This window comes from Phasianus colchicus, chromosome 2 (genome assembly GCF_987193195.1).
Source record: "Phasianus colchicus chromosome 2, bPhaCol1.hap1.1, whole genome shotgun sequence".
Taxonomy (NCBI): Eukaryota; Metazoa; Chordata; class Aves; order Galliformes; family Phasianidae; genus Phasianus; species Phasianus colchicus.
In genome coordinates, this window is record NC_143437.1 from 60,953,629 (window position 1) to 61,241,986 (window position 288,358).

General features: G+C 38.5%; 5 protein-coding genes and 1 long non-coding RNA gene across 14 annotated transcripts in view; 1 reads left to right on the forward strand and 5 right to left on the reverse strand.

Annotated features, from left to right (window-relative positions):
* Positions 1 to 7,398, reverse strand: part of SMPDL3A (sphingomyelin phosphodiesterase acid like 3A) — a 13,453-nt gene extending 6,055 nt beyond the window's left edge. The window contains exons 1-5 of the mRNA XM_031611005.2: positions 7,222 to 7,398; positions 5,318 to 5,531; positions 4,684 to 4,828; positions 1,563 to 1,659; positions 191 to 369 (exon numbers count right to left, since the gene is read on the reverse strand). Coding sequence (XP_031466865.2) covers positions 191 to 369; positions 1,563 to 1,659; positions 4,684 to 4,828; positions 5,318 to 5,531; positions 7,222 to 7,336 — 750 coding nt within the window. The 5' untranslated portion in view covers positions 7,337 to 7,398. The remainder of the gene's footprint in view (positions 1 to 190; positions 370 to 1,562; positions 1,660 to 4,683; positions 4,829 to 5,317; positions 5,532 to 7,221) is intronic.
* Positions 7,399 to 10,052: 2,654 nt separating this feature from the next.
* FABP7 (fatty acid binding protein 7) lies at positions 10,053 to 13,399 on the reverse strand. 2 transcript variants are annotated; one of them, XM_031610870.2, is made up of 4 exons: positions 13,242 to 13,399; positions 12,555 to 12,727; positions 11,835 to 11,936; positions 10,053 to 10,352 (listed from the first exon to the last, which is right to left on the reverse strand). In XM_031610870.2, the coding sequence occupies exons 1-4, from the start codon at positions 13,366 to 13,368 to the stop codon at positions 10,302 to 10,304; spliced, it is 453 nt and encodes a 150-aa protein (XP_031466730.2). In that variant the 5' UTR covers positions 13,369 to 13,399; the 3' UTR covers positions 10,053 to 10,301. The 2 variants fall into 2 exon arrangements, with proteins under 2 accessions (XP_031466730.2, XP_031466731.2); XM_031610871.2 differs by lacking the exon at positions 10,053 to 10,352 and adding an exon at positions 11,699 to 11,752.
* Positions 13,400 to 24,968: 11,569 nt separating this feature from the next.
* PKIB (cAMP-dependent protein kinase inhibitor beta) lies at positions 24,969 to 79,220 on the reverse strand. 5 transcript variants are annotated; one of them, XM_090136693.1, is made up of 3 exons: positions 78,870 to 79,063; positions 30,303 to 30,480; positions 24,969 to 25,887 (listed from the first exon to the last, which is right to left on the reverse strand). In XM_090136693.1, the coding sequence occupies exons 2-3, from the start codon at positions 30,451 to 30,453 to the stop codon at positions 25,802 to 25,804; spliced, it is 237 nt and encodes a 78-aa protein (XP_089992819.1). In that variant the 5' UTR covers positions 30,454 to 30,480; positions 78,870 to 79,063; the 3' UTR covers positions 24,969 to 25,801. The 5 variants fall into 5 exon arrangements, with proteins under 5 accessions (XP_089992819.1, XP_089992820.1, XP_089992818.1 ...); XM_090136694.1 differs by lacking the exon at positions 78,870 to 79,063 and adding an exon at positions 37,568 to 37,591; XM_090136692.1 differs by lacking the exon at positions 78,870 to 79,063 and adding an exon at positions 79,096 to 79,220 and having other exon boundaries at positions 24,971 to 25,887.
* Positions 79,221 to 96,410: 17,190 nt separating this feature from the next.
* LOC149919062 (uncharacterized) lies at positions 96,411 to 98,912 on the reverse strand. Its single transcript, XR_016464384.1, has 3 exons — positions 98,666 to 98,912; positions 98,411 to 98,530; positions 96,411 to 97,726 (listed from the first exon to the last, which is right to left on the reverse strand). It is a non-coding gene; the product is annotated as an uncharacterized LOC149919062 (long non-coding RNA).
* On the forward strand, positions 98,911 to 114,173 carry SERINC1 (serine incorporator 1). Its single transcript, XM_031611246.2, has 10 exons — positions 98,911 to 99,066; positions 104,173 to 104,334; positions 105,286 to 105,479; positions 107,986 to 108,065; positions 108,246 to 108,383; positions 110,098 to 110,267; positions 110,387 to 110,477; positions 111,432 to 111,573; positions 111,674 to 111,904; positions 112,604 to 114,173. The coding sequence occupies exons 1-10, from the start codon at positions 99,028 to 99,030 to the stop codon at positions 112,740 to 112,742; spliced, it is 1,386 nt and encodes a 461-aa protein (XP_031467106.1). The 5' UTR covers positions 98,911 to 99,027; the 3' UTR covers positions 112,743 to 114,173.
* Positions 114,174 to 115,275: 1,102 nt separating this feature from the next.
* On the reverse strand, positions 115,276 to 156,260 carry HSF2 (heat shock transcription factor 2). 4 transcript variants are annotated; one of them, XM_090135838.1, is made up of 14 exons: positions 155,980 to 156,260; positions 155,817 to 155,896; positions 134,218 to 134,326; positions 133,863 to 133,990; positions 132,984 to 133,108; positions 129,650 to 129,725; positions 128,479 to 128,540; positions 128,283 to 128,367; positions 127,269 to 127,438; positions 125,840 to 126,109; positions 125,253 to 125,358; positions 119,940 to 119,993; positions 116,564 to 116,648; positions 115,276 to 116,219 (listed from the first exon to the last, which is right to left on the reverse strand). In XM_090135838.1, the coding sequence occupies exons 3-14, from the start codon at positions 134,246 to 134,248 to the stop codon at positions 115,930 to 115,932; spliced, it is 1,482 nt and encodes a 493-aa protein (XP_089991964.1). In that variant the 5' UTR covers positions 134,249 to 134,326; positions 155,817 to 155,896; positions 155,980 to 156,260; the 3' UTR covers positions 115,276 to 115,929. The 4 variants fall into 4 exon arrangements, with proteins under 4 accessions (XP_089991964.1, XP_031467103.2, XP_089991963.1 ...); XM_031611243.2 differs by lacking the exons at positions 155,817 to 155,896; positions 155,980 to 156,260 and adding an exon at positions 137,337 to 137,723; XM_090135837.1 differs by lacking the exons at positions 155,817 to 155,896; positions 155,980 to 156,260 and adding an exon at positions 135,117 to 136,979.
* Between the last annotated feature and the right edge of the window lie 132,098 nt (positions 156,261 to 288,358).

The window sequence follows — 288,358 nt, forward strand, 5'->3', positions numbered from 1 at the left end:
GATTATTGTAATATGTACACAATATGAATATTCAAGGAAGAACTATTAATACATTCACATGAAACTTCAGTTTTTGCAATCTCTTTGCTAACAATAATAACATTTATATTTTCACTGTCCCTCTCTCTTTTTTTTTTAATTGACAAAGTTTAAACAAACCATGCCAGTGGGTTCTGTTCATGGCCCCTACCTTTTCCTTCTTTTGTGAAGAGGCTTCTAGTATTCCCTCCAGCCAGGCCAACTGGTTGGCTGGGTCTGTAATATTCACAGTCACATGGTTTGGGCTGTAATACAAATTTGTGTTCAAACTGATTATCCTGAGTGGTTCAGAGCTCACATTTGATTCAAACAGTTGTGTGTAAAAGCCACCTGTGAAAATAAGATCAACATCATCTGAAAAAAAAAAGTTTCAAACCATTGAAAAAAAAAAATCTAGCCTTCTTCATTCTAGTAACATTGAACATGTCACATTTAGCCAAGCTGTGTACCACCACCAGAACATCTTAAGAATCTGTTTTCACCAACATTTTAGTAGGAAAAGTTGACACTTAATATTTTATGATATTTTTTTTCTGTAGCTGCTTTTTGTTTGAGTTTTCGTATGCGTTTATCCAGTTCACATTTCTTTCATTGACAGAGATACAATAGCTGCTAAAAGTACACATTCCCTAAAATACTGCGAGCACACAGTTTCCTCATTCCCCTTGGAAGAGCTGTTTGAGTTTAGTAGCCTTGTACTTTGAAAGTCTGTTAACTTTAGACTGGAAAATAATTACGAGTAAACATCTTATTTTTCTATCAGTTCAAGCTCCTAAAATCCTCCATGGCATAGAGAACATCAGTGAGTACAATTTCACCAGACTCCAGAGAACCAATGGCAATACAGTTGTAACACTATATTTTAATATATTTTATATATTTCTGCCTTGTTGAGTTTTACTTTCCTATTAGAATTCTTAATTCCATTCTCACTCAGAGGACACAAAACACAAATTAAAATTCCAAATCCATAATTTCTGGGTTGGAAATTGAGTTGAATTTTTTAGTCCTTTGCTAAATGAAAATCATAATAAGGATATAAATAGTTTCCCAGTTTAGGAAGCTGAATACAAACACAATGGAATTAACAATGTAAGAAAGACAATGTGCTGCTACAAATTTAAGAAACATACAGTAACAAATTTACTCTGAAATACATGTAGTATCAAAACAGAGACAGCATTTAATCAATTTCTGTAAAACCAAATTTAACTCTTCTTGTGCATCTAAAAAGCTATTTTTATTATGAAATCCTGAAGGTAGCTTCACAAGTATTTGTGCAAAGCCAATAAAACTGCACTTGTTACAAAAAAGCAGTAGTAATTATTGCATCAGAGGAGAACAAATGTACCCTGAAGATAAACAATGACATACAAAAAGATAAATAACTTCTTCCAGAAGAAGCATTATCAGTTCATTGAACTGATTCAACCTGTGCAACTTACCTGAGCAAAGAGGGCAAATCTGTAGGATTATCAGTTCTCTAAGCCTTAGCCTTACAATATATTACTCATGTGCTTTACCTTTTCTGAAAGTACTGATGGCTTCATCAGTTAGCCAAGGCTTCCAGAAATCTGCTACAGCATCGTAAACTTCACTGGTGGTTACAGGAAGCTGATCCTGTGAGACAGTAGAACTTTCCTAAGTGCTGTCATTCAGCCATATGTTTAAAAATAAAACCAACATCCCAACTGACTTTTCTGAAAACACAAGTGTAATCAGTCATCACCAGGAAGAACCTAAGAAAGAAAAGAACTTCTCTCCATCCACTAATGCTGATCAAGAACAAACATCTGAACTTATTCAGAACTGACAGCATGGTCTACATTTCTTGAATGTTAATGCACTGATAAACTAATGCCAGAAATATTTCAAGCCTTAGGAGCACACTTAAGTGGAAAACCATACATTCTGCAAAACTATAAACAGAAGATTAACAGTTCAATTGCCTTTTGAAAATACAGTCTCTTAAAGCAGAACCTTGAACTCAAGTTTATTATATAGAAGATGACTCTTCCATGCAACTTGGGGTACATAGCAGCTCCCCAAAATTCCACTAAGGTGCTAAGAAATATTTTGATGAAATATGCCAATGTATCTTTGACATCATATAGTTCTGATGACAAAGCATTTAAAATATAACGTTTTTTACTCTTTTGTCCCACCTGCTCTAACAAGGATTGTAGTACTTTTCAGTCTAAGCCAAGTAATGCCCAGTTACTGCAGCCTACAGTACTGCCAAGCTCACACCTGAGCCTAACAGGATGATTCCAGCTTATCCTTGTCTTTCCTAAGATAGCTGCTTGGATGCTTAGTGCTAGAAGAAAAAAAATCAGGGGTCAAAAAATAGGAACACTCTTACAGTATATGTTTTCTTAAGCTTAAAATTTGACCTAAGATCTTTGAAACTAAACAGACTATACTAGAGGCTTAGGCAATAAGTCTCAGTCTAGAAGTGGTGCAATCAGGAGTCTGTTCAGACATTTGTTGCTTGCAATGCACAGATATTAGTTACTAAGAAAACTTTGCGCCATACCAGTTCAGCCAGAGTTAAGTCACTAACAGACATAGCAAAGTCTGATTTTAGATAACAGACCACGTTATGGACTGAAAGTAGTTTGGTCTCAGGCTCTAAAAGAAAAACCAGTGTTCTGTGAACACTCAGATCAAGCAGCAGTTAGGGCACTTGTAAGCAGGGGCAAGAATGTGAAACAAAGTGAGCCTGTGCAGAAAAATGAAGGTCACAAGACACAACTTGAAAGGTATTCCAGTGCCTGATTAACCTGACTAGTACTTTTAATAGGTTCTGCAACAAGAATCATCCAAGATCATGAAATTGTTATGATGGATAGGTCAGAACATAAAAGAAAGCAATAAAGTTCTCCGGTGCACATAAGCAAGCAGCCTTCACAGACACCCTGGAACAGCATACGGCATGTGGTTTGCTCCACATGGCTTCCAGTCTTCAGCACATCTTGCCAAACATGTCCACAAGAAAAGCAGAAACATCTTCAAAAGCAAAAAAAAAAAAAAAAAAAAAAAAAAACCAACAACCTCGGGGAATTTCTGAACCCACAGTCTTTCTCCAACAGTGATAGAACAGAATGCCAGTTCTGCACATTAGAAAAGTGTGACATTTCAAACAAAGCAACACAGAAATACTTGTGTATTTTAGCACAGAGAAAATACAGCAGTTTTCCCAATGAGCAGCCTGTTTCAAAATGCTATTTGGTGTCCAGTTGCCCCTGCTGACAATCTTTTTTCCACCTTCAAACTTAATTTCATAAACAAGGTCTCATCTGTCAAAAAAGTCACTAGACTCAGAGTTGAAGTCTGACACATGGATTTACTTCATTCTTTGTCTGAAAGGTTACTGTACACAGCTTTTTCCCTCAATACTAAAGGAGAATGCTGAAGGACAACTCCTCTCTGCAAACATACTAATAAATAAATAAATAAGCAGACAAATAAATATAACCAATTCAGTTAATTAAACTTCATTTAAATGAAGTGTAAAATGTTCTACCAATAGTCTCTGGTGAACCAACCTGATCTCCTGTTATTGCAAATGACAAGGTCAAGCTATACTAAAAGCATCAGAACACAAAAGACTGAAGTCCTCTTCATCCAGGCACCTACAGCTCCAAGCTATGCTATGTGATTAGCTCTGATTTTCCTTCTCATACTACCCATTCCCTTCTCCAAGCATTTCTATTACTCCCAGATTTGGGAACCACTAACTCCAGACAATGATACTAGTATACCAAAATCATTTACTGTAGCAAATATCCCATTACAGGCCTAATGAATAGCACAGAAGGCTGGAATAAATGTCTTTATAAATTATTTTAGTTGACCTGCTAAATGTCCCTTCCAAACCTCTCAGATCCAATGACTGAATTTGTTTCTCAGTCCTGAGCACTGCCAGATCAACTTGCAGTAGGACAAATGAAGCAACTGTTTATTTTTGAGCTGTGCCAAGAACAATATCCATACACCACTGAAAGCAAAGAAGCACTGTTCTCAGCTGCAGTGGCCCACATATCCAATAAATTGTCAATGGGAATATTTGAATAAGGAAAGAAAAAAAAGTGATATTTTAATCACAGTCAAAAGTATGGGTATATTGCAAAAATTCTTCCAACAGTCTCTGATTAAAAAAATAAGCCAGTGATGTACATAGGTAGATTTCCAGTAGGTGTTTCAGTATGCCTTGAATCCTATCACATGCTGTCATATGCACTGAGGATGTATCTCTGTCAGGTTGTTACAGTACACACTTGCCCAACTTACACAGCAAGGAAAAATGAGCGTATAAATGAGACACACTGATAAGACCTGGTTGTTCTAAGCTATGAAGAATGATTAGCACCAAATTTGCATCACCTCAGGCAACGTACAGATTTTACCTGACACAAGCATTTGTTTGGGTAATTTAACACACAGATTTTTGTACTTTGTATTCTTGATTGGAATTATTGATAACTTGAAATGCTAATTGGAGAACTGCAGGATCTATTTCCAGAATAACAGTTACACATATTCCACTGCTGGGTTTTTTTTGTTTTTTTTTTTAAACTTGCCCTCTGAAGAACTATGAACAAATTCAGTATGGTACATAAACAAGTTTCTCATTTGCTCTACCTGTGGCCAGTAATCATGATTTCCCAAGGCTGGAAAAACCTGAAGATCTGGAAAGAAACTATGAATTGTAGAACTCATATTGCCAATGATATTAATGACCAACTTTGTGGAGAGTTCTTCCACTGGAACATGAGGAGGGCTATCTCTGAAAAAAAGAGAAGATTTTATGAACAAAGAATTTAAGATTAGAAGTTGTAAGCTGTAATACTGCTGATTCTAGTTAACTCTCACAGAATCCAAAAAAGGGCATCTTCTAAAAAAAAGAATCCACTTCATATTTAATGCCCTAAAGACTTAGAAAATCCAGCGCCTTCCATGACAATTCATTCCAGTCACTTATTCCTCTGATCTTTCTTTACACTTTAGTTTTTGTCACTCCCACCCTCCCTTCACCACTTCTATTAATTTGCGCTGTCATGTTGTAAATGTCCCAACAAACAATATTTTCAAGTGATTACAGAGATTAAGATCTGTTCCTGAGGCCTTATAATACGCACTCAATCATTCACTCACTAGCCATTCAGACAAGAAAACAGACTCTAGAAAGTAGTATTTTTTAGATACTAAAATGAAGCGTGTTGGTGCAAATACAAATTTGTGAAGTATTTCTCCATAGAGTGACTTGAACACTTACCCTGTCCAAATCATGAATGAAGCCTGCTGTTTTGAATCCTTCATGAATGTAAATGCTGACAAAATAAGTTCATAAGGAGAATCACATAAAAAGTCTCCAAAAGGGCCTGGGTTAGAGGCATTGGCTCCTTTGGAAGAAGAACAAACTTTGGTGCGATCAGGAGTGATGTGGTAAGTTGGATCTAAGTGCAGATCAGATATATGCCAGAACTGCCCTGTTTTCAGAAAACAAAAGTTAAAGGAAATGCATTATTTCCAACAGGATTTCAAGAATACCATTCCTTATATAGCCTGGAAAAAAATATATATATACTTATTAGCTGAATCTAAAGCTCACCAGGAATTGCTGACATTGATTTCTGAAAAATGCAAGTCTTTTTCTTTAAAAAAAAAGTAGTAATTTTGTGGCTTTATGATTACAACTTGCAAACATGAACAGGATATACACGGGTAACTCAAAGTTTGCTCCAGTTTTTCTACTGCCATTTCTCTTTGAAGTTTTGGAGAATTAATTTAAAACAAATTTCTAATTTTCCTGTCTGATAAGTGTGTATGAGAGGTGCATTCCTGGCAATGCGAGTGAGTATGAAGTGAGTCCTTCATACAATCTGCTTAGAAAAAAATGGAAAGCACAGGTTTAAGCAATTCAGCAGAAAAAAAAAAAAAAAAATGGAGGTTGGTATGGGCTGGAATATGAACCTCTTCATTTATAACAATCTGGAAACTCGAGAGTTGAGGAAGTGATAGAGAGACTTCTGAATTACACCAACTGAAAAGTGAGGGAGTTGCAATCTTAATTATTTTCCTAGATCTTGCCTGGCTTGAAGTTACTATAAAGTATAACTCTACAAAAAAATAGCAGGAAACAGCACTTGTGCAAGGATTTCTAAGCACTCCTTCTCCCCAGGAGCCAACAGGCTGACTGGGCTCCTTATCAGAAAGCTTTACCTACTCAATACTATCCAAGCTGACACATTCTCAGCCACTGATACTTAGCAGCACACGTGAAGGAAAAAAAAAAAAAGAAAAAAGAAAAAAAGAAAAAAGCACTAAGATGTATGGCAATATGTTGAATATGATGAACTATGCTTGTATGAAACTGCCAGCCTTTACATTCAGTGAAATATACGAATATTTTCTTTCTGTCAGTTTCAAGGCATTTGGAAAAGGACCGTGTATCCGGATTACTTGCTGTGAAACTGGGACAGCCACCAATTGATTTTCCCAGGGTCACATTCTCAGTCAGTGACAGAGCAGGCAGCACGTGAGCCGACCCCGTGGAGTTTTGTTTCAGGAAGCAAAGCCCAGCAGCAATCCCTGAGATCCACAACACCACGAGAGACACAGAAACACGTGAACGCGGCTCCGCATTGGTTTGCGATGTCTGTGGGCCACAGGAACTGAAAGTCCCGTGGAACCAGTGCCAAAGCACTCACCTGTGTCTGTCACCGTGCTGGAGTCAGGCCGATCAAAGCGTGTTTGCCGGCTGACAGCACAGACGCACAGCCAGTGTTTGCAGTGCACACAGCGCCGGCAGGGCAGGGCTCACCTCACCTACCCGCCGCTGCCTGCAGAGCCAAGTACCCTGGTAGCTGCATAAAGGCCCCACGTAACCCTCCCGCAACCTGAACGGCACCGTAACGACGTATTTAAAACCGACTCGATATTGCAGCTAGTTGGATATAGAAGCGCAGCTGGCTATATTTGGTAAAGCCACGAAGGGAGGCACAAAACGACGCTCGACTTTAGACGGGGCAGGAGTTGCGGGCCGGCCCGGCTCTTACACACAGCAGCCGGGCTCCCTGCGCTCCGACCGGGCCGGGTTACCCGTCAGCAGGGACGGGCCAGCCCTCACCCGCAGCCCTCCGCCGCCCGCTTCGGCCGCTGCCCTCCATGCGGACTCACCCACAGCGGAGCGGGGCCCCGGGCCGGCCGGCGCCGCCGCCGCAGCTCGCAGCGCAGCGCAGAGCAGCGCCAGGCCGAGGGCCAGGCGGGCGGCGCGTCCCCTCGGCGGCTCCATGTCGGCGGTACCAGAAGCGCCCTAGAGGAGGAAAGGGGTGAGCCCGGGACGGCTCGGGCAAGCCTTACCCTTTCGCAACCTGACCGGGGCCGCCGGAAGCCGCCGCCGCCGCCGCCGCCGCCGCGCTCCGCCCCGGTGCGAACAGCGCCCGAACCCGGGCTGCCTGCTCGGTGCCGGGGGATCGCCGTGACGTTCAGAGCTGCCTCCTTTATTCCTAAACGGGGCATCCGGCCTGGCCGTGCTGCCAGCAAGCGCTGCTCCTGGAGCGCGGCCTCACCCTGATGGCTCTGGTCAAGCGAAACACCTTGATGGCAGGGGTGCTGCGTGCTCACAGTGCCTGCAGCCCTAGGGGAGGCCTCGTCCCTCTGTGCAGGCAGTGCTCGGGAGTCATAGAGGAGTTTAAAACACGTCCGCAGCATCTTTTGGGAAGGAAGATTTCTTTTAGTATACCCGTTAAATTGCTTCTGATTGCTTAACATACTTGTAAGAAAGTCGAGGAATACAGCTTCCGTATTAAAGGTGTACTATTTTTATTAAGGAAAGTGCTGAGGTGTACTGTAAGCTGTCCCTGTTGCTGCTGAGTCCCTGTTGCTTCATAGTTAAAGATCTGCTAAGGAACAGCCTCCTGTGAATGGCTCAGTGCCAGTTTTGTTAGCAAATCAGAATAGCTGTCAAGAATCCCCAGCTGCCCCTCAGCGTCCCCCACTGCGAGTGCTTTCTGCTTGGCTCTGCTTTCCGGTGTTGGCAAAGGCAGGGCTGGCAGGGCTGCAGGCCCCTCATTCGGCGTTTCCGTGGTCTTTCCTCTCCCACAGCACCGCAGGCACTTCCCAACCACCACTTCTTTTACCCATATTTACTTTGCCATTAACACGGTTCCTCTTTAGAACAGCAAAATACTTTGTCAGTAATTATGGTTTCATGTATTACATATAGAATATAGGAAAAAGCCATCTTTTTTTTTTCTTCTTCTTTTTTTAAGTGGCAGCAATGTCCACCAAATATCCACCATTCAGGGTTAAAACCAAGTTTTAACAATGTATAAAGCAAGTTTTAACAATCTCTCCCTCTGTTCCTTTTGTAAATGTGACAAAAATCCTGGGTTTTTACTTCATGGTCTCATCACTCATCAGGAACATGAATGCTACTGGGGGGAACTCCAGACTGTACTCCCTGTGACAAAGGCTGCTCCTGTTTTCCTTCAAGGGCTACAGGAATGCAGTCACACAGTGAATGCACGTGGGTTGGGTGGCAGCAGCATAGGCAGACCGATGGGAACAGCATTAGGCGCAGATGTATTAGACTGAGATGTAACTGGGCAAAGAACACCCAACGGCAGAAGGCACTGCTCAAGTACATGTACTACAGAAACTGAAGCAGCCCAGAACACAGAGAATGAAGCTCCCCATGTTAGTGAAACAAGTTTTCATTTCTCTGATGAAAGAAGACATCTCCCAGATTTTAAAAGCTAGCAATATCCACCATTTAAAATGTATTTATGATGGTTTATAGTTGAGAACTCAGTCTTCTATGTTTATACTGCTCTCCATAAGAGATAAACACCCTGATGTTCTTCCTTTTCTGAAAAAGCAAAGGTGACACATTAAACCTTGTATTCTTGTTGGCTGGGTGCCACAGCTACATCCAAGCTGTTATCAGGTGACTGAGGCACACTATCAGAGTTACCATAGCCTTCAGGGAAGAATGCTGTACAGGGACACAGGAGGCCACTTTTCATGACACTGGGTGGCAGATCAAAAGAAGAACAGTTGCAGGATGAGGGCTGGGAGGCTGGGCCCACTCCTGCACCTCTCTCTGCCTGCACAGCCCCAAGTAGCTGAGTGCCGTGCTCCCTCAGCCTGGGTGAGAGGGTATAGTACTAACATATCAAAATGGGTCATGGGTGAGCACACTAGAAAACATGGGAATCTTCCAACTACGCTCCTCTGTAATGCCAGCAACCCATTTCAGTGTTCCCAATAAGCTGAAAAGTAGGGCACTTTTCCACTGTGCTGATCTCTTAGGGAATATTACACAGGATAAAGTTTTAATTTCTGTTTTTGTTCATAGTGCACATTATTACACCCAGTACATATTAGCTGTAAAACTACAGCACAGGAAGAAGAAGCCCAAAAGGTTTGTTTGATACTATTTTCCCTGTTTCTTCCCAGCCCTATGGAGACTGATGAAAGGCAAGCTTTGTGCTTGGGGTTCTCCCAGACCCACCCTATCATGTTGGTCCTTTCCTCTCACCCTATGAAACACCTGATTCTCTGCACTCTGATGTACTCCAGTCTTTCGTATATATGCTGTGTTTTGTTTTGCTAAAACAAAACAAACTTCTCTTAACTATTAAAACCAAAACGATATCAAAGGTTATCTATGTGCTGACCTCAGCCTGTCCCAGATCACAAGATCCAAGAGACTAGCTGAAACTGGGCTGAGCCTCTCACCTATTTGCCTACAGGGCTTTAGATTTCTTCAGCAAAAAGCCACTTAAGTGGTAGGAAACACTTTTTCCATTTTCCACATACTCCATACTGCCCCAGTGTTCTATACTATGTTTTTCTGCTGTTCAACTGAGGAAAAAAAGGAACTTGTACAACAGCTCCCTCTAAAACACTGGACTACTAGCCCAAGAAATACAAAAAGGAGCACAAGTTTAGAAAATCTTTTAATTTGTTGGATCTCCATTCCAAAACAACTCAAATATATTTCATTTACTGTATTAAAAAAAAAAAAAAGCCAACACAAATGTTTCAGAGTTTTTATGCAAACTTTAACTTGTTGCAATATACAGCAAAAGCTTGCCAATTTGATGGCTAAAAGCTTCTTTAAAAAAAAAATACTCCCCCCAGAGAAAAAGTCTTTATTAACCTTTCATGTCAGAAATGTACATTTAAGCTACTTTCAGTTATGGACAGTACATTAATCCATCCATTAGATGTAACATCTGGTAAGGTGAACTCTATGCTTTCTCATAGTGGCGAACAGCCACCACATCACCAAAGGTAAGAGTCTGCAAGGGAAAGAGAAGTATTAAATGCTCAACCATTTTCTGTAATGACTAACACATTAAGTAGTCTGTTCAAGAACAAGATTTTTCTATAAGCTACATAGCATAATAAACAAGTTGCCAAGATTAGCGATATTTTAAGTAAGTAACTAGAGAAATCTCAAAGTTGTAGTTGCCATAATAAATCCAACTTTCTCCTTGCTTTCAAACCTAAGCAGCTCATAATGCACTTTTGCAATACAACCAACATAAGAACAGAAATGACTTCCTAATTTTGTGAATGCAATTTCTCAAATATAGCTCTGGTTTAAAACAGATTTAATACTTATTTTGCCAAAGCTGATCTACTTGCAAAATGTAGAATTTTAAAGCTAACTTCTCTATTTTCATGTTCTGTTATTCTACATAAGCTTACATTTAAGAAGAATCTCATACCAAGATAAATGCACCCTATGCACTTATGTGGCTAAAACTACCAAGTATTCTGGTTTCTGCAATTGTGTACAATACTGACTGCTTGAGTACTTCAATAAATAGAATACTGACTCTAACTGCATTCAAATTCTGAAGGAAATGCTTTCCTGCATATGCATGTAGATGTTCCCAAAAAACCAAAGCGCATAGTTTTCCTTGAATCACTGTCACATTGTGTTGCACTGACCATAAGTATTAAAGTTTTTGTTGTTTGAAACTCTCCATCCACAAGAGCATTCTCTGAAGTATTCAGAAAACAAAGCAAACTGTTTTCATCCAACAGCCAATTTACATACATTACTGTGGTTGAAGTTTTTATTTTTTCCTGCAAGATACATCCCTATGCCAAACATAGCCATTAAAATCAGCCTGGACATTAGAGTAACTTACACCGTTTATTCACCCCATACTCCTACTCCTGAAAATTCAGCAAGAAAAATGTAAAACAAAAATTACTTTTTTTTTGTTACAAATGCTATTTTAAACATTTTTAACAAGAAAGGGAGAATAAGTCCTTCTGAAATAGGAAAAGCTATTACCTCCTGTAGTACTGAAATTTTATTCTCCTGGAGAAATACTTGTTCTATGTAATTCTCTATTATTTACATGTGCATATACGGAACAAGCTATTAAAGAAATCTGAACAGACCATTGTCTATATATTAAGTTCTTGATTATTATATTTCACAACTCAACAGAAATTATGTCATGTATAAATGCATGTATTAAAATTGTGATTTGCAATATATATTCATTTGGGCATTTCCATGAACTCTAGAAAGAAAGGATGCACTTGGAGAACCCACAGACTGACCTGCCTGGAGCCACAGAGCCATCAGCAATTTTCCAGCAAGATGCCAAACAAAAAGTAATGATCTGAGAAGTCTCTACTAGCTTTCCCCTGGGTTTAGGTTCTGTGTTACAGATACCTGTGAAATTCACAAGCTTGAGGTAAATGTGAAGGAGGAGTGTTAGTGGTGTACGTGAATGCTCAGTGACTTTTGTACTCACCATTACCATTCTGCCATCCTTTATTTCTCTTACAAAGTTTGTCTCTTTGCCATCCCATTTCTGTACATGCACTAGCTTGTCTCCATCCAGGGTCACAACTGACTGTGAGAAAGAATGCAAACACTCATTCACTATTCACTGGGCTATTTGAGATTCTACTCACAGGATAAGCATGTACTTCTCAATGGAATTCTCTTCAACAGATATATGTAGACCTACAACAATAAAGTGGTCCCAGGCAGTAAAGCAAAGTACATGAATCATTCTTATTTTAAGGATGGGCTCCATACAATTCATGTTTGTGTCAAAAAATTAAAAGAATTTGTTTCTTTAGAGTTCCAGTCTCTCAGGAACTATCATTTTGGATGTGCTTTGGGATAACATTTATGTTAAGCCCCCGAAGACAGAGGGAGAAGCATTCCTTCATTTTGGAAAGGGTTACACTAAATGGTCCTTATGTCAAAAGAAGAGAAAAATGGAAAAAGGAACTCCTCAGAACTGGACAGGAAAAATGGGGCTGAAGATACAATACGCTGATTCAAAAAAAGACCCAGCATACGTCATCAAATACAATGCAATCCTGTCTTTTTTCCCTATCCTTCACAGTGATACAAGTGCAGCACAGTTACATTTTCCCTTCCACCCCACCGTACAAGGATACCACTGGGGAGAGGGAAAGGGGGAGAAAAGAAGGGATTCTCTGCCCGAGAGGTCACTTACTTTGCAGTTTCTGTCGTCGGGGGTAGTTTCATCAAATTCCTCGCCCAGTTTAAAGCTGATTTCTGTGTTTTTGAAAGTGCTCTGAGTCCTGATCACGACTTTGTCCCCCTCGCTGCTGATGATCACCGTGGGCTTGGTCACGTTCCCCACCTGCCGCATCGCAAACCCCACTCCTACACCGCCAGGGAAAAGCAGAAATCATCACCCGCTTTTTTTTTTTTGTTTTGTTTTTTTAATACACCCTTTCATCCACACACATAGGCGCAGACAATTCTTCCCTCACTCTACAGCAGTGCGATTCTGCTTCCCGTTTCGCTTCCATCCCCGCACACCCGTCCCTCCACGTGGATGCGGCGCTGGATCGATCACCCCTCGCGGAGCCCGAGCAACGCCGCGGGGCCGGGGCCGCCCGGGTGATGCCCCGGCACAACGCTTATCTCTATTTGTCTGCCGCGTAACTGCAGGCAGCTCAGCCCTTATCCCACGCTCTCCCGTGACCCGGGGCTGCTTGCAGCAGGCTGGGGGCAGCCATCCCGACACTGAGCTCCCCGCACAGTCACCCGGATTCGCCCGGCACGGAGCAGGGGGCTCTCGTTCTCCCCAGTACCTCTTGCTATGGGACTCCGATTTATTTTGTATTTCACTGTGATGCATATTCCCGGCTCCGGACATCCCGATAGCACCTACCCAGCGCCTTCATGTACTCGTCAAAATTGTGGCTGTCCGCCAGCTTCCACGTCGCGCAGAATGCCTCAACCATGACAGCGGTTGCCTGAGCGCCAGGAAAATCCACAGGCGCCTCACCCTCCCGCATTTAAAGCCCGCGCCCGGCGGGGGGCCGGCGGGAGGGGAGCGGCGGTGGAGCCGCCCACCGGGCCGCGGCTGGAGTCTGCCCGCCCCGCCTGGAGGGCTCTCCCCGCCCCGCGGCCGATCGGGCTGCCCGGGGATTGGTGGGGTCGGCGGTGTTGGGGCGCCCGCAGGGCGGCATCATTATCCCAGCGGCGGGAAATTTTTTTTTTTCTTTTTTTCCATCTGGATGAAGAGAGTTTTCTTTTTTCTACTTGCTCTTTGAAATCCACTAGAAGCGCTGGGTCGTGTCCCTTTTGTGTCTTGCAGGAGGTTGCCCAGCTCAGTAGGACAAGCTTTTTGAGAGATTTTCCCAACCGGATTCTACAGCGTGGATTCTAGATCTCAGTTCTCACAACAAAGCTCAGAAGTTAAGTGAAGGCAATTTTCTGTGATTTGGGAATAAAACCTCAACAACTGTCTACCTGGGCCAGCCATAATAACTATTAGTCTTCTCAAAATTAGTTTCAGGCTGCCATTAGCTTTTCTTTCAGGCTTTTGTGCTGTGGCACCTTCCTTTGGTCTAGGGCATTGATGCTTGATTTATCACTTTTTACTTGTCCTCAGAAGAATTAACTCCCCTCTGAACTACAGGGATACAATCCTAATTCCTCACACCATAAAACACTATGGTGTAGTAGGGACTATTTCTCTTTAATTTTCCATCTCCTTTATTTGAAGTACAGGCAGACATAAAGTGTCAGTGGTCAGAGTGCCCTCCCTCAGCTCCTTGATTTATGTCCAACTTTCTTTGTTTCTGAGGTTTCTGAACCTTTATTTTTGGGAGTTTTCAACTCTTCTGAGCTGTATTTCCAAGACTTTTCAACTTGTGATCAAAAACAGGGAGAGGAAGCTGCTGCTTCTGATCCTTCACGAATGAAGAGAGCCCTGGGACGTCTCCTTGCTCTCTCCACTCTCTGGGTCTTGTTGCACAGAAACAGCCTCATGGATATTGCAGGATAGAAAACTCGTAAAAGTGAAGCAATACCACTGCTGGTAGCTGGACTGTTCAAAGATTCTCCTGTCTTGTATATTCTTTTTTTGCAGCACTGCAGCCTGGCCTCCAAGAGACAGCCACTTCAGGATCCAACCTAATTTAAGCAATCACACCTACACTGATGGCTCAGTTCCACCAGGATTTCTCAACATTCTTAGTTAAGACAAGTATTCAGTCTTCAGTAAAAATAACGCTTTCACACTTTGCACCGTGCTTCAGATGTTAAACAGGGTCTGATAAAATGTCCACATTCCTTCTGCTTCTTAGACAGGTTGCCAAAGTCATGACACTAGGTTTTATGATGGTGAGATCCCACCTGTCAATGGTGGTGATGATCTGGGAGCAGGATAAACCAGCAAGAGGAAGTATTGCATTACTGACATCTTCTGGGGTGACCACAGCCAGAAACATTTTCCATTGCCTCGTCTTGTAGGTGCTTATGTCAGAGTTGCATTAATGTCAACAGCTAGTACAAGCCTATAGCAATGTTTTTCTGTTGTCTGGAATCACACAGCAGTGTGAAATATACTGACCTTGTGTAATTTGCTGCACGAGAGACAAGCTTAGAGTTCCTGTTAAACTCTGAGGAGACCGTGAAGGTTTCAACGGACTGCATATACCATAGCACAGAAAACTGATATGATGAATGATGTCTCCAGAGGTTTCCCTCTGGCCACCTGGGGACATGTTCTCATTTACACTGAACTCTTTACGCCACTTGAGCAGTGTTGAGTAGGCACATTTGAATTCTCTGCAAAAGGACAACTTGAAAGATGAAAATACTGTAGCAAGACAGCACTATGTAATGAGTAACCCTCGCTCCCAAAGGTCATTCAGGGTGAATGTGGGACTGGTCTAACTTTCAACCTTTGAATACAGGACACAAAACCTGCTTTTTGCTACTTTTCTCCCCTGTTCAAGCCTTGCTTCACATATCCTCAGGCATTCCGAGAATGAGAGGAGCAGCCTCAGGTCAGCTCCACTCAGCCCTTAAAAAAATTCACTTGTTCAGGAAAAAAAAAGGAAAGCAGCACAAAACTGTCACCAGGCAACTGAGATGGCAAAATTTGACCAAGCAGTTGTCATACATGAATACCTCATACTCAGTGCTGGGAGCTGCTGAGAAACTAATCAGTGCAGCCAATCACAAAAGGCTTAGTATATTGATTATGGAAAAGTAGAAAAATTGGTGCAAATAGTGTTTGAAGAAAGGTTTATATAGCCTTCTGCCAAGTCTCTCTGTGGATCTAACACAGGAGGAGTTCTGTCCCTAAAGCAACTCAGTTAAACTTATCATTTCACATCCTTGTAGTACAATAGCCAGGAATAAGACATTACTCTGTAGAGTTTGGTCAACAGTTAAGGGGATATTACATTACAAGAATTTCAGATAATTCAGGGTTGACTGCATTATTCAAACATTTCTGTGTTTGGATCAGCAAAGATTCTGCAGCTGGAGAACATCTTCACATGCTCTCATGTATGCAAAGTGATATCAGATCCTAATCCCTCTGATGTTAAAGCAAATATTGAAACACCAAGGCCTTGTAAGTATAAAATTCCATTGAAAGCCAGCATGATTCAGGGTCCCAACTGATTCAGGAATTTGAGGAATCTCTTAGCATTCTGAAATACACAGGGAGCTACATATGAATTAAGTGAATCAAAAATAACGTGTAGCTGAAAGTAAATATTTCCTTCATTTACGTAGAGCAGGCTAGGGTATTCTCAGTACTCTCTAACCTTGTATGAAACCCTGATGTGACTTCTGTGCAGCTCTGATGTCAATCTAATACAGAAAGGGCTAGAATTTAGTAGATATTATGTCAGATGGGGTGATGTAGCTTCAGGGCTGAGTGTGATCTGATTTTTGGTGCTGCAGAAAAATCTAATGGCAAAGAGGGCAGCAGAATGTCCTTAACTAAAATTATCTCATACGTTCTCTAGTTGTCTAAGAGATTTGCTGATCCAGCTAATAAAAATAAACAGTGCTTTTAGTGAGTCATAGAAAATCACTAGGTTTACTCTATTGATATGCAGCTCTTCAGAAATCCTGTTTAAACAAAAGAGAGAAATGCCTAGTGAAAAAGACACCACCAACATCCACCTCTGACATTATGGGCTAACATAATAAAATAGGAGGCATTACTTTTGGAGCAGCTCTCGTACAATTTCAGCATGGCTAAGTGTGAGGTTAGCTGTTGTTGAAAGAGATATGTAACTGCAGGGGCAGGGGCAATAATGACTCTGAATGAAACTTTGAAGCCATATAAATAGGGTGAACACACTAAGTTAAAATAATGCAATTTGTATAAACATAAGAATAGTGCACATGTTTCAGCAGAATAGATGACTTGCATTTGACTAGTTGGCACTGATTCTGGAAGACTTGTGTAGACTTGGTGTTCAGAACAGACCAGTTCTGAGAATATTAGTGGAGCAGAATCTAAGAATTCTGTATTACTCTGTGGCCAAGAAGACCAATGGTATCCTGGAGTGCATTACAAAAAGTGTAGCCAGCATGGCGAGGGAAGTTATCTTCCCCATCTGCTCTGCCCTAGTAAGGCCATATTTAGAATACCGTGCCCAGTTCTGGGCTCCCCAATTCAAAAAAAGACAGTGACCTCTTACAAGGAATCCAGCAGAAGACGACAAATTTTAGGTTGTAGTCAGAAAACTACAAAGATTAAGGTTCAGGAACACCTCCTGTATGAAGAAAGGGTGAGTAACCTGGGTCTGTTCAGCCTGGCAAAAAAAAATACTGAGAAGAAATCTGATAAATTTTTATATATATCTAAAGGGAGGTAAGAGGCAAATGGATGAGGCCAGGCTCTTCTCAGCGGTGTATAGCGATAGCTCAAGGAGTAATGGCCTAAAACTTGAACATAGGAAGTTTCATACTAAAATGCAGAAGAACTTTATGGCAAAGGTGACAGAGCACTGGAACAGGTTGCCCAGAGAGATGGTGGAGTCTCCTTCTATTCAAGGATGTCTACCTGTGCAACCTATTGTAGGGTACCTTCAGAGGGGTTGGACTCAATGTTCTCTTGAAGCCCCTTCCAACCCTTGCAATTCTGTGGTTATAACAAAGATAGAGAATGCTTTTTAACATTAGCAATCCAAATTTTACAGTATTAAAGATACAGGTAATCTCTAAGTATTATATTATCTTTCTGCAGCCCTAGTATATGCCATGGAGGCTGCCTAATACTTACTGAGAATATTTGACATTCAACATAAGCAGTCTTGAGCATTTGGATATTACCTGGATGCCTCTCTGTTCATCGAGCTATGGACTGACAGGGGAGTCACAGCCTGCCAAAGCTACAAGTCATCCCTCAGATGAAGTTGGAACCACACCCCTCTGGCATTGTCTCCTCTGATTCAAAATCTCTCAAGTGGCACAAGCCATTTCCTCTGAAGTCCTAAACTGGTAGAGGGATCCAAGTATTGTTAACCTGAATCCTTGAAAAAATCAACCTTGAAAAAATGCTGAATTCCACAGTCTTGATAAATAATTTAATTAGATTATCAATTTATGGTCCTGTTGTTAAGGAAAATATGCCTATCACAGATCAGGCAGAAGTACTTCTGAAATGTTAGCTCATGGTAGGTGACCTAGATATAATTACATACCTTCCTTGTCAATTCATTTACATAGTGCAAACATATCCCTGCTTTACACATTGGTTTGTGAGAAACCGTTGAATTATTTCTCAGTTTTCACAAGTCTAAATACATAAGCTTCCTCAAACATAAAGTTCAAGAGCAAGTTTAAGCATTGCAGTGTTAAAATAGCCTATTACTAGCTTTAAATAAGAACTAATAACAAGACAAACTTGGGGAAAACTCATCGTCTTTGCTGTTAGGAGATAACCCTGGAGATACTAAAATAAGACTGGATCTTCAGTCTAGTGTACAAAGCTATGAAAGCTTCTAACTAGAAGTTAAGTCTAGACAAATTTATATTAAAAATAAAGTGCATAATTATTGAAAGGTACCAGAATAACTTTAAAACCACCTTACTAAGCATTTAATCCCTGTCAGTTGTAAACTAAACTAAAAGGTACAAGCATGGTTTTTTTTTTAGACGTGATACAAGAAGTAATTCAGAGAAGTTCCATATCCTGGATTATGCAAGAAATCACATGAGACAGTCACAATGAGTAAGTCTAGACTAAGAGACTTAAAGACACATCCAGCTGACTGTGTGTAGGATTATGCTTTGTCAAATCCAGACACTGCTACAGGAGAAGATGCAGATAGGCATAAGAAGGAAACTAGGTATGTAGTCCCTGCCTGGATAATCATGGGACTCACTTCCTGAACTGTCCTGAAGCAATTGCCAAGTGGAGATGTATAGATACATCTACTATTCCTTTAAATTTATGCATCCATGTTCATGTTTCAAAATATCTCCTCCACCATGGGACTGTGGTAAACATAACCTAGAGCCTCTGTGTATCACAAGCTCCTTAACTAATTTTGTAATAGTTAAACAAGGCTTCTAATAGCATCTTCCTCCAGACCTTTGAAGCTTCCTTGAGCAGGTGGTGGGGGCTACAGCCAGTGCTAAGGACATCCAGAGTCCAGAAGCAAGGAAGGGTGAAGGAGCAGGTCTGACTTGCTCATGCCAAGATGGGCTTGGCTGCTTTGCTTAATGAAGGACTGCAGAGGGAAGTGACACAGCTTTCTCTCCTTTAACCCTTCTCACTGGCCTTTGTCTCCCCAACTTCTGTTATCTTAATTCTTACATATCAATATTTCATTCTATTTTTCATAAACTTAGCTAGAAATTTCCACTCCTGAAAGTCTGTGTTAAAAACAAACAAAGAAGCAAAACAAACAAAGAAAAAAACAAAACAAACAAACAAACAAACAAACAAAAAACTGAAGACAAGAAGTCAAGAGTTCAAAGGCTGTCTAAAAGGACATGCCTGGAATAAACCTATTTCAGCACTTCCTTACATTGCAAAACCAGTTCTATTTGCATAATCACGTGCTATTTTTTCTCTAGAGCAACTTCAAGTGCCCAAGACAGACTATTCAGGTTATGGCTCAAGCTGTGGACAGAGTTGGCACCCGCTAGATAAGGCTGCCCAGGGCCCCATCCAACCTGGCCTTGAACACCTCAGGAGATGGGGCTCAGCTTCTCTGGGCAGCCTGTGCCAGTGCTTCACCATCCTCTGAATGAAGATTTTTTTCTCTGAAAATTAACATATATTTCCCCTCTTTTCGTTTAAAGTTGTTCCTTCTTGTGACATACTCCTGTCACTATCAGGCTATGTAAAAGGTCTCTCTCTCCTGCTTATAATCTCCCTTTAAGAACTGGAAGGCTGCAGTGAGGTCTCCCCAGAGTCTGTTCTTCTCCAAGATGAACAACCCCCTCTGACATCCCTGCATCCTTCCTATGTTGGGGGCCCCAGGCCTGGATGCAGTACTCCAGATGGGGCCTCACAAGGGCAGAGCAGTGGGGAAAAATCACGTCCCTTGTCCTGCTGGCCATCCTTCTTTTGATGCAACCCAGGACAGTGTTAGCATTCTGGGCTGCAAGAGCACACAGCTGGCTTACGGACAGCTTTTCATCCACCAGAAACCCCAAGTTGTTCTTTGCAGGGCTGCTCTCAATGAGTTCTTCCCCAGAAGATCTGGGATTACCTTGACCCAAGTACAATACCTTGCACCTGCCCTTATTAAACCTCATGTGGACCACTTTTCCATCCTGTCCAGATCCCTCTAGACAGCATCCCTTCCTTTCTGTTGCGTCAACTGCACCACTCAGGTTGCTGTGTAAAGCACTACCTGGTGATACTGGACATAAGGAGGTGTGAGGAGGTCTAAGTGAGCAAAGCAAGGGACGAGCAATGAGGAGAGGCAGCACTGAGATTGATGCAAGCTTTGAATGACGTTAAAAATGAAATTCAGGCACTGGGGAGGACTGGAATGGGCAGGTTGGGTACCCAAGCAGAAGGAGACCCGCTTGACGAGACGCAGACCGGCTGTACCGGCTGCTAGCAGCGGTAGCCGAGGCCGGCCCCAGCAGGGCGGGCGGTAGCGCCCTCTGCTGGCAGCGCTCGGCTCCCCTGCGGAGTGTGTTATGGGTCCCTATCGGGGCCGGGCTGAGGGGCGCTGCCGCAGCTCTCCCCTTCGGTTCTTACAGGGGGAGAACCGAACTCTGCCATTTCTGAGGCGGGCGCGGCAATGAAGGCTTCCAGGGCCCGGCCGCTGGCCTGGCGCGGGCTCGGGCGCCATCTCGTGTCCGGCCTCGTGAGTGTGACCTGGTTCTCACCCAGCTGAGCAGGGAGATAAAGTGAAATAATAAAATAGCAGGTCTCCACTTACTGCTAATCGTTACCCAGTATAGAACAGTTTCAAGGAGGGAAGGTGAAATAGTTCTCCTTGAAAAAATCAAAACTGTCATGTGGTGGTGTTGGCGCCCTGACCCAAAGCACAGAGCAGGGATGTAACACTGTGTGGGCTGCAAGACAGAGTTAACCATGTTTTCTATGGAGTTTACAAGTTGAACATGCTTTTGGCTGGCTCACTCTCCTGGTGCCTAAGCTCCACATCCTGCCTCTGGACATGCAGTGTGAATTTCCACTGGGAATTTCAGAGTGGAGGTGGCAGGCACTGTGCAAGGGAGTGAGCTGGAAGTGACACCAGGAAGGAGCAGTGACAGCACTGTGTGGCTGAGAGTGTTTAGCTAGGGCTATTTTCCCAGGCCTACTTAATCCATTAGAACAATATTCTCAGCAATGAGAGACTGCTGTTTGCAGTTACCTTTCTGCATGCTCAGGATCACTGAGATACTGACTCTTACAAAATGCATGGACCTCTAGTAAAAACCTCAGTGAGTGCCTCAGATAAACTGGACACGTTCAATCTCTAGCCAGGCCAGCTGCCTTGCACTTCGCTGATTTTGAGGTCTCTTGACCACCAGATTCAATTTATTCAAGCAGGCTGCCTGGCAGGCTGAGGATCCCACTAGATGGCAGGACAGTTCAGCCCTTGCTTCTTTACCGCTTTGGATAGCACAACCAGTGTACTCCAATGGGCTCAACCCTTCAGGTCTGTGCTGGGCGGACCTGGGAACCCCTCAGGATTCACAGCAGATTTGCAGCTCTCAGCACAGCAAATATAGCCTGTGCAAAACTGGTAGAGAAATTGGTATAGAAATCTCTGACTCTTTAATTCTTCCTCACGTGTTTTACCACACACAAAGCACTAGCAGGCAGAACAGAGGACTACAAAGTAACCCTAAGTAATCTGCTGCATCCTGAAATATGTAGAAGATATTTGGAATGCATGATGGTAAAATGTGGATTACGTATCTTATAGCCACTGCTGTGTTGTCATTGTTAACTAATGCAAGCACAGTTAAGACTCTATATGATCACCACTGTATTAATCAACATGTAATAACTGTGTATCCTCTCACTATTTGGGAATGATATAGAAGATAAAATTCCTTATATCCTATTGTCAAACAGTAGGCCATTGTGATATAAGTATAAATACACTGCAAATAATAACAAGCAAAAATTAACAATCAGCTAATATTTTGATGTGATTCTTACATAGAAGTAGCTAAGGATTATTTAAATAAATACATGGTATATATGCATATAGCAGCTGGCTTATCATTTATCATCATCTGTTTATTAATGAAGTAAGTGAACTAATTAAAATACACTTTGAAATTTACTGGCTTGCATGGTAAACTTGAAGAAACATTTATAAGCATAACTCTTCATCTGCAAGGCCCAATTTGGAAACATACTATGTATTGCATAAGATGTGTAAGTCATAACTGCTCTGTTATGAGGCAGAGTGAAAGCTGCACAACAGAGAATTGGTCACTGTGAGTAGGATCATAGGTCCATATAATCAAATATAATGTCTTGGACAATGAAAAAGTATATCATGTTTCCACTGAGTAGTTTCCTTGCCTCAAGTATTTGTTCAAGGACTTTATAGAATGGGAGATATTTTCTGTACACTTAGTAACTCATGAGTTAAAACTGCAGTTGGTGTAAAAGTCTTTTTCTTCAGTGACAACTGGATATGACCAGTACATTACTCTACTATCAATGATTTGGAAATTCCTTATAAAGTATACTAGTGCTTTGATGGTCATTTCATCCAGCATTTCTTTTTAAAGCTCAGCCAAAGCAGTTACACCAGAATGACAGTATGTAGCACAGGTGGAGGTAGCTAAATAAGAAATCATAGCAAATAAGCATAAATTAGATTGTTCTAATAATCAGTACCCTACCTTGAAATCTACTTACTCCTTCATTGCCTTCCAGAAAACAAATGGAACTTTCCTAGTTTATAATAGCAGAAGATGTGCCTCAGCATGTTCGCTTGCCTCTTACATGGAGCTCATGATGAACAGCTGAACCAAAGAAAATTACCTTCTTAATGATATCTGAAAAAGAGTGAGGCCAATTTTTTATGTGTTCAAAGAATCTAAATTATTAAATTTTCTAATGTATGCACAATTAAGTTACAGAGTTTTATTTTCTGTCCTTTTTTTTTTTTTTTTTTTTTTAAGTACGCAGAGTGGCTGAGAATTAATAATTACCTCATTGAGTTCTGAAATTTGGAGACAACAAAGTTACTGTTTTGCTTGGTACTTAAATAAATGTCTTGGCTCTATAAAAGCCCAGGATGGTGCTTTTATGCTGATGAAAAAGATGTCATTACCTGTGCTGCACTTGCTGCAAATGGAAATTGGGATTAATGCATTATAATACAAAATTAGCCTTAATAGAAGTTTGCTGCTGTAATTTATCAAGTTAATTAAATATGCACCTAATTTTAAGCACTAAGTATTTCTACTTACTTCACTGAGACTAATCTACATTTAAAGCTAAGCATATTTTAAAATATTCTGCTGATTTGTGGCCATAACTTTGTTACTATATGGATTAAGAGAAAATATTATCATTAATTATTCATTATCTGAGCTAATAGGAAGGTGGTATGTCTTGGATATTGGTTAAAACTAGATAAACTGGCTCAACAGGGAGAATTCAGAAACACTTAGCTCTTTACAGGCACAGTTAAAGTCCAGCAGGAGTTACTGTCAATCTTCAAGATACCAGCAAGAAAAGGAACCAGAGTTTGCCCAACTCTAGCTGTACTTCAGACAGTAACCCTGCCTAAACCACTGACTTCTGGGCACCGTGGCCTTGGGGTACCCAAAGAGCTCAGAAGGGGCTTGGCTAACTCCTGTCTGCCTGAGTGAGGTGTAATACAGAACTAATAAATTCTTCTGGACCAAAGTTTTCAGCACAATGTCTCTCATACCAATTGTTTTTAACTGAGTTGCATTTTAAATCTTCCTGTTTGTCTTTACATCTTATGCAGTTTCTTCTTAACCTTCTTTCTACATTCTCAATGACAGGTTCATACAGCTCAAGAGCAAAGTAAGCACCAATTCTCCAATGTGTTTATCACCCTGGTTAAAGTTCTAAGTTCAGTATCTGTGAGTAGTTGTATGTGTATGTCTGTTGAGTAATTTTATACACACAAATAATTTGCTAAATTTAATTGGTTCACATGATTGGTATTTCAATAGGAAAAACAAAACAAAACAAAACAAAACAAAAACCCTTCAAAGCTTTTCAAAGTAGAAAAATATTTAAGTATCTGTTCCTGTAACCCAAATTTCAGTGTCTATTTAACGTAAGAGAAAATTCTAAATATATCCAGTGCTGCAACTGTGAAGGAAGAATTCAATATAGGCTGTGACCCAGAAGAACACTTTAACATATGCTCCACTTAAAGCATATAAGGAATTCTGCTTCAGTAATACTCAACTACTTGAATCCCATTGGATCATTTTAACTTCTAAAAACTGAACGCTTTCATGTGTCCTGATGCTATAAAGTAGGCTGGCGTATGAGAAAAGGACTGTAACACAGAACAAGGGTGTGCACCACAAATACAGTTAATTTTATGTCCCTCTCCATTGTGGTTTTCAGCTTTTGTCCTCTGCTAGCTCAGGTTTTCAGACTGTCTTAAGCCACCCATTTTGCTACAATGGAGTATGTTATTTCCTTTTCCAAACTTGAAACTAATTCTGGGATGTTGCATTTGTTGAATGAGTACAGATAGCTGGAGGGAACCCACTGTTGCTTCGGCTAGATAAAATCTACCCTTTACTGAATGGTCCCCAAAAGACAGCCTATTAATAAATGCCTATTATGAATGGTAGCTGTGTGGAAAAGCCTCTTGCAAGATGTCCACCAGCCATAAAATTCCCAAATATTTTGTAGGTGGAATATCAGTCAATTGTGTGATGTGCCTATGTGGGACACTTCCTCCATCTTGCCACAGTCCAGCAGAGAGACTCTGTGGGTAAAATTTGATTGTCAGTATGTGTACTTTGTGTACAAAAAACAGCCGCAGCTCTAGACACACACACACACACACACACACACAAAGCATTTCAATAGATAAAACTCTGTAAAAATCACACTGGAACAGTTTCATCAGCAGCAAAAAATAAAGCAAAAATGAGATGCAATAATTATATACTATGGGGTTTTGAGTCTTGTCATATAAAAGAAACATCAAAGATTCAACAGAAGACAGAAAATATGATAGCTATTTAATTTCCATAGTGAGATGAACAGTTTTAATCACTTACAAACATGGCTATTTTATTTCAGATATACATGAACAGCTACAATAATAAGCCTGAAAACAGAAATGATAGAAATAGCAAGACTGCTAGGAGTGGGATAGGTGAGATGATCTGCCATAATTAAATACAGTGTAAAGAGACTTCAAAAATGAACACTGGTAGTTTAAGTGCTAAACAAAATGCTTTGAAGTCGGGAAGAAGAGAGAAAAAAAAGTTAGTTTTCCTATTTGTCACATCCATCTACTTATACCTAATGAGAACAAAAATCTCTGAAGATATACTGCAGATTAGGTCTGTAATCTAATACATACTTATTATCCTAAAGGAGAGTGAATACACCCCTGTGTAACAAATAAGCTATTTTAGAAAATTAAGAAATAGGACTTTTATTTTAAAGTAATCATTACCTGGTACATCTGCTATCTATGTTCATTAAAACTGCCAAAGAAGATCAGTTTGGATGAATAAAGTAATCATTAAAAAAAAACTAAAAACAACAACAACAACAAAAAAAAGCAGAGCAGATACATTCTTTAGTTTTCTTCCCATTTGGATGTGTAGAACATTGTTTCTGATGAATGACAGCAGAAAAAAAAAGTAGTTCCATGTTAAAGCCATCTAGATATAAGTGTGTCACGAAAGTCTTTCCTGTGCTGTTGCAGTTGCTACCACACTTCAAAATAGGTAACACAGGGAAACTCTGCAAAGTCTGTTGACAGGTTTCATCAGTCGAGTAGTCCTTAGGTATTAGGAATTGCTGCTCTTTCCCTCTGCCTCTTGACTTTCCAGCAAGGCTTTGGATGATGATACTTCTCCACCCTCTGCTCCTTCATCTAGAAAAAACACAATCAAACATTTATAATGCACACATTCTTACAGTTTTTTAATTGCAGTCAAATATTTGGACTTATCGAAAACTTCTATTTGGATTGGCTCTTTATTACCAAACTCATGGGTGCTCTGGAAAGAGTGATAAACTCAAAAGATAAAGAACCTGCACAGACATTGTCCAAAAACAATTTCCTATTGGTGCTGATTTCCATGCTCCTTGCACATTCTGATCAATTTTAAGTATCAGATCAGATATAACTTTTCTTTTTTTCTGAGTTGTTTTCAAAGTCAGGTTAGAATATATCACTCCTCTGAGCACTGCTTGGTTTGTGGTAGATAACATTACATTTTATGAACATGTTTGTTATTTGCCCAACCTTCTTTGCCACTAAAAACATAGCAGAATTCATCTTTTTTTCACAAGATGATGGTGTGTACATATATATATATATTAATTCTGATTTTGAAATTCACTCTTTCATAGATCAGAATGGAATGATGACATGGCTAGTACAAATAAAAGCACACCAGCAGAACTGATTCATGGTCATGGAATTATGCTGTCTCTTTTGAAGCCCATATTCTCTCACTGAGAAATGAGAACTCCTCTTGCCTTGATTTCCTTGCAAAGCACAATTATTTTCACACTATCCTCAAGTCTCACATAGCATTAACAATGGTAACAAAACAGCAGACCATAGCTTCTGCAAATCTGGTTGTATCATCTTCCTGATTTAACAATCATAATCTAAGAGGTGAAATTTCAGGAATTTCCCTGGAGATTTGCCACTAACACATCACAAACAGACAATAATATATATATTCGTCACCGCTTACCACAGTATATCTACACCACTGTACACAATTTATCAGCTAAATCTCGGCATAAACTGCTTGATGTTGTCTGCAACAGTTTGGAGGCTTCATAGTTTAACACTGGTAAATTAAGAACTCAAGTTATTTGACATTCTTCAGTATTACATAGCACAGCACTGTTAAGGAAAGGGAGACAGAGTCATGTCCTCTATTGTCTGCTTCTGTTTGGGGCTTGATGTCCAATATTAGTGGAGTCTTGTAGACAGGATAAACAGAGTTTGGTAGAGGAAAATCCAAACTCTTACTTGGCAGCACAGGTGCTACAGGTGCTAAGCTGCTGTGTATCCAGAGAGTTATACACAGCTACCTAGAATTATATTCACCAAGCAACATAAATTATTAGCAGAACAGACCCCTAAAGCAGATTACAGAAGGTCAGTATAACCTCTTTGCTCTCAAATTTTTTGCAGATTCTTCTCTAATCTTGAAATCTCATGTGACGCACTGGAACAGGTTGCCCAAGGATGCTGTGGATGCTCTGTCCCTGGAGGCATTCCAGGCCAGGCTGGATGTAGCTCTGAGCAGCCTGGTCTAGTAGTTGGCAACCTTGCACGTGGCAAGGGGGTTGAAACTAGATGATCACTGTGGTCCTTTTCAACCAAGGCTATTCTATGGGAAGCCATAGTGGAACCATATTAAACAATCATATGATTCTATGATTGTTTAATATGGTTCCACCATGGCTTCCCATCAGACCAACTTTGGGAAGTATCAACTCTCTAAAACTAACACATCAGCAGAGGTGGGCAGGGTACAGATAGCCTTCCTGTCAGAGTTGGGCTTTGTGAAAAATAACAGATGCCAAAACATCTCCATTTATTTCAAAGTGAATATTAATTTAGTGGAATGTCCAGAGTGCACAGGAATTTGTATTACACAGCAATGGTCCTTGCATTTTCATAAAGAATATATGCAAAGTCTCTTTTATCTTCTAAACCAGACAGAAGGTATTAGCAAATCCCTTTTCTGACCTTTCACTCTGACAGCAAGTGACAGCTTTTTAGAAGGAAAGGAAATGTATGATCCAATGAGCATTAGCTAAATGTGAAGCAAGATGGAGAGCCCTCCTCACCATTCCCCATAGTCTGCACTGAATCTTTCAGACTGCCAGAAAAAAATAGGGCATGCTTTATATAGCCACATGTTCTATCTTCTCTGCTTTTCTCATTTATCCAACCTCTTTGTTCTGAGCTGGCAGTGGTTTTCATTTTAACAGCTTATTACTAAAGCCAAAGACAAGCAAGTTTTGTCCATTAAAGCCACAAATGTATTGCAAACAAACAATTTCCCAGTCACAGCATTTGAACTTGTAAACTTTCTTTTTATTTTGATGACTTTCCCTCAATTTTGCTTGCTGCCCAATTGGAAGTTTAACTGACGAGAAAATGAGGCTGCAATTCTCATTTTGATACTTGTGGAATTCCCAATTCACAAAAGCACCCAAGCAGTGCCCACTAGTCACAGTGCGTCTAGCTGTATCCTGCATTCACTTATTATCATGACTGCAAACTGCTGATAACAGCAATTACTCCTTCTGGGCATGCTCTGGTGTAGGTACGTGCCAATGAAAAAAGCAAAGGATAATTCCATGCTATGAATTGTTCTTCAAATCTCCTTTTGTTGTAAGAAAGCACTGGTACATTCTGCTCAAACTAATGTAGCTGTGTTTCATTTCTTCCTAATGCACTTGGATGAGCACCAGGAAAGGATTACTCTGTCTGGAGTACTTCTACTATCTTGTGCTGTAACATTTCTTTTAAGACAACACTCACTCTTTCATGTTTACTTTCATGCAGGAAAAAAATATATACATATCAGAGAAAATTTTTCCATGCCTTAAAAAGTATATTATTTCCAATTTTCCAGAGTCAAAATGAAACAAACACGAGGAACTTATCTATACTGTTGTATTTTTTTTAGCTTTGTTTAACATGGTTTTATGTATGCCCCTCAAGGTTAATACAAAGGTTAAGCAATACAAAGGTTAGTTATTCATAGCATAGCAATGAATATTCCAATGCGTTGGATGTTCCAGTCCAAGAGCTTTACTTTCACAGTACCAAATTCCCACCTGCCTCCTCTTTGACAAGGGAAACAGTTCCCTCCTGCAGGAACATGGCCCCTGGTCACTGTGTGCAATGGTGCCAAGTGGAAGAGCTTTTTGGAATTAGAAAGAACGTATTTGAAAATGAAAGCATTAAATGTTAATTGCCTGTCTATACTTTGGAATGGATTTTCAATGTCGCAGTCACATACACCAGAAAAAGGACATCTGCAAGGACATCTCAAATTCAAGGAGTCTGAACTGCGTCTCATCTGCTGTTGCTGACCTGCATAACCTTGTATGCACTCTTAACAGTTTGCCCTTCCATCTGCTTTTCCAGATTCCCCCAGTTCTCCTCAGTACTGCCCTTCAACTAGGGATATATAACTGCTATCCTTGCTGGCTTTCATTTTTTCATGTCTGTCCTCTGCTCTTCATAAACCCTTAGCCTTTCCTTTTGCAAAAGTAATGCCTCCTTCCAGCACCCATTCAGATAATGTTTTTTCCTCTCCTTCCTAGTTTTAAGAGAGGAGGCTGTGATCCAGTCTTTCTTCTCATTCCTCCTGGAAGTGATGCCTCTACTCATTCTCTTCTTCACCACTGGAAGTCCTTCAACAGGCCCCAGATGGGGTTGGATTACAAAAGCCCAAATACATGAATATAAATGAAATGATCAAAGCAAGGACAATTTGTAATCAAAGATTTTCCCACAATTTTATGGTGCTTTAAGAGGATGCAAATTCAACACTGCTTCAAGTAATATAGAAGCACGATATACACCCTTTGAGCTTGAGAATTTTCCTGTAACCTATTTCAGTAGGAATTTGTGAGCCCTCCACCCTTCAGTACAGACTTGCCTCCTACTCTGCTGCCTGCAGACCATTGCTGCTGCTGGAAGTGGGACCACCTTGGCAGCGGCAGGCATGAGAAGAAAAATTCTTGTTCCAAATCAAGATTTAAAAAGTAAGAGCAACCCATGCTCAGGGGCAACATATAATTCTCACTTCATCGGCATCAGAAATGCAGCACTGATCTCAGACAGCAAAGTCTGAAGCTTAGCAGAAGGACTTAGCGCTCCTAATTTTTATCTCTAAGTTAGAATGATAGCTGTAATTGGATCAGCAGCACAGCTTACTGTCTTGTGCTAAGCTACCCTTGAGCAGGAGGAGACTCTAATTAATAGCTGGCATGGTGGTCTGCCAAGCTGTCCAGCAATGTAACTGTGGTTCCTCTTCTTCATGTGAGCCAGCATTCAGTTTCCAGCACCTTTCCCCAGACTGCTGCACAGTGAGTCTGCGGGTGGATATGGCAGACTCAGTCTGGGTTAAAATTAACTTGCCTTGTTAGGAGTACAAAACTGCATTGGAAGACTGAACTTAAACCTGAATGAAGAAAGAACTATTGGTATTGACATCAAAATTACATGGTGCCAGAAGTCTTAAGGAGAAAGCAAAGGATGGCTACATGCAGATGCCCGCTTCTGGAACACACAGGTGCTACCTTCTGAAACAGACAGCTCGGCCAGTTTGTGTGGCAAGTCTGAGGTCCCGGCACCAGCAGGAGAGCCCAGGATGTCAGGTAAGGCATTCCGGCGGCCTGCCCTTCCCGATGCTGCGAAGTCTGTCACCAGGGGCTCCACATCAGTCATTGCTGACTCTTTTCCTCATAGCAACATCTGCAGGTAGAACAAATAGAAGAAAAAAGGTGTAGCCTGGAATCAGGACACGAAACAGTTCTGCTTCTTCAGTCTGGATGCTAATCACCAGACCAACACAACAGCCAGAGGGTCTTTTCTTAGTAAAGCCATGTACTTCAATGCTGGGTGCTAAAGCCTTAGAGAAGAACCTCTGTGCATTTTCTTATGCCATTTGCACAACTGAGGAGCATAACGAGCAGTTGTGTACCTACTGGAAACCTGTAGATAAGGTCAGCAACAGACTGTTCTGCCAGCCACTTGTGTGGCTTCTAGCCACCCGAGCATTGCTTTCAAGTGGTTTTTGCCACACTGTCATGGGGAAGGGAACTGAAACTCTGTTTAGTCATACTGTCTCCATGAACCATTAGGTTTTCGTTACTAGGAATCTTGTTTGGACTCTTATTTAGGATGTTGTTACAACAAATTCCTTTCATGGGGAGTAAACTGTATAAAAAGGCTTCTCAACAAACTAAAAATAAAAATCTGCAAAACATTTCTTTAGCCTGCAAATACCAAACCACTTGCTTTCCTCTGCTCCTACAGAAATAACTAGTTTGGTCTAACTTCAGCTCATGCATGTGCCTTTTCTGAATAAATAATGCAATCCTGTGCTTAACAGAACCAATGGTGCTGAGTTTCCTCAAAGCTCATGGAATTGAATGTGAAAATTCCTGCTGGTGAAAATGGGCTTTGGTTAAGGCATAGACTTGTGTGAAGGATCACACCTCAGGCCAGCAGCTGAAGTGAGAGCACTTGGAGCAGAAGGCAGATACTTCATTGCATGTAGCATGCAAGGACAGTTCGAGAAAACTTCCATTACCTGTTTTATCAAGTATCACGAAAGGCTATCATACCAGATTTGTACATAATGACTTCCATTAATGATCAGAGTAATTCCTAATAATTTGCCATTAATTGTTCAATCAAAAACAATACTTGCTCAAATAAGTGCAGTTCTGTGTAGAGTGCAACAGGAGTGTTGTGGCTTAGTGTAGCTATAGTCAGCACATTATGTAGGAAAGTATACAGATGGGGTTGGAGACCCATTTGATGGAAGACTACCAGCTTGACTGATGACTGCCTGTATTTAGAATAAGAATTAGATAAGCGAAGTTCCATTTTTACTGTTCTTCATGTAAGAAACAGAGCATCATAATCACCATTCTAAATTTCTGCTAGGGTTGGTAATTATTGGTACTCTCCTTTCATGGATAGAAAAACTGAGGCAGACCTTTAAATCAAACATAACCCATTCTGATGTGCAAGAAGGGAGCAGCAGCTCTTCAATTACTGATGCTGCCCTTGTGTATCAACAACAAAGCATTTTCCTTTTCTCACTCAAACTTCTTTTCACATGTGATATTCCACCTACAATAATAAATATTCTTAATTCTCTCTATATCTGTGAATACTGAATAATAAAATAAATGAATCCTCCTTGGCAGGAAATGATGACATGAGTAAAATCTGCACATCTGAAAGATGACTTGAACTAGCAAATAAACCACTTTCTTTAAAAAAAATCAGTGATTAAAGGTTCTGACCTTGAGATTTTGAAGTTCCCATCTTATATGAAAACAGTCAGATCAAGTCCAAATGAATTCTTTCCATAAGTAGCAAAAACACTGAAGCAATAAAAAAATTGAGCATCCAATGTTGAGAAAATATACAAGATATATCTATCACAATTCTGATTTAGATACAGCATTATATTGTGTATTCACTAAAATGAATGAGCTTGACACCTTACAAGAAATATCAAAAAAAGGAGAATGAATCCAAATTCACAGACTCAGTCTCATGGGTTGCTTTTTTTTTTCTGAGTTTTCATATTTAATTAATTGTAGGTGTCCAAAATATATTTCTTCAGAGTTGCAAGACACTGTAAATTACACTTCAAAACAATAAACATTCAGTATCTTCCCTTGCTGGATAAAGCTGTTAAGCTTTGTTCCCAATGACAAAATACCAGCATGGCCACAGTGCTTGCACATTCAGTTTAGGTCATGTAGTTGGTAGGCCAATGCGGTTCTGAGTTGCCTGCTACTCATTTAAAGACTGACAGACTGACATTAATGTTAAAACATAGCAAAGATCTTCTCAAGCCTGTCTTATTCTTTTTTTTTTTTTCTTTTTTCTCCATTTTCCCCCCAGGCTCTCTCTTTCTCCCTGATGTAATCTCCCTCCAGTGCACAACACAAGGCAAAGATGATGAAGGACACAGCCTGACTTGCTTCCATGTACGTGAATTTTGATTTATGTACTTGATTTAAAAAGCGTGCAGAGACAAATCTTGGAACATCTGTTGGGCAGAAAATCAGCCCATCATCTGTCAGACTGGTGGGCATAATTCAAATGTAGCTATCTAAAAATAATAAAAGTATACTGTCTTCTGAATAGCAGTTACCATAAAAAATGAAGGTTTCACCTTCACTTTTTTTGTACCAAACTTCAAGTATCAGAGATGAGGAGAAGGCTGATTTCAAATACTAAGGGCTTCTCACTGAGCTAGCACACTTCTAATTTGGACAGGAAAGGTCTGAACACTGTCCAAGTATATTCCAAAGATAAGGGACTACTCCAGTAGGCTTATAATTGATTATATAAAACAAAACTTTGGTCCATTGATGTTCATATAAATCAAAACATAACTCCAAAGGTTCAACAGACCATATTCAAAATAGCTTTCTATACTGTAGCCAAATGCCTTTTCTTTCTTCAATTCTAAGAAATCTGTTCAATTTCATTTTCCTAATGTCTTACAATAGTTTAGTTCCTTTGCTCTTCATCTGCTTCTGGCTTTAATTTTTTTAATATTTCCCTCAGGAAGTAACTACCTTTTTGAGGCAGGCATCTTATATGTGTTATGTTTAGCACTTTTCTTGCTTCCTCACAGGGTAAATAATAATCACAGTGTGCAAGGCTGCAATTTTCCCAATGCCATTCCTCCTCCTGCTGGCAACATCTCCTGCAGCTTCACTGCACTCATTTTTCTGTACTCTTACCCAAGATAAATATACACATATCTTGTCAATGCCAGCATGCAGTTGCTTCTCTCAGCTTCTAAATTATTGTCATGTTCCTCCCATGTCACCACTCATTACACTATTGGCACACAGTTGTAAAAGAAGAGTGACAGATTGCTAGAGCAAAAGATTGCCTGCTTCCCTGCCTCTCTTATTTTATCACAACAAGACCCACGTGGTCCAGACACAGAAAGGCACTGAGTGGGACATGAGTCACACAGGCAAGGTGGCTGCAAAGTGTCAACAGGAGGAAGGCAGGTGCACTTCCAAAAAAGCTCTCCTACTTAAACTAGAATCCAAGAGCTTTGACTGTCATGATAAATTACAAAAGCTATGCCATCAAGTATTCCACCAATACTCCATGGGACCAGATTAACTTTGCTTATTATTACTGGGTCATGACATTGTGCTAAGGAGTTTTCGAGAGTAAGGAGTTAACTTTCTTCAACAGCCTTCCAAAATGCCTGCAGGACCAGGCAGCTGCACAGCTGACCACTCGGGTGTACAAGGGGGTAAGAAGCGGTCTGCTTGTGCAAACTGGCTACCTACCTAACTAACAGAAGAAAAAATTAATAAGCAAATCTATCAGACATTCAAGTGTCCACAAAGGAAACTACCAGCATGTTTTTGTCTATGTGAGACAGTTCATCTTTGAGTCTTCCTTTGTCAGCAGCACTGCCGGTCTCATGAGGGACAAGTCACAGAAGCTGATGAGAATTTGTTTAAATAAATGACAAAGGGAAAGAAAAAATACTTCTCCTGAAACAACTCATGTTGAGGAAAAATGCTTCACAATGCTCAATTGTAACAAGTACTATGATCCACGTTAATTGCCAGTGCTGTCTCTTCCTCATCCTCTCTGCTAGGAAGTAGATATCACCACCATACATGTTTGTGAACGATCTTTTAACTGTCTTACACAGAATGAAAATACTGGTTTTGTTCTCTCTAGAAGGACAAACTGTTCCTCAGGAAATGTCAAAATGTTTCTGACACTGGTGTTGTTGGAGCTCTGCACAGGAGGCTGAACAACCAAACACATCACTCCTTGATACTCAAACACACTTTTCTCCTTTTGGAAACTTTTCTCCTAGATCTCAGTCTTTGTCTGCAGTATTGAACAGAATGATGCACTTCCAAACATTGCTCCTTTTGAATGACCATTACTGAGAATATATTGGAAAAAAATGAAAACCTCTCAGAAGCACCTGCAAAACACAGTAGCCATGTAATACTGCTAGAGCTGGGTTGATCAATTTTGTGTCTTGATGGTCTCATGCTGTAAGATGCATTTCAGTATCCTGTGTTTATTTTCTTGCTTTACTTTTAAGCAGTAAGAGTGTTCTTCAAGAACCTTTTCCCTTAAGGTCTGTAGTTGCAGAAGTGTTTCAGTAAGGAGAACAGAAAACTTAATAGAGTGAAGTACTTCTCACTGCAAAACTCAAATGAAAACCACTTGCTATACAATTGCCATGCTTTCACATCCTCTTCTGATGCTGCTGCATCCTGGTGGCTTTGCTGCTTTTCTCAAAGACATCAGAATAAGAATGTTCTCATGCGTGCTAATGTAATCCTCATGCTTAACGCTGAGGTAGTACTGGGTGAAAGAAAGGGAAAAAATTAAGAACAGGCATGATTTTAATGAAAACAGCTCAGAGATTATGGCAATGACTAATAGTAGCCTGTGCTGTTACATAACATTTTTTTGTGAGAAGATCTCTGTTTCATGTTTTTCCCCACCAATTACATTTATAACGCATATCTATGCCTAGTGCTAGGAGACCACATATGTAGCGTATCTCTCTCAAAAACAGAAATCTTTACTGTTTTGGGCTTATAGATTTCTTAAATGGCAAGGTGAAAAAAATACAGGTAAGTATACAAAAGCTAAAAATGAAGCACTCAGGCAAAGAAGTAAATTCTTTAGCTTTCAGGGTTTTTAATATATCACTAAAGTTGAAACAAGTTCCTTTTATTTTTTCATGACAGAAATAAGATTTGGCTTTCTAGTACCTTTCAGGTATTCTGGGGCATCTCCAGCTTAAGTCCTCCCAAAAATTTGTAAGCTGTTTTCCCACTCAGAGAAAATAAATTATTTCTGTCTCAATGAATCTACAGTGTAGAAACATGCTTGGATCCTTCTGCATCTTATATCTCAGCTGGAGGCCCATAAATCATATGACATTCTCGGTATACCATCTGAAGGCTCGGTACGTTGTATAACAGGTTTTCATTCAGGGTTATTGGCAATGTACACAGCTGGACACAGCTGTGGTTTTCTGCTCTGGGTATATGACTTACCCTTCCTCCTTGTGCCAGGGCAATATAATCTGATAATGTGCAAAAGCGGATCCCAGATGAGATTTTTGGAAATTTTAATCACTTAGCCCCAAACCAGTCAGCTCAAAATACCAAGATTACACAACTCCTTCAATTCCTGCCCTGCTGCTCTCAGAAGCATTGTGTCAAAGTCCAAGATCTTGATCATATTTTCAGGTGCTCATCAGTTTAGGGTACAGAATCTGAAAGCTTAGCCAAAGCTGCAGGATAAAGAGAGGAGCTGACAGTTTTTACCTCTCGTACAATTTCTAGATATATCTTATCCGTGTTTTCATTAGAAATGGCTCAATATGGAGAATTAATTTTGTTAAGTATTAAGGACTATCACAAACATATTTTTCTTAACCTCTACTGTCCCTTGTACGCAATACCTAAAAATCATCTATGTGCACTTGCACCAGTTGAAAGGACTGGTGTAAGACAGATTGCCAACATTACAAGGCATACAGGGTATGAAACCCCTTTCTATACAAATTAAATTAGATGGAAAAGTGACACATAATTGAGAGCTTTCTTATTCTTTATACTGGTATACTTTTGATTGGATTTTCTGATCACTTCCACGTAACCAATATTACAGGAAAGAAAAGAGAAAAAGCTACACAACTTTTCAGTCGCGTTGCTTTTGTACTTCTATGCTACAGTAAGGTTCACCTTCTACAAAGACATATAGAATAGAATAGGCTTACTATGAGCTGCATTGTATGCTGGGTATGCATGGTGCTCTGATATGCAGAAAAACAAATTACAAGACTAATAATAGTACTAAGTAATGGTACAAATGTCCTGTTGTGAAAGAAAATAAGGAATAAAGGGGAATGGGTCACGATACTGATAACCTAATCAGAAGTTCTCTACAGCAAGTGATAAATGAAGTGATAGTAGCTGAAGGCAGTCAATACCAGGCAAGAGAGACTATTAGTTTTGTTGCTATCATCATGCTCTCATCACTTTTTCCTCACATTTTCCCATCATTTTGTTCCCCATCTTCTGAACTATGAATTCTTTGGGGGAGAATTTTCCCTGTGCTTTGATAGCTGTGGCCACAGAGTCCCAGGGACACTTCCTGAAGAACACACAAATGCACAGCTATAACAGCCAGCACACACATGCATGTCAGTACTGTATTCTTTATGAGAGTCAGTGAGCGATTTGATTCTCAGCTTGCTCTCCCTGTGGAAGGAAACTGCTTCAACAAGCCACTCAGAGTAGCTGAAGTAGCACAGAGAGCAAAAGATAGGAGCACAGGGATGACAGAGAAATAGGAGACTACGGCTATGTTTCTTCGTACGTCGAGAGAGGCAAACTGAAGAGACAAGAAAGGAGAGTTCTGAAAAATTACTGAAGAGGGATGAAATCATGTAATGAGGAGCTCATCTGGATGGCAAGTTGGATGCAGGCAGTAACAGTAACATTTGGGGATGTTTTCAGAAGATCAGCTCTGTTGGAAATCATACACAGTCAGCAGAACCTACAGATTCGCAGCAAACTAGCTAGATAACAGTAAAGCAGGCATTTATTTGCTTAAAAGATTATATGTACAATTATCCCAGTATGCCCACATACAGAAAACCTGAAGAGTCCATGCAAGAAAGAAGAGTTTACTTAACTACAGATTTCAAAACTTTAATTTTAGGAGCATAAATAATTTTGTTAACATGACACATAATAGAACATTTTGTTAAATGATGATGTAGTACCGTTGATGGCCTCTGTCAACTGACATTGTGTGAACTCCTCAAAAGAACAAGTAGCTACAAGGTGAGCTTCTGCAGCAGGTCCTTACTAGGGAGAAAGGTCCCGGTCTACTCTATGTTCAGACTTCCAGAGGGATTCTGGGAAACAGAAAGAGGTTTGAAGAAAAAGATGTACTGCCTTTATGAAGCTCAGTGCTTTTCTCCAGCTAGTCATTAGGTAATGAGAAAGGAATAATGTGTGAATAGCAGCAGGTACCTGGCTAAGTCCCTAGGCTTTTAAACATGTAACAATTAAAAAACAATACAAGCTCTCAGAAGCATTTTACAATTTTATTTATGCAAATGAAAGCTGACATTTGGTTTTATTATCTTTGTCATGGTTAGGTAACATTTCATAATTATATTTTAAAACATATTAATCATTATCTGTTTGTATGATTATTCCTTCTTTGAATCTACTAGCTGTATCTTTCAGTTTTTTGAATAGCAACAAATATTTGAAGTACTGACTTCATTGGTTTGTGAGCACTTTATAAAACTACATAAGGCTATGTTTTGTTCTTTGTTACTGCAGCGAAACTCAGGGAAATTCCAATAAATAGATCTACACTGGCTTAAAAGACATGCTATGTGCATTAGTAAATCACCTTTTCATACAGGCAGCGCTAGACCCAACCTCAGTTTGAACTGGACTGTATCTGTAGAACAACGCACCCTATGTACATCCAGACTTTTTCCCTTTTCAAGGTCAATTGCACCTCACTGATGTGGAAACACTTGTGTTTAGCCAGTTTTGCAATTGCGTCCCATTATGCTTCTTTGTCTGAAGATAGGAGAGGATACTCTTTCTTGGGATGCTGTGTATAGTTCATACTTGATGGATGTTTTGGAAGAGCTGAAATGTACTGAAATCTAAGCACTCCTTAAGCTGGAGTAAAACTCCTACTTCAGTTTTTCTTTTTTTCTGCATTCTAACTTCATAATGCCAAACACACAAGGAGAAGTCACTATTTCCAGACCAACGATGTCACTATTTCCAGACAAATAATTACTTGCAGCAGTTTTTTCTTCTAAAGGAAAAAATGAAAAATCTGAAGGGATATTTAGCATTTCATTGCTAATTGCTCATACAGGTCTGAATACAGCATTTAAAGCTAAGCCTGCTTAACTCTCAACTCCTTATTGGGTAATCAAAGAATTAATGTATTACCAAAGTAGCAAAAGCTAATTTTATTTTCTTTAACAGCAAACTGCAACAAAACCTGCTTGTTATTTTCATGAAGGAGTTTCTAAATCTAACATTGGTCAAGTTTTTATTATTTGACTAGCTTCTTTAAACAACAGATTGCAAGGCAAAGCTGATGACAACTTCAGATAATTCACTAGTGCTTATTGTTGATGCTAGCACCTACTCCACTCTATACACAAAGAGCAAATATCAGTTCACATGTTTGAGTGAAATACTGGGGTGATGGCTACAAGACATGGCTCTCAGGGTTTCCATCAACTCAAGTTCTTCGGTTTCACCATGAAGCTCTGCATAACTATTTTCCCTATAGTTTATTCTGTCTCTCACTTGCTTCTTCTACCCACAGATGACTTGGTTTTCCTGAAATATTCTTCTAGCTCACCCACAAATGTTTCTGGAAATCCAAACCAGAATACTGCATTTGGCATTCTTCAGTGGATAGGATGTTGGAAAGCAAAATGTGTTTGCTCAACTGAATCAATGTTTAGTTAGGTAATAAAATATTATTTTATTAGCTCAGTGCTAGTAAAAGGTCTTTGACTTTATAAATATAACAGAGCTATTTTAGGATAATAGTAAAACATCATCTCACTTTGAAGGAGAGCTAGTATACCCAAAAGTTCTTCCAAGGACATTTACCTAACTAATAAAAGATAACTTCTCCTCCAAAAAAACTTTGTCTCAATCACATCCTTAGGCCATCACAGATGATGGAAAGAAAATCACTTTTGTTCAGTCTGCCCTCAGAAAAAGATGAGCCAATGAAGGCTGCTGTGTTTTTCACAGTAATCTGAGGGCTTTCAAGTGAGCCCTGAAAGAAAACAACCACTTGATATGTGATGTCTAACATAAACAGAACAGAGGTAACTCTGACCTGCAAGTCATCCTGATGCACTGAAGCCTCTTACTGCTCAACAACCCAATGGCTTTAATTCATAGAGATGTAAAGTCAATGGAATGTAAGGCTACATTTTGAGAATTTGTGTTATACTGCATTTCTGCATCTTCTTATGAAATTGAATTTTAAATCTAGATTCTCATTTCCACCTCTTTCCCTTGCTTTGTACATTGCATTTATATTTTCCTTATGCTTTAGCATTTATTTTACTTCATTTACAATATTTCTTCAGTATCAAATGAATAATTTTTCATTTTAATTTCACTTTACACCATACATCACGTTTACACTAATACAATTCAAGTCATATCCTCTACAGTATACCTATTCAATCTTGGTAGTAGCCCTGTTTACTGATTTCAATGAAATTACAGATAGAAAACATCTGTTTCACCCCACGTGACTCAACAAGAAAATAGACTAAATTCTGAGAAATATGTTTGCTTTATCACTTAATTTAAACAATGGCCTTGATTCATAAGACTTCCCGATTATATTCACAGAATACTTTAGCTTTCAGATTAAAACAAAAATCAATTACAATTCACTGAAGCATATTTTGATAGTGTAAATTAACATTTTGATTCTGCAGTTAGTTATGCATGGACTTAGTTTTATCTAATTGGAAGGGTTCTGCTCTTTCCATTTAAATTTGATAAGACAGAAAGAAGACAGCAAGTTGAACATGAGGCAGTAGTGTGCCCTGGCAGCCCAAAGGGTCAGCTGTACCCTGTCGTGCCAATGAGGAAGGGGAATGGTTGTTCCCTCTGCCCTGCACTGTGCAGCCTCACCTCCAGCACTGTGCGCAGGTTTCGGTGCCACAACATAAGGACATAAAATGTCAGAGAGCAACCAGTGAGGGCCATGAAGATGGAGAAGGGTCTAGAGGAGAAGACACATGGGCAACGGCTGAGATCCCTTGGTTTGCTCAACCCAGAGCAGAGAATGCTGAGGGGAGGCCTCATGGTGGCTGCAGCTCCTCATAGGGAGTGGAGAGGTGGTGCTGACTTCTGCTCTCTGGTGGTAGCGACAGAGCCCAAGGCAACAGTGTGGAGCTGTGTCAGGGAGCTTCAGGCTGGGGGTTAGGAAAGGTTCTACAACAGAAGGTGGTCAGGCACTAGAACAGGCTCCCCAGAGCAGAAGGGTTCAGACATAGGGTTTGAATTTCAGGCAGTCCTGTGTGGAGCCTGTGTTGGACTCAATGATCTTTGTGGTCCATTGCAACTTGGTATGTTCTATACTCTAAGACACTGATGTAGGAATATGCTCTCTAACACTCAACAACACATCACCAGGTGGGATTTCTCCAACTCTGATTTGTGGAGACAACACTCATCTCCACTGGATTAGACACCTGCCTGTAAAGGGAATATTTCCTGGGAATAAACCAGCTACAGCCTGCTGCACTGAATAACACTGCTGAAATTAAATTTCAAATTATTGAAAAAAAAAACAACCAAAAACCCTGAAACCACAATTTATTGAGGACCAATGATGGAAACAAGTAGGCTGTATGATTAAACACAGTATGTACTAAGAACTTTTTCCCTGTGATTGATTTGGATTAATTTTATGCTCAGGTGAAGGGTTTACTGTAGCACTCGACTTGCTCCTGCCTTCCTATTTTTAGATAGCTCCATTTTTTTCCTTCTGCAGCTCTCCTGAAAGCAATCACAGTGATTTATAAACTCCCTGACTTTTATGCGATTTCAGAGCATCTCCTTTCCCCAAGAGAATTGGCCTAATAGGTGAAATTCATACTAGTTATAAGACTAAACAAGTCAGTGGAATTACGCCTGGGATTCATTTGGTTTAATACTTTAGCCTTTCAATATACTTCTATTTTATGAAAGTATTAATCAGCTCTATTACCATCCAATGCCCTTACTCTAGGACATTAAACAGCCTTACTATCTTAGACCTTCACAGTTACAGAGTAGCTCAGTGAAACACACATATTTTGATCAAAATCTCAGTAAAATATACTAAGGAAATGGCTTTATGGTCTCACTGAGATTATTCAGCAATTGAGGAGAATTACTGTCTCTTTAAAAAAAAGTGAGCTCTAAAACCAAATCTCTACCACCAAATACTATGGCCTGCCTATTGTACAAGAATAAACACCAAACTGCCATTTCCAAGGCATGTACTGCGCTGGCAATCAGAAAATTTCCACAATTGATTTAATATATTGTAAATTAATTCAATTAAAAATACTTCTAATCAAGACAGATCACTCTCAGTCTTTTCCATTTTGGTACATTATCCTTCAGTAAACACGCCTAACTATAGAAACATCTTTGTAAAGATCTTTAAATAAGAACCAAGCAAAAACACTTTTTAAGTCCCAAAGCATAATGAGGCTGTGAAAACAGTCAGTACAAACAGGATACTTAAAAGTTTGCAGGGAGAAAGTGAAAAAAAAAAAGTGTGCTTTTATAAAGGGACTGAATGAAGCATGGCCAAATCCTTAAGCTATTTTTAGCTGGAATGCAACCAAGCACAGAGTTTTTATTTAACTTTCTTAATCTGCATGGGCTACTCATGCCTAAGGAAAGGTGGAGGGATGGAAACTAAAACATAAAAAAGACAACAAGTCTTCTTCCTGTCTGTCATACAAATAACTTTAGTTTGCAGGCCTGCATATTAGTTTACCTGACAACATCTTAGTTTTAAAAGTTCAACCATCAGCTTTCTTTTTCCCTTTGTCCTCATTATTTTTAATTTAACATTTCTGTCTGCTGTATTCTGAGTGAAAAAATGGGTTTAATTTTGACATATCAGACAAAAGATCTTTTCCCACTAACAACAGAAGAAGGAACAAACAAGACCAGTCTGAGAAAGATTTTTTCACTCAGTTTTTCTTCAGAGCAGAATTGGGTAGGATTTCCTACCGAGAGGGAGGGAGTTAAACAGCAAGGACGATGTCTGTGATCAGTCGGAAAGTTGAACAATGAGTGCCTGAGAGAACCAGTTTCCAGTTGGCAACGGATTACTCTTCAGCACTGACATTTTGTAGCCCTAAGGCTTTACATTAAACTGGAATACCGCCATTATAAGCTACTAGGAAGATTTTGCAGCGTCTGCAGCAATTGGTCTATGTGCATGTGCACGTAACATGTTGTGTGGGATCAGGAACTGCTGAATGCTCAGAAACAAAATATTTCCCATCCACTTAAGCTAATGACCTTTTCTAAAATTTCTACATGCTCTAAATATTTCCTTTGTTTTATCTTTGCCAGCCTAATCATATTACAGCATGATACCTGGCAGTATAAATTAATTCTTATTTTTTTTTCCAAACAAATCCCTCAGAATTGAATTTTCCCCAGTTTTGTCTTACTAAGCAGGCAGGGAGAGAAGAAGGAAAGTAGGCAATATCACTGAACAAAATTTATTTTTTCAGGCAGATTTGAACCCACACAAACACAGTCTTGGAGGATGCACTCTAAAAAGGTGAATTTTTTCCCAGAAACAGAGACTAAATTGCATTGCTTGATGGAAGATCCAGGCGAGTTTTGTTTGCAGAAATACAGACTTATGAACAAAACCCTAGATATTATAATAACTGTTAGCATAACTGGGGCTCTGCTTAATGTTGTTCGAGCACTCCAAACATTTACTTCTTGTTTTGCCTCCTGGCATTTACTTCTCCATTAAGACTTGCATTTTTGAAAAGACAAAAATAAGAAGGATGCTTGCTATGCTTTCCTGCTCAACGTATATCCTTAGAGACAGTGGATTCTATTTTTCTAAACTCCAGTCAACATTGGAGATGAGTAGAGCTCTAAACTTTCAAGTGAATCTGAGTGGAGAACTGCAGATGATGTGATTTCAGTACACTGTTTTTTTCTCAGATGAACACCTGTTCTGGAAGAGATACAGAAGGCCACAGGAAACACGGGACACGTTTTTCTTTGATTTTCTTTGCCACATTTGTATGGGCCACTTTAAAGTAAGCTGTTGCAAGGTTTATTTTTATTTTATTCATGAGTTCTTCTTTAAAAGAAGAAGAAGAAGAAATAATTCAGATTTTTCTTAGTTGTAGATTTTCACTGAATAGCCCTCTATGCTGCACTCATTTTGAAATCATCACTAATACTCTGTTCCTTGTAATATCAATCAAAACAATATGGATTTGTTCAGCAAAACAGAGTTTTAGGAGAAAGCTGATAAAAAAGAAATCTCTGCAGATATCACTCTACAAAAGACTTGTTCATTAATTTTGAGTGATTTAAAAAAAAAAAAAAAAAAAAAAGAGGCAGGAATTGTTCCTGCCTTGAAAACTGTAACAAACCTTTTAAGTCCCTGGAATTCACAAGGACTGTGTGGAGAACCAACAGGGGAGGTCCAAGCCACGCAGCATTCTTTGTTCAGCTCAGAGTTACTTATGGTCAGTGCCCCATCTCAGGCTCCTCCTGGCTATGGGGCACTCCAAAAATCTGGCAGTGATACACGTCTCTCAAGAGGACAGCCCTGACAGTCTGTGTGTGAAGGGCCACATAAAAAGAAGCTTTCCCCAGCTATGCCTGATTAATCACTCTTCCTCTCTGAAGCAGGAAGAAATGCACCCACAATAAAATTGAAGCCACTTCTGCACTTCCCAAGAGAGAACTCTGTAAAGCACTGACACTCACAGGCAAAGAACAAAATGTGGACATAAATCTAGAGGCCTTTTTTTTTTCTTTACATCTAACCACATTCATTATTCCAGATAGATAGATACTTACTCTAATGTTTAAATGGAAGGCCTACAAAGACAAAGAAATCTTTGTTGCGTGTATGTAAAAGCTAAGCAAGAAGGAAAACATCAGCAAGGCTTTGAACTTTTACATTTAAGAGTTCTTTTTCTGTTTGCCTAATTTGTTAACAGTAACACAGAGACATGCATAGCCCGTTAACTAAAGCTCATTAGAAATGGTGGACATTTATGAAATCTCATAAAATAATTGTTATTGGGGTCTTTTATGCTTGTTTGCTTGTTTTGTTTGTTTTGATTTTGTTTGTTGTTGTTTTTATTAAATCCCTGCCTACAAGAGGTAGAGAATGTAAGTGACAGAATATAGCAGATGAGAGCATAAGGACAGCAAAATGAGAGCTCACAGGATAGCAAAAAGGGGTTACTGAATATCACAGGAACAACTCAAACATGATCTCAGTGTCTGACTTTGAACTGACTACAGCTTTCCAAGGGAAAGTTGAATTATTGCCAAGGGGGAAAGAAAACTTGAACACCTTTCTTATAAGTAAAGAATACGTCCACATACAGAAGGATCATATGCCTTGCAGGAAGCCTTTAAATCTTCCACATTTTCATTTAGGGCATTTACGGTAGAAAAATCAACTTTCTACACTCAGTCCTTAACAACAGTGTCTTAGATGAATTCTCCATCCTCTGGTAAAAGAGCGAAATTCTCTGCACAAGCTGTGCTGCCGCATTCACTCCAAAGGTAGTAATTACTGCCTAGATGCTACATAAGAAAGCAAGCTGTCTCTATTCAGTGGCATCCCTCTATCAGAAGTGATAATTCGGAAGATGTCAATAGCCAGTCAAGACCACACTGCAGCATAAAAATTGCTTTCGCACCTATGAGATAAACAATACTTTTCCACACAACTTGTGGCAAATGTCTACTACAACAGATATTTCAGCATCTACACACTGTGTCACAGCAGTCAAAAAAGGCTACCTGGAAATAACCACATTGCTTAATTTTCTATCAGCTATCAGCAGATTAGTGTGGAGGATCAACTGGCCTGCAGGGAAGAGAATCAGTTGGCCAGTCTTGTCAACTAAAATGCCAAATATATTAAAGTTCATGGTTCAGGTGTGCCTTTAGCCCCCACAATGATTGTTCTTGAAAATGGGCTGTATGAGCTAGCAAGAGGAGAAAGCCATTGGTGGAGCTGTGAGCGAGCACAGCAGGGAACATCCAGACAAGCAAAGGTAGCTCGGCTTCTAGCATCTCCTCAAAAATAACCTGCCAGTACACATCTACCAGAGAAGCAGACTGACACTGGAAAAGCCTCCCTACTTTAAAAATCTGAATGGCTGAAACAACTTGAAACTATACAAATAATAAAAAAGCTCTTGCATGCACAGTGCGTCAACAAAGAAAAACAAGAAAAGGAACCCTGAGGAAAAATGAATTTCTCAATCAAGGAAATGACTCAACCGCTTATACAAAGACATTTTCCAAGGGTCAGACACCTACAGCTGGGAAGATGGGTTTTTTTTATTTACTGCTTGGTAGACTTCTTCTGACACAGGACCCAAGTTGACTTAAACTACTGCTGTAAATCTGGGGCAATGCCACTGGGGTTACATTCCTCCAGATATATGTAGATCACTCTGAAAGTAAAACCTCCTATTTATTCTTATGGAAGCTACAGTAGATACAAAGAGCACAATAACACTATTTGATAGAGCAAATTCTCACCTACAAAACACTGGTTTTCAACACAGTCACCACTTTTAGCTATGCATTTTCAACAGTGATGAAGAAGAGCTTGCCTGCCGCCCTCATAAATATCTGCACAAGAGGAGGTGATTCACTGCCACTGTCATTACTGCTGAAACATACTACCCACTGCCTCACTGTGCTCACATCCACACTTTGGTCTCCAGTGCTCAGCAAGTATCCATGAATGTCAACAGGTGCCATTCTTTCCAGATGGAGAAACACACCTTTGCTTCATACACACTTCCATGTCAGATACCATTTTGTCAGACTGCCCCTCTGCTGCCATCTGTCACATGGCAGCAAGATGTAATGGAGCAGTGACGGGAAGATTCAACATCCACTGCCAGGCCACCAACATCTGCCCTTATGTTGTGGGCCAACAAAATAAAATAGAAGCATTACTTTTGGAGCAGCCCGCATACATCAGGGCAACTGAGATCAGGGTCATCTCACATAATGTTCACATCAGCCAATTATTTACTAAAGGGAAAAAGACTTATATAAAATGGGATATTTGGGTAGATGTCATTGGAATCATAAAGTAACTTAAAGTAACTAAGCAAAAATAGAAATCAGTTTGCATAGATTCACATTCCTTTTTTGCACTTTATCACCTTCATCAGTATTAATTCCTGAAGCTCTGCACAAACACAGTACAAACCCCTGACCTTCCAAAGATACTAGTTATAAAAAACTGTCCAGAAAGTTACTAGAATAGTAGTATGAAGATCAGCATTTTGAAGTAGATATGAGATCATTATGGAGATTTCTGTATTTCAAAATGATGCAGAATCAGTTGTATCACTTCTTGACCTCCATCTCAATATTTTTGTAACAGTAATTGCTACCATAAATAAGCAAACATTTACATGAAAAATTGCAGCCTTCCCTGCAGCCATTAGCACCTTCTGAATTAGTTTTCTTCTTGTGTTTGTCAATTATGCCTATCTTATTGGCTTTGCTCAATTAACATAACCCAGAAAACTTCAGTAACATAACCATCCTTGTTCACATACAAGATGCACTTTGTTGATTTCACAAATACAGTTTTAAGTCAAAGCAAGTATCGAATTCTACTTAAGAAACAGGATCTGAAGGTAAAACATTCTTTCATTCCAAATCTCTTTCTTTCCTGAATATCGTGTTTTTACCTCAGTTGCTGTATTACTGGACAGGTAGTGGGTACAGTCAGTGCTCCAAGCCACACCTTCAGCCTGAAATGCTTTTTTTGCATACATGCCTTCTCTGATTTGACATTTTGTTTGTTGATTTTAGCTGTTTTGTAGTTACCTAAGTTCTGAGGGAGGAAGAAAACAACATGTATACATAAAAAGTCTGTCGATGGGTTCTCTCTTTTCTATTCTGAAGTTCAGAAGCATACATATTCTACACCTTCGAAGCTCTCCAGGGTTTTCACCAGCTGAAGGACGGATTTTTCTGAGCTGTAGCTGCAGCTTCTGAAACTGTGACTCAGCAACAACACTTTTGGCAAGTGGCTTGGTGCAAGATAAGCTATTCTTCATCTAACAGCTTCCTTACAAGTAGCAGGATGCTCTAATTAAAGTTCACTCATTACATATGTAAGGACAGATTATTTGCTGTAAACCTGGATAAACTTCATTGGTCTTTCAGTTCTCAGAGTAATTACAGTCTCCCACGCAACAAGATGCTTGGGCTGTGGAAAGTCTATTCTGGCATATCATCATATATTAAGAAGGAATTTTGCATTTCCATTTCAAGAAATTCATTTTCCAAATTATACTGCTCAGACTTTTCCTTACTGATTTTTTCTACAGTAAGAAGCTTATTTATTATTTTTTAAACAGATGGAGAAAGCTTACAAAGTTTCTTAAACTTATGCTCAGTACGCTTGAGCTCAGTTAAGTCTGAACTTAACATCATTCCTTTTTTGACTATACATCAACCAAGCTATTCTTTACAAAATCTTTAAATAAATTAAAGCTAGAGCATGAGATGTGTTGTTTATGTCCAGAATGCTCTTAGTTTTAGAAATCAAATGCTCACCTATGCATACAAAGGCCATTTCAGGTTATTTAGCATTTATTTTGTATTATGTGGACATACAGCTTCTAACTGATGTCTGAGGACGTATGTCATCTAAATTATTTTTCCACCTAATGCTGTTGCAATGGACATTAAAGTAAGGTGACTATGGATGAAAAGAAACTTCTCTAAATTTGACTGGATATGGAACTGTTCAGGCTCATACTACAGCTGATGAGAAAAAAAAAAGTGAGTGAAGATGGAATAATTGTATTAATTGAATAATTTACATATTATCCATATACATAATTAAGCTTTTTGTAGATTGTCACTGTGAAGGCCAATACTGTCCCTCATTTCTTGTTCTACAAACTACAGTTCTTCACAACATTTGGGTCTGGATTCTTCTTCCTTTTTCAGTGTGTGCACTTAAGATGGGTGCCACTATACTTTCACTTGAGGTACCAGCCCTGCAAGGTAGAAAGAATTCAAACCATGCAAGTAGATGACAAAGCACCAATGAGATTGATGCTTCAGAAAACTGCTTCAATCTACAGATCTCACGTATGAAAGGAGAGTCATCCGGAACTAGTCAATAGATAATACCTGGGAGAAAGGTGTGCCTAGGGATCCTAGCCATTGCAGACTTGGCTTTGCTGAAGAAGTATCTCAATTTACTCACCAGCAAGTTAATCAGATGAAGAAATAATCACCTCTGCAATGAGAGCTGGGGCTGTTCAACCTGGAGAAGAGAAGGCACTGGGGAGATCTGGCAGTGGCCTTTCAGTATCTAAAGAGGGGCTATAAGAAGGAAGGAGGCAAATTCCTTAGTAGGGTCTGTGGTGATAGGACAAGGGGAAATTATTTCAAGCTAGGAGATGGGAGATTTAGACTGGATATAGAAAAAAGTTTTTTACAGTGAGGGTGGTGAAGCGCTGGAACAGGTTGCCCAGATATGTGGTAGATGCCCCTTCCTTGGAGATGTTCAAGGTCAGGCTGGATGGGCTCTGAGCAACCTGATCTAGGTATCAGTGTCCCTGTTCATTGCAGGAAGTTGGACTAGATGACCCTTAATGGTCCATTACAACTTAAAAAATTCTATGACCCCTTCAAACCACTAAGCAGGGCTCAATCCTCTTTTTGAAAATGTGCCCAGAAGAGCATACTTAAAGTTTTTAAGGAAAACTGCTTTGAGCTTCTGTCTCCTAGGTGAATGCTTTGATCACTAGGGAACATTAAGCTGATCAACAGCACTTTCTAATGTGCATAAGACAGTGGAAGTATTCTAAGTGAAATTCAGTCCTTTCAATACCAATTAACTTTTGCTACAATCTTCACACTTGAATGATTAATATGATAATATATTACTTTATTTAATTATAAGTAACAATGTCTTCTTTATAGGAAAAAAAGAGGTATGCCACAGAAGTTGAGGTCAGGATTGGCATAAGTCAGGCCACCACTTGAAACAGAGGGAAAATATTATGCTTGAAATCTAGACTTCTGTGATTTGTGCAGTGACTAGTTCTTACAGCAGAAGAAAGAGCCTTTAGTGTTGGTACAAGGTTCAAAACTCCCACGTCTTCCACTAAAGCTGTTAATGACTGCACTCATTTTGCCCCCATTAATCATGAATTCTTGTCTGTCCTCTTCTCTAATTAACTCCCAAAAAGGCAAATAAAAATATCCACAGCACTGAGCTGTTAGGAGGAGATTAAAGCAAACATGAGTAAAATGAAAACAAAATTAAATTAAAAACACTGTATGTTTATTTAAGTAAGACTTGACACTGAAAACATTGATCATTTTCCAAGGGACTGCTAATGATTTCTCTGAAACAATATTTTCTTTGCATTGCCAGTATTACTTTGGTAAAATACAAAGAAAGCATCCCAACAAGATGCTGTGTTAGAAGCAACAGTTGCAAAAGATCTATCTGTTTTTGTAAAAACTTTTGTGAAAGTAAATGAGATGAATCACAAAACAGACCTGCTAATCTGATTATAGGACAGTTACAATTTCCTCTGTTGACTCATGCTCTCTTGGCTCACCACAACTAATAGTTTGTCTTATCTCACTCTCCTCTCCCTGTTTGTTAGAATTTGACCATGGTAGTAAGGAGTTATCACACCAACAAAGAAAGGAACAGGATTAAGAGAAAACTGAAGAGTCAACTGAAGAATTGAAAGATTTTCAATTACATGTATTAATTGCAAGTACCATACTCAATCAGTGATTATTTGCTCTGGAAGACATTTCTAGGGCAACAAAACTCACAAGAAAATAAACATTTTCATCTTGTTAGCCTTAGTGAAGTTTAAATGCTTTGCATGCATGAATTTGTTCAAAATGTTGGAGTTAGAATCCTGAAAAAAACAGTAAAGGAGTTCAGCATAAGCTGTCAAATGCACTGTGCTTGAGAAAAACTGGTCTTTAATACACGTAAAATGAATCAAAGACAATTAGGTATTTGGTTTGGAATTTCTGAGTGTCACTTCTACATCAGCTTTATTTCTCCTACTATGAGTTCAATCTCCAGACATTCAAGCTGCATTTGCCTTTCTAGAGAGATATTCTCAGTTACATCTCAAGTGAATGACTGAATTTGAAGTCAGTGAACTCCTAGCAACTGCTAAGAGAATACTCAGTGTCAGCCACTAGCAAATTCCAGCCCCCAAAAGATGCATTATTAAAGATTCAGGAGTGGCCAAAGAGAAAGTGTTATATTTCATCACAATTTTAGAAGCATTATATATCATTAATCAACATTAGAAATAAGACCTGAGAGTCCTCTAATTTTAGGAAAGAAAATAAATTCTGCAATTTTCCTAACTTTATTTCTGACTGTGTTCCTGAAGAAAAGCATGAGCTTTTTGAGTTTTTCTACTATTCTGATGAAGGGGGGAAGGGAAGCATTAGCATTAGGAAAAATAAAATAATTCAACTTCATCCTGCCCAGTCTTCTAAAAGAGTTCTGCATATGAAAATGAATTAGGGTCACCACTTCTGGGACAATCAAAAGCTTAATTAAATCAAAACAAGATATCCTACTTGACTTTACTGAAGACTTTACAAATAGATGGAGTGAAGGAGACATAAAGAAATATCTCAGGGGAAGCAAACTCTGTTGATTTTTCAGAGGCTGCTTGTACATTCTTCTGAATACTAAACAGAAATTAATTTAGGAATATCCTAAAATGTCAATCTCCTGTGGGGAGGAAAAAAAGAACAACCATTTATTTCACATTGAGAACAGGCTAACAGAACAAGTTTTGCTATTCAGATGAGAGTAAATTGATATGGAAAACAGGTGGAAATTAATAATTTACTTTTCAGGTCAAAGCCATCTTCTTACTAAGCAGAGTTAAAAGGCAGCAAGGATAGAGTGGCATACATTTGAACTCTGGTACAGAGCCAGTTGAACACATTCTGCACATCACTAATGTAGAAAGTCACTCATTTCCCTGCCCATGACTGTTGTATGGGCCTCAAACATCTGTCTTTTTTATCTAAATGAACATACAGACACTGTCTCTGGCTCATTTCCTGCTTCTACTCTCAGAAATTCTTCCATTTAATTTTGGACTCTGAACAGAAATTCTTTGAACTTATTTGATGTTAGAACACTTGAAAGAAATATTATTTCTTAATTTGTAAAAGCAGAAATAAAATTTATTTTTTCTATTTTTCTTATATCAACTCATCTAGGTATTTGTTGGAATGCATTTCTGGCAGCATGGAAGGAAAACAAAGATACTTCCTGTTTGGACAGTTGCCTACTAATCCTAGTTAATCACCTCTTTTATGAAGACTCGGTAGGGTTGTCTCAAAGTAACAGTCTGCTAGCACCTCAAAACCAACATACTTTCTATCATGTCAAGGCTCACTTGACAGTGAACAGCAGTGATATCTTGGATTACTCACAGGTCTCAGAATGGGACAGGACATGCAGCCAGGAGATGTCTGGGACAGAGCCAGAAGCATAGGATAAAGTAAGGCTGAAAACTTGGTGATATATATTAAACGAAAAATTCAAGTTGGAAGGGACCACATCTATTCCAACCTCCTGATCAAAGCAGGCTCTGCTATACAAACCAACTTGCTCAGGGATTTGTCCAGTTGGGTTTTGAATGCCTCTAAGGACAGAGACTCAACAACCTTTCTGAGCAATCTCTGCCAGGGCTTAACTGTTCTCATGGCAAAAAAGCTTTTCTTTACCTCAAGTCAGAATCTGCCATGTTCTAGTTTGAAACCACAGTCTTATGTCCTCTCTGTTGTGCAACTCTATGAAGAGCCTAACTCCATCTTTTCAGTAATCCTTTGTAGGTAAGGGAAGGCCAGTCTCAGATCCCCCCAGAGTCTTTTCCAGGCTGTAAAGGCCCCAAACCTTCAGCCTCTATTCACACTGCAAATGTTTTTTCCCTGATTTACCTCATGGTCTCCTGCTCCAGTTATCAACATCCTTCTTGTAAGGCAGGGGCAAAGCCAGTCACATTCTTCCAGACTTAGTCTAACAAATGCAACTCAGTATCTCAGTACACCTTCCTTGCTGCCAGCACACTCTCCCAAGTAACATTTAGTTCACTGAAGGCAATGAACAAAGTAGGATTAAGAAGACCGTCACAGTTACTGAGAGTTTTCAGACTGAGCTGCTCACCCAGAGAGGTACCCAAAAGATGGAGAGCTTTCAACTGAATCCACATTACTTTGCATTCTAAAAGCCTCCATCTTTGTGAAACTGGCATAGCACCATATTTCCTGTCAGGCAGAGCATGTGATATCCAAATCAGGCATCAAAAAATCAGCTCAGTTATTCTGAATGGGGCTGGCACCGATACTGTTTTCCAGATGGTTTTCTGTTGTGTGTTTTTATTACATAGGGGAATGCAGCAAAATCAGAATTGAAAGCCTTTCCCAGAGAGAACAAGAAATCAGAGAAACTGAAGCAAAAATGAAAAGACTAAGGCAATAATCAGTAAATTAAGTAACATCCTGTGTCACTGTTTTCTCAAATAAGAAAAAAACCGTGAAAGCTCTCACTTTTATGCCAAACAATTCAGCATGTGATTCTGTGGTCCATAGTAGCCTTGGCTGGCATTTTCCAGTCTCATTTATACAGCTAGATGCAAAGCAGCCAATTACCACGTTTATTTATAACTTTATTAACAAACATGGTCTTTGAAAGGACAGATGTTGTTTATCATCCCCTTGGATTTCAACCATCTCCATATTGGTGTCTGTACTCTGTGCTCCACCAAGTCTGACTTCTTTTGTGCTTTATCTGCTTTTGAGACTTCATTTTTCTAACTGCTTGGTGCTTGTATTACGGACTGTTTAAATCACATTAGTTGATAAATATCATTAAAAGTCAATGGGAAACTTAAATCAAAGAATTTAACCCAAGCAGTATTTCTGGCTTCTAAAAGAACGGCACATTCTTAAAATAGTTGGGACGTGGCAGTGCTGAATTCACCCACCTTTAGCTATTTTACTAAATCCTGTTTTCTTATTGCATTAGAGCCCACTTATTATATAGCAAAGGAAACTCAAATACAATAGAGGATAATGTCAAATCAATGAACTGAGCTACACAGAGATATTAAATCAAATGCCACCATTATTCTAAAGTTGTGGCTCTGTACATCATAGCTCCAGTAGATTATATCATTCAGTCATGTGTTTAATTTTTGTAATTGCATGCTTAAAAGCACATACATAAACACTCTGTTCAGTTGAGGCCATAATTGCTCATTTGCTCATATTTTCAAGTTTGGTCTTTCAAAACAGCAGTCACAAGCTTAAGACCACCAAGGGACAACAGGTCCAAATATGCAAATTTATATTCTTAATTCTGAAAAGTCCTGAGTATTTTTGAGTTCTATAGGTACTGGGGAGAGCTGAAGTTACTTAATGACTTAAAGGATCAGGTCCTACTAAAACTGTAGCAATCTGCAAGCTTTCACCAGAAGTTTCTGTAGTTAATAAACTCCAAGGAAATGTCATTTACTGACAGTAGTTCATCCTGTGTTTGAAAGCTTGTAGCAGTCTGGTAAGCTGACATACATAGCCCAGAGCTCAAATCCTCCGAGAAGACCAAAAGGGCCAAGGCATGAAAAACAGGATTCACCTTGTTACTCATACCATCTTGTTAATGCACAATGACAGGAGGTGAGCCTGAAGTTCCTTGCTGCTGCTGAGCAACAATAGCTGGGGTGGAGGAGCTGGGACAGAACAGCATAGAAACCCCTGACCCCATTGCTTCTTCAGTCCAAGCCTCTTGGCCTTGAAGCCAAGTCATGGTTTCCTCACTCTTTATCAACCTGCCTTTTTTCCTTCCATCTTACTGACACAGAATTCAAGCTAATAAGCTTTGTGAGCTTATTACTCTGCAAGTTAACTATATTATTTGGCTTGAAGCAGAAATCCAGGATCTGGATTTCTGGAAAACAGCCTATGGAAACTGAGCATAGGCACTCTACAGACAGGCATAGTTGCAGGGCTAGGGGCACAAGTTAGAAGTTTGTGAACAAGTGCATCACTACTGCACTGTGAAAAAAGCAAATGTATGGCTGCAGTGCTAGGACCTAAGACATACAAGGGATGAGCAAGGAACATTTTGCAGAGTAAGTTCAACTTCAGGAAATTTAATTTTAATCACCAGTCAGAGATTTGTTGAAGGCTGAGGAAGAGGTCCAGGCTTACCGCCATCCACTGTGCAACCAGGGAGATACTAGTGTGAAAGTAAGAAAAAAACTTTATTCATAAGCCCTAGCACAAGGTAGACATAACTGAAGGACTATGGACATCACCAGAGCACCTACAGGCTGGATCTGCCTGACACAGAGAAAACCACAGACTCAAAAGTGGATGGGGAGGGATTCTGCTAAGAATGATCTCATCTTTTCAGCTGGTAGAGCTGATCCTGCCTATTTGTCACACAGAAAGTGAGAGGGAGAACAATCTCCCAAAAAAACACTCTGTAATCTTTGGTGGCTTGCAGTTGTGACTCAGTCACACAGATAGACCTAAATCTGAGCGAGGCTACAGCTTATTTCCGTGCAGGTTATCATACTGCACACAGGATTTTTTAAGTGCAATTATGGTCCCTGACATCCTCTCTAAAAAGAGTTATCACCATAGTAACGCCTAAATCACACAGCACTGCACACCTGATACCAATCAATCTTGAAAACATCTTTTTAAAGAAACAGACTCCTGGAAAACTGCAGGTGGAAATTCCTTTATGGTTACCACGAAAATGTTCTCTTCTAACAAAAATGGAAATTGCACATTATAATCTTCTAATTCCTCCATTCAACCCTAATTTTTATATATCAACTTTTAAAAGTGGTAGAAAATAAAAAAGGTCAGTGGTAAAAGAGCAGTGGTTCTGTGCCAAACACAGTGGCAAGCAACAAAGTGCAGCTAGCATGTGAATGGTATCTTGCATTTTTTTTCCCTTGAGCATTAATAGTGACTTCTGAGGATACAGCCATATTCAGGTAGCTGAAACAAAGCATAAATATTCGCACTATAATGCCTCTTCACCTTCCTAAATACCAGTCTTTCCAAGTGCTAATTAAACAGAAATTTCATCAGCTTCTTTTCCCTTTCTTTTCCAGCTTGTTACTTACTTTTATTTTTCATTAGAAATGTGTTTCTCTCTCTGAGTAAAAATTCCTGAAGAAAACGATCTTTAAGACAATGATTTCTGCATTCAGCTTGCAGGGCAAATTTCTGCCATATGCATCCCAGAAATATCCAGCAGCCAAAGCATCAGCAAAGTTGCTGATATCTCTACATTGTTTTTTGTTTATTTGTTTTCCCCTTTTTCCTTTTTTTTCCCCCTCCATTCTAGCAGTTTCCAGCTACAGCTGTTTTCAACAGCCTGCTGCCTGTCATTATTCCAGCAGGCACATTACTAAGGTTGGACGAAAATAATTCCAACACAAAGACCCATGCACAAACTTTAGCTAGTAAGATAGTCTTGGTATTGTCTATTTGATTATATCCCTAAATATCACTGCTTTCTGACAGCCTACCGCTTTGTAATTTTCTTTTAAAAAAGGAAGCCATTTGAACAGAAACAACCATCTCTGTCATCTTCCATTCATCTATGTTTTATTTTTCATGTAAGAATCAGGTGTAAACATTTATTGTGTGACAGTGCCCCTCTTTCATTACGCACGATTTCAGAACAGGACAGCCACTGAATTTGCCGATGCCATTGACTGATCATAGCTGTATATCTAGCTGTCATAATGCTAGTAACAAATTTGCTTGAAATTCTTGCACCCTGGAGACGAGTGCAAAAATACTGTGAGTAGACACTGGGTCAGTCAAAGTGGGTAATGAGACATCCTTCACTAAGCTTACTGAAGCCCATCCCCCCTTTGACCCACCAGAGCAAGTTACATGCTCATAAGTTTTTGAGCTTATCTGGGGTGATACACAAAAATAGCTTACTAAAATGCTCCCCAACTCATTCCCAGACAGCTGGTCAGCTCCAGGAATAACTTCTTAAATAATTAGAAAATCACTTAGAAAAAAAGCTGTAACTTCTTCCATTCTAGTCCCTTCATTTTCACAAGGGCTGTCCTAATCTTTGCAACAAATAAAGTGGGCATTCATGACATATATATATGGCAGTTGTTAAGATAGATAAGCACTTGTATCACTTTGCATATACTATAGCTGAAATGTCAAATCATAAAAAGACACAGATGTTTGTTTTGCTTAGACAGGAAAAAAATCTAGTTGCCCTGAACTTTAGTGTGCTGTTGGCCTCTTTCTTACAGGTGTGTTCCATGACCAAAACAAGGAGCAGAGACAGAACCAAGCTGCATGCTGTTTTGAAGCTAGAAAAATAAAGGGAATTGATTATATGTAAGCTTTTGCAGCAGAGTGTTAATACACCTCATTAAAGTGCCAATTCAGTAAAAGGCAATCATCTTTGTAGTTTTCTCCTAAAAATTAAGTTCAGCAGTATTTCACTAACAAGTTGTCATGAAATACAGATACCTCCTGAAAACTGTTCAAGGTATTCGTGCTCCCTGTAACACTTCAGGAGTTACAGGGAGTCACAGAGTTCCATTATGCACAAGGAAGCTGTACTTTACATCTGCTTTCATAGCATGGAATTAAATCCATTTATCTGCACTTCCGACTAGTCTCTCAGCTGGTGGCAGCATTTTCCAACAGGGCACCAGACCCCAATAGGTAAAATGTTTGTTCCAAAATCAAAATTCAGAAGCCACTAATGATTTTAGTTTTAAACTATGACAGGGCCAAATTATGGCCTTCAAACTGCACAGGAATCAACTGAAGAACAGACCCACTGATGCTGGATGATCCTTGTGATCAAAGACCATACTTTGATTATATCTGTTACATTTTGTAAAGGGAAATGGCAGGGGAAGATCAGAAACATGCAAGCAAGTTGTTAGAGCAAGTGAGAAAGCTGAACATAACCCCCTGAGCTCTAACAGCCAATAAGAAAAAACTGAAAAGCCACAATTTCAAAATCCTTAGTTTAAAGACTACGCAGTGGAATGAATAGAAACAGTCTACCTTTGACCTGAAAAAATTTTGTCATAAATAACTCATTTACCATGCAGGTCAATGTGGGAGGCATTCCCATGCAGGCATAACAGAAAAACCCAGTAAAGAACAGAATATTGCTTTGCATTTGCCACATCAAAATGATGATTCATTTGTCTTCCACATTCATTTATAAAACCAAGGTCATCATTAAGAGAAAAAAAAAAAACAAAACAAAACAGTAAGGGTCACAAATCTCATGAATATTTTCATTACCTTCTCTCCATATGCTTTTGCTGACTTCAAGATCACAAATCTTGCACTCTTATGCAGCTGACTCAGCACCACTGTAGAAGCCACTGCAAGTTTAGAAATGCTAATCCAGCTCTCTGCTCCAGCTGCTTTTCTTTACTACTGTCTTTATGTACATGAGCCTCAAAGACATGACACATGCCTTTTAGGCTGTTTCCTTTTTACTCCCAGTGCTCTCTTGGAAATACAATCTTTATAAAACTACATCTACTCTTTGGTTCTTTTGTGTCCTCTGGTGTTAAGCAACTATAAGTTGTTTGCTAAACATTTATTTATATGATTACAAACAGCAAACCACTATATTTGATAATATACTTTCCTTCTGTACTAGTGTAAGATTGTAGTGGAACGACATTTGCGTGATAAAAATTTGGCCCATAAAAAGCAAACACAAGCAGAACACCGGAACAAACAAGTAAAACAAGTCAAAAATTCTACCTTCTGTATTCCTCTTTCAAATTTAAATTTGCTTCCCTGGAACCTACATGGAAGGCTGTGTTCCCCTAACCCAGTTCTAATTTCTAAGCCTCAATATAACTACATGGAAGTATTTCCTAGCTTTTTTCCCCCTTCTCTTTCTTTTCTCAGAGAAGAGCAAAAAGCAAAGACAGAGCTTGGCTTCCATAACAGGATTTGCCATTATGCTGTGACAGATGATGCTGACACTGATTTTGTTGAATTTTTTATTATTATTTAAACTTGAAAAACATCAAAAACTACAACATTTCTCTGAAGCAGTGAGGAATAAGTGCACCAACAGTCCTTGCTGTAGCACTGCCCAAAGCTTGTTGAACGGCCTCAAAACCATTTGAAGACAGAGACCTGCCTCCTAAGAGAGAATTTATGGTTTTCATTTACCTGTGATTTAGATGGAGCAACCACCAGCAATTAACTGTGAAACATAAGAGGAATTGCTACCCATTGCAGCACACTTCACCTCTCCGCCAGCCACACCATTAAGCTCTGGGGCCAGCCTGCAGATTAGCCCTCCCACAGAATGGGGGCATCCATTTTGGGGGTCTTTATTTGAACTTCAGATTTAGTGGGTGTGAACCCTGCCCACACTAGCGGGTTGGAACTAGATGATCTTTAAGGTCTCTCCCAACCCAAGCCATTCTATAAGTCAATGATTCTATGATCTTTGATGCACCCCATCACATTTGCTCTGTCTTTTCACAAATAATTTTACCTATTCAGATAAAATGGAACTTCCAGGGGATTTGAATGGGCTAAATGAAAAATACCTTTGAGCACCACTTTAAGGACCCAGATGTCTGATTTACGTGCCATGGAAAGCCACAGCAAACATCAGGATGCTTTCTAGATGCTCTCCTGCCACTTGTTCCCCAAGGTAGACTTGCCTTTCCCAATCATTCTCAAGATAAATTATAAGAGGTTACTGACTTCAACAAAAAAATATAGAAATGACATATTAGTGCTGTTCTTTTGATTTTAGTGTATGTTTTCAGAACAAACCAGAAGCTAAACTAGGCCAGTGAGAGCATCTCCACTCCCAACTCCTGCTTATTTTAGAATGAGGAGTGAAGGCTTCTCCAAACACTTGCGTCAAATGTGCATCTGTGCCTCATCCACCATGGACTGGAGAGGAGTAACACAGAAGAGACAGCCCTGTCCCATAATCCACAGTAAGACACTGCTTATAGATCATACTGATGAAGTGCTTCACAGGATCCTGACACACTTAGTATTCGGCTCACTCTGCCTTCAGGTCACTTTTCACCATTGTTGGGAGTCAGCCTCCAAAGTACTGATCTCTCCTGAAAGGCATTTAATGACAACTGTGGAGATCCAGAGGCTTGCTAGCTGGGGAAAGCCCTACAGCAGATGAAGGACCAAAAGTTCATCCTAGGGACAGAGCTGTCTCCTTCTTAGGTTTCCTACTTGCTTCCATGACAGTAATTACAGCATCTCTTTGGCTGCATAAGGACAACTTGCTCTATCTTTGGAAATACATAAACATGGTAGTTTAGTTCATGCAGTGCTTTAATAAGACACCTTAATATGCACACAGAATAGCTTCACAGATTCCACCATCCTTTTTTTTATTATATATTTTTTTAATAAGTTTACACGTGGTCTCTCCAATGCAGAAGTTTTTTATCGTAGTTCCTACCTTGTATAATTTAATTATATTGACCTGGGTGTCAGTGTTGGCCACTTCAGTGCTGGGCCTACACAGTACAGGGAGGCTCTGAATTACAGAAAAGAGGGGCAGGAAGTATCTATATTAAAAAAATAAATATAGAAGTTAAAATGGGTTGAGCACCTGACCCAAGTCACACTGAAATCAGGGGAGACTTAACAGGACTTCAGATTTAGGATAGGGGGATTTTGTCAAGGCTTGGACTAGCAATGCAGAATTCTGCCTTCGGTCAGACATCTTTGAATCTCTGGAAGATGCGTGACCACTTAATCCTCCTCATGCAACCTGTGCTAGGTATGAAAGAATATTGGCAGGTCTGATTTCCACACTGTAAACCCACATTTGAGAAATTTATCTTAAAAAAAAAAAAAAAAAAGATGGATGCAGCTTATCAATTTCCACATTTTCATCATTTCCAGACAGAGATATGAGAGTTCTACCTCAGAACAGATATGAGAGGTTAATTTAATTTCTGATCTCATGTTGTAAACTATTAAGCTACATAACCTGTGTCATGAATGTTATCTATAGTGAAATAAGGAAAAAAAAAAAACATATTTCAGAAGTTCTGCTTTTATTAAGTTAAAAAGAAAAATGTCAACAGAATATCAGGAGATTAATCATGCTTAAGCCACATCTATTCCCTGTTGTAGCTCCTTCCTCTACCAGTCACTTGCCTAAGCAAGAACATTCTACTACATTCAAAAGAAATTTCACAGCTGCAGATGGATATCCAGTGTTACTTCATCTTATTCATAAGTATTTCAAACACTTGAGATATTTTAAGTCTGTTCTCAACATTCAGGAAAGAATACCCCAAAAAAACTTGTTTCCAGCAACAGAAAATCTTCAAGCCCAAGCCATTCTACATGAAGAAGGCCTAAGTAACCATCCTTCTCTTCAAAATGTCTGGCTGTGTGTATGGTGCTCTTTAACATCTTTATCAATGACATCAGTGACAGAATCGAGTGCACCCTCAGCAAGTTTGCTGATGACACCAAGCTGAGTGGTGTGGTCAACACGATTGAAGGAAGGGATGTCATTCAGAGGGACCTCGAGAGGCTAGAAAGGTGGGCCCAGGTGAACCTGATGAGGTTCAACACAGCAAAGTGCAGACTTTTGCACTTGGGCCGGAGGAATCCCAGGCATCCCTACAGACTGGAAGGAGAGGTCCTTGAGAGCAGCCCTGTGGAGAAGGACCTGGGGGTCTTGATAGATGAAAAACTTAACATGAGCCAGCAGTGTGCCCTTGTGGCTCGGAAGGCAAATGGTATCCTGGGCTCCATCAAAAGAGGGGTGGCCAGCAGGGACAGGGAGGTGATTGTTTCCCTCTACTCTGCTCTTGTGAGGACCCATCTGGAATACTGCATTCAAGTGTGGAGCCCCCAGTACAAAAAAGACAGGGAGCTGTTGGAGAGGGTCCAGAGGAGGGCCACAAAGATGATCAGGGGACTGAAGCACCTCCCCTATGAAGACAGACTGAGGGAGCTGGGCTTGTTCAGCCTGGAGAAAAGAAGGCTGCAGGGTGACCTCACTGCAGCCTTTCAATACTTAAAGGGAGCCTACAAACAGGAGGGGAATCAACTCTTTGAAAGGGTTGATAACTGCAGGACGAGGGGAAATGGTTTTAAGCTGAGGGAGGGGAGATTTAGATTGGATGTCGGGGGAAATTCTTTACAGAGAGAGTGGTGAGGTGCTGGAACAGGCTGCCCAGAGAGGTTGTGGATGCCCCGTCCCTGGAGGTGTTCAAGGCCAGATTGGATGGGGCCCTAGGCAGCCTGGTCTAGTATAAAATGGGGAGGTTGGTGGCCCTGCATGTGGCAGTGGGGTTGGAGATTCGTGATCCTTCCGGTCCCTTCCAACCCTGGCCATTCTGTAATTCTGTGATTCTGTGATCTGATTTGAACTCCTGCTGAATATCTGCACTTCTCATGTGGAAGCTCTACAAACATGAGCAAGAACAAACCACACAGTATAGAAATCATCTACTGTAATTAGGCTTCAGTTTTAATGGCACTAGTTTAGAAGCTACTGTTAATATACATTCTCTTCTGTTCGACAAACAGAACATTAAGTAGCTCTGTACACCTAAACAGCACTTTAGAAATCATCAGGATTATTTTGGTTTCTTCCAGAGCAGTGACAAGTTCCTATTTCATTCTTTTCCTCTGAGACATCTGATTGTACACCTTCTGAAACCAAAAGAGCAGCAGCTAAATGATCTGAAGGGTGTTCAGTACACCTAGCAACTCATCTCACCTCAGTGCATCTTTGTGTGCTGGGAGACAATGCTCCTGCCCCCCAGAACTTCTTACTCTATAAGGCACTGGCAACTTCTCTATACACCTGAACAAAAACAGTGGACATATCTGGGGTCGGGACAAGGAGACAGTCACACAGCTGGCAGAAGGCAGAGAGGAAGAAATAAGAATAAATGAAAAGAAATAAGGATAATGCAGTAGTAAGGCTTGGCTTTGAAAAGACCAGGGCTTTCATTCTGTATGTCCTGTCACTTGGCCAGGATCTGTGTCAGAAACCAGCACTGCAAATTCCCACACTTCCACAGGTGGGTATATAGCTTGTTTTCCATTGCACATGTATTAGCATTTCAGATGTCCACAGAATTAATGTTAGAAATCTCAATTGTTTCCCAAACAGAACTTGGTTGGTGTCACGCAGGTGACATTAAGTAGCAAATGCCTGGATGTCTGTAGCAAATCCATCCTGGACTTCAAAATCTGAAGAAATAATTGAGGAGTCTAGCAGGTAATTAATAATGTATTAATTATTAATAACAGCCATTCAATCTGATCCAGTACAACTCTTCTTGTAATCTGTAGGAAAAAATGAAAATAAAATAATAAACTAAAAAGACACAAATGAAATCTCCCTCTAAGAAGCCTAGAACTGGACACAGTATTCTGGCCTCACTAGGGCAGAGCAGAAGCGTAGGATCACCTCCCTTGACCTGATGGCCATGCTCTTTTTAATGCACCTCAGGATACCACCAGCCTTCTGGGCCACCAGGGCACACTGCTGGCTTATGGCCAAGTTGTAGTCCACCAGGACACCCAGGTCCTCCAAATCACTTAGTCTACATTGATTTAGGTAAAACATCCCTTTCCAGACACAGCACAGCACACACAGGCTTTGATGTTTGCAGCCTGGTGCTGAAACAAGGAATTACATCAGATTTCCAGTGAAAAGAAGAGCATAAAAAACATCTTCAGTTTTGATTTCCACTTCCAGTAGCTGGTGCATGAGATCCTTCAATCAGCCTTACACTAGCCTCCAGATGGGAAGAACCAGTTCCTCCTGTGGCAAGGAGAACTCAGATGGTCTGCTGATTTTGGAGAAGCAAAAAGCAGAATGTGAAAATGGAAAATTACAAGGGTATTTTGAGCTAATAAGACATTACAGCTTTCAAAGGAAAAGACTCTATTAACTGTTCATTTGGTTTGGCTTTTGATTTCAAAAAAGAATAAGGGAACGAAAAAGCTCTCTAGAGATTGAAAAAGCTCAATCAGGAAAGAGCATAAAGATTATCAATTTTGTCCTCCTACTGAAGTTGTGTGACCCCTCCACTTGCACTGAACTCTGCTCGAATGGCAAAATGTAAGTTTTGCAGAATACAGACAGCTGAGCACACAGGTTTTTCTGTATCGATCATTCCCAAAGGCCTGGTACTCTCGCTGGTGGCTGCAGAGGCAGCCTTGCAGGGCTGCAGGTTGCCCTTCCAAAAGGGCAGCAATCAGTTCCACAGGTGGTGGTCTTTCAAGCAAGGTGACGCTGTGGAAATTTAAAAGGCAAATGCCCCAAAGATACAACACCTGCTCTCCTGCCTACAGAGACATCCCTGACATTGGACAGTCAGGACATGACAGTTTATATGCTGCATCTGCTGTAAATAAAGCATGGATGTGAGAGCTGAAGTCAGCAGTTCCAAAACTAAAGCCCTCTTTCAAACAAACATGTTTGAAGGAGAAGGATGCCAGAAGCCCACAGCCACAGCTTGCAGTGGCTTGCTAGAGCTTAGCTGGAGAAATCTGCTGTCCCACCAGGCCTTTCCTAAGGCTGAATGACGTTTGGAGGTGAGGGGCAGTGGGCCGCTGGGAAAGATTGTAAATTGTCTCTGATCCCTTAGGAGGTGTAGAGGGACAGCAGAAGGTTTTCCTTGGATTTTGTTCTTAGAATATGCAGATCAGGCACAGCTGCAGCCCAAGGAGATCCCTGAGGACTAGGACTGCACCTCTTAGCCCTCCCCTGAACAACAGCATTTCTGCAAAAAGCAGGACAGGGAGAGCAGGAATTGCTATGCCCCAGCCCTACCAACTGCATACTCCATTATAGTTCATCCACAGAACAGACTTTTCACAAGTGTTTTACAATCCCCCTTGCCAGACCTCTTGGCACTATCAGTAGGAGAATGCAATTTTACACATCAGAAAAACACACTATTTGTATTTTCACATAGCAATGAAAACAACAACAATAAAAATAACTGATGCTAAAGCAGGAAGATGATAAGCCTGAAAAGAAGTGTGTTTGAAAACTACCATCTTATGTCCAGATTGACCACAGCATCCACCACACTATTACACTTCAGAGATTTTCCCTCCTCGGTTTCATGCAGCTTTATCAGAGCATTTTCTCCCTTCATCTCAAATCCCTGTGCTTGTTGGCACCTGAGTTTCTGTCACGCAGGATTCACAATGATATCTGCTACAGTTACTTTTAACCTAGCAGGCTGATCGGCAGCTCGTTGTTCCGCATCAGGTATCGCTGAGATCAAGCCCCAGATAAGCCCTGGGAAGGAAGGAAGCCTTGGCGCCCGGTATCTCCAGGGATATCACATTGATGATAACTAAAGGTCACCTCCGGATTCAGTGTGCTATGAAACCAAACCTCAGGCATTCTAATGGCATTCTTGCCTTTCTGTCTGCTATGTAAATCGTTTATATATGACAGGGGAGTACTTATGTGGCTTTTAGCAGCCTGTAAGTGAATATAATTCTGATTTTAATTCACCAACTATTTTATTCCTGCTCCATCCCTCAAGTATGCACAGCAACAGGAAGAATATGTTTATGTATAATCCACTTTGCTCTTAATAGAACATTTATAGCTTACATGAACTAAAAAGACATCCCGTAATTCATTCCCACTCTTCAGCAGTGGCAAGTCCAAGCCATGTCCAGTGCTGTGTCCAATGCTGTGTCCAATGGCAACCCAGCACCAGAGCCCAGCAAAGGAGGGTAGCCTGCTGGGGGACACAGCATGATTTAGGGGGCTGGAGCACACAACATACAAGATGAGGCTGAGCAAGTGGCACCATTCAATCCAAGACAAGATCATTCACAAGGGAAATTCAGTTTGGGCAAAGATTTGTAGTGGTCAAGCTGTGGAAGTGGGGCCCAGAGTGGCTGTGAAGCTTTTTCCTCAAACAGAAAGCCCCGAGGAACCTGTTCTCACTTTGAGATAACCTGCAAGGTGCAGGATAGATCTCACAGAACCAAATGAGCATGTGGCATAACCCTCATGATTCAGCTTCAGAAGAATGTTCATGCATGCCCATACCCAATGAAGCATGTAGAAGCCCCACAGCCAGCTCCTTCTATATGGTACTGGGTTTTCTCTCACTGTTTGCACTTAGTGCTTTTGTAGTATTCCAGAGAACTCTCAGGCCAGCATGGAGGAGGGGAGACAGCACAAAATTAGCAGCACTATCACATCTATTATCTAACATGAAAGCTACCCTGCCACAAATACCACTGGTCAGTTCTGTGCCCATTGCTCATTTTTCTTCCTACCATGGGTTTTTCTATGAATGCATCAGTCAGCTGGTCTTATGCTGTCCTCTCAGTTTTCATGCTCACTAAATTTCATTATTTATTTCTAGAGACAAGTTCATTTTGAAAACATCTGGGGCTGTCAAATTATTCAATGTACATATGAAATTTACATCTCTATGAAGAAAAAAAAAGAAGCAACATCCACAAATAAACCGCTCTCCTGTAAGTACAGTTTTTCAGCCTACAGAATTGGAGGTTGAAAAGTTGTTTCCAGATACCACAAATTGACGTGGGCAAAATAAATTAGTCAAAGGATGGTGAACCTGAAGCTCATTTTAAGTCCATTGCAAGTGGAAATTTTACTTGTAACTGTAAACAGCTATAACAAACAAATAAATAAAAGGCAGGATAAAACAACAGCCTCACTGAGATTTCAATCAGCAAGAGAATATGCTGAAGCTACATATCTAGAAAAGCTGTATTTAATAGATGCGTTTCACATAGCAGTGTCATTTCAGATTGCTTATTAAGTAACTCAAAATAGTTAATTGGAGATGGCTGTAGGGAAATATAATTAAAATGAAATAATGGACCACAGTCAGTGTGATGTCAGATCACTTGGGTTGTACAAAATGCTTTACTTGTGTGTCAAGAAACACGCCTGGAATTTTAAACTTTTCACAAATAATGATTTTCCTTTATCATCTGTTCGGCACAACTGAATTCTGAGGATGTCACCCATTTGCCTCATTAAAGAAAAGAAACTATTCAATCTTTCAATAAAGTTTCCCTGTAACATTGTCTGTTCTGCATTCTGAAGGCTTTGTCTTACAACTCAGAAGGTAAAGTTTATTCTCAAGACTATTATAGATTACAGGGCAACTTGAAATTTCTTCATGAGAACACACATTTTCCTGTAGTCTGCTTTATAGGATCTCAGGCCCGTAAAGCATTCTCAACACTCTTTCTTCAGACTGAAAACATACTGCTGGCCTCTGCTTTTTTCTCTAGAATTAAAAATAATAAATAAATAAATATTTAAAAATTAAAAAAAAAATAGAAAAGGAAATATGTTAGAGTCAATCAAATAAATGTGAACAATCTGGCTTACGCTGTCCTCTAGACGCTGTGGAACCAGTGAGGAGAAGCTGGAAGTCTCTGATATCACCTCCTTCACAGCTCTCCCCAGGTGAATGACCACCTCCAGTTGGGGTGGGATTGCTAAATGCATATGGTGTCCCGTAACCATGACGAGCCTCTGCCAAACCACAACAGGGAGCATCTGTGCGATGCCACAGCCTAAACCGTGAAAAGTCACCTTTCAGACAGGTGTTCACGCTTGATAACAGATTTATTTCCTGGTTATGCAGACTCACCCTGTATGTATAATCTTTCATTACGTTTCCTGTCCAAAAAAATGGTACATTGCAACATGAGAGTGTTCCTGAGCTGTGAAAGAGAACAAGATAGCGTTTGCAACCAGAACAGGAGAAGCCTAACAGTACAGGAGGGGCAAATGCTGTTTGTAAGGGTGGATAGTGATAGGACAAGGGGGAATGTTTTTAAACTGAGATAGGGGAGGGTTAGGTTAGATATTAGGTGGAAGTTTTTCGCACAGAGGATGGTGACTCTCTGGAACAGGTTGTCCAAGGAGGTTGTGGATACCACATCCCTGGAGGCATTCCAGGCCAGGCTGAATGTGGCTCTGGGCAGCCTGGTCTGGTGGTTGGCAACCCTGCACACAGCAGGGGTGTTGAAACTAGATAATCATTATGGTCCTTTTTAACCTAGGCCATTCTACAATCCTATGATTCTATGATTCTATCTAGCTCAGTACTACTATCAAAGTGTCTTCTACCTTGACAGAGGAAAATAACCTGCCACAGCTCCTGAGCCATGTGTTTAAAGGCAGGTGCAACTGCATCCTACAAACAGTGCTCCAAATGAGAAGCACAGGAACTTTGTGAGCTATTTTCCTGCTATTTGTGACCAAATGCAGCACAGTCCAAGGCAAAACAACAACAAAAACAAACAAACAAAACCTGCAACTTATTTTTGGTTCTCTAGTTTAGAAAATGAGGAAGCAATTTCCTTCAGAAAGTAGATGCCACAGAATTTTGGTTGTTTTTTTTTTTTTTTCCTGATATTATGTTCACAGATTAAACATTGAAATTGGAGTCTCATTAAGTGCTTGTTGACTGTTCAGCACAGTTAGGTTCTATTTTTATTTACAGCAGTATCATTTCACATGTCACAGTTCACCAAAAAATACAAAGCACCACATTCGTGTAGGCAGGCATTTCTGCTTGGAGCTCCAGTTACAGAGCTGTTACTGGAAATGCCTTTTTCTCCTGAGCAGCAGCTTTTACACTGAAACGTAATTAACAATGTAACACATCACTGCGCTCCTCTGCAGATTCAATTTGCAAACAAACTGGTGCTAAACTCCATCAAATCCCAGCATTGCTGTCTCCTCAGCTTCCCTTTCTCCCCAGCCTCTCTCTCTAAATTCAGAGTCATAAATATACAAGAAAATGTGTGAAGACACCTTCTGAAAAGACATAAAATGGAGAAGTGTCTGTTACGTTCTTGCTCAGAAAAGCCAATCTGCCTTTCAGACACTGCAGCCCACATACTTATTTGCTTAACAAGTTTTGAAACTCACATACTGACACTAGCCATAGCTATGTTGTAATATTCTTTACTGAGCTTAGGGGTTTTTCCCTCTCCAAGGATGCACACCTTTGAACAGTCCCAGAACAACTCAAACTGCTCACAACTAGTGCTTATTGTACCAACTGACACACTCCTGCTGGAACTGTGCAAGTGCAGATCTCAAAACACCAAGCTGATTTTAGCTCCTACATTGCCTTAGACTTAGCGTCTTCCTCCTCATCACATCCCATTTAGTGATGAGCCATCTCTTCTCATGTTTCTGAACCCCTACACTCTCTCTTGTGAGATCAAGTCTTAAAAAGAACTCAGTTGAGTTCATGTGTCTCCACCAGTCTTTGCCTGAAAATATAGGACAGGTCAACATGAATACCAGAAAAATCAGAACTAGGCCTTACTCTGCACATATTTTGTTCAGCTGTCTAGACTGTCTCATTTTCAGCTCAGAATGGGTGGAGTAGAGCCAGAACCATCTGCCAGCTCAGCTTACCTCATGTGTGGTTTGCTGCTGTCACCTTGGAATTTGAAAATGTTGTCCAAGTACAAGTCAGAGCCTTATCAACCTGCTTACAAGCTTCTCAAAAAGAGACTGGGAATCTTGCATCTCAGCAATACAATCCTTCCTCTCACAGGATCAATAGGACTTTCCTCCATGTCCATCCTCCTTTTATAAACACGTGCTCCCATTCACTGTCAGACCTACTACTCCTTCACTCAACACATCCATGAGCTTTCAACAAGCTTTGGAAAGCACTGATTATATTTGTATTTATTTGCATGGCACAAAATCAGAGGGAAGGAGTGTTTGCCTCCATAGTCCAAAATCTGAATTTACATCAACAACAAAACACATTTGCATCCACTGTAATCTTAAACACTTTTTCTTAAGCTCTAGGCAGAAAAATTATACTATAAAAGGCACAGAAATGAGACAAAATAATGACCATTTCATAACATACACTTAGAAAACATTCATAGTCAAATACTTATAGCAAAAGCTGATCAAGCAATCCAATATATCTTAAAAGCTCCCTTTTAAAAAGAAATACATTCCTGCATCTCATCTTTCACTTTTGCCAGAGTATAAATTTGTATTCAGTTTTAAGCAATAGCTTTTTATAGAAATTTAAAGACATTTTATAGAAATCTAAGGAATAAACAACTTTTAAGATCTTTACAGTACAAAGCTCTAATTGATATTGTTCGGATGTCAAAAGAGGCAAATATCACTCCATGTGAACTTGCAAAATAGGTCAGCTGGGTAAATTAGTTCAGTTTTCTTCTGTTCTCCTTAAATTCTTCAACAATTACTACTTCTTTCTAAAGGAGGGTACAGATTTGTTTGCTCTCTTTACATGACATAATTAAACTCTCTACAAATGTTGAGTTATTAACCAGTCACTTAATTAACACAGAGACTATACAGTTAAATCTTTTATTATTTCCATTCAAAATAAATGAGTTCCTGTAACAGCATTCAATTTCCATGGTGAGAAGCATGATTTGTTATAGCTCACTCAAAACAAGTAACTGTCTCTACTTAAATGGGATGACAGCAACTAGATTCCCATTTGGAGTTATTTTAATAATCAATGAAGTTTAATGAATTTGTATTATGAACATATACTTATTTTACTTTCAAAACTTGATAGAACAGAAAAAAAAGCTGGCTCTATTAAATCTGTTTGAGAACTTGTTCCCATTTATTCTGTTTTAAGTGCTACTTTCAGCTACCTCTAAGTAATGAGAATCTGGAAGGAGCAAAGGTAAACAGAAAAGAGTGAATCTATTTATAAAAGAAACTGCATGGAGAGTGTATGCACTCTCTGCAAACTATCAGTAAGAAAGCTACCAAATTCAGAACAGCAAAAGCTACCATTGTCCTCTCAGTGTCCTTTTTGTAAGGACATTGTGCCCTGGCTCTGTGATTTGTGTCTTTAACATTGGAGTGGAGATATATATAACCACATCAATAAAGGGATACCTCCATTAGTAACTGGAAGAGGTTTTTTATTCAGTTTAATTCCTTTCATAATTCTAGCTTTTCCAGCAAACAAATAAAATTTCAAGGGGAGAGAAAAAAATGTTCCTCGAACACTCACACGCTCATCTTCTTAAGCTTTTTTAAGCTCTCTGATGTAAACAGCAAGCACTGCTAGTGACAATTTCCAAGTAATGAGGGGGAAGAGCAAGGAGGTGGTTGAAAGCACCTCTGGCTTGTTAATTCAAACTCCTTTATACTACTCAGGAACATATGTTCAATTACTGCTTATGAACTAACTTTGACAACACTGACAGGAGCTTTTTGCTTGATGTTTGTTTAAGTGAGACTGTAGAAGCAATTGCTTTTATTTTGCCTCTCTCTCTCTCTCTCTCTCTCTCTCTAAGTAGAAGCAACCTACAGTCTTAATAACACAGTAGTGAGTGACTGTCTCCTCCAGAGACTTCATCATCACAAGGTTTCACTGCATTCCAGCTCCTCTGAGAAGACACTTAAAGAAAACACAGGAACAGTGGTATAGAATTTTTAATATTTGAGTTTTCCAAGAAGAAAAACAAAAGATGTATGTTCAGGAGCCTATCCCCACTGAGAGACCTTTTTCTTCAAAGCATCAACATCACAGCATTACAAGTGACGACTACTTCCAAGAAAGCAAGAGAATTAGTAGAACATAAGTATCACATGCAAACACTTAAGCAAAACATGTTTACAGAAGTCCCTGCTATTCATAATAGTCCATTGTGTTCTGCAGAAAGCTTTTCTTAGGTTAACAAAAGCAGCTGCTCACTGAGTTATACTTGAAGCCTGAAACAGAGCACGTGGAGTATACTTACAAATGATTTCACATAATTGAATGTAATCATATTAAATATATTGCTAATGCAATGTAATCTCTTTTAAAGATGGGGATTGCAAACCTGCATGCTGTTGTAATGACCTCTTTGTTATTTCTTAATAGCTTGTCTCCATCCTTCTTCCAGTCTGGGAAATAAGGGTCCCTCTTTTTTGTTATGTTTCTCATATGCAGATGGCAATGAGATCTTGACAAGAACTACTCGGAGACTTAGCTTTGTACTTCGGATGGTGGGATCTTAGGACAGCTGGGCCTGGCAGGGGTGCTTAGGATGTCCATGGCCCAGTCCTGGAAACAGGCTGAGCTGAGGCCAGGCCAGGTGCTCAAGGCTGAGTGTGACTGGGGCTGGAAACCCTGAAGATGGAGCCAGCAAGGCCTTCCCTTGCAGCTTGCTCCACAGGGAGTAAATTTTTCCCTTGGTTCAGATGAGATTCCTCATATCTCCATCTCCCTTTCTCCACCACCTCCTTAAGGCTGGGCCAACCGTGGTCCCCCAACCTTCCCTGAGGGAAGAAGCATTCTATGAGAGGGAAATGGGTCATGCTGACAGCCCTGGTGAACTTGAGCTGCACCACTATCCAAGTACACCTAAGCAAGGCTCTGCTCTAGGCAGGACTGCAAGCAAACCACCATACCTGGCATCTACCTCATCTTCCAGCTACAAGTTTTCTCTGTAAGAACATCCCATTCACCCTGGAATAATGGCAGCAGAAACACAAAGCTCTGTTCTGTTCCTTGGTTCCAGAGAAGCTTTCCTTTTTCCAAGGACAGTATATAAAGCCAGTCCTTCAGATTTTTATTCATACAGCAGCAGAAAAGCTCCAGTATTCCCACTGTACCTTAAGCTTAAATTAAAATGAGGTGCCACATGATTGCTTAACATCCTGTCACACCAGCTGCCAAATCAAACAGTGCTATTCAAAACTGCCTGAGCCTTGACATATGTCGATATACTTCAGGCACTGAGCAAGCCACATCCTTCTGTGTGGTACCATGAGGGAAACTCTAGTTACATTGCAAATACTATTTTCAGAACTGCTTGTCCACTTGGAGATAGAACTTCCAGACATCCTATTCCTGTCTTCTGCTCCTTTTATTCCTCATAGCTAACCAAACACTGTCCACAACAGACAGAAGAGACCAAGTACTTCATATAAATACTTCCATGGCAAATCTTACTGACACTGTTAGACAAATACTCTCTTTATTAAGGACTCTAACATCCAACTTTGTAGTTACTGATGAACAAAGCATACTACATATTGACCAAGAATTACAGCTATTTTTTTTACAAGACACTGGAAGGGCATATATTCAACTTAGAAATAATCTTTCTGGCATCACACAGTGGTGTGTGACAGAACACTTTTATTAGCTTGTATAAAATATGCAGCAGCTGCCAAAACTTCTGGTTCTGTCTAAGCAGATACCTTGTAATGAAGACATCATAAATATCAAGGGGTGAGGATCTCACCTAGAGGATACAAATAAAGCAGGACTCAAAGCTAGGCAAAATGGAATTTAAAGAATGTGTCAAATCTGAACAAAAAGGAATTCATTATCCAGACAGAATACATAATTGCATAAATTTTATTAATGCCTGTCTAGTATCTCTTTCACTAAACAATGGTACAGAGATCATGAAATACCACCCTTTCAAGTCTTTTCTGTAGCACATGAATGTAGTCAAACCCACAGAGCTCCTAAGATACCTCTGCGAGGCTGTATCATGGCAAAAATTTACAAGCTCTAATGCAATAAAGTCTGCAAAGTATAAAGAAATAGTCTATTAATGGTCAGGGCACACAGACTGAAACTTCCTCCCTGGTTTTCATCATTTGAATTTTTGTTAGTTCCTTTTCTATTAAAACCTACCATGTGAGCACTGCTGGCCACTACGAATTTATAACTGACTCAAAATGCTTTGTATGATATCCTACAAGTCAGCTTACTCCATTTGGAATAATAATCATAAAGAGATCTGAAAGCATTTGGATCTGTTTTATAAAAATATTTTGTGCACTACAGCAATATTCACTTGAATACTTGTTTCTTGATTTACTAGCCCCTCCTTACACAAAGAAAGGTGCATAAGTTCAGTCTCACTCGAGGCTGCCTTCAAATCAGGGATTTTGATTTGAGAGGAAAAGCTGCCCCCACACATCTCTTGCAAGGATGCTTCAACAACTCTGCAGTTGCATGACTGAACACAGTTTCAGGTTGTTCAGAGTCCATCGACAAACTTGTGGTTTCTCCATGGAATGCTGTGATCCAGTTTAAAAGTAACAAAAAAAAAAAGGCTAATAAATGGTGGCCTGTTTGTCCAAGAAGGCTGGAAAGTGGCAGAAATGATTCCCCTGTCCTACATCAGTGTGTGCTTAGGTCTGCAGACATAAACGCTGTGGGCAGCAAACCCACTTCACCTTCCTCATTCAGATGGAATGTGCAGACAGGAAGGGGAAAGCCAACAGAGAGGAAGATAACTTGTTGCTAACATAACATATGTAGCAAATACTGTCTAATGTGGATTACAGAAGAAAAAAAGAAGGAAGTTCTTCCCGATCAGCAATTGTTTCCCTGGGATCCTCCAAAGGACAACACAGTGAAATTGCAATTTTAATTAAAATCTGTGTCTTTGCAGCATAGCATAGCACAGAATTGCCATTATCGAGGAAAGATCTATACTACATATCCAGGAAAGCACATAGAGAAGAGCTTCTGCTGCAAACATTCAGTACTTGCTGTGTTGCAGCAAGTGAGCTGTAAGACCTTCTGTACAAATGCCTTAGTCTCTACATTCAGAAACTGCTCAAAATACACTTCTTTCCACAGGCAGCAGAGATTTGACAATTTGGTGGAACCATTGCCTCCCTTTGCTGACACTGTTTTTCACGCTGAAGCCGGTCAGGCTGCTTTGTCTGCAGCTGAGTCAAGCCAGAAGGCTCTCAGTGTCCAGCTGCTGGCTGTCACATCCCAACCCACCCTCCTGGCCTCAAACGCAGCTGCTACCCTCGGGCTGTTTCCCTTTCTCTGCAGGATGTCACTGCCCTTCCTTCCCAGACCTGCCGACATAACCCCAGGTGTTTCCACACCCTATCAGATCTGCCAAAGAGATTCACGTTAAACACTCTCACTGGCAAAGGTTTCCAAGACCCTCTGGATCCGGCTTAACTGAAGCAGACTGGGTAGCACCTACATGTGGTGCTATACCCCATGCTCCCAGAAGGGAGGCAGTAACTCGTGGTGCTGGGCAGGGAGAGGCAGCAGAGGGAAAAGCCTCTCCAGCCAGCTGGGTGGTGACCAGAGGAGCAGACCTGGCCTCACTGCATGCAGTAGTGGGCAGTGCCATGCAGCTCAGCCTTGCGAGTGCCAGGAGGCCCTGACCCTTGCAGTGGGGAAGGTGGCTGTTCATCCCTGTCACAGTACAAGATGAGGAGGTAGGGCAAGGTGTCACACCTGCATACGTTCTTGCTTCTGCAGAAAGAAAAGAAAATTTTTATGCGCTTCATTCCTTCTCCTTCTGACTAATATAAACCGGTAGAATAGTCAAATGTAATTGCTATTCAAGCTCAACACTCTGAGAGTGGAATGCTGATTTTAATAATATTTAAATGATTTCTATAGTATGTAAAGAAGAACTTAACACGACCTGAAAGCAGATGAATATTTAACAAGAAATTAGCATTAGCCACTAAGCACTTTTCTCAGTTGATTTAATTTGTATACATTCATGCACAGACAGCAAGTCCAGTCAAAAAGACTTGTACAGTAGGATTAAACTGGCAAATCAACTAGCATCAAACCTTTCTAGATCCAAACATCCGAAGTTATTTTCAAGAGAGGTAATGAAAGAGAGAAGAAAGGTAAATACTGTAATAACATTAATACTGGAAAAGCAAGAAAGAAGAAAATTATCCATCAGTATCCCACAAATAACTCTCTTAACTGCAGCTATCTAACAGAAAAAAAAATAATTAGAATGATTGCCACTTAAAAGACAATAAGAGCAATAGTTATTTATAAATAGATAAGCTGACAACACATTTTCATATTTATCCTGATTATCTTTCTGCTGTCATAATGCACACATTGTTTTGACACCATTCTATGAAAAGAAAGCAGAAGAGGAAGTTCAGATGCAGATGTAACCAGAAGAAACAGTAGTGACAGTAGGAAACAAATAACATCCTGATCAAAAACCTGTGAGGAACTCAGGGAAACTGACTGTGAAAAAGAGTACACTTTATTGTGCTCACAGCAATCAAGTATTTGCACTGAGGCAGAATAACAAAGAAAATTACTGCTCTGTAGATTATTGACCTGTATCAAAACGTATTAAATTAGGGGTTGGGAAAGCAACAGATCAGTTTATAAAGTTGAGAAACAACAGCAGCACTGCCATCTATCTCATTACTGGAAACATCTCTGAACAAGAGCTTATTTGAACTGACTACAGAGAAGAAAATGCATGATCAAAACATCCCAGAGACTCTGCGCTCCCAAGGAGCACAGAAATTGAAAGCTGTAATCACCAACCTTGTGAGCAGCAGAAGCTATGATGTTCAGCATTCTATGGAGTACCCACAAGATTTTTCTGGTGCCTAATAAGCTGAATGCTTGCCACTGCCCTTCCCTCAGTGGGGGCATCAACATCACCTCTCTTATCTCCCTGGTCACCAGCAGTCTTGAGGTGTGTCAGAATTTCATCACTCTGAAATCTCTGCTCTTATATTTATACTGGTTGAAACTGATAACCAGCAGTAAAAAGAAAATAAATTACTGCGGGGCTATGAGTGGAGTTATCAGCTGGACACCACTATTATTTCAACTGCATCTCTGTAGGAAAACAGGTGAAAAAATATAGTCAGGACAGAAGGGAGGAAATAATATACAGAAATCTCAAACTGGGAAACCTTCCACAATTAGAATTATGTCTGCTATAGAAGGCATTATTGTATGTTGTGGAAAGATAGATTTTGGAGATTTTCACAGACTGATCACCATTCTTGACTTCCTTGCATTCTTGACAGTTTCTGCTAAGCCACACTCACAGGTTGCAATGAAAATGTGGATGATCTCCATGTCCTTGCAAAAATTTAAATGTCAGAATCTCAATCCACTCTAACAAAGAATATTTGACTATCCAAATTCTAAAACATAAGTACTCGACTATTCAAATATGCCTACCAGGAAAGATCTATTGGATGTATTTTTACAATTATCGCCTTTTGGTGCAGGTAGTCACAGGGCAAAACAGTCCCATGGGTGTGGCCAGCCTGGATGCCAAACAGTGGAATAAATCAAGTCATCAGCAGCCTTTGAGAAATGTACACTTTTAAATGACAAAGACAGACTTAGGATAAAACTGGTATTGTTGTCTTTCTGGCATGTCTGGTATTAAAGTGTGCTTCCTTATTCTCCAGAAAGCCTCAACTTCATTATGTGTCTTCTGAAGGTAAGTCACTGCTTGAGGTTATTCAAATACAAATTGAGTCAATATGATACAATAACAACTGTTGGCATTTGCCAAGCTTGACATAATAGGTTGATAATCCATTCCAGTGTGAGCTATCGCTCAATTCTTAATCCTCAATTGTTTCACTGCTCACAAAACTGTTTGAGAAAACAAGGAACATGCTAAGATGTGCAGTGAATGGAAGTTCTCCAGCACTCAAGAAATGGAGAGAGAACACAAATTTCCCTCACTGTTCCCCCAGAGCCTTTTCTCCAAAATAGAGTTAAGTAAGGTCCTGGAGTATGCTCACCAGAAAAGTAAATCAATAAATTGCAGGAAGAAGCCTGATAGGAGTTCAGACAGTGTACAGTCTCACAAGAGAATCATCTTTAGCTGATGGAGAAAAGCACACTGATTCTCCCAGGTTTTGAAAGCCAAGGAAAAAAGGTACATTCTGAATGATACATTAAAAACATCCATCATTACACTGGCAGAAAATATTATTTGAAAAGGATCAACCAAGAAATGGATGTAAGAGAACAATTTTGCTCTCCCAGGCACATTAACAGTATGCAGTGAGTTTTCCTATCTCTGTATTTTATGACTTGCATCAATATTGTATTTGTATTTGTCTTGATTTTGAAGCCCATTAATATTTTCATAGCATGTTGTGCTGCTTTGCTTAAATTTGTCACTGTCTTAACATACCAAAGACAAAATACATAGGTCTATTTCAACAGGGTTTATTTCAAAATGTCTATAGAATGAAACATGCTAATGGTAAAGTGATCGTTTTTAGAAGTCAATTGGATATTTCTAGTGAAGTTCCAATTTATTTTTACTTCCACATAAATGGTTTTTATCAGTCACAATGTAACATTTCACAGACATCATAACAAAGATATTTATTATTTCAAATGGAATAATAACAATAGAAGCTCAAAAAATACCCAACCAACCAACCAAAAAACATCTAGACCATCATCATTCCTATGGTTTTTTCAGTGAGGAAAGGTAAACCAACAGTCATGGCTTTTACTTCACACATTTTCAGGTTCCAATCTGGTTTTTGCTGCGTACAAAAGGGGATGAAGGTATACTGGGTGAGCCAGCACACCCTATCTATTTTCACATTCATCATTTCTAACTCTACTGCTCCCAAAGGCAAAGATTTTATTGAAATTACCAAAATCTCACTACTTTCCAAAATTCAAACATTCAAGAACTGGGTGTATTTGTACCAATCAAACAGCAGGATGGAGACCACTTTATGTACTGCTGCAGAAATATTTACAGTATTTTCACTTTTTCCTTCTCTGAAAGCCCTTGCCTGGATTCTGAGTCCGCAAAGAACTTTTTACAAGTGCAGAGGTGCATTTATCCTAACTGAATTCAGAAAAACCATCATACTGCCACAATTTTGTTGCAATCAGAAAAATTCCTTCCTGTCAGTGGTCAAAATACTCTTTTATAAGGACTCTCCTAACAATCACAGAAGGATGGAAATCAGTGATGTATTTTAACTGACTTCCCAGGGCCATCTTCTGCACTGACAAACTAAGGGCTATTTCATTCCCTTGTCATTCAACTTCAGTTATAGATATTATGCACAAAACTTATTTTTCAGAAATTTATTTTAATCTTACTAAGCACTACCACCATGTGAACAGAGCAGATTATTTTTACTCCGTACTTTTCTATGTTCCTAGTACTGATTAATTGTAGAAACAGAATCTGGAAGAGAGAAACTGCAACAAGAGCACTTCTGATTGCTCTTCTGCCTGAGGAAAACGTCACTTTAGTTCTCTCCGCGATGAGATGCGGATCTCCCGATGACAACTACTCGTAGTTTCTCCCGGCAAATCCTAAGCGTTAAACACAGCCCTAACAACATCACACCTGGTGCCGAGCTGCAGGGCAGCGTGGTGCAGACTCTCCCGGTGACACAGTGGGACGCCCAGCAGCAGCACCCCTACACACCAGATGCCCAAATTGCCCCGGAGCACCCGAACTCTCCTCCTTTGCTCTCACTTCTCCCCGTCCCCCTCCCCAGCCGCGCACTAGGGCAGACCCGAGCCGAGGGGATGCCCGCAGGGCCGGCCGACCCAGCACGGACACGCGTTACCTGCACGCCTGTGGGTCCCCGCTCGGCGGGGCTCTGTCGGCCGCAGGAGCCCGGCTCCGGGCGCAGCTGCCCCGCCGCTCCGCTGCCGCCCGCCCGAGCGCCGCCCCCGCGGGAGCCCGGCCCCGCCGGCGGCCGCCCCCTCGCCGTCCCGGGGCCGCGCTGCGCCTGCAGCCTGACTGAGGGCTCCCGCTGCCTCGAGCGGCAGCTGGGGAGCAGTAGCTCTGAGCGTTCTCCCCGAAGTGATGCCCTGGGGACAGTGTAGCAAGTTCTGGGTGTGAATGGTTGTGTTGCAATGAAAACACGAAAGTTAAGACTTGGCTTGTTAGGGTGTATGGAGGAATCATCCCGCTCTGTACAACTGTTTGCATAAGATTGTATTATATTACTCAAGCTCTGAAAGCTTCTTGAATGATCTCGAAATTTTAGACATTGATTTGGATATAGATTTTACATTATTCCAAACTCTAGACTATTCATCCTGAAATCCTTTTTCGGAAGACTCATTACAACCGATGCAAATCTACCTGAGCCCTTATCCTTCCATTTACCTCCAGCAAAATGATGAGTGACCCTCACAGAGGTTTGCCATGTATAGATAATACTCAGGACTGGACAGGTTCAGCTAAAGATGGGTATTGCATGTTGGTTTTTCAGTGCTTACACTACAAAGCACTACACTACACTACGCTACGTCAAGCTTTTTGTCATCATTATATATGATAATAAATAAAGGCAGTGAAAAAGTTAGAATTTTATTCTATTTTAAATTGGAGTTCTGAACCTAAAATCCCCTTATTTTACTATCTTCATTTTTCTGATGTGAACAAGAATGCCTGGAATCTGTTGTCAAGATTTTTTATCCATATTATTACAGTAACTCAGTTTACAGTGGGAGCTTTAAATACTTGATAACTCAGTGGATGGTTTAAAATTTGTTGATTATCTTGCATTTTTATTAGACCTTTCCAAATATAACCTCAAAATATGAGAGCTCCGGTTTGGAGTTGTGCCATTACACTCTCTAGAATCTTTTTTCCTAGAATATAATTTACAACATCTCCTTTAATGATTAGTCACTTCGTAATTTATTTTGTTATTGGGTCATAAGGTTTGATTTCTCAAAAAAAAAAAAAAAAAAAAAAAAAAAAAAAACCCACCCAAAAAAACCCACCAAATCCCTAATGACTACTATTTTTAGCTTAATTATGGAAATAAATGGCAGACATCTTTCATTTTCTGAATTAAAGAATCACAGAATCACAGAAACACCAAGGGTGGAAAAGACCTTCAAGATCATTCAGTCCAACCATCCCCCTTTCACCAATAGTACTCACTAAACCATGTCCCTCAACACAAAATCCAAACATTCCTTGAACTCCTCCAGGGTCGGTGACTCCACCACCTCCCTGGGCAGCCCATTCCAGTGCCTGACCACTCTTTCAGAAAAGTAGTGTTTCCTAACAACCAGTCTGAATCTCCCCTGATGCAACTTGAAGCCATTTCCTCTAGTCCTATCACCAGTTACACGAGATAAGAGGCCAACCCCCAGCTCATTACAACCTCCCTTCAGGTAGTTATAGAGAGCAATAATGTCTCCCTTGAGCCTCCTCTTCTCCAGACTGAACAATCCCAGCTCCCTCAGCCGCTCCTCATAAGGCCTGTGCTCCAGACCCCTCACCAGCTTTGTCGCTCTTTGAACCTGCTCCAGGGCCTCAATGTCTTTCTTGCAGCGAGGGGCCCAGAACTGGACACAGTACTCGAGGTGCAGCCTCACCAGTGCTGAGTGCAGGGGGACAATCACTTCCCTGTTCCTGCTGGCAACACTGTTTCTGATGCAAGCCAGGATGCTGTTGGCCTTCTTGGCCACCTGGGCACACTGCTGGCTCATGATCAGCTGAGCATCAATCAGTACCCTCAGGTCCATTTCCTCTACGCAGTCTTGCATCCACTCCACCCCAAGCCTGTAGCGTTGCCTGGGGTTGTTGTGGCCAAAGTGCAGGACCCGGCATTTGGTCTTGCTGAAAAAGATACACTGGAAAAAGAAAAGACTCAGATACTGTAATTATTTGCCCACAAAGGCAATATTTATGCTGCTGATTTACATTCAGCAGCTCATCCTTGCTGCAGGAATGGGAAGTCAGTGTGCTGTTTACCTCCAGTGCATCATTTGCACAAGGATGCATTAGGAAAGAGAAGAAGAATAGGCCCATCTCTGTGCATTGCTCCATTACAAGTATCTGTGCCAAAACACAAGACTTATGGATTTAACTTGCCAACATAATCTGAAGGCCCCAACATCTTTGTAGCCCATCTGGACATCTTCAGAGAGAAAACTCAACTTATGTATTGCTTCAGACTGATGTGGAAGTGCTTCTGAGGCAGTCCAAGGTGATGATTGCCTCTCTTCACGCAGCCCAGGTCTGCTGCATCCAGGCTGACTGGGACATGTGTTGTTTGGTAAAGAGTCCTTCAGTCACCCAACCTGAATCAAACTCATGATGGGTGTCCAGAAGGTACCAATAAGTGAGATGGTTCCTATGAGGCAAAGGTTCTTAAGTGAACTGCAAGCTCCCAGTGTAGCACTAAGAGAAAAATCCTTTCCGCTAAGGAGCAAATCAGGGACCTCAGCGATATTCAGTAATGGAGAGCAGGAAGGCCGATATGTGGGAGAGCTGGGACTCACTTATCAAGGGGATGGCCCTTTGTATGGACAGTGAAAATTTAGTAAAAGAATGACAGTACTTCCAACTGATATTGACCCATTAATCCAGGAGTTGGACTCAGTGATTCTTTTGGGTGTCTTCTAGCTCCGGATATTCTGTGATTCTTCGACTCTGTGGTTTTCTACTGTTGGCATTCCTTAACACACAATGGTTCACTTAGAGCCTTTCTTCATTGTAAACTGGTATTTAGTTAGATATAGTTTCAATTTTTCCCTTATAGCAAAATCAATGTCACTTGAAAAACAGATTTTATACCTGAAAGCCTTGCTAAGAAAGTTTTGATGCAGCTCTGTGCAGTTTATATATACTTAGACACACAAAGGATTAGGAAAAATCCTAATGTATTTTAATAATATTCATGCCAAGCCTTTCTTTATGCTGTTGGATATTTCTGGTTGAATACAATAGAAGATTAAATCCCAGATAACCTAGTGAAATTGATTGTTGTTATAAAAAACAATCCAGTGAAGAAAATATTGTAGATTAATATTTTTTAATTCCAGACGAGAAATTGGTGAAGATTATGCTGTACAGTGATGCCTAGAAGCAGGAGACTGAATTCAGCGACCGAGATCCTTAGTAGTCCTGTGACCCTAAAGTGACATCTACAATTTCTGAGATGAGCAGTGTATCTATAAAGTCAAAATGAGACAAAAGCAAAATGCAGAATTGTTTGAGCCTCAGGGCTGCACGCTAATACTGAATGCTTTCGTCAGTTACCAAGGATTACCCTTCTATCTGAGGAAGAAAGTGTGAATATGGTTTTACCACAAAGCTAAGTTTAAGAGCTGCCAAAAAGGGCTTGTCTCCTTTCACCCATGCCCAATTCTGGCTGCTTGTGCCTGACCCAGCAAGCTCAAGAGGCTGAACCAGTGGGTGAACACGCACATGGTCTGCTTGCAGACCTGGATTATTTTGCTCCCGGTGTGGTATCTTCTCCTGCATTGTGCTGGGCACTGGCAGGAGAAGATAGGCCAAACATCCTGCCATTGCACTGGATTAGCTATGAAGAAAACCACCTGCATAGGGCCCTTCTTCTGATCTATGAGTAGAGCTGTGCTCAGCAGGGTTTTCATAGGATCTGAACAGCCACGAGACTGCCTGCAGCAATATATAAGAGTTTTAGGTGGCCTTTTAAGCTGGAGGCAGGGCCTTGCTTTAGTAAAGGCTTCTGAACTCCCTTCTATTCTGGAGATTTGGCTTTAGAAAACTGACATTTTGCCCTCATTGAAAGCATCATCTTAAGAGATTCAGAATAAATGAATATTTGTTGTTAAAAAAAAAAAAGTGAAGGACTTAAAGGACTATAAATAAACTGTCAGAGCTGAAAAGAATAAGAGGCATTATCTGAAACTAAAAAAAGCATTTTTCAAGAGTGGAAGTTGTGTGCAGACAAGGGAGTTTACATAGGACATAAACCCCCGCAAATTAGGGTATTAGGTTTAAAACTATAAACAAAGATTTCAAAGTATATTTTGCTAAAGGCAAGTATCCTGATTACTAATAAAACCCCTTCTCAGAGCATAAGAAGCAGGAAGCTCTGTAAAGCTGGTAGATGAACAAGGAGTAGGATCTCTAAGGAGGTCATGAAGAGGGGATAACTGAAGTCTTTGTTCACTACTAAAGAACTCAGAGAATATCATATTCATATTTTCTACACAGAAATAAGGTCTGGAGAGTTATAGCATCTTGAATGGCTGGAAGGAAAAAATAGCTCGCATAAATTAATAATAACATCAACCGGCCAAAGTTATTCACCCAGAAGTCCCTATGGATGTCAGATATCAATCAGCTGTTCAATTAACTGAAGGGTAAACTTACCACATAAACAGATCTTGAAGTCAGCCAAATAGAAGATACCAGATCTTCAACAGGGCTCCAGAAGGAGCCCTGCATTTGAGACAATCCATTAAGGAAATCTCCTAAACAACAGTATCAGTTGATGTGCAAGTAAATCTGAACTAATGGAGAACATCAGCCTGACTTTTGTGGAAGAAAGCCATGCCCCACTACCTACTCTATGTAGATGATCTGGTCAGCTTGGTGTCTTTTTAATATCATTAATACTTTTGTCAGGATCCTTCAGGTAAGACCTACGAAGACTTTTATAAAGCAACCAAACTATCTTGAGATTAATAATTACTTATAGACCCATCAAAGGATATTAGAGAAAATGGTCCAGGTGCAATTTGTTTCAATACAGCAAAAAAGGCACTGAACGAGATTCTCAGCATGTTTGCAAAAAGTGAAAGGAAGTACCCTTTCCATTGAGCACATTATTAAGTGACGCTTCGCCCACATAGTCAGAGAATGATGTAGAGAAAAGAAAAATAGCTGAAAGGGTAACTAAGTGCAAGTTACGGAAGTAATACTCATAAGGTAAAATTAAACACAAAAATTCTAATTTCCCATTCTTTATTAGTGTGAGGCCTCTAATATAAGACCAAAAGCGACATGTCTTACAATAGGCTTTGGAAACAGAAAAGGGAGCTCAGGTGTATCATCGGTATCACAGCTCCCTACGTCTTCAAGGCCTGAAATTTGCCAACTTGCTTGGGCAAAGAATAGACTCTGAGTACATTCCAAAATACTATAGGTGAGAATGTTATTTGGAAAAGACATTTCAGTATGAATTCTAGAATTTTTCTTTCTAGTGTGCCAATATATTCATTACAATACTGACAGCATGAGCAATGCATGGAGCCCCTTCTAGCTTGGACAGCACCATTATTCAAACTGGTAGCATTTTCTTCTTGCAACCGTTATATCCCCACGTTGATGAAAAATGGAAAACTGCTTCCAAAATATCAGCCTCCAGCAACTCACCTCTCATCAGTACAAATCAAGAGTTAACTCTACGGAAGTTTGAAGGAGGTAAAGCAAAAATCTAGCTTCTAGATTAGCATCCAAATGTACACCAACTTCCAAATGCATGCAATGTAAAGCATCAGGCTTTACATCTTGTATTGATCCAAAGTGGAACTGATCACTATATATGCATTTTAAATTAAAGCATTCTGAGGGCAAGATTATTTTGCTTACATTCAGAAATCTCTGCTACTACTAAGGATCTGAAGCCGAGATGTGTGTATCAGAATGAAAAAGCAAGGGTTTGATCAGAGATGCTGCTTTTTCAGCCTGGAGTTGGCCCTGATGGGTTGTATTTGAGATGTGCTGTGCAGATATCCAGCCCTCGCCCACCCTTCCTCATCTCCAGACTCCCACACACAGTCGTAACAGGATTAAAGCATTTAAATAGCCTGGTTACAAAATTGTATTGAAACATAGATACTGATGCAAATTGCACAGCCTTTTGGCACTGTGTGAATCATGCCAGGCTTAGAATGATTTTACATTAATTCCAAGTGTGTTGCATTTCCATTTCCAAACTAGTTCTCTTTTGATATTCATACTGTGAGTTGACTTCATTTAGATTATTTCCTATCTTCTTGCAATTTTCCTTTGCATCTATTAATGCTCTTGCCAAGTCTCTGTATACATAACTAATTTCTAAAGCTTCCCTCACCCCGTTCAGTGTTTGATCGTCTGTTCTTCCAAGGCATAAAACAATGGCAATCAGAAACTGAGATAAAGAAAGAGAAATCTCATGAGCTGATCATCACAACTTATTAGAATCAAAACCAAAATAATTGGGAAAGGGTCTCTTCACACTCTAAGGTTGTTTTTGTGAGTTCCAAATATACATGCTGTTGATTTGAGTCCTACCATTTTGGCCACCCTCACTTCTTTAGTGTGAAAAGCATGTACAATCCTTTCAAGCTTGTTCCCATTTTCTAAGACAACAATTTCCTTGTGCAACCTCCACGGAGAACACACCAACAGTCTCACCAACAACACATGCACCAAGCAGCAATCTTCTATCAGAGAAACTGAGATGAAGGAAGGCAAGTCACACTGGTGATACTGCCACCGAGGAACACACCCTCAATGAGAGCTGGTATGATGAGTAGCCATACTCAGATGATTCATTTTCAGATGATATATATACCACCTTTACCAAGTCAAACATAACTCTGGTGATTTTGGTCCCCGTGGAGCTTAACTGGCAATGCATGTACAACTCAGCAAGCTGCAACAGCTATCACAAAGGCACCACATTTGCATTTGACTCTTACTACCAAAAATTACAAAAATGCAAAAAATACAGTGGTTCATAAATCCCAGTATAGCCTGCTGGGTGAAAAGTTCATTAAAAGTCACATTCAATTAACCAGTGACTGTCACCGCCAGATGTGTATATATCCTGAGGTAAAGTTTAATATATGTCAGCAGCAGCCAAAATGACAGGATAAATGGTGATTAATGCTCAGCTAATTGTTTTACAAAGCATCACTCTAAATAAAGGACTATCTCTGAAATACACAGCTTAACCCTGAGAACTTAAGCTAACTGGGGTGAAAATATAAAACAAAGAGGGAAAAAAAGAGGTAAAAAGACATAGCAAATTGGAATGTGTATTCAGTCATTCTCTAGGCTACATTTCCATGCTTCATCTAGCTGGGGAGAAAATATCTTCTTTTCAGACCAATAAACAGACAAACTTTTTGTTCAGATAAACCACAGCAACAGTGCTCCAAGTCCATTCCCCAAAAGACAATGAAGGCAAGCTGGACTCTCAAAGGCCCAGGAAAACCTAAGTGCTGCTGTTTATAAGCATGTCTAGAGTTTTTTGTCTTTCAAGCTTAATATAGTACTACCGTGATGCTATCACTGAAATACACATAGTTAAGACTGTTTTTTCATGGTAGGCATGCTCTGGCAGCAGCATCAACTTATGGAGTCCTTCTGTCCCTGCACCTATAGTTTACAGATGATCTGCTTTAGCTCTACAGAATGGTGTATCATATCCTTAGTTGTTCTGTGCAACTGGATGAAGGGAAGGGAAGAAGGGAAAGAGGACCCAAAATAACCAAAATACAAAGGATAGTCTCCAGTTTTCTCACTTCAAAAGGGATAGGTTTTCACAATATCCCCCTAGTCCCCTTCCATGTTTACCTATTCCAAGGATGTTTAACCCATCTCTCAAACCAGGCCATGTAACAGGACTGTCAGAAGCACGCATTACTCAATTTGCAGGAAATGCAAGTAACAGGGGACATCCCTTCTGCCTACACAAACATGAACACAAGGTGCAACATATGCAGTCTGACAGCAAGCACAGTGCTCCTGACATCAGCATAACTTCAGCAGTAAGGACTACTTGCATAACATTGTAGGTCAGTGAATTGCAACAAATAAGACCAGAATTGCTGCATGCCTGATTCCCTCCTGTAACTCTGAGATAACACACTCATTCATTCACTGATCAAATGGTGCAAATAGGCTACAGTGATGTCTCTGTCAAGTCCTATTTCTCATGCAATTTATAATGTATTTGATACTTCTGTAACCATTTCACAACATTGTTCTTTTTTTGGTGTATTTTGAATCAAAGCAAGTAATACATCTTCTTTCAACTATAATTGTCCAGAGCTCTGGAACATGGCTCCTATCAGAGTGCTAGTCCCATCTAAATAACCAGCCACATTAAAGTGTCCAGCTTAACTTTTCTAGGCTCATCCTCCGATTTTGTTAACTAAGGAGTACTCTGCAGCAGGTATTGCATAAAGGAGCTGGAGATACAGAAACTTATAAAACAGCTTCTCAGTGACTCCAACAGCTAGACGAGCAAAAAAGCTCTGAGATGCATTAATAACGAATAACATGCAAATCAGCAGAGAGAAAAGAAGAAACAGAATCACCAGGAAGAGTTATCTGCATGTCATCACAGGGTAAATTAGGAATCTGAGTAATGTGGACTAAAAAGTTTCAAAAAAAAAGATGACATTTACTTAACACAACTCATTTGGAGTCAAAATTTCAGAGAACAGAACGGACTTGAATTTAAGTTCACATCTCAGATGTAGAGATCTTTAAGTCAGAGGAGATGTAAAAAGGCATTGTACCTTCTTGGGGATTACATATATTGTGGCTGGTTCCCTCTCCAGGGGAAGGGAATGTGGATGCTGAAAAGCAGCAACAGCAAGTCCAAAGAGGGGTGAAAGTACATTTTGTCTTAAAAGAAGGCAGAGATGTTTTATGAAACAATGAATCAGCTGTTTGGAGTGCACCAAGTTAGCTTTACAAAACAGACTGTTTCTATGCATTCGCTGTTCAGAAATCCGCAGTGAATCAGTGAATTAATTTCTTTTGGAAAATTTCTCAGTAATGCCTTGCCAACATTACTGGAGTATTAATCTTCATAATTCAGCTTCAAGCAATGTGACTGATCACCTGTCATCTTATTCTTGCTCCTTCATTAAATGATCTTCGCGTTAAGAAGAATTTTTTTTTCCTGCAAAAAGAAAAAGTCATAAAATTAATCTCAAATTTAAGCATCCTTGAGGAGCAAAGTTCTTAACTTCATGTTTATCAGTCTCAGCCACAATCATAATTACCTGAAAATGGCAAGAAAGCAAATATTTGGTTCTTTAGAAAACTTTTGCAGGAGAACATAATTAGGGTATAGGTGATGGATTAGAAGATACAGGCTGACCCTCTTACGTAATCTTGTGCAAGGCTCTCTGGGCTTCTGTAAAATGGAAATATTAATAATTGAGAAAATCATTAAGAGATTGATCACCATGGATTGGAGGTCCAAAACATTACATCAGGTAATTATGCCATAGGAGAAGAGATTAAGAATGAACATAACTGAGATTTGTTCACTTCTGAGACAAGTAGTTTGAGCAAGACTCTAGCTGACAGAGAGACTGTCAGTGAAGGATTGGGAAAAGACATGAGCTTTTAGGAAATGGAACTGAAATATTTTTCCCCTGCTGGTAATTAAAACGGAGAAAGTCAAACCACAACTACCAAAACAATTCCAATGAAAACACTCAAATAAAAGTTGAATTAAGTCAGATGGTACCAATTAGAAATGATATCTTCGTACAGAACCAGTGGATGGGAGTATCTCCAACTTAATCATACATCACTGGAATGCCACAGCAGTGTCTTTGGTTGCAGTCTTTCCACTATTGTAAAATTAGATCTAACAATTCACGCAAAAGTTTGATGACTGCAGAAATCATACATGTAGTCTTCCCATAATTCAAACTTAACATGAAGTTCCTGCAGTGACAGCAGCACTATAGAGCTTGCATAAAATCACCACTATATAAAAGATACACACACTGAGAGGTTTTTTTCCATACTCATAATCCCTGAAGTATATGTTCCCTCTAAACTTCCATTAGAAAAAAGCTTAGTTTGCAATATGCAGATGCCTGCCCTTACAAATCAATAAATTGATTTGAGGGAGTCATTGGAAAATTTATTTGCTATTATTTATGCAATATTTACTCATTTGAATTTGCTTCTAAATGTAATGGGACTGCTCATATAAATAGGTTTTCACCAATGTGAGATGAAAAAAAACTTAATTGGGACATAGGAAAAAATATTTTCCAAACCTTTTAGTACTTAATGGAGTATAGCCACATATCTGAAGAAAAGTATGAAAATATCTTATTCAGAAATAAAAAATGATTGTGGCAAGAGTGTGCATAAAACTTCTAATTATTTTGTTTTTACATGTTTACCAGATAATAAAAATGCTACAATATATACAGTACCAAACATACAAAACTAAATGAAGCTAGATTAGGCAGGGTTGTTCAGATGCACATTCTTATCGCAGGTGGTACAACCTCTGTATTAATTACATATTCATATTTCATCTAGGTTTTCTTTCCTGTCTTTCAGCCAGAATCAGCATTTGTACCACTTATGTGAAAATGCTTGTTACTAAATTGAATGGTAGGAAAGTTACTTGGGATGTACCATAGAATCTGTCACTAGCTAAGCATAATGTTGAGAATCTATCATTGTGAATTCAATTGATAAAAATGGTATTAAAAAAAAAAAAAAGCCAACCTCATCATGGATTTAATTTATTTCTTTTGAGCTAATGTCTACCTTTTACATATAAACAGTCTGTACTGACTGCGAATGAAACACCAGTGTCTGCTTGAATGAACAGGTTCTGTTCATTCTACCTGATCCAACTCTTCTGGCTGCTCTCCACTTTCATTCTCTGGTTTATGAAATACACACAAGAAAGAGCTCATCCCTCCTGAAACACATCCCACTGCTACCCTGAAGCTCCGAGTCCTGTCAGAGTTTATCAGAGTTTAAAGCCCTCTCCCCTCCAATTCCTCTTTAAGCCAATGAGAAAAACAGCTATGGATTAACTATCATCCTCTCACTGACTTCTTAGAGAAGCTTAGGGAACTAGATGTTAATCTGAAGCATGTAATTTAAGAAAGCATTAAGAAAGCTTTTGAGTGGCCTTCCCTTTGCATGAGATAAATGAGAGCTTTTCTTGGCCTCTAATTTTGCCAGGTTAATGAGTACTGGATAGTGACCTTCAATACACCTCCAGCACTATTCAGTCCACCACTATGTGGACCTCTCTCAATTAACATCCACATCACCCTGAAACCACCCTGATATCTTTCACACCTGGTCTCTCAACTTCCAGCCTCTCCCCCCCCAAAAAAAAAGACAATTTACATTTTATTCTTTTTTATGGAGCACCAGAGCTGAAATCTGCCTCTGTTGTTGAGTAGCCTGGATCTGGCTCTTATCTAGCTACCAGGTGGGAAGGCATGTACGGCATCTTTGTCACCAAGCTCTAATTCACTGCTAGCTGCCGTCAGGAAATCTCTTTGCCTTTTATTAGACTTCTCAACTAAAACAGGTTCACTTCATGGACACAAGCTATTTACAACTTGGTCACCTTTTGCCAAATTACTCAAAACAAGGGGCCGGGGGCATTCATACAAATGGTATGCGGCTGTTGAAAACCATGGGGCCAATACTTACCAACACACAAAACAGTCTTAAATCAAAAAGAGGTTTAAAAAAGGTAAAAGAGAAGTGCTAGTGCCTCAAAAGAATAGCATCTTTGTTGTTAAAATAATAAGCTGTACCTTTGAAGCCATATAGATTGGCCAAAAAATAAGAGTGAACAATTATGAATTTCCAAGAGATCGTCCTGACAGCTTAACAGACCGAGAGGTCAGTTTTTCTCTTTAGAATGCAGGCATAAATCTTTCTTCCTAACAGTATTACTTATGCGAGAAGAATTCTTTTATATACATTGTAGTCTCACTGGGAAATAATATATAAGAAAGGTAGGACGCTCATTTTTACCGAAGATGACTTGAACAATTTTGCTGTCTCTTAAACTTTTACACTCTCACAATTTGTTACCAATGCAGAGTTCATGTTGCAGTTCAACCCTTCCTTGTGTTCACTGATTCAGTGCTTTTAGCTGTGAGAGTTACCCAAGGACAGTTATGCCAAGCACACAAGTCATTCTGGCCATCTCCTGTTCCTGCCAGCCATCCAGAGCTCTGCAGACAACTCACTCAACTCACTGGACTGCCTAAGCAATGTTCTTTTCCCTGAAATGTTCTAAAACCTATATGAATGATGTATTTCTGCACTGTCTCTGACACTGTACTGCAACAATTAAAATAATGAAGAGGACAATAAGGTCTCAAAGGTAGTGAGTTTGATACCCTACATAAAATAAGTTACTGATGTGAGTATTGTTGGTCTATTTCTGAATAAAATTATTATATTACATAAAGAAGAGACCTTTTATCATTAAAAAGAGCAAAATATAGATACTTTTTATTCCTCAGTGTAAATTTCTATACTTATCTAAGAATATCAGAAAGGCTGCTCTAGGTCAGTGCAAAATTTTCTTTGTTCGGTATTATGTTCTTGACAGAGGCTAATAGCAAATGCTTCAGGAAAGAGCATAAATGAAGGATGAGCAGGTGTTGATAGCTTTGCCAGCCCAGTTCCAGCAATTACCATTTTAAGGATTGCCTGAATAGAGGTTGCAACTGGACAATTATGTTTAATAGCCCTTGATAGATCTCGCTAGTAGCTATTAATCAAAAATGAAGCCTCTTTTGTCATTTCATAACTGATTAGTTTCTTCGAACACTCTTCCTGAGGACCTTGCGTAAGGCTTTTAAAAATCCAGGTACGCTGTATAAGCCAAATCACCCTTATTCACATGCTCACTAACCTTTCAAAAGAATGCTATTAGAGCTGTGAAGCATGTACTCTCCATAGACTGAGCTGTACAGGTGCTCCTGGAGACTCTGGAAAAAAATCATATCAGATCTCTTGTCCTCTGTCTTCTGGGAGAACTGCCAGAACCACTTAAATAACAGTCAATGGTTTAACAAATCTGCAGTTTAATTTGTTTAAAATAACCAGTGAGCAGCATCTGAACCCACCAATGTCATTAATTTCTTCAGTATTAGCCATAGTGCCTGAAATATTAGTCTGCAGAAGGGTCCTCAGCTGTTGTTTTCTCGTTACTGCAACAGGTATGAGTTTTTATGGAGCAAATATTAAAATCTTACAGTTCTACTTCCTCATATTTTAAGATTAGAGTATTGCTACTCCTCTCTGGCAAAATCTGTGCTTAACAGGAGTACATAACTGAGGGTAATATGTCCTCATTGACTTCAAAACTGAAAGGAAGGTCACTAATAATAGATTATTAACAACGGGTGTATATTAGTATAGCTCCAATAACATCCCCACAGGTACAAAATAATCATCAAAATTAAAATATATTATTGTATCTGAAAAAACAATATCAGCCTTCTGTAACAATTTGGATTTATATTTATATGTATTTTAATGGTTACTGAAAAAAAGCTTGCTCCAGTATTCAACTGGCCCCAGATACTGCTATCTAGAAAAAAGATCAGGAAGATGCTGGTTCGACCACTATCTTCCTCTAATATAGGCCTTAAGAATGAAGTACAAAATTCTGAGGTCATTTAGAATTAAACTGTCTCATTTAAAACTTGCCTATTAATCCCGAGCTAAAAATAACTACTTTTCTAGACCTACTTTTAGATGAGACGGGAGTTACATGTATTAGTCAAAAGAGAAGCAATTAACAAAAATGTTACAGCATGCATAATGATGCATGCTGCCTACTGTATATAGAAAAATCACCATCTTTTTAATTAATAGCAGTACACATATCTCCATTAAATTCAGCAAAGACAGGTGACCCTGTGCCAGTTAACGTTTTTGGCCCAGAGGCAGATTTCACTCACAAGTTAAGAGGGATTTATAAAAAATTCAGGAAAAGAATTTGCCTCCAAATTAGCCATTACTAACAGAAATAATTAAAAAACGAATAGCTGTGTATCTACTGTGTTGAAATGAAAAGTAAGGTGCCAACAAATTCATTTGAAGTGCAGCTATCACATAAAGATCCAGTGCAGATAATTTCAAGTAACATATTAACACACACGTATATTTCTTTGTCCGTGTGTTTGCATATATGTATATACATCATATACTTGTGTGCAACATGCAAATATGTAAATGCACGTGTAGATATTTATATATACACACATCCACATGGAAAATGACAAACAACAAAAACTGTTTATGGCTGCATCTCATAGGATAATTTACACACATAACCATAGATTATGACAGCATGGCTTACAGTCCTGAACTAGTTTTTACTAAATCTTCTCAGAATAAAAGATAAGGAAACCTGAAAGAGGAAAAAAATATACACATACAGTGAAGAGAAGCACGTTGCCGCCCACCTCCTCTGCTGTTCTCAACCAGCTGGAAGGTGTAGGAGAACTGACAGTTCAGAGGCTTTGCACATGCCTGTACATAGAAGATGTACCAGCTCCTTAGTGTTGTCAACACAGCTGGTGATTGCTCACCTTCACCAAAACCCATAGACTCTCAGTGTTACATGCAGAACAGAGTCAAATAAATATTTCTATCTGAGATGTCATACTCACTTTGCAAAGCCTGGGGGCAGGAGCAGGACAGGACTGGAGCTGGGTCCTCTTCCTCCCCACAGGAATGTGGGAACATGGACAAGGTTGGTGTCACAGAAGAGTTCACAGCCTTCTGCCAGAACAGCCTGATCCTCCATCAGAGAAGAAGCAGTTCATGTTGCTAAACTGTGAGATAAATTTCAAATAAAGCTTCCAGCTGACTGACTCTATATGCCAAAAACGTAACAGCTTTCAAAGCATTTGAACTCTCTGTTCTTGTTAGGATGTTGATTAGTGGTTGTGCATAGGCAGAAGACAGGGCACCAGAGAAACTGCTGCCTGACTGTGTATCCAGGCAAGCCTAGATCCCTCCAACTTGTGGTGAAACCCAGTGAGATCACATCTCCAATCACCGAGGTCTGCAAACAGGGCCAACCCAACATGCTGCCAGTTCTGTGTCCTTCGATCGTCTCAGACACTCACTGGAGTTCTCCTGTACACAGGATAGGATGATTTTGGAGAACACAAATGGATCCAGGTATTCTAAAATTTAACTGACTAATAAAAAATAACAGGAAAAATAAATTCCTTGATGAATTCCATAGAACTCTTTAGATTTATCCTCAGTATGAATAACATGAATGCAAAGGTTCCCATCGTTGGATCATTGGGAAAGATGGGAATAGACTGAAAATTGTAAATTTTGGGCTAAGTGCATCTGTCATACAGTAAAAGGCACAGTGCTAGCAGTAGTGCACGTTTATTATTTTAAAACACTGAATCTTACTATGCTGCTCAAATTGAAGGTGTTCTATTACAAATGTTCCTGTCTTTTCTTGTTAAGAAGATAAAGCACTAGTCGTGATGTGGAGCTGTCTTGTTAATTTACACTTGGAGAGCGTTTTTGTGTGTGCATGTATTTCTTTTTCTTTTTTTCCCCAGGCAGAAAATAACAGAGGTAGAAATTAGTTTTCCTCCCCTACTTGTAATGTCTGTGCCCAGCCATCATTTTATCTACTGCTGTCATGAGCAGAGCAACAGCAATCTGTAGTCTGACGTGTTTTGTTCTTTGCTTTGTGACAGCAGCTGTACAGAACCACCCTATGTTATTCAGTCTTCCCAAAAGAAGGATTAAATTCTTATTTAAAAAAAAAAAAAAAAAAAAAGTCTGTTTATCAATTTCTACTCAGTAATATCTTTTGAAGACAACTCATTTTATGGAAGCATATAGTAATGCTTCCCCATTTAAATCCATTGCAACACTAGATTTTGATCTGCATTAGTGTTTAATAGAATAAGAAAACCACTTGTAAGAGGAGAATAAAGAGAAATGTTTATTCCACAGCCTTTTTTTTTTTTTTTTTGACCCATAATCGGATTTATGTCTGTTCAAGTCCCTAAAAATCACGGCCTCTGAGCTCCGGTCACTTCATGTTCTCCTGTACGGGCCTCGGCACAGCCTACCAGAAACAAGGATGTTATGCTTGTGCTTAATGCAATTTATTTTGTGCTCCACTTCTCTCTCACAACAGACAAAAGCTTGGATATCTTCATCTGTTATCACAGAATTTATTGCTATTTGATTTAAAGGACTGAGGGAGTAAAACGCCGATTTTTGTAGCATTCACTTAACTAGAGCTCACAACGACCGCAGCGTACAGCAATGCTCACGCACCCCTACGGGCTCTCCTTCAGCCCGCCGCGCCCAACCCGCCCCGGCCGCTCCGGTTGCCGCTCACACGCCGCGCGTCACGGCCGGGCGCCGCCTCCACTCCGGTGTCGCAGTGCCCCCTAGGGGCGGCACGCCTCAGGGACGGCTGCGAGCCCCCCAGCGCCCTCCCCTGAGTCTGTTCCTTCTCACGATTCTAGGCCGATGTTTCACGTGACGAGATGATAGTTCAAAGATGAGGGAGGCTCCGCTGCTTCTACCGTCCATTTTTATTTATTTATCTTTTCTTCTCCTACACATTCGCTTTTTCTGCTTGGATACCGTCTCATCTTCACCGGTCAATTCCTTCCCTAGCACTGTGACGTTAACTGCTATGGAAGGAGTCTGTCCATACCAGGCTGGGCTCCTGGCCTTGTTAACATTGCTATCACTGCTTTTCCTCCCCCTCCTCCCCCCTCTCCTCCCCCCCCCCCCCCCCCTTTTTTTTTTTATTTCTTTTTCTTTTTTCTGTTTTCTTTTCTTGTTCTGAAGCAGCATATAGATCTGGTCTCTGCAATCCCTGGGCAGAGAAAGGGAGCAGAAGGGAGATGCTATCTGAACAGGCTCTCACTACAATCAGCGTCCATAAAGCTTTTCTCTCTCCCATCCTAGATTGCACTTGTGTTACTGTGCATACATCCCTACATCTTCAATACCTTTGAGATGAAATTATGGATTTGGAAAAGCCTTACCTAAAATATAAGCCCATCTATTGTATCTTCTTCTTTATAGCTTGCATTCCTCTGGAAGGCCTGACGATTTTTTTTTATAAAAAAGCCTTTTATAAAAAAAAAGCTTATTTGTATCTACAAAAAGGTTTATAAAAAGGCTTTTCTGCTGCAGGTTGAAGTGTGTGCGGCCATTGCTGTGATCTCCCTACAATGCAGCTTTGGACTCCACAGAGCTGATGTTCACTGAAGGAGTTGATGGAGACCGTGGGATAGATTGGTGGTTTCTGATTTGGAAAATCCCAAACTCATTTTCCAAAATGTATCTAATAAAAAGCTGCAAAAAGAAAAAAATGAGAAAAGGAGGGGAAAAAAGTGATAAACTATTTGAGTCCTGTTATTTTCTAAACATTGTCAGAGAGCTACTCAAATAATGGGGTGCTATGGTTCTCGTATCTATACAAGCTCAAGAAGTTCACAGGGAAAGAGATCACACTGGAAAGCAATTTCTGAGAATGATGGATTCTATCCCACTTCAAACCAAATAAAATGCAAACACTGCAATAAAAATAAAGAAATGACTAAAACACAGAAATGCTGCAAGAGAGCTTTGGCATTGGAATGATAGCAAATACTTAAACTCCAGCACAAAAGGAAGTACTTATCATCACTGCTGAAGGTAAAAAGCATTCTAAGTATTTCCATAGCAGCATATGAACAGCCGAAATAGAGCTGTTCAAATTCCTGAAGAACAATTTTGAGAAATTACTAGTTTCTACACAACCTAGATTTCACAGTATGATTAATAGCTGCCAGGCAAGCTGCATTTCACTTGAAGATGAATTCCAGAAGATAAATCCCTGTAGCAGATTGCTTTCACACAATTTCTTGGAAAAGATTTGTGAAGAAGAAGGACTTGGTTCACTGAAGTGCACATAATGCTTCACTGTCTTTCCACAGTAGATACTACAAATAAGATAACAGAAATAATGAAGTAATCCCAGAACAATGATGTGATTTAATATTTTGAAATAAAAGACATAAGGTTGGTCTGTGTAGAAACTGGGCTATCAGTGAATGAGAATTAGTACAGATTGCAGGAATACTGAAGTAGGAAAGAAAGGAAGGAAGGAAGGAAAGAAAAATAATAATAATGATGCTTTATTAGATTTACATGGCAAGGTTTTGGTAGCAAGGGACTGCAGGAGTGGCTTCTATGAGTAGAACCTGATGGCTGCCCCATGTCAGATCAGAGCCACCTCCAGCCAGCTTCAAAAGGGAAGCACCACTGGCCATAGCTGAGCCATGAGCAATGCTGGTTGTGCCTCTGGCAGAGATTATTAAAGGGCTGAAGCATCCCTCTTATGAGGAAAGGTTGATAGAGCTGGAGAAGACTGAGAGACAACCTTATGAATGCGTACAAATATGGTAATGGAGGGTATCAACAGGATGGAGTCAGGCTGTTTTCTGTGGTGCCTGGCAGCAGGACAAGAGGCAACAAGCAGGAGGTCTGGGGGAGCTGCTGCTGGTATGGCCCCATGCTAGAGCAGTTCCTGAAGGATGGTCCTTGTGGTACAGAGCCATGTCGGAGTTGCACTTGGAGAGCCACAGCCCATGAGAACTTACGCAGGATTAGTTCAGGAAGGACAGAATCCTGTGGGAAGGGACCCCATGCTAGAGCAGGGCAGAGATGAGGTGTTAGAGACTTGCAGCAGCCCCTGTTCCCAATTCCCCTATGCTGCTTGGGTAGAGGAAATAGAAGAGAGATGTTTGGATATTAAACACACTGGACAAATGAGATGGTTGTATTTTTGCAGATGAAGTGACTAATATTACCTGTTAAAAAAGTGACTAATATTACTGTCAAAATTTACATTTTCTATTTCCTGATAGTCCCATTATTTTATAAACCATTTTTGTTTCTGAAGTTCTTATTGGTACTAATGAAATTATGTAATACAGTACTAATAAATTTGGTATGATGAAAATCTTATGGAGTCATGCAACATAGCCTACCTGGAAATATTATTCAGGTATGTGAGACATTGACTATGTCTGCCCAGCTCTAACTCATTAAATAATTGTGGTATCTGCTTGAAAACAACAAACCAAGCACTAGCAACTGCTATGGAGGGGGCTTAACTTACCAACTCTGGACTACATCCCTGCTTTCAAGTGTTATATATATACCCAGGTTTAAGTATGTATAGGGAAGAAAGGAAGGAAGGAAGGAAGAAGCAGAGCTTGAATGCATTTGGAGAAGTAAAATAAAATGTGGTGGTCACACGGGTAAAGCTAACTGGCCTGGCCTGTGGGTAAAGTCATAGGTTGGCCTGTGGGGACACGACCAGCACTCACCCATGGCATGCACTACGGCTTAGCACATAACAAACAGTGACTTTCACTGATCCTTGTACAGAGATCTGAGGCTTGTTACAGGATGGTGGCTTAAATTAGGTCTGCAACCGTGGAATTGCGCTGCAGAGTAGAAACGTTACAACGAGTTGCAGCCTACCCGCTATGGCCACCTGCTCAATGGATGCATTTGAGCTGACACCCAGTGGCAGCTGCATCCCTGCAGCCATTTCACTCCCAACACAAGCACGCACTAACCATGGGCGAGGAAAGGCCGCGGTGGCAGCGCAGGGCCCGCCAGCAGCCTGCGGAGCCACAGCTGGGCTTCAGCAGGGCACACCCGGCCCCGCCGCACTCAGGCTATCTCACTGACCCCAGCGTCCACTCCGCACAGCAGCACGGCTCAACCCGCAGCACGGCTGGACAGCCGACAGCAAGGGTAAAAAAGCAGCCGCACGTGTCGCACCCAACTTCCGCCACCGCCCCGCCTCCTGCCGCCCGCCGGAAGTGACGCTACACGGCCGCCCGAGCTGCCGGAAGTGCTGCGGCGAAGAGTAAACAGCGCAGCTGGAGGCGCGCGTCCATCTTGGCGGAGTCGGAGTCCGAGTCCGCCGCCAGCCATGGGCGGCGTCCTGGGCCTCTGCTCCATGGCGAGCTGGGTAAGGCGGGTCCGGCGGTGCGGTGGCTGTTTCTTCCTGTCCTCTTATCCGTCTTTCTGTCATATTCCAGGCCCGGAGAGGCCCCCGCCTCCCGGGGCCTTTGTCTCCCAGCGGCGGGGGCAGTGCCTCTCCGCGTCGCCGGTCTTGGGGAGGTTGTGGCCCCTCTGCTGCCCACCGACCTTCTGTTGGCGGCCGTCGCCCCTCGCTCCTCCTGTCCTGAGCAGCTCTTTGCTCCCGACCCTGACCCCATTCTCGGTCTTGTCCGGGCTCCCCCCGCTGAGATACATGGAGTGTAGGGGGAGCTACCCAGGCAGGCCGCCTTCTCGCTGCTGGTTTCTCAGGCCTTGTTGTCGTGCAAAAGGCGTTACAGGGTCTGTTAACAATCCTCCTCTCCACCCACCCCCCCCCATCCCCCGCCCTCGTAGCCCTCTAAAGCAGTCAAAATCTCATTCATTGTTGATGAAGTTTGCTCTGTGCTTTGGGAGAAACAGCACTTGAGCGTTTTGCTACTCCTGGTGATTGTATTTAGCTCGTCTTTCTTACGGCTTTGTCTTGGGTAGCTCCGCCCTTTGTAGCATCTTTGTTTTGTCAAGGCATCTTTTTCTAGTTGCTCAGCAGGCTGTGACGATGTCACTGCCGTGCTGTGTTGCTCAGTGATTCTTCTAACTACTTAGAAACAATAGCTGAGAGTGGGCTTAAAACTGTTAGCACTGTACAGGGAAAAACAAAGGTCTGTAAAGGTCCTTCATGGCCATTTTCTTCTGGCTTGAAGTATTTCTGTCTTGTCTTTAAGTGAAGCATCTTTCTAAAGCTAGGCCTTTTGCAAATGTTCACAATCATGTGTGTTATGAATCTGTACATTTGGGATAAAAATGTCAGTGGGTTTGTGAAAAACTAAATTTTTCATACCAAAAAGACTGTACTTTGGTTAGGGAAAATTTAAACAGAAACTCATACAGCTAACTTAATGGTCTAACAAAGCCTCATGTAGATTCAAGCTCCTATGTTTGTGCTGTTTATGAAAACATATGAAGTTCATTTTTCTTTCTGCTAGAGTGATGTGTAGAATGGTGATAACTTAATTACTTAATCTCCTGTACAAATTCAGTTAAATGATCACAGAGACAGTAAATTAAAGGGTATGAAATAAGCTACTACGGTGATATACATGTAAATAAGCTGCTGGAACACTGATAATATTTTGCCAAAGAGATGCTGCTAGTGTTCATTTTGCTTTAATTAACATTTTAAACACCACTTAATGAATTAAGCCAGGTAGGCTTTAATTCTTTTCACTAGTGTGTGGAGACAGGACGAGGGGAAATGGCCAGAAACTGGAGCATAGGAAGTTTGCACAAATGTGTGCAAGAACTTCTTTATGGTGAGGGTGACGGAGCACTGGAACAGGCTGCCCAAGGAGGTTTGGAGTCTCCTTCTCTGGAGATATTCAAGACCTGCCTGGACACCTACCTGTGTGACCTGGTGTAGGGAACCTGCTTTGGCAGGGGGGTTGGACTCGATGATCTCTGGAGGTCCCTTCCAACCCCTACGATTCTGTGATTATTAGCTGAATATAGTTACTTTAACATTTTTAATTGATGTCAAATACTAAGTGATGCCATGACTCGTTTAATGAAAATATTTGAGTTAATATATGTTGCATTTTCAAGTGAATAAACAGCCTTTCCTGGTAATTGGTGTTTGTAGTGTGTGAAGAATCCTGTGTACTTGCTCTTGGTTCTGAATGTTAGTTTCTGCTGAGAGAAATGTTTTCAGGATCATCTAATGGTCTTTTAAGTGCAATGACTTGCATAGTAATGGAATCTTGACTAAGTTAGATTTACTGTGGGCAAATCCCATCCATTAAAGTGCCTGAAACAAATCCTTTTTTTTTTTTTTTTTCCTGGTGGCTTTTAAGTATTGATTTTCTTTACACAGTTAAAACCACAGCTAATCAGTGCTTAATTCTTTGCAGCAGTTTGTACAGCTGGAGTCTGTCTGTGTCCCCAGTCTGTGTCACAGAATGCTTCTGTATAAAGAGTTCATAGCTTTGAAAGGGGAGAGCTGTGGAGGGGGGGTTTCGGAGGAGCCAGATGTCATGGAGTTTGCTGGTGCAGACCGTGCCAGTCAGGATGACTGCTCCTCTTCTGGCTGGGGAGACAATGCTGCTAATGCTGCTTTGCAAGGCCAGGTGTTGTGCTGTGCAGAGCTCTTCTGAGTAACTGACTTTGGCATCTTTTATTTCTTTGGGATTATTTTGCATGGTTACTTCTTGTTCTGACTGCGTGGTGTGGTACTGTGGTGCTGTGCTGCACAGGCAGTCTTTAAGAGCAAAGATGAACTGGGAGTAAGGAGAAGCCTTAAAGAGCATTGTCATCTCACTGGAAGGTTTCTGATCCCAGTGGTCTAGAACCATCAGTCAGTCCTGATGCTTTTACTCTGTTGTGTCTTGTTTGTATTGCAGTGCTTTCTGAAGTAGCTCGTTGCATCTGTGAGTAAGCTGAACTTCACTTGAGAATATACTTTTAAGCTTTGATCTGTGCAGTAGTATCTTGCTGTTTGTACTGTGGTATTTTTTAGGAGGAGAGCTCTGAATATAGGAGGAAAGAAATCAGTAGAAACTTTTTTCAGCTGGTAAACTGATTTCTGTGGGCAAATTGCTTCTTGCTCCCTGTTCTGTTTGGAGTCTACTACTTGTTAGGAATGTTTTTAATAATAGCACATACAATTCCAATAAAATAATACATATCTCCTCAGAAGAGAGACTCAGACTGCTTTCTGTAGAAGCAGGCAACGTGCATTGATAGTATCAGGAGATTTCTCTTGTTCAGAGATGTGCTTGATCATTACTGCTTGTGAGAATGAGTCGTTCAGGGGCAAGGTGTTTTAAAAGCTGATGTTGTTACTCAGACAGTTAAAGTCAAACAGGGAATATTGTCTCAGTTGAGACACATTTTTACTAAGTGAGGTGGATGCAGTGATGTTTCTTTCAGCTTCTGTAAGTCCATAGGAACATCCAAGTTACATGCACTGTTGCGTGTTCCCTTTCTAACACTTGGGAGGAAGCTGCTTCTTTTACTTAGCATTTAATAAACAATTTAACAGTGATAATTTAGAGAAGTTTGTGCCTGACAGTCCTCGCACCAAGTTTTCTGCAGCAAATGAATCTAGGCTTGTGTCCTGCTCTGGCAAATTAAAGCTTTTAGTCAAGAATATATTTTTAAAAATATAATACAGACAGAACTACTTAAAGGAAGTAATGTTTTGTGTAGAGAATAGGAATATTTTTCACTAGAGAGGTTATTTGTGGTGAGGAAACACCATATATGCAATAGTACTCTAAAAAGTCCTGATGAGTCCTAAGCAAATACTTGACATTTGTTTCCTGGCTTAGCATAGGTACCCCTAATGTAGGTGCTTGCAATCAGCATCTTCATTTACATTGTGTTGCAGTGATACTGTGTTGAAGAGGAGGAAGTCAAACAGAGTGATATGCAGTCTTTTACATACTGGATTAGTTATAATGAGAATGGCCTAGTTTTGCTTTTTATAGCAAGGCAAAATTAATGATGTTTGTTAATTTAGAAACAATTCTGTAGCACAGTAGAGTGAACATTTTTGGCTCTTCCAGCCTTGAACAAGAACATATGGGAAAAGAATATAAGGGAATTATTTAGAAGACCCAAGATGCGGGTCTGGTTGAAACTGCCAGGACAGAAAATCAGAGTCTTTTTCCCAAGGGACTGCCAGGAATTGTCTGGCTGTGTGCTGGCACCTTCTAGCAGGGCGGATCACTGGTGTTTGCCATATGACTAAGCATTAAGAACTCTGACATATGCTCATCATCCTGGCTGACTGATGTTGTACTGGTCATGTGCCTGTGCCTGGGTGTCCCTTGTGTGATAATTAATGCTTTTTTTTTTTTTTTTTTCTTTTTCCACAAGCAGAGGTGAGTTTTGCTACAGTTCAGTGCTTTTGTAAGAGTTTCCATGTTCTGCTGTAGTACAGTCAGAGCAGGTCTTATGTAATGAAGGCACTGTAGCAGGGGACACACTAAAATCTTACATTGGTAGATTCTGTTGTAACTGAATAATATGTGGCCTCCAAAACTTAGCTGTAACTACTCACTGGGGTTTCCCATGCTTTTTTTTCTCCTTAATTGTATTTATTTTTTTACATAAAACAATTTGTTTGTAGACATGGGAATGAACTGCAAAACATTCTAATCTTCTCTCTTCTGACTTGCATTTACTTGTGGACCCTCACCCTTCTTTTGCTTCCCAAACTGTCTCTCAACAAGTGGCTGAGCATTGCTAAGGAATAAAGTACAGGGTGTTTTTTTGTTTTTGTGAATCTGTGCCCTTCTTCCTGTAGTGCTTTGCTTAAGAACAAAACTTGCTGAATGCAAGTAATTTGCCCTTGATTCTTTCATAGTATTTACAATTGTTGCACGTTTCTTCTTGTTTCTGTTGTTGATATTTGGTAGAGCTGATACATACTGTGTCTTTGTATTATTTGTGCTGTTACTAACTGTTGTTACATTGCAACTAACAGAGAATTACATGATACCCAGATGTGAGTAGCTGCTAAAAATGCAATAAGTAACAGCCTAAGCTTTAGGCTATTTTACCTCTTTTTTTGTTCTGAACTGATGCTTATGGCCTCAGTAAGGATTGCAGCCCAACTGTAAATACTGAAGGCATACCTAGATGGCACTTATGCTTACATTTTTTTTTTTCTATGGGCTGTATGTTTTATCTCTGCAGCTGTGCAGGGGAGGGTGTTTTTGCTAGGCTAAAACAACCCCTGAATCTTAATTAGATGAAAAAAAAAATGTAATACATTTCAAGAGGACAAGTAAGCATGAATCCAGGCTGAATGGATAAATGATTACTTTTGACATAGAAATAATTTCATTGTACGGTGGTGCATTAGGAAGCACCACCAGGACTTGTTTGGAGGCTCTGTAATATGTTGCATCTACTTAGCCTACATTAACATCGAGTGATTTTCCATCATAACTTTTGATAATCTGCACAGCCTGACTGAAAGCTGGGAGTGCAAAGCTTTTTAAAGAGTTTGTTTTACCTTCCTTATCTCCATCAGATACCATGTTTGTGTGGAAGTGCCCCATGCCTGCTCTGCAGGTGCTGCCCCAGTGGAAACAACTCTACCATCACTAGGCTGATCTATGCCTTCTTCTTGCTTCTCGGCGTGAGCGTGGCCTGTGTGATGTTAATTCCAGGAATGGAAGAGCAGCTGAAGAAGGTCAGGTTACTTCTTTACTAACACATTTGGTAGAACAAATGTCAGAAGTAATTGTATATGATATCCTCAGAGTGTGGATTTTGCTCAGAAATGTATCATTTTTCTGCCACATGTGCTTTACAGTCACTATTAATGTGATTACAGATCAAGTAAACAAAGGACTTGTAGAAGAACCATTGTGTATGTAAATAGCATTATTTAGAAGTAAAGTTGCACTTTAATTGCTTGGATAAGAAAAGTCTTAAACAGGAAATCATAATTTATACTTACAGTTGTTTTTTTTTGTTTTTTTTTTTTGCATATTACCAAGATGTTTGTAGTTGTTAATTGATTTTGATTGCTGTTAATAAAGATATTAGTGACAAATGAACACAGTTGAAGATTTCTAGTTTGTTGTGTTGCTCTAGTTAAAATTTTATTTTAACTGCAAATGTACAGCAAAAATATTTTTTATAAAGGGCAGTAGGAAGTTCTTAGGGGATTTTACAGTCTTAGTTATATGAAGATAGTGCATGAACTTAATAGAGGGATAATTTCAGTTTTGAATTACTGGGGAGTTGATAGCTTTTGCTGAACTTCGATTGCACGCTGTTGTTCTGTTAGTCTTCATTCTATTGTTTCATTCATTTTATTTTCTTTTTTTGTGCTAGGTAGTAACTTCTTTTAGATACGCTTTTCATTTTCTACCTCTTTGTCCCCAAATGTTGTCTGTAGATGTTTATTTCAGAATATTTCGTTTCATTCATATTATTTCATTCCCCTTGAATGCATTTAATATTATTCAGCTTTAACCGCACAGCTGTACAGCCCTGCAGTGTCATATTTGCTTAGCTAAGTTTGTAGTTCTTAATATACTATTCATTAATACTGTTAAATTGTGCAAATTCCTACCACCTATTTACTCACAGGGGGCTTTTTACAGATCGCTAAAATATCTTCTGTCTGTCACAGATTCCTGGATTTTGCGATGGAGGGATGGGCACAACTATTCCTGGTGTTCATGGCCATGTGAATTGCGATGTGTTAGTTGGTTACAAAGCAGTGTACCGTGTGTGCTTTGGTATGGCAATGTTCTTTCTTCTCTTCTCCTTGTTGATGATCAAAGTGAAGAGCAGCAATGATCCAAGAGCAGCAGTGCATAATGGGTAAGATACAGAAATGAGAACTGAGATGGTCACTTGATGGTGGACTTCATGGGATGTTGTTCGTGAGATGCAGCTACTGTGGAAATGTAGCCTGCAGCCAAGCATGCTGGTTGAATGTACTGATCCACCAGCAAAAGAATTTCTTAGTAGTTAGAGGAGTGTTATTGCAGAAGAAGGCATTCAAAGTTAATAGAATTCTCAGAGTGGATTAATTTTTGTGAAAGAAGATGATACACACGGCTGTCAGTTTTTAGAGCCCTAGCTATGACACTGGATAATCTGTTTATACATTTCCCAAGAGTAAAGATTCTTCTTTTGTCTGAAAAAGATGAAATTCAAAAATGAATAATGGTACCGTTCCTAGTACTGGGATGTTTTTCATATATAGAAAGATTTTAAAGCCTTATCTGTTCTCTAGAAATCAGATTCCACTTAACTTTGATGTTTGTTGTTGACTTTAAATGTAGTTGTATAGATATGTAACAACATTTACCTCCCTGCTATCTTTTTTTTAGTATTCTTTTCTGATCACACTGAAGATAGTACTGGAATTTTAGCTTGCAAATGGTCTCAAGCAGTGCTTTTTTTTTTTTTCCCAGGTTAGGTATAACTTTAGTGTAACTTTTTAAATTTGTAGATGAAAAGAAAACAAGACTGAGAAGAATATGGCTTTAGTTCTTTTCTTTGTTTAAGTGTAAAGAAAAGTCTGCGTATAGTATAGTTGAGAATGCATTAGAAGCAATGACTCAGTTCAGCCTTTCTCCCCCTTGCTTTGCTCACAAGTATCCTCTAAATCTTCCAGTATTCATAGAAAACTCTGTTAAAACATACCTTTAAAAAGCAAACGAAAGTGGATCAGCTACTTTGTGAATGCTTTGAGGGATTTTTTTTGTTTGTTTTGTTTTAATAGAAGACAGTGTAAATGGTGTAGAATCTTCCTACTGAAGACCACTTCTTAGGTATCTTCTTGATATGCTTGTCTGGAGTTGAAATATCTGATAGAAATTTTTGGTATTACTTATACAACCCACATAAGTTTATTCTTCTTAGCCAATATAATGTCAGCACTAAAATAAAAGAAAAAAATATGTTTCTTAATTGTTACTGGTAAAATATGTAACGATGCTACTGCCAACACTTCTGTAACAGGTAGCTGCTTCAGTGATATACCTTACAGATAGCTATGAAACTCTGGGTTTTGATTCTTAAGTTGTATACATCTTCAGTAATACTTTGCAGTGTAATCTTTCTGTTAGTGATTTGAAATATTTCAAAATATTAGGTTTTCCCACATCTGTGTACTAACTTTTTCATGTTTGCTTACAAGTCAAACCTAGTAGATAGGATCTAGTGCCAGCATTCTCTTTCTTTGCTTTTTAACAGCAGTCAAAATGGCTTGCCATTTTCTTGCCAGGAAAGCAACACATACAGTTATAATGTATTCAGAGAATTGTTACTCACTCGCACAGAATAGCAACTGTAGTAGGTGTTTTTTAAGAGAAGTGTTATTTTTAGCTGTCATACAAACTGTGTGTGGATGAAATGTTAAGAGCCCTTAAAAATGCATGGAATTAGAAAGGAACTTCATGCAAAATTGAAACTGTTTTTATAATGACATTTAAATGTCCATGTGAATTTAAAAACTAGTTTAAGTGGGTTATGCATTCTACAGTAAATTTTCAGAGGTCAGCTTTCATAAATACTTTTTTAATATCCCAGTGAATTCATATTTTCCGATACTCTTCACTTCTTCCATCTTACTTCATTCACTTCTCTCTGCCCAGCTGAACTTCTCTGAGTTCTCATCTGAAGAAATTTAATCTCAACCTTTTGCTTGTTATGATCAAGTAGTGTGACTGAAGTTTGAGAAAAGATAGGAAGAGATAGAAAATCTGAAGACCATGCAGATGTTTGAAACGTGGGAGTGTGGTACATGTGGTACTTGGTGCTATATTCAGCTCTGAAGTGCATGTAGATGTTATCATGCCTATATTTGGAGCTCTGTGCCATTCGGATAAGGAAAAAAATCTGCATCTTATGTTTGGTGTGATTTTTTTTATTATTATTTATTTGAAGTTCACTACACAGGATGTTAAGGTGTGTGGTGAATCATTGATGGAAAATATTTCCCTGTCTCCTTTCTATGTGACATCTGATCTGTTTTGTTTGTTCTTGAGCATGTATTTCACAGTTACCTTCCATCCTGGCTTCATACATCAGGGAGATAGCTATGGGAAATTAGTATTGAACTATGTGAATCTAGCATGGCTTAGCGTCATTTACTGGGGGAGAAAACAGTCTTGGATAGATAAAATAAGAATTTTATCTTCTAAAGAAACAATGAATGAATTAATTAAAAAAAAAAAAAAAAAACACAACAAAACAATCACCAAACCCTCTGAGAATGTGTGTTTTGTGTGTTACTTTTAGTTCTTGTGAAGCAGATCTGACTGCAGTAGTTGCCAGATTTTTTCTTACCTTTTTTTTTTCCCCTTTAATTCTCTAGATTCTGGTTCTTTAAATTTGCAACAGCGCTTGCAATTAGTGTTGGAGCTTTCTTCATCCCAGAGGGACCTTTTACTACTGGTAAGAGAACGTTGCTTTCTCTTGGATTATGGTGCAGTGGTAGTGGTTTTAAAACTAATTTAAAACTAATTTAAACTGAGAGCTTACAGTTTTTGTGGCTGCATAACTGTAGACCTTTATGTTTTAAGACAAAATGGTAAATTATCACTGGCCCTGAACTGCTTTTATTTTTCTTTATAGTGTGGTTTTATGTAGGTATGTCTGGAGCATTCTGCTTTATTCTTATTCAGCTGGTCTTGCTTATTGACTTTGCTCACTCCTGGAATGAATCTTGGGTTGAAAAAATGGAGGAAGGAAACTCAAGATGCTGGTATGCAGGTATTGTATTGCAACATTTACATTTCATTTTATATTGTGTTGGATATATTATTCACCTGAGTAATGTATTTCACCAGAAAGCAGAAGAGCTACTTTGTGTATTATGTATCATTTTGTTGTAGTGTGATTCTACTCAACATAGTGTGTTCTTCTGATACTAAGTTAAAAATGGAGAGTGGGAACCTGAGCAGGAGAAGAGGAAACTGCTGTTAGGTGAGGGTATCTAGTCCCTGGACACAGGGAGTCAATATACTGTATCAGAGAAGAGGCAGTTATAGGTTAGGCTCTTAGGTTTTTGCTTTTTTTTTTTTTTTTTTCCAACCACAAGCACAGGCTTTGTTACACCTTAGCACTGATTAAAAATAAATTGATTTCATACTGAGTGCAAGTTCAGTGGGCTTTTCTGTATGCCTGCGTATTGGTTATTCTTTTAGGGTGTAGGGATCGTTTCATTCTGAAACTTCACTATGCTGCCCTCTCACTCCCTCTCCTCAAAAGAAGGGGGTACAATACATGATGGAAAAGGTCTCAGAGTTTGAGATTAAGACAGGGAGATCACCCATAAATTGCCATCACAGGCAGAACAGATGCACTATAAGGAGATAGACAAATTACATTTATTACTAGCAGATTAGAGTAGTGAGAAGTAAAAGCACTTTCCCCTCCATGCCCCTGTCCTTTCTGCACCAAGTGGTGCAGGAGTTGTGGTCAGTCCATAACGCTGTGTCTGCTTCTTCTTCATGATTACCCTGTTCCACATTGTCCCTCCTATGGGTTATTGTCTGATCTCAAATAGGTTTCCCATGAATTGCAGCTCTTCAAGCACTGCTCCAACATGGCTTTGTACTATGGGATCTGTCTTTCAGGAATGGCTCTACTACAGGGCTCCACAGGCAGCAGCTCAGCCAGACCTCCTGCACCATATTGAGCTTCTGTCAATGGGCTTCATGCCTTAGGCCTGCTCCTAGAGGGGCTTTCCATGGTCTGTGTCTTCCTGCACAGCGTTTTTTTTTTCTTTCCTTCAGTCTGCTCTCACAGAGGCACAACCAGCATTGCTTCTGCCTCAGCTCTGCCCAGCAGTGGGTCCCTTTTGGAGTAACTGGAGCTGACATTGGCCAGCTGCTGGGCTCTGCTCACAGAGGCCACCTCAGTAGTCCCCCACTGTCAAAACCTAGCCATGTAAGCACACTATAGGCATATGCTGAATGAAGGACCAAGATAGTAAAGGAGAACACAGGTAATCTTGCTGGAGAGATTATTTGTTAATTTTAATGAAGGAATTTCAAATGTGGTAATTCATTCTTGTAAGGAGACAGCTCAACCTGTCTGTTTGCAGTGGCTACTTTGTTCTTTAATGTTCTTAAGGTATAATTTTGAGACCTTGATTTTTCTTCTGTTGGAGAAATAGTTCTCCATTTTCTTCTCCATAAGCCTTTACCCAAAGTGTATGTAGCAGAACTGTATTCTTTCATGCTTAGTCTGTTTGGCTGCTGTTAAAGCACTAGAAAATGAAATACAGTTTTGGCTTCCCATTTATTTTTTTTAGATGTTCTTTTTAACACCTCAAGTTAGAGGGATTTATTTACTTGTCAGAGCCCAGAACTGTTCTCAAATTCTGTTTATAGTAATCAGGTTTTGGATAATTTATAAGATTATTTCAGTTTTAATATGCTGTATTACTAATCACTTAAACTCTGTTTCTCTTTCTTTACAGCTCTGCTGTCAGCTACAGCTGTCAATTATCTTCTGTCTCTAGTAGCTATTGTCTTGTTTTACGTTTATTACACTCATCCAGAAGGTTGTTCTGAAAACAAGACATTCATCAGTGTTAATATGCTACTGTGTATCGGTGCTTCTGTAATGTCTATTCTGCCAAGGATTCAGGTATAGTTTTGTTATTTTCTTGGTTTTCTGTATTATTTTTCATTATTGGAAACCCATGATATAATCATACTTGAGACTTTTGAGTTACCTAACTGCTGTTTCATGGCTATTTCATACAGGAATCTCAGCCAAGATCTGGTTTGCTGCAGTCTTCTGTGATTACCATCTATACGATGTATTTGACTTGGTCAGCTATGACCAATGAACCAGGTAACTGTAGCAACAGTATGTGGCTTTTTAGGTACATGATTCAGCTATAAATTCTATCTTCACCTGTTTGCAAGGCAGCATTGGAATGGGGTCCTGTAATGTGTGTAGCCACAAGTTTCTCCCATGGCTCTGATTTCCTGCAATAACACTAAAGAAATAGTTCTTTCAAAGATATTGCCATACCGGGTTTGAAGTTTCTTGCTTGGTATTGAAATGTTATTGATGATATTTTTCCTAATAGAGGAATTATTTCAATGTAGTAATGTTGTAACATGCTTGCCTGAAAACAACCAGATGTCTTAAAAACAAAAAAAGATCATCAATTTCACTGATGAAAATAAACTACCAAATATTGATTTCAGTGCCTTAAGTTGTCTCTGGCATGGAAGTAGCCTTTAACCTTAATTGTAGGCAATCTTCTGTGCTCCTGTGTAAGGACTAAATCCTGAGATAGTAGTTATGTTTAGTCCTGAAGTAATTATGGAAAAGTAGTCTGCTTTCTGCTGTTACATCTAGGTGTTGTGTGTGGATGCTGAAGTTGGGAACTGTTGGTATAAGAAACTAATTTTATAGCATTCTTTTTAACTCTGAGATGACTGATACCTATCTGTAGACAATATGGTTGGCTTACTTGGTTTCTAGCAATAGAATTTATTTGATTTAATATGCAGAAAACTTTTACTTGGTTGCTTCTGGTTATATCGGATGGCATAAGTGAAACACTTGAATAGGTATCTCAGGGCAGATAAAGGATTTCAAATCTGTGTAAGTTTTTGTACTGTCATTGGCCTGTTATAGAGACACTGTAGGCTAAAATTCAAGTTTTTATGCTTCAAAACTTTAATGGTCATCACGACGTTTCTTGCTATTACTCAATGTTCTGTATGGAAATACACTTTTAAGTACTTGTTCAGGTTTTGTTTTATGTAAGTTTTAATGTAATTTCCCTCACAGATAGGCGCTGTAACCCAAGCTTGCTGAGCATCATTGGTTATAATACCACCACCATTCCAACCCAAGGTCAAGTAGTGCAGTGGTGGGATGCGCAAGGAATTGTAGGACTGATTTTGTTTTTGCTGTGTGTTCTCTACTCGAGGTAAGATTGCTTTTAAAAAATATATATATACTTCTGATTGTCAGATGACAGATTATATTCATTTGCATAATGGTACTGCATCCTTTCCTGTCAAATACAGCATTCGAACATCCAATAACAGCCAGGTTAACAAGCTGATGCTGACCAGTGATGAATCAACTCTGATAGAGGATGGAATGCCCAGGAGCGACGGCTCCCTTGATGATGGAGATGATGTTCACCGTGCCATAGATAACGAAAGGGATGGAGTTACTTACAGCTATTCCTTCTTTCACTTTATGCTTTTCCTGGCATCGCTGTATATCATGATGACACTTACCAACTGGTACAGGTATCTACATTTCATAGTACAATACACTAACAGTCTGTATGCAAGATGGTACATTTAGCTGGTCAAACAGGCACAACTAATGTACCAGAAGGAACGTGGCTCTGAAAGGGACTTCCCTTGAGAAGTGTACTGTTTGGCCCATGTGAATGTATTATAGTTGTATAACATTTACTAATGTTATGTGAACAGCTTAAGCAGATACTATTCAGAATTTAAAACAAATTAAAGATCTCTAATAATTTGTTGATGAACTGCTTGTACTAAAATAACGAAATTAGAAAGGTGTTTTCTTCTAAAAACTTCTAATAGATAGTCTTGTTCTTGGTTTGATTCATGGCTCTGCTTAAATGAATGCGATATCAAGATTATTAATTCTCCTAGGGTGTGTCTTTTCACAACCTACAATGAATTACCAGTAGCATAAATGCTATCCAAGTCTTCTTTCTGCAGATGTTTATAGTAGTTATTTCTGCTCGACAGATTCTCTTACTCAGTACTTTTTGGGCTGCTGTTATTTTCCACAATTTGCAAATGGTATTTTCATACAGATTGGTGTGAGCTAATTGGAGGAAGTAAAGAGGAGGCATCCTTTGAGGTGTTAAGCTGACATTAAAATAATTGACTGTGCATATGTTGAATAGTACATGATTGCCATATTACAACAAAAATTGCAAATCATCTTTTTAATTCTTTCAACAGTCCGGATGCTACTTATGAGACAATGACCAGCAAATGGCCGTCTGTCTGGGTGAAGATATCTTCCAGCTGGATTGGTATTGTGTTGTATGTGTGGACTCTGGTTGCTCCACTGGTTCTTACAAATCGTGACTTTGACTAAGGGAGCTGTATTGCTCTCCTGGGAAGATGGTGTTAGGTTCACCATGTCTTTTGAAACAAACGGTGTTCAGGATTATAGTGTAGTTGTAAATATGTGTGCGTGTGCTATCTGTGTAGCATATACCCTGCTTTACTCTGCATGATCACCTTGAACCATGTCTTTTTGTCACTTCACTAAATGGCTCTTTCTGGCTGAGCTCAGTGAGAAGAATTGCTACAATGATAGTTTTCATAGGATTATTCCTAGATCTAGTGCTTTGGGAGCATTAGAAGATCAAGGCCTTTTGGAAGTATGTCTTTCTTCCCACCCCTCAATTGAACTAAATAGTTCTCTGGGGGAAATGAAGTGCAAGTGTTAATTAATTTAACAAAATAGTATTATATCAGGCTTTGCAAGGGAAGGAGGGGCTGCCTTTGATAATCCGTGTTGCCTTGATTCCAAAGTAATCTTGAGTTAGCATTGTTAGATGCAAAACTGTGTGTTAGTACTTACGGGACACGTTGCATCATTTTGACACTAAAAGCCTGGCCTTGTATTAAGGGCAGCACAGTACCTTTAGCACAAATGTTAAATAGGGAAACTTGTACCTGAAATTGTGGAGAGGCTGACATCTTCCTGTGTGTCTGATATGTCCCATTGCAGACAGGATTGGGGAAAAAAATATTCTGGTAGCAGATGCTCAGAAGCATGTTTTAAGACACCTGTTTACAATATGCATCAACGTTGTTTTTTTTTTTTTAGGTAGTTTAAGTGGAATAGCTGTGCTTTAATTTATTGCTGATTTTGTGCCACTTTCTTGGCTAAGTTACAATCACAGACTTTGTAAGGAGCTGAGTGGTGAACACTGTTAACACGTCAGAGATTTTGTGGTATAATGATTCAAATAGAAGCAGAAGCAGCACTCAATCTGCAGTAACTAGGGGAGGCTTGCATTAACAAAAATCTTGTAGATACTCGAGGCTCTACATTTTGATTTGGGTATTCTGCTGTCCATTACCAGAGATAAAGTTGAGCCTAGAAAGTAGTTCTAGACAAAAGGTAAAACATTAGATCTGTTTGATTAAAATACTGTATAGTTTTGTGCAGTTATGAAAAATTAAATGCTTTTGTGCTTGCTGCTTTGTAATTGAAGTATGTAAGCTGCATTATTTATATTTTTCCTTTACTTGCTATGACCTGAGACTTGAGCTGTCTGGTCGGAGGTACCCTAGAGCACTTAGATGATGTCATGATTATCTGTTACTGTGATGTTTATACTGTTACTTCTTGTTGCTAATTCTTTTCTAAGCTTTTATTATAACTCATACTGACATTTAGCACAGAAGTATGACATGTCATTCAAACTTGAGATGGTAATGAAAGGATTAGTAAAGGCTTTCAGTAATCTGGAATATGTTGTTACCTTAAATAAATTTGGATGAAACTGTGTAATTACTTTTCATGTCTCGTACTGCTTCTGAATGTGTGGCTAGAATATGGTTCTGACAGTGTGTTCAGATCTTACATTCCCTGGACATTTTCAAGTATGTGGGAGTTGAAAAGTAACAACTGACAATGCTGCAAAATATACACTGTGTCAGCTCAGACTTCTTGTATCACATGTAAGCCTGGGTGAAGCTTTTCAAGTTGTCACTGCACCCATATTATTCAAAACACTAAAATGCCTTATACTAGTTGTTTAAGCAGTTACAGCAGGATCAGAGCATAATTTGAGCTGCATTATTTTTTTTTTATGCTTAGGTAAAATACCTTAATGCTTGTTTTAATACAGCAGTTCCTGATATAATAATTAACTGGTATTACACTGTAGTGCCTCTAACTAACTGGTCCTTCACAGAAAAAGGAAGGCGAGGAGTCAGTTGTGTCAACATAAATTCAGCTACTCTTAGAAAAGGCCAGACTATGCCTTTAAAAAGATAAACTCAACAGCTTTAATATGCTTCTAGTATAAAGGCATTTTTCCTACTGACTGTCTTAATAGTTTATCACTTTACTGGGACATCTTACCCTGAAGCTTCTCACAAACTGCTGTAGCTACAGCTTTGAGGGCAAAAAGGGATCTTCAGTTACAGTTGAACTTCTTGTACTAAATCAGATGCTCAGTGAAATCAGTTGATTACTGTAATGTCAACTTGTCACTGACAGTGGTCATAAATACCTTTTGCTGTTCAGTTATATAATGAAGATGGAATAACAACTTGAATAAGAATGGAAACCTTACAGTAAATACACATTTTGAATAGAGGTGAAGTGTTTCTGCAGAAAGGAACAAGTGGGCTCTGCAGCAGTTGTCTGTAAGGAACCAAAGGAGGAAAGTAATATGTTGTATGTTACTAAAGTAAATTAGTTTGCTACATTAGCTAATAGTTATACTGCTGTTGGGATCTTTCTTTTATATTAATCTCAAGATTTGCAGATGACTCTCATTTCCAATAAATGTGTATAGAAAAAAGTTTGGCACAGTAAAAACACAGCTGTTAAATTCATATCTGCTTGGCACAGGGAATAAGAGACAACTCTTAAGCTACCACACTTACTTACATAACATTTATTTTATCAGAGTAGATGGTCCAAGTTAAGTACTCATGCAGTCAAGGGGCCTGGCGGCTGTAAAGAACTTCTTCCCCAGTTTGTGCTATGTATAAGCACTTTCACTGAAGTGAAAGTAAGGCAGAACCAAGATTTAGCAAGGTACAGGCACTTTGTTCCCAGTTCAAGCAGGGAAAAAAAAAGCCTAACATCAGGTCCTGGTCCCCCCCACCCCAAAAAAGCCTTATGTTTATTAAACAAAATATTGTAGAAAATAGAAAAAAAAAGATACAGAAAGTCAGTGCTCCCTAACCATACACTACTAGTTGTCATCATCATTATATGTAAGACCAGAAGTGGAAGAAACCATAAATTGAAGCTTACTCTTAACAAGTGTTTGGTTACCTCAGGTATTTAGAGATATGCGTAGGTATACCAAGCATTTGACAGCAGTACTGTAACAGTCCAACTTGGTATTGCCAACTGTGTCTAACAGCTTGTCTAACTGTAGCTAAACAATTGCTTGTAGGATAGCAAAGGTATTTCAGATTCCACACTATCTGGTTACATAAAACAGTGATTTACAAAAAAACTCATACCAAACAATATTCTAAATAAATAGTTCCTCTTCATGACAATGTACATAGTCCCCATTACATTAGTTATCCAAGAATGGCATGTCTGTGTCCATGGGTGCTGGGGCAAGTTCACATAAATAGAACAGCGTGGCCTCACTTGCTTCTGCCTCCGTTAGCGGCTCCAAGCGCACCAGCTTGCTCTGAGTGGGTTCGGGATCCAGGCTGCTCTCCAGGAGCTCATCCACCTCTAGGGGTTTGTCCACAGAGGAAGGAGTTTCAGTTGCGGAGCTCCCGCTCTCAACAGTGGAGCCTGGGTTCCCATCAAGGAATGCAAGCAGTGGAAATGCAGTATACTGTATGAGTTGTTTATCTAAGGGAAAAAAAAAAATTCCCAATGCATTATCAGTTGACATTCCATTCTAAATGTAGAATAATAAAAAAAAGCAACACCTTACTATTTATTAAAAGATTAAGAATTTTTTAAAAAGTTGTATGCTTGTTTTAAAATGATTAAAGAACTACTATATGAAATTATTATATGAAATTATTCTGATTCTCCTACAAAACATCAGTTTCATACAGTGCCATTAAGCAACCTTAAAAGCAGATATATTAAATGTTTGTCCATACCTGCGTCACGCTGATAACAACAGTGAGAACAATACTTACTCAACTCTTAAAACATTAAAAAAAAAAACACTTATTACAACTAACCTGATTTAGGCTTAGAAACTTGTGTTTCCTGTGAAGCAGCTGGACCAGCATTATTCTTGGTAGTTTCTATTCCCTTTGTCTCCATCTAGAAAATAAAGTTAAATCTAAAAACATGCTCTTAAAGCCTCTTTAATGCAACTGCAATGACACTAAAACTTAGCTCACCAACTATTTTGAAAAAGTATTTTTGAAGGCAGGCTTTAAACTGAAGGTCTTGGGGAACAGGTCCAAAAGGGCTCACAACACTGCAACTGATTGGAGAGTAAGCCAGGCCAACCAGAACAGTAACAAACATTCCTGAGCTGTCTCCCATGACATGAGGCAGAAGGCCAGCCACATCAAGGTGTGTATAGTTATGGGGGATCCTCTTGCATCCTCTCCAGAGAAACCAGCATTCTCAGCTCCCCTTTCCTTCTCTGAAGCACCCACATACCACACTGCACAACATGGGGAATAAAGAGGAAGAAGGAGGCACCTGTGTGCGGTCACAGGGCTGTGATCTCACTGTGATCACAAAGTATGTGCAAGTATGTACAGCTCATGGATACTTATGTACTTTTCAGAAAAGACAGGCCAGCAAGGGAACATGGTGAAGTTGCCCTCGTTATGAAAACTGTAATATATTAAAGCTCTGCCTAGGGATAAATGATGAATTGAGAGCTTATTATGGGAAAGAACTAAGAGGCATGCTAATATAGGTGACACCACAGTAGCTGCTTATTACTGCAGGCCACCTGATCAGTTAGAGCAAGTTGATGAAGCTTTCTACAGAAGCTGAAAAGAATCTCTCAGTCACAGGCACCTGTTCTCACAGTGGGACTTCAATCACCCTGGTATTTGCTGGAAAAGCAGCTCTGCTAGGCACACGCAGTCCAGATTCCTGCAGAGCACTGATGATTCTAACACAAGTGGTGGAGGAGATGAGAAGTGCAGTGCTGGACCTTGTTCTGGACTAGTTGGGAATGTGAAGACTAGGAGTAGCCTTGACTGCAATGACCATAAGATAGCAGAATTCTGATCTTGTGTGGAAAAAACAGTGTAATAATTAGGATTGCAATCCTGGCCTTCAGGAGACCTCTTGAAGGATTCACTTGAAGGCATTCCGTAAGGTTAGAGCATTGAAAGGTAAAGGAACCCAAGAAAACCTGATGACGTTAAAGCACCACTTTTTCCAAGCTCAAGATCACTGCAACCCTGAGATTAAGAAGCTGGGTAAAGGCAGCAAGAGACCTGCATGCATGAGCAAGGAGCTCTTGGGAAAACACAAACAGAAGATGAAAGTCAGCAGAATGTGGAAAAAGGGTCTGACCACTTAGAATGTATACAGGAACACTTGTCAGGGCATGCAGGGATGCAATGTGAAAGACTAAGGCCCACCTGGAATTAAAGGAAGGTTCTAATCTAATAAGGAAGGTTAAGGACAACAAGAAGAGCTTCTTTAAGTCTATCAATAGCAAAAGGAAGACAAGGGAAAATGTGGGCCTGCTGCCAAATGAGGTAGATGCCCTGGTAAATGAAGGACACTGTAAACACAGTTACTGAGCACCTTTTTTGCCTCAGCCCTTACTGCTATGCCTGGTCATCAGCCATCCTAGATACTGGAAGAGAGAGTCTGGAAAAAGGAAGAACTCCCCTTTGTTGAGAAGGATCTTATTCTGGATGTCATCTCCAAGCAAGTGAAAGAAAAGAAGGTTATCAGGAGTAGTTAAAATGGGCTCACCAAGGGGAAATCATCCTTGGCCAGTTAGTAGTCTTTTTCAATGACATGACTGAACAGCTAACAGTGGATGTTGTGTACCTTGACTTCAGTAAGGCTTTTGATACTGTCTCCTGTAACATCCTCAGGGGTAAGCCTGGAAAGCGTGGCAAAGAAAATGGAATAGACAGTGAGATGGACTGAGAATTGGTTGTGATCAGCAGCAGTATAGTTGGGGAACCATTGCTAGCACTGTTCCCCAGAAATCAGTACTGGGTTTGGTCTCGTTTAACATCTTCATCAGTGACATAAATGAAGGGATAGAATGCACCCTCAATAAGTTTGCTGATGATACAAAGCTGGGAGGAGTGGCTGACACACCAGAAGGCTGTGTTGCCATTCAGCAAGACCAGGAAAGGCTGCAGAGTACACTTGAGTGGAGATGAACATTGCGAGGTTCAACTTGCCCTTTCAAGGGTAAGTGTAGCATCCTGCACCTACAGAAGCATAACTGCACACATCAGCACAGGTTAGCAGCTGACAAGCTGGAGAGAAGCTCTGTGGAAAACGACCTGGGGGTACTGGTGGACAACAGGTTGGCTACCAGCCAGCAGCATGCTCACACTGCCACTAAGTCCAATGCTATCCTAGGGTATATTAAAAGTGTAGCCTCAAGGGAAGTTCTCCTCCCCCTTTACTCTGCCCTGATGAGGCCACATCTGGAGTACAGAGCTCAGTTCCAGACTCCTCAGTTCAAGAAAGACAAAGAACTAGAAAGTCCAGCAGCAGGATACAAAGATGATCAAGAGCCTGGAGCATCTCTCTTACGAGGAAAAGCTGAGAGACCTGGGACTGTTCAGCTTGGAGGAGAGAGGATAACCTTTAGATATTTGTAGATATGTGTAAGTGTCAAGAGGATGAAGCCAGGCTCTTTTCAGTGGTACCCAGTGATAGAACAAGGGACAACAGGCAGAAACTGGAACATTGTAAGGTCCATCTGAACATGAGAAAGAAAGAACTTCTTTTTACTTCGAGGGTGACAGAACACTACAACAGGCTACCCAGAGAGACTGTGGAATCTCCTTCTCTGGAGATATTCAAAGCCCACCTGGACACTTTCTAGTGCAACCTACTCTAGAGAACCTGCTTTAACAGAGAGGGTCTCCAGCAGTCCCTTCCAAACCCTACTATTCTGTGAAAGAGGCACTGATATCAGTAACTTGAACTAACAGCGCCTGGAAGAGAAAAATGTGAAATGGAAACAGACTTACTCAAACAAGAACTAACACTCACAAATGAATAGGACAAACTCGAGGAGCTAGTATGTTGCTCTGCTGCTTATTCTAATGGTTCCCACCAAACAGCACAGATGAAAACCTACTGAGAAAGCATATATGTATTCACAAATTCTAAAATTTAAGAGAATACAAAAGACTAGTAATACGCACAGGTGTTGGCCTAACAGTTCTAAATGACCTTATTTGCTCCTAATTACTCCTTCCTATTTAAAGCCTATCAAGCAGGATGAACTCACCTGCAGCTCTACTATCCTTACGAAAGTCTTGAAATTAAAAGAATGAAAAAAAGTGCAATTATACCCGTAAAGAAAAAAAGTAAAGGATGAAAGAAGTTTGCATCTCTCAACTACTGAGTACATTGAGCAATGGATTTAAGACTTACTTTGGTATTAGGGATATGATCTGTGGGATTCATCTGCACGGAGCTTGTAAAAAGCTGAATAAGACAAAACATATCAAGCTTTAGGTATCTCAATGTCCTATTAAAAATACAAGAAGTCACATCTGTGTGTGTGAGAACAATCCCTGAACTATGTTTTCAGCCCCAATCACAACTAAAGTTTATTTACAGGCAGTTACCACTTTTGCAAAGAAAGTGTTAGAATTTACATTGTTTGGAATCACAAAAACTTCAGTCATAAAGAAAATAACTATAAGCACATCTAACTTGGAGTAACATTGTTTGCTGCAGTGTTAGGAATACCGATTCATTCTTGATTTGTTCCATGGAGAAATCTGTGTACAATAATGAGGAACAAACTCCAAACAAGTTTTCAAGAAACACCAAACTGGAAAGAGTCAACAACACAAGGGAGAGTAGAGCTGGTGTTAAGTGGGATCTCAGCAAGCTGAAAAAGTGAGCTAACAGTTACTCTGTCAAGTTCAACAGACAAACGTATCAAGGACACAATAACCCCATGCACCAACCCAGGTTAGTGACCAAACGGACAGGGAATGGCTCCCTAGAGAGTGGAGTCCTGCTAGACAACATCCCACATGAGCCAGCAGCATGACCACATGCTGCAGGGAGTGACCAGCTTTAGGTTTCCCAGTAGGAGAATGTTCACACTAGAGAGTCTGGAGGAATGGTTAGGGGGCATGAGACATACAATGGGCTGATGAAGCATGGCTTATTTTGTCTTTAGAGGGCAGACAAGGGTGGTTAAGTGCACTTTTCTACTACTAATAAAGAAGTGTTACTGAGATGACAAACTCCACAGAGCTGGACAAGATGTGAGAGTCATGCTGCAGCAGGAAAAATTGTGACTGACATAAGAAAATTCTTCACAAAGAGCAAAGCAGTAGAGCAGGCACCCAAGCAGACTCCCTTTGGAGAGTTCAGACTTCATGTTGACAAGACCAAGAGCAACATGATCTTTCATGCCAGCCTTTGAACAAGAGGGTTGGACTACATGACCCACATAGGTCCCTCCCAACCAAATCATTCTACTTGACATGAACCTGAATAGAAATTAAGAACATACAAATACTACTAAGAAATAACTTGAAATGTCAAGAGAAACTTGTAATAAAAGAGCCTTTTTAGCACAAGCTTACGGAGAAGACAGATAGTGTGCTAGGCTATTTCAAAGAAAGATTATTAATCTAATCAGTATCTTGAGTTCAGACAGCAACAAATACAAGCATTATTTCACTAAAAAGCCATTACTCAAAAGTTTCAATCAATGTCATCACTACAGCATACACTGAGGGCAGCTGTGTATTAGTTTTACCAATGCCCCAAATTAACATACACACAAATACTTATAACTTTCCTTTTTTAAATGGAAGGCAAAAAAAAAACTTGTCCATTTTAAACAGTAACAATCCACACAATATATTACCAAAACAGTACAAAAATATTCAAATAAACAGAAAATTTGGGTCATTTTCCATAGCAATCAGCTCCAGTGCAGATATGTTTTGCAGTAGAGCAGGGGATCCTTGTGTGCAAGGGGAGTCCTGAAGCAGAGGAGACCCCAGGATAAGGTGAGAGACACCTGGGCCTGCCAGTTCTCATTTGAGAGCAGCTGAGGAGGTACAGGCAGAGCCAGGAGCAGCAGCATAACACCCCTAACATGAGCGAGTCCCCCAGGAACACAAGCAACCAAAACATGGCCATCAGTTAGAATACCACACAGCAGTTGGCGAAGGAAGGGCAATAGGCTGCTCACAGCACAGAGCACCGCTCTACTGAAATAAACATGACGACCACCTGCTGCAACAGACAGGTTGAGGCAGAAACCCAGACTTGGGAGTCACAACCATCTCAGGCTAACACACGCCCCCAGACAGACCTCGAGCTGCCCAGACCTTCAGTTCCACACTCTGAAATTTCCCCAAGGGCCTGAGGGAAGAGAGGGGTATCATGGGTGCAAGCTGCTAGGCTGCATGAGGCAATCACCAGATGGGAACTGGAGAGAAACTAATGCATATAGTGTTGTTCAGTGACACAAGCAAGTCAACAGCCCTGTCTTAAGCCCCTGCAAGGAGAACCAGCTAAGCCAGCTTCCAAACTGGTGGAGACAGACCACAGAAACATGCAAAGTAAAGGAAACTAGACTCTCAACTTACACAAGGAGTTTTTAACCTTGCCACCAAAGTGCCCTTAAGCAACAGATACAAGGTTCTGGGGCTGGAAAGAAGAGAGGGCATGAGAAGGGTTCAGACCCAGGAATGGACCAACTTAATGCAGCCATCCACCAAAGACCCAAGTCAGAACCAGTGTTACAAAAAAAAAAAAAAAAAAAAACCATGCTTGTAATTCAGGACTCCTTATTGAAAGACATCCATTTGTCATGCGGATCATCAAACAGATTTGATGTCATGAATGTGTGCCCCCAGCAGCATCAAGAAGAGGCTACCAAGTCTGATAAAGCCAGAGAACTACTATCCATTCCTGATCACTCAAGCTGGGTCATATCAGGCTGCAACAAGGATATTTTGAAACATTAGAAGAGATTTTATGCCCTTTGGGAGAATGTTGGAAGGATCAGGAATAAAGCTATTATCAGATGCAACTGAGCAGGTGCAGCAAGAATGTTCTGGGCAGTAAACTGCCTAGGCTGATTAGCAGAGCTTTAAGCTAACTTTGATTGGGGGAGGGGATGTACTTTTGAGTGACAGAGAAGAGCCAGGAAACACTGTCACTTTAGAATGCAGCACAAGAAAACCTCAAGATTTGTCCCAAAGGCAATCAAGAGGGCTCCTCCAAGAAGGTAACACAGCTGATAGTCCAGTTGAAGTGTCTCTACACTAATGCACTTAGCATGGGAAATAAGGAGAAGAAAAAATGATGCAATTAAAAAATGAGGACTTAATTGCTATCATGGAAACATGGTAGGACAAATTACACAATGCTCTGCTATGACTGAGGGCTATAAGCTTTTTAGAAGAGACAGGCAGGGCAGGAGGAGTGGAGGAGTTGCCCTCTCTGTTCAGAAGTTAATAGACCATGAAGAACTGCCTCTAAAGAAGTCATGACCAGGTCAAGAGCTTGTGGGTAAAAATGAGGGACAGCTCCTCATAATGGACATGGGGCTGTCAAGGTCTACCACACACTGCCTGTTCAAGGGCCTTCTTGCTCCACCTACAAGAAATATCATGCTCACAGGCTCTCATCCTGATAGGGGATTTTAACTACTTGGATGTCTGCTGGGAAAGCAACACAGCAGGCTGCAAGCAATCCAGGAGACTCCTGGAGCGCACTGAGGACAACTTCCTGATTCAGACAAACCGACCAGAGTTGAAGCATCACTTGACATGGTGCTCAATAATTCAGATGCGCCTATTAAAGAGGTTAAGATTGGAGGCAGTCTGGGCTGTAATGACTATGTCCTCATTGAGCTCATGATCTCGAGAAACATGGGCCTAGCAAAGAGCATAGTCAAGATCTTTAACTTCCAAAGAGCAAAATTCCTGCTGTTTAAGTAATTACTGGATGAGATCCCCTAGGAAGTTATCCTTTAGAGACAAAGGAGCAGAGCAGAGCAGCCAGCTCTTTAAGGATGCCTTTGAGTGTACAAGTGCTCTCCACTCCAAGTATAAGAAATTAAGCAGAGGAGGCAGAAAACCAGCATGGCTGAAAACCTGTTGGTTAAACTAATAGATAAGAAAGAAATGCACAGGTGGAAGCAGGGACATGGGGTCCAGGAAGAATACAGGCCAAGGAGAGTGTAGCCCCTCTGATCAATGAGAAGGGAGAATTGACTACAACAGACATGGAAAAGACTCAGTAAATCTTTTGCCTTGGACTTCACTGACAGTCAGTCTTCCTACACTCTATACTCTGTGCCCCTGAACCTCTGGACAGGAGATGGAGGGAGCAAAATTCCTTGCAAAGAGCAAGTCAGAGATCACCTGATGAAAGTGAATGTGTTCAAGTGTATAGGGCTGGATGACATACATGCCAGGGTCCTGGACTAGAAAAAGGAAAATATCACTCACATTTTTAAGAAAGGGAGAAAAGATCCGGGCAACTGGCTGCTGAGCCTCTTGTCTCCGCCTAAGAAGATCATGGACAATAATGTCCTGGAAGCTTTGTTAAAGTACATGAGACGAGGAGGAGATCCAGAACAGCCAGCATGTCTTCCCAAGGGCAGATCTAACCAATCTGGTGGCCTTCTGTGATGGCATCAGACAGAGGCAGAGCAATTGATGTCCTCTATCTGGACTTCTGCAAGGCCCACACCACATCCTTACCTCAAAATTGAAGAGAATTATTTGAAGGCTGGATAAGGAATGGCAGCAGCCATAGGGATGTGGTTCAGGTAGAAGCCAGCCACGAAGAGCAGCTGGGACCAGTGCTCTTCAACATCTTTATCAATGACCTAGGCAGTGGGATAGAGTTCACCTTCAGCTAGTTTGCTCACAGCAGAGCTGTGATAAAACAGAAGCTGATAAAACAGAAGGAAATGATACTATCTAAAGAGGTTTGGACAAGCTTGAGAATTGGGCCTACAAGAACTTAAAGAGATTCAACAAGGACAAGCGTAAGTTGTTGCACTTGGGTCAGGGCAATCCCAGAGGCATACAGACTGGAAAAAGAAATCTTTCAGAGCAGCCCTGCCAAGAAGGACTTGGGAGTTCTGTTCTGGTGGATGAAAAGCTGGAGCCAGTGTGTGCTTGCAACCTGGAAGACCAATTGTTTCCCGAGCTGAATCAAAAAGGGTCACCAGCAGGGCAAGGGATGCAACTGTACAACTCTGCTCTACAATACTTAAGATAAAGACCTGGGGCCCCCAGCACAAGAAGAACATGGAACTGGTGAAAAAGGTCCAGAGGGCCACAGAGATGATCTGAGAGATGGAGCATCTCTCCTACAAAGGTAGAGAGAGTTGGACTTGTTCAGTGTGAAGAACAGAAGGCTCTGGGGAGGCCTCAGTGTAGCTTATCAATACTTCAGAAGAGCTCTATAATAAACAGAAGGGAGACTAATTTTTCTTTACATGTCCTGATAGAGTCAGACCAAGGGGGAAAGGTTTAAATCTAAAAAATGGGAAATTTCGATTAGATATTAGGGGAGTTTTTACTCAGAGAGTCATTAGGCACTAGAACTGGAGGCATTCAAGTTCAGGTTGGACAGGGCCCTGGACAGCCTGATCCAGCAACCTTGTACATAGCTGATGTGGTTGGACCTAGATGATCTTTAAAAACCCTTCTAACCCAAGCCGTTTTATGATTCTATGAAAATTACATCAAACAGCAGATCTGGATCTATGCTGAACTGTCGTCCTGATAACATGGCCTGGAAGTCCTCTAAACTGCAGTCGATACTGTCAAGATAATCCAGAAGTTCAACTCTGGAAAACAAAAAAAATATTGTAATATTGCATCTATTAAAAGAAGGAAGAAAAAAGATATCACAGCTAAGTTTGGCACAGATTTAGTATATCACCTAAAAATTTTCACTAGAACTATGACGACTGCTTTTCATTAAAAATAACTCCTGGGAAAGACTTAAACCTTACCCTGAAGAGGAGGGGCCAAGTAAGGAAGACTGGTACTCCAGAACAGAAATCACATTAACATTAGACTACAACTATCATGAGCAGAAATACAACTGCATCTCACTTGTTCTAATAGAATCCAATCCGCCTGCAGGAACCCTGCAGATAAATCCTGACATCGACACTAGTTTAAATGGTGTTATCTACAACATTTCACTGTCAAATTACATTACCAGAATAAAGCTAATAAGTTCTCAACTAGGAGAACTAGGAGTCACTATTCAGTTCTTTTGACTTCAAACAATAATTTCTGATACTTAAACAGGCTACTTACTTTCCAAGGAGATTTATATTCTGTGAAATTACTCCATTTTCATTGAGTATGGAATCCATCATTGAGACTGGGTCTTCCGCAGTTAAAGTTGACTGGTTATTCAGCTGTACAGCACTCGACATGAGCGGACTTGTGCTGTCACTGACAGGGCTGAGGGGATCATTAGCTGAGACAGAAACCGATTCTGTGCTTTTATCCCCTTGAATTACAGGGGCATATTCTTCCTCGTTATCATCTTCCACAATTACAATATCAGGAGAACGACTGCAGCTGTAAAACAAGACAAATAAATTATGAATATTTTATACACTCTTAAATTTGTAAATGTGGAGGTTTAGTTACTTTCCATTTCAGCCAGGCTAAAATATGGAAATTAGTTTTCCTTCCGCATTTTAACAGGAAATACAGCCAGATGTTCTAAACATACCTATTTTCCACTGGTATGGCACAGTAACACATGCTGAGCTAATGCAGCTCAGCCAGTAAATACTGTTGTGCTAGGTCACAACAACAACTATTCTGAGCATATAGGAATTCTCATGTTTTTGCATTATAACAAGTACAAGCTTGCACATAAATGTGAACTATGCATGAAGTAGGACAAAACACGTAAGACCACCAAACAAGACAGACCACAAGTAGTTTGCATCTTTCTGGTGAAACACAATTTAACTCTGGATTAGCCATAACATGAATGATCTCAGTCAATACTATTACAGTTAATTAAGCTTCTTATGTATACAAGGAAGGTAACGTAAAAAACAGAAAAAACAGTTTTCATTTGCTATCTCCATATTTTCAGTTTTCTTAACCCTGAAGTCGTTGTGTTACCTACTGAAACCTAATCTCAAACTTTTCTAACAGAGAATGCATTCCCAGACATCAGTTCAACAACACAAGTGTTAATTCAAGTATAAGATAGTAATCTCTAAATTTTATTTCTCGTGGCATAACACAGGTCCTATCAGTACCACGCAACCAAGGAACAGAGATGCATCTTAATCTCTGAACCAAGTTTGAAGCATTCATAGGTAAAAGATGAACTATTTCTATAGTACAGAAAGATAAAATGCAGTCACAAAACACTTGGAACTACAAAACAAACAAAGCAAAAAAACCCCAAAGTTCTTGAAACTGAATAGCTGTCTTGTCTTCACAACCAAAAATTAAGTAGACGTAACTGATTCTGTCTTTGGACAAATAGCACATTTAACAAGAATGTAATAATACAGATTACTTTCACTAGTTTCTATCAACATATTAAAACCTCCTACAGCCAGTCAACTACATGGAACAAATCCAGAGGAAATCTAGTGCGAATTCGGAGATCGTGTTCCTATACATGCAAGAATACTCCAGACACCTGAATTACTGCATACTATTCAGTACTGGAAGCCACTTTCTATGTAGACTTCTAAAGACTTCTTACTTAGAAGAATCTGAAGTGGTATCTTCATTTGTCTCTGGTGTAATGGGAGCATTTTCTTCATCAACCATGGTATTTTCCTCATCAGCCACATCCTCAGTAACATCATAAATAATTATGTCATCTGAAATTTGTTCTCTTTGTTTTAAGCCCTCAGTTCTGTTGAGAGGTACCTGAGAATAATTTTTAAGAATGAGGGGACAGAAGGACAATTAGCTTCAGTGTTCTGACAGTTATCACTGTATCTTTCAATACCGCAATTCTAAAGAGGTAGAAGGTTTTCCTATGCTTTAGAGACTACAATGAGTTTGTACAGATCTGTGTTTAATAGAAATAGAAATATATACACATATATAAATAATATATATAAATGAGCAAGCTGGAAAAGAGCAGTTACAGAAAAAGTGTTTGGCAAATAATAAAGGTATTCAAAGTACTACCAATGTCAGACAACAAAAGCAACAAAAAGCTACAAAGGCAAGACTACAAATGAACTAAAAATACTAAAAAAGTTATTATTAGTCACGTTCTGCCATTTATACTTTATTATAAAGCTATTAATTCTAGTCCCAAGCTAATAATTCTAATAATTTCCCCAGCCAGAATTATTTGGACAGCAGAATGTATCTTTCAATGGTGGGACATTCAAGCAGCACAAGAACTTAACGTGACTCTGCAAGGCTAGGCTTTGCAGGTGATTCCTGTTCATGCATTGTGCCTCCTAACTCAAGAAGACAACAACATAACATAAATGTCTTTAACAGCACTACTATTAAAAGCAACTGCTATCAGCATTTTCCCATGACGCTATACGTAGTTAAGTGGCTTCTATGTGATTATATTGAAAAGTGAATGGCAATTATCAACACACTTGCTTCTGAAGGAAATGTGCTATACCACTTCTAGAAGTTGAAAGCTCTTCAACATTTTTATCCTCAGTAAGAAAGACACGATCTGTCTGGTCCTCTTCACTACTTTCTTCACCATAACAAATGGTATGCACAAAATTAAACTTACATGATGATTATTTTCTGCTGGTTCTTTCACAATTTGCTGAAATACATTTGACTTTGTAGGTCCATTAGTGTTCAGAAGTAGAGGCCTAAATCACAGAAAAGGAAGTCAGTCATCTAGGAACTAATTCTTAGGTTTTATTTAAGAAAAAAAAAGTCAGTATACTGAGTGGCTAGCAATATTTCAAGACCATACTTACCTCTTGCGTTTTAGGCTCACTAGTTGATTATTCTGCACCAGGGTAACAATAAATTGTACTATCTATGAAGAAAAGAGTATTATAGTTAGTTACTTTGCTCTATAATTGCTTCTCTCAAAGCACCAAGGTATCTTTTTCACATAGCAAGCACTAAGAATAAATTTGTACACTTCATTTGCTATAGAGAAAAAAAGTAAATTCAACTATGAGAAAAATTCTTATAAGCAATGTAAGGACGTTGACCATATGTGTAACCTGTATCTATCAATACTGCGGCCTAGCGAAAAGTTTTCTTGATAAATTCAGAAAAAAAAGGACCCATACAGTTGACAGTATTTATCAGTTGCCTCTGCCCTTGAAATCTCAGTCTCTCTTGCTGCATGTTTTAATATTAAGAATTAAATGCATACATCTGGCCTGAACAACATGGAAAAAAGACACAGTAATTATCTGCAGCTTATAGTATTACTGTAATATAAATATATGTAAAGAAAAAAAAAAAAGAACCTGCAAACTCTTTGAATTTACAACAGTTTTGGTTGATCAAAGATCTAAGCATCAAGCTAAGCTAATGTGTTATTAGTGGTTTCCATTCAATAATCTATTGTTCTGATATCATTAGAAATACAAAGTTAGCTTCAATGGAAAAGAATTTCCAAAATAGATAGAAAAGGAAAAATGGTAATGACAAAAAAAATATACACATCTACATACACGCATATGTATTTACAAAACAAGGGATGCACAAAGAAATTGTTCATTACCCATCAACCAACATCCAGCCAGTTTCTCCCGATCAGCAGCTGCTCCTTCCAGCCAGCTGCCCCAGTTTCATAGTTGTGCATGACACCATATGGTACAGGATATCCCTTTGGCCACTCTGGGTCAGCTCTCCTGGTTCTGTCCCCCCACAGTTCCTTGTGCATCCCCAGCCCCCCTTGCTGGCAGGACACTAGAAGAAGCTGAAACGTCCTTGACTCTGTACAGCACTGCTCAGCAACAACTAAAATACTGGTCTGTTATCAGCATTATTTTTCTCCTCAAGACAAAATATAGCATCACATCAGACACTACAAAGATAATCAGCTCTATTCCAGCTGACACCAGGACAGTAACACAGAGTATTCCTACTTCAGAAACACCCACTGATTGTGTTTGAATGAAGCCCTACCTTCCGAATAACTTGCTGTTGTTTCAGGTGTTTTGCTCTCAGTTCTGCCACTTCCCTCCAAAGAGATTCATTCTCCCTGTTTGAAAAGGATAATTTAAAAATCAAACTGAATTTTGAAGTATTCATATTATTATTTTTTGTTAAAAAGTAGTTAATTTCATTAAAGCTCTCTGAAATTTTTCTTGATTGTACAAACAGAAAAAAATCATTTAGCAATCCTTGCAAATAATTATAAAATGGAGAACCAAACACAACAAATACCCTGAGGAGAACTTCTAAACTCCATAAAACACTTTTTCCCCAAGTTATGCATTACACACATTACTACTAATTCAGCATTTTAGAATTAGGTGTTTTGTGCCCTTTCAAACAACAGTTACCTTCTTTTCATTCTAGGAGAGCTGCTCAGAAAGTAATGTCTCCTATTTTATCACACTGACCCACAACATCAGAGATGGATGTGGTGGTATGGCAGTAGATGCTGAACCATCCCACCAATATTGTTATATTTTGTTGCTGTGCAACAGGTGGCATCAGAAGGGCAGTCTGACAAAATGGCATCTGAAATGAAAGTGCATATGAAGCAATGGTGTGTCACTGAATTCTTCCATGTGGAAAAAATTGCACCCACTGACATTCACTGACACTTGCTGAATGTTTATATGGAGACCAAACAGTGGATGTGAGCACAGTGAGGTGGTGGGTGGTGTATTTCAGTGGTGGTGACAGTGACAAAGACACGCCGTGTTCTGGATGGCCGTGCACAGCTCTGGGTAACGAACAGCATCTCCATCCATCAGCTCATCCATGCCAGTCAGCAGACTACAATCAAGGAGCTGAGCATGGCACTGAGTATGAGCTTCAGTGCATTGGAAACAATGGTGACAACACTGGAATATCTCAAAGTTTGTGCCAGGTGGGTCCCATGAATAAAAGGAACAGAAAATACTACAGGAAAGTTTGTCAGGACCTACTGTACCAATGAGTCTGAAAGTGACAATTTCTGGATCACATCATTACTAGTGATGAGTAGTGTCACCATTATGACCTGAAGTCAAAACAGCACGACTGTCCATGAAGTGGCAACATGTGAATATACCATCAAAGAAAAAGCTCAAGACACAGCTCTCAGCCAGTAAAGCGACGTGCACTCTCTTTTGGGATAGAAAAAGGGTGATCCTTTTGGATTTCCTGGAACCTGGACCATCAATTCCAACTGATGCATCAAGACATTGATAAAGCTGAAGGATCAAACTTCCAGAGACAGGTCAGGGGAGGCAACCTCCTGTAACATGATAACTCCAGGCTCCATAGCAGCCCAAAGATTGCGAAGCACAATGCTAACCTTGGCCGCATTGTCCTACTGCACCCACTGTATAGTCTGGATCTGGTGCCTTGTGACTTCCATCTGTTCAGGCAGATGAAAGATGGACTGTGTGGGCAACATCTTACTAGCAATGATAGTAAAATAGCAGCTAAGAAACAGTGGGTCACTTCTTCTGGTACAGACTGTTATGAGCACAGCATGCAGGCACATGTTTTTCACTGGTGAAAACGTATAGTTAATGGTGGTGACTAGGTTAAAAATAGTGTTCTGTAGCAAATACTGCAGTTCATCATTTATATTACACCTATTTGCCCTCCCTCACACATCTCTTGCTAGAGGGAAGCCATCTAGCAGAAACTGTACATCCATCTTGAACAGATCTTTGTAGAACAAGCTCAAGTCTTACACACAGCTACAGGTTGCCTTTAATTAATTCCAGTAAAGGGGTACATTAGGTGATGAGCACAGTAGAGAGCAGTTTTCCTGAAACACTGTCATTTTACAACCTTGGCAGTACTCACAAGAGTCCAGAACTGAGAAAGCATAAGAACTGCTATAAAGTGACCCTTGCTATCATACCCACGAACCTTGTGGTTTCTGACAGCATAAAGCACATTCATCAGTAGATAATGAATATCAAAAGCTTCAGTACATAAGGAAAGACAACAGACCAGCCTTCCCTCTTTCATAGTTTAATTTTCAAGATGTATGCCAAAAAACGATGAAAGTCTCTCCACCAGTGTTTCATGTTTTTAGGGAACTTTAAGCTCAGTTTTCATAAACAGTTGTTGATATGCAGTAAGATGCAGCTTAGTAGCAGTTTGAGGATTAAAACATCCAACAGTTTAAAGGTAGAGTTCCATCACAAATTCAACAACAGCAGTCAGGGATTCTGAACTTGGCTCTTCTGATTTAGATCCAGTTTTACTTAAATCATTTAATTCTCACTGAATAACTTAGATGTCAAAGACATTGTATCATTTCATCTTCGCAAACTGTCCAGACATTAGAAACCAAACGTCATTTCAGCCAGTCAGCACTGCTCTGACCCTGGTTTGAACCTGATGGCCTCCTGAGGCTTCTTCCAACCCAAATTATATGACCCAATAGCGTAAATAGGAACCTTTTTTACTCTAGACTGGCCAGTTTCTAATAAAGACCCTTCCTAGTCAAAATAAGTCTGCCCTTCAAACTTCAGTAATAAGAACTGAAGATGCCAAGTGAATGAAACCATTTATTTTTCAAAACTTGAACTTACTAGTTATCTCTGCCACAGAGGCAAGCAATTATTTTCACAATTCGAAATCCTGGAGATAGTTACCACTAAGGTACTTTCCTTAAGTGCAAGAGCTTATCTCTATAAATCTTGTCTTCATATACATACTCTGTCTACACATACAAATATTTCTGACTCACGCTGCTCATGTTATTAACAACAAAACATAATTATTTTAAACAGGAAATAATACTATAAAAATACTCCATTTATATTTGGATTTTAGATTCTACATATCTGTGGCTGTAACTAATGAATTTTCAAGTTACAATTCCAAACAAATTTTCATAAGGATTAACTGTCCTGTAATTTCAACACTGAGGAATGAAGACAGCAAGAGGAAAATAAAAAAAGCAATGAGTAAGAACAGTACCTGTAGTATGAAAGTATCATAAGTAATTTGCAAGAACCAAACTACCTCAGACTAAACACAGCAACTAAGCTTATTTGGCATATGCTAAGAACTAAGTTGAATATTCCACCTCAGCAGCATTAAGGAACTAGTATCAAAGACAGTTCTTCAAACACCAATTTTGCCTATTACTTTTAGTCATATTTAAATATTCAATTTTAATGCAAATCTTTTACTGAAATTTATCTTCCTACAACAATAGTTCAAGTTGAACACTAAGAAATCAAAATTAGGTCTTACATTTATGACATATTTGTTCTCCAATATCTATTACCAGAATTACTCCATTTTAGGGATCAGCTGTTGACAAAGCATTTACCTTTTCAGGGCAGACAGTCGAGATTCAATAGTCTCTTGTTTAATCTCCACTTTCTGAGCACTACTTATTATTTTGGAGAGATCCTCCTGGCTTATCTTGCTTTCTTCAGGTCTCGAAGAAGAAACCTTTAAGAGATGAGAATTCAGAAACAACACTTCCTTTCACTCACTGTTAATTACTATTTTCTTTTGAAGATCAAGTATAACTTCTCTAGTGCTGATAACTGAGTTAAAATCAGTAATAAACCACGCATCAAATATGTAAATACAGAAACAGAGACTTCTTACAACAGATGCCATATCACCCTTACTTATTATAAACATTTGTTTATGTTAGATTCTCCAGGCATATACTCAATGCTTACATCTGAACTGCTTCAAATTAACCCAATGCTAAAAAGCATATCTCTCTCACCATAGTTATTGTATTTCTGCTTGATATCTACTCTTATTCACCTGATTTTCAGTAACAGCAGAGCAAATTTCAGAACTATAATAGCAGCATAACAAACATGTTTATATGTTTGCTTTCAGCTCTCCTGGGTGGGAAGCTTACTTCTTGCAGCTATGTTCTGAAACAAGCTACATAAAAAAATAAATTGTTACATTAGCAATGGTAAAGTTAAAGCATGTTCTGCCCTCTTAACATGCATCTGTTAAACCTTCTATTTGCATAACTCATTTTTGCTGCCTGTTAAACTCACTATGAGAGAGAAATAATTAGCTAAAGCAGCATAGTCAAAGCCCCCAGAATAACTTTAAGTAAATCAGAACGTATATGAGAGCACCAAAATCCAGCTGGACTTACAATACCACAATTAAAACTTGCCATGTCATTTAGAATTACTATAGTTGGTTTATATACTGAGTTTTCACTAACCTTCCTTTTAATGTGTTCCAACAAGTCCTCTCGACCCTGCTTAAAATATGGGTGTTGAAACTCAACTAGACCATCTCGCTCCAGTTTGACAATGCCAGAATCAACATGGACAACTTTACGGAAGCCATCTTTAAAAAAAAAAAAGAAAAAAAGAAAAGAAAAGAAAAAAACTCGCATCTAAAAACTCACACGAAGGAATTCAAACTATATTGTTCCAACTGTCCTTTTATCAGTCTTGAGGATGAGACAGTACTCTAATTGCAACAACACAGACGAACTGTTCAAAAGAAAATAACAACTAAACGCATCCAGAATCTTTTATTGTGACAGAAACAAACAAAACAGGAGAACTTACACATGTTTAGCTGTCTGACAAAGCTTGCCATGTTGTTGTGCTTGAAGTACTTAGGCAGGATCTCTTTTGCAAATCTCTGTTCATCCAACACCAAGAAACTCTGGCCATTCTAAAATGAGAGACATAAAGCTACTTAAGACTATTGTAGAACACACTCTGGGCTTGCAGAATTAATCACCGCATAGGAATGTTTCCTTTGTGCATGCAGTACGTAACTGATCTGCTTGCCTGCAGTTTTCCACAACAAAAGCGTATAACTGCAGTTGCAAAGCAACAGAGAACTACCAATTTGCATTGCCATCCATATCTAAAGGAGAACATTTCCACTGCTTCTCTCCACACTTCCTCAAGAAATTAATTAAAGACAAGCTTACCATCAAGCACCAGTTTCACTACAGCATAATACCATAAATTTTGTCTGTATGAACTTCAAAGCCTTGAGAGGGAATACAAATACAGCAGAGACTGTGAAAGGTCAAAAACAAAACAGGACAAAAAAACCCAACAAATCACAGCTGAAATCTCTTTTGCTACCCAGCATAAAAGTATGACTGGTTTGTTAAGACTCATAGACAAGATGGAGCTGTCAAAAAGCTGAGCCTGTTCCACAAGATTTCAAAATGACCAAAAAGCACTCAAGACAATAATTCCCTCCTCCTGCGTGCCAACTCTGAGAGGATCAATCTTTTACCCAATAAACTGATCCTCAAATTACATCCACAGACCGAGACAAATAAAAGCCTCCCTTCTTTGTTCTTCCATAATCTTGCTCCATTAACTAAAGGACAAGTAATTGGCAGAATCAGAATTAGAGACTTCAAACTCACAGAGGTTTTATCTGTAATCTATTCACAATATTCTTACCTCACCTATAATCTTTGACAAATGCCAGTACTTACGCTCCATCTTCTCAGGAGCCCTTCAGTTCAAGAAGCTCCATTTGTTTCCTACCCCCGGCAGCTGCATACTCCCCAGTAAAGAAGCTTCAAGAACCAACTATGAGACCACATGAAGACTGCTGATGTGGGAACTCATTTCTGACAAACGAAAAACCTCTTAACTTCCCAGTAACGCATGTCTATCTCCTGCTGAGAAATAGGCAGTGTAAAGAAAATGGGAAGTAAAAGAAAGGGTAAGAACAGATCATTTTAAGATAACCTAACTCACCAGCTGAAGGTTTTAAGTGGTGCTACAGCGACCTGCAATGCCAGCAGACAGCTTTTGTGCAGCACCTAACTTCATTATCACCTTGAAAAGTCTCAAACCTAGTGCAGAAAATTAGAGAGAGACTTCCATTGTTCCTCGTTGCCCCGACGGTCACTTACATCAATGCTGTAAACAGATGCTAAGGCCCAGCTTTAACCCAGTGAAGCATTACTGTGTACCTGAACATGGTTCTCAAGTCCTGTTGTTACTGACAGCAGCAGACAACAATCTTCTATGTTCATTTGTTACTCCTGCTGCCCATGCCTGCACTAAGATGTACATGCTTCAGTGTTCATCCTTACAGTGTAAAAATATGGATTTGTACAGAAAACAATGAAATGTCACAATAACAGGACTCTTTCTTCACTGTTACACCTAAGGCAGCATATTTTTCAAATATGCCAACGTTTGTATATGAAGGGCTCCCAATACCTTCATCCATACAGAAGCTGCCAAAGGCTGATCATGTGAACTACAATCAGTATATCTTCCTTTCACAAACTGCCTTGCAGAATCTCAAACTCAGCCTTTATTTTTAATTGAGGAAATAACATAAAGGTACCAAACAATGGTCCCTGGCATATTTACCTGAGGTAAACACAATGAATTTGGGAAGCACCCATGAAGCATGAGGTGGCAAAAAAGGCCCTTTTTAGGCTAGACAACACATTGCCCTCAACACCTTTCTTTCAGAGGAGGAAAAAAAATCAGAAGGAAAGCTGCTGGAGTGTAGACAGCATACAACCACACAATGGCTTAGGTTGGAGGGGACCTTAAAGACCATCTAGTTCCAACCCCCTGCTGTAGGCAGGGTTGGCACTCACTAGATTAGGCTGCCCAGGGTCCAGTCCCGTCTAGCTTTGAACACCTTCAGGGATAGGGCATCCACAACTTCTTTGAGGAACCTGTTCCCTCCTCAACAAAGCTGAAGCTACTGGTAAACCCAACTGTCAGTAAAACGTTTTGCAGGGTATTGAGCCACCACGTGAGTTAAACTCAGCTGAAAACTGTTATCTCAACATTTGAAGACACTTGCACAGTGTGACAACGGGATTTTTTTTTTTTTTAAGAATAAGTTACTGGTAAAGCAGACACGCATCAGAATGGTAACTACAGGTTCCACGACATCAGGGAACTGAAAGCAGCAGCCTAATCCCCGTCCCGCGCCCAAACCCGCCGGGCACTCATGGGCCTTCCTCAGAGGTGATGCCCGCCCGGCTCCGTCCACTGAAGGTGCACAACACATCCGGGCCACCGGAACAAAGGCCGCTGCGGTCCGGGCGCGGGGCAGCCCCGCAGTTACACCGCGTGCAGGTGGCCGCGGCCGGCCCAGCCCGAGCGCGGCAACTGCCACCCCACGTGGCCGCGCGAGATGGGGGAGCGGGGCGGCCGCGGGGAGGGATGTAAACGCGCCGTTCTCCCGTCTTCCCGCAGTTCTTTATCGGCACAATTCGCAGCCGTTACACAACTCCACGCGTTACGGACGTGCCGGTGGAGCCGCGGCGGAAGGTGCCGCGCGTCGTCAGCGCACGCCGCGTGCCAGCGCCGGCCGCGCCGCCCGAGCCCCAGCCCGCGCCCCGCGGCAGCTCCCCGCCCCAGCCGCGCCCCGGCGGGCTCCGCAGCCGGCGGCAGGGCTCGGGCCCCGGGCCGCCGCCCGCGCTCGTCGCTTCCAGCCGCACGCGGTCCCCGGATAACCGCGCCGGGGTCGCTCCTCCCGCTGAGGGCCCGCCCGGCCGTGCCCGGATTTCCCGCCCCGCGCCGCCCCAGCGCAGCCCCCTAAGGCCCCGCTACCCTCCCGGCCCCCCGCCGGCCCCGGGCCCGCAGCGCCGCGGCCGGAGAGGAGCGGCCGCCCGCAGCCGCGGGGCACGCGGCCGGGGCGGGGCGACCAACGGCCGAGGCTCGCGCCGCCGCACCTGGCTCCAGGTGATAAGCTGATTGCTGGGCGCCTCGCCCACCAGCGCCCACAGCTTGCTGAGGAAGGCCGGCACCCCGGCGCCGGCGGGGGGCGGCTGCTGGGCGGGCGGCTGCTGCTGCTGTTGCGGCTCCTGCTTCATTGTCGCTCGAGACCTCCGCCGTCTGACCGGGGGAGGGGCGCGGGAGGAGGGCAACCAGCGCCACTCGGCCCCGCCCCTCATCCCGCGCGCTTGCGCACGGAGCTGCCCCGCATGCGCGGCAGTGGGCGGCCGGCGCGCCTGCGCAGCATTCAGGCGCCTCCCCGCCCTGTCGCCCCCCGTGTTTTACATAACGGGCCCACGTGCGCCGCCCTCACGTGCCACAACAGCGCGCGCACGGCCGCACACTCGTGAGGGGCGGGGCCTGGGGAGGACTCGACCCCTCTATGCAAATAAGAGGAGGGCGGGGGCCAATGGGTCATCGCCTGCCGCTCCGGGGCGGGACTGGGGGGAGCCGCAGGGGCGGGGCCAGGGGGAGGGGGGGCAGCAAGGGTGAGTGCGCTGTCGCCAAGCCTTGCTTCCGAGGTGGGCTGAAAGCCAGTGGAGTAAAGTTGGGTATCTACTCATATAGCTTGCTATTTATTCTGACATCACGTATACTTAAAATCTCAGCAGCATCAGCTTCTTCCTCTCACGGTAGAGAAACGGGCAAGCCCCGCAGCCAGCCCTGCCCTCTCCGAAGTGAATTTTGGCAACAGATGTCTCAGCTTTGAGATGGAATCTTGCTCTATAGCGTAGTTTCATATATACTTAAAACCAGATGTCACAAAGAATAACCCTCATATAGCAATGCTTTACTGTTGTGACCTTCATCCGCCTTCTCTCAATCCTGATTTTTTTGCACTGTGGTGATACCCACAGAACAGTTCAACAGAGCTATAGCAGCAGCCTGTATAAATTCCTCTTACACCAGACCCTGAGTAAAGTCTAAGTCAACTTCCCACGCACCAGCCTACAGATTGTCCTAAAGACAAGTAGCACAAAACAACAACAAAACAACTGAGAGCGGCGTGGGAGCTAAGATAAGGTGACAGGCTTCAAGGCAATACTTTTTGTGGCTGCAGTACGTGACATTCAAAGGTTGTTGCATTGTTGCTATGATAAAAACCACATCTTTCTTGGCTACCTTAACTCTCAGACACTCTATGATGTTTCAGATTCAGTTATTTTAATTATTCGACTATACTGATCACAGTGAAGGCAAAAAACAAAGCAGTCACAGAATTTCAGATAGCTTTCAAGAGGTTGCTCTTCCAAAGTGAATATCTTTTCAGTTTTGTGCTGTCCTCGTGCAGCTGATTCAAGTACTGTTTATTTTTTTGGGTATTCACATGATTTGTTGATTCGTTTTCCTTCTCCACATATGATGCAGGAAAAGCAGATGGCAGACTCAGCACACAGGATATCTAATGGACTATGTTAAAATAAGGACTGACAGTAAGTTTTACAATTAAATAACTGTTCTAAATAAGAAGTTAATTTCCATTTATGATCAGCAGCTTTTGTTATTTTAAAAAGAAAAAAAAATCAGACCTACAGTCGTATTTATTACTAACCCTTCAACATGTCTTCCTATAAAAATCTCACAGAAGTAGTATTCATTTCTTCTTTACTTATGCATAAGGAATATTTGTTTCAGACTTTTTTCCAGTTTGAAAAGAGCTTCTAGATTCCGTGAAAATGCTCAGTACACCTTAAAAGATTATTTTGATTTTATTGTGAGTGAAAGTTGCATGCTGAAAAATGGCGTGCTTTAAACAAGCTAATTAAGCAACCAATTAACTGCAATCAGCTTTTAAAAAAATCCATTCATAAATGCTTGAAGCCATAAAAGTTTAAAAATGAGATAAAAAATCTGAGCCAAAGCCAGTTGCTAATGTAAGAAGAAATTCCAAATTCAGGACAGATTATTTGATCTTCAGGGCTTCCTGCAAAGCTAGTCATCTGTACTGAAGCTTTTGAAAGCTTTCAAGGAAGAACAGGGCTTCTATTGCTTTATTCTTCTCAAAAAAACAGAGGAGAAACTCTTCACAAGGTGCCAGCATGCAATTTTAACCATGTATTTGAAAAGTAAAAGTAAGTGTTCGTAATAAGTTTTAAAAATAAGTAATAAATTATATTAAATTTGTCTGACCCTGGAAGGCTAGAGAGATTATTTGAACAGACAGCACTCACCTGCTCTGTGGTTATGGGGTGCTGTGTGTCATTCCCATTTCACTAACGGCTATTTAAGAACACTCTCCAGCCAGTTTAGACTAAGAAAGATTCGAGGTTGAAAATAAAACAAATAAAACAACAGAACTTTATTTTTCTGTATCTGTCTCTAAACCACTCTTGTTCATCGCTTTTTCAAGTTCCTATAAGTTTAAGGCAAAAGGAAATGTAATTAATTTAATATTAATTAAGAAATGTAACTGAAATGGATAGTTTTTCTGTATTGTGAGATGCTGGAGAAAGTAGTGACTCACTGTAGTTTTCATAGAATTCTTTTTTCCTTTCCAGTTTGGTTAAAATTACCATTGTAGCAACCACACGCTGCTGTTCAAATGAAACTGAAATACTATCTATGCTCCAACTGCAACTGTAATCATCTTTGTTTAGTTAGCAAAATGTAATCAAGCTGTTTTTGAAATTGCTATCAATGTTCTTCCTTGCTAGGCTACACGTTCTTCCCCACAAAAACTGACTATTACATTGAAAGTAGATGTTAAAAAACAAGCCAACACCAACAAATGGAAGTGTACCTAGAGGCTAAGGAGAGGCAAAGTATAGAAAGAGCTGCAATCAGATCCCACTGTTACCTTCTTCAGGGACTTTACAAATAACAGATTAAGATTATTTTCATTTTCCCTTAATCATCCTTAATCATCATTGATGATTAAGGTTCTCCACTCAGCACTGAGGAACAAGTCTCAGGACATAGCTAGCTGTATTTCAAGGTGGTTTTTTTTTTTTTTTGTTTGTTTGTTTGTTTGTTTTAAGTCAGTCTAACACACACACACAACCATGAGGATGTTCCTCCTGCATATTTACTAGTTATATTATAGAAGAAGTCCCATAAATATAACAATCCTTTGCTTTTCCCATCTAGGAAAAAAATGACTTTCCCCCATGCTACTGTTCAGAAAGAGCTCTCCTCTAGTTCTCTTCAGCTAGGTATTGTTCCTTCAAAACTGCACAGGGAACACTGAGCAATCTCCAAATGGCTGTAGGATTGATAAGCGTTTTTCTCTCCCTACCCCCTCAATCATGCCGTGTTACTCAGTCCTTCCATTCTCTCTCCACTGTGCCACTTCCTGCAGCACACTGCAATATTAAATCAAGGCAAATTGGATTAAAGGGGTTATAAATAATGCATATTTAACTTGGATCAATTCTATAATCCAGTTCAAATAATTCTCATGTTCCATCATCCCAATGGAGAGAAAGGTCTAGGAGTGAAAGTGAGCAGCTAAGGAAGCATGAGTTAGAACAAATACCTTCAGGTTTCTCTCCTCCCAGCAATGGGTTCATGAGGAAAGGCAGAATACAATAAAAACAAGATGATTCTTGCTTCTCATCTGATTTGAACTGTAGAGTGAAAACTAGGCTAAGCCCTAGTATTTGGTATTTTGCTAATCAACAGGCAAGTGCCAGAAATGAAATGTGTCAAAAGGAAATAAAATATGAGAAAACACAGCCTTGGATTATAAGAAAACTTTTAATGTAAATAAATAGCATGCAGAAGAACACAGTTCGGGTTCTTATTGTATGTTCATTTTCACATCTTTATCTTTGATGTCTTGAGTACTCAATGTTTGTTGAATGGATACATTCCAGAAAGAAAACATAAACATAGAAGTTAGTTGTGTGGTAAGAATGCATAGTTTCAGTCATAAAAGCTATACTTCTAGACCAATTCAGATTTTTTCCAACACTAAAACCAAGCATTGCATCATAATTAAATCCCAACACACTAACCCTGCCACGCCAGTATTGGAAAACACCTGAAGTTGTGGAAAACATCTAGACTTCTGTCTATGGAGTGCAACCTCACCCAGTCTTAAAATGCCACTGGCGTCTTGCTTTACTCTCAGTTTCTTACATAATCTCTCCTACTATTCCTAGTGAAGCTGCATCTGTTTTGAGGCCAGAAAGGTAAGGCAATCTCATAGATAATCTTTCTTGAGAACACTGACACTCCAATACTTTTTATGTTTTCAGCTTGCTTAATTTCCCCAACTTCTCAAAAGCTTGGTTTGTTAAGATACATTTTCTTAGTGAACTGCTATTGCAGCTTTACTCTAACCCTGAATATAGAGGCTGATTTCAGGCTTAGTAATCCTAATTACACAGACCAGTTTATTTCCATAACTATTCCTCACCACTGGCTTCAGAAATCCTGCTGGCTTCAGAAATCTTCAAAAACAGTTGAAAATCTTCTCATTATTATTGTAAAAGCTGTATGTTTAAAGAGGACAATTAAATATGTTGTAAAGCTAGCACTAAATCCTGCTTCTTGTGTGCATTTCTATTGAAGCCTGTAGGAGTTAGCATGGAAGTAAAATGAAATCATTGTGTAATAGTCCTAATGTTATGCAGTGGTTAAAACCATAACAAAACACAGATGTACTCAAATGCAGCCAGGGTAACCAGCAATCAAATAGAGAACACTGCTTTTCTGTACCTACAGAAATAAAATTACAAGAGGTCGAATCTATTGATACTTTTGTTTTAAATGTACAAAAGCTTGCCATTGCACTGGAAAAAGGAAAAACTTCATCTATAGCCTGACACTCAATAGCAGCTCACAAGATGTAGTAACTTGAAAAAGAGAAAAACACTCTTGTATTGTATACACGGTCGCTAGGTGACCACTAAGTGCAGAGCTCTTCTTTCAAGCATTCAAAGGCAGGGAAGGCCACAAAGATCAGACATACAGGCTGTAACTACAGTTTGTACAGGGTGACTAGTTCTGTAACACTCTTTTAACCTCACCATGGCAAGAGGTGGTGTATTTATCTGCAGGGCAGCTGTGCCAAAACCAGCCTCTGTTGTACAAACATCAGGACAGAACATAGGAGCACAGTCTGGATATATGCTGTATACATTGCTGCTAATTATAAGGATCCCTGGGTCTTAATGGAGTGGACCATAACATGACCCAGGAGGTCCCCCTCATCCTTCACATCTGAGACAGATTTTGATTACCTATAGATGGAGCTGTGCTGCACCCTAACTTTTTGTGGAAACCTTGAAAACGACAAGAACATTTCTTCAAACCAAAGGATAATCCCTTTTTTATCTTCAGGAAAAGAGCTGTTTCACTGCGATAAATACCTGGATGTATCTCGATCAGTTCCAGCAGAAATAATAAAAATCTCTTAATGAACAACATCCAAGTGCTACTTTATTACAGAATTGTCAGCAAGGGATAGAACAAGAAGCTGACCGGAAGTTCAAAAGTGAAAAAAATCCTACACAACTCCAAGGATTAATTAGAGGTCCCAGGTATCGACATGTTCTGTTACACTTATAAAAAACACTCATCCCTCCAAAAATGAAATTTTACAGAGCAGCCCTGAACAAGAGAGATACCTCCTGTATCAGGTTCTGTAAGTTGTGGTATTTGGGGAAAGGTGTCTTGTTTCTTCATCGGCAGTATACAAAACATTCACACACAACCAGTCTGAGGAATTTCCACGGACATTAAAAAAACAACAACAAAAAAAAAACCCAACATTATCAGCCCATGGTAAGCTCAGTTCTTCCAGAAAATACCATTTTCAGTGTGTAGAAGAAAACAAAGGCCTGAGAGACTCTCTCTTCAATAAATAAATAAGTAAATAAATAAATGAAACGAGGCAGCATTCCAAAAAGGCTGCTGTCACCTCAGTAATGCACCAGTCCACATCTTTAAACTGACAAATAAATTATCCAAATGGTTTAACAGTTAAGACTTCCAAGTTCAGCTGGATGGAACTCAGCTTCTGACTCGTGTTCACTAACAGGACAGCTGGAAAGGTTAAAGACATCTGACAAAGACATTTTGAGTCTACTTAAAGCATCTAATCAGTAGGATTTTAATCTGAGCCTAATCCTTTGAATGCCCATTTGAGATAACTCATGTGAATTGGACAACATTATATCTGTGGGCTAGCATGAGGATTTGAAGAAAAGGGTGCATCACAGAGGAAGGGTGTGCAGAAATGAGTAAGATAGATATGCTCTTAGGAAAAAAAATGATGGATTAACCACACTTAGATACAGATATGCTGGAACGACACATTACACATAAGACTTACTGTCCTGAGCAATCTGCCAAAGAAGATGCAAGCCTGGTACAGTGCTCATTTGAGTGCTGAAAGGTTCTGACTTATTGTCTACCTCCACCCAGTTCCAGATACTTCTTTCTTGATGGAATCTAGATTTGTGCCAGTTATATGGTAGTTTCTGCTCACCCCTGACCATCTGTTGATGAGAACAACATGCCCATTTACAAGTTTAAAGCTGTTTGAAGCTGACAAACAGCACAGAAGTCACACTCTTCTACCTTGAAGGGAAGAAAACTAAAATCACAGAGTGTTAGAAAACACAGGTTACAGAATTATTACTACATTCAAGATTGTGCGTGGATGCTGATTGACAATTCGGATACTAATCTGGAACTGGCAAAGACTACAGAGATACAGCTATGAACAATTGTTTACACAAGATTTGAAATGAAGCATGCCACACACCGACAACAGAAAATAAATACAAAATTAAGAAACTGTAGCTGCATACGTGAAATGAAGGATCAGCAATTAGGCAAAAGGATTTACACTGCAAACAGCAAGAACCATCATGAGTTGACAAGACATCGAATGCCAGGCCAGTTCTACTTACTATTTTATCTCTTCTCTAAAGAGAAAGCTTGCTAGGGCAATTTATCAGATCATTGGCATGGAAGTAAATGGAAAAACAAAAAAACATCAAAAACACTACATCTGTTACTAGTTTTCCCCACTGCCAGGTCACAAGATCTTAGATTCTTGCTTAACTGCGGGCTTAAATGCAAGGCTCTCCCAGAGCAAACATTAATCTGAAGTATGCTCAATAATCCTACTGAGTCCACGGCTAAAAGCACAACTTGTGAGTCACAGAATAGTTGAGACTGGAAGGGACCTTTGGAGGTGATCTGGTCACCCCTACTCCACTGAAGGAGGACCACCTACAATAGGGTGCCCAGGACATCATCCAGATGGATTTTCAAGATGCCCTAGGAAGAAGACTCTACAACCTCTCTTGGCAACCTGTGCCAGTGGCTTGTTCACCTGTGCAGCATAGAAATGCTCCTTGATGGTCAGGGAAAACCTCTTGTGTTCTGGCTCTAGGCACCACTGAAAAGAGCCTGGTTCTGTCTTCTCTGTACCTTTCCCCTTCAGGTATCTGTAGGCACTGATGAGATTCTCCCCAAGTCTCTTCTTCCCCACCACAGAGCCTGGTTTAGCAATAGGGAACAGTATAATAGTTTAAGGACCAGTATTTTAGTTTAGCAGTAAAGCCTTCCAGCTTGGCTTTGCTTGATGTGTGAATGGCCTTGTTTCTCTCAACTATCTGGCTTCACAGAAGCACTGAAATCACTTTTATCTTTGCATCCACAAGGATGCAAGGACTTTTTTCTTGAATTTCACATGTATTGTTTTTGGTTATAGTGCACCAACATAGAAGTTGTTCATTATGGTATAAGAAGCAATGGAAATTTGCCAAATTGGGGAAAAATAACTAATGGTCAGCCAAAAGTTGCCATAATGAAGCTGAGGATGGTAAAATGAAGAGGAAATAGGTGGCCTAAGACCACTGGAGGCCTTCTACCATGCATGCCCAGAAGGACATTAGCATACATTAATAAAATTCTTGGAAAAGAATGAATATGTTTGCAAATGTATTGCATATGTGTATCTTAACTGTTTAAATATAAAACATGAACACTGAAAGTATGCTTAATTTGTCAAGTCACCCAGTAAATATTGTGAGAAATAAAGGAGTGTTGCTTTCTAACACCACACTGGGATTAGAGCGTTTGATTTCCGATTTTGGATGACACTCAGGCTGAACAGCCACTCCTTATAAAAGAAACACTCCAGTCCCCTCACCATCTTTGTGGCACTACAGTGGGCTCCTACCAGTAGGTCCTTGTCTCCCTTGAATAAGGGCCCAGAACTGGACACACACTCCAGGCGTGGCCTCACCAATGCTGAGCATAGAGTTACAGACACCTCTGAGCTTGTTAATATTGTCAGATCAGTAACTACTGAGATAATGCAGGAAAAGGTGGCAACCACTGCTACTTCTCAAGTACAGGCTTATTCTACCAATTCCAAAAATAACATTTCATTTGGAACCAAGATTACCCAGTGAAAACCAACCACCTGTCAGAATATATAAATTACTAGCTCAGTTATATCTAACAGGCATGCATCTTCTTCTAGCTTCCTTCATTTCACCATGACTTGCAAAAACAGAACAAAGCAAGACATTCAGATTCTTTTTAAGTCACATAGGACTGATTTTACATTGCCTTCCCTCAGTTTTACACAGCCTTAATCTTTTAGCATCTCCCTTCCACAAAATACTAGGCATTCCACAAGAAAAAAGAAAATTCAGATTTATTCCTAAAGATGCTTTCGACATATGACAAATACTTATTTTAGATGAAAAGCTTCTATTAAAAGTTTTAGTTAAAAACTGGAAGTTACTTGATTTTGGAGGTGGTGTTGGAACGTGTTTGGGCCAAATATACAACAAATTTTCCAGGTTTAATTTTTATTGTTAATGACTTAACACATTAGTATCTTTGCATCATCATTCTATGTATTTTTAAAATCATTTATAGGCAGATGGACTGCAAGGAATGTGAATGAGGAAAGCCAGCTCATGCTGTAGGGAGGAACACATGGTTCTGGCATACTAAAAATAAAAAGAAAGCATTAACACACCATATGCTGCAACAGCAAGTAGTATTAGATATGTTCCAATAACACCAGTGATGGTAAAAGTTCAGACCTACTAAAAAAAGTTGACTTGTCAGCTACCTCTGCCATTCATGTGATTCACTGTAAAAACTCATTTGTTTATATCTAACAATTTAGTTTCTTTCATTTTACATAAACATTAGGATAACATGCCTAGTTGAAGAGTTAACAAAGTTATTAGACATGTCAGAAAAATTGAAATACATCTGGCAAAACGAATTTCAGTTTATACACGGCCCATGACTTAAATTACTGTCTTTGCACTGCAGCTGCAGTATCTGCCTATGCTGAAAGTTCTGTTTTAAAGTCTGCATTAACACTACAATATAGACACACATTCCCTCTCAAGCTGTGCAACAGAAGCAGTAAAAAACAAAACAAAACAAAAAACAAAAGGGAGCTCTTCACTAAAGTAATTGCTTGTAAGATCCTTTGTTATCACAAAGCAAAGTAATTTCAGCTCCGGTAATTCTCAAGTAACTTCAATTGCTTGGAAACCACAGGCAACACAGGTCTAAGAACATAGCTTGTATGCAAGCACATAGTGAGCACTCAATTCTTTTTTTTTTTTTTCCCCCTATGCTTTCAAACTGAGGATAGGAAGCACAGATGGATTATTTTTTAGAATGTGTCAGTTAATGATCTTCTGGGAGAAGGCTAAAGTGACTTAGGAGAAGCAAATCTTTTAGGCAATAGAAACCCTTCAAATTGCCACACAACAGACAGGATCTAGAGATGGCAGCATGGGTGGAATTGGGTGAAGAACTCTTAATTTAGTGCCACCACATCCTTGGGCAAATCTTAATTTGTTCTTCCAGTTTACAAAATGATGGTAGCTTCAGGACTGACAGCAAAACTTCTCAATGTCAGTCTTGCTGAAGTGCTCATTCATTATTACAGTAATCATCTCCAAGTAGAGATATACACATGAAGACAATCACTACATTTTCTATAGTTTTTCTTCTTTTCTCTTGGTGTCAAAAGAGAAGTCTGCCAGTAAACTTTAGTCATCTTCTTTGTATCAAAGTCATTGAATCAAAAAATCAAAATAGGACCCTTTGCTCAACAGCTTTAACTGCAGCCCACCAGAAAACAGGGAGGGAGGAAATGCAATAGATTTAATCCACATTAAAAAGCATCAGTAAATCACCATTCTGCAGTTTAGCCTGCAAGGTGGCCTAGCATCAGCAAAAACACACTTAAGAATGTTTTCATTAGTGAAATATGTTGAGGAAAGGTAGATTTTAAATATAAGACCCATGGTTTAAGTTTTGTAGATTTTACCTGAAGGGTCTTAAGTATACTGAACTATTTAGAAGTACAGCTTCAAGATTCAAGGCAAAAAAATTCCACATTTGTCTTCATTTCAGAAGATAAGTTTTGTTAGCATTCAGTGATTATCCAAAGTCTGGAGAACAAAATAAAACCAAAGCAACTCAGTGGTTTATTCAATAATATTTAGTTTATTACACAAGAAATTATTCAAGTGAAGTTTAGATGGCTCAAATAACGTGAAGAGACTACTGCTACAGGCATAAGCAGGGAAATGAGGATACTTAACAGCAACAGAAAGTGCTAAGATGCCCTTGCGTCAATGTTACTAAAGGGACAATGGAATGAATAGATCTCCTGTAATTTGCTTTATCTCAGTGTAGATATTGCAGTGTATGAGAACTTTGTACTTCAGTTTCTGGTAAGAAATTGGTGGTCTATATTAAAAGATCAGCATCAATAAGGACTAAGAATAGGCCTCCTAATACGGCATTTCCAGGTTCAGAAATTTGATACAGTGGATTTATGGAAATTCCTACTCAAAAGAAAAGGATTTGTGACATTTTGATCATAACCACTGCCGTGAATCCAATTTTTGATATTTAACTGTTTAACTATTAGATTGTTACTAAACTCTTAAATCTTCTTGGCAATTGTTAGGGAACCTTGGTAAGCAAATAGTCAACCTTCTTATTCAAACAGCTTGAGCAGAAAACAATAGCTTAATAACCATTGCTGACATGAGTGTAATCTGACAAATAGAGTTACAAGGCCACCACATTATTTTTCCTACTACATTTTCACCAAGGCACACTTTTTCTGCAGTCTTTCAAAAAACTCATTTCATCCTTGAAAGCTCTGAACTTCATTTCAATCAATACTACTTAGTTGTGCTATGAGTTTTCATTGAATAAAGCTTTTCAAACCAATCCAGAAAACAGATCTGATACAACCGAATAATCCCAGTAACAATCCCAAGAATTTCAAAATGAAGTTTTCTTTAAGTACATTCTATCCTTGCTTACAACCCCATATAACACTTAGGTAAAAGATTAAAGGATTAAATGCAGAAGTCTTCCTCAGTATTTCAGGTAAATCATTAAAGAGCAGCGCTAAATACAAGTATTCAAGTTCAAAAAATTAATATTTTCCTACATTGCCTAAGGCTACCGTTCCCATACATTGACATTATTGTGCTAATGATATAGTGTGACTACTAAAATAATTTTTCAGTGCTTAAAGGTTCCTGGTTTCAAGAAATGCCATTTCAACTCTGCACAACTACAGAATCCTAAAACAGCTGAGGCTAGAAGAGACTTCGAATGATCATCTAGTTAGTCCAACTTTTAATAGGAAATGGGAGTCAAGATGGTATTATTCACCACTCTGCCCAGTTATGTCCTCAAAACCTTCCATGTGGACATCGACTCACTGATAGAATTTTTTTTTATTATCTTGGTTTCAGCTGTGACAGAGTCAGTCTTCATAGTATCTGGTATAATGCTATGTTTTGGCTTCAGGAGAAAACAATGCTGATAACACACCAATGTTTTAGTTGTTGCTGAGCAGTGCAGATCCAAGGATGTTTCAGCTTCTCCTACTACCCTGCCAGCAAGAGGATCTAGGGGTGCAAAGAACTATGAAGGGATAGAACCAAGACAGCTGACCCAGTCTGGATAAGAGGACATTCCACACCATATGACATCATGTAGAACTATAAAACTGAGGGAGATGGCTGGGAGAAACAGCTGCTGCTCAGGGACAGGCTGAGCATCAGTCAGCAGGTGGTGAGCAATTGCACTGTGTATAATTTGTTTTCTAAGTATACATACAGTAATGAGATATATAATGGTAATGATATACCAATATATTTATATTTATCATGACTATTATTTTTCTCTTCCTTTTCTGTCTCAGTAGGTAAGTAATTTTCATTTCAACTTACAGATCTACTTTGGTTTCCCCTCACCTTCGATTCTCTCCCCTTATCCCACTAGGAGCAAACAGCTGTATGGTGCTAAGCTGCCTGTAAACTTAAACCACAACATACAGTAAATGTAAAATTATTCTTATGATATTAGGCTGAATGCTTAGAAATAAACAGATTTCATAAGAACATCAATTTAAAGTAACCATATGTAGATGGTAACAATTACTGTCAAAGAAGACAGTTTGAGAATGTAATGAAAAACCTCACTTTTTTCAATCAGTTTGATCTCAAAAATACAACAGAACATAAAAGAAAAATCTTTAAGTATATAGAGAACAAACTTCCTTGGGATGTGCTGAGAAGTACTGACTAATTACTGTGGTCATTAATATACCATCTAACATCTATATATAAACTATGAACTCAAGTGTAGATTGACTGTAGCTCCAGCCAAGACTGAGCAAGTATATGCTCTACAACACCAGTTACTCCAGGAAAGAACTATTAATAAGAGATAATGGTTTAAGAGGTTCTCTGCGAGCATTTCTTGAGCAGACTCTGTTGGATTGCAGCTTAATTTCTTTTTCTTTTTTCTTTTGTAGACCCAGAGTTTGGCTACAGGATTCTAAACTAACAATCTGGAAAAAAAGTAACAAGAGGTCTATTCATGGGCTTTTACCAGTCAGTAGTTATTAATGAGCAATAATACTAGGTATACTGGTAGACAAAAAAAGTTAGACATGAGCCAGGTAGAAATCAGTGGTTGTATCTCAGAAAGCCAATTGTACCTTTTGCTACCTTAAAAACCAAACCAACAAACAAGAACAACGTGTGGCCAGCAGTGAGGGAAACAACTGTCCCCTTCCATTCCACTCTTGTGAGACCCCATCTGGACTACCATGTTCAGCTCTGGGCCCCCCAGCACAAGAAGGACATGGAGCTGTTGGACCAAGTCCAGAGGAATCCACAGAGATGATGATAGGGCTGGAGCACCTCTACTACAAAAGAAACATTAAGGGAGTTAGGCTAGTTCAGCTTGGAGAAGAGGAGGCTCCAGGGAGGCCTCCTTTGTGGCCTCTAAAAGGGACTTGATGCCTCAGTTGCTTATGCTTAGTATCAAGAGCTTCCTTGCAAAGGAACTTTTTCCACCACAAGCTCAAAGGAAACATTTCAGTAGCTCTCAGTACTGCTCAACATTGGCAGAAAAAAAAAAAAAGTTCTGTAATTAATACTAAACTCTTCAAACTAATTATTTGAATCTTCCTTTGTCATGAAGTAAAAATGTATTTTCATGAAAACAGAGAAGATCTAAGGAGGTAGAATGTAGGAAGCTAAGAGATTGTTATTGATACAGCCTAAAACACCAGTTAAATTGCTTTTCAATTTAGTTACTTATCTCAAGTAGGAGATACACCTTACATAAAATAAGCATCATCAACAAGTTTGTAGTATCCTTCACTTGGTAAACAACGGACAGCAATAAAGGTTATCCCATGAAGTATTCGTCTGCTTGTGAAAACAAAGCAAAACAAAATGTGACAAATATTCTGATAAATTATGCATGCTTGTATACAAAGCATGAACGACCTTTAAGGCTCTTACAGTTATTAAACTGGATCTCATTTATTAAAACACATACTAAAGCAATGTTGAAAGATAGCAAAGGCAGTCCAAAATCAAAGTCTTCAAGACAGACAAACTAAATTTGGATTCAAAATTTACTTAACAGAAAGACTGTTGATCAAAGCATAATTAATCACATCTTGAATATAAAAACCCTAGAGCCAAAATAAGTGCACACAACACATTGAGGACTGGAAAGTGTACACAGTATATAGCATATTGGTTAGCTTTGATGATGGTTGCCACATTGTTGCAGCCTTGTATTAACAAGACTGCAAGTCAGGCAGTGTTTCCATGGAGATGTAATACCTTTTATTAGACTAACATAGATGGAAAAAAAATCTGATGTGTGTCTAGGCACATAAACTCTTGAGGTCACTGTGTGACCTAAAGCTTGCCTGGAATCGTGTCCCATTATAAGCCAGCCTAATAAAAGATGATTACCTCCCTTCACAAGCCTTGTCCAATATATATTATTATACCAAGTGCAGTCTCTGGGAAGAAATGATAGCAAAGATCAGGATACTGGTTCAGTATGAGTCATGTACAGTGACCTGTCTTCAATACAACACATCATCTCTCAAAACTGTTGCAGCCCTGCATTGAAATGTCATTGGCAGACACAAACAAACAAAAAACAAACAAACAAAAAACAACCTACAAACTATGCCTAACAAGCAGAAAGCTTACAGAGTGACATGAAAGCACATTTGGGGAACTACTTAGATTGAGGGAGTGGTATCCTACCTGTTTAAGCCTGAAACACAAAGCTAAGTAAGAAGGCAGCAGAACCAGGAAGAATTTCCTGGGAAATTGGGAAAACAAAATTTTCTTACAGCAGTGTTTATTTTTAAAAAAAGTTCCTATATTACAGGAGTTGTGTTTCTCTTAGAGAGAAGAGCCAACATAAGCTAAGTAGCAACCCAACCTGAATAGATGGCAGTTGGAAAAAGAAAGTTCAAGCTAGTCACCTTCTCAGCTCTCTGAATCAGCTTTAGCACTTGGCTCTTTAAGGAAGTATTCAAATGCCTCGAAAAGGTCTCAGTAAGATACCAGTTTTCAACCGGTTCCTTGGCTTTCATTGCCAAGATTTTTCTGAGAAAAGCATCAAGTCGCACTAGAACAAATTAGGCATTTCAAATTTCCCAGCTTTATTTCACAATAAAGGATATAAGCCTCTGCTTAAGGTGTATTCTCATAACACAGCTGCACATCTGACAGATCTTCAACAAGCATTATGCATTTTATAACTGATATTGAGTTAGGTTGCTCATCTTGAAAAGTTTTCCTGTTCTACCTTCCAAATACTTCAGGATACAGAAGCCATGGGCAAACTTGACTTAGCAGAATAACCTAACAGTAATAGTAGTAAATGGCAATCTCCATTTACTAGTGTCTGGTAAGTGTTTCTCATACTGCAGAGATGACTGTGACTAGTCAGAGAGCAAGACTAGAACACATCCATCTATCTAAACATTCCTAAGACGATGTGGAAGTATAATATTTAAAAACAATGAACAAAGCAAGGATATTGCCTGAGTACGTAAGATTAAGTTACTTTTCTTTTTGACAGCAACTCTCCTTTCATAAAGGAGTGGTATTAGCATTTGCCAAAACCGTATTGTTCTTGATTTGCTAAGCTCCTCATATTGCAAAACATTATGAAAATAACCTAAAAAGAAAAGTCAGAACTTGAATTGTAGCATCTCTTTGTCTAAATAAGAAGGACAAACAGAAGAGTCAAGACCTGCATTAGCAAATATAAAATTAACAATATACTCAGCTGTTAGAAATGGACACAGCCAAGGCTCTTGCAACCTTCTGAAAGAAAATAACAACAAACAAAACACAAAAGCCATACAAAGATCCAAACCAAACAAAACCACAAACAAACTGAAGTTGATCCCAAATGGATCAAGGCAGTGGGAAGAGGTGAAATAGAGAAGAAAATCTCCCCTTTGAAATTTGATAGCCCAAGGTAATACTCAAGTATAAATGATAATTGCAGTTTTCAAGTTTGGACAAAACTGTGAAGTCATTTAAACAAACAAGAAGCCTTCACCACACCTTCAAGAGCAGCAACCTCAAAAAATCTTAAGGCTATATTTTCAGTTTCTCTAAGTAACTACTGCCCAGATCAACTGCAAGTCAACTGAACTATTCATCTTGATATCCACTGAGAAACTACTAGAAACACAAAGTCGCTAATATGTAAGTTCTTCAGCATAAGTCAAAGTAATCAACACTTGAAAACTCTTATATTCCCTTCCTCTAGTCAAGAAAAAATAAACCCACAACTGAGGAACTAAGAAGAACAGCGGGTTTTGGTAGTAAAAGAAATTAAGAGGAGGAAGATGTTAAAGAAATTGAAAGTGAAATACATGACAATTGTACTTCACCATAATCAGACAAGCTTATATTAGGCAATGTAAACGTAAACCTACACTGTTTTTCCTCACTCCTACACAATATCTTCTTTTTTTCAGAAAGTACAGAATATTTTTGCAGATAGACTTTTTATAATCATTTCTAAAGACTGCAAATGAATTCTAAATTGTAACAGGAAAAGTTACTTCATATGTTAAGATGAATTTAAAAATTAATGACAGAAGCAGCTGAATGCAAAAAAACTCACAAATATGAGTCTTAATATTGATGTGAAACTTGCCACAGTATTGAGAACATTTTTTTCCACTAGGAAAAGATAGATTGTTTATTCAGACAATTTGTGGAAAAAAAGAAAATAGAATGGCACCACTTTGAATGCATCTATCAGAAAATAAGTTAATTAGAACAGTTTTGCTGGTTTGAGCAGCAGCTTACGTACTTATGGAAATGCTTCTAAATTGCATTCTAATGAGCAAAGAGAAGCTTCTGAGAAAAACTGAAGTGGAAGGAAACTCTGATGAGTGCTCATGAAATAAACTTACAATCTTTAGGAAGAGGAACATCAGGCCAAAAACATAATTAAAACAAAAACAAATTCAAAGAATTGATAAGGCAGATCTTCTCAGATGCAAAAATGCTCTATATCACATTAATGAATTAGAAAGCAGATACAGAATCATAGAATTGTTTGAGTTGGAATGGACCCAAAAAGGCCATCTAATCCAACTCCCTTGCACTGAACTGGGACACCCATAGCTCAGAGCCTGGTCCAGCCTGACCTTGAATGTCTCCAAAGACAGGGCTTCCACCATCTCGCTGAGCAACCTGTTCCAGTGTCTCATCAGCCTTAATGTAAAATATTTCTTCCTTATATCTGTTGTAAATTTTCCATTGTTTCAAACTAGGGGCATACTCTAAAGTCTCTTAAGGTCATTCATGAGAGGTGCTCTTCAGAAAAAAAAAAAAAAAAAAAAGGTGAAGAAAAAAGAACAAAATACCATCAACAAAATCCAATAAACCAAAAATAATAATCCACACCCAGAAGAGAAAGAGCGATAGATAGACAAAAGATTCAGATGCATTAAAGTTTCAGATAGATGCCAATACTATAAAGGCATTCGGGCAACTTTCCATGCTCTCTTTTAAGGGGGAATTCACATTTATCCTGTGGATCTGTTATGGATTATAATGCTCAATACTTGTCATACTATTTCCATATTTACATGCTGTATTGAAATTACCACACCACCACATCAGACAAAAACTTGTAAGCACCACTAATTTATAACAGACATCTTATTTAAGAGGTGCATTGAGGAACCCTAATATATTCCAGTTACAGAACGATCCACAAAAATAACATGGAAAAGCTTAGAATCTTTTAATAACTTACAGAATTTCAGAAACATAATATCTTAGAAGTGAGTGACAAATTGTTTTCTCACAACTCTTTTAGAATTGAAATGATTTCACTTCATTTCACTTGATTTAATTGAACACTAAGTATTATTCAAAACTACACTATATTTTTGCCATCACATGGTGTGGTTTCTGGAATCAGAGTAACTGAAAGGCAGCACTGCATTGCCTCTTGGTCAAAGAAGACTCCACCAGTAGGAAAAATGGAAGAAAGGAAGGACTTCAACTCCTTCTTTTCCCCCCAGCACACATAAATCTCAAACGACAAAGATGTAAGGGTGATGATAAAGAACAAGGGCTGCAGTTAACCAGCCTGACTTACTTAGTGACAATTCTGAAAGTTACCAAATAAAAACCATACACTCTGACCACATAAACCAAGATCCTCTCCTTTCAGTGATACCCAGATAGCACCTGTCAGTATGCAAGATTTAAAAAACTAATGAAGAGAAAAATCAAATCTCCAACCAAGCAGACCCTCAGCAGAGGCTGCCCATTTATCACAGTTCTGAAGTCCTATGTGCTACAAAAACTGTGTCTCGATAGCATACTATGCCTGTCTCTCAAGTGACACAAACCACACATTTAACAGATCAACCAGAACTCACTGTTCTTGACATGTCTTCCTACAAGCAACTTCTCAGTGAATTCCTACTCTTTCTCCAACCACTAATTTACCTTTCAACTCCTAATCGGTTGGGGTGCAGTCAAGCTGTCCTGCACCTGACTTGAAGGGCCCTGTCCCTCTCCAGAGGACACGAAGTAAACACACGCATTGTGCAGACTTCACAAAGGCACAGGACTATCTGTTACCCGTGATCAGCTGTCATCTCTGAATGCCAGCACAACTGATCAGCCGCAGCCACCGCGATACCTCTGACCTTAAGGAAGTTCTGAAAGACAAAAAGAAAGAAAGAAATCAGAATGAGGAAGGCAAGCATACTGTCAATCGGCACGTTTCATCCCCAGCACTCACATATGCCCCAGCGTGATCGCGCTTCAGCCCCTCGCAGGCAAGGGCCACCCGCACAGCTGGGCTCGCTGCCCCGGCAGGCAGAGATAGCGGCTGCACTCGGAGCAGGGCAGAGAGACGAAGCCCTGACTCTTCTTCCCCCTTGTCCCCCGGCAGATGTCACCCGGAATGCGGTCGTCTCCTTTCCCCAAACTGCTCTGGTCGATCACTGCGGCCAGCTCTTCGGTTCGGGGATCCTCCAGCTACGCCCGGACGCAGCCCGATGCCGTTCCCGGCTCCGCGCGGCGCCCGCTTTACTCTGCTCAGCCCGGCGGAGAGCGCCCCATAGCGGCCTCCCGCCGCATGGACACCAAAACGAGCCGCGCAGCGAAGCGCTAACCAATGCTTCCCATCCCTGAGAGGGGCGGAGGAAGCAGACGTACTCAGCCGAGGCGGAAGTGTCGGCGAAGGGAAATCGTGCCCTTAACCAAGATGGTGTAGGGAGCGTGCCCTTAGTAGGGTGTGTGAGCATCGCTCCTTCACTGCCTGCGCGCAGGTGTATGCGGTTGGTCAAATGCCCGTAGCTTGCAGTTCTTCGAAGGAACCACTAATATGTTCCTCCTGCTGGCAATTCGTTTCAATTGATACTGTGCTCTTCCTGTGCACCTCCTGTGCCTGGGAGCTCACAACCTTGCTATACGTTTGGCCTCCTACCTGTTCTCTGTTTCTGTGTGCAGCCTGCCTGGCTCATGCTTTTCTGCTAGCTGCTGCATGGTGAAGTTAATAGTACCTTATTATGGATGTGCTAAGAATTAAGCATTTGTTAGAGTTGGTGTCACAACTTCTATGCTAGGAAAAGGGCTACCAGTCTAGCCAGCAAGAGAACTGTTGTCATGCTGAGTGGTATGTGTTGCCACTGTTTTCATGTTTTACACATTTCCATATGGCAGAACTAGTCACCTGCATGTAGCAAACAGGACTTAAAATCCTTAAACTTTATCCCTGAAGATATGGGGGTTCTGGTTGACAGCGAGTAGAACATGAGCCATCAGTGTGCTCTGTTAGCCATGCCCTGGGGTGCACCAGGCCCAGCATTGCTGCCAGGCAAGGGGAGGGGTTGTCCCCTCTGGTCTGAGCTGTGTGTGTGGCCTCACCTCGAGCACTGGGTGCAGGTTTAGGTGCCACAACATAAGAAGGACATAAAACTATCAGAGAGTGTCCAAAAGAGGGCTACAAAAATGTTGAAGAATCTGGAGGGCAAGCTGAGTTGATGATGAAGGACAAGAGAGCGGTGTGCCTGGACAACTTTTGTGTGTCTGTGAATTAATTTTCTCAGAATTAGGAACCCAAATATCACATTCTCATGTTTATTTAAAGTAAATGTGTACTTTCTGTAACTGGCAATATTTAGCTATTTATATGTGCTTTTCTGCCTCAACTTGTACAGGAAGACACTAGTGCACATAGGATGAGACAAAAGTGCTTGAGGAATACCTGTCTTGCGTGAATATGTGAGGCATTCAAGCGTCAAAGGGTTACACGGTAGACTTAAGCTATATGCTTATAAGTATTTATTAGAAAGAGCAAGGAAAAAGAAAATTACACTGCTAGCAGTCATACATGCATAGAACGAGTTTATACCTGATCCAGTTGAGGATGTTGGATGAGATTAGAACAAATAGGAGATGAATCTTCATCCTAATGCGAAAGGCTAGAAATAATTTCAGTAAGATACAGATCTCAGCTTGAAACAGAATGATGGAAGAGCAGTAATAATGCCTGAATTGTGACACACAGAATCACAGAATGGCCAGGGTTAGAAGGGAGGGACCTCAAGGATCATGAATCTCCAACCGCCCTGCCACATGCAGGGCCACCAACCTCCCCATTTAATACTGAACGTTACACCATGAGAAGAAGTCAGAAAGAAAGACTATGTAACACTGAGATGAAGTTTTAAAGGAAGATGAAAAGAGGTTTGAGTTGTCATTGTAGAAAAAAAAAATTAAAAGAAGTGTTGTTGTGTCATGTTAGGTATCTGCAGAGTGCTTTAATTCTTCTTTGGTTATGTGTATCTTGAGTACTAAATATTATTTTAAAAATGAATTTTGTTAAGTGGTTACTGATGATGGCTGGATTTCATTTCCCAGTCTGGGTTGAAGAACAAATTGTATTGATATCAGTGGGACACAGTTACTCCTAGTGAAAGTTGTAGTATGAAAGTTAACAGAGTTCTTTTCTGAAGGGTCTCTGAGCTAAGAAGAATAATGTATTTTATTATGAAGTTTTTCATAGGTGGTTGGGACACTACAGGAAAGCTGAATATAGTAACTATGATTTTTTTTTTTTTTTTTTAGCTGCCATAAAATATAATAAATAAACAAGTTCTGAAGGTATTATCTTCAAAAGAGTACATTTTCAAAAAGGTAGGAAGCTGTTCATAGGTGACAATGTAAACCTTTTAGTTATCTGTGAATGACACTTCTGAGAAGATAAGTTTCAAAACTTTTTCAAGAGGATGAAGAATGGAATAACTCTACTAGAAAGATAAGACAGTCTTGACAAAGGAGTGATAGAAATTAGGAAAATAATAATGTGAAAAACAAGATCATGCATTGGGGCATCAGCTGCAAAACTTCTCTATATAATTAGGGCTCATCTGTAGAAAATGGAAGCCCTTGACAAGTACAGTATGACTAGGAGTCATGATTGGCATGATTTAGGTCAAGAAAGCAGAGGCAAAACATTTCTAAGCCTCAAAGAGATCCTGATGCTGGTTACATGTGGAAATATTCGTACGGGAATGAAAATGAGTTCAATTCATAGATCTGATAATCTATGTTCAAAATCAGGTATACAATGATTACAGTTTTAATCGAAGTTCATTTGTTTTAAATAGTAAAACAGTACTAAGTGGTGCTGTTTGTCTGTTCTTATATAGGCAAAAAGAATTTCTCTTGGTTAAAGGCTTTGGAGTATAACTTTATATTCAAAATAACCCTCAAAAACATAGACTAAAGGGAACCTCCTGAAACTAAGGGCAGGAACCAGGCACTTTAAAATGACGGGTCTGGATAAGTGTCGTTATAATATGTGCCTCTAGGTGGTGCTAACGTTGTTCCGATGGTCAAAATCTCAGTTTTAAGAAACTTTAAATAACGGTGAAAACATTTTGTGCACAGCTTTTGAGCAGAGGGAGTCATATTTATTCAGCAGATCCCATACTGATGATTTGCAGCTAAGAAGAATTCACGCAATTTCTGGTAAATGAATCACCCATAAATCTATGTTCAAATAATATTTAAAGGTCTTATTCACACCCACAGAAGATAATTGTTTCAGAAATGGGGTTGGAAAATCATCTTTAAGCAGATGTTGAATAAAAAAATTGTGGCATGTTGGACATTAGTTTGCTCATTGTTTGGGGCAGTCTTACACAACCACTAATCTAATGGCTGAGTTTATGTTTATACAGCTTTCGATTTTTATTTTACCTATGTGTAGCATATAATAATTTTCATGCAGGATCCTCAGCACTAGAATCATAGCCCTGCTTACTGACAGTTCTCCAGAACTTTGTAAAAGAAAGCTCTTGTAAGCTTTTAACTGAGTTTTTTCTTGTTTGTTTTGTGAAAAAAAGGAAACTGAAACTTTCTACTGAAAGATATTTATGCAGAGTTTGCTGAAAACAGAAGGGGATGGAATTATTTTATGCCTATTGTAAAACAGTGTATGTTATTTAATATGAAATATAAGATGATTATTCATCAAGTCATGTTTCCTTTGGATTGTAGTTCAGGATACTTTCGCTGCCTCCCGCCACATTCATACAGACTGACTTGGCAGCCTGCGTTACTCAGCATTCTGATGCTTGCTAATAGCTTTTGGATACCAAAAAGTGGAAAATCACTTCTGAATCATTGTTGCTGACTGGTAATTTTCTTTTTAGCATCTGGGCTGCATCAGAAATAATGTGGCCAGCAAGACTAGGGAGGTGATCATTCCCTTGCATGTGGCACTGGTGAGACCACATCTTTAATATTGTGCTCAGTTTTGAGACTCACTACAAGAAGGATGTTGATTTGAGCTGATTACCTGACTGTGTTCAGAGAAGAGTAAGAAAGCTGGTGAAAGGCCTAGGAAACAAATTATGAAGAGTGGCTGAGGAAAGTGAAGGGAAGCCTCACCCCTCTCTACATCAACCAGAAAAGAGGTTGTAGTGAGGAGAATGTTGGACTCTTTTCTCAAGCAATAAGTGATAGAACATGAGGAAGCAGACTCAAGTTACACCAAGGGAAGTTTAGATTGGATATTAGGAAGAATTTTTTTCATGAAGACGATGATCAAACTCTGGAACGAGCTGATCAGGGAAGTGGTGGATTCTGCATCCTTGGATGCATTTAAGTGATGTGTGAATGTGGCATTAAGGGATGTTGCTTAGTGGTGGAACTTAGTGGAACAAGTTAATAGTTGGACCTAGGGATATCAAGGCCTTTTCCAACCTAAATGACTCTGTGATTCTACAATTTTAATTTTCAGTTGAGACAAAGGTCAGAGATTGTTGTCCGGTTGCTCACCTCAATGCTTCATTCAAATTAAGGGAAATATATTCAGTGTAGTGACTCATTTATGGGATGAGAGGTGGGCTGCATAACCTGTAGAGAAAGCAACTGGGTAATAAGAATGGGCCTTCAGCGCACTCTATTTAGCAACTCAAGAGGCACATTGTCCTCTGTATCTTGAGGTTGAGGACAGCAGGGACAGGATGAGAACCTGCTACTTTCCTGGCATACATCTTGGTGTAGTGCTATGTCTGTGTTAGATTAGGGTAAACACTGAATGGTCTCTCCCTTACGAGTACTTCTGGAACTTGAAAGTACAATGATGGCTGGGGAAAACCATGGTTTCACTGTGACTAATGGTAAAACTCCACAGATTTCTCCAAGGGTCTATTTAATAAAAGGTAGCCAAGTTGGCTGACCTACAGATTGCATATGGAAGTCTTTGTATGACTGGAAACTATAAACACATACTAAAGAGTGCTGAAGGGAGCTCTGGGAATATTTCTCTGGATGAAATGAGAAATTTCTCCAAGTTTCTCTAGGGATGGGTCAAGAAGACCTGCATACTGTCAGCAGCAATGGCCACTCCTACAGTAATATTTGTCCCAGCTCAGACAGATGATTCTTGTCATTTAGTGAATGCTGAATACATGACAAAGGAAAATATTATAAACATAACAAGAAATATTTAATTTTGCTCTGGAGTGTTTCAGTTACTTATTTTTGTTTTTCTTTGTCTTTCTTGACTGTTATATTTTCTAAAGTACATTGCCATAGGTGATCCAATCTGAAATACATCAAACACTTGTTATCCATTAGGAATATCTTTTGGATTAGATGTTATACATTGTTGGAGCAATAGTAGGACTTGAGGACAGACAGTGCCTTGCAGGGTTTCTCCTTTAATTTGTAAGGGAACACAGACATGCAATCAGCACGTGTTTCAATGTGGTGAATTAACACATAGGTAATACAAATTACTCACTGCTTATGGGTAATTAACCTGCTAATTTTTCATAACACATTTTGGTTTGTGGTGGCTGTTTAAATTGACAGGAATCACCCAAGCTGAAAGAAACCTCTAAAAATTCTTGTTACTGTTGCCTCACTTTATGTCAAATCACATCATATCTAAGAACAACGTTTTTGTATATACAATGAGGTAACAGTGAAAAAAGAAACTCTTTCCTTCCACTTGAATGCCAGCTGTCATTTCAAGTAACCAGAGATACTCATCTATACGAAGAATAAGGAGTACAAAGAGTGTGTGTTTGAAGACCACGTACCTGTTCCTGATTCAAGTTTCAAACCAGGACAGGTTTGAAATAAAGTTTAAATCTTAGATTAAAAAAATAAGAATTTCTTAATGCCTGTGTTTCCTCTATTCCTTTGATTTCCTGTTTTGCTCATAGTATTCTACAAAGGGTAACCTGTATCCCTCATGCCAGGGCATTCCAGGCACATATGGATGTACACAATGGTGGACACTACAATTCTAATAATCTAAATGATCAAGATTATACATAGCTACACCAAGTATTGCAAACTATGCCATGACCATGGATGCTAGGATCCATGAGGCTTTTTCAGCATTTGGATCTTTTTTTCTTAGGCTTCAAATTATGGTGAAGATGGCAGTTTACGGTGGTGCTAGACTTGCTTGGACTTTTTGTCTCTGAAGGGAGATAACTTTGTTTCCATGATAATGATCCTCTTTCTCCTTTCTGCTGGGATATACATGCTTGTAACACACCCTCCGGTGGGTTTTTATCATAAAGGATGCCATAACTCAGCAGACCATTTCCCTTACTTTCTCAGAATTGCCCTTTTTCTCCTCCACTGATGCCATATATAGCGCTTTCTCTAGTTCTGTTTTAGTATTTTAGTAGAAAGAATGAGGAGGCAGGAAATATCATGAGAGGATACAGAGTATCTCCATTCATCAAGATGATTTTTCCTCAAGGTTTGTGGCATGCATCTGTGTCATACCTGATGGACTTTGGATGATAGGAAATGCATAGGTTCCCCCGGCAACTTATTTCTGTGTTTCATTGTGTTATGACTTTTTTTTCCCATCTCCTTAATGTCTTAGCTGAATCTACTTTGTTATATAAACCCTTTGCTCCCTTTTATATACACTGAGAGCATTTGCAACCTCATGGTTGTACTCACTGCAAGCAGCCTATCTATAAACTCATATTCTGTAGTTGACTGCCTGCTATATTTGAGTATAATTCCTCCTCTCCTCTCCTTGCCTTGCCTCGCCTCCCCTCCCCTCCCATAGTAAGATTACTTGATAAAATTGTTTACCTTAAGATTTATTTCTGTATGACAGATAATTAGACAAAACATGCAAAAATAATTTCTGACATGCTTATCCTTTTACAGAAAATAAATTGATACATAAAGAAAGAAAAAGTTCTTGGGATACTTTAGGCTGGGATTCTCCAGAGAATCTAAGGCAATGGAAGCCCACTGAAAGATGATATGGGCTGTTTTGAACCCCCCCATCTTTGGCCTTCTGAAATACGTTTCATAATTATCTCAAATATATCACTGCTTGAAAAATAGTTGTACTTAAAAAAAATCTTTCCCTTAAATCACAGGCTGTGAAGATTTTTAGACACTGAAATGTTACAAGCATTATAAGTAAGCCATAGGAGCCAAACAGATGTTCATTTCAAAAGGGATGAATAGAGTACAGGACAAAGCCTCATAAGATTTCTTACTTTATAGTAGAGCATTTGTCCATCATTGATCTGTTGTCTTTGAAAATGGCTATTGATCTAATGTGTAGGATGAAGGAAACTCCTTCTAATCCACTTGACCACTGTGAGATGTGATAAATTATCAACCACAGGAAGAAAATGCACTGTTCAAGACTATGCTCATTGCATTTCTGTAGCAGAGAGTTAGAAATAGTAAAATTAGCCAATGTATTCTGAGTTTGTTGAATGTGTATGGTTGCCTTATGCTGCTTTGTTGTATCAAGCAAGTGATAGATTTCATCTTACATCTGGTTTCATTACAACTAGTGGTAGTGGCTGTTATGCAGAAAATGTTAATTGCTTCTTTTTTATTATTACTTTTTTAGTCCTGGACTAGGAATTACTATACAATAAATGATTGTGTTGAAAAGTTCAGAATAAACACTTCTATACCTTCTATTTATTGTTAGAAGAATTTCCATATATGAAATGGATATGAACTTGAACTCTTATTTTGATCCTGTCATTCTCTCTTTCTCTCTCTGTGTATATATATGACTATTGTGTATTATTTGAATTATGCATTCAAATGAGGAAAGGGTTTTGGTCTGCTGTTTTATGCATAAATAGGGAGGGTGCTAATGAGATTGTTTATTATTACCTTTTCCTAATGGTTTACAGCATTATGAATGTAGAGTTTTCTAATAAGATGTTAAGACTGGTCTAAGTGTCTAGATGTAAAAGTACCAGAAAACTGAAACAACAACAGAATAGAAAAAGGGAAAAGATTTTCCTGTGTTGATGGCTCCCAGATTACCAGCTGGCAAAGATCACAGCACATTTAATTCCATCTCATGACATCTGGACCAGGCAAACAAAGGACAGGCAAAGATAAAGGACATGCAGAAAAGGAGTCAAAAGAACAATGAGAAAATCAGCAATGTTACTTGACAATTTACAGAGGTGTTATACAGTGGGAAAGAAAATGCTGCCATTCCTGTAAAGCCCTGAAGAATAAAAAAAGCACAGCAGAAAAACAGCATGTGGTCACCAGTCTACGACAAGTGATGTGATGAATACTCAGAAGCCTGTGTCCCTTGTCCTCCATGCCATCAAAGTGACCCTGGTCAGACTCCTTGGAGACATGAGCAGGTGGGTTTGAGAGAATCCACAGGAGTTAAATCAGTTTTATTTAAATTACCATTGCCTATTATACAGTTTCACACTGAGCTATGTGTAGTCAGAATATTGAAAGTAGTACCTAGTTTGAGACCTTGCTCAGATCCATAGATATCCAAGAGATGTAAATAAAAGACAGAAACTAGTATGCACAGTTTTTTGTACGTGAATTTTTCCATAATATGATATAAACTTTATAAACACTACTGTGAATATTTCATCTATTTTCTGAGTTAGGCACAACTTATCTTTGAATACCACATTGCATAATGGATGGCGTTGAATCAGCTCATGTACAGTGGAAATGCAAAGTGCAAGTTAGGTTCTGAAAAGCTAGAAGATCCTATATTTTTTACTGCACAACTGTAAGGAGTTTGCTTGCATAATCTATTCCATTTCACTGAACTTCTCTGCTTGTATCCTCTCCTTGTATTTATGCTGCAGGGATCATAAAAAATGTTATAAACTTCACCATTTAACATGCCAGAAACTGAAGCAGCAGAAACATAAGTAGCTATTTATTTTCTCCATAAGTAAGCCTACTAAAGACTCAAAGAATCAAAGAGTAGAGGATAAAGCCATTTGGTAGCTTGCAGACATATATAGCTTCTTCACTCAGTGCAAGTCATAGTGCAGTACATTCCAGAAATGCTTGACAGAGAAAGTCTCTTGAAAATAAAGGTGATTATTTTATCACCTTTTTGCTAACACAAACGAGGGTCACAGACATTAGATTTTTATATAGACTACTTTAGGAACTTACATCTTTGAAGAAGTCCTTGCCAGTAGTTCATGTTTATTGGATTTGCTAGTTTTATTTCCTTGAGTCACAGGAAGATGAGAAAAAAAGTCAAAGCAATAGTCTCACCATTCTTCCTTGTGTACACTATCTGAAACAAAGCAAATGAGATACGAGGAAGCTGAAACCAAATTTCTGCAAAGAAACAATGCTTTGCTTTCTTTTCTATATTCTTCTCCCTTCCTCCAAACAAAGACGAAGCTGAAATGTACGAATTGGAAATACTTCAAATTATTTCCTGCTAGGTGGATGGCCAATTACTATGGATGAATTTCTCCATTTTTAGAGCTAGAGAACATTTTGCTTTTTACTGAAATATGGTCTTCATTTTATCTTCTTGAATGTTTTTCACAGTGAGACTTAAAACACAATATACAGATAAAATACCAGGTATAACCATATTAAAGTGCAGCTGTTGCCTTCTCTGTTGAATGAATAACCAGGTAAAATTTTCCTTTCTTTGGTTTTGATAAATTATATTGCCTTCACAGCAGGCATGCTATTTTCATTATTTATTACTTCTTTATTGTGTAATGGCGATTCATATCACAGTGCAAGAAGTTTCTTGGAATACTGTACTGGAAGATAGGTGTAGCTTATAAAGAGTAGGTTATAAGAACAAACAGGGGATTTATAGTCTGACCTTTTTGGAGTTGGTCACAGAACTTCAATCTGTGCTTCTTACATCAAGAACCATTATTTGTGATGGAGGGAAAATACTTACTGACCTGGAAGTTAATATTTGTACAATGGAGGAAAATGCATCTGATATAATTTTAGACGTATACAATACACATATCTACACTTGCCTTAGTTCTCTCTCCTTGTGGAGAATGGAAGGAAATAAACATTTCTAGAGTTCACGTCATCTAATTTATTTCAGACATAAGACTTTTTGATGAAATGAGTCATTTCCAAAAGTGAGTGGAGCTTAGAGAGAAATCATGCTGCTCAGTAGTAACTTAGTCTTGAGGTCTCTTGTCCATTTACATCAGTCTTCTTCTCTCACATAGGAGACTGCTGTCAAAGGAGTCTACTGACATATGAGATGCCCTGTGCTATCTCTGAAGGCTTGGTGAGTATGGAACAATTCTAAAGGATGTTATCCTGAAAAGGCAATAGCATCCATGAGACCAAGTGGGATTCATTAGAACATCTAAAATGACACTAGAGAATAAAATAATATTTTCCTGTTTATTCCAGTTTCTCTTCTAATTTTGTCTGTCTTCCCTAGCCAAGGGTCTTTTCTAACCCTCTCATTGTTCTTGTTACTCTGCTCCACATTGCCTGGTTGTTCTGCATCTTCCTTGAATTATGGTTGAGAGCTGCACTTTATACCAGAGATCTTCACTGATGTTGAACAGAACAGAAGGAGCCCTTATAAATCTTGCAATTTGTGATCCTATTTAGAAGTCTAGCATTGTTTTTTTTTTTTTTTTTTTTTTTTTTTTTTTTGCTAATCATTGCAACAGCATGATGTTGTTAACTTGTGTTTAGCCTGTGATTCTTTATAAAGAATAAATTACTTTTTACATTTGATCACTTTAATTGGTACTTTGTCCTCTAACATGACTGCAATCCCTTCTAGCTTTGAGTTACTGGTATTTGTAGTAAGTGTGCTCCATACTCCATCACTGACGTGGTTGATGTAAATAACGAACCTACTGCATCTCTGAAAGACCCTTACAGAACTTCAGTCACTACATCTTTCTATTCTTACATTATCTCACTAGAAAATATAAATATGGCTATCTGCCAGAACTCTTCCATCCCATAGACATTTAATCGAATTATGTTTAGTAGCAACAAGTACGGAACATAGATTTTGCTAAAAACAGATATTACATTGTCCCAGAAGGAGATTAGAATGGTCTGAAACAATGTGTTCTTTACATATTCGTCTGCTTCTCTTCTAGATACTGAATTATTATAAATTTTTGCTTGATTTCTGAAACAGAATTAAAGTTGTCTTCACTCTTCATGCACCATTATTTATTTTCTAAGCTTCTGATGCTTCCCAACTCCTTCAGGAGTTCTCAGAGATCCAATAAAATACTGCAGCAGACTGCTCTTCTGGCATCTCAGAATGAGCTCTGTAAAGCCAAGCAAATCTAAAAGATCTGAAAACATCTAACTTATCTGAACATTATTTGGAGGCTATTCTCTCCCCCACACTTTTTTCTTCCACTTTCTTATTCTGAGGATTGCAAGCTTTGCTTTTTCTTGTCTTATCTACCAGATCTTTTTGATCTGTGGTGTCTTTGATCTGATACACACTTCATCAGGAGTCATTCCTGAGAAGAATTTCTAGCCTTGACATTTTCTACTTACAATTTTGTGAAAGAAATATTACCTTCACAGTCTTCTGTTTTCTGACCTTTCATTTGTTTCCACTGCTTTTTATATACTTTCAGATAAGGAGTCTCTCTTGATCTGCATACAGTGTTCAGTGACCAAAACAGAAACTTTAATAAATCCTTGTTGCTGGGGATCTTCTGCATTTACTTTACTTTACTATTCTCTTCCAGCTCTGTAGAGGCAGGTATAAGCAAGAATCTGAAGTTGAAATGTTTAGAAGTTAAACTGGATTTTCTGACCGAATCTGAGGAATTTGTTTTACCCCAGAAATGCATCTCGATTATATATCTGGTGGGTTGACCTCAGCACACAGTCAAGCACCCACAGCTGCTTGCATGTTGCTCTGGCAGCAGCACACAAGGAAGAAAATATCAAGAATGAGAGAATGAGGAGACTGAGGGTTGACATATAGTCAAGGAAATTTTTACCGATTAATATAAATATTTTGAGTACTGGGAGTGTTAGGAAACACACAAAAAAAGAAACACTTATAACACCAGTCTATTCCTAAGCCCAACTTCACTCCTGCCAAGACTCCTCTCCTTCCCTCTGTTATCATTTCATTGAGGCAGCAAGCAGCACATGAGGTATTTGCAGTCAAGACAGAGCAAACTCTCTCTGCTGCTCCTTCCTTCTCACGTTTTTTCTGCATTCAGGTCTTCTACAGGCTGCATTTCCTTCAGGAGTATCTCCTCTGCTGTGGAGAACCTATCTCCTCTTCTCCTGACCCAGGTGCTGCAGTTGCTGTTTGCCTCAATTCTTTCCTCATCTTCTGGTTCTCCATCTGTTTCTACATTCTGTCATCCTTTTTCAGTGATTTCTGCCCTTTCCTAAATATATCTTCCCAGAGGTGTCACCAGCTGTCTGGGCTCAGCTGTGTCTTGCAGTGGGTCCATTGGAGACATCTGGTGGACCAGATGGAGGCCAGCACCTGCCAGACAGGCAGGCCCTGGCCTCATCTCAGAGATACCAGTGCTGTGTCTATGCCACTAGTAAAACCCTGTCACTTACACCCAATATAGTGTATTAGTCTCTGATGAACTTATGTGACTTGGTTTTCCATTCAGTTTTGAAGTGTTCTGGGATTTTTTTGTCAAGAATGCATCCTGACCCATATTGTACCTTTGTTCAAAGACAAAAAATTAGCATCACTTTGCTCAAGAAGAGAAAGGATGAGAGAAGATGTTTGTGTTGCCCATAAAGACACCATGGCAGTAAATATTAAGAAGGGAGAAAAATGTGTAAGATAAGTGATAAAGTGTCTGGAGAAACAAGTACGTGTTGATAGGCCACAACTACACTTAGCCTGAGAAGGAATTGAGAAGCAGGCTTCCAACTGTATGAGCCTGATGCTCTGGAATAACCTGGTAGTGCAAGTAACACAGACCACAAACCACAATGCTTCAGATTGCATTTCTGAGAAGAATTATATGTCAGGGTGCAATAGCAGATGTTTGGACCCCAGACTTCCTTTCCCAGCTTTGTCTTTTATTGGCTTGAAAAGACTACAAGTTTTAAAAGAGCATCCCATAGCTCTTTTTGCATAGGCTGGAGATTTCACATTCATTATATATAAAGACGGTCTGGATAACTCTTTTCCAATACAAGTTTCTTTTGTTTTGAATATTCAGTTCTGTCATCTTGATCTTTCAGGTTTTCATAATGTGTAGTTGCTGAATTTCTGTGTAGAACTTATTTTTGTGCAGCAAGTTCCTGATCATGCAAGCTGATGGCATTTGCTTGGTTTTGGTTGTGATGCCCTGAGTGAGATTTCACACAGTGTTTACAGGGTTTTAGTTTTTAGTTTAGTTTTTGAGCTTTTATTTCCCCAGTAAACATCCATCACATTTCACAGCAGATTGATGCCAGTCCTTTAAGGCTGACTGGGCTAAAACTGAATGTTGTAAATCATAGGAACTGCTTTCCTACTCGTGTTGAGAAGACCACTTCCAGTGGCTACTTAAATCCATGGAAGCAAGAGCAAAATTAAACTAGTTGTGTCTATACAGGCATACATGAAGAGTAAGTATTTTGGCTGCTGTTGGAGCTGAAAGAGTGGAAAGAATCTCAAAGCACAGCAGACTGAGTCATTAGTGTGCTTGCTTAGATCTGTGAATGCTAAATTATGCCATGCATTTGCCAGATACCTAGTAGAGCTACACAGAGGAAATGGCCAATATGCTGCTAAATTATAGCAATTTCTTGCACTTCAAGTAGTACAAGTTGGAGAACTACATTTGACTTTTTCCCAAGTTCAACTTACATCTGGTTAGGCCAAAAACAATGAGACCTTAAAGGCTGATAAATTTAGTTTCATATATCCCAGAGCCCTACACCAAAATCTTATAGTTTCTCAGGTGAGTATCAATTATGTTTTGCTTCAGTGTGCACAACACAGTCAGTGGAAACCCTAAAAATAGAAACAGTTTATGGATACTAATTTTTTTCTGGTCACTCTTTTATGGTACATAGCTTTGTTTTATAAACACTTGCCATAATTTACTTCATTTTATAGTTGCATGGCCTTTTCAAATCCCATCTGTTCAGTTGTTTGCCTACTTCTATCCAAAGGGGCTGCATTTTAGTACTGAATATCTTCCCATTTGAAAAAAAAAAAAAACAACCAACAAATGAAAACAGCAAAAACTTTTTGGGATCATTCATGCTGAGAAATGTTGTAAATATAAAAGTATTTTCATGACAGCTAGCTGGCTGTGATGAGAAGCTAAACAAAAACATTTGAATACAATATATTCTCAGCAACATAATTTCCTTTCAGTATTTTTTGGAAAGATTTTATGAGGACAAAACTAATTTCTGTGGTCAATTATATACTTTTATTTTAAGTCTAACTGGATACAGAATTATGCAACAGAAGTCCTTCTGTCTGATTCTTTCCAGACTTTGGCAAGAATAAGCTCACTGGTTACAATTTTCAGTGGGCAGGAAATCTAGTGAACTGAAAACAAAATGCTGTACCTATCTACCGAGTACAATGAATTATTGATAAATGAAATACAGAAAGCCCTTTTTTCTTGACTCCTCTAATTACCCAGTTGGTAACGCAATTTCTTCCTTCCCAAAGTAAAAATATAGCTCATAATAAAATATATCCCTTGAAATAATGCCGATTCACAACTTTTTTCAGTTATCTGGATCTTCTTCAGGGCTAAGTTTTGTAAACATTTCTCAGTCAGTAATACCCAAGTAACATTTAAATTATAATTTAAAAAACAAACAAACAAACAAAAAGGAAAAAGAAGAAAAAAGCAACCACAAGAAACAAACCCACACAGTTTCTTTTCCTCCTGCTTTTCATGGCTCGGTCTTTTCAACATCCTTCCTCAGATTTTCATCCATTCTTCCAGAAGGGTTTCCAGCCATTTGTTTTTGGTTTCTATATTTCCCTACACAGCAATCATTCTTAACCTGATTTATGGTTACCACTGTTGGCCAAGAGACCATTACTGGATCTTCCCTACTCTGAACAGAGAGACTGCACTCTGTCTTATATTCCTCTGTCATAGACAGGTGTGTCCAGTGCACAGAGCTCTGAGGAGAATGCTCAGTTTGTTGGTCACCTAATCTGATACCAGGTACAAAGCTGAAGAACCAGAGTGGAGAACCAACTAGCTTTTCTCCTTTACACACCAGATATAAAAACAAAACAAAATGAAAGAAAACAAAACAAAACACAGCACAAATTTGTCTGCTGGACAATGGAAGCAGCTCTGAAGAAAGCAGACACGCTTTGACTTTGGTTCTTTTTCTGAGTCCTGCTATTTGTGTCATTGCCATCTTCAGAGCCATATGAAATGCAAATTACAGTTAGGACTATGTTCTAAAGTCTTTTTGTGAGGTGAAATATCTGGAGAAGAAACAGTGTTAAGCAAGGATAGTGATGACAATACACTATGAACTAAGAAGCAGTGAGCTTCATTGCCAGAAAAAATATAATTAAGATCCCAAATTCTGCTAGCACCTTGCCTTTTTCTTATTGTAAAGTCCACAACCCAACTCAAACTCTATGCTGAATGAATCTTGTCACTGGAGAAAAGAGTTTCATGGTGAAAGGGTTGTCTGTGCAATCACTATGTGTGGGGACAGAGTCTCCTTGACTTCTATTTGTTCTAGTGGGACACTGGGGTGGCTTTCACTGCTTTTGATGACCAGGTTCCAGGACAGGGGATGTAAACAGTCACAGAAGGAAAATGTTTATGCTTGACAAAATTGAAACATTACACAGTAGGTCACTGGAAAATCAGAAACATAAGGCTACTTGCATTTTGCTCTTACCTGTAAAACTAAAAAAGCCTCTCAAGACACTGTGTCTCTATGCAGCAGAAGCTGTGTATGAAAGAACATTAGGGAAAGCAGTTAAACAGGGATTTTGTCCTATAGTCAGTTTTGTTCCCTGTCACTTTCTGTTCTTTCTTATACAAAGATTGTCTAATCTTCATCCTGAAGTGTTCGTGCTTTTATTAATGTTTTATGCTGACACATTTCAAGAGTTATTGGATAAACCAGCAAGACATATGTACAGTTAATTAGAAATGAATGTGATATCACATCAAAAGGCTTCAACTGTTGAGTTTTAAATGGTTATAATTAACTTGCTCTTTGATTCTGAGCTGGACTGACTAAAGAGACAATGAAGGTCAATTTCCGTTCACTTGAAAAAATAAAAAAATAGAATAGCTGTTAATTTAAAAAAACTCAAAACCCTAAATTGTGAAGCTGTTCAGTTATGCAGTATTGCCTCGATGTGAAGGCAAGCCAAAGAAAATCCTTTTAATTGGCACTTATATTATCCTTTGTTATAAAAATATGGATTCCAATTCACCTGATATGGGAAAGAAAAGGGAGAATTGAGTCAATACTATTTAATGCAGATTTTGATTTGATCTTAAGACTCCTAAGCTGAGGAAGAGTATTGATTTTTATACAATGCTTTCTCAGATGAAAATCCATTAAAAATGGTTAGGATTTGGAGATATAGCTATTAGAGAACTTCTGTTAGTCAAAGTATTGCTGCTAAATAAACATCTAAACTAGTTTTTAAAAAAATGTAGAAAAAATCTGAATCTTTCTACTGTCCAAAGCTCTCCTGTCCAGATCCCACATGCATAAAATCCAGTTATTTCCACTGGTTGCAATAGGATGCTTGGCCTTTTTCATTTTTCTATACTTCTTTCTTGTATTATTCTCAGAGAAGTAGTCACACTGGTTTGGGATTTGCTTGCTTTTTTGTATAATCCCAAGGGGATGCCATTAGCTCCTTCAGCATCACATGAAAAGGGCAAATGCAACACATAATCACATCATTAGGACAGATACAAACACAATTATCCCTCAACAGTGCAGCAGAAGGAAAATACAATGCAAACAATAAAATGTGGACTGACTGCTTATCAGAGTCAGTGGTTGGTTTTGGATCTGGCAGATATTTGAATGTGCAGCCTTCTCAGTTTTTCTTGCTTTCCTAGTAATGTAACAATCTTCGAAGCTCTGTGGGTGGTGACAAGGCTGAAATCAGCAGCACAGGCTGTTTGCCCGTGCCATGGACATTTTTAAGACCGTGTTCTCTAAAAACAGCACCAATAAAAATTTGTTCATACCGCAGTGGGAAATGTCTGCACTTACACCACTGCTATCAAGGGTTAAATTAAAGGAAATGTAGCCTATAGTTTCTGGTCTATCTTGAACACCAAGTCCTGTAGTACAAATTATGCTATATCATATATATCATATATATAAAAATCATATTGTGATTGTTCCTATCATCTACAAAGAATCACGAGATATTTGGAAAATTCTAGTGGCAACCTTGTGTTGGGTTTTCATGAGCAGATTTTCATGCAGGGCTTGAGGGTGGGACTTGCTGCAGATGAATGACTGCAGCCCCAACCCTTTCCTCAGACATCAAATCTGGCAACTTTTATCATAGATTTTGGTGCTGTGGGGGAGATGACTGGATGACAGTTTGTGAAAAAATGCTCTTATAATATTAATATCTATTAACATTTTAAACTGTAGCCTATGCATCATTAAAGTGAAGGAACTGATGAAGAGATGTTTAAGAACAAAGAACAACACTGTGCAGCATTTAAGATACATATTCCATGGTACTACTGTGAAGGAAACAACATTTCAGGAATACAGAGTATCATAGTTATCCAAATTCGAACTTTGACAGGGCACTAGGGTTGGTAATTCTATAGTGAGATATTTTTATGAACACAAATGAAAATTGTTTCAATTCTATGCCTCGTCTACTAGGCAGCAGTGTCCCTTAGTTTAAAATGCACTTTCTTAGTTTCTCTAATTGGCATATAAGAAAGGAATGTTGCTAATGATTTCACCAGTATTTCCTTTTCTATTTCAGCTGTGAGATCTAACACGAAAGAAATCTAACCACCACTTTAAAAAACATTTTGCATATAATTTTCTCATGTTTTAAATCTGAGCTCATTGCACCTGTGTTGCAATTATAGTACCTTTATTTATTTGGCTGTTCTGTAGCCATAGGCAGAGATTTCTGCCTAGATCCTTATTTAGATATCCACTTTGTATCTCAGAAGTAAGCATGAGGAAAACTTGCGCATTCAGTGCTATTAGTGCTGAGCTTGTGGGATTTCTGGATTCAGATCTGAATCTGAATGAGAGCTCTGTGACCTTCAGGCAGCATAGATCTGAAGCTGTAAAGACTTGTTAAATATCAAACCACTCCTGTTGTTATTACAGGAGTTCACTCTTTGAGTTACAGTGAGACTTTCTATGGTAGACTTTGATTAAAATTTTGATTTTCAGCTGTGTGACATCAGATTTGCTTCAGTTCTCACTGAGATGGATGTCACAAAGGAAAGACTGGAAAGCATTCCAGCTGGATGGGCAGAAAGCTTGAAAGAATATCTTGTGTTAATAGGGAGTGCTAATAGGCAAATATATTTGCTCTGGGAACATACGGTGTTTTTTTCTTTGTTTTGTTTTTCTCCCTTCCCATTTATTTGCTCCAGACAGGTCTCTTCCTAAGACAGTGCTTCATGGTATTTGGCAAATGAGAAAGACTCTTAGGAAGTATATCATAGACTCACAGCATCATTAAAGTTGGAAAAGACCTCTAAGATCATCCAGGCGAACTGTCCATCTACCACCAATATTGCCCACTAAATCACATTGTAAGTACCACATCTGCCCTTTCTTTAAAGAGTTCCAGGGGGCAGTCTGTTCCAGTGCATCTTCACTCTTTCTGGGATAAAATTCATCCTAAATTCCAAACTGAACCTCCCCTGGCACAACTTGAGGCCATTCCCTCTGCTATTGCTGTTACCTGAGTGAAGATAATCATCATAGAATCATAGAATGGCCTGGGTTGAAAAGAACCAAATGACCATCTAGTTTCAACCCCCCTGCTATGTGCAAGGTCACCAACCACCAGACCAGGCTGCCCAGAGCCACATCCAGCCTGGTCTTGAATGCCTCCAGGGATGGGGCATCCACAGCCTCCTTGGTCAACCTGTTCCAGAGAGTCACCATCCTCTGAGTGAAAAACTTCCTCCTAATATCTAACCTAAACCTCCACCGTCTCAGAGGCTGCCCCACCTCACCACAACCTCTTTTTTGGTAGTTGTGGAGAGCAATATCCTCTGACTGTGCTAGCCTGCAATATATTTGACTCTATGTGTTTTCCTAGGAGGGCTAGGGCTAGTAGGAGAAAGCTTTAGACAGTGTACTTGCATGCTTAACAGAGGAATAAATCAGAATCCATTTCTAAATCAGCCTATTATACTTTTTCTACTTTCTCACTGAAAATCTCAATTGGAAGCTGGGTTTTCAAAAGAATAGCAAATGAAGTTATATGATGCCAGTATTTTGTTTAACCAGCAAAAGACGTTTTAAAAGCCAAAGATTAATTAAGCTTAACTCTTCATTTGAAAAATGCTAGCTAGTAAAGGACTTTGTACAGCATTTCTCTCCCTTTTTGTATGTAGATGGAAGTTTGTACAGCGTTCTTTTGAATTCTTCTGTCATGCCATTTATATGGATAAATGACATGCATGTATCTTTGCATATTTATTAATTTTTGAAATGCAGATAACTATGAATATACGAACCTATCATAAACTGTTCACATTTTAGACAATTTCAGCTTTTTCTCTTATTTTGTCAGTAGTTCAGTACATTTCTAAAGACTGTATTTCAAAATTTGTTATTTCAATATGCAGCTTTAAAATCTGAGGTAGCTGAAAATGACAGTGGACTACAGAGTATGTAGTGTTTTGCAGTCATCTGGTGTTATTAGAGATCTAACAAGTTGTATTATAGCTTGTACTCATGTTACAAGAAATAAATTGTATTGTCAACTGTACTGCAATTTTAAAGTCAAATGAATTTTTTTAGGATCTATGCTTCTCATATACCCTTTTGCATTCCTCACTCTGTCTTTACTAAACAGTGATTAGAAAATGCATGCTTTTTTTCTTTTTTTTCCCCTGTATATACATGTGTAAATGTATTCCTGTATTTTCCTGTATATATGTATTCAAGTACATACCACAGAATACAGCAAAAACTTAAACATTATTTTGTAGAATAAAGAAGGTGGCTATAAAGCTCATGCAAAGTTTATTTTCTGAAATAAAGGAGTGAACAAGGTGAGAACTAAACTTTCTTTCACGTAAGTTCAAACTCTTTTTAGGCTTCAGTACATTCCTAATTAATAAAAGCCAAAGACAGATAAGCTTTATGTAAACTGAAACGACCTCTTCCATTGCTTTTTGTATCAGTTTAACTAAATTACATGCAAACCTTAAATAAAAGCATATAACTTTCCATCTAGACAACTCTTGGCTGAATATTTTTTTGGCCTAATATGCTAGAAAATATTTACTGCTTTTCTTATTGTTATCCTTAATTTATAGCATATTGTGTAAATGCAATTTATACTTCCATTTTATATAAATAGCTTTTGCGGTCTAGCATGGCATATACAAAGCAATATGCATACTGAAATAGATTATCCATGTGTAGCTAATTGCAAAAGAGTACAACACAGATATATCACTGTATGCTCTTGTAATTAAAGATAGAATGTGATGCATAAGTGAAAAAGTAAAGACATTCATCTTTGATTTTACACATTTTTGTATTCATTGTTGTATTCGCTTAATATTCTATAATTTCTGGAATCTATAAAATATTTTAGACAGAATTCACTTAGACAAGTTGTTAATCCTGTAGAAAGCTGTGGAAATAATTGCAGGTTTTCTTTGCAAGGCTTATTTTGCAAATGTAATGTGGGACAGAATTTGAGAACATTCTTGTAACACTGCAGTTATATACCTGCACATGTAAACACTCTGCAACTCCATAGTTCCAGGCTGGAAATGGTAATTCAGTGTTTCTGTGGCTGTGTCAATTAATACATTTTACTGGTTCATTTTGTTTTGTCATTCATCTTCTCTGGATAGAACTTTACTTTTTTAGTGTTTTTAATTGGCCTGCTACTGAAGAACATAACTCTGCAAAATCACTATTGACAAAGAGGACTCTCTACCTTGGAGCTTATAAAACACAGGGTTTTTTTGTTTGTTTCTTTGTCTGTTTCTTTGTTTGTTTGTTTTTAAATGCAGGCCAGATTAATCTGATCAATATATACAAATTTGCAAGCAGAATTATGAAAATAACTGATATCAATTATCACACTAGCATTACAGGAAAAAGATTATAAAGACAAGTGAACAGAATGTTCTGGCTGCTGCTTCTATGTTCTTCTTAGCAGTTTCCTAATTTCTAATAACCTGGAGTAAAAGGGGAAAAAAAAGCAAGAAAATCCTCCAGCTTATTGTGAAATATCTGTGATGATATTTTCCCTTGCAGTGAAATATTTTAGCTGTGCGTAGTTCATGACCTTTAGCAATTATGAACCATATGATAATACAAAGATTAATTATTTATTCAGTTTTTATTAGATTAAAACCAAAGTGAGAGAGGTTAGTGGTGAAGATTTGGTCACTAAGAATACTCATTAAACACCTCTCTCACCCCAGAAAATATTCTTTTTTTTTTTTTTCCCCTGAAAAAAGTCTGGATAGTGAACTGTCTCCACAGTGAAGAGAAAGTCTTCTTTGGGAGTTTTGGCAGTCAGTGGTATGTGTCACTCCTCTCAGCAGAGCCAACTTTAGATGCTCATTTAGCTGAAAAGTCCATTCTGGAGTCATAGAGCATCTTTCTATTCTGGGAAACTCCTCAGAACAGGAAAAGGGAAGATGTACATTCATCCAGTCCCGGCTGCAGCCCTAGACCTACATGTGCATCACTGCTTCTTCCTCTCAGCCTACCTCATTCTTTGCCTGGATGCAGGGAGACCTGCAGAGAAAGTGGGGAAGTATAGTCTTTTTTAGGTGTGTGGCTGGTGGAAAAATAAACCTAAGTATCTCATGATATGATATGATATGATACGCATGGGTGGCCAGTTGGACAATCCAAGAATTCTCTACCATTGCTATATTATGAAGCTTCACTTTTGTCTAAGGTGATGATTCTCAATAGCTAATCAGATTTTACTATAGATGTAACTGCTGAAGTTGCCCATCAGATGAGACTCTACAACTTGGAAAATTTTGTTAAACTGTATGTCAGTGGCAGACTGCTGCTGTGTATGCATGTGTAGAAAATGCCATCAAAGTATTTTGGCTTATGATATGGGAATATGATTTGGGAAGAAGCATTTAATGAAGTAAAAATCTCTGCTTATGTTCACACATGCAGCACTCTGAAATCTCTAAATTTATGTGGTCACTGACTATACTGCATCTCCTCCCCTGCTGGGAGATGAACGGGTATCACAGACAGAAAACATGAGCTTGGTGAAGTGAACCCAGACTTTTGTTGCGTCCTGCTCTCATGTGGCTTCTGCCTTTTGTGCTTGGAGCCTTGTTGCTTCCAGAATCATGGCAAAGATCAAGGCCATTTTGTCTGCACAGGAAGGATGGAGAGGAGTTGACGCAATGGGATGAACAGAGTCTGGAACATGGTGAAAGTCCTGGAGGAAACCAATTTCAAGCCTTCCAAGATACATGTGGTCTCCAAATTCATTGCCAAAGCCTTGGCTGTTACCAGTCAGTACCAGCAGGAGAACTTGAGGAAATTTTACAAAAGCAGAAAATATAAACCTCTTGAGCAACGGTCCAAGAATGGTTGGTCACATGGTTGGTGACACATGCAAAACAAGAATAAAGGATGATTGAGACCAAAAACAACAAAAAGCAATAGCCTACCCAGAGGTTCACTGTTAGGGCATAAAAATGCTGTACTCTACTGTTCTTAATTATGTTGGATAAGTGTTTCCTCATTAAAAGTTTGATTTTGGGGGAAAAAAAGTATTCTCCCAGCTAGGTCATATGGCAAGGAGGGGAAACTGTGGTTACACTGACCTAATGAGGAAACCTACAGAAGGACATTACCTGGTTTAAATGAAAAAGGGAAAATATTATGTAGGGAAGAGAGAAAGAAGAGATAGATAGGAGAAGACAAAAGCCTCATTAACAAGAAGAATAAAACTGTCTCAGGCTGGGAACCAGAGGAGAAAGGGCAAATAAGACAGAGGTCAGGGCATATTTTGTGAAGATGCTGTATTTAGGGGCTTGGGGAGTAATCTGAAAGTGGAAGATGATGTCTCTAAGTTGGCATTCAGACTGGCAGACATTTAGCAAAGAAGGGGGAATGGCAAAATGCACATTTTTTGGAATGAAGTGACAGAGCAAGGCGTAGAGCTGGAGAGAAACTTGCAGGATGAGGTGATGGACTGGGAAACCTGAGGAAACTGGAGCAGAACTGCTGGACACTCCAGATTGCACCTCAGAGAGCTGGTTAGTGGCGGATGTCTGAAGGGAAGAGAGAAAGGTTCCAGCCCTGCAAGAGGAACATGTGGGTCTGATTATGGAGCCACATGCTGGAATTTGGGCTGGTTTCTTTTCAGCTTTTGTTTGTGGTATGTTGTTTTTCTTTTCTTTTAATCTAAGGCATTAAACAGAGACAAACTGTCAAAAAACATTACTAAAGTTGCTGTTGCCACTAGCACTGGGTTCTCTGTAACACAAAGCTCAGTGGCTCAGAACATATGAAATTACAGTCAAGGCCAGTTTGGGCAGGGCCCTGGGCAGTCTGATCTACTGTCTGATCTAGTGGGTGACAACCCTGTCTGTTTCAGGGGGGTTAGAACTAGATATCTTTGAGGTCCCTTCCAAACCAAGACATTCTATGTTTCTACAGTGTTCTCATACCAGGATATTGCTTAGACTTCCATGACAGCATTTTCTTTTTTTCTTTATCACTTGCTGCTTAAGGGTACCTGGAACAAAAGAAAACCATGGCTTATCATATGTGTCTCCATCTCCTTTTTTTCAGCCTAAAAAGTCCAAGTCAGTGTACTCACTTGGTATCCTTACATTGTAGTAGTCAATTTTCTTTGAGATAGTATCATCTTACTCAGAAAAAAAGAATTTACATTTGAGTTACAGCAAGCAAGCTAAAAAAAAAAGTCCCTATACATCCTTTGATTTGTGACAAAAAGTCCTTTTCTGTCTGTATACCACACTGATACCAAAACATAATTACGATTACAGGGGTATTTGAAATGGTTTTTAGACTTTTTATATGACAGTGCTTCATTTTACTGCACCAAGTCTTTGTTCCTCTGAATCCAAATAGAAAAGTTTGAAGGGAACCATATGCTCTCCTTCTCCTTCCCTTTATATAACTCAGAATAATTCATTAATTTCTGGAAATGTGACATCGTAGAGGTCTTCTTGGTTCACATGTAAGAAACTCAGGAATGTTTCTTTACAAGTGGGATAAGCTATGCCTACAGAGGAAAAAGCTAACAGATTTTAAGCTATGTCCATTTCATACCAGCAGAAAATACTCTCAGTGTTACAGGAATGAATCTACTAATTTCTAGTATTTACTTATATGAATTTGGGAGCACAAATTGAATAATGAAAACTAAAAATATTTCCAGTGCCACTGTGATTACTTTCATTCCTTTTTTCCTCTATTCATTGATTTTTCAGGATAAAAACATCAATAAAAAATTTACATTATTTATTTCCCAGGAAAACAGCACTATGTAGTTCCTATAAACAATATGTAACTATGACTTTCCCTTAAGTTTTAACACATATAATTCTGCCAGGATTTTTTTTTAAAGTTTTTCACTAGCTTAGTCTTCCCATAACACTTTTTTTTTAGCAAACTGGCCAAAGGTTTTCCTTCATTTGCTTTGAAGCAATCTACTCTATAGAGAAGGGCAAGCCAGAACCACTGCATGCAATTTGAATCTTACCTCACGATCTTTCTTTCATTAAAATTCACTACAAGGATGTTGAAAACTAACAGTGATAGTAAAAAATAAAAAAATAAAAAAAATCACTACAGTAACTATTGAAAACTGTTGAAAACTGCTGCGTGTGTTGTTTTTTTTTTCATGTGTGTCAATTACAGACTATGGCAATTTTATTTTTAAGTAGAATGAAGGAAGGCATGCACTCTCTTGAAAATGCTGTTTTCCTTCTTCCTTTTCTAGTCAATTATCAAGGGTGAAAACTTGGGGCAGATCCTCTCCAATGATATCTACCACAACAGTCCATGTCCTAAGAGATACTCAGCAGGCAACAATCTGAGATGCACTGGGACAAGGAGAATGTACATGATGTACTGGGCAGCTAAGTTTGGAAACAATATATGAATCTCTTCTATCATTTCTCAAGAAGGGCAGTCAATAAAACCTACGTATACCTCTATATTGCATACAGTCCAACCTCTATATTGCATACAGGCAAAGTATTAAAAGTTGTCACTGCTGGAAATCTTTAAACTTTAGATCAAACACAGCAGAAACATTGAAAGTCTTTGAGAATTAAATCCAACAAGAGAGAAAATCAAATGTTTTTTTTTCATGTGGTCTTCCTGCTATACTGGTACTGTGAGCCACTGCGTGTAAATTCAGAATGACTATCTGAAACTGCAGTTTCTAGCTGAGTACCTGCCAGGTATTCTTGGCTCTCTGTTATAGTATTCACATGCAACGACGGAGAATTTTCTATGGACATTTCATTTAGTTTAATTCCAGTTTGCTTACTCTCACTCAAGTGAAAGGAAAATAAGGTACGTGCACACTAATTTTGTTCTTTCTGTGCTACTAGTAGTAGCAGTCAGAACTGAAATATCATACCACAGCAAAAAGAGATGTACTTCCATTGTGGCAAGCTTTGTTGCACCATAGGAAAACCTCCATTCTTTTAAATTGTCAACTCTTGTTGAATCATCAGACGCCATCACAAACTCAACTTGAAAACTTCTGGGAAGATGTATAAGGCAGGACACCAATATACATTTACAAGGATTTTATTTTCTGTCACCATGATCAAATTTGTGTGTGTTTACCTTGTGTGGGAGTTCGTGGGCAGAGTTAATTAGGAATAAGGAGGCCATCTATTGTTCTGATTTCCCATACAATCTAATTATGTTTTCTTTTTCTCTCTGTAATGGAACTGTTATGTCCTGAATTGATGATTGAACACCTGGTGAAGGGGATGGCTGGCCCACGAAGCACAGGGGCAAGTAATTCTCCTGTGCCTTCCAGTTGACCAGAAGGCTCCTTGGGCTTGTTTAAGGGCAAGCCTTCAAAGGTTTTGTGGATGAAGGGTGCTTTCTGAGGAGTGTTTTACAGCTGTAGAGCCTTATCACCAGTTGAGTGTGTTAATTTCTTCCTATATGTGTTTATTGATATTCCTAATGACACTTTGTTTGGTATTGCAAAGAATTTATCAGAAGCAATTTTACTGCTTCCAAGGACCAATGCTCTGGTATGTCAGAAGCCTTTTATGGATTGAGTTCTTTGGCACAAGAAAAAATATCCAATTGCTTAAACGTACTTAAGAATTTCCTGGTATGTTTGAGTCAGCAATACAATTTTATCATTTTTACTAAGGAATGCTTTTTAGCTTGGTTTTGAGGTACTGCGCTGCACAGTATTTACTATATAACTGTTAATGTTTTCAAAGATAGCGCATACTGGGAAGGGAGATAAAGCCTTCTGCCAACTTGCATGCTTTGAATCTTGAATATTCAGATACCTATGAATTTGTGGTGCAGGTTTGACTTATTTAGGCCGTTGAACATCCTCACTGACTTCATTTCTCACTTTCTTTCCCCCATGATGGAGGTGACCTATGGGTATTTCATGACAGATAACTCTTGGTGCCTTAAACTGCCTCTGAAACAGAAGAATGAGACCTACCTTTATTCCTTGTGCACACACGTAGCCAGTAAGCAAGTAGTTAGTAAGTGGAGAGATGGCAAACCAGGGAAGAGTTTTAATACTAGCTGTTTGGAAAATGGGGCAAATGTGCATCCCTCAGATATCTCAGCTGGTGCAGTCATGCTAGCAGAAACAAGTTTGCAATGATTCTTTGTTCAAGTGAATAACGTTTACTCTTTATGGGAATAAATAATTGGGGAAGAAGTTCTGTATCATAAGAGGCGTTTCTGAGAAAATTCTTGAATATTCTGTGCTTGATTTTCAGCGTGGTGCTTAGAGGCCTAAGTTAGCTTAATGCTATTCTTCTGAAGTTTATGGAAAGCATATTCAGTCACTAGGCCAACATAATATATTGATTTTGTTCATGTGTTTCTGTTTATGGTGACTGAAGCTGGGATTGTGGTGATATAGTTCCAAAGACCATTAATCTTATAGTATCTTTTTTTGTTCTTTCCTTCTTGTTTAAGTTATAGATTCTAGTGGTATATGTAGCTGGAAAACAACTGTCAGAATGGAATATAATAGACAGTTGCTGGAAATGAGCCATTGCTGTGCTTTGCTACAGATTCAGAACAAAAAACTTTCAAAGAGCATTCATCTGACAGTCCTATAACTTCAGTGTGTGGCATTCATGAAAAGTGCTTGGAAGAAGGCATCTATGTCTCTTTTTAAAAAATTTATTGACTTCAACAGGCTTAAAGCTTGTGGAAAGCAAAAGAAACCAGTGGAGGTTAATTTTGAATTTTGCTGGGTTGAAACAAAATCCAAAGGTCCATTTCCTCAAAGCAACTAAAATACAGTAAGTCAAACAAAGCACAACAAGGAATAAAAAGAGCTTGTTAGTGATTTGATTCATTTGTTTAAAGAAAAGGAAGTAAAACTGAGAATTCACTAGGAAAGTTTGAGTTTTTATCAGAAAAACAAACAACATATAGACTGCTGGAGCAATCATGAAATGCATGCATCTTGCAAAGGATTCTAACTGCTGTGCATATAACTCAAAATTCTGAGTGTGTAAGATAAAGTTAAGTGAAAGAAGTGCTTCTTAGTGAAGTGTTCTGATCCAGGTGTTGAAAGGGATCCAGAATTATAACCTGTAGCTGTTTCCTTGCTGATGCCTCTCACAGCGATAAGATTGCTCTCTCAGACTGCTGTATGACTGTAGCTTCAGGTAGCTAAGTGATTTAATTACTCAGTTTTTGGATCATTGATCAGTGCCTAGGACATCTAGAATGTGCTTGCAGAAGCTCTGTATGTTTATCTATCTGGTTGGTAGCTTTACATACATGGGCTGTACTCTGATCTGTTCAGCTCAGATAAGAGCATAATATCAGTCTGAAATTAATATACTTGCTTGTGCATAATATTCAACTATAGAAAAAAAGTAAATATTGGTCATGGCAGTGCTAGTATTCATTCTCCTGAAACTTCTCAAATAATTTTGTATGTTATAGTATGTTCTCAGAGAACAAACAACAAGGAAAAATTTAATGTTTCCTAAATTTTGTTCTGTAATTAAAAAAAATAGTTCTAAGGTATGGAACAGTTAGTTTTGCAGAACTTTAATTCATATTTTACTTACCAGTTTTCTGTCATTTTGTTATTTTATGTGTATTTTTGTTATTTACATGTGTAGCAGAACCCGGTTACAAATGTCTCATTCCAAAGTAAAGTTGTGATTTTTGCCAAACTTCTGGGTGTTGTGATTTCAATATTCTTGTGGAAGTGAATAATTATGACTGGACATGCAGCACTTCAGAAGATCTGATATATGTCTTGTGACTCTCAGATTAAGATTTTATGTGACTCACAGAATAAGAATATTTATCAGCTTTCTTTAAAATATGCTAGCTTCCAATGATGGCAACTGAATGGCATTGCTTAATGACCATGGAACAAAGCTTTTTGGATGTTGTTCTGAACCTCATTTCACATAGAAATAAGCTTGACTGAACTGAAACTGCATGTTTTTTTGTTGAGGCAGCTTAATCTGTTAGTGGAAATGCTGGACTGTGCAACTCAAGACTCCTACGTATGCATCTTTGACTTTGCTTTTCTTTGGAAGGAAGGAAGTCTGCAGAAGCCATCCTACTTTCTTCAGCTGACAGTACAGTGCCAATTTCCTGGTTGTCTACAAAGGATGTTGGTATGCTTTGCAATCACTTTTAGCTCACTTGACATGGTATTGATACTCACACAGATGTCTTCTTGGTATACAATTATGGAAATGAGTCTAAAGTGTACTTAATCAATGAATAAATAACAGTAATAATTAGAGCAAAATATACCCAGCGTGCACTGTCAGAGAGAAGCAGTGATATTTCTCAATTATAAACAGGTGCTCTAAAGTATCAAACCATTTTCACATTTTCATACTAGAAGAAAACTTCTTTTTATGCCTGTAATAAAAGATACAACACAACTGTTCTCAAACTGTGATCTTAATGTTACTCACAGTTTCGTTATGAAAATCATCAGCCCAGCATGTTACTTATTTCTTGGGACAGTACAGATTTCAGTTCATTTATTTGCTGTCAACATAGCAGTTCTAGCAAACTTATCACAAAGAATTCTTGCAGATTACTCATTCTCATGGCCTTCCATGTCTGCAAGTTTTCAGGCTGTTTATGAATATATTTTGGTATGCAACTGCTTATGTATTTGCATAAGAGGTTTTCTGCATTTATTTTATTTTGGAGACATCCTTCACTCCTTTCTCCAATGTGCATAATGAGATATTACTGAAGAGATAAAGTTTTGAGAATGGCAGTTATGTCTGATGCGTATCATGTCCCAGTTCCCACCTGCATCCATGGCAGTACTCCGTCCTCTGATAGGAAGATGCTGTAGCATGTCTATTTGTTTATGGTGTAATATAAAATTGATGTTTCAGTCTGAAAATTCAGTATTTCTTTAAGAAGAACAGAGTTCCTCTGAAAGGGGATGCTATATTAGCTGCCACATCTCACAAGCATGGTATAAGTGCTCTCTCTCCTTGATGTGGACCTAGCTAGGGGCAGTATGCATTCTAGCTGTGAGTCCCCAGTTGTGCTGTTAGATAACTACACTTTTTGTGAACTCTGAGGATAACAGTGAACGAGTAAACAAAAGTACTTCTTGCCATGTACGGTTTAATCTGGGAACTCAGAATACTGTGGGAGTCAAAAATACCAACTAGATGAATTCAGGGTAGAAAATTCTTCTAGAGCTATTAAATGCAAATATGAGGATAGAAATTCTGGCTTATGATGTCCTGAGGTACATGTTTTTGCAAGCTGTAAGCTTAAGTATCTTTATACAATTACTTTGATCCTTAGACTGCTTTCCTGTATCAGATGTGGGACACTAAGTTACATTGGCCTTTTCTTAGGTAGACCAATGTCTCCTTAAGAAGCAGACTATGTATTGGACTCTGATTGTCCAAAACATGGTCATAACAGTAATTAAACAGAGAAAAAGAAATTCCTCTTAGATCTTGATTGATTAACCAAAACCTGGAAAGTATGGGGAAAATACAGTGTGATACGGTAAAAGGAGAAGCAGCAGTTCTGCTTATGTTGCTGAAAGGTATTTTGAGTGCCCTCACTTGCAGGATGTCCTTTGCCTACTGACTCTTTTTCATGTCTCACTTGTACTCCAAAGAAGAAGGGTGGTGGGGCCATGGTTGGAGACCAGCCCTACTGTGGAACAGCTGTGGCAGGGACTGATGGTACTGATGAAATGGATTCTTGTGCCCTGGGCAGGTTGGGGAGCCCATGAGGCCTAGGTGCTGTTGCTACCCAGACAGATGCTTCACACCTTTTCTACATGGCAGGATGGCTCTGAACTCTATGCAAAACTCTTTCTCACTGTGAAATGAAAACACCAAGTTTTTCTTAATGTGCGCTGTCTGACTAATGGAAAAAAATGGTGCTAATAAAAAACACTACTGCTGAAACAAAAATCAAGTGGGCAATATATACATATTTTTTATCCTTTTCCGGAAGGCAGAAGGAAAAGGCAGAGTGGGGGAAAAAGAAAGAGCTATAAACAGTGCAGGAAAGATCATCTCAAGAAGTTGTTGAGAGGAATTTGAATTACAGAAAACTGAAGAGATGCAGCCAGTTAGTCTGAAGTGCTGGAAGAGTAGCACTGTTCTAGGATTAGCAGTGACCTCAGACAGGAAGATATGTCCACAGTGTGACCCACTGGTATACCTGGATGCCTAGAGTTGGCCACCAGAATGCTCAGGAGTAACTTGAGTTGTGGATAGGGTGCTGGTAACCCTTCAAGAAGAAGAGTGGATCAGAGTAGAAGATTGCTGAGAAAATGTAATGATATTTTATTTCCTTACTTGAGGAAAAGGCCCCTTGGTGTCACATGGTTAATAGTACTATGGAGTACAGTAATGGATTGCTTGAACTTCCCTTAATTTAAAAAAAATATATATTAGAAGAAAATGAGATGTCCCCCAAAACACTTCTGAAGGAATTTTTAAGGAACTTAGGAAATTACTTAAAGAGATCAGTTAATATGAGCATAACAGCTACTGAAGGGGCCTACATGCTATCAGGTCTTCAGATATTTATGTTTTATGTTCAAGTTCATTAAATTCTGTAATAGACAAAAAACTAACATGAGCTGATAAAATGCTCAATAAATACTCAGATCTCATTTCCAGATTTTTACCCAGGGTAAACAGAACATGTTATCCATCCAGAGATTATAGCAAGCAAAACTCAGTAACTCTGGTGTCCGTGGCACACCTGTCATGAGGAGGCTCACCCACAGTAAAATGGAAGTGCTCACTTCTTATTGTGCTTTTATTGTAGGCCAGTCCACAGGTTCTCATTATTAAGAAAATGAAAATCACACACTCTTTAAATAGTTAAGACATGCTCTTAGAAGACAAGCATAGGAACAGTCATAAATAATTTGAAATATGTAAACAGTAGTGACTGTATTTAGTTGCTTATGTGCAAGTACCTACGTAATTTGAGTTGCTATGCGGTATCCAGTGTGACTGCTGGCTGCCACATCAGAAAGGAGTGGATTTCTTCTATGTTCTGTGTCATGTTTGCTGAAGTCATAGCATATGTTAAATACTGTGTGGCAACTCAAATCTCACTAAGTGCAAATATTTAGGAAGCTGAATTCAGCTTCAGAGAACTAGCCTAAGCAACTCATCTGTAACCCGCCTATATGCAGAGGAATTGTTTTCTAAAGCAGAGACACAAAAATGAAGATGTTACAAAAATAAGTCTCTTTAATCTTGATTCAAAGCTTTTCTGTGTTGTGGAAGCTGCTCTTCAGTTGGCAAATCTCCCTATTCTCAGACAAGGTCTGAGGTAGAGGTGACATTCCCTTCAGAAAGATGCTATTTTCCTTTTACATATATATATAGTAGATATAGCTACAACGGGCAACTAGCTAAGCTTGTGCATAGCTATGTGAAATAAATCTAGCCTAGACACAGTCCCGAAGTAAAATCAAAGAGAATGGGAAGTGTAACAAGGCATGGAGAGAAAAGGAATTAATCTTCAGATAGAATGAACAGACCTAGTACATTCAAGGCAGGCTGGAAGGAGTATCATATCTGCAGGGAGCCAAACCATTTCCTCAAGAACCTGGTCTGCATTCAGTGCAAATATGAAACTGCTGGAGAGACTGCAGCTCTTGAGCCAACTTGGTAAGGGTGGGTATTGCTTGCAGTGAGGGTGGCTGTAAGCTAGATCTTGGCATAAACCAGATGCCCCAAATGACCCTGTTCCATGAGTAGTCTGTACTGAGTCTGTTCTGCTGCTTTCTTTTTAAGCTTTGCATGTGTGTGTGAGCAAGATACATTCTTAAGTGTAGCACTGGAAATCCCCCCACAAGCTATCATTAACTTTGTTAAATAGAATTAAAATTTACATTATTGTCCTGGCCAATGAGGAGAAGATACAAGTGGTGGAGTTTTTTCCTTTGGTTCTGTTATGCAAGAATAATGTGATTGTATCTCAGTTGAAATGATGGACACTGGGAATTACTTTCAATCAGATTTTGCATGTAGAGGTGAGAGAAATGAAAGAAAACAGTGAAAAAACAGTGATTCCTCTTAAATTTGTGCTCAGTCATTTTTCTATGTGCAATTGTGTTGGCGAGCTACTACAACTGTAATAGAAATACACTGATACTTTCACAGAATTTCCCAGACTATCAAAAGTCAATGGTAAGTTAAGATTGCTTCAAACCCAAACCCTTCTATGCTTCTATGATATACAATTGTTCATTATTAAATGTATTTCTGTTCTAAATAGAAAAAGTAAAATTATAGATATTTACTCAGGCTTAACACCCTATATTACTACTGCAGGAAATTATAAGTTAGAGAGGAAGTATTCAAGAGGGAAGCTAGTCCTTAAGCAAAAATGCAAGGTTTTTTTTTTTTTTTTTTTTTTGGAAAGCCTAGTTCAAAGAGAATGTAGACATATAATTTGGGGATGCAGTGCAATTACCAGAAATAATTTAAAGTGGGTTACTTCACTTCAGTATGTCTCTTTGAAGAATAAATAGTAATTGTTTTAAATACATAATTACTTTAATATTGGCTCCTTTCAGCAAGTTGCAGCCTCCCTAGATTAAGCTCTAAGTCCTGTGCAACTGTCCACTCAAATTCTGTTTATTCCTTGGGCTGTCATAGTTCCATTATTAAAACCCTTGAAGCCCTTTGATGTATTCCTGCACATAAAAAGATTGGGGGAGACTTTCATGCAGCCTGATCTTTGCTCTGCTAACTTTTCTCAGCATAACTGAAGTCTGAGAACAAGATAAAGTCATCATTAAAGAATCCTGCTAACAAAAACTATGTATTTTACAAAAGTACTTACTTCTGCATAAAAAGTTCTTTGCAAAGTCTTGCATGTGGGTCTGCAACATGGTCCTGATTTTTCAGGAAGAAACCCAGTATTGATGCTTGGCTATGTCTCTTTGGAAGGCACAGATTGCTCACTATGCTTTGATCTTACTGCTAAGTACAGTTCTCTGAAGCCTGCCAGAAGCAGTGTTGGGATTTATGCAAGGTCCTTTCTGGACAGTGCTGTGAGTACCATCTTGTGGACTCTGAGGTGCTGATCACCTGTGACTCTCAGTGAGGCTTACTTGGTCTACACCACTAGAATGACCTTGACTGCTTATTTTTCTGACTGATTTGTAAAGAGTGACAGCCATATCTGTGATAGACATTCTGCTGTCTTGAAGAACAGCTGAGAGTTCTCTGGGCTATCATGTGCAGAGTTAATAGACAAATGCCAGCTCTGTGCAAACACTTAAAGTAACTTATTGCATGCCCTCTCCACTTTTCAGAAACCCTGTAATTCTTTGGCTGGTGAGGTACCGAGATCCCGACTTCAGTGGAGGAACACTATCAAGAGGCTGGCAGAGGGGGGCACTCCAGCCTTAAAGCTGAGGTAACAGCTTCCTCATGCACAGAATCAAACAATCCACTTCGAAGGGACCTTCAAAGATCATCCAGATCAACTGCCTGACCTCTTCAAGGCTAACCAAAAGTTATATCATGTTATTGAGGGCATGGCCCAAAAGGGTGAAAAGGAAAAACTGGTTGTCATTTTCCTATGGTTTATTTCAGGGAAATTTCAGGGAAAAAAACTACTTAATGTTTTTCTTCTTGTTCATTTTATTCATTAAAGATACAGCCATTAACAAATCCATGCCGTCTTTGTAATGTACAAGAAAACCTGCTGAACTCCATATTTTAGCCAAAGTCTGATCTGAATAACTAAAGTTCAGTTACCTACAATTTCCAATCTCATTTTTATTGACTTTCACCTTAGGAGAAAGACTTCTCACTGGTGAGCAGCAATACACAGAACCTACATGTACTTAATCTAAATCATTTAGTAAGCGTTTCTTTATAAGGAAAAAAGCATTATACAGAATAGGAAAAAAAAAAAACAAAACGAGTAGGTGTTAAGTTCTGAAGGAAGCCTGCCCATCATTTATTCTGACATCTAACAATGCAAAGATAACTGTTTTATCATAAAAACCTGTAACTAAGTAATATTGATACAGCACTGTGAGACTTACTGCTTTTCACCTTTTACTTGGACTTCCAGTATTTCAGAATACATTTTCTGTAGGTGTTCTGCTAGCCCTCGATTTTGCCTGAAGGTGGCAGCAACTTCCTTCAATAGAGAATTTAAGTCTTGCTGTGTTGTAGATCAATCCTAGTATTGTCTAGGCTCTGTGCATTAGACTCACTTCTAGCCAAGTAAATGAAGATGTACTCTGTGCTTACTTTCTGGAGCAAAGAGCTTTCATTGTGAGATAGAACATCCCTTGAATGTTTACTAATAGTTATCTACAGGTAACTTGCAATGTACAGTAATAAAAGCAAAGTAGCTGAATCTTTAGCTACTTACATTTTATTGCTGTGGTAATACTATCACAGAAATCCCCTGACTGTAGCTATCACTTCCCCAGGACATTCTTATAGGATGGCAGCTGCTATGACCCCCAAAAAATGCACACATAGCAGCGTGTACATTTGGGGTGTTCTTCTTGCTACACTGTATCCTCTATTACTCTTTGGATTTTGGCTGCTCGGCTTGTCAGGATAGGGGGGCCTGGAAATGGTTCCATCACCCTGCAGCAAAGGCATTTGTGTCTGTTCCTGCAGGTATCACATGTGATTCGTCGACTTGAGAAGCCAGACCAATTGCCCCTGGGTAAAGGGTTGTCAATTTTACAAACTTCTGTTTGAAGATGGTTTTGTGATCAAAGTGCCCAGGGACTGGAACTTCAGTGGCTCTCCATCCTCTCATAACCCTCTCTTGGAATTCAGCTCTGGGTGCCTCTCTTTCCCGGTTCATGAGGAGAGGCACAATATTGTCTCACACATTCCTTTCTTCTGTCCTGCCAGCCTATGCTGAATACTTTGGGAACAGGAGGCGTGCCTCCATCGTTTGGCCAGGAGTAAATACTGGGAGGGAAAGTTCCTCATCTGGGCTCTGAAACCCTATGATTATCTCTGTAGCATAAATAGTGATTCAATATCCACTTAGCGTTAGGACAGCCCCAACTGCAACTCCTCCATAAATGAGAGGGAGGGGGAAGCTGCACAGCTGTGAGAGTGAAGGCTGAGCTGCTGGGAACAGATCGGGTAGCTAATAGCTTCTCAGCCCCTTGGGTGAATTTGAGTCTGTAATAGCACAACAGTGCTTTAAACAGTTTAGCTAGCTGTAATGTATCGACCTGCTTTTCATTTTTGATTTTATTTTAAAGATTACCTTCTGAGATGGTTCTGCTGAAGACCTTCACAATGGCTGAATAGATCTAAACAAAAGCTGACCTGGCCTCACCGGCTCCACAAGGCTGAATCACACACAGCTTGTGCTTCAAGCTCTGAGTTCAGGAGGAAAGAAAGTGGAAAGTGTTTTGTGCCTCTGACCTCTCAAGTGTCATCTTCTTAGCAGCTCAAATCACCTTTCAAATTTATTCTATTACTCATCCTACTCCCTGACATCTGTTCCATCGTTTCCTGTCCAGGCAGCAATCCAAAATAAATATATATATATATTCTTGAAGCAGAACACCTTGTCAGTAAGCTTGCAGGGATGACAAGCCACAGTAAATATTCCTGATTGTGTGAATCTCTATCATTACAACTTGAAAATCCGAGAGAGAAAAGATGATGTAAAGATGTGTATTTATACAGAGCTGTTTTTTGCTTGTGTGTGACACACCACACGCACCCTGATCCGTGCCCATTGCCACTGATGTCATTGTTTAAACTCAGTGGTGTGTGACATCAGCAGCGATGTCATTGATAGGGATACGTCACTGATTTACACTCTGCAGTAAACAAGCACCGCTTCCTGAGAAGTTGAGATGAGCATGAGTAGATCAATAGTTTATCTTGATCAGTCAAATTATTTGGATGGTAGAGAGCCATCAGCATCTTAGTATTATGACTAAAACTGCAGGCATACAGAACATTAATAAACATTAGTAATTACAGAGGTATGACAGTAACACCACGTGGGGATCTGCTCTGTTAAAGGGGCCGGTGTTGATCTCATTTCCTGGGCAAATGTAAATTCATTACTTCACCAAATTATTTAAATTATCAGTAAGGATCAGAGTTTGGCTACCTAACCAGTGCTGATTTCTGTAGCATAATTTTAAAGCATTAACTGCATATGCTAAAAACATGGGACTATGACTAAACCATTCATTGCTGCTTTATATTACTTTTTAGTAACAGTATCCCCGTATTCTCTGGACGAGCTAAAAATAGGGATTTTGTTTTATTAGAAGTGTGCAGAAGTCCCATCAATGCTTTGGGTTGCAGAGCCAGGCCCCTGCAATCACAGGTGGCTATGCAATGGGCCTCTGTGGAGAGCAGTCCTGAAGTCACACGACCTTTCCTCCCACAGATCCCCCAAGCACTTTATAAAGGCAGTTAAGCATTGTAAGTACACATATGATATCTATTTAAATAGCAATAAGCCACATTAGGCAGAGAATATGCAATCTGCTGACATATATTACCGGTGGCTGAATGCAGCACTGCTTGTGAGACACCTCACGCATATGCCAGTTAGTCTCTCACTACAGTTTGGCAGTTTATTGCTGTAGGAGCACACAGAAAATTAGATTCAACTGGTGTTCCCAACTGTGTAAATTGCTGTCAATATTATCTGCCATGATAATGGTGTATCTTCTAATGGGGATCCAGTAAGCACTGATTGTTTAAATCAGCCACCATGCATCAGTTTTGAAGATAATTAATCTTTTCTTGGTGTGAATTGAGATGCACATTACTATGTGCAACAAAGGTTTTCGACACACTGCAGGAAGTTTCTGGAGATTGCCCTGGATAAGAGGCCATTTAGATTTCATTTAAAAGCTGAAAATAGATTCTTTTTGTTCCATGTTCTTTTAGAATATGTGGTGTAGGCTTGCCTCTTAATAAAGCGGTTTGCTTTTCTAATGGGTAACTTTTTACAGAGTAGTCATGGCATATGTGAAAATGATGACAGACAAACCACAGTCAATTAAGGAACTGATCTGGCTCACTTAATTCTGAAAAAGCTTTGATGATTTTGTGAATCTCCAAGATATGTGGTGCGTTTTGAGGTTTCTATTCCTGACCCTTGACACTGATCCTCTTCCTGTCAGCTACAGAAATCTGCTATGCTGAATACAGCTTCTCTTGCTCAGAAGCAGACTCATGGGGTAACTCTGTGGTGCAGTGCTCCCTGTCAGCAGAAATGGCCAGTGTGGTTGGATTGCTCAGAACTACCTCTAAACAGACCTTGGTTTTTTTTTTTGTGTGTTAAATAGGGCTGCAACAGTGCTCATGTTACATGATATCTCTAGTAGCCTCAGTTCATGTGACTTGTTCTTTTTTTTCTTATATTCAGACCAGGCCAATAGAAGGGATAATTACAGGGAAAACGGCCAGTGAGACATTCTTAGGGGAGACAGAAGAGAATTTAACTGATATTGAATGTAAGAACAGATCTGTATCTATGTGCAGCTATTCCTAAGTTTTTGTATATATATTCTGAAGGTAATTTCCTGGGCAAATGGAGCTGGTTTTACATATCTTTTATTTTGGTACATTCTACTTTGGTCACACTGATAACATGCCTAAAAGTTCCATGGTAGGTAGTTGTTCAGCTGACACTGAAGCAAGAACATTTGAGAATCATAGAATGGCTTGGGTTGAAAGAGATCTTAAAGAGCACCTATTTCCAACTCCCATGCAAAACTTGCCATCTTTACAGGTAGCTTTTCTTGATCTTGTTTCTGGAAAAATAAATAGATGTGTATATATATACCAAGGCAGGCAAATACATTTTTTTTTTTAAAAAAAAGGCCTTGCAAGTGGTACTGCTTTTCTCTATTCAGGTTCCTCAGTTTCTGACAGAATGTCCATGAAAAGCAGCAAAACTTTTATGTGATGTATGACAGTGAGGCTGTTGGAATGGAGACTTCATGCTTTTATTTCCATATCACCAATTCAGTACCTGACCTTTGATTAAATCCCATAATTGTTGTACAACTCAATTATTCTTCCAGTGGCCTTGTCTTTCACCTTCATTAATTCCTATAATGCTGCTAATGCTTCAGAGTCTCTTAGCAGAAAGGTTTTAAGAAATTTGAAACATTGTAATATGCAATAATAATGATGATAAATATCTTGTTTGTGCCTGTATATCTTTCTGATTTCTTACTTTTTTTTTCATTCTCCTTTTAACCCATAGTTTCTTATACAGTCCTGTATGGAGTTTACTGGAAAGACACATTTGCTAAATAGTGTGCAGTATTTTGATCTTCCACAAGACCATATGCATCCATCTGGAGGCAAACAATATGTTTTTATATGCTTCTTTACTTATACCCAAATAATATTCTATGCATATTATAACTTTGCAGATATTTGAAATAGAATATGGTAATGGAAAAACACCCAGCATTTAATGAGAACACAAACAAAAATATTTCTAGAGACATGCGGATGAATAAAACTTCCCCATACCGATGCTCAACTCATGCATAAAAGAGGAATTGGAAAGAACTACTCTATGTGTTCTCTTTCGTAGAGTTGATGTTTCCTGATATTACTGTTTTTGGCATCAATGGTAGCAGAATCCCAGGGGAAAATGTGATAAAATCATAGTTTCTGTCTTCAGTGTGTTTCCAAAAAAGTTTTTCTTAGGCATTCAATTCCTAATTATTCAAAGTTGTGTGTTTTTTTTTTTTTTTTTTTTTTTTTACAACTTTTTAAAAGTTTACTTGCGAATGGAAAAGTCTATAAATTCCAAGGAACAGTTGTAAAGAAGTTGTGCTGGTAACTGAATAAAAAACTGGATTGTGCTAACTTAGCCAGGTGAAACAAATGTTATTTGTTCAATTTTTGATAACAGTAAAAGAAAGCTAAAATTTGGGGGAAAAAAAAAACAACCCAGCAAACACAAAAACCAACCCAACAACATCATGTATTTATTTGTAAACGGTGTTCGGGGTTGTATGTCTCTTCTGTGTAATACAAAGGCCATAATATTCATGTTCATATTACGTATCACCCATATGAAAAACATCAACATCTTGGAAGTATTCATAGTGAACTAAGGGATGAAGTGGGTTGTTCAAAAGTACCAATAAAGTGCTTCCCTGAAATCACTTTGAACCATAGTTACATTTTTCTACATGCTTGTCTGTAAAATCCTTGCCTGCATACACAAACAAGAGTTCACCAGCCCCACTGTAACAGTTATCTGTTCAACTGTAAAGTAAGTAGTAAAGTGAGTAAAGTGAGTAAGGTAAGTAGTAAAGTAGTAAAGTGAGTTTGGAGAATTTTGCACGTGTAATGAATCTATTTGTCTGCATAGAAGTTTGAGAGATGGTGAAAGCAGCTCTCAGATGTCACTCTCTTTTATTCAGACTGTAAAGAGCATGATAGCATATGAAAGATTAAGTATTTTCTCTCAAAAAATCCAGAAGAATGTATTATTTTTGCATACATGGCTGTTGGAACAACACAGAACTCTCATGTCCTCACAGAAGGAGCTTTCAAAATTCTGCTTTCTCTAAACCTTAGGCCTTAGGTATGACTGGAACTTATCACACTTTCTCATAACACAAATCTGAAATAGGAAACCTCACATTAGTTATTACTGTTACAACACTATTTAAAAAAATATATATATATTTAATGGAGAGTGTGGCATGTTGCCATATCCAGTTCTAAACTGAATTATATTTGAATTCTGCATATAGCCAGGAAATAATGAATGAAGAGGCCACAAAGAGCAACAGAAGTGTGGGGTTTTTTTGTTTTCATTTTCTGAAACTTTTGTTCCTTAAAGAAGCACTGGAAGAAAAGACTGTGATAGTACAGGAAGAGAAAACTGTGAGGGAGAAAAAGTCAATACTATGTAAAATATGACCATAATGAAAAATTACTTTCTTTAGATGTACATTTGCTTTGAAATCCATGCTGGGTCTCCTAGTACTTGCTGAGCTTAACTTTAAGCCCTGAAGCTATGATTTAAAATAATATATATTTGCTCTTTCATCTCTATGCTCTATTGTATCATTTTCCATGAAAACACCTGGAAAGATCCTTAGAGCTCCTTATGAACTTTGACTCTGGATATTTTCATCTTTAGATCCTATTGTGAAATGATACTGCACATACCATGATCTGAAGAGCTGTCAGTGTTTTCTTTCTAATCTTTGGTATAAAATGTAACATATATTACAGGAAACGTGCAAACACATTCACCTGGCTAGCAGCCCTCTGCAAATTTGTTTCTTTTTCAGACTGCAATCTGAGCTCAGTTTTACTTATAAAACCAATGTACTGGTCTGTTTGCAAGAAACATCTTAAGAATTCCTAAATCTAGAAGTTTTAGGCATGTTAATCTATGTACAAGTTTTGAGTACCTAACTTCCAAAAACATTTCAGGTTTGAAGGTATTTCCTCTTTTTCTTTCCGTTATCTTTTTTTTTTTTTTCCTTTTTTTTTTTTTCCCTCTTTTCTTTTTTCTTTTTCTCTTTCTCTTTCTCTTTCTCTTTCTCTTTCTCTTTCTCTTTCTTTTTCTTTTTCTTTTTCTTTTTCTTTTTCTTTTTCTCTTTCTCTTTCTTTTTCTATTAGCAATTCAGAAGGCCTTTGCTCTCCGTGGCAGTGAGAGGGACCTCAGGCCCTTCTCTTTATCAGATGCTCATATTTCTCCTTTGCAATTGAAAATCCACAAAATCTTCAGAGAATGTTTGTAAACTAAGGAATATCGAATTCTCTCTGAAGTCGAAGTCAGTAATCTATGGTTAATCAATGGGAAAAGATAAAAACAACCATTGAAGAGTGGGATCTGCTAAAGCAACTTACTTATACCAGCTCCTTTAAGCCACTTGGCATCATTCTCACAATAATTTACACAACTATATGCAATAATATGTAATTACTGTGTACAACCTCAAGAAGAAAGAGTTGTCTGCATTCAGTAATAGTGTTCCAATCAAGTGGAAAGAGTGGCAATTTTCTATCTATCACATATTCCATGTTAGCAATGCACTTTCCCTGCATCTGAGCTCATGAAATGAAAACAGTTCCATCAAACAGGTAAATGCTTTTTACAGTCTTTATCCTAAAGAAAACAAAACAAAACAAAACAAAAAATAAAACAAGAAAACCATCACATAATCTGCAGGCACTAGAAGTATATCAGCAATCAAATAATCTTTCTGTCTTTGGGCTGAGCTTCCTACCATTTTGAGTTAGTGTGCATGGAAAAACTAAGAAACACAAATATCTGTTGTCACTTTGTTGCTGCAACAATCTAGTATTTTCATATACATAGAGAGAAATAATGGGTTTAAAAGACCAGTAAATGCTGATTTTTAAGAACAATTGATTCGAGTGATGCAACAATGCAACATCTACACTCGGATTTTAAATGTACTAGAAAAGGTACTAGGCTGGCACTTCTGCAGATTTAAAAATCTCCCAGCCCTGGCTGATCCTCCACATGACTGTCAGCAGCTGTAGCAAACTACTTAATTCTGGGAACTGCAAGTTATAAGTTGGTGTCATGGAGCCTGAGCAGCTGCAGAGAATTACTTAGCTTGCAAGTGAGATGTTCATTCAGGGGTTGAATTGGGATTCTGTTTTTTTGCAGTTGTGGTCCTGGAAGCCTCCTGGTGCCATCCACCTTCAGCAAAGCATTTCTTGCTAAGAGCAGAAGCCATTTTTTAGATTTTCAACATTTTGCTAACTTGATTGTTGGCATGTACAAGGCATCTGTGATTTGGCACATTTTCCAGATTTATCTCTGTACAGCACTCGTGTTCCTGGAAAGTCTCTCACTCTCAATCTCTTTTGTATTATTTTTTAACAGAAACGTAACCACAAGGAGATAGTGAATATCTGTCAAAATCCTCGGATCTGGTTATCATCTGGGAAAACATGCTTTAACCAAAGCATGAGGAATGTCTTTTTAGACATGGAAGTTACTGCCCTCAAAGACTGGAGGACCATTTTTGGCACAGGATATGCAGAAAGACAGATAAGATGACCTGATGGCTCTTCCTGCCTTCCCCTTCTACTGATTTGCTTATTGCATCTATGGGATTAGAAATGTATTTTGAGAGCTGTGATGTCCGGGCCATTTTTTGTCTTAGTTCAGTAATGTTTCTTACTGGGAAACCATAAATGCAGCTCACTTGATGTCCTCCAAACACAGGAACAGTCTGATGTCTCTTGGATTAGTTTAGTCCATGTAGTGATTAAAAGATCTTATGTGAAGTTTAAACAAAGTTGTTTTTCCTTCAGTCTAGCAACCAGCAATCACACTAGTAGGCCTAGTTCTCTACTCTGTTATGTTGTAACCCTGCTGGTTTCAACAGAGTCATGCTGGTGTTGCAATGATTTAAAGGACCAGTGAGAGAAACGTAGCAGCTGAAATATAGAGACCATTTAAAAAACCAAATCTAGAAAATCGATAGGTGGCTTTTATTCATTTATTTGTTGTTATTGTTTTTTCCCAAGACATGGATATTTCAGGAGAACTTTATCAAATAAGAGATACAGAAAGTAAGGTCTGGACATTTTTTCACGAGTGTCTATTTATCTTTCCCTCAGTTCATCACTGCTCTTTCCTCAGTGTATTCTTCAGAGCATTGTTCAGCACATGGAGGCTCCTGCCATTTCCTCTAGGAGCTTGTCTGAATGCTGCAACTGAGCAAAAAGAGCACTTTTCCTACTTTTGTTCTGCTTTGTATTGATTCCTCTGATTTGAATGTTTTTCCACATATTGTTTTTTATCCCCTCACACCCTAACAAGATATTATCTTATAAGATAGCACAATCTATTACGAAATACTTAGGGCTTGCCAGAAGTTTTTATTAGACACTTTAATAATGATGCTTAGGAGTGAACTGGGAATTGCAAAGAACAAAGAATCTCCAGATGTCCTAACAATGTACAATGTAGAACTTGAAGAATATTTCTCTACTTGAGATGTTTCTCATTTTCCTTTGGAACAGTATGATCCTGCATTATTCTTGTGTGATTTATGTGAATACAATTTCATTTACAGTTTGTCTCATATTAACCCTGTACCCTGAATTTGTCTGGTTTACTACCAAAAGTGCACACTTTCTACTCCTATTCTGTGTGTGGTTCTGAAAACTTATATTATTAAAAATGCTGTATCTGACTGTAATTTCTTGCAACACACCTTCCCAGACAGGGAAAAAAACCAGAGAAATTAACCGTGAGATTTTGACATATGTCTTCTGAACAGCAAGCTAATTCTCAGCTTCCACGTTTTGTGCTATTTGAATTGCACTGCGCAAAGTCACATGCTTTAAGCTAATTGCTCCCATGCAAAGCTTGTAGGAAGCAGAAAAGCAGAGTTCCTGTGGTAAGTTTTTTGGGGCTGAGCTGAGCCTGAAATAGACAAATTCTTTCTCTGGTTTTCATCTTCAGTTTTACGTCTGTCTGTTTTTTTCCTTTCTTCTTCTTTGTTTTTTTTTTTTTTTTTTAAATCTGCAAACAGGTATATTTGAATCTTGTGGATTTCTCATGATTATATCATTTCAGTTGTCATGCAAGCATAATCAGTAGAAGAACAATACTTGACCAAATAGCGTAGGGAACACAGGAATAAGAATAGACTATTTCAAGGAACAAGTTTTTAATTCCAACATTTTGTTTAAATATGTAAATATGTTTTCTTGTATGTTACTGATCCTGTCTTTGCAAGCATAATGACTACTCTGGAAAATGCTGTCAGTGGATTTTCCATTACTGGGCACATATAACGAATGGGAAAAAGTGGAGAGAGGTACCAGTTTAAAGCTTTCTCATTTTTATTAACAGCATTTCAAGGGAAGTTACTCTCATTATTATTTTTTTTCTTTCCAAAACTTACCACTTCTTTTCCTCACTTACATTTGGATTTTTAGCAGAACTATTAGTCACAATCAGTTCACATCTTTAAAATGAATTATGGTCTTTCATTTATACAGTGAAAAACAGTCCTGTAACTCATCAAGTTTTGTACCTTAACAGTACTTCCTTAATTTCTATGCTAGTAGGAAGACTAAGCTACTTTCTAGAGGCTACCTATCTCCAAAGGCTTTCTCTAACACTGCTCAGTTCTGGTGAGCTGTAAAACCCTTAGCACAGGCAAATTGCTTGGGCATATACTGCCACGAGCTCAGTCCTATCAACCTAAAGCCAAACTGAGTCTTGCTGGAAATGGAGAAAAAATTGAAAATTTAGAACAGAGCAGTTTACTTAGTTTAAATGAATGAGTCAGTTAGGATGACCACTTCTTTGGAAAACTGCCATTCTTGTTCTTGATGAAATCAGAGGGTAATCTGCATTTACTGAAAAAAATGCCAATTTAAACTATGTTTAGAGGAGAAGGGCTGTTTTTTAACTTACAGGAGCTTATTAAATTTGTTTTGCATCTAAATCTGACTGCACATAGTTGAATATATCCAAGTAGTTTGTCTTGTTAGAAGTGTATGTGTTATATTTATGGAAATGTCTTTCAGCCTAAAGGATCCCAGTGTGCTTATGAATACTTTAATTCATTACTGGAATGAATTCTCTTTCAATAAATTATGAGGTAAGTCTAACAGAAGTCAAAGTGATAACTCCAGAATTGTTACAGGCAAGAAAAGAATGTGTTGTTTTTTCTCTTTTTCTTTCCATTTAGAAATGCAATTGTGCTATTATATTTGTTAAAAAGTATTTTGGTGTGTTCTCCTTTATGAGACCAATGTGTCTATGCATACTTGAAATGAACCAATTTTATTCATTCCTCTGTGTTGATTAAAATGAAAGTCTCTGTGGGAGAGAGAAACTGCAGTTATGAAAGGCAGCCCCAAGCCTTCCAGAAGTTGCACTCTTGCTAAACCAGCAATTAGTGGGTAATTTCATGAGTTACTGAGTGAAGCTGGTAAGGTGTGGGTTATGCGGGTGGTATAATGATGTATTTTGGGCTTGTAACCCATAATTCTGTCTGTTCTTTTGCTTTTTTTTATGGGGCTTATAACTCCACTGAAGCTGGTTTTCTATGGGTGTTGTAATATCCAGATAGAGCACATGACTAAGAAATGCTGTGTAAGTTTAAAGCAGACACAGCTGTAAAGAAACAATAGAAAAGAGACTACAAGTATGATGACATATCAGGGCTCCAAAACTGGAAGAGCTGGAAATCTGAAGGTGGAGGTGTTGAAGGGTAGTGCAAGAAGATTGAAGAAACCCTAGGGAAACTGTGGAAACTGTGGAAAACTGTGAAACTGTTTAGGCTGTAGCTTATTGAAGAAATCAGATAAATGTGGGAGAATGTTTAACCATCTAGCTACTTTTAAAAGAGATCTCATCCTGCAAGGGGAAGTCCACCAGCCTAATGGAAGGGAAGAGAAGGAAGGGGAGAACAGAGGTGAGGTACGGATATCTTCCCTTCTTCAGGAAGAAAGAAGCTTAGGAATTCCAAAGGCTGGAAAAAACATTTTGCTTCAGATATGGAATCTCATACATTTTGTGTGCCTTATTCAGACTGTACCCACGTGCCTGTGAACATATTGCCTTATAGCACACTATCATTTCTGTCCTATATACTTCTATTATCCTAAATCTCTGCCTTAGTTTCAGCTGGGACAGAGTTGATTTTCTTAATAGTGTCTGGTATGATGCTATGTTTTGGTTTTAGGAGAAAAGCAACATTGATAGCACACTGATGTTTCTAATTGTTGCCCAGCAGTGGATGTCATGTGGAAGGAAAGTTTTGAAAGGCTTGGACATTCATGAGACTTTCTTCCACTGCTCAGGGGCTAACGGGGCATCCACTGGTGGATTGCTTGCACATTACTTTTTATATGCAGTCATATGTATATTTGTCATTTTCACTCTTAATTTTCTCTATCTTAGTAAGTAGTTTTGTCTCAACCCGTAAGTGCTACATTTTTTTGATTCTCTCCCCTATCCTACTAGGAATGAGGGGAGTGAGTGAACTACTATGTGGTGCTAAGCCACCTGCTATGTTAAACCACAGCAGTCTGTGCTGAAGAGAACTAAGTCAGTGACACTCTCAGATGAGCTGAACTTATTAATTTATCTTGAGTGTTCTGTCCTCTGTTCACATTGCATCACAAATGCTGGGAGTTTTTTAAAAGTTCCAAGAATAAAATACATGTAATGCCAGGAAAAAAAGACTGAATTTCAGAATGAATGGAAACTGCTGAAAAGCATAGGTTTGGGAAACATGGTTCTACTTCAAAAGCACTTAGAAACAATTTCAATGATTAAGAGGTTAAAAAAATATATCCTATGGCTTTCAGACATTCCATCCCCCTTGGCCCTTATTATAAATTACTGTTTTTGTATGAACACAATCTTTATTCATTTGAATAAATATACAGAACTTTATACTACTCACAGCCTTCAGGATTTTACAGATATTTTTATGGAAATTGTTTATCAATTTTCAAAAACAATTCTACCTCTGGGATATTTAGTATAACCTTATTAATCATTACACAGATAGGTTCTCTTGAAATATTGGTGCTGCTATCTATCTGGCTTGAGGCAAAGAAGCCAGAAATATCATCTGTGATTCTCAGTTAGTAGCTGCCAACCTCCTCACCCTTGCTCCACACTATTCTGGGAAAATCATAGAATCTCAGAATCATAGAGTTTCTCAGGTTGGAAAAGACCTTAAAGATCATCAAGTCCAAAAACAACCTAACTGTACTTCCCTAACTCTAACAACCCACCGCTAAATCATGTTCCTGAACACCACATCTGAATGGTTTATAAACACATTCATTTCTTGTAATGAAAAGGAGAGCTCTCTCAGAGTTGCATAGATATGGCACCAGTATACCAGCAGATCTGCTGCTGCTAAGCCTATTCCTGCCAGATTCTGATGCTCAGAGATAGGCCTGAAACAAAATTCTCAGCACAAGGCTTGTCAATGTCAAGGATGTTCTATGTTACCAGTCTTTTGAAGTTCAGGCCTTTGTAGACCTGTTAAGTTTCCTTACTGGTGTTATGCAATACTTTAAGTAGGAGTAACTGAATTAATTAGGATTAATTTAGCAATTAATTAGGACTAAGTTAGCAATTAACTGAAATGCAACGTTAATGATTGCCTGTCTTTGCTGTTCATAAGTCATTGATATGATTTTTCCTGAGGTAATGAATTCCTTAGTGATAGAAATTGTGAGAGGGTGCCCTTTTTAATTATCACAATTCATTTCCAAATGGAAGGGAAGAAAATTGTGCATAGGTATGACTGGCTCAATCAAAGCATTTTTTGAGATCTTAGGAAATTCCCAAAAATGCTATCTGCAGTAGGACTTCCCAGACACCAAAGTTTTTCATGAATGTTCAGAGTTTAGAAGCAAGCTATTTATCACAGAAGAAGAAATAATGTTTTTTGAAAGAAACATTGCATCTGGCTTAAAATAATAATGAATGGTGGAATCAATCACTTGATTCATTGTGTACTTAATAATTAAAAATATTGTCCTGTTCCTTTGATGCTGACATCAGTGAAAACACTACCTTTTATGTCAGTAGGCTGGGATCGAACTGTAAAAGAGAAATCATTATTTAGAAGGTGCTAAATCTTCAAAACACTAAGCAGTTTCCACGATGTCCTGAGTGCCTTTGTTTCCCACTTGATCATAGGGTTAGGCTCTGCATTATGAACAACTGTCTGTTATGTGGCTTCTCCATCTAGGAATCATTTAGAGCTCATCAGAGCAAAATTTTCATGTAGGTAGAAGAAAGCTTTCAGAAGTGTTCCTATTGCCCCCAATCTTTAGATCAGAGATAAAATTACATCTGCTGTTGCAGTGCTTTGTTTTGCAAAGACCCTCATAAATTTATCCTACCATTTCCCCCTAATGATAGTCTAGTTTTCTGTCCTGTCACCAAGCTTGCAGAGTATCCGTTCTCTGCTGGCTTGTAAGCCTCTTCCGACTTCTAGACTACAGCTTGTCCTGCTCATCTTCTGCACATTTATTCATAATCCATCATGGTCCTTCAGTTGAATGGTTAAGTACTGTTGTCTCCTTTATGTCTGTCCTCATAATAATTTATATTTCAGGCAGTACACATATTCCTTCAGTTTTTATTCTGCTCACCTAAACAAGTTGAATTGTTTACTTTTTCCTAGTAAACAGAGCAGTGCTAAGTACTCTAGATAAAACCTCAGTGCTGCTATGTACAATGGCATTAATACTTCCATATCTTATCTGAAAGTATCTGTTTAGAATAATTTTAAGGATCATGTTAGCATTTTTATTACCACATTACTTTAGTGATGTTGTTCTCCTTAAAAGGGTACTGCTGGCTTCATATGTGATGATAAAATTTTAATAGAATCAAGATTTCACCCACTGTCTTTGCTTTATTTTTATGATTCTGTCATTTAGCAACTTGTCTAACTACATGTTTTGACATTGCCTATCCCTTGTCATACTTCTGACACTATGAGTCATACACTCTTTAATTCAGGGACAGTCATTTTTTTTGAGGTTTTTAATGCTAGTGTAGCATCACACGCACACACACACATCCCAAAACAACCAAAAACAACAACAAAAAAAATCCGACAACCCACCATAAATAAGTCACAAAGTAAACATGGAACAGAACAACCAAGTTCTTTGCTGCTGTTATTTCTTTAGTAGTCAGAAGCAGAGGACTGGTCTTTGCTAAAATTTAGAAAGCAGAAACAGAAGAGTAGTTGTTGCTAGAGTCAGAAAGAACTCAACAATTCATAAATCTAGAGACCTAAACATCAACTGTACTTGCTTTAAAATATGTAAGTACAGTTTAGAGGGGATGAGAAGTCAACTTTCAGAATAAGGAGACACCACAGCTAAGTAAATACATGGAAAGACCAGACACTAAGGAAGGATATAAAAATGTGGAGGTATCTCAAAAGAAACCACAATCAACAAATACAGAAACAGAAATTATTGGAAAAACGTTGCAGTTCCATGAAATCTTAACAAGCCAAGCCACAAGTCTATGGTTGCAGCAGCTGTTCATTTCACAGCCATGGAAGACATGATGTTTGAAGATAAGCCAACAAAGTACAGAAGTCAAGCGTGAATCCACTTTAATTTTTTTTTTATTTTTAAAACAATACTTTGCTCATTGTAAAACAATACCTTAGAGAGAAATTACTTGCCTATTTAGACTCTGGTCCTAGCAAGCATACTGGCAGTAAACTGTGCTTTGTTACTCCTATTGCATAGTTGTATTTCATTTATGAAGAGAACCATAGTGATGCTTCAGAACTGGTTACTTCATCTAATTTAGCATGCATGATTCAAAAGCTTTAAGTTCAAACAGGCTACGTAGAAGCAAAGACCATTCCTATCTGCTCTGTGCTTGTTCTGGATGTTTTGTCAGTAGGCCCTACCATGGCACAGGAAAGGAGAATACTTGCTGGAGTTTTTTCACCAGTTAGAAACACAGAGGCTTTTAATTAGTTTTTCATTTATTTTGATTATGGAAATATTTTTTTTCTTCTTCTGGCTTCTAGTGGGCAGAAGGCAAATAGCTTCCAGAATACTGATGCTAAAATACATACAAAGAAGGTGGTTCTGACTAGCTGATGGTGACTGGTCAGTTTCAAATCTAAATGTCTCTGAAACTTACTTTGAATTAACTTAGATCAGAGTTTGTGCTTTTCAGTAGGCCTTGCAGCAACTGCAGATTTTTCTGATTAAACCACTATGCATGGTAACACTAAAGAATAAATAGTCAGTCTATGGTCTCTGATTTCCATGCTAAGATGAATAGAAATAACTGGTTTTAAGGAAGCAATGGAGAGGATATTAACTTTTAAGAGATCGTTGTAGTTTGAAAAGCAGAGTCTGAAAATTCTGAAAATAAATTATACACTACAAATCTCTTAAAGTATATAAAAGTCAGGTCTGTTGTTGAACTAAAGCAACATGCACAGGCTCTTTCATCATCTGATTTCTTAAAAAGGCTGTGCTCTGTGGCTGGAAATTAATAACATATTGAAGCTCTTGAAGTTGATGATATGAGAGAAAAGAATTACCACTGGAACTAATACCAAACTATTTCAGTTAATGTTATCTCCTACTCTACTTCAAAAACTTAACCCAAAGCTGACCCAAAACATAATACCATCTTTGTAAAATCTCTAGTTTCTGTTGGAAGAAATACAATGAGACTTACGATACATGCATTCTCTTAATCTGAAGTACTTCCCACCAGAAAATGCTTTTTGAGAGTGGCAGAGCTGCACAGGGAAATCTGACTGACCTACGTTTGAGTGCACAGGACACTTTTTTGAGAGTTACCTTTCTCCTATGCCATACCACTATTTGAGAAAGCCCTCACCTCTGCAGAGATATGTGATTTTGCACTAAGCTTGCAGAAGAGACTCAATTGTTCTAGCAGACCCCATCAATGACAACTCCTTCGGGTAGATGGTCATAAAGCAACCCAGCAGCAGTGAGATCTTCAAATTATTTGGTCTTCTACAGAGTAAATATTTGGTCTTCTACAAAGTAAGTATGTGCATTCGGGGACAGAGAATGGTCTGGAGGACATGCACATTGATGCAGTACAGAGAGGATTACAGAAGATATTAGGTCATCTGCTTAAGTTTGTTTCAGATCTCTAACCAGTCTTCGTATTTCTGAGCTCCTGAAATACTGAGTCAATCACTCTGTTTTTGATCAGGGCAAGCTTTACTAATTTCTTTATAGAGCACATATGGAGCTGTCACTGGACTCTTTAGCTGACACATTTACAGTAATCATTCATCTGGCACACAGGCATTAGCACATAAAACGCTATGTTTGCAAAGTTAACTTCAATAATAATAAGGTATTAAAAATGTTCAGCAGACTTCCCCACCTTTTTGCAGAAAAGAAGTCTGTGGGGTATTGGCATTTGCTCATAGCTGGGCACAACAAACGAACAGCAGTCATCAACTGTGACCTGCTGGAGAGAAATGGTTCTCTCTTTATTGATAAGGCAGCTACATGGATTTATTTTTTTCATGGAATGGTGAATTGGACTGGCCAAGCTTCACATCCACCTTACTTTCATTTCTGAGTATATCACGGAATTTCACTTGTCATAACTAAAATACTGGTTTGTTCCTCGTTCCAAGGGTCCTGCTGGCACAAAGCTTTGGCAGTTTTGCAAAGGTGTAACATAAAGGTATGAGGTTTGCCTTCCTGATGAATTATACAGAATGCTTTGAAAATATTTGGAAATCTCTGGAGGTGCAATGCTTCATTTTTCCTGAGGTATTTGAAGCTCTTGAAGAGGTATCCTTCCATCATTGTTAAGTGCTGCCATACAAGCTCCCTGTGTTTAGTAGAATTGTCATTATTTAGGGCAGCAAAGAGGTGCTCCATGCTTCCATTTCTTTCTTATAGCTTCTGATTACTTGAATGCATATACCTAGCTTAGAGGCAACAAAGTATGGTACAAGCTGATTTGTACTCATCTCAGGTAAAATGTTTTGATTTTCATGCTTTCCAGTAGTAGCAGTTTGTGCTTGAGAGTCAGTAACAGATAATTTTTAAAAGCTTTTAAAACCACTTATTTTGGCAAGACTGAGCAGAAAAAAAAAAAAGTCAGAGGCCTTAAATAACAATATACAATCCAATGGTGAAAAATAGCACAGGAAAATTTTTCATGCAGAAATGTCTTGTCAGGGAAATTATTAAATAAAGCAAAAATCTTTCTTTATAAGCATTGTGAGCAAACCTGTTTTGAGGTGCAAATTTCTAGCTATTCATTTCTAGATACTAAGAAAAAAATTACAAAATTGAAAAAGATTAGGATCAAAAGCAGAACTTGCAAGAAAAGCATTTTTATTTTTTGTCCTTGTTCTGGGAAAAAAAAAATCCCTTTTGCAGCACCTCTTGGCAACCACTTAATTAATTACATGACTGAAGATCTACTGCAAGGGTTAATCATTCAAATATTGTATGTAGCTCTTTCTGTATGAGTTATCCCTGCATTTCTTACATGCTTTGATAAAAAGTTGAATTACTGACATTTAAAATGTCTTTACTAACATCAGAGTTAGCACAGGTAGAAATAAATAAAATCTATTTACACCTTGACTTGTTATTTCAGGTGTCCTGTAAATTCAGACAGTAAGTTACATTTTTGAGGTTTTCTTTGTAAATAGAAGCACTGTACACTGACATGTTAAAAAACAGCATCCTCCTTCCCTAAAATAAAACAAAATACAGTTAAGTCTCTGGAGAACATTTAAGATGTCTGGACAGAGAGCTACATGTGCACATAAACAAAAAGCATACTGACAAAAGATTGTTTATTTCTGATAGTAGTTGTTTCTAATGCCTGGATATTTTTACATTTTAAAGATAACAATGAAATTTTTCTGCAGAGGTGTCTGGAGTACTGATGTTCCATCACATAACTTGTGTAGTGACTAAATTAAGGTTGACAGAGCTACTTCACAATTAAAGTGAAAGGGCACAAAAGAGGGCAAAATGATTGGATTTTGGTTTTCAACTAATATCCAGAAAAACAAAACAAAACAAAACAAAACAAAACAAAAAAACACACCCAAAGAAAGAATACCAGGTTTTTGGTAATTAGCTCTTGACAGAATTTCCCAAGAAAGGAATATACCTAACTGAAATACAAGACTATGGAGAATGTTATTCTGAATGTAAATGTATTCAGTATGAGATTTCATTTTTTTGAAATAATCTTGGAAGATTTGGTAGATGGAACTGCATTCTCTCAACCATTCAATGGAAAGTCAAGGAAGCTAACAGATCTAGATTGCATTTATGCCATCTGATTACAAATTCCTGCCTATCCTCAGATGGAGGACAAGAAAGTGAAGTACCATAGCTACAGCTCAGATGAAACCCAATAGACAAAATGTTGAAGATGGGAACATAGGTAGCTTGGGCAGCATTTTTCCACCTGTATTATCAACTGAAGGGAGAAATTGTTGCAGGTCCTAGTGGTTTATAACGTGTTGCAGAAAAAAAACAGAAGAAAGGATGGAGGTCATCCGGGGAAAGAAAAATCTGAGGTCCAGAGGTATTTTTTGTTGACTTCAGTGAACAGCGACATTGAGAAAGCTGTTAAGCCTTGTCACAGATACTAAAAATAAATACAGGCCAAGTTGCATCAAACTGCAAACTGCTCATATTAATTCATTAAAAAGTCTGTTCTCTTGGAAAAAAATGTGCATAGCTTTATTGTGTTAGCTGGAAAAATGTGTGTCATGGTTCCAAACTATTTTGTTTCATTACACAAAGCTGTTGTTACCATCTTGGATTGTACACATCATATGATTTTTTTGAGATAATAATGCATTTAACATGGCAGACATGAGACATAGACTCACAGGCGTGTTTGAAGTTAAGTGCAACTAAAACAGTTAATTGCGTGAAAAAAAGTATGAAAATTAAATTTCCTTTTAATTTTTTTTTCAAAATAACTATCTGGTTTCTGCCTCATAAAATTTCAAAATAGCAAAGATGAGCAAGGTGATCCCAAATCTCTTGACAGCAGTTTGACTGAAAACTTAAACCCACTACTTTTGTAGTAGTAGAAGCTGACATCTTACTTGTTACGAGAGTTAGAGAGAAATGGATGGACAGATGAAGTATTGCAGGGATCTGCATGTATTTTATGTACTGAAAATTTGTTCTAGTTTGAAAAGGAGATCCTGGGTATGCCTTAATGAGAAAGATTGGTCATAAGAGACAGTAGAGATTCAAATCCGGTGATCATCAATGTTTGCTGAGATATTTGTTTCCAAGGGATAAATTAGGAATATCTGAGACCCAGAGTGGTAGTAAACAAACCAACAAGCTGCTGTAAAGTCTAAGGCATATCACAAACGAAAAGGATAGAAATGGTTGATCACTTTCTCTTGTGAAAGTGAGGACTCATAAGAGCAGTAAAACAATGCATGACCTACAAATCCCAGGTCAGATCCAGCAGCAGTGCCCTAATATGTACTGTACTATTTCTGAAACAGGTTAGTTAGCTTCTGTGCCTATTTTTGCTTGACATGATATTTGGCCAAAAAAGTAACCTTTACTCATAGGGGAAAAAAAGGATAATTAGTTCACTTAATAAATGGATTTTTTTTCCAAACAATAAGACACTTTGGCTTTTCGTTTTGCATGCCAAGAGGCTCCTTTCAGAAAAGTACGAAAAGGACAGAACATGTAAATGCAACATGTCCCTCCAGCATTCTGTGCAGAGCTCAAAGTAAAAAAAAAAATAAACACAAAAACAAAAACAAAGTGATGAAGAAACAAGATCTGACCAACCATCTTTTCATTCCAGAATTTAAAACAATAACCTGGAGCAAAAGCTTAGCAAAGAAGGTCAGCTGCAGTTTTGCAGGGAACAGAAAGGCTGGCAGTTTTGGAGGCATCTCACTTTCACAGAACCAGCTGAACAAACTACTGCTTGTGTCTGACTGAGCAGAAGATTGTAGAGATTTGAGCTAGGTGCCTCTGAGTGCAGCTGAAGCACTGCTTGCTTTTCTGAGCCAACAAAATGCTCATTAGCTTGTCCACATTTGTGTGAGGGGAGCTGAGTTGGCGTGATCACCACTAGGGGGGAGGGAGAGGAGAGCAGGTGTGGGGGGAGAGCAGGGACCTCTGAGATAAGATGTTGGTGGGAAGGGCCAAGAATCTTAAGTCAGTTGAGTCAGCATTATTTGCTCTGTCTCCTACTCCATAAAGGTGGCACATATTCCAGCCAAGCTGCAATTTGGCTAAGGCAGATAACACTCAAGTGAAAACTGAGCTTGAAAATTCCTATTATTCTTTGTTCATTCCAGAAAAAAAAAAAATTCTGTTACATGACTCTGAGAGCTGAGAGATTGGAAGAAGCATATTTTCTGACACTGAAGAGAAATCAATTTGGCTGAATAAAACTAAGAGAAGAGCATGACTCTTCTTAGAGTTTATTATCCTAATAACCATTGCTATGTACTTTAAAGCAATATAGTACGTGCTAAATACCAACAGTGAGCTGATTGGTGCCCAGAAAGGGAGGAATGTGCAGATCGTATCCTGAGAAATTCTGACTAAAACATCATTGCTGCAAGCTGGAAAGCAAGAAGACTAAAGGTTTGCAGGTTCTGCTCTCTGATACCAAACTACTCTAGCTTCACTGCAGTCCCCAGAATCAAGAAGATCATTTCCACTCTATTCATTTTCCTGTGGTGTGGGCATAAGAAATTGCCTAAGGTATGGGTACCTCTGTGACCATAACTCACCTAGGTGGGTGCCCTGGCAAGCTCAGCTCCTGAGCCTGGCCTGTGGCTGGCAGTGCTCCAGGAGGGCAGTGGGGAGTGTGCTGGGGTTCAGAAGCTGCTCATGGCTCCCTGCTCCCTCCCACACCCCCAGCACTGTGGGATGCTGGCCTCCTCGGTGTGCTGGGAGCTCAAGCTGGGTGGGAGCACCGTGGGGAACCCAGCCAGTTGTGCTGAGTGCTGGTGAGGGACAGAGCATTTTGCTGTCTAGAAGAAAAATGTTGTTATGTCTAACATTTAATGCAGTGCTGGCACCATGAGGCTGCAGGCAGATTTGTTTATTTGACAGGCTCTGCTAACTTGACTTTCTAAGGGTAAAAACCTACATTCCTATTTGGAAAGGCTTCCTGAAGGTGGAGCAGCTGCATGGATCAAGAATCTCTCGGAAGGATTGGCAAGGTGTGCTTGGACCCAGTACAAAGCCAACATGTCACAGCCTAATGCAACCAGTGGTTTTGCTTGTTCTTGCCAGCCTCCCAAAGGCACAGTCCTCTGCACTACATCTTGTTGCTCTCTTCCATTATTATATCAGTAAGTTTCAGCCATTGTGGAATCAAAAACGGGATTTACTTGAAAAATATTTCTTGTTTCTCCTGGTTAGGGAGTCATGCTGGTTAAACTGTATCTTCAAGGGAAGAAATGCTTGCAGATACTGTTGATCACTCACATGGTTTATAAGACAGACTGTTGTTTTAAAGGCAGCCTGTGCTTGTTCAGTGGACACCCTTGGTGACATCAAACATTAGTACTCTGACCAAAAAAGGTATTTCATCTTGGATTTGAGAAAGTATAAATATTTGCGTCAAAGGAAAAATATAGCTGCAGTTTCAAATGGACAGTGGAAAAACAGTAAGCCCCATAATATCTAGAACTGGAACTTTATAAAACACCTTTAATACAATAAATGTCCATCCTGTTTGTTGAAATGGACTGCATGTGCTATGTCTATACTAAGGTCTGCAAGGAAAACTGTTGATATTTGAGGTAAGTATTACGAAGACTTTGTAAGAGTAGAGGAAGTTTGTGCCAGGAAGGACTATTCCTCCAAGCCTTATGGTACCTATATTAAAAGTGATTTTTTGCATCAGCAGACACCATGAAGGCAGAGCTGGAGCTCAGGATTGGGAATAGACAGTAGAACCATATCAGAAAATAGGGTGTAAAGAGCAAGAAACTAATGGTGAAAACTGAGCAAGGAGAAACAGGATCCAGAGTGAGAAGTCAAAGCAGAAGGCTCCAGAATTTCCTGAAAATATTTTTTATAGGACATTTTCCTGCTATCTTACTAATGATTTTGGCAGTGAAGAAGGAATACTGTCCCACTTGTCTCCAAGCTGCTCAGGTTCTCTCAGTGTCTCCCAGGGAGGTGGTTAAGTCACTGTCCCTGGAGGTGTTAAAAAATATTTGAAGGTTGTACTGAGAGACATGGTTTAGTGGGAAAATATTGGTGGTAGGTGGTACTAGATGATCTGGGAGGCCTTTCCCAACCTTGGTGATTCTACAGTTCTGTGATTTGCAGTATGTAAACTTTTTCTAACTATGTTGAAAGGTATGAACCATAAAAATTAATTTGTTCCAGGTACATATTTACGGGAATTTTAATGAAGTAGCTGTTAATTTGATCTGTATGTTGAGCTAGCTGTAGCATACAAGCCCAGTTTCTGTGTAATTAAAGTGTATGCAACACTATATATCTTTAGATATGTGAAAATACTTTGAAGATAAATATGCACAGTAAGATAAACACATGAAGACAAACTCACTCAATGGAAAATATAATGTATTCCATATAGTATACATCTGACCTACACTGACTACGCATGTAGAATGTTGAGCTTCCTGGTTAAATGAACAGTACTAAAGAATTTTAACTGTCAGACTCAGTTTAATCTCTTTAAGTTTCCTGAAACATTTAAAACTGTGAGTGGAATCTCATGCTTCCTATGCTAAATTTAATTTGGAACATAAGCTAATGGAAATATAGTTAATTTAAGCCAAAGTTTGCAATGATTTTGCAACCCATAAACAATATAAAGTGGTTACAGTCTTGAATATTTAGCCTCTGAGGTAGCATGTATTTGCCCTTATTTTGTGATTGTCACCCTACTCATTAGCAGGAAAGGATTTTATTAGTTTGTTTAAGAGTTTGAATACATTCAGTCTTTCCAAACAAAACCTGCTACTAGTGACGTAACAGAAATAAGCAAAATAAAACAAATTTAGAAGCATCTTAAGTCTGACAACACTGAAAGTTAGTCATCCCACATGATTCATGCACAAAACACTTTTGATGACAAGGTTCTCCTTAATGACAAAAATATCAGGGAAGATGTGCCGCTTTCAGCTACCACGTGATTTTCTCTGCCTTTCAAGAATGAAAGCAGCAACTTTGCTGCTTGTCAACTTCAAGTGATCTGGTTGGAAGCTACTACTATTGTCTTTTTCATCAACAGGACACAATACCTCAGCTTTTCCTCTCACTTTCATTGATTATTTGTCAGATTTACTGTGAACATGTATCTCTCAACTTTTCTGTGGTGTTGCTTGTTAAATTAGATCAGCTGTGGGACAACTAGGTGTGTAGAAGCACAGAGCTTTCAAGACAGGTTAAACAATGCCTAAGTTCATCAGACTTCCCTGGCAGTGACTATGTAAGAAAATGGTTTAGGTCTTTTTATAGGAGTATATTAACTGAGGTGCTTTAGTACATTATTTGGACTTAAATTAGAGATTCTCTTTCTTTTAGTTTTCTAAGTCACATTCAATTCAGAAATTTTTCAATAATGTGTCTACTGAAAATATGCTTTAGTTTTTTTTCACACAAAAGAAAAGAACAGGTACAAGTAAAAATAAGATCAAAAGCAGCTATTTTGCATCTAGTTCAAGTCCCATTGAGTTTGATCCTCTTTTAAATCTGGAGCAAAATTAAACCATTTTTGGATGGATATATAGAAGCATATTGTGTTGAAACTGCTGAAAATCTAGGCAGGAGAATTGAGTTACACCATTTTGGAACTTGGACATTTGTTTAGACTAACATTTTTGCTTATCAAGGGTACCTTTCACTTATTTGTTCCTTTCCCTCACAATTAACCACTCAGAGGGTTTTTTAACTTGGAGTTCATGGTACATAGCTCATAATGTTGATGATTGTGAAAGCATTTTTTAAATGCTACTCTTTATCTCACTGCAAATTTCCATTTAGATAGTCATGCAATGCTGTTATCCGTTCTCATTTAATTTATGGCTAAAGTAGAAATCACACAAAAATTAAATGTATACTCATGCCAGGGTTTACCAATAACAAAGTGGCAGTTGTGAGATATGTCTTAAAACTTCAGAAGATCCCAGATAAACATGAACTTGATCTCTACAAAATATGTATTTCTGATATGTTTGAGGCAGACATATTGAGTCTGTGCAGGTTCTCGTGTCTAAATCAGCAGCAGGAATGTAGACTGAGCCCAAGGTAGGAAGAGATGTTATGAGGTTTGTTGTGCCTGCCTATAAAGCTGGTGTTGATACTGATGCCTTGAGTTTTTTGTTTCTTTTCCTCAAGTGTTTATTATAAAAATGTACATGTTCAGGATGAAGACTCTGTATAATCCATGTTAACAATGTAACTGCTTCCAATATTGTTTTAAAACTATAACACTGCCAATAGTAAAAAGCAATATTTTACGAAGAGATTCCATGTAGTATGACTCCTTGCGTTGCAGTATTTCCTGAGAGAAGCATCACATGTACCATGCTGACTACTGCTGTAATTACTCTTTTCAGAAACAGAATACAAAAGTGAAGTGAGTGAAAGTGAGAACTCTCCTGTTTATTTAGAAGTGCTTTCCCCTCTGGTTCTTTGTTATTTAAGTAGCTACACTGGAAGTCTTGGTTCCTGACTATATTTAGTCTGATTTTTCACAGTATAATAAAAATGATTTGTGTAATTCATAGACAGGAAAACTGATTGTCTTTTGCTGAGCCATGTCCTATTGTAGGACTGTGTCTTTACTTCAGTCATACAACAGAAAGCATTGTTCCATGTCTCCAACGTAGAATGCAGTAAGTGTGGACTGAAGAGAGAAGACATGAAAAAGAGAAACAGGGATTAAACAGACATTGTTCTGTTAAATGTATTTCAGAGATTTCTGTGAGGGTATTGTGGGTTAAATGGTAACTGTTCTTCAATTTAACCCATGATTGGGAATAAAACCTGTTATTTTAACATACCATTACGTTTCTCACTGTCATTATATTAGTATTTATTGATATTAATTTCCATTCTCTTTCCAGAGCTAGTAGAACTTTCCAGAGCTTTCTCTCTCCTGCTTGCCTCATATAGCTCTCTACTTCCATCTGCTTCCCTCTTTGGTTTACAATATCCTCTTCAAAAAGATGGAATTAATGCAATTTTGCAAATTTTTCCTTGTCATTTTCCTACGAGCATTTAATATCCAAAAGCTTGACAGCAGAAGTCCAAATGTAAATCACCTTGCTTTACCAAGGCTTCCTAGGAGGAACTGCTCACTAGCAACCTAGTGGACAGAACAATTAACAGGCAAATCACATTATTAACAGATATATTCTTCATCAGAAGTGGTGCAGATTGCATTTGATGGTACATCTTTATTCTTCTTGAAGCAGGTACATGAAACATTGCAGCAAGCTGTTGTTCTTCTCTCTAATAAAAAAACACTCTTTTTGAGATCAAAATCGGGATTAAGTAGTTCTTAAAAGCCAGCTTCATGCAGCATAGCAGAGTTGCAAAAAAAGGCATCAAATTCAATATAACCAGGAAACTTGTGGCAAGAAAAAAATTACTTCATTATGAAATAACAGATATCACAACTTAGTCATTAAAATGTCAAAATATTTGAACTAAGAAAATGTAAATATTAATAAATTAAATCAACTTGCCAAATCCTGGTATGCAAATGTTCCAAGACAAGAGATTATTTCACCAAACAGCAGGAAATAGTAAATAATAATAATTTTCTTAAAAGTTTGTTTTAATATCAATCATAATTTTGTGCTATGTATAATTAGTTTCCAATCAGATTTCATTTCACTAAAAAACTATGGAAAATTTATCAGCTTTAAGACTATTATGCTGAAACTGTAACCATGCAAATTTACTCTTGGTAAATTATTTCCAATTAGTTTCTTATATAAATGCTGTAGTTTGAACTGAATGAATACTGTAGTTTGAAATGAATGTGTCCAGTTCCAAATGTGGTAGCTACTACAGCTATTTTGCATGTCCCACCCTAGTCTAGTTTAACTATCTGGGAGACAAAACTGTACTTTTACTTTATAACAGTTAAAAGTAAATCTGATGTCAAAATGACAAGATTTGAAGGAGTTGGTAATATATTGCATAGACCAAAATATGAAATTGGAAGTCACAGAAAAACCTTGAGACAGATTTCATATGCTGAAAATTTGCCTGTGTTTGCTTTCTCTACAAATTTTATATCTGATTTTCACCTTAAAATCAGAGATATGAAACTACTTACATATGAAATCAATTATTTCTTCCCTTAATATTGATAAAATAAATACATTTTAGAAGTCAGTGCTGTTCATTATATGGCTTTTGTCTTTTGTGCTGAAAATTATGTTTTATTTCCTATCTTGTAGTTTTTTTCAGGCCAGAAAAACTAGTTATGCTTTAAAATATGCTTGCTTTTATAGTTCAAAAACTGATATTCAAGCTTTGAATCTTTTGAATGTGTTACTTGACCCTGGACAGTTATCTTTTCCCTTTACTGTACCTTGCAAGAGCAATGACAAGAGAATGAGTCTCAGAGCAGAGAATATAAAACAGATTTAAATACTTAACATTTTCCTTCGGGCATCTGGCTCATTTGCTTGTACTTAAATGCAGTCAAGAAATTCTTGAAATATTTTAAAAGTTTACATTTCAGAGGAAAGGCAAAATAAGAATTCCTGTGACAAAATTAAAAAAAAAATGCTAACTAAACAGTATTCCTGTATCTGGATGTTTTTTCTCCTCCCTCTTCATCTTGCATTTTCTGCTGCAGAAGGAATCCATTTGCAGACATCCTGAAAGGGTTCCTACCCCTTCAGCATGACACTGAACCACTAACAGGAAAATTGCTGTGGGCCTTATCCACATTTCAGATGGCTTTGGAAAATACTGATCCTGGACAGTAAAGCCACCTGAAATTTGTACATCAAAACATTCTCAGTTCTGTTATATACGCCTGTTTTGCCATAAACTTCATGCCAAATATACACTAGGAAGTAACTCATTTCAGTGTATATTTAGACACATATCATTAGTATTTTGTGCTACTCTCTCATTTGTTGTAAATTTTATTCATTTATTTATTATCCAGCAGATATTTGTATGTAATTGTTGCGAAGTTCATTAAGGCAGAATTATAAGAGAACAGATGTTGAGGACTAAGAGGGCTTCAATTTTTTCCTGTTATGAATAATACATGTTGTAATATATATGTCCTTGCAACACAGCTGTCATGGCTCCATGGCTATGCCCTTTGCCCTCTGACAGAGCCGCTGCAGAATGCTGGAGTATGTTGGGACAGTGAAATGTCTCATCACTTGACTCCAGCTCAATGCTTAAATGTTATTCATAAGTCAATCACACTTTTGAAAACAATCTGGAGGAATGGCTGTGGCCCATCCAAGGAGGAAGTAAGACTTGATCATGAGGCTGCTTCTGAGCATCCATAGTATGAACACAAGAAGTATGTCACAGAAGGTGACAATTTGCTTGTCTTTTTTGGGTGACAAAATAGCGCACACCACTGCTGGAGACCTGTTCCTTCAGCAAAAGCAGTGAGCAGGGGTTAAAATAAGTAGAAAGGAATTAGCATGTAAATCATAGAGGTTTATAGTCCATCATTGTCCACAGTTTGTTTTCAGCTGAAAGAGCTATTCGAACTGAAATACAATTCTCTTCTACACAGATCAAGGTCTTTTTGTAAAACTAGTACTTATTTCCATTTCATATTTGTGAATTAAGTACTCTAGAGCTAATATTCTTTAATCTGTGAAGCTTCCTGTCCTAGAAAGAAGGAATACTGAACAGGAATCTTTTGGGAACACTTACCTGCCAGAGTATAAATGAATTTATGTGACATTTTTAATATCTATTATTCAGAAGTCTTTTAGAAGCCATTGATCATGTTTGCAAATCCAAAAACTCCAGAATGGAGTTCTTCATTTTTGTTTTCTTTTTTCTCCAAGTTCTTTAGTCTACTGGTACTGTTTCTTGACAGCAGTGTGAAAGCTGTGAAAACACAGATATATTATCTATGGAGCTCAGAAATCTAATGTTCAAATGTCAACAGTGATATCAAAAACTGTGACACCTAACTGATACTTTTAAAAGCAGAAATACTTTCATGATCTTCAAGAATGAGAGAGTACAAAGAAATCAAAAGTTCATGGTAATATAAAAGATTTAGTTTAAATGCTTCAGTGATCTGTGATTCATTGAAGGAATGAAGAATTCTGTTGGTCAGCTACTTCCTTGGGTAGATCTGAGACAGTTGGGATCATTGCAGAGCAATCCTTTTTTCATTTTTCCCCCCCTCCTCCTTTACTCCCGACTTCCAGGTTTTCTATACTTTATGTTTACATTTTCCTACCTTGCAAAAGTCTTTCTTATTTCCCTTTAGTAGTTCCCATTGTTTTGCGGAGCCTGTTGACCTAGCCCATATATTTTCACAGAGACTGCTAAAGCAAGTATAGTATCTCTTGGCCAGAAGCCTGCCTGGAATGTGTAGCTAAATGTAGATGTACACATTGGAATATATGGAAAAAAGGAAACTATGCCAATTAAACTATCAGATGATGAACTCTACATTTCTTTGCAGGCTGACATTCAGGATGCTGAAAAACAAGATTCAGAATGTTAATTTGCTTAGGAGATGTTTTATGATAGCAGGTCAGTATTCATTTGGTGCCAGGGCTGGAATTTGAGGCAATATTGTCAATAAATCTTGGTACATCATTAAAACACAGAAGGTAGCTGTCTCTACTGACATCACAGGGAGACAGACCTGGAGGTGTATTAATTGCTGTTGGTCTTTTCAGATAAGAAATTGCTTTTAAATTATCCTTTAGATCTTCTCTGATCTTCAGAGTGGAGCAGAAAACAATTCCCTGTAGAAACAACAGCAGAGGAAAGATATCCATAAGAAAGGACTATGTATTCAACTTTATCTTTTTGTTGTTGTTGTTTCCTCCCAGCTTTGAGAAATGGATGAGCAGTTCCTCCCCTGCACCCCAGAATATGATGACTTACAGCAAATATTTTTCATCTGCAAGGATACTAAAGGTCCCTAAGGATGGAGGGCAGAGCTACTGATCAAATTAATATGGGATGACTACTGTACTTTCTGATGTGCCTTGGTGAAAGGGATTTTCATAAATATTTCCCACTTCTCTCACATCCCTGAACATCTAGTTGAGGATGGGGGAACAAAATTCCAGGTTAAAGGAACTCTAGAAGGATCACCCTTTTCTTATCCCCAAAGACAGTGCATATCATTTTACTTGCTAAGGGCTTGAGCTTTTTATTCAATGTGAAATTCACATGTCACTTCTCCATGGACTGCTGTTTTGACTCTCGCTCATTGGGGTGACACTGCTTCTCATCACCTGCAGTCTTGTATATTTTCCAGAGGTCTGAAAAGCTTGCATATGGTGTTCTTTCTGTTCCTGTGTGAGCATTTGTGAGACTCACTTCGCAAAAACTTTGTGATATTTCAAGGCATTGAAGCCAAGAATCAGCTCCATACACATTCTCTGGTCATAATCCCCTAATTTACGTGGATGAACTGATAGAGATACTCTTAATTTCATGGTATGACAGCTGAGCATCGACTGTCTAGAATATGGCTTGCTTTTCATATCACTGTTGCCATTGCTGAAACACACCATCTGTTGCTTCACTGTGCCCACATCTACTGTTGGTCTCCATAAATGTTTAAGCAAATATCAATGATTGTCAGTGACCACAATTGTTTCCTCACGGAGGAATTCAATGACACACCTTTGCTTCATCTGCACTTCCATGTCAGACACCATTTTTCAGACTGCTCCTCTGATGCCATCTGTCACATGGCAACAAAATGTAATAGAATATTGAGAATATTGGTGGGAAGGTTCAGCCTATACTGCCATACTATCAACATCTGTCTTTGATGTTATAGGCCAACATAATAAAATAGAAGGCATTGCTTTTGGAGTAGCCCACATAGTTTAAAGTGTGAACCCAAGTCTGTGATTGAGATTCATTGTTTTCAGGCGCAGGTTTTGGTCTAAATTGCTGCACTGAAGCTTGCTCTTAATAGAGGCCTCTGCAAATCCCAAACTGTAGGTGGCTGTGATTCTCTCCCCACATCTGTCAAACACCCTATGATATTCTGAGTAAAAATGTGGTAGATAGTTTGACTAGGCTCCTTTCTAGCAGGGTCTGAAATATCACAAATTGTATGCAGTTGGAGAACAGACGTCTTGCTGGCAAACTAGTTGCAGAAATCATGGTTTGGCTTATTTTTGGAACTCTGCTCAACATAGCTCTTGAGTATTTTCTGGTTTCTCTTTACTTTTATCAGTGACTACTATAGTTTTACATCACACATTGGGTTAACTTTTGCAGTCAGTTGCAATTGCAATGGGTTCTAATCAATGGTGTTGAAAGTGTTATAGTCTTAAAAAGCAAATCTGACTCCAGATATTTCAAATCTGCCATTTGCTGCAAAACAGAACTAGTCATGTGAGAGATGCCATGGGGTGCAAAAAGTTCAGGGTCAAAATGATAATGTACTAGTGAAATTTAACATGTTGTGGCAATTTTTCATAAAACAAGATCAGATCCATGAAGCTTCCTATTGCCTTTTATTACACATAAATATATCCTCTCCTACATGCATGTATCTATCATATGAATATTCTTTATACATCCTTTGTATTTGTTTTATACGTAAAGAATATGCACGTATCTTTGTAAAATTGCTGATCTTTAAAATAATTTCAGTATCTCCATAGGTATGAATTAGATTGCTTATTTTGGTTTATTCTACTTGATCTGGGAGCGTGTTTTTTAATAATACTCTCTTAATGAGTGCAGTCATCCCAAACTCATGCCAGAAAAAACAGTATACTACAGTGTTCTATCATGCATTACATTCATTGTCTGACTAAAGAACTGCACTTCTCTATACAGTTACACTGAGGTCGAACATAAAAATGTGTAAATGCATGTACTTGTAATAGGAATATGCTCTGAGGGTTAGATCTGTTTAAACAAAGACAGGAATTATCTCATATATTTTGCCAAATCTTGATCTCTCCTTTAAAAAGATCAACATTAGCAGAGCATATCCATGGCAGCTATAATAATAAACTGTATCTTAAAGCAGTGAGACAGTCTTCCAGGTCCGCTCTGAATTTGGATAAAAGGATAAGCAGCCGGAGACAACAATGTGTAACAGTTGTTAACTATAAGACAAACAAATTAAAACTATATAGTAAACAAAGTCATAATATTGCAAATCAACTGCAAATGTTCAGCACATTTTTAAAATATGGAAAATAAATTAGGCACATTTTGGCTTGCTTTGCTATCCCAAACATTTGTAGTTATTTTTGATGTGTTGAGGTTGTTTTTTTTTTTTTAAAATTTAATTGAATAGGATCTGTGTTTTTCCAGGGATGTCCAATGCCCTGGCAAAGGGACAAAGAGCATAGAATCATAGAATGGCTTGGGTGGTAAAGGACCCAAGATCTGTGCACCAGAAAGATTGAAGAACTAAGAATTGGGCTTGGTGTATGCACATGTATGTAGAAAGACAGGGTGATGGGAAATCTGTGCAATGGGATACCTGTTGCATTGCTTAGATAAAGAAAAGACATTTCTCAAAGCCCAGCAGCACAAATAAACCTTTGAGGTCCAAATACCAAGAAGTCAACAATAACGAAGTAAGGGAGCCTTAAGTCCTTGGGAGGATGACAATTATATGATACCCAGAAGAAGATAGAGTACATCCAGGGCTTCTGGGTGTCTCCAGTAAAACAGGCTGATAGAGAAATAAGTTCCTCCTCCAGCTCTGCTCCTCACATGCCACCACAACAAAAGGTTGTCATTTTACATTTGAGCTGGACTTACGTGACTTAGATTATAGCTATCCAGTGTGTTGTGAATTTGTTGAAGTGTGCTTAAAGACATGTTGGCATGTCCAGCTGTTAAATGAAAAATGTGTTTTACTGCTGCATGTAGGGGAGCCTTAGAGAAGTGCAGTCAATCTCAGGTAATATGAAAAGGATCTGGCCATGTGTACACTGAAGAAGGTTTACTTTCTGCCATCGAAGTGCTCCCCAGCTGGATATTGTTAATAAATAATCATCCGGATACACTTACTACCTTCAAGTTCAAAATATTCACATTTTATGGGTATCAAGCAAAGTAGAAAGCAGAAAAACTGGAAGATCTGAGTTACCATTCCTGGATATTTTTGTGTAAACTGATCGTACAAAAGATGACTACCATGGTTGTACTGAAGTTCTCTAGCTGCTGCCTGCTCTAGAGAGACTTCTTTTTTTAAATCCACACAAAATTTTCCTCAAATTTCCTGGTTTGGGGATTTGACACTTAAATCTTTTGTTATTTCCTTTTCTAAAAGTATCTCTTGATATAATGTAGGGAACTGTTGGTCCTATTACTTAGAAACTAATGCAAAAACCCTATTAAATGTTACTGCAGTGCATTTTATTTAGTTGAAGGCTATGCATCATAGTGCACCAAATCTGTTTCCTTTAACTATGAAAAAAATCTAACCAGTAAAAGGGAAGTAATACACTTAATATTGATTCACTTCACTACATTTTACTCATACAAACATACATTATAATTATTTTCTAGGACCTATTTGTCATGAATATTGTTTCCATCACAGCTAAGGTATCCAAAGATCCTTAAAGGACTTAGATATTCAAATTCCATTTGTTTTTCTCCACTTGCTTCTGCTTACTGCAGGATTTTTCCAGTGGAGAGAAGTCTGGGAAATGTTTAGCAGAGAGCTCACCTCAGAAATATTACGCTCATTTTTTTTTCTGTTCTTAGATTCCAGAAGTTCAGGGCATGGAAGGAATTTGTGCTTGGTTGATGTTTCCAAGGTTTTTGTCTGAAACACTTGAGCAATTCCTACCTTCTTAGTATTCCAGGACTTTCTTTTGGTCGAACTAGCTTTCTAGTTGGCTATTTAAGATCAGTCCTATAAGTCACCCTGAACCCACATTTGAGCCTTGGTATCTAAGGTGGAAATTAAAAGTAAAAGCCTGATTTTATCAGCTGAAATCAGAACTCGGAGTGGTTTTAATTCCAACTCAAAAGTTCAAAGTTAAATTAGGTCCAGACACAGGCATTTGAGTTATAAACATTTCTTCATTTGTAACCTAACAGATCTTTTGAGGAGATGAAAAGGTACTATAAAAGACAGGCCTAAGCTTAGCTAAATGGTCAAGCAAAACATTTTAAGATGGTCTTACATGTACAGTCCAAGCTATGGCTTTTGTTCTAACATATCAAAATAGTATCTACAATCAGATGTGTAGCCATAGGATAGTTAACTTTCTTGTGTTGCTAAGTAAGCAAGCTGGGCTAGGATTCTTTCAACAAAAACTAAAAGAATGGTTTAGAAAATGCATAATAGCAAAGAACAGTGATCCCCTCCAGTCCTGTCCACAACAACCTCATTCCACAAATATCTTCAGATAATTTAAAAATATATGGTGTGATTTCTGGTGAAATATTCTGTTTGACTGTAGATAGGTTGTGGATTTAGGTTCATCTGGCTCACAGGGTTTGGTATGAACAGTATAGTTAAATGTAAGAACCTGGATCATAGAATAGTAGAATATAATATCCCGTGTTAAAAGAGACACATAGGTCCAACTCCTAAAATCAGGGCAGGGAGAAGGCTCTGCAAATGAAGGACTGAGAAAATGTGGTGACAACAAAAGCCCTCAAGGGAATGGCAGATAATGATCTGAGGCTTAGTTATTAAAAAAAAGAAAGTATGATCACATTATGTATAATGTAGTATAATATGTATATACATATAATATAATATGTATATATGTATGTATAATGTGTATATATATGTATATATACAATATAATATACATGTATATATAATGTGTGATCATATTATGATCACTTATCTCTGTTCATGGACACAGTATATTTTCACTCACTATCAGTGCCAGGTTAAAGACTAAGTACTGCAGCTCAGACAGAACTCTCTTGTGCCCCACAGATATACCCTATGGATGAGGTTCATCACAGGCAGTAAACTGCTTAAGCTATTTAATTGAAATGTGTAATCTTTGCTTTAGAAAGGTAATGATCTGTTATCCTGAATCAGGCACTTATAGGAAATGAAACAGTTAGTTTATCCCTTTGGAGATGGAGGCTTGATGTTGCTATCACCTTGGACAGAGTACTGCACTGGTCAGGGTGCAAGAGTGGGACATCATACCTTAAGGTTAATTAATTTTTGTGAAAGCACACAAGTAGCTTTAGAATAGGAGAACATTCTGGTCATGACATTGCACATCTGAGTTGTAGTAACGTTTCCACTCACAAGATGGTTAAAATTGGAAGAGACTTTGAAGGTCCTGTGGTCCATTCCACCTGCTCAAGCAGGGACACCCAGAGAAGATTGCCCAGGAAAATGTACAGGTGTCTACCAGGACTCCTAGGTACTTATATGCAGAGTTATTTTCCAAGTAGGTGGACCAAAGCAGGTACAGGTTTCTGGGGTTGTTACTCCCCAGGTACAGGAATCTGTACTTCTCCTTCTTGAATTTGGGTTCACAGCCCAACTCTTTCAACCCATCCATGTCCCTCTGCAGAACTGTGCTGTCCTCTGGTGAGATAGACATTTGACTGTTTTGTGTTGGCTGTGTATTTACCAATGGTGTACTCTTTCCCATTGTCCTGATTGTTAATGAAGGTGTGAAGCTAGAACAGACCTACTATTGACCTCTAAGGTACTCCACTCATTGCTGGCCTCCAGTAGATTTTGTACCAGTGACAATTTCTCTCTGGGCCTGGTCATTGAACTACTCATAATTAATCTCATATCAGCCTCTGACAGGGAGAGTAAGCAGGGCCTTGTAATGTTGATAAGAACGCTCAATCAAAAATACTTTTTTCTCTTAGGTCCAGGGCTTTGATGTGTAGCACCTTTGCTTGTGAATCCCAGGCCATGAAAGACACCAAGGTATAGATTCTGCTGAGCTCTGCTGAGAGTAGAACCCTCAAGCCCAAGGGGCTTCTTGGGCTGCTGCAGACCAAGTCAGAGAAGAAGAGCTCACATGGGCAAAGGCACAACTTTCTTAACTGATTTAAATTTTAGGTTCCAATGTTCTATTTTTTATTAGCCCGCAGAATATATTAGTCCATGTTAAAGAAATAGCCTACCAGGTCTTTAAAACATAGAGGCTTAAAAAAATATCTTTGAGAGAAATGAAAGCTTTCCTTGGATATGTATATCTTTGAGAGAAATGAAAGCTTTCCTTGGATATGTGTACTTGTTTAGCTGAACTTTACACATGAAATATACATGCACTGGACTTGGTCTGCAATGGTTTATTACTCTTCTGTGTCTGGCTTATACCTACCTAGCAGCAAAATGTTACTGTTTAGTGAGATCACACTGACTGATAACCAAAGATGAGTTTTTAAGGCAATAACAAGGAATTAATATGTTATTGTAGAGTAAGAGGTTTAACTTCTCAAGGCAGGAAAATTCTTATCTCTCAGAAAAGACCATACATAATTCTGCATCTGTCAAGAAGCAAATCCAAAATTCAGTTGATTTCAACAATAAGCTCCCAGATTTTGAAAAAAGGGATTTTGTTTTACTAAATATTTGTCTCAGAAATATGCAGCTAAAGAAGAATTAAGGGAACGGCTTGTGTGTGTTTCTTCTCTGAACCAAACAGAAGAGCGTATCTGCTTTACTTTTTCTCAAGGTTTCCTATCATAAACATTCATTGAGTGAAGTGAGCTTTGACATTAGTTGTGTTCATTCTGACTAATTTCAATACTGTTAATACTACTATTGTTGTTATTTTTATGGATAGCTTCTGTATATTAAGTCCTATGTATGTATAGAACTGTGAAAAAAACATGAGCCTTTTCCCTCTGGTTTAGTGTATGAAGAGAGATGGTGGTCTTGTTATTGAAAGCAATCAAAAATGGAAATCTCTCATAAGGGGCACATTTAATTCTGGAAATTAACAAGTGAAAGCCAAAATTAAATTTGAAAATGCTCATTTAAATTAATTTTTGACCTATTTGTATGTGGCAGAAATTTTGACTATTTTGGAAATAGTTATTACCAGTTAACAGAATTTTTCATATTATTAAAATATTATTAATAATTTTAATAATTTTAATATTATGAAAATATTATTAAGCTATTCTAGCTTATCCATAGCTCTTTTGTTATTAAAAATGTTACTGATTAAAAATGTGAGACAGAAAGATTATATAGGTAGATAACCTTGATTTTAATGCCATGCATTTTTAATATAGATCAGTCATCCCAGCATTTACAAATCAGGCTGAAGTTGAAGTTTGATATATTCATAAAACAACAATCAAGCAGATAATTGATTCATAGAAGTTGTGGGCAATTAAAACACAAAGAAATGAGAAAGTGAAGAGCAGGTATTTTACTGTGAATACTCCTCAATAAAGTCTGGTAAAACACACAGACATTTTGTGTAGAGATGCATTTTTTTTTTTTTTTTTTTTGCTGAGCTTGTTACTCCTAAAGGAAAATTTATGATCTATCTTCAACAAAAGTAATGTCACTGCATAAATTAAGTTCAAATCATAATTTTCATTCAGATTATGCTGTCTTTTAGCTGGTAAACTCCTAACAGCCTCTGCTAGGAGTCTGCAGTGCTGCTGCCACATTGCTTTTGACTTAACAAAGGAAAATCATGAATCACTTTTATTCATGATCATGGTTGTGTAGAATCTCCATAGCTCCTGCCTCCATAAATGTTACGAAAGAGGGTACATGTTCTTTGTCTTTTTATCTTCTAATATTCATGAAACTGAGTGAGATGAAAGAGAACCACTGGAGTGATCTCGTGGTAAGTGAAAGAAATCTGGATCACGTTTAAGTGGACAGATAACTCTTTGCAGACCACAATAAATGTTGAATGTTTTACCAGTTCTTTACCAGTTCTTGGACTGTGACTTAAAAACTAGTCTTTTAAAGGTTTCTTTTGTTTCACAGGTCTTCTCAAAATTAATCTGGATTAGAAATTAAGCAATTTATGATTTTAGTAGATCCTCAATCTACTCTAAAAGGAAGAGATCCTTGTTTTATTCAGGAATATGTGAATTACCAGCCGTGTTCAACAGTTATATAAATGATAGCATTTTTTATAGACTCACCGGCAGTACTAATTAGAATTTATCTGCTTATTATATATATTAATATTATTATTAATATTATTAATATATATAGGTTACAAGCATGACAGAAACTGTCATGGAACTGAAACCATCTGAATCTGTCATTAACAGATTCATAAATCATAGTTCATGGTCATGCAATAACTCTGTTACAGAATAGAAAACAAAGCTATCTATCTAATATGTACTGAATTTATATCTTCAATAACTCTGAATGTAACAATGCTGGCCTTAGGTAATTTAGTTATGTCAGATACAACTGATCATCCTCATTTTCATCTTTTCAGATCAGGTATGTAACAACTTACACCTGTGAAAATATTCTTAACATCTATGCTTATTAGAACAATATATACAACATCACCTTATATGTTTTTCCAGCCAGACTCATTTTATAGAAATGAATGGAATTTTACTGTTGACAAATGTATGTTAAGTCAAATCAGTACCTTGTTATATATTAAACAAGGGAAACTTAGCTTTGAGAAGGAAGAGCACACTCAGAATTATGATGAATCTTTCATCACACTATATGATATTATGCATTTGTATTTTGATCCTTGCCTTGGTAGGCTTCTATGTCAGTTACAGGCCAAGTGGACTATGTTAATAAGCTGAGTTTGAAAGGTCACAGATATTGGGCCTATCTTGTTTAATATCTTTACTGATGACCTAAATGAGGGGATTGAGTGTACCTTCAGTAAGTTTGCAGATAACACCAAGATGGGTGGTTTGATCTGCCCGAGGGTAGGGAGGCCCTTCAGAGGGATCTAGATAAGCTGGATCGCTGGGCTGAGGTGAATGGGATGAGGTTTAACAAGGCCAAGTGTCGGGTCCTGCACTTTGGCCACAACAACCCCATGCAGTGCTATAGGCTTGGGGATGAGTGGCTGGATGACTGTGAAGAGGAAAGGGACCTGGGGGTGTTGGTTGATGCTCAGCTGAACATGAGCCGACAGTGTTCCCAGCTAGCCAAGAGAGCCAACGACATCCTGGCTTGTATTAGAAACAGTGTGGCCAGCAGGAGCAGGGAGGTGATCATCCCCCTGTACTCAGCACTGGTGAGGCCGCACCTCAAGTACTGTGTTCAGTTTTGGGCTCCTCACTACAACAAAGACATTGAGATCCTGGAGCGTATCCAGAGAAAGGCAACGAAACTGGTGAGGGGTCTGGAGCACAAGTCTTGTGAGGAGTGGCTGAGAGAGCTGGGATTGTTTAGTCTGGAGAAGAGGAGGCTCAGGGAAGACCTCATTGCACTCTACAACTTCCTGAAAGGAGGTTGTGATGAGGAGGGGTTTGGCTTCTTCATCCAGACAACAAACAGGACCTGAGGAAATGGCCGTAAGTTGTACCAGAGGAGGTTTAGGTTAGACATGAGGAAAAACTTTTTCTCTCAGAGAGTGGTCAGGCACTGGAATGGCTGCCCAGGGAGGTGATGTAGTTGCTGTCCCTGGCAGCGTTCAAGAGGCGCCTGGATGAGGAGCTACGGGATATGGATTAGTTTGTGGTAGCAACGGTAATGAAAAGATGGTTGGACTAGATGATCTTGCAGGTTGTTTCCAACCTTGTGATTCTATGATTCTATTTAAAATCTCTTTCTGCCATTCCATTCTTCCAAGGGAAGGAGATTAATCACTGCATTTGAGTCAAAGCCTCACCTATGCAAAGCACCACAGAACTGTTCATCCTTATGTTTTTCAGTGGAATATAGCCAAAGGACCTTTGGTTTGTGTTGCCACTGGCCACACAGCAGCGTGTTTCATGCCCTGTGTGCAGCAAGAATGAGTGGGAACCCCAGGATTCTCAGGACAAGATCTTATCCCTGAGAGAATCTGCTCACTAATATCACTACTTATGACTTTCAGGAAAAGCCTCCAATCAATTTTATCATCTTATAGATGAAAATAGATTAGGTTGAATTTAGTCTACAGTAAAAGGAAGCCATGAGCTATAAAGTATAAAATGATCTTATGCAAGTTACTGAATACACAGAGAAGTGTAATTTCCAGGACGAAAACACAGAAGTGTAAAACAGGGACTGTGAAATCAGATTTTCTTTTATTTAGAATAAAATGTTTGGCTTAATTTCTGAAGCAGAGGCATGGTTTGCTGTCTTCTGTGAACTAGTGAAGTTTCTGTGTGCCTGTGATGGAGACAGTAATTTAACAGTTTTCTGTCTTGCCCTCAGTCTAGGCATAGTACAAAGAGCAGAACAACTTCCTGAGAAATTGGCTGTGCTTGTGGCTCTGAAGTGTTCCTTCTTGTTCTCCAAAACAACTTTTATGTGATGACTGGGATTTTGAAAACCATGCAGAGCTGACCCAAATCTCCTCCTAAATGTCACAGGAAGTGCTGGAACCCTCTTCTCCTGTGGTTACCCTGCGACATGTACAGGCTTTGGAAACTGTAAAACAGTGGAGATTTCCACACAAATCAAAAATAAATGCAGTGTCCTGAGAAAAGTTTCAAAAGTTGGACAGATCTTACATGTCAGAGCTGAGTGTCACTTAGAGGCAATAGGTACAATGTCGTGCAACCTCTCTTTTCTCCCCAGGAGCACAGAAGAGCTGGCAGATTCTTTCATGCATTGTAGATGAAATCATGACCCACTGACGTTAATGGGAGTCATACCACTGGCTAAGATGCAGCCAGAGTTTTACCCTCTGTCTGTGTATGTCATCCAAAATTGGAGATGCACTGAATACTCTCTCCATTTTATTACCCAGAATTCCAGATATTGCCTTTGTCCTATTTCATTTTCATCTTTCCAATCTACATTTTTTTCTGTGGCTATTGAAATATCTTAAAAATGCACCACTTTGTATCTCTTTATATTCATATTTTCATAGTCCATTCCTTTTCCTGAAAACAAATTTGTAAATAAATGCACTAACTGCATATCTTAAAGGATATTTTCATTTTTGGTTGTGATTCACCTGAAAAGCTGAGAAGTTCACACAACAGGACTGAAGACAAGTATGTAGAAAGAATTACTTATTCTGCAGGTACAGACTGGAAATTCTGCTGCAAGGAGAAGGTACATGGATGAATTGGATAGAAATGTGGGAATCAGGCAGTTTTTTCTTTTCAAATAGTGACAGTTAAAGAGCGAAACTAAAACATAAGGAGGAAGCCCTTTTTTCCTCCAGTATGGTCAGTCTTACTGAGGAGCTAATGTAGAAACAGATGAATTAAAATAAGCAACTATTTCTTTCTTCTCATTCTTTTACTGTACATTATATCATTATAGAATTCCCTCTGGTGCTTCAGGGACAAATAACACCTGTGATAAATAATTGTCTGGATGAAGGCAGGGGAGTTTCTCTGAGTCATGCTGAACTTTTTAGAGATCAAGATTGCCTGCAATGTCCCAGCTCAGGTGAATAAAAGCTGATTTTAGTCTCCAGAAGTTTTGGTTATTTTTCAAGTACCAATATTTATAGTGCAAATATATACATGAATAAATGGCAACTGGCCACACATAAGCAGATGAGTGCAAAGACCTAGCCTCACTCTTGCCAGAGCAAACATCTGAACCACATTATCAGTGTCTGAGAAAACTTCTGTTGCTGTGTATATCTCATGCCTACTCCTGTTGAAACTAGGGAGGAAGCAAGGACTGTTTATTTGTTATTATTGATTTAGTTGGACAGAAATGGTGTTTAACACCTTCCTCTTGTTCTAATTTCACAGGCATAGTGATAAACAAATCAGAGAAAATATAGTCTACTACAGGCTTCTTTCTTGAGTTGCAAGAGAGGTTGCTTCTGTCTCAACAGACTATGGAAAAATTGTCAGTCTTCTAAACCACAAAGGCTCTCTTACTTCTGGAGTAATCAGTTGAGACCAAAAATTTCCAGGGGAAGATATGGTGAGTTAATATAATCTGTTGTTTTGAAAAAATTTTGAATAATTACATGCAGAAATGATTTAGAAATATTTGCCAATAATTTTTGTGTATTAAACAAAGGTAGAATAATATTTGAATACTCAAAATAGCTTTACTAAAGTAATAAACATTTATTGGTGTACAGATATATTATTAGAATACTCTTATCTGAAAATAAATCCCTAAAGTGAAGAAGAGAGAGCTGGAAAGGTTAGGATTAAGAAGCATTGAATTGTGTTGGTTGACTTGCTTATCAAAAAAAAGTCATCAAATTAAAGAGATCACTATTTAATAAGAATACACCTTGCAGTGAACTTGTTTTAGTAAGTCATTGAAGACTTAAAAAAATTGAGATATGTTGGAAGAATGACAAAAAAATCCACTTGCATGTAAGGAAACTGACAAGGTCTGTTTTCCCATAAAAACCAACGAAAGACCAGAAAACAATAATGCTAAGGCACAGCTGTTGCCTGGACTACTAGCACAGCTTCCTGTCAGAAGCAAAGCAAAACAGTTAGCACATTCTAGCCTTCTGTGTCTTAAGTGAGAGTGACACTACTTTTTGTAACTAGGTAGGAGAGGAATTGAAAGCAACCAGTGATGGGCTGATTATACTACTTTTACCAAAGGTAGAGAAATTTAAAGAAATACTTGTGTAGAGTGTACTTTTATAAATGCTAAATATATAAGTTACATTCAAAATTTTCTGCAAGGCTAAAAGGATGTTTAGAGTTACAATTTAAAAACAGTGGGATTTAGTGCTACAGGTTTTGGCAAATGAATCACTGCAGTTCCTTCAGCTGATGAATTAATGTAGACCCGACAGACTAACATGTACCATGTGTTTGCTCTGGCAGCAAATGTGGAAAAATCATCTGGAGAAAAATTGTATTATTCAATAGATTTCTTCTTGTGTTTTGTTTCCTGTTTTACCCTTCCTTTAATTGAAATCTCAAAGGTAGGGTTTAGTGAATTCTTCTGATTACTACCACACTCATCATGTTGCAAGAAACTAACAATACTATTTCATGATTTTTTACATACTGGGCTGTGTGATCATAGTAAGTCTCTCAACTACTAGAACTGAACATCACCCTTCTACATCCCATCTTGCAGGTAAATAAAACAGGTGGGTATCAGATCAGAAAATGCACAGCAGTTTTTCTATGGTTTCAAACATGTTTGCAGCAGGAAGCTTTTGAGCATCTGATTTACAGAAGTTCAAACATACCTATTTTCAAGATATTTTATGAAATATTATATGTAACATTAATAAACTCTTTAACAGTGTTATGGAAAGAAGAATATATGAATATATTTTAAAATCATAGGTTTCAAATTCAGCTGCACAAGTTAGATGTCTCCATGACTGCAGGAATGAGGACAAAACCTAAATGAAATGTCTAAATGAAATCTGCAAGTTCATTGTGTCTTTTCCTTGAAAATACCTGTCAAACACTGTTTCTTTTTAAACAAAAATGATGCTTAAAAAGGACAGCTGCCTGTTTTTAATAACACTTTGATGTTTTTTATTTCTTTCTAGACTTTTTTTTCTTTCTTTCATTTTCATCCTTACTTTTCCTTCTTTCCACTTCCTTCCTTCCATTCTTCCTCTTCTCCCTCCCCTCTTCTGTTCCACCTTCTCTTATTTCTTCCTTCCAATATAATGAATTGTGAGATGTAAATCCAATACTCCTGGCAACATCAGGTCTCTCTTATCTATAGATTGGGTTACAGAAACACTTCCTACTTCACCGACTGTACCAATCCGTCTTTTGACCACATCTACATACCATAGAAGCTACAAGGCTATTCTTGTATACATGAGAGTTTAAATTAAACTGGATCTGTCAAAAAATCCCACCTCTCACCAAGTTATGTGAAGAAGTTAATTTTGTTGTGCCATTCTATGAATTTCCACCAATATTATTATGCAGGAAGTAGATTTCATTACATTAATGCCTGTTAGTCCTAAGATTTTTAACAGATGGTATCTTTTCAAATTCTTATTGTCTTTCCCAATCCTTTTAAAAGGTCTCATTTACAAACAGTAAACAAGTAAGTAGTCTTTTCCATCTGCAGAGCATTTAAAAATTTTTTAGCAGTTGGGAAAGTTATGCCATGGAAGGCTGGGGTAAAGTGAAGGAAAGAAAGTGACCTCTAATGACCATCAGGCCTGCATTCCCTTTCTTGTGTTCTCTTTTCTCTAAACTAGCAGTTGACAGCATCCATAGAGACAATGTTCTGTCACCATTCATTTATTCATTCTGTATCCTTCTCTTCCCACTTGTGTCAGGAGGGATGTTCTGGAAATACCTAACAGAGTGAATGGCCAGAAGTAGATGCTTAGAGAAAGAAAATAAAAAATGAGACAACTACAAAGCAGGCTTTTGTTTCACAACTTCCAACTTCAATCATCTGCAGGCCACGGTCTCCATCAGAATCTCTACTTGTCTATTTGAAATCCTTGTTGTTCTACTTTCCTGAGGTAAGAAGAAAACTGTTGTCAAGTATGGTGGAATAGTCAACTCCTCTGAGGCCATGGTCAGAATAACCAACTTCAGAAGGACCAAGAAGTCCTTCTAGACTTTCATTTGCATTAGGAGCTCAGATCCAGGACAGAAAGGCAAATCAGAATCCAAGAGGGCCTCTGGTTAGCAGAGTCTGAATTGCTCTTGCATAACATCATGGTGTCTGCTTGAGAGCTATCACTGTCAGAAGACGTCTGAAGATATTCATTTCCAAAGGCTGGTTTCAGTCAAATCTTTCACAGCCTTGTAACAATTTTGCTTAATTTAATTTCCTTTTGTTTAATATAATTTCCCTTCTTTTAATCTAATTTCCTATGTTGTGTTTTAATAGAAGATGAAAAGTAAAAAAAAAGAAACACAATGTCAAGAACAAGGACAAAAGAGAGAAATACCCACACATATATCCAGGCTCTTCTGATTAAGTAAGTTATAATTTACGTATCTGGTACGACTGTGGACAAGCAAATGTCATTTTTTGCAGTTCTTTTTCTGTGCCTCTGTCTATGAAGTAAGATAGCTCAAGACGAATGTCTGTGCTTTACAGAGACATGAAGGAAATTCAAATACCTTGTGCTGTAAATCAGTGGAGTTTTATTCAAAGTAGCAAGTCTCCAACTAAGGAATTGATGTCGCACGTGCATTCTAGAATGAAATAACCTCACTAGCGTTTGTGCCCAACTCATTGTCTTGTCTGCTCCAGCTGGTGCTGGGATATTTTTGATTATATAAAAAGAGGAGATTATTTCATTATTTCATTAATTGTAGAGGGGGAAAAGCATACCAAAGCCAGCCAAAGAAAACCCTGATTTGCTAACACAATAAGACAATAGTTATAATGACAAAACAATGCAAGCAAGTAAAGAAACAAAAACATGACAAAACCAAACAACAACAACAAAAATAAGTAGCTGTTTTCCTATAAGTACTAGCAAATACTTAGACTTCAAAATAAAGTTAAACATAATAATGCTGTTTAGATACTTAAAACATCTGATTTTAGAAATTTTTTTCTCAGGAACAAGCAGAAAAAAATATTTGTGATCATTAGTTGGTTTTTGGCATTTAAATTTCCCATTTTCCATCCTCTTTGATTTGTTTAGCCCAAGTGTTGACATGTGATTAAAATAAGCTTAAATGCCAATTAAAAACTGTTTGAAGTGGATGCTTGAAAAATTACAAGTATCAGGTGCAGTTTGTTAGACATTATAGCCTATGACCATAAGGCTTATGGGAGAACTCAGTGGGATTTTCATCTTTAATTTTAATTTTGTAGCCTGGCCACAAAACTGGCCAATTAATTTAGGCTCATAAAAACTAACATCTCTTTTAGTCCTTGGTTAGACCTATTTGGGGAAATCTTATTAAAACCACACTCCCACTGTTGAAATAAAATGTGCTCACCAATTTCTGTATCTTAGACCAGTTTTTTTCCTTAGGGAAAAGATGAGAATAATCTTTCTATGGGACACTGCAAGTTACTTTGTTTTCTTCCAGGTATACCATTTGCTATGATCTAAAACAGTAGGGTCAGTGGGATTCCTCAACCACTTTCTTTTCCCTTATTGTACCAGGGATTTGAAGTGTTAACTATTATTCAACCCTGAAGATGCGTTTAGCATGTAGACTGTAGATCAAGGTGCATGCCTCTTTTCCTTCAGAGAAAGAGAGAGAATGATAGAGAAAGAAAGAGAGAAAGAAATTAAAAAGGATAAGGAAACACTTGTTTGGAAAAACTTCGTGCATTTAAGAACTTTCAATTCTAAGTACTAATCTAATGAAGAAAATTGTAATTACTTGTACTGTTGCTATTATAACCCATATAATCATAGAATCATTTACATTGTAAAAGATCTTAAAGATCATAAAAAACAATCATCAACATGACTACGTTTAATGGTGCTTTGTATTAATTACTGGTACCTACTCTCACAAGAGAAAGGTATATTTATATTTTCATTGATGAGGATAAGTTTTTTTTTGTTTAGTATGTATGTTAAAGATTTACTAGGTATGTAAGGAGACAGTAATTACTCTTTTGGTTCAATGACAAAAAAGAGCCATTTTGTCCTAGGTATTTTCCACAAGCCCTTCTTGTAATGTTTCAGAACAGAGTAAAACTTTCACATCTTCAGAAAACTTGTCAGTCTCTCTTTACCTTCCCATAGAGTGTTTTACAGTGACACACCAAGAGTTCCCACTTTAACATTATGTAGTGCAGAAAACATGAGTTGGACAGCACTGAATCATAGAATTACCAAGGACATAAAGGACCACCAAGATCACCCCCAAGTCCAAATGCCCACCTACCACCAACATTTCCACACTAAACCATATCCCTTAGTACTGTATCTAAATGTTTCTTCAGCACCTGCAGGGATGGTGACTCAACCATCCCTGGGCAGCTCATTCCAGTACCTGACCACTCTTTCAGAAAGGAGTGTTCTTCCATCGTGAAAGCTCAAAATAATACTATATTCTTACTTACTGTCTTAAGTCTATTTTCTACAGTTTTATTCTTAGAGAGAGCGAATATACTGCTGTGAAAAAAATTGGCAACAGTAAATATCAATGTTCTGGTGTTCAAGAAACTGTTCTTGTCTCTAAAAAGGAGAATGACAATTTACAATGATGTTGGAAGGATATGGCTGACTCAGTAATTAAAAAGAGTGTGACTGTACCAGAAGTTACTCATGCTGCCATTTGTAAAAAAAATAATTGACTGAGGAAAAGATTGTCTTGGCATTCAGATATCTTTCCAATATATATTTTTTTCAAGGTTTGTAGCTGGCTGCAACATTGAAGGTTCAAAAGGCTGAGATGAGTGGAAAGTATAAGGAACTACAGAAATAGTTTCTGAGCATATGTCTATACATGTTCCTGTTGCTAATTTTTTCATGATGTTGCAGATGGAGGGTAGCATCTGCAAAACACACAAGAAGCAAAAAAGGCTAGTGCTGACAAGTTCACCCAAGACAATCAGGGATAAGTTATTGCTTTAACAACATAGTCCTAAACGTGGAGCAGGGCAGAATTACATCACCTAAAGAGGAACATCTGCAAGATTTTTCTTCTCAGTGCACAAATACTAAAGTCATTTCTCCCTGAGTAGGAAGGTTGGTAGTTTTCCTCGTGACTTGATGGCCCAGCATCCCTGGCGTATCTAGATGACTAAACGGCCCAGATGTTCTTGAGGAATGTGAAGAGGCTGTTTATCCGAATAGATTTTGTGAAAGTCTTTGAAGTGAATAGAACCTGCGGGTTTGCCCAATCATAGCACTGCATAGGACTGCAGCAGGCAGAAAGTCATATGGCAATTTATGACTCTATTCATAATCTTTCATTTGTACAAACTCTGTAATTAATGGGCCATATTCTCAGCACATATCAATCCTTACATTTATATATCTCAATTCATCATCATAGTATTGTTGTCACTGTAGATTTTCTCAATATTTTTGTTCTCATTTCCAGGAGTGAGTGTATTCTGTGCAGTCAGATCTGATATTTCCTACCAGTATGTCCTCTTTTGCTACCTATCTGTTTTTTTCCAGCTGAGCATTGGATGAAACCTTTTATTTTTATTTTTATTTACTTATTTACTTATTTTTATTTGATTTGATTTTATTTATTTTCTGGCTGAAGCAGTTGAGGCAACTTCATATTTTTCCTAATTTCTTTCTTGACAATAGGATGATAACCTCTGGCCCAGCAGCAGACAAACAGCTAGGGGCTGTATGATCTTAAACTGATATAGTGCATAAAAATCCCCAGACTTGCCACTTTCCTCTGTTTCACAGAATGCTTTTCTACCTAGGCAGTTAAACAGTATTTTCTTTTCAGAAATTCCTTGAATAGTGAGCTGAGTTTTAAGTTAAAGCAAACTGTTTTGGGCTTGTTTTGATTGACAAGCACTGGAATAGGCTCCCCAGGGAGATGGTTCAGTCACCAACCCTGAATGTGTTTAAAAATCATCTGGATGTGGTGCTCAGGGACATGATTTAGTGGAGGGTTGTTAGAGTTAGGGTGGTATAGCTAGGTTATGGTTGGACCTGATAATCTTGAAGGTCTTTTCCAATCTGAGCAATTCTATGATTCTACAAAACAGAGAAATCAGCAAAGTATTAAACCTGCCTGAATAGCAGCGCTATTTATGAGTGTGATATGAATTCAGGCCAGGGTCTTTCACATTTTGAAAAGTAGAAACAGAAAATTCTCCCTAAAACATGTCCAAAGGACTTCTGATCACTGAATGAAAACAGCTCTTGCTGTAACCTACTTTGTCCAAACCTTATGAATTGCTATGAAACTGCACTACAAAAGAGATATCAAAGTTATACACAGGCATATCTTCACAAAAAAAAGTTTTTTTTTCTTTTTTTTTTTCCTTATTCTTTTTGTGCAATATTTATTTATCTATTTGTTTATGATCCAGAAGAAATACCTTGTTTAGTTTGCCACCTAGGGAATCATTCTTGCCCCTATCTATTCCATCACCCCAGGATCTAAGCTGCTTAAAAAGATGGGGCACAGTGCTATTTGTCAAAACAAAGGAGTAGGAATTTCAGTTTTGCAGACAAATTCATTGCAGTTCAGTTGTACTTTTGCATGGAACTGAAGCAGAGGTGGAAGGACTATTACCATAGAAAATACTTTAACAACCTGAAGGTAAGCTGCTCCCTGCCTCATGTGGGAAATAAACTCAGAAAAAAATGTTGAACTTACCTGGAACGCCCAGTGTGAGTGTAAATGTACTTCACTGTGTTAATTCTGTTTTGATATTCCATAGGTTTTAATTGGCTCAGTATAGAAATGTTAAATTGTAATTGCTTTATACACCCAGAGTTACTGTTTACATGACAGATTGAATCTGTTACAATGCAAATTGAAGGTGAGATTGCAGCTTGAACTAGAGTATGAAGAGTTTATATGTCATTTGCACAATGTTAAAATCTATCCCAACTTATATTCTTTGTAATCATTATCACTCAATCTCCTTTTAATTTGGTTTCAGTTTGTCTGCACTAGTGTCTCCAAATGCAGCAAAAAGGAGGCAATTTATTATTCCAACCTGTTCTGAAGAAATGTTGTCTAGTCCAGACAGCAACACTGCATGAGATTCATCTCATCTAATTTTATCCATTTAATAATTATGAAGTAAGTTGAACTAGTTAACTAATAATCACTATAGAGGGATGACCATATCTAGAGAATGGATTACCTTCATGTGTGTGTCTACAGTGAATCATTCTCTGCAGGTACCCATCTCTTTCTATTGATTGCTCAGGAGCCTAGATGACTAGCTTAGATGCTGAACATAAGAAGCATGTTGGTAGCAGGAGCTGGGTAAGATGAATCCTTCCAAATAGTTTTTATCTAGGTAAGAAGGTATGTATCAAGGTATGTTGCATGTAGCCCGTGCTTTACATGCAATATGTACAAGAGAAATTGCTTTAAAAAATTGTGAATACAAAGCATGTGATACTATCTTTGAGCCTTCTTTACTTTGGCTAGAGAACAGGGCTCCTCTTATCTGTTCCTTCTCACTATTTAGTATGATTAACCTTGAGCTGTCCTTCTTTTCCCAACCATCTTTATAAACCATGCAGAACAGGGAATGGTATCACTGCTCTTCATTTCTGTTTATACAGTGCTCTGTAAGCCACAGAGGGAGACTTAAATACATGTTTAGACCATCAACAATTAATGTTCAGGACCTTGTGCAACTTGGTATTATAGCTGTCAATAAGAAGAGGTCAGTCTTTGTCCCAAGAACTTTACAAGTTTCAACAATAGATGTGTAAAATTCTGTTGACCACAATATTAAAAGGACTGGTCCTAAGGAGCACATTCATACTATGCCCCAAAATAATTTGACTAATGTCAATCTGGCTCAATTATGGTGACTCAGAGCATGAACAGATAGGAGCAACTCAGTATTTGAAATGCCTGACTTTTCCAAACTCATTAGATATCTAGCTTATTTCTGTTCTGAGAAACTGGGAAGAAACAAACCAACTCCCCTAATCCAGCATGTAATGCTTCTATTCAGCAACAAGCAATATTTTCCCCATTACTTCGCTGATCTTTTGTCAACTTCTTCTATTTTTCTTCCAGCTAACTCTGATGCTGAACATGGGAAAGTGATTGCTTGTCAGATCTGAGTATTTCTTCAGGAAAACTTCCTAATGAATGAAAGGATTAAATTTCACAACATCATTTTTTAGGCAGCTAACAAAGATGTCTTTTTTTCTCTCCTTTTACTTGGAATAGCTTCCTAGATAAAAAATCACAGAAGGGGGGCTAATTTTTACATAAAAACTGCTACTTGTAGGCAACCTTTATATGCTTGACAATTTGAAAGAAATATTGAAACCTCTGATACACTACACAATTGCTTTTCTCTTGAAAATCATTGTAGATCACCCAACTGTCATGTAGTATTTGTGCTGTGATAACCTACTGTATGAAACTAAATAGTCATAAAAGTAATGATTAGGCAAAAGGTTGCTATTTCATCCAGCAGTATAGTTATTGTAATAACAGTCTATCTGAGACATGTGAGACTTTTAAAAAGAAGGGTAAAAAAAGAACTTTAAAGCAGCCAATGTCTGCTTCCACTGAGCTATTAAATCATATCTTATTTCAAACCAAGATACATGTTTAAATTTCCATCCAGTCTTAATCCAAGTGGCTTTAAGCTAAGCTACTATCTGCTGCTGAACTGGATCTGCTCTTGAATACTGTTTGTAATGTTTTTTCTTAACCATGCCAAGCCACTCAGCAAACTCAAGGGCATGGAAGTCTTTCTCCTGCTTTAGGATCATAACTCTTTTTATTTTTCTCCTTTCACTGCTAGAGTGATCTCCATTAAATAATGCATTATAACTACAATATTATAGGATAACTAATATAGGTATAATAACATCATACTGTTAAATGATTTATATTTAAACATCCAGTTAAATACTCTGCTGGCATATATACCCAAAGAATTGGTATTCATCATATATCTACTTTTTGTTGGGGTTTTAGTTCAGTTCTTAGTCTCCATGTGTAGTGAAGATTGAGAGAGACACTGTTAAAGGCTATGTTTAGGTGGTTTGGCTCGATCTCCAGAGATGCCTTTGTTTTTCCATCAACTATACATAAAATTTGTATAATTACATGCCTTAACCAGGACGAATCTAAATTAAAATGCATTTTCACCTTGTGCTTTGGAATTTCTGAATTTGTGAATGCCAAACTTTGTAAACTTTTTTTTCTTTCCTTTTGATTCTGTATTTTCAGATATCAATTATATCAGATATCAGTTAAAGAAAGAAACAAAAAAAGCAGATGGGTCGGTCACATGTAGTATATATATATGATGTGCAGTATCTCACAGTGAGTTTATCACAACAGCCTCCGTCTTTCAACTGCCATGTTTCTGATTCCCAACAGCTTGATCCCACTCCACTGCAGAACATGTTGCATTCCCATCTTCTTTGTAATGGCAGATAGCCCTGACAACAGTTATGGAAGATGCTGGTGTTTTCAGGAGATATAAACAACAGTAGCAGCAGCTGTACTGTCTGTGACAGTACTTTGAGTTCCTTTTTCTACTGCACTGCAGCCTCCACTCTTTTCTCTAATCAACATCTGTCATTTCTCATCTGCTTCCCTCCAGTCCCTCAGTGCAGGAAACATACATTATGAAGTGGGAATTTTCTAAACAGATGGAATATAGGTTGAACAGAACAGTAGGACAGCTTAATTTGGGGCTTTGATCTGTGAAAGAGGTTTTTTTTTGTTTTGTGTATTTCTTTTTTTTTTTTTTTTTTTTTTTGTATTGAGAGTGTGAGGTCAATGTTTACAAAGTGCTTCAAAATTTGGAATTTGTCTGACCATTTTTTCAGGCCTAAATCTCTCCTGTCCCTACGTCTTCATAAGATCAAGGTTATTTCTTATAACTTTTCCTGTCCCAGAGTGAAGGGCTATCTAAATGTACAGTTCATGTTGAGTTTCTGTCTAACAAAATGTTTTAATTCATCCCTAGACTGCTTCAGAAAGCAGCAATAAAATTTTTAAGTCTGAGATAATGAAATAGTCTTCACAGTGTCGGATAAATGGTGCATTTTTCTCTGTTATCTGGTATGGACTAAATAAACACCTAAAAGTACATGTAAATTACCTGTACAAGAACAAGATCTCACAGTGGAGTGCATGACTATATCAAGAAAAAAAAAAAAAAGGACAGGAAAGGAAAAGAAAAAGGAAGAGGAAAAGGAAATGGAAGAGGAAGAGGAAATGGAAGAGGAAGAGGAAAAGGAAGAGGAAAAGGAAAATAAAAAGAAAAAAAGGAAAAGGAAAAGGAAAAGGAAAAGGAAAAGGAAAAGGAAAAGGAAAAGGAAAAGAAAAAGAAGAAGAAGAAGAAGAAGAAGAAGAAGAAAAAGAAAAAGAAAAAGAAAAAGAAAAAGAAAAAGAAGAAGAAAAAGAAAAAGAAAAAGAAAAAGAAAAAGAAAAAGAAAAAGAAAAAGAAAAAGAAAAAGAAAAAGAAAAAGAAAAAGAAAAAGAAAAAGAAGAAGAAGAAGAAAAAGAAAAAGAAAAAGAAAAAGAAAAAGAAAAAGAAAAAGAAAAAGAAAAAGAAAAAGAAAAAGAAAAAGAAAAAGAAAAGGAAAAAGGAAAAGAAAAAGGAAATGGAAGAGGTGAAGTGATGCAGCTGATATCTGAGGATTTGTCCATTCCCATGTTATCTGAGATATTCAGAGCTTTTTTTGTAGACCTCTATCTTGTAGGAGGTGTTGAAATTCCATACTTGATATTAATCTGTTTTTTTTTTTTTTTTAATCTATTTGAAAAAAATTTAGTTTCTAAATTAGGAGAATCCTACAAAAATTCTTCATGTTTAAGACCTTTGCTTCTCAGATGAAAACACTGTCTTCCCCACTGGCTGGGGAGAAAAGTTTGCACAGCTTTTTGTTTCTTTGAACTGTAAAACTGAGATGAGTAAGAATTTGTCCTCTTCTTTTTTTTTAAGTGTATGTAAACAGTAACAGTGGTAGATGGACATTTAACAACATCCCACTGTATTTTTACATTTGCTTACAAATATGATCAAACTTATCTAGAATTTTCTTTCAAATGTGGAATCTCCCTACTGAGGAACAGATTTTCCTAATCTGTTAATCAAATAACTCTATTCTGAAATAAATAAACTTTAGCTATATAACTTTCAGAATACAATCTTGTGATAGATATTTTTCTTTACTTTCCTGGTGGTACAGAGAAGACCTCTACAGTCTGGATAAAGCTAGGGGCTTGATCAAACCACCGTAACACTGCTGCCAAAGTATCTGGTCATTTTCCATCTAACTGAAAACATTCTGTCACACTAGAAAAGAAAAGCTTTCTACTAAGAACTGTGAGGCCCAAAATATTCGAACCCAATGGATCATGGATTTCTCTGTGTCACTTAGCATTTCAGTGCAGTAACATATGTTCCCATACAATTTTGTAATGTGCCCCATATGCTTGCTTGCTTTCCCTGATGAAAACTAAGAAGGCAGCAAATTATCCACAGCACTGACACATAAATTTTCTGGGCTTTTTAGTTCTGAGTTTAGATTAATTTCTTTTGCTTTTTATATTCTGCCAGGTAAGTGCTCTCCAGTGAATGCCCATATTTCATGAGAAATTTTTAACAGCTCTTCAGTGAATGAATGTACATGAATGTTCATAAGTATCAAGAGTCACAACATAATAAGTTTATTTTTAAAGCTGGTCATCCAATTTAGAAAAAAACAAACAAACAAACAAACAAACAAACAACAACAAAAAAAACCAACAACAAAAAAGAACCCGAAAAACAACAAAACTTTTCAAATGATTCATCTTCATTCTACAAAACATTAACAAACTGAAAATCTAATTCTTCCTAGCAAGCAGAGCTTTGCCAGAGACGGATTTGTCCAAAATAAAGATGTGGGTCTGAGCTTTAAATATGGAAATGAATTTAAATGTCCACTGATAAAATTCTGACAAGATTTGAGACAAACAGAAAAACTGAAATTAGTGAGAAAAGCTCAGGAACACCCAAGTCACAACTCTCTCCACCTCTATGTGTATCTGCACATGTAAGTGTCCATGTTTGCATGTGAAAATAACTATGAAGCTATAGTATTGGACAGGGCTTCTGACTGCATAATGTTTTAATCTTAATGTGGCCTAACTAACTAAAAACATTTGGAGCAGTGACATAGCTGTGACATTCTTTCTTTTGAGTGAGTAAAGCTTAACTAAAGACGAGGATAATCTTTTTAAGTGATATGCTGTGTAGCAGAATGCTTTATTGTCAGTTTCATGCTGGTGGTTTTTTTTTCATTGCATGCAGCACATTTGTTAAAATACCTACGGGAAATTTTGATAATTGCAAATTATGGCACAGATTATCTCCTTTGGTATATTGGGAAAAACTAATTTAAATTAAAAAATATATATATTAAAAAGATGAACTTAAACAATGCTATGCTCCTATGTAGGCACTTGATCTGAGAATTAAAATGTCCTCCATTCAGTTTACTTTAAGTCACTTCCTAAACTGATTTGTACTAAGGTTACCAGATCACTGTAAGGACATCCATAAAAAGAGTTAAAGCAGATCATCAATGCTATACAGGAAGCCAATTCAGTATATTTTCAACTGTAAGCATACTCCTAGCAGGTCAAACTCTTTACCTACATATGTTCTGAAAATCAAGTAAAATAAGGATTGATATGGAAGTTTTAGTCCAGATGATAAACTTTAAATGTTTATGAAACATTATTTTATGTGTATTTTCTAGATGCTGGGTTTTGTCGTCTGCTCTATGTGCTGCAGGTGAGAGAAGACAGAATTATCTATGAATTATCACAGTTTTTGTGGAATTAATCCAGGGCATAAATGCTACTTAACTATTTGCAGGTTTTGTTGTTGTTACTGCTGTTTGCTTATATGAATAGTCAACAAACCCTTTACAGGCCGTGTTCCATCTTACGCATTTTAGTACAAGATACTATGCCTCCTGACTTCCCCTGGGTCTATTGCTTCCTGATCTCTGCTATCAGATCAGATTTATGACATGGATAAAGAGCAGTTTGGATCAACTTTAAGTTTATTGTTTATTGACCATTAAATCTTCTAAAATGATTCCTAGCAGCAGAGAACATTATATGGAAGACTGGGATTGCCCAAGGCCTTTGTGTCCTTTGGAAATTATCATACTTTTGAAGACTGACTGGCCTTCTGGTTCACTGTTTTGAAGAGCAAATAACTTTTGTGGCTCTGCCAGAATTTTCCCAGTTGAAACCCATACCTGAAAGTACAACAAATAGATAAAATATTTTTCTAAGAAATGCTAATCCAAAAGTTAAAGAAATCGAAAGATACAACTGACTATTTTCTGCTTTGAGTTCTGCAATCCTTGGAGGCTGTGTATCAGACTCAGTGAAAGCAAGGTTGATGGACATAACAGAGTTAGAACATAATTTTGTCTTTGTATTTTTTACTTCCTTCTAAGGGCACGATGGTCATTATTACTTAGTGAGGGTGTGGGTGTTTGGACCTTGCAAAAGATTCTCCTGGAAGAGTTTTCCTGAAAGAAAAAGAAGGCTTGTCTGCAAATAAGAGAAACTCTCTGTCAAGAACATCAAAACTTTCTGGTAAAAGCAGGACTTGTTTCTATTCTTTTCCTTTGGATTTCAGTTTCAGCTTCTTTCTCTAGTTAAAGACTTATGTTTTTAGTGACTTTGTGTGGTTTTGATAGCGCACTTATGCACATTCTTTATACTGAAACCAAAGCTTAAACCCAAAATCTGGAAAGTGATCTCATGTTTCTGTGCTGACACAGACTTAATTTTAGAATATGTCTACTTTAAAATTAAGGTTGCAAACATAATGTATGTCGATTAGTTTCCCACTTAGCTAGTCCTTCATGACATATAACAAACAGTGCAATTTAAATCTTAGTAAGGGGATAAAAATGACTTTGAGTCAGAGGTACACCAGAATACTTCAATGCTTTGAGTTTTCAAAACTGAGCTGTTTTGAAAAACAAGCTTTCCAGTGTGATTCCTGGTATTTCTGCTTTAGTTTGCTCAAGAGATACTGCACATAGTAGTTAGATAATAGATAATAGTTCCAGCTTGTCCACAGGAGAGAACTTGTCAAAACTACCCTAGGCAGGCCTAGAGAACACTGGAAAAGAAAGTAGAGAGAAAAAGCAGAGACTTCAAAAGGCAGAAAATGGGCCAAGAGAGGCCCTATAGAGACAAAGATTATTGGTAGTAGTGAGCAGCATTCCAAAAGCAGTCAAGGGACTTCAAAATGTAAACATTAAGGTGATTTAGAAAAAGTTACTTAGTTCTTTCTGTGTATTGTGATATTTACACTTTACACTGGAAAATATAAAACAATAAATAGAACATTAAAAGTGAATTAAAATTAGAAATAATTTTGATCAGGCTAATTTCCAGTTTTAGCAGCTACTCAGTCTTTTAAAATCACACTGGCTAGTCTTACTTGTCTTATTGTCTGTTAGTATTTGTCTTCAAAATAAGGTAAGAAAGAGGCAAATGTCTTGTTTATTAATGGTTCATTCCCACTTGAATGAGTTTACTCCTGATACCACATGAGTTGATGCCATGACTATTTTTTCTCTAAACAAGTATGGAAAACTTGATCTCATGAGGCAGATACTCTTACTATAGATGAGATCTTACATCAGGTTTAATGGCAAGAATCAAAGTACACACTTTCAAAAAAATGAGTATAAGAACTGTAGAAACTAAACCAGTTGCTGAATTTTAATATTTAGTCTTCCACTAGTTTATATTCCATCCTATAAAAGCAATTCAAAACTGGTGCTGGTTTTGCCATAACTGTGCTGGTTCAAAAGCTGCTTGACAGGCACTTTAGAAATCTTAGCAACCTCTGGTAGAAAGGCTGAACATATATGTATATACTCAGGGAATTCTCTATCCATATTAAATCTGTGTTAGTGTTTATAGTAAGTTTCTTCCTACTCACCCATAATATCCTTTTATTGTGAAAACTCACCTGTAAGAAACTGAGCTTCTGTTCTGTTCTGTTTCTCTATGCTTCAGAAGAGCTTGTTGGGAAACCTGTAATAGAATAACTGTGCCAAAAATTATCCTTAGAGAGGACACCCCTTATGGCTGGAGGAACTGTTTTATTGGCAACCACACAGTGAACACGGTAATTGTCTATACTACCAGAATGACTTCTTGCTGCATTGTGAACCATAGTTTACTCAGCTTTTTGCAGGCAGTTATATTGTGTAGTACTATTACTTTTTCACTTTCTTAGTTTTTATGCTTCACAATATTTTCAATCCTGTTTATCCTTTTGCCATAATCCTACTTTCTTCTCTTGTCAACAATCCTGTTGCTTGAGCTAGGACTCTCTAGTGCTCTGGAACACTTTTGCCCTGTGCCAGATGTCACCGTGGGAAAAAAGAACATGAGGCTCAACAAATGCCAGTAATGCAAACAGAATCATGAAGATAATCATAGTATCTCAGTTCTTGAGGGAAACATCACTTATAAGTAGAACAAACCCAGTGTTATTTGTCTTTTCCCGTTTTTATGGTAAGACCTATTGCTGTATGCACTATAATTATGTAAGTACAAAGATTTTTTTTCCTTCTTTCTAATTACTTTATTTGGGTAGGGGTCTATCCCAAAGCAGCAGGTCCTGAATGTAAACAGAACTGAGATGTAAAGTTATTCTACCACCTTGGGTAAATAATAATATTCCCACAGCACAATTTACAACCTGTTTTCATTAAAGCATCAGATCTCATATAATGAGGTAAATCTAGTCCATTTACTGACCATAAACAAAGGGATAATTATTATTGCATCACAGTCAGTCTTCGAATCATTTGGTAGATTTGGATGTACATACCACCTAATAAGACACAGAGCATGTCATTACAGAGCACTTATTAAAAAGCCTTTGTCTTGTAACTACAGAGAAATTGCACAGGGATACAAGTTTTATAAAATTGAATGAAAGTAAATATTTATTTGCGCATGTTTGTTGTTTGAAATTTTCTCCATCTAGCTGCTTATAATGTCTAAGATAGGAGAAATGTTTTAATGGGCTTGAAAAGGATATTTCCTTACAGGTTACATGAAAAAAAAACAAACCTAATAATGTCATTGTTTCTTTCTGGACAAAGCAAAGAAGGAAGGATGTGATAAGGGTTACATAAATGAAACTATGCATTCCCAAGTAAAGTTAATTATATCTCTTGGTTTTTCCACTTACGTGCAGATGCCTCCTCAATCTGCAATTATCTTATCTTCAAACAAACATGGGGCAGATTTCTCAATAAAATAATGTTTTTTTTCCATTATTCTGGTGATGGTGATGATCAGAGGCTTAAAAGAAAATGCAAATATCCTTTCAAAGAATGCTACACAACTGGAATGGTATAAAGCACTAAATGTTAATCAGCTGCAGATCAGGAAGAAATTTCAATTCTTATCACAGGCTGAAGTGGATATCCATTTTGATTCTTCACACTTCTCTCCAAGGGTCTGGTAACTAAGGCCAAGTTTATTCTCGGATTTCTTTTTTTATACACTGACTTATAAGCAAGGCATTCCTAGTGTGGGTGCAGTTAGCCTGGCTTTGTTCTTCCATAGAAGCACACCCTACCCCAAAACAAAGAGACATACAGTTTGCTGGTATAACCGTCTGAGCATTAAGAGCTTCTGTCAGCACGGTTATGCCAGTCAGGCATCAAACCAACACACATTTGGCAAAAGTCTGTAGGGGAGAGAGAGCCTAGGAATGGCTTGTTATGGTCCCTATGCTGAGAACTATGCATAGTAGTCAACTATTGGGAAGAGGAATTAAATGTATGTAGTGTTATTTCAGATAATTCCTTGCTCCATTTCAATATCCAGTGCCCTTCCCAAATGACTTGCTCAGAGTAATAAAATAAGTGTATTATATTTTATCTGATGCCTTGTCTACTGTTCTCAGCCACCTCCCTATCTTATAGTCTTTCATCCATATGATTCATCTTCTTTCCCTTAAAGAAGCAAACATGTCAGGGCATTCATGATATAATAGAGAGGAAAAAAAAGGAGCTATTGAATTTATTTGTTCTCTTTCCCAGTCTTTGTACTGGGCAAAAAAACCAAACCAAGCCAAACTAAAACAAAACAAAAAAGGTGAGCAATTGTTCATTAGAAAGGAAAAATCTGGATGAAATATTTCCTGTTCCTCAAACTGAATCAGATTGGAGACTTTTGGAAACTCAGCAAAATTTGGTTTACAAGACCATTTTCTTCTTACATTCTAGCTGCAGTTCGAATAAGTTGCACTTGCTTATGAATACCGTATTGATGAAGTGTGAACCCGTATGAACTACATAGGAAGCCATTGTGGTTGAAAGCACACAGGCTCATAGAAACAAAACAGAAAAATAGTTTGTGACCTAAGGATCTTACAATCTGAATGGAAAATCAGAAACCATACAGATGAAAGCAGAGCAGAACACTTGTTATCAAGTGTTCTTGCAACATCAAAAGAGCTATAAGGGAACTTGTCTTGTGAAAGGGGATCAGAAAGCTTGCTTTGTCCATCAAAGTTAAAGGAGAGTATACGATACACAGATATATTTTGAAAATGGGTAAATATCAGGAAAAGAGAAGAACTGTTAAAATTTAAAACAAGTCATCTGAAAGATTCATATCTGTTGGAAGTATAAAAACAGCTTTCTAACATTTCTAACATCTAAATCACTTCAAGATGGAGGATAAGGCATTTATAGAAAAGGTTTTATCTCAAGATAGGAAGGGTCTCAGACTAGACTGACATGGGATTCCACCTGTTCAATATGATCATGTCTGCAAGAGTGGCTGAAAGAAGTCTTGGCTGCTGTTTGTTGACATTGTTTACATAATATTCACATGGTACTTAACTAACTCTTCTTCAGGGCATCTGCCAGATAAATGCTGGAACAAGGAAGAATGTCTTCTCTCTTCAATGCAAAACATGGCTTCTGGGAGATATGAGGTTTTACTTTCTTCTAACATGCCAGTCATTAGTGGGAAGCCCTTAAGACAGTTAGGTGGTTTTGTCTCATGTGTCTTAATCATGTCCTCAAAGCTAAAGTCAATCAAATTTCAGGATTTGCACTATATTCTGTATTAAACTACTAATGGACCACAAATGGCAAGGACTATCCAAGGCTTGGGATTTTTATGTGGGAATTGTCTTCCCTGTCACATCTAACACCCTCCATGTCTATGACAGATACTGCATTTCCTCTGCTCTTGTTTGGTTCCATCCTTTGTGACAGGATAGTTTTAATGGACTTTCTTGTGTGGACACTTTTAATAGTATTCCAAGGATTTCAAGTTGTTTCGTGGTTTCCTGTATTTGGGACTGAATAGATCAGAGCTCCCTGGAGTCTGAGTTGAATGTGGAATACTTCTCTGCCTGCAATTGCAGAGTACGTTTTTAGAATCTGCAAAAAGACAGTGAGGTAACTGTGCATACTTGTTAACATGAAGGAAGTGAGCATGGGAGAAGGGCATGAAAGTGCTTGTCTAAAAACCTGTAAAGAAATGCTGTACTGCCTTGCAAGGGGCAATGTTTCAGTAATTACAAAGCCTACATCTTTGGCGTTCCAGGACGTTATCTTCAGTTGTCTACAAGCACATGGGAAACAGCAACTGATTCAGGCTTTTGTGTGGCAGAGGTCTCTGTCCAAGAAGAGGAAACAACTGGGGAAAAGGTGTGGAACACTCCATCTTCAAAGAGCATGGCATGGGACAGGGTGCAAAACTATCCTTGGAGATGTGTGCTGTGAGAATAAGAAGTATCCAGGTAAGGGGAACACCTGATTTTTTGCTTCCAGAGCTCAGAACACTGGAGGTGCCTGTGGCTAATCACAAGGAGAGTTCAGACCAGCACATGCTGATGGCACTAAAAGCAGAAAATGATATATATCCATATATGGAAATTCCATGAAGTTTCCTTGAAATAATTTTACTGCCTTTGCAAAGTGTGGATTTAATAATCACAAAAAGGACTGTTAAGTGCTTCTACAGCAAAGTCCATATGATAGATAACTCCAGTGACTCTATATAAGATGAGGGATTTCCTGATTGACAAAAAAATGGAAATTAAAATGAGAACAGAACTTAATGGGACTAGTAAGCTGAGGGCAGGTCAGTTGCTAGCTAAGGGGTATAAAGCCTCCTGTGGTCCTGGAACTAGAACTTTCTTAAGCCAACTGTAAGTAAAAAGTTTTACCATCTACTAATAAGACCTCTCACAAAAATAAAAAAAGAAAAGAAAAAAAAAAAAAGCACGGTATAATTCCACTGTCTTTCAATTTGAATTAAACATTGTTTCCTTGTTTCTTATTTTATTAATATTTTTTTAAAAAAAAAAAATTATTAGGAAAATTTCTGTTATAGGTACTTGTGACATCTTTTACTTGAGGCAGACAACTGACTAGATCCCAAGGAGGGCACTGCTGATTTGCCATTGACCACAGGGAAGGCACTGTTGTGCCCTGGAATCCAGAGAGTATTCCCCCAGACATTCTCTGGGATTCAACATCTGTTTTCCAATGCAAGCTCTTCCAAACAAAGCAATCTGGCTGAATACAGCATCACTTCTAGATCAGAAAGTTCCCATCTAGATCTTACTTCAGAGTCAAATCAGAACAACAGTATTGTTTCTGTGTGTCTTATGCAGGCCCATCATCTAATTCCTGATGAGTTCACAAAAAGTAGTTAGGAAATTATCTACTAAAATCTCCTCTCAAGCAAGGTGTGAAATATGGGTCTATTTACAGAATACTATATTTTGTTTCCATTTTAGTTTATTATTGTGTGTTATCTAACTGCAGAACTTCTCAATTTTCAAATGAAAGTCTCTCTTAATTGAATTCTGCTAAGTACATTATTTCAAATATAACCTGTAAAACTGAGAAAAAGGGTTTAGCTGTGAATAAAATAGATTAGCTGTGAATTGAAGAACAAATTGCTGCCTTTTAGCAGTCTTAAATCAGTATCTTTCAATCATTCTTTTCTGGTAAAAGAAATGAAACTGTGTTGACTTTGTCTTTATCATTCATTGCTTGATCTAATCTTCAGATTTCACATAAAATAATTGTTATATATAATGTTAGATCCTGAAATTTGGATACCTCACTACTTGTGTGAGAAAGAATTTATTTTATATGTTTAAAAAGTTAAAAAAATGGCATTATGAAAACTGAGAGGAAGATAAACCTATGTTATGGCCATTTTTCATAAGACTGTCCTGGAACAATGCTCTTCTTCCAAGTTCTTGTGAGGAATTCAAATACAAGAGCTGATGTTTATGAAAAGCTTTCAGGATTGGAAACTCCAGCTCGCAGAATGAATAACAGGTAACCACTGAAATCTCTACAGCTATTAGAAATCACCAATGCATGTGAGAAAAACAGCTGATTCCCTTGCTGAATATTAACAATTAAAAAAAAAAAAAACAAAACAAAAAACAAAAAACAAAAAACAAAAAAACATGAAAGCCATGGATCTGGTTAACCTAACTCCCATCTGAAAGGGAATATTAATTCTCTATACTGGACATAGAGATTTACTGTCATTCATGTGATCACCATCTGATAATTTTGTATCATGTCATTACTACCCATTTCATAACAAATTACTCCTGAACTTTCATTTTCATTGACAACTGAAATGCCTCCTTTTATGATATTAGAAATAAAAATTTCCATCTCTCTTGAAAAGATTCTCATGTGTTTTTCTTCAGAGACCAATAGTTACTGTTTATGACCTTTGGTTTTCATCATTTGAGAAACTTCATGAATTTTTAAGTAAACCTCATGTAAATTTTCCATTCTTGGAATCTGAACTCTTATTTTAGCAGCAGCTGTTACTTACTCCTACAGATATTTAACCTTAAGCCTCTAGCTTCATGTGGAGAACATAATCAATCAACCTGCTAGCTTTCAGGATATCATTATGGCCTTTTGCTGAGAAATAGAGTCTTTTGAAACTTCTAGAAAGTCACTCAAATCCTTTCTGGCCATAAGAGCTCAATATTGACTCAATGATAGGGTTTGATACTGCACTGTAAACCATTTTTCTTACAAGAAATTCAGCCAAATTACAGAAAATCAAATATTATCTGTAAGTGCAGCCCTGTCTGAAAAGAGCATATCCCTAAATTAGCAATACCACTGCATGCCAACAGAAGCATGTGGTTATAGACTGCACTTTGAGGGAACCAAGGTTCCACCACAGACTTTCTGTGTAATTTGGGAAAATTACCCTTTAATCTCTTTGTGTCTCAATTCTCCATCTTTAAGGAAAAAACCACAGTACTTCAATTGTCTTCCCCTTGTAGCTTTTGTGGTACAGACTGTCTCTAGCTGATAGCATTGCACTTAGTACAACAGAGCTATTGCATTTCCCTAGGGATTTCTACAATAAGTATGTTATACACTTGTCCTTGTGATGTTCCCTGCCAGATATCCAGAGTATGGAGCTTTAAAAATCCATACCAATGCTCCATGTCAGTGATTTTGAAGTTTGTTTTTGAAAAATGTTTGCAAGAAAAGCTTTAAATGAAAAGATAGGGGTAGGATTGAGAGAGATCTTCCACTATATTGTATGGGTAGATTTCTGTCACCATCTCTGTTTGCGAGTTTCCTCCAATCTTCTGGTTGTTCTTATGCAGGAGCTAAAGAGTCCTCTCATTCAAAAGTCTCATTGTAAAGGAAAAGGCTGGAGGCTAATAACAGTGTCTTGAGGTCCCTGCTGTGAGGGTTCTCAAGGAGGCAAATTCAGAGGGAATCATTTTAATGAACTTCAAATGTTTTCAGTGTTGACATTTACTTGAAAGCTGGTTTCCTTGATTCCTTTTATAGTCATTACAGACAAACAGACACTTCCAAGATGAGATTCATTTGCCCTATTTAAGATTACTATTTTAGGGTGTGATAAATCATCTCCCAGAGTTTCCTATTTCTTTTCATTGACTACAAAGGGAGTCCAAACAATTACCTCATGTATGGACTTCTACCCTGTAGATCTGAACTTCAACAGCTTCCTGCAGCTTCTTCTTTTGATTTTCAAAAACAGCCATTAGCATTGTCTGCATATTATTTTTCCTCAGTGGAGAAACTAAAGAATAATAATCTTACGTAGTAAGTCACTCTGAAAGTAATTTTCCTACTTATTTTTATAGAAATTGCAATTGATATAAAGATCACAATGACGCTATTTGAGAGAGAAAACTCTCAGCACTATTTTTCAACATAGTCACAAACATTAGCTATGCATTTTCACCAACAGTGAACAAGAACTTTCATTCCAAGGTCCTAAAAATCGATACCAGCAGAAGTGATGCACTGTTTCGCAGCTGCTATGGCAATGCCATTACTAGGAAAATATTGCAAACACAGTACATTTTTCATTGGCCTCAACAGATGGAAGTCAGAAGGCACCAAATCCAGACTATACCATGAGTGTGGTAGGACAGTGCAGCCAAGCCTGGCACTGTGCTTCATGGTCTTCAAACTAGTAAGTTGCTGGCATTATCCTTTTGCAAGAAAATATCGTCTTCTTCACAGGCCTGAATCTGGATATTCAAGACTTCAGCTTTGTCAGTGCTACAATGAAGTGATTAGAGCTGAAGGTTTGTCTAGGTTCTACATCTCATCGCTGCGGGTTTTCCTTAGATACATGGTGCCCATTGTTGAGTGGGAGCTCTTCTGAGTCATTCGTATACAACATTAAAAGTCTGGTGTGCCTGCAGTAACTGGGTTTTATAGCTCTTAAAACAGATGATTCTCATGGAGTCAACTTATTTTCAACTGCCAAGAAATAAACAGTAGGATTAGTAAAGACAGTATTATGCAGTGTGTGTAAAATAAAAATTAGTGGATTAACTGAGTTATGCCTACTGTTAATACCTAATCAGCTAGTTTGTCAGCAGTGTGCTATCTAGCTGCTGACTAATCATCTACTTAAAGCACAGTGTCCATTACTCAAGAGACAAGTCAGAACAGAGCATTTTGCAGGAAAGGTGGTTTCATGTGGTTTGTGTGAATTGTTTGAATGCATGTGAGTTGTACTCAACATTTCATGGAATCTGGCTGAGGGATGAGATAAAACACATCATGTGTACAGCCTATTTCATAGCTATTTCAGAGCATGTGTCTAATCACTGGCAGAGCGTGTTCCTTTGTGAAGGCTGTTAATGATGAGCAACAACATCAGGTAGGGTTCTGGTGACGTAAAATCCAGTTCCTTGGCACTCCTGACAGCTTCCTGGGGGTTTATACAGAGCACTGCTGTAGTGTTTGCAGGGTGCTTCTCTGCCCCAACGTCCAGCAGCCCTCAACAGCAACAGAACGCAGGGCCTCACCACTAGCTCAGGAGAAACCTCTAGAAACACAGGGGGCCCAAAGGACACAAAACAGTGTAAATAAGAAGACTGCAACCAGTTTAGAAAGAGCTGCCCCACTCCAAGATCCCTGCCTTGCTACTACTGTTTCCCTTTTCTTTCTGGCACATCCTTGTTGCCTGCTTTTCTTCTTCATTTTTATCATCTTGCTTCTCTTCCAGAACCACTTCTGATTCTCCTTCTGCTCTTTGAGTTTAAAGCGTTCCTGGACTGGGTCTGGTATGTACAAACAGCTCTCTGAGGATGGTACCACAAATAGGCTGGTGTCAGGGCTAGTCTAGAGGACACATTTTTTTCAACTTAGTTTCATCTCGTTGTGTTTGGACCTCTCTGTCAATCTAATTTCCCACAGCAAATTCAAAACATATAGTCCAGCACTGAATAACTACACTAGAGAGTGAGTTTCTCAAAATATAACGAGTTGTTTGAGCATTTTCAAAGAAAATCTACAATGTGATTTTTAGATGAAGACATGAGCTGTTCTATAACACTACTGAAAATTTTAATTTGAGCTGGCAATTGAATATCAGACATAAGTCTGTAGGAAACTAAGCTTTGTTCATATTACAAAAATGCTTGTTCACATATTTCATAAGGGAGAAAAAGAAAAGAAGTGAACAAGTTGGGAAATGACACAGGGTACTGTCAAGAGATATTCTAGACATAAGTTTATTTAAATTAGTTTTACTTTTCATCCAACTCCATGGACAAAATAAGTATAATATAGATCAAGGAAGAATAGTGCTTACCATGGATGTTTAGAAGACAAATTTATCTTTCTTGAAGAAAGATGTTCTTACCATACTTAGGATTTTATATAAGAATTCTAAACATGTTAGGATAGGAAAAGGGTGGGACATGAAAATTTGTCTACAGATTTTGTTTTTGATTCAACAGCAGGTTATGCTAGTGTAAGATTTTTCATGGCTATTAGGATTCTAGTAACAGAGAATCACAAGAGAAAGCAAAAGCCACGTCTTGATACAGATTGTGCAATGAGGACAACTGTGCCTAAATTGAGACTTCATGAACTGCGTGACAGCTTATTTTACTCCCAGCTTTTCTATGCAGCTACTACATATATACACACATATTTCTTCAAACAAACTCTTAAGTAATAACAAAAACACAATAAAATTTTCAAAGATGAGTTTCTATTGAGTCAGTGGTAGAATTAACAACATGATTTCTATGGCTTTAATCAGGTCCTTTGATTTGTGTGTTTGATGGTATTAATATTTCAATATCTGTCTCATTTAATTTGTATACTTGCTTATTTATACTGATTACTCACAGTATTATTTTATTCTCAATTACTTAATGAATTTTTCTTTAGAAATTTGATTTACAATACCCTAATCAAATTTTCATGTGGATTCTTTAGTGCTCATTCATTTTTGACAATCCTCCCAGATTTCTAATACAAAGTTAATCTTCCTGTCTTTTCCTGGTGTCTTAGCTTTTTGACTCATTCTTCATCCAGACTATGGGTTAGCTAGTTTCCACATCCCCACTACTATCCCTCTCTTCCATATTATCTCATAAACTTTCTGGTCCCGCTGCCACTATGTATGCTAATTCTTATTTTCCTCATCTTCTTTATATCATTAAGAACAATCTCAGTACTTCAAATCAGCCATCTTTCTCCTAGATTCAGGCTGGATGCCAGGCAGAAAATAACTGCAAGATCAAGAGTCTGGTGCCGTGTTCCCACCCTGCATCAGGGGAGCTAGCAACCCTCCCTTAACAACAGCATGCTCAGATTTTTAATTTTTCAGAGTTATTACTGGTTTGTTCTTTTTTGTTTTGTTTTTGTACATGGCGTCATGAGCTGAACAAGCTTATGCATATTTTCACCAAGGCAGGAATGATATCACCTCAATTAGAGGGACAATGCCATACACTAGTATTTTCAAGTTTCTGCTTTGAATCATGCTGTTACAGGCTTACACAGTGAAAACATCAAGGACTGAAACAAAGCATCTCTCTCCCAGTAGTTTGATTTTTGGAAATGGTTCGAGTGTTGCTAGCTAAGTGATAATAATAAACGATCAGCAGCCTGAAGGAAACCTAGTGTGTACATCTAGGTTCAAATGAGATGGGAAAGGATCTCAGAGGGAGTGATGGGACCTAACAGTTGGCAAAGAAAGGATAACAGGGGTGCTGGGAGGAGGGGCTCAGAGTTTACATGAAGAAATGCTGACAAAGCTGTGAGCATTGCAAATAATGGTCTTCAAGATATTTTGTCAGGGAGATAGTGTCAAGAGGATGATGTCAGATCTGGGGCAGTGAGGGCCCCATGTGGCCTTCTGGAAACATCTTGGAAGACATTATTTCAGACACATATCCATATTACCTGCTGGTGGATGATGTGTGTCCAAATCCTCCTTTCATGAATCCTGATGCTGTGGAAGGAGCTGTGTATTTCTTCCCTACCAACAGACCTCCAACAAAATGAAACCTTCATAAAACTGAACATTCATACACCTGTTAGCACAACACTGTTCTACCATCTCCATTTCTAACGACTGTATCATGCCCTGGTAAACATGATCAATTTATATAATTTTGGATTTTTATATGGATTATTGTGGAGCTCTTTGTAAACTCAGAGCTTCATTCATAGTTCACTGGGTATTTTCTAAAATCACTGTCCTTGGGACTTTAACTGTAAATAACTGTCCCCTGGTATGTTCTATTGGATCCTATCCATTGTCTTTTTGTCCAAAATCATTTTCTTTAAAAGTCTTTATTAGTCTACAAAAGCCGTTAAGTAGAAGCATGTGTTCAGATAAAGAGATGTAATAAAACAAAAAAGTACTATCACAGGAATAAGAATGGGTATTAGGAGTTGACAGTAAGCCACACTACAGCTGTGTAGTGTCACTGCCATTCAAAGGTTTCTGAGTAAAGGTTATTACTGAAAAAATTCAAACTAAAGAAATGGTAATTCAAACATAGGATTACAAAAAACTGTAAATCTGTCCTGCAGTGATGACCATGGGACTCAGATACTTTAGTGTAAGCAATCTCAAATGAAAAGAGAACAGTTTCTATAAGCATAATTGTTGCACAAGAAGAGCAAACAAACAACTAAACAGAATGTACAGGGAAAAGTTAAAGCCAAGTCTGGGCAGGAAACCCACTGGAATTTCTCTTACTGAATGTGTGAACTCCCTGGAAATTCTGTGATGTGAGTGCATTGCACAGCCACGGGAAGGGCACAAGTGAAGCTCTGACAAGTCCAGAACACAAGTGCTTGCTCAGTCCAGCATCATGCACCAGTTGCAGCTGGAGGAATGGCGTTTGGCTAAGAACAGGGGTTACCCTCAGTGCTCCCCTCTGAGCACTCCTTGGAGCCCTAGAAAAGGATTTTCTACATTTTCTGTCAGGTAGCGAGAAGTTAGGTGCTGTCTGTAGCTCCTGAGCTTGGCAAATAGCCTTTCCTCATTAGTCCCCATCACTGCTTCTGGGAGGCCATGCTGCCACACAAAGCCCATTGTGAGCCTTACTGGCGAGCATATGCAAGGCTTCTCATGCCAAGGTGGGATTGTTTACCTCCATTGCAGTTTAGCATTTCTCACTTTCATTGAAGAGAGCAGATGGGGCACTCGGAGATGCATCCGCTCTGAGAGGCTAAACAGATGGGCTACAATTGAGTTCCATCCCCAAAAGGCTTTTTTGTTTTATTTTATTTTGGCCAACATCAGTAAGACTGAATTGAGCTATCTGTATTTTTACGGTCCTGAGAAAGAGCTTCATTCATAGAACTTATGCCAAAGAGTGAGAATCATCTAAAAGTAAAGATAATTTCTAGAAACCACAAAGGCTAAAAGATGTCCATGGAGTGCATTCATTTCCAAGAGGAGGAAAACAGACCTTGAGGTTTCTGAAAAATTGGGTCCACATCAGAACTCATTCATTGGAAGCCTATTAATTATCAAGAGAAGAAAAACAGAATGGAAAGGCAGGCTTCTTGAAATGACAACCTGGTATATGAACCATGAGAAGCACATTTTACAGGTATCAGAAGACAAAAATAATACATCTCTGACACATAGGCTGATACACTCAGAAGTTTAAAGAAAAATTCAGTTCTTATCCATGTGGTGATAATCCAGTAGAGATAATGGAAAAAGAATAGCATCGCTGCTGAGCACTGCACATTTGTAGTAAAAGTTCACTCAGTAGGAAAGTCGCCAAAAGGCAAAGTCTGAGCAATGCTGGAGACATCTGCAAATCAAGTCTATTACAGACCATAATCTATTTAACTGTAACTCATATCCTAAAAATGGGGTCATGCCCATAAAGCCTACTTAGTTGTTTGCTTTTCCAGTCATCCAATTCTCTGTTTATTTGAGTATTTTGATACTCTCATGGATAGCATTTTACTGTACCTTGGTCAAGCTTCAGAAAATAGATATACTTTAATAATATGAAAACAGCAATTTGATTTTGTTTTTTAAATAAACATATCCAAGACCTTCCTTACATGCCATAAGCCAGAAGAATTCGCCAAAGTAATGAGTTTGGCTGGAATTATATCTGATGAATATTGTCCATGAAGTAATTTGAAAGACTTCTGCTTGGTGCCATGTGACATAAACTAGAAAACTCTAAGTATTAATAATTGCCACAGCTTCTGACAATTTTAGAAGAATGGAATTCTTGGATATGGAAAATTATCTACTTTTTCAGGACTAGAAGAACCATATTTTCTGTTGGGGAAATTTTCTCTGACTGCTACAGTCAATCAAATGGGATTTCCCTTTCTTATATACTGCCCAGATTTGCCTTTGTCCATTCAGATTAGTGGAAAGGTGCGGGCTGAAGTTTGATTTGTCATGCATATCACCTTCATCCACTTTGAAGGAATAGTACTACATTTATATATTATGAAGCCAGCTCACCCCATTTTGCTCCAGTGTAAATCTATTTGATCGTTCTAAAAAGTGTGCTAACTGCAAGCATAGACTGGAAACCTAAGTTGCAAGCAAAATAAAACAAATACAGACAACAGCATATGAAATAGGAAAGTAAATACTAGAACTATAGTAACCTGACCATTCTAAATAAATGCCAACTTTGCAAATGGAAGAAAAGGAATGCCACAGAATTTTGCAGGTTATCTGAATTTTCCAGTTACTTCTTCTATAAACACTGTTTCAAACAAATGCACTGGATCAGAGCATGCTTGAAGAGTTTCAGAGTCCAAGCCTGCAACAAAACTACAAAAACTTCTGTCATATAAGTTCTCCTACATTTGGCTTGCCAGTGATGAACACAGTACTCTAAAAGCTGAGGTGACTACATTTGACTGAAGTTTAATTTGTTACACATGTAAGCATATTTTCCAACTCTCCCTGTAGGAACCAATAAATGTTTATCGGACATTTTGATTCAATAGAATACGCTAAGGGAGAGTAATTTTTCCCTTTCCAGCACTTCCATCATAACTCCTAGCAGTGTAGCAGTTCAATACCTAGGAGCACTGAATACTTTTCCCAGCATCCCTTTTGTGGAGGGCAAGTTACTCTATACACTAAAGTATGATTTCTTTTCATTTCTTGTGTCTCTTTCAACACACTGTTTGATTCTGGGACATGATTATATTCATCTATTAGGATAACTTAACCAAATGAGAATAATCTTTTCAGCTGAGAGAATTATTCTTTCTTCTGAAAAAAAGATACATATCATCCTGTCTCAAGTGAGCTTGCTCCAAAACATGAAGAGTATACTGTTATAATTTGGGGGCAAATGAATAATTCACAAAAACATCAATAATAATGTCATCCGATTCTTGAAGAAGCCAATTTCTGGTAGACAAGAAGCTGGATATGAGCCAGCAGTGTGTGCTTGCAGCCCAAATGCCAACTATAACTACATCCTGGGCTGCATTAAAAAAGGGGTGGCCAGCACAGAGAGGGAGGTGATTGTTCCCCTCTACTCAGCTCTTGTGAGGCTCCATCTGGAGTACTGCATCCAGGCCTGGGGCCCCCAGCACAGGAAATACATGGAGCTCTTGGAGCGGGTCCAGAGGAGGGCCACTAAGATGATCAGAGGGCTGGAGCATCTCTCCTATGAGGAAAGGTTGAGGGAACTGGGCTTGTTTAGCTTGAAGAAGAGAAGGCTCTGGGGATACCTCATTGTGGCCTTCTAGTACTTGAAGGGAGCATATAAACAAGAAGGCTGTTTACAAGGGTGGATAGTGATAGGACAAGGGGGAATGGTCTTCAACTGAGACAGGAAGTTAAGATTAGTTATTAGGAGGAAGATTTTCACTCAGAGGGTGGTGATACACTGGAACAGGTTGCCAAAGGAGGTTATGGATGTCCCATCCCTGGAGGCATTTGAGACCAGGCTGTACGTGGCTCTGGGCAACCTGGTCTGCTGGTTGGTGACCCTGACCATGGCAGGGGGTTGAAACCTGGTTGATCATTATGGTCCTTTTCAACCCAGGTCATTCTATGATTCTGTAATTCTATGATTCTATGATTCAGTTGTCCAGGAAGTACATCAAAGGGATCATTTTTCCCCTTTTTAATATTAAATAATTCTGATTTCTGTTTGTTCTGTCACACAAATACAAATACATATATACATATGTATATGCATATATATATATGTGTAATAGGTAGTCATCACACTGCATATGCTTTCAGCCTGAATAGGAAGTGTTTGTGTTATCAATAGGTCTGTCTTCAAGGCTGAGTTACTCAGACAGTTTTTGTTTAGATATTAGTCACAGTCATAAGCAAAAAAATTTCTTGTAAATTTTTGATTCAGTGATCATGAAGCACAGCAACAGCTCTCCCACCTTGTCTACTGCTAGACTACATATCATATACCCAAGGTATTTATTATATCACGGAGTTTATGGTCTCAGTACTCAAAGATGATACACCCAGAGTTTTTAAACTCAAACTACCAATTTACAACATAAAAAAAAACCAAAAACATCACAGCAAAACAAATATAAAATCAGAAATTTAAACTAAATTTACAACAAATGCAAATAACTATGCTGAACTTTCTTTCCTAAGACAGCTGCAATTACGTATTTAGAAATTTTCCAATGGCAGAAATTAGATAGTAATTGTAACAGTATTGTACATTAAAGATGCAATCTAAATAGAAAATAACTCAGAATATTTCAATACTAGCTAGTTTGTTTTTTATGCCATTTTTGATTCGGTACTAATGGGAAAAGTTATTCAACAGAATTTAAACATAGTTTCCTTTGAGGTGTCTCCAGAATAGATTTATTGAAATTCAAAATTCTTGCTGGATTGCTTTAAGGAAGTTTATGTTCACCAATTAGAATGAAATAATTAGGAAAATCCTTCCCACATCTTTTCATTCTTTCTTCAGAATGAATAAAAAGATCCTGTTCCCACTTCTTCAAGAACTCTATATTAACTGTAATGTAAATGAAATCAAAACAGGATTTTCGGGCTATAAAGTTATGCAGACCTTCCTATAAGCATACATGCAGAATTCAGTCATCTGAAAGAAACCTGAGAAACTGCAGAATCCTGAGATGAACCTTATTTTAGGTGGTTTTGCAAAGTTGAATCATCACGCATAGAGAATCTACCATCAAAACAACAATCTTTTAATAAATACTTATTGAGAATGTTACTGGGCCTCATTCTCATCTGACTTGAATGACCAGCTTGGAAAAAAGCAAACATGAAAACAGAGAGCCATCCATAGATGATCAAAGCCTTAGATCAGGATTAACTCTATCTGCTGAAGTCACAAGTTTTAAAGCAATGAAGACCAGTCAAGCACATGTGCCATGTTGCCCATTGCCGACAGTTTTCTGAACTCATTTAAAATACCCCACCACTTACCAGATAGAAGATTTGTTATTAACCACAGCAGTGTTGGGGTGTTACTGCTAATCCAGCATCTCACCTGTTCTCCTTACAGGGTATCACAGACTATGACTTCAATGTACTGAATGTCCTGTCAGCATGTTCCTGTAATTTGGTGGCACAGTCAAAACTGGGAGAAAAAAGAAAATGCAGTTATCTAATCAGGCAACAGTACGAATCTGTTAGCTCATGGCTCAGAATGTTTCTAGACTGGAGTACTGGCAGCAGTTTGCTAAAAACTAGTGCAGCTCTGCCAACACTGTGCAAGTGGTGCATGAAATTTTAGTGTGAGGGCTGCTCAAAGTAAGCCTTTTGATTCAGGATTAGGAACAGGGAATGCTAAGCTGTGGGACACCCCTACAGTGTATTCTATTCCATGCTCAGAAACATACTTCTGTTAAATAGAGGCCTGGGTCAAGAAAACATGGCCTACATGATGTCATCTCTTTCTGAGATGATCTTGAAATGACCTTGTTTCCCTCAGGCGAGGGTGACTATGTCTTTTCTCAGAGACATGCCATACCTATCTGTGTGTTCCTACTGCCAAGCTAGCTGGGCTGTTCCCAATTTCCATGTGGACTGAAAGCAACAACAGCAAGGAAAGCCTTACAGTTTCAAGACACGTCTTCCTGTGAAGCTTCTTCCAGAAATAAAATCTCAGCCTGTTTAAAGAAAGGCCTTAAAACAACAGTCTCGTTAATTCCAAAAAACTTCATATTGTGATTTGAAGACCTCCCCTTGCATTGTCTCCACTTTATCTGCAAAATTGCTCTAAGTAGAGTGTGAAAAATAGAAAAATACTATTCTGGAGATCAAATCCAAGAACCTCTTTCTATTTCCCAATTCAAATTGCATCTCAAAATATTTCTGTCTTTCTGTGAAGAAGCTTGCCACAGATTTCTCTGCTAAAGCTGTTTTATTTTTACAGCCGCAATAAAGAATTCCTATGGAGTGAAAAAGGAGATATTACAAAATGTTTACCAAAGAATAGCTGTTTACAAAACTAGCATCTTTTTGTTTTGGGTAACTTAGCATCCATAAATGGCAAGAAAATTGTTCTGGTACTTCAAGTCCTTCTGCATTATTCATTAGGGAAGCTCAAGCTGAATAACTTTCTCTAGGACAAAGCTGTTGCTAAGCTTAATGTTTAGGAGATCTAGAAATGCAGTTTTGCTTATCCTTCTCCCCAGGAAACTCTTCCACTCACACGATGTGAGGATACCGTGACTTGGCAAAATCATACTTTGTGCTACTTCCTGGATACTCGACACCAGGACAACTATGTGAAGTGAAAAGAGGATTTATTAACCCTGACACTTCAGTAATGAATCAAAATGAAATCAAGAGGAGGCAAAGAGGGGATGAGAAAGGAAGGGTAAAACTGGTTCCTCAAGGCATCCTAAATATGGCATGACAGGGCTTTTCCCAAAATAAGCAAGAAAAAAAAAAACATCATATGTATATGTACATTATTACCTTGTATATGCATACATGAAAAATGGAACTCTGCCTCTGATTAATCAATCTCCATTATGTCTTATTTTAGTGTAAGCCAGAATATTCAAGATGTCCATTGTTTTTTTCAGTCACTCATCTGCAGACTGAATGCATACGCAATTTTATCTGTTACAATTTCACTTTATGGAAATGAGGATACCAGTTTTGGTTGCAAAAGAAAAATTCTGTTTTCTGAAAGAGTGGAAAGGGCTGAGGTACAAAGCTGAAGTGCAGCTTTTGATAGTGGTTAGCTTTTGGTCACTGTGCTAACAAGTGATCATGAGAGCACACTTTCCTAACACAGAGACACTGGCAAGGGATGAAGGGTGCACTCATCTGGGGAGACATACAAATAAGGTGAAAGGAAAAAAGAACTGGGAAACAAAGCTGCAAGTAGGACGTATTACAGAAGCTTAATGCATTCCTGCAAGATTATAAACAGTAGAACTCCTTGTTTCAGTGCATGAGTGCTTCAAGAAATTCCTAGGCATATGTAAGAGTAGAAGAAACAGTTTGAAATTAAGCACAGTGCCACTGTATTGAAAGAAAGCACAGTAAACAGTGAGTTAATTTGGCCACATCGTATGGAAAAATTGCCAAAGTACTACTCCAGCACATTTTTCACAGCTCTGACTCTCCAAGGGTGTTCTACCTCCCTTCTAACTTACACTGCAACTCTGGGAAATGGCTTGTTGTTTCAAAAAGTCCCTTCCAAGGTTAGAGGCTCTTGGAAATGCATTTATGTTGGCTTTCTCAGTAGAAAAATCATGGGCTGAGTGAGCACAAAGACTACTTGTTGATCCTCAGATATGGTTCCTCTGTGGCTGTGTAGAGACAGGCTGAAGGCTGTTAGGAAGAAAACATGCACAACTTCTCCCTGTGTTAGTCTGCTTCTGCAGATAAAAATATGAGATTTATCTTCAGTATTGTCCATGTGGGACTGGACTAGTCTGTGAGCAATAACTTTGGTGACTGGGAAAGTAATGTTCATAATACTACAGATGTACATTTTTTCCAAGGCTTACATACGCTATCACAGTCTTTAAAAAACAATTATTTGAAAACTGTCTGATTTCTATAATATTGTGATATATTTATTTTTGCCATTCCTTGATTCTCTGCACTGCCTCCTCCCTATAATTTTACCACGAAGCTTGTGAAAAACACCTTTTGAGATTCTGATGGGAGATTAAATTCATGTTTTTCAATTGTATATTTTCCAATATAATTACCGTTTTTAATACAAATGCTTTCATGCAGCTAACTCATATTTCCATTTTTGTACACCACATATGTTAACAAGGACTTCATATTTGTGGATAGTAGCTTATTTATTTTTGAGCTCAGTTCTGGTCAGTTTATTTATTTATTGTTGGTAGAATGATTTTATAATTATCTGTCTTACAGTGAATGTACAATTAATTATTTTGGCTTTAATGAATACAGAAGATGTATAAAGTTCTTTGGCAATGAATATTACAATTACTGTTACAGTCTGAATGAAAATACTGAGAAATGAGCAGAACAAGAAATAAAAAAACCAAAGCTGAACAGTAACTTTGAATACTGTGCTAATTTATCTCTGTTATAGCCACTGAGAAGTGCAGTTTTCTGTATACTGTGATTTTTATATTCCTTTGACACACAAGTTGCCTACAGTATGTTCCCTTTTGTCATTAAGTATCCACCTTTTCCTAACATGTTATTGTATTCAGAGTGCCTGCATTGTCAATTGTATAAATTAGGTGACTTTACCAAGAGTATAATATGCACTTGGGTTTCTTTATTTTGGTAAGTATGTTTTGCACTCAGTACTGGACATTATGCACTTTTGCTCAATGTCTGCAAATCATGGGCATTTCATAAAAATGCTGTTTGTTAAATAATCCATTCATATGTATTTGTTTTATTAATTGTGACTACTAGGAAAAAAATATTCTCAGAAAGAGTGGTGATGCATAGGAACAGATTGCCCAGGGAGATGATGAAGTGTTCCTGGAGGTGTTCAAGAACTGTGGAGATGTGTCACTGAAGGACATGGTTAGTAGATAGGTGGGATGGCTTGGGTTTGAACTGGATGATCTTAGATGTCTTTTCCAACCTTAATGATTCTTTAAGTGATTACTAGTGCTATGGAGCTAGTATAAAGTAGATATAACCAATTCAGAAGAATATTAAAAAATGTATTTTGTTTTCTAGGGCCACAATGACCAAGAAAATATATAAGTTGAAGATTCATACTGACAACACTGAAAGACCAGTACTGGAAGAAAAATAGTTCTCTGTCACATGCAGTCCAGCTGGGAGCGATAATCTAGCATAGCTTAAAAGCAGATTTAAACTGTCATCTTCAATGACCCCACAACTGGAATTTGTGTATTTGGCCCCCCATGACTCTATACATAAAAGTGCTGATGGCACTAATGAGTGGAGGAAAAGAGTTGTTTGTGAAGAACTGCTTCTAAACAGAATGCTTTTCAAACTTTTCCACACAGCATCAGCTTTTTTTTTAATGATAATATTTTTATCTTCCACTAATCCACTTAAGGCAAGACATAACATTCTTGTTCTGTTATTTTACTGGAATTCTTATTTGTTCTAATTTATTTTGATGTCTCCACACCACTTCTTTAATCCAATTTCAGTTTGAACAGCAGTACAGTAACTGGTTTACAGTCATGAAGTGGCTTGTGCCAAATTAGAAAAAACACATTGTTGCTATTTTAGTGAAGCTGAAGTTGTCAGGGAAATTATAGGGGTAATACTATGACAAAATCTGCCACTGAACCGTCATTCTTCTAAGTTCAGTACTCAGACACTTTATATGGGCATACAAGGTTCAAAAACTGTTTAAAAACCTCAGTGGAAAAGAGCCAAGAGAAAATCAACGCATAACACCAAAGTCCCTAAAGAGGATTCTGTATTTCCACGTGTCCTTTATAGGAAATTTATTTTGCAAGGTTTTGAAGCTTACCACAAATGAGGGATAAAAAATGTTTTAAAGTAGCAGCACTACAGAAGTGGCAGTTATCCCTGTTCACATTTTAATATGGCCACTGTGCAATCCCATATGTTTCTGCTTTTTTTCTCAAAAGTGTGAATCATACTAATATAGACAGGCAAGGGACTTTATCATATAGTTTCATTGGAGACTGGAGATTGCCTTAAAATTGTGTAGCCAAAGATTCTTGGGTAAAAGGAATATCACCAGAAAGGAATTTAGAAGTGTAACAAACTGTTGAGCAAATTGTGCATGCAGCATATACTTCTATTTACCTTGGAACCAATGTCCAGGTGAGAGGAAGACTTCCCTGTGTGGATGGAATTCTAGGAAAAGCATTTCTGCAGAACATATTCTAAACTGCTGACATTTAAAGAACAATAACAGAATGGACAAATGGACAAATATTTTTGAGTTTTTTAGAAATATGTTCTTTTGCCAGAACCAACATTTCCTCCTTTTAATAATATTTGTGACACAAAAAATGAATGTTTATTATCAGTTACTGTGTACAATGAATATGCATACCATTCTTATTCTGTTGTTTACAGATGAGGATTACGTATCTGAAATGTATGTAGTTTGCTCTGAAAGTAATGCTCCCTACTTATTTCCACGGAAATAAAGAACCTGCTTGATGTGATTGTAAAAATCTGCACTAGTGGAGGTGAACCACTGTCAATGTTGCCATTGTGGAAACGCACCACTCACCACCTCACTGTGCTCAGATTCACTGTTTGGTATCCATCAACATTCAGCAAGTGTTAATGAATGTCAGTGGGTGCAATTTTTTCCACATGGAGAAATTCAATTTCATATCTTTACTTCATACACACTTGCATGACAGATACTATTTTGTCAGACTACTTCTCTGCTGCCATCTGTCACAAAGCAATAAAATGTAACAGAATACTATTGAAAAGGTTCAGTCTGTACAGTCATACCACCAACATTTGCCTCTGGTCTTGTGACCAATATAACAGGAGGCATTTCTTTCAGAGCAACCCTCGCATATGTAAAAATATATAATTACTCTGTATAAACAAGAAAGTATAGGTTAGAATTGGAAAAATCTAGAAATCTAGTCATATTTTTACATGAATATTCTCCTCACAGAATTGAGAAACTGTGATCTCCAAGACAGGTGACCCAAATGAATATGAAGTAGAACGAGCAACACAGACATGTGAAGGAATTTGAAAAGAAAGAAGTTTATGTTTGATATCACAGCAAAGGAAAGTAGAGAAATGGTTACAGTAACAGGCAGATGGAATGAGTTATGTCTATAAGTGAAATCTATATTCCTTAAGACTAAAAAAAAAAAAAAAAAAAACCAACAAAAAATCTGACACAATATGGTTGAAGATGTTTCCAGGATTTCACAGAGAAAGAATACTTAGTTTTGTCTTCCACATGTAAAACTCTGGTTGTGGCTAGAACTGAAGATTGCACAATGATATGCCAAAGTGAAAGGCTAAGTAATGATATTTTCCACAGTTAAAAAAGGAACTTCATGAGAGAATTTATGTGCTTTAACAATGACAGCTAGATATTAGAGTAGACTGCTAGATATCGTTAAGTGTTGAAGACAGAAACTAAGATGAGCTTGCAAGGAAACAACTGGGCCTCAGGTAAAAAATATATTTCTGTGACATATTCTGTGGAGATGCTACTTGAATTTGGTTTTGTGGAGATTACCAAAGAGGAGAAGAGGAGGTGATGAATGACAAGAGAAGACAGTAATCAAAGGAATAGGGAGGAAGACGAAAGTAATAAGAAGGATCTAAGGAGAAAGAATGGTAAAAGGGCTAAGAAAGAAAATAAGCATAAAATCCAAGAAGAGGAGCTAGGAAACAAAGTACTGTGGATTTTAAAAGCAGTTGCCTTGTCAGGAATTGACAAGAGAAAGTAGACCTGAGCTTTTTTCTGTTAGGGACTTTAGGCAGCATGAATTTGATATACAACCAGGCTGGGAAGTATCCAGGATTGGAGAACTCCAAACACTGACACTGAGGTGGATTTCAAAAAGATAAAAGATTCCTGTTAGTTTTCATGTTCTCTTTTACCATGTTCTTCCCCTTAAATTGTCACCATGTGTAATACACCTTATTTTCCTGAAAAATCCAGTGGCGTATGTCCAATGTTAAATGATGATATCTTCTGCCTAGCAAATAAATATTCAGGTTATGACTCTGACTCAATGGGAGCTGCAAACATTGACTATTTAGCATCTCTAAAAATTGAATCTTTCAAATGCCTGAATGTGAATTTAATTTTCTAACTGTGGAAGGTAATGTTTTCAAATAAGAAGTGTCAAAGTATTTTCCAAAACAGAATCCAGGAAATTAAAGCAAAGATGAGATGAAATTTAGATCTTTGAATTCAGTGAGGGCAATATTTTCCCTATTGGTCTCAGGTAGGGATCTGATGAACCACTTAAGTGTCTAAGTTTTAAATGTGCTTGGATAGTGTTACTGCATCTGCCCATAAGCTGAGTATTTAGATAGATATTTTCAGCATGTACATGATTTGATATTCACAAATCTGATGAAGATCTGAGATTGGAGTGGGTATAGCATTTGTGTATGCCTTCTTACAGAAGTAGGGTCAAAAATAAAAGAGAAATGGTGGTACTGCTGCTGATACTACTTGTTCTGCTACAAATAAAAGCAATATAAATAGCTGTAGGTTCTGGTCTTTGCTCCTTGTATTTTTAAGACAGACACTGAACAAAGCCAAAAATGATCCAGAGTGTTGGGATTCCCTGATCCCAGCAGCATGTTCAACCACAGAACTCCTTCGCTTACTTTTCTTCTTGTCCCATGACTGTTAATCCTGGATGTTCTTGGCCACATTTGAAGAGAACAGTTGGTGTTTCCTTTCATTACTGAAATATTGCATAGCTTTGCTGTTTCACTGCATTTAAAAACATTTAAAACAACCTTCCTTCCTTCTTTTCTTCTCTTTTAAAAACCTAAATTTACGTGTGTTTTGCAGTAGGATATGCAGAGGAGATGCTGAGTATCTTCGGAAATCTGAAAATATCAGGAATCTCAAAATTCACAGTAGAAATAGACTTTAGCTAATGTTTCATTCAACATATTGCTTCCAATTTTCCCTGGACTAATAAGATACGTCACCCAAATGTTTACAAGTCACAAGTAATTGTGCAGCAATGAAAATAAATAGGAACATCTATTCCTCTCTGAAAGCTTGACAAAATGGAAACTCAGATGTAACTCCTCTGTATAAGTACAGGATCTTTAAGGCTAAATCTATTCAGCTGAATAAGATCGATTTATTCTGACCAGAAATGAGTTGTTTTTACTTTTGAATCACAAGAACTTGTTCATGGACTTTTTTTTTTTATTTTTTCTTATTAGCAAATAATTATTCTCTGTCTCAGTTGTTTACATTCCTATGTGGCCTGTTTTGTCAAAAGATATGCAACACTTGCCAAATATACTTCCTGGAATTTCATAATTCCACTTTGATTTGTTTCCTCTCCTACATCTAAGCTTTTCTTTTCAATTAAAAAAAGCAAAACAACAACACTAAGAACACAACACCAAACTCGCACAAAAAGCAAAGATGGACTTGTTGACATCAAAATCTACATGCTTTGGAGTATCGCGAAGCTGAAATGACGTAAGATTAGGAGGAGTCAGTTACATAATTGACTGATATATTTAGACAGAAGTAAAGGAAATGTGTTTCTAATGCATGTTGTAGACTTCACCTATGGGATTCATTACTACAGGAAATAGCTACAGTTAAATATTATGGCTAAACTTTCAAAAGGATGCACATAAGTACTATCTAATAATAACATCTGTTGTGATGAATGCTAAAATAAGAGTACTTCAATACACTGATCTCATAAAAACATTGTAAAGAAGGTTTCACAGCCTTTGAGGGGTACAGTTTTGTTTTACTTGCTCTCTTTCTTGATAAAGAAGGACTGGCTGGTCTTATAGGGAGAACAAAGAAGCACAGGATAACTGAGGATGTGTTACCTTCCAGAGTAACGTAGTTTTCTCCTTTCATCTTCTTCCTCTACATCAGAACTTTCATCTGTACAAAAGTCTAAAATTATAAATGATTGTCCCTATGGACAAAAGTATAAAAGGAGACAGTGAAAGAAATAGTAGTCCATAAAACTTCTTTCTTGAAATTTCCACATTCCTCCACCATTTGTATGATGTTCCACTGAATCTCTTAAGTGCAATATTCTCTACAGCTGAAGTCCTGCAGATTTTGGGAAAAGACTGATTCTGTTGTTTCTAAGCTTTGTGGATGGCTGCCTCCATTTGACCTCCTTCTATTTGCACTCTAAAACATATCTCTAATGCTCCCATTGCATGTGCTCTTTTGAGTCTGTAGGAGTGTCTTTGGGACAAGTTCCCAAAAACATCATGGCTGTAATTTTGTTGGGCCATCAGCTAATTTCCATCTTGAAAGTCTGGAAAAGGTAAAGAGATAGCATGGCCTGATTTCTACCATAGCTCTATGTGTGTCTCATGTTTTATGGGCTGGTTCGGCTCGGTTCCATGACTAGTGGGGCGGAGGAATCTGCAGATCCGCGCCTCTGGAAAAGGGAAACAGGGGACCCCAATCCAAAATAATTGAAAACAGTGGCAATGATCTAAGGTGAAACAGACTAATTTACTAAATATGGTATCAGCAAAATATAATGAGAGAAAGAGAGTGTGTGCAAAAGGTGGATAGGCATCATCACAACGCTGAGGTGAGAAGTGCAGTCCAGTTGAGCTGATAAAGAAAAGCAGACGGAGAAGAGCAGACAAAGAAGCGCAGGCGAAGAAGAGAGCATCAGGTGACCTTGCCGGGAGTTACATCTCCTCACTGACCGCAAAGCCCCCTGGTGAATGTAGTTCTTCTTCTCCTCCAGACAGGCACCTGGAACTTGAGCATCAACAGTCAAACCCCCAGCATTACATGATGTTATGATGTGGAATACTGATAACCAAAAATCATAAAACCATGACAATGTGATTCCAACCTTTTCCATTAAACAATCCCAGCTGGAAAAGTGACTCCAAGTTCCCATGAATAAGATCATTGAAGGATGTAGGCAAAAATGAAAGGAAGTTATATCTGAAAGCACTGTGATTCAAGGAGGCTTAATATGCAACATGGTTGAAGCAACAGAAAATAACTTCAGTGACATTATTCCTACAAAATAGGCTTTTCAGGGCTACCTTAGTCTAAATTGACTGTACTTTTTTTTTTTTTTTTTTTTTTAAATATATGTGCAGCAGAAAGTCTTTAAGGTTTTAAACCACTTTAATGTGTTTGATCTGTAGTAAATGTAGCCTACCCAAGTTTTGTATCTCACATTTTAATCCCTGAACACTGGGAAAATCTTTGTTACAAAATATTTGTTTGTTTAAATAGAAAGCTGTACAAAAATTTGACATGAAAATTATCCTACATATCTATTATTAGTAAACCCTTGCTATGTTTTTTCTAGTATGTATTTTCTGAAATTTTCCATGTTCTTCTTTTTACATCATTCTGTAAAATCAAAATGCAGTGGCAATTTTTGTGACTGTTTTTTCTGTTATAAAGATTTCTATATCTATGAAGTGTAAAGATCAGATGATATTTATACAGTGGCATTCTTCCAAAGAAACTTGTGGAAAAGCAGTGTAACGCTAAAACTACTTGCTAGGATTTTTACTTTTTCCTTTCTTGTGAAAATATTTAATGTAGAAATAAGGGCAAAATTATTGCTAGCAACACTAAGTTTGAATTCTCTGAGATCATGAAACTGTGGAAGGGTTGTTGAGCTAGGGGCAGATTCTTGTTTTACAGTAACTGTGTGAGTTCTTGATCATTTCTCTATGGGTCTTTTTCTCACAAAAGTAATGTCTCACATTACATAAGGGCTTGCATGAAGTTGTATTAATCTGATCAGAAGTATACTAACTGAAATATAAAATTGCTCTTCAAATCCATTTGCAGACAAGAGAAATGCTTAGCAGTCTCCTGATTTAGCCAGTGGTAGAGCTAGGAAAAAGCATCTTGGTTTGATTCAACTTTTTTCTATTTTCTAGTACTCCAAGGGAAGACAGCCAAAGGTAGTCCAGAAGATCAAAAAACACATTCACTCATCTGGAACATAAGACTCTAGATCAGACATGTCTAACCTTTGGCCTGCACTCACTGGCTGCATGTAGCCCAGCCCAGCTAGCACTGAAGCCCAGCCCAGCTCGGAGTGAATACTCTTTACTCAGCAACAACCGATCATCAGTGCACTATTAATGTTGTCTGAGCTGAAATCAGGGCACAGGGAGGGTTCTGTGCAGTGATAACTCAAGCTATCGCAAATAATGTAATGCATTTTGATACATTGGTTAAACACAATCCCACGAATGTCAGAAAGTATGCTACCGTGTTTTCTGTTTTGATAAAGGAATATGAGAATAGAAAATGTTTCAAGATTGCTGAAAAAATCATTACTTTTATTGGTATGTTTGTGACTCTCAGTCAACATTTATCCATTATCTGCCAGTTTTCAAATGGAATGTATAGAGTTGCGATCAGGCATTGAAATCAAAGTGGGATCTGTTAATGTCTCTTTGCTGAATGTAGGTAAGACCGATATCACCAGAGAAAAAAATCTCTGTTAACTTCTGATTGTTAGCTCAAACAATTCTTGTCAGTGCCTGATATTTTCACTCTTCTCAACTCCAGTGTAAATACAGACATTAAAATGAACTTTTCAGGCCTCATTTTGTCTGGCTAAGCAAAACTCATCTAAACTCTTTGCATGGGTGGACTTTCCAACTTTCAGAATGTCCCAGGAGCATTTTCTGAGTCACGTTTGGTTTCTCCATTCTTGAGCATGTCTTGGCCACAGCCAAGCAGTTTTACCACTTCTTCACAGAATGTTAGCAAACTCCTAATTCACTCTAGAGATTCATTAGTCTTTTTGACAACTTTAATCAGTGTTTAGTGTCAGGTTTTTCTTTTCTGTCTGTTCTAGCACCATAGATATAAGTGGTGCACATTCTGACAGAGTGAGAATTGGGTTAGATCTTTGCAAAAACTGTGGAAGGAGTATACGGTGATGTAAGGAATTACTTTCCCAACTAATTTTATGCATATTACGTGTGGTAAATGAAACCCTGAATTGTTCAATTTATGAAAGAAAATCAGGAGGCTTAATGCAGTGAAAGCAATTACAACCAAAATATATTTCTTTCTAGAATGATAACTTTTAGTCTGGTAATAAAGTGTATTTATGTCTTTCCTCAAAATTCGTTTTAATGAGTGGTATCTGCAACTCCAGGAAATATTTTCATCCATTTCATATTTCACAGTTAATTTCTGACTTAATACCTTTTGTTGAAATGGTACAGCACTTATTTTTTTATGCTACCATAACAGCATTCTGAGAAACTTGTTCTATTTAGGTAATTGTAGTATACATGGATTTTCTTCTATTGCTCTGGTTTTTATTCAGAGGATGTTGAGGAAGAACACACATGGTGGAAAACTTTTGATACTTCCTTGGCTTCTTCATTTTTTTTCAAAAAGTAAAAGATTAAAGGTCCAACGACTTTCTAGGTATCAGCCTGCAATATTCTTTTTTTAATGAAGAATTTAAAAATTAAGCAGTAAGTACATGGTTTTCCCGATTGTCTTATGCAAACAGTGAACATTCCCTTGAGCTTGTAACATGTTTGATTAACCTAACTCATTGGAAGAGCAGCAGTATTGGCATCCTCACATAGCTCAAGAACAATGTATACTCAGTAGTAAGCCAGAAAGTTCATTATCTGGACTTCACAATTATTTTTTTGGACAAAAAATTGGCTTCTATTTCTGCTGACCTTCAAGTGTCTTTTTGTCACAGAAATTATTTATTCAGAAGCATCTCTCTGGCTTAAAAGAGAAGCCTCAGCTATTTCTACTATTGTTAAGCTTGTATTTGTAAGCAAAAATTGATGTTCTGTCACACAGAAACTCAACTGCTGAAATGCTGGTTTCATTTCTTGTTCAGGATACTCACAAATATTCCTGCACTTATTCACCAGATTTATGGGCATTGTCTTCTAACAGATGAGCTTTTGAGTAGATAAAGCCACTGTGATTTATCTTGTTCTATAATCTTGCTAAGACCCAAACAGAGAGATTTTATTGACTTTTAAATGTACAACAGATTAAAACATTTGGCAGTGACCATAAAGCTGATAATGCATCAAGAAATGTCATTTTATACCATAAAAATGTGTCAAAGAGCAAAAAAAGTGACTTTTTAAAGTTGTATACTTTCTCACCCGTACGTGATTTTCCTGAACTTGTTATTTTTATGACTATGCCTTTTGGTGAACTTTGTAGGACAAGGGAATAAATTTCACCAAAATATACATAGATAAACTGATGAATGTATTCCTGATATTTTTCTTCAAGTGGGTGCTGTGTGTTCTCTCTTATTAGTCATACCTGTTGTGTTTTTTTGTTTTTTTTTTTTTAAATGGGTACTCTGTCCTTTTACCTGAGGAAATCAGTCCTATCAAAGTCACCCCATTTGACCCCAGCAGTTTTGAATGGACTTTTGCATTGTTGATGTACATCTGATCTAAGAAGGACAATTTGATATTCAAAATCTTACAGTCAAAAGCATAAGGATTCTCTCAATCTCAAGCTACATTTCCATGGGAAACACCAACATAAACTTTATTCTAGTAGGACTTAACTTCCCCTGAGATTGCATGTCAGAGAATTCTCTCTGCTTCTGAACAGATTCTGCTCATTTGCAACTGTTGGTTTTTTATGCTTGTTTTTTTTTTTTTTTTTTAATTATGACTCAGTTATTTAGTTTCTTTATTGATAAACCTTGTTACACAGATAGTACTACTGCTAACTGCATGCAGTAATGTGAGTTCCTGGAGAAAGATATTTTAGAACATTCTAAATGTTAAGAATCAATCCCTCAGTGGTACCAAACTCTTTACGGAACGTTGAAAATTTGGTGACTAAGGCTGGGTGGGTATTTAGACAGCATGTGATGCTCAGAGATATGCAATTTCATTTGTTTGGGCTGCCTTCCCAGATTGCCTTCTGTTTCTCAAAATTTAAGTTGCAGCCTTTTTACTGCTCAACACAACATATTTTTTTGGTCTGTTTCACCTATGAAGACTCTGCAGACCTTATATCCCTTTTTTTCTTTCCTGATTTGCTTTCCTAGACCCCATAGGTGGACTGGTGTATGGGTGGAAGGGCGATGGATGTCATCTACTTGGACTTCTGCAAAGCCTTTGATATGGTTCCTCTCCATCCTTCTCTCTAAATTGAAGAAGTATGGATTTGAAGGATAGACTGTTTGATAGATCAGGAATTGACTGGCTAGACGCAGCCAAGGGGTTGTGATCAATTGTTCTGTGTCAGAGTGGAGGCCCGTCACAAGTGGTTTCCCTCAGGAATTTGTCTTGGGACCAATGCTCTTCAACATATTCATCAATGACATAGATGATGGCGTCAAGTGCACCCTCAGCAAATTTGAAGATAACACTAAGCTGAGTGGTGTGGTCGATACATTGGAAGGAAGGGAAGCTATCTAGAGGAACCTGGACAGGCTGGAGAAGGCCCATTAAAACCTAATGAGGTTCAATAAGGCCAAGTGCAGGGTCTGCACTTGGATTGGGGCAATCCCAGATATTTATACAGCCCTGCAGAGAAGGACTTGGGGGTCCTGGTGGATGAGAAGCTGGACATGAGCCACTAGTGTGCACTTGCAGCCCAGAAGGTCAACTATAACTATAACTACATCCTACACCACTCCAAGGGTAGTGATACAGTGGAACAGGTTGCCCAAGGAAGTTGTGGATGTCCCATCCCTGGAGGCATTCAAGGCCAGGCTGGATCTGGCTCTGGGCAGCCTGGTCTGCTGGTTGGTGACCCTGGCCATGGCAAGGGGTTGAAACTAGTTGATCATTATGGTCCTTTTCAACCCAGGCCATTCCATGATTCTATGATTCAATGTATACACAAATTTAATATTTAAAAATAGAGTAGTCCTCATCAGTCTGAAATGGGGTAACTCTGACTCATATAATCTCCCTAGCCATAAAATTATGCTATAAATGACAGAAATAGCTTTTTTTTTTTTTTTTTTTTTTTTTTTTTTTTTTTTTGTGAAACCAATTTTAGCATCAGATACTAAGATTATAGCAGGAAAATCTGTGCGTACTGTGGTTCAGAAATGCTATAATTAAGAGAAAAATCTCAGAGGAAAGATAAGGAGCAGAGTTAAGGATGAAAGAAGAGTGAAACAAAGGTACTGTCCAGGCAAATTGCTTGTCATTGTGTAAAATGTTTACTATACATGAAAGGATGTGTAATTGTAAAGAAGTATAACTGCATTGTCAGTTACAGTGATCCTAGATGCTACAAACACATCTGAGTGAATGATTTATTAAAAAATAGCATTTTATACTATTATTTTCCATTTCTGAAATTGTTGGTTTGGTAAATTTCCAACGTTTCATGACTTATGGTAGAGATCACTATGATTTAATGAATCTGTATGCATTCTTCCATGTGAAGATCCTCATGATATTGATACCCCTAAAATAGAGAAGTATTCTCTTTGACAAGCAAACTGTTAACACTCTGTTGATGCCTGGAAAACCAAAATCTTTCTAGGTTTGGAAGGGATAAAGTAAACCTGCACTGGTGTGTGATCTCCATAGTTTGGATCTGAATTCTGTGTGCTACATTTTTTTGAGAGAGACAACTGATAAATTAGAAAATAGTAGCCGCTTCCCCCCCTTTATGAGACAATTTTTTCTTATTTTTTTAATTATTTGCTTTCTTCTCTTTAGATTTATCACCTAGCTGCTGCACAGCTAGAGATATATAATGCTAGCACTATACTGATTTTCAGGCTTCTGAAAGGACTCCAGACATAATTCTCAGGCATTTGTTCAAAGGTGCATTTATAATTTTGGAAAGCTTTTGAAGGCTCAGCCTCTAGACTTAATATCCCCTTAGGAAATGGAAATTCTTCTGCCATATGGAGATAGTTTCATCTTGTCTCCCTCCCCCTTCCTAGTGAACTGGTGTAGTCCATTTAGCCTCAGAAAGCTGTCAGGGCCAGTTATAAATCTTAGACTCTACATGTGATTTTTGCCAAAGATCAGTAGAAGAGAAACCATGAAGCAGGTCACAAACATTTGCTAGGAGATCTCAAAACATATCAGCATGAAGCATATTCCATCCCAAGCATATATCAAATCCCAGTAACTTTTACAAAATATTATTCTTATTACCTACCAACTTTGCCATTGACACAGTCAGAAAAAAAATAAAATAAAATTCAACTGCCAACCACTATTTTCTTATTTTGTATTCTATCATAAGGCTCCGGGTTCCTGCCTGAATTCTACCTAGCTGTAATGTGTGTGGCAGGCAGTGTAAGCACAGTCAGCACTATGCCTACAGGGGCATACCACGCACAAAGATGCTGAAAATAATGCAAAGTGGTGAAAGAGAAATTGCTGTATTCAGAAACCAAATTTTAGTCTTTTATGAAGGATACGTTTGAGCAGGTTTAAAAGTCTTTGTAGAGATAGCTTTGTAGAGATAGTTTTATTCTTCTTCAGGCAAGAAGTATTATTTAAAGGCAGTGAGGATAGAGGGAAGATTGTGCTTTGAAGAAGACTAGGCTATCCCAAAAGACAGGGCAACCTCAGTAGAAGGCATAGAAACAGAAATGGAAGAAGAAAAGAAAGAAAAGAGATAGTTGAGTTATCCTGATGCATCCAAAATGCTGGGATAGAATAGTTAAAGACAAAAGGAAAATGAAGCCAAAACTAATCAGCAGAAAAGACAGGAGCAATGTCTTGACCCAGTAAATGGCAGTGAGGTTTTTGCTCTTGCATTCAGTCAGAACATAAGTTTATGTTTTATGTCAGAGTTGAGGAAAATCACAGCTTTGACCTGAGAAGAAACAATGATAAGATTTAAACAGGATTTGGCAAAGACTGGAGCAGAATACAAAGGGATGAGGCTTAGTAAGTGTCCTATGAATCACCTCAGATTTGTCGATAGTGACCAACTTATGGAGCTGTTAAAAGAAATGCTGGTTTGTGCATAAGACAAAGAAAGCCAGAAATGTGGACTGATTTTAGAAAACATGAATGGTTTTCAGGCAGTAAGGAGGATGTAGAAGCAGTGAAACAAAAGCAATGGGAAACTGCTGGAGAAGACATTGCTGCAGCAAAAAAAAAGAAGAGAAAATAAAAGACAGACTGAGCTCGAACATAAAGGAGGAATAGATGGACATGGATGTGTACAAAGGAGGAAGGCACACTGGGGAGAGAAAAGAGGGAGAAGACATAAAAATATCACTGATAGTAAGCCAACCAGGACTGGGGAAGGATATTGTCTTTCATTGCCAGGAAATGGCAGGAGACCACTTGGAAGAGAATTTGGTTTTCGCAGCACCATATTTCAGATACAGTTAGGAGTCAGGAGGATAAACAGAGAAATATGCAAGTTAGTCTAAAGGGGTAACCACATACAGGATGGAGACTGAAAAACATTTGGTAAGTGGATTTGGATAAAGGATGAAAGTGCAGTGGAAGAAAGGAAAAAGCCCAGAAAGAGCTTTGCAAAGGATATTTCTACACTGAGAGATACAGAGGTGTTCTTGTGCAGGTCAAAGCTGGCTGGAATGTGTGAAACCTACCAAAAGGAGATGAATTGCCTTCAGCTGGATACCATGCTATCACTTCTGGATCATCATTAATATAAGATGTAGGTAGTTTATCTTAGTGATACAGTGTTTTTTTTTCCATGACAGTGTACTAATATAACTACAAGAAAGCATAGAGAAAGGCTTGTGGAGGGAGGATGTAACAAAGAAATTAAAAGTGAAACACCTATGTGTTAGGTTATGTGACTGAAAGCCTAAACATTTTAAGCAAAGACCCAGTGAAGAAGAGAAGAATATAGATGGGCAGAGGGACCCTCTTAATCTATGCAGATCCAACAGTTTGCTTTGACTTGGCCACTCTCCAGGTGGAAAACCACCAAGGGAAGACAAGGAAAGGAATGCCGTGTGCACTGATGAGGGTCACTGCCTCCATAGGCATAAGGCTTACTTTGGGATACAAGGTATAGAAAGCTTTGCAGGTAAACAGTGCAGTACGGGATATATAGGGGGAGGACCAAAGAAAAAGGGAGGGATCAAGATGGATACCAGAGGAGATCCTTGCAATCCTGAGGCTATATCCCAGGGGTGGGATGAGTCCTGCAGCCCATCAGGTTTGTCTGCTTCTGGTTTATGTATAAGAATGCATTTATTTTCATGTACATATGTATATTTATATGTGCATTTATTTTTATATATTCTCTTTATCTGAATAAATGTTTGCTTGAATCCTGAATGCTTGTTTGAAAGTTATTTTACTTTTTAAAATTTATAAATAATGTCTTGACATTACTCCTGGAAACTGTAATAGGATTTATCTTACTTTCTGTAGATGAGGAGATGTTGTCAGAGGATTGGTTTGTTTTCCTGGCATGTCTCCAAACAGCAGCAATTTAGTCAGTGTTCAGAAAGCTGGCCTGAATAGAGGCTGATGATATACAATAGAGTTTTGAACTTCTTTTTGTTTTAGTGAAATAATATTTTCAACATCTGGAACAATTCTAAATTGTCAGTCACGACATTGTAGCATACAAAGTATTTGAAGATCATAATGTTGCCCCATAACACTTTGATTAATTGATGACTGTCTTGAATCCGCTTACGTCAGAGTGAGTGTGAATAGATTTAAGTGTAAAGAAAGGCACCAGTTTGGCTTCAAAGTTGTGGTTCTTCAGTTGTATTTCCCCATGGAATTCTTAAAGGGCCTGTTAAGTGTCATTTTGTGTGGTATTAGAGAATTACATTTGAAGCACTTTTTATTTGTCAAAGATTTGAGTGGATTAATACTTGCATGATTGCAAGGATGTGTCAGTATTAAACTAATGTTGCACCCTGCCAACACATTAAAATGGCTGAACTGAATGCTGTCAAAATTAATGGAATTTTCTTTTATATAAATTTTATTAGATTTTGAATGTATCAGCTTGTTTTATATTTGTTATAAACCAATACAACCTCCATGATTTTGTAAAAATTTCCTTAAAAGATTGTGTAGAACACACTTGAGGTAAAGGCAAGTAAAGCTGAAGAACATCTTAAGAATACAGCCTTGCTTTCTGGCCAGCCATCCCTGAGTATACCATAGCCCTTAGAGCAAGATATCATGAATGTCCATAGTGATAAAACTCCTAGTTTACACATCCTGTATTACTCAGATATACCTGGATGTTTATGGAGGTGAATTCAGGTGAGGATTTCTTTCATTCCTGCTTAATCTTTTTAAGTAATAGTAGTAATGATAGCTGCAGCAAACATAGGATAGAATATTCTGAATGCCTGAATTCAGTTGCTTAAAATATCACCACAATCATATAAGTAGAATTTTTCCATGTTTGTTCTTCATTTCACACAATCACCTCTTAAAGAATTTTCTTTGGAAAATTAGGAATTTTTTTTTAATTGCCAAATCTATGAAGAAGGTTGAGAGAGCACAGCTATTATTTTAATAATGTTAAAGATCATTTCTGACTTTTCTAGGAGGAACTTTTGCTGCTATGTGATTCTGTTGTAGAAACTGAAGCTTATATAATTTTTATTCCTAAGCTCTGAGTTCTCATATTGGTTGTTAATAATCTGAAAATCAAAGGGTTTATAACTGGGGAAAATCTTGGAACATTTAATTAAGGATATGAGAAAGTATTAGCCTGATATTTTCTAGAGGATGTACTAAAGCAAATGTCCAAAATCACTTCTAGAAGAACCAAGTTCTCTATCATCATAGACACATGTTCAGTGGGAGATTATAGTGACTTTACTGTTCCAGAAGAGTTACCCTGATATTTAGCTTAAATCACGAAGATTCAAGCTAAATATATTTTAAATATATGTATAAGATATGTGACAATGTCAAAGAAAATGTCTCAGATATTGCGGTGATCCTGGGTAATATTAGTCTATAAAAACAGCAATAAAAAATTGAAACACCAGACAGTGACATATCAAAAGGCTCTGAAGCGTTAATAGCAAATCAAAAAGCTTTCTAAAATCTATGAGCTCTTCAAGCTTTGGAAATAAAAATTCTTTGGAAACTCCTTCAGAAAAATGCAGTAAATGTACTATTATAAAAGTACTCAATGTTCTACTATTGAAAGCCTAAATTCCGAAGAAGTAATGAGACCTCTGTAGATCTTTTGAAGTTTCTTCATAATCTTTTCTATATTAAAAAAATTTTCATATTTTAACTATGAAATATTGCATCTTATATCAATTTTGCGTGAAGGAAAATGACTGTATTTTTACTATGTACTTATCAGTGCATATGTTGATGATGGAATCCATGTAAAATCTCTATTTATTATAAGAAAAGCTGGCAGTGAGGAATCTGTTTGCTGATAATCAGCTACTATGTAGGTGTAGCTTATGCTATACGTGCTCTCATGACCCAAAGAACAGGTAGATAATGCTGAAGGGTGCACATCTTCCAGTAGTCATTACCCGCACAGCCGCAAAGCAACGGGAGTCTGACGTGCTGTACAGTAAGGAAGCTCTGGAAGTGGGTTGTAAATACAGATGATTACTTCAGGCAAATTCAGTTTTCAAACTGGCATGGAAAATGCAGCAAGATTTGTTGAAAAGGTATGTTTATATCCTAAAGAATGACTGAAAAAAAAAGTTTCCTTATTTACTTATTTATTTTTCTTTCCAGCTTTTTCTGAAATGTTGATTCTAGTAAAATTCATGCATGCATATGATTTATTGGGTCAGGAACAGATCCAGCTAATAATTAACTTTTCAGTTAGTTCTCTGATCCAGCTCATCAGGTAGCTACTGGAAAGTAGGATCAACACAAGAAAAGTAGCAGGAATGAGACCACTCCCCTCTGGAACCAGCCCCTGTTTATGTCGATTTGGAGAGATCGCAGACCATATACCCAGAGCAAGCCAAGGGCGTTATTTCACCCAGTTTGTCAAAGGCAGAATGACAGATTAATGCAAACAGTTACAGTAACTTCTGTATTGCTACACAAGCTCCTTACGCTATTTGCTGTTGCTCTGAAAGACCGAACGTAGTAACATTTAAATTCCATTCTAGTTTCAGAAAGGTAAGCAAAAGTTTTAGAAGGCAACCTATACAGTTTTTAAATGTAAAGGAACACAAATTATTTTTCAGTTAAGACCATGATGTTGATTCTTAAGACCACCTAGTGGTCTTTGCTGTATGACTGAGATAGACATTACTTCTAAGAATACAGAGAACCTTGGAGTCACTGAGGACAAAGCAGGAAGAAAATTGGTTTTAGCAAGGGTGAACAGGGCTATGATCTGCAGGGCCACTTGTACTGCTGTTGATGCATGAGCAGGAAAGAAGTCAGACATGAGCCTGAGTTTGCAAAGTGAATAGCTAGAAGAACAAAACCATATTTTTTATTATTTGTGCACAAAACACATTTGCTCTGGAAATCATTGAGAGACAGTAAATGTGGAGAATCTGCAGTGCCATTTTTCAACTGTTTGTAAAATCGTGGCGTCAATTTAATGGCATTTCTGTTTGACTGTTTGGATTCAATGTGGCAACTTTTGAATGCCACATCCAGTCACTTCCAAGAGACATTCTAAGCATCAGTGGGAGAACCCTAAGGGTCTGGGTGGAAACCAGAACACTACACGATGAATAAGGAGGAGACACACAGAGCCCCTGCATCTGGTTAGTAGGAGCAACTTTAATTGTCCATAGATCAAAGGCTCACTCTCATAAAACTATTAACACATTCCAGTAAAACAATGTCCATTGCTTTAGCTATTCTCCTATATAGCATCAAAGAGGAGGACACATCAGGGAAAATACGATTATGAATGACATATGGAGTATGGTCTACTGAAGGGCTGAGAACTGGGAACACTAGCAAACTCTAAGTGAGATGTAGGTCCCAACACTGTCCCAAGGAGAGGGAGTGAGTGGAAGAGCTTGATACTACGTAGGAGTAGAGCTGGGGAGATAGGCATTGTGGAAGTCAGGACATGGGAGTGTAACACTGTTATTGGTATATGCATAGCTGCAGACTGGGAAACAGAATCCTTTGTCTGGAATTAGGAATGCATAGGAACAGGTTAAAGTAGTGTGACAGTGGATTATCAGATTAATCAAGCAACAGAAAGAATGCCCCAAAATGAGTGAATAGTGGTAAAATAAATCTTGAGTCAACAAGAACAATAAAATGGAGATGTGCCAGTAGTACCACTGGATAATAGCAAGAACCTTCTACAATAGCAGGAACACTTCTACAAAAGCAGGAACTTCATAATGCAAGAAGAAAATATGACTTATCTGTGTTTCACACTGTCCCACTACTTGACCGTTAAAGGTCTGAAATGAAATCCTTTTGGTATTTGACTGATATTAGTTCACATTGGATTAAGACTTTAAATATTAATAACTTGATGTATTAAGTTGCTTAATGTTTGTAGTAAAGAAGATGTACTTCATTTTTCTGCATCAGTTTCTGATTTAACATGCAAATCACTGTATTTTTACTTCATTTCTGTTCTGGAAAACTTATTTGTACCAGAAGAACTAAACTACAGAGAAAAAGAGAACCGCAAGAAAACATCCAGAATATATAGATGCCACTTCCAATAATATAAAACTAAACAATTTCCTTTAAAGATCCCAGTTTGAAAAACACTGAAATGAATTACGTCCTATTGCATTAAGAGCTAAATGCTGCAATTGGCATAATATATCTTTGACTTCCATATTCATTCAGACGAAAATATGAATTGAAGTGATAGCAACAGAATTTTGCATGCAAATAATTTGGGAAGAAGCCTTCACAGTTTCTCATGCAATCTGGCTGGATATGTTCTCATGCTATTTACACTGGATGGACAAAAAATCACTCAAGGCCTGTGCCAGGGATCCTGGAACTTCCAGCCAGTATTGGAATTGCATCAGAAATTCTGCTTTTCATTTAAAATAAAAGGAATAACATGCAAATCTCTTGATCTGGGAAGAATATCTTGAGTACCCAGTCTAGGCACAATCAGCACCTAATTGCAGGGAACAAATTTCTTTTTTAGCACTGGAACACTAACTTATAGAACCATAGAATGAATTGAGTTGGAAGAGACCTTTAAAAAACATCTAGTCCAACTTCCCTGCAATGAATGGGAACACTTTCATCTAAATCAGTTTGCTCAGAGCCCCATCAAGCCTGACCTAGAATGTCTCCAAGGATGGCTCATCAACCCACATCTCTTAGTAACATCTTCCAGTGCTTCACCACCCTTATTGTAGAACACTTTTTTCTTATATCCAATATAAATCTCCCCTCCTTTAGTTTGAAACCATTCCCCCTTATGCTATGACAACAGTATCTATTAAGGAGTCTGTCCTGTACTTTCTTAGCATATCTTCCAGGAGGATCTGCTTCATGATCTTCTCTGGCACGAAAACTTCAAGATCCACACTTTGAGGGCAGAAGGGCAATCACCTTAGGAAACAAGAAATCCAGTTGTGGTGACCCTTTCACCCGTTCAGAGGTGCAAATGACAGAAAATCCTATATTTGGGATGTGATGGTGGTACAATCTTTTCAGATCTAAAGAGTTCTGGAGAGAGATTGTTTGGTCAGAAGATAAAATCAGCAGGCTAAGATTCTTCTCCTTAATTCATCTTCCAAAATAAACTGGTCTGATGTGTTCTGTAGGAAAACCTTTTCCGGATCTGTGAATAATAACAGAAGGAGTTAATAGTAGAAGAAGAACTAAATACATCTTGGACTCTAACTCGAGATGAATGGGAAGTTCAGGCACCTGGAAAAGCCTAGCATCATGCATGGTCCTATAATTGCCTTTAATATGTGACCATGCAGTTTCTTTAATAAGAGTATATATGAGGGCTGCTCCAAAAGTAATGCCTCCTATTTTAATATGCTGGCCTGCAACATCAGAGGTGGGTGTTAGTGCTATGGCAGTAGAGGCTGAACCTTCCTACCAATATTCCATTACATTTTGTTGCCATGTGACAAATGGCAGCTGGGGAACAGTCTGACAAAATGTTATTTGGAAGTGCACGTAAATCAAACACCTACCACTGAATTCCTCCATGCATAAAAAGTTTCACCCACTGACCTTTGATGCTTGCTGAACACTGATAGAGACCAAACACTGGGTATGGCAAAAATGTATAACAGTGGCAACAATGTTGAAAAA

Excerpts from the sequence above, each read along its gene's own strand:
- FABP7 (XM_031610870.2), bottom strand. The coding sequence starts at position 13,368 with ATGCGGGAGGGTGAGGCGCCTGTGGATTTTCCTGGCGCTCAGGCAACC. Across the intron at positions 12,728-13,241 it reads CGAGTACATGAAGGCGCTGG|GAGTGGGGTTTGCGATGCGG; the intron begins GTAGGTGCTATC and ends CTGGCGGTGTAG. Across the intron at positions 10,353-11,834 it reads AGGATGGCAGAATGGTAATG|ACTCTTACCTTTGGTGATGT; the intron begins GTGAGTACAAAA and ends TTTCCCTTGCAG.
- PKIB (XM_090136693.1), bottom strand. The coding sequence starts at position 30,453 with ATGACTGATGTGGAGCCCCTGGTGACAGACTTCGCAGCATCGGGAAGG. Across the intron at positions 25,888-30,302 it reads GCTGTCTGTTTCAGAAGGTA|ATGAAGGAGCAGAGGGTGGA; the intron begins GCACCTGTGTGT and ends TGTTTTTTCTAG.
- SERINC1 (XM_031611246.2), top strand. The coding sequence starts at position 99,028 with ATGGGCGGCGTCCTGGGCCTCTGCTCCATGGCGAGCTGG. Across the intron at positions 108,384-110,097 it reads CTCAAGATGCTGGTATGCAG|CTCTGCTGTCAGCTACAGCT; the intron begins GTATTGTATTGC and ends CTTTCTTTACAG. Across the intron at positions 110,478-111,431 it reads AGCTATGACCAATGAACCAG|ATAGGCGCTGTAACCCAAGC; the intron begins GTAACTGTAGCA and ends TTTCCCTCACAG.
- HSF2 (XM_031611243.2), bottom strand. The coding sequence starts at position 137,558 with ATGAGGGGCGGGGCCGAGTGGCGCTGGTTGCCCTCCTCCCGCGCCCCT. Across the intron at positions 134,327-137,336 it reads AGCTTATCACCTGGAGCCAG|AATGGCCAGAGTTTCTTGGT; the intron begins GTGCGGCGGCGC and ends CTCTCATTTTAG. Across the intron at positions 133,991-134,217 it reads TGTCAGACAGCTAAACATGT|ATGGCTTCCGTAAAGTTGTC; the intron begins GTAAGTTCTCCT and ends TTTTTTTTAAAG.